The 270,113-nt window shown below is 46.9% G+C and overlaps 1 protein-coding gene across 2 annotated transcripts; it reads right to left on the bottom strand.

Moving 5' to 3' along the window:
* Nucleotides 1-27,518: 27,518 nt before the first annotated feature.
* ARHGAP32 (Rho GTPase activating protein 32) lies at nt 27,519-266,963 on the bottom strand. Of its 2 annotated transcripts, XM_066564578.1 has the most exons (25): nt 266,858-266,963; nt 177,102-177,210; nt 161,228-161,319; nt 160,126-160,167; nt 159,569-159,653; nt 124,081-124,167; nt 106,718-106,855; nt 103,644-103,736; nt 102,063-102,185; nt 99,918-99,995; nt 92,785-92,866; nt 87,385-87,435; nt 84,677-84,751; nt 64,045-64,194; nt 49,170-49,272; nt 46,372-46,516; nt 45,661-45,743; nt 43,371-43,478; nt 41,982-42,127; nt 39,846-40,047; nt 38,938-39,083; nt 37,950-38,024; nt 36,517-37,368; nt 35,008-35,876; nt 27,519-33,922 (listed from the first exon to the last, which is right to left on the bottom strand). In XM_066564578.1, the coding sequence occupies exons 2-25, from the start codon at nt 177,207-177,209 to the stop codon at nt 31,682-31,684; spliced, it is 6,174 nt and encodes a 2,057-aa protein (XP_066420675.1). In that variant the 5' UTR covers nt 177,210; nt 266,858-266,963; the 3' UTR covers nt 27,519-31,681. The 2 variants fall into 2 exon arrangements, with proteins under 2 accessions (XP_066420675.1, XP_066420674.1); XM_066564577.1 differs by lacking the exons at nt 84,677-84,751; nt 87,385-87,435; nt 92,785-92,866; ... (8 more) ...; nt 177,102-177,210; nt 266,858-266,963 and adding an exon at nt 76,543-76,648.
* Between the last annotated feature and the right edge of the window lie 3,150 nt (nt 266,964-270,113).

The raw sequence follows: 270,113 nt of genomic DNA, 5'->3' as shown, positions 1-270,113 counted from the left end.
GTCACCTCCCCTCTCGCTGGAACGGGGAGCACAGGGCAGATTAACACCTGGCAATGATCCCCTGGAAGGGCTGAGCTGCACTCCCGTTGGTTTTAATGGCCTTTACTGTGGAGGAGCTGCAGCTCTGGAGTCCCCCTGGAGCCCCAGCATCCAGCCGCTGCTCTTTGATCATCCCTGGGCACTGGGAAGCTTGTTTGTGTGCTTGGAATTGGTGTGGATGTTCTTCTCAGGTGAAATATTTATAAATCAAGGGGAAGTTTTCTGACTAAACAATAAATCGCAGCGTGGGTTTGCTATGAACATCCCTCTTGTATAGCTGTCATAGCACAGCACTGCCTCCAAGCCAGGGATCTCATCCATCCCCATCCCACAGAGATCAGCATATCACCAGCAGAAAGTGATTTACCAGACAAGTCCCAGTTCCTGCTTGTATTGTTCAATGATTTATGGCCCATCTGATGTGGCTGTAGCTGGAGTGCAAGACAGAACCTCTTCTGCAACACAAACAAAGGGTATTAGACTAACAGATCTGATATTGAGAGATGGGTATCTCTTTGCACGGCAGCTCTCTGGCCTGCTGTTTATTTGCTGTCTCACTCAACTGCAGCTCTGGCCTTGCTGCTCTGCTGCCAGAAAGGCTAAAGCATAAAATGGAATTACAAGTATTAACAGCTGTAGGTTGTGTCTTAGGAACACTCAGCAACCGCTGGAAGTGCCACCAAGGATGGGCAGGGACAGCAAAAGGGAGCTCAGCACTCAAACCCGTGAGGTTTCCCCCACTGGCTCCAGGATTTCAGTTTTGGCCTGATGGAAGCAACAACTCTGAGTGAGATTTCAGCCACTCTGTGGCTTTTAAAAACATTAGTAGAGCATCTAAATTTAGAGCACTGCACTTTTCTTTCATTAAGAATTCCACTTTAGACAGACTCCATGGAATGTCCCCTGGAGCAGCCCCATTGCTGCTGCACGGACTAACAGGAGCTCCCACTCCTCACCCTCAGCTGCTCAGAGCTCGGGGCCTTCCTCACATCCCTCCTCACATCCCTCCTCACATCCCTCCTCATTCCTGCACCTTGAACCTCAGCTGACCCCCGTTCTTTAGATGTCACCGGGCAAATGCTGCCCAGCTGAAAACAAAGCTGGTTTTGCCTCCAGCTAAGTGAGAAGGTGTGGTGTGAGTGCCTGCAGAGGAAAGGAGCTCATGCGGGCTTGCAAACATCACTGGGGTTTGAATTGCCCTTCTGTGCCATCTTGGGGTGAGCAGATAGATGAATCCAGGGGTTCTTACACATCTCATGGAAGCTGAGACTCAAAGGTGCTGAAATCTGGCTTCAAGCAGCACTGCAAAGAGCTGAAATCAGGTACTCCTCTTCTGGACACCTCAGCCCAGCTTTGGGCACTGAGCCTCTCACTTGAAGGGCTTTGGATGCTGCCAGGTGTCCTGCTGGTGGATCATGTTATCCAGGAGCCAGCAGAAACCCTGGGGCAATGAGCTGAAACTTGAGGAAAGACAAGCACTGGAGTAACAGATGGGACCTTGGCCCAAAGCTTAGAAATAATGAGAATTAGAAGTGTGCCACCAGGGAAAAGCAAGATCAAATGCTTTAAATCACAATATATTACACTTCCCCCCAGCACTTTACCAATATACAGGCTTAATGCCTCTTTTTTGCCCTTTTTAGGAGAAAGAATGCCTCAGTGTGGACTTACCTAAACAGCTTGGGAATTTTTAAGCACTTGATTATTCTAAAATATTGAGGGTTTGTGGCACTTGAGCGGATGGACTTGAAATCCCTGGTTTGCGTCTTCATGGTTTTTCTCTTTGGCCTCATTCCTTAAAGGCAGAGGGATTGTTAGGCCAGAGGCATTTCTGCCATCTCTTGGGAGATGGTGCATGTGACTTTCTGTTTTCCATGGAAACCAGAGCAGGAAATAGTTAACAAAAGGCTCCCAGCTCTGCAGTGTGAGAGAGCAGGTTAAGAGGTTTGGGAAAAAAAAAAACAAACCAGAAAACAAAAGTATCACTCTCAGCCAAGGGCATAGCTCTCCATATCTCCTGTCAGAGCCTGTTCCTGGGGCAGTCAGGCTCTCTCTGCTCTCCAGAGCCTCGTGAGGTTTGAGGGCACCACAGACCTTCCTCACCCTCCCCTTCAGCCTGAAAATCCTCACCGAGGAGCTCTGGCAAACTTGGGCAGATAATTTGGTCTAAAGCTTAGACCAAAAGCACCTGTCTGGCCTCCTCAGAGCAGGAAGCCTCCCTGGTTTAGAAGTGATGATTGCAGGGCTGTTTGGAGCCCTGGCCATCATTTGATTGGAGGTTTCCTTGCCCTGGCCATCACCTTTGGAGCCTGACCCACCAGGAGCTGGGGCGTGGGGCTGGAGAGCAGCAGAGGAGCCCCAGGAAGGTGCCACCCATGGACTAGCACAGCTTGTCTTCCTGGCAGGAAAGTGTCCACCAGGGACTTCCCCCTCTGGTGCCTCAGTTTCTCCTTTGTTGTGCAATGGAAATCTCCCTCTCAGCTCTTCTGTGATTTCACTGATGCTGATGAAATGTTAGTCCTCACAGGGGTCATGCTGGGGGTCTGTTCTTGGTTAATTTTCTCCTCGTGCCTATGGGCTGTGGAGAATTTCCCTGCTCTCTCTTGGGGTATTTTGTCACAGCTTGTCACCTGCCCTCTGCCAGGCAGCTGTTCCCTGGGGAACTCCCAGCCTCTGCTCTTCCCTGGCAGGCCATGCAGGAAAGGAGAGCTGTGATTTAAGAGCAGAGCAAACCACTCAGAGCCACAAAAGCACCCAGAGATTCAAAGCCTCCCCCACCTGTGTTCCCAGGGAACTTGCTGAGTCTCAGCAGTCTTTTCCTGAACACAATTGTGCCTGCAAAGAACCTTTCTGAGCATTGTACAGCACAGGACAGACTTTTAAGTCATTTTTTCTTCCTTTTGTTCCTGTATCCAAGGCCTTTCTCTCTTTGATTTATGGATTTGGAGCCCATCTTTAATTATTTGCCCTGCCAAGCTGCCTGAAGCAGGGCTCAGCAGGAGTCAGACACAGGAGCTCAGCCCTGGCTTGGCACAGCAGTGTTCCATGGGAATGACCATTCCCAGGTGTGTGTGAGGGGCACAGCTCCCTGCTTCCTGCTCTTTGGGGTGGGCATGGACTTGACTGTGCTGGGCAAACTCAGGCTCCAGCACTTCACATCCACCCCATCCCCCTGCCCCAGGGCATACAGGGACTGTCACAAGGCCCTCTATAGAGACAGAACATTCCAGCAAGGCAAATCACCCTGGATGTGATGCCCAAAGGCATTTTCAGTGCTGGGAAATAAGGGCTCATTTATTCTCTTGAAGATTTCTGCTCCAGGATGAATAGCAGTGATGGAACTCTGCCACAGAGCAGGCAGGTCTGCACAGCCACACTTGTACTGCCCAGCAAGACCTGTTTGGGTCTGGGAGCTCTGATTTCCCTGTCTCAAGATGCTTTGAAAGGCTCTGCCTTGATTGCACTTCCATCCACTCGAGATAAATAATTGTGTTATCATTGCACAGCAAAGCCTGAGCCTCTAGGGCTTCGCAGCAGCAGCACTTCCAGCCTTGCAGCAGCCCTGCAGCTCCCAGTGCTGACACAGCATGGGGACCCAGAGCAGCTGGGGCTGCCCCTCATCCCTGGCAGTGCCCAGGGCCAGGCTGGACACTGGGGCTTGGGGCAGCCTGGGACACTGGGAGGTGTTCCTGCCATGGCAGGGCTGGCACTGGGTGGGCTTTAGGGGCCTTGCCAACCCAACCAGCTCTGGGATTCTGTGATTCTCTTCCCCACTGGCTCTAGGGATCATCCTCCACTGTGCATGGTGGGATGCAAACCTGGAGCTTCTTCCTCTATGGGCAAATCCTATTTCAACTGCCTTAAATAATTTCTTCCCCAAAAAAGCTTACAACAGCTTTCTGATGGAAGTAGGGGGATGGTTGTCAAAGCCTCAGGAAACCCCTTTGATGTGGGGCAGGCAGCTGGGAGAAGTGGTAATGAGGTGCTGGGAGAACTTCAGTCACCAGGGAGGGAGAGCAGCAGTTCTGAAGCTGCCCAGCAGCAGGGCCCCTGTGCTGACACACCACAGTGTGAGGGGATGGCTGATTGAGGCTTACAGGCCTCCAGTGCTTTAGTGACAGACTCATTCTGTGGCTCTGAACAGAATTTCTGGACTTGCAAATTTATGGAAATACTTTTTTGGTCAGCGACAGAGGGAGCAAACAGGGATTCAGTTATCAGGTCATATTTGTGTGTCCACCACATTCCAAAGTGAGGTCCCTGCAAGCTGCTTAAATTGAGAATTCTCTGGGGCAGGACCTCTGCCCTTCTCCTCTTGCAGGGCTCAGAATAGAAAGGGATTGGAGCCCCGGGAGGAGTGCACTGATAACGTGGCCATAAATACACTGCTGGTGGCAGGACTGCTCCTCTCTGCTGGGGCTTGTGCCAGCCAGGGCGAGTGAGGGCCTGATGGAGGCTGCACAGCCAAGAACAGCCCTGTGCACTGCAGATAGTCCTGCCCTTGGCACAGGGGCACCTCCCTCGTGCTGCCACCCCAGGCACCTCTGAGGCCACTGCTGCAGGGCCACACGTGGCTGGGCTGGCTCAGGGACCTGCTCCCAGCTGCTTCCCAGCTGGAGACCTGTCATTGCTGAGTAACAAACACACAGACTCCAGAAGGCTGCTTTGCATAGAGCACCCGTCTTTACTTCTGATCCTCTTTCTATACACTGTTCAATACAGATAGACCTGGTTGGTCAATTAACCAATACATTTCACCTGATTGGCTAATTAACAAGACACCTTTCTTAAAAAGAATCTTTGAGAAAAACAAGAAAACAGAGAGTAGGAAAACACCTTGCAGGTTGTTTATATTAATAATCTATCATTGTTTATCTTCAACTCCCTAAAGTCTCTCAGGCTGATTCTGGGAAAACTTACCTAGTTTTCTCACACTCTGAGCAGCCTGTCACATCCACAGAGACATGCAGGGACAGCCAGCACTGTCCCCAGGCTGTGTCACCCAGGGCAGCTCCACAGTGGGGCAGCAGCCAGCTCCTGACATTTCCCCTGAGCCTTCCCACCTTTGCTTTCCCCAGAAATGCTCCTGCTGCTCTTTGTTCTGTGGGGTTGGGTTGTGTGTCCTGCTGCTGCCAGCCCCGTTCTCCAGGGACACTGAGATCTGGCTGGGACAGCTGAGCCTTCCTGGGAATGCTGTGAGTTCTGGGATGCTGAGTGCTGTACCCACAGCATCCATCTGGACCAAACCTCTGCCTCCTGAGAGCTGCTGTGAGACAAACTCTGCGTGCATTCCCCATCCAGGACCCTCCCTCACAGCCCTGCTGCCATCTCAAAGGCAGGACCACAGCTCACGTCCTTTGCTGAATAAGGCAGAGCTGAGCTTTGGCCTGGGCTAAGCCTCCAAGGCCTGACTGCAAATCACAAATACAGATTGTGTGCCAGACAGGTTTTTATCTTTTCCTTACTAAAGTACTGCTGGCAACTCCAAAGTACTGGCAGGAATTTTCTCTGCTGTGAGTGTGGACGCTGGGGAGGATAACAAAGTGTGTTTGTGTGGCTTGGGCTGCCATTTAACTCAAGGAGGGACTCCAGCTTCTCATTAGAAAGTACCATTTTACCTTTTTATTGTTTTTTAATGAAACCATTTCTTCCCAAAAGAGAAGAGAATTGCCTTTTTCCTAAGTGGACATTTTCATGAAAAAATAATCCCTGAGTTTTCATTACAGTCTTGAACAAGAACTTGAAAATAAAATCTGCTTGTTTCTTCCCCTGGCACTCTGCAAAAAGAAAAATAGAAGAAAAAGAGAGCAAATGTGAATTCTCAACACACATTTTTGTGGACAGAGAGGAAACATGTAAAAGCTTTTACAAAAGGTTTTGAAATGCTATGAATTGAGTTGACATTTTCCAAAGACCTCATAAACCCCACTGGATTATTTTGGGTGTATTTCAGCTCTAAGCCCCAAAAACCAGAGTTACCAAGTGGAGCAATGTGGTTTTGCTCCCAGGTGTCACTGTCAGACTTTCTGGAAAAATCCTTTTGCCCAGGATTCTTCTCCTAGGAAGTGGAGAAGCCTCAGAGAAGAATGAAAATAATAATTATCTGATTGCTTCTCCTCTGTTTTGCTGCTTTGGAATGTGGTTGGAGAGTGTTTATCCAACAGGTGATTGTTTGATTGGATGTGAATTGTTTTTACTTAATGATCAATCACTGTCTGGCTGTGTCGGGACTGAGGAGTCAGTCACAAGTTTTAATTAGTATCTTGTTAAGCCTTCTGTCTGTATCCTTTCTCTATTCTTTAGTATAGTTTTAGTGTAGCATTCTTTAATATAAGTACATAATAAATTAACCTTCTAAGAACATGCAGTCAGATTCTCAATTCCTCCTTTGTCCTGGGAACCCCCAAAAAAGCACACCCAGGTACCTCCCCAGGCCCTCAGGACTCCCTCCAGCTGCTGAGAGAGCAGAGCTTGCTGGGCTCCCTCTTTTGTGCTCTCTTGGGATGAAAAGTGTGGTTTTGCTCTGGGAGGAAAACAGCTTTGGTCTGGCTGGAGGGGCTGAACTCTCCTGGTGGACATGGGGGCTTCTCCTTGACTTTTCTGCTCCTTTGGTGTGTGAGGGACAGGCTCAGGTCCCCTGTGCCTCCTGCCCTGCTCCCCTGAGCACAAGGAGCAGCCTCAGAGGAGGGGAGGAGACTGGAAGGAGCTTTCCTGCTGCCCTCCTGGTGTGTGTAGCCAAACCAAGCTGGCTGCTCTCTGAGGGGCTCACACACACTCACCCTGTGTGCAGGTCCTGCCCTGGGGTGCCCAGGGCTGGTGCCTTTCTCCAGGGGGGATTTCTGCAGTGGCTGTTGGGGTGCTCTGGCTGTGCTGCCAGTGCTGGTGTGAAGGACCAGGGCACTGGCAGTGACCAAGCCGTGTCTTTGCTTTGCTGAGCACTGAATTCAGGACAGTCTCACTCAGTTCCACCCTGCTCTGGCCCTGGGGTTCTTGCCAAAGCACCCTTTGCCCCTGCCCCCCTAAGGGCTGCATTCCTTGCTCCCAGCAGTAGCACAACCTGTAGCTGCTGTTCAGGGGTTTGTGTTCCAAAGTTCCCCTGGGGGGCTGCTGCCACTTCCACTTGTACAGAGGGAGAAGCTGAAGCACAGAGCGGGCAGATTATGGGATAAATGTTAAAAACAGGTTTGTATGGAAACTTGCTGGGTCTGAGAACTTTTTATGAGCCCTCTGTTGAGCTCTTTGACCTCCTCCTCAGCTGCTGACAGGGCTGTGATAGCAAAAAAGGCAGGAATTCCTCATTGGAATTCCTGTCCTGGTCCATGGGCAGAGCCTTCCCTGCATCTCAGCAGGGCTCTGAGAGCACCAGCTCAGGCCAGCATGGAAATCACACCAATGGAAGCCCCTCACAGGGCACCATTTGGGTTTGGGGGTTTTGTTTTCACCAACAGGACAGGAGTGCTGGGGTACACCCCTTGAGCTTTATTGCAGCATCAGCCTCATGACATGGCTGAGACAACAGAGGGATGGCAGAGCTCATGTACAGCAGCAGCAGCCAAGGGTTGCTTTGGTACAGAACATTTTAAAAACTTCCTAGCCAGTAGCACATTGCTAAAGCTTACAGACAGTTGTTTTAACCAATTACTACAGGCACACATACACCTGCTTCACACAATGCTGGCCTGTCTGCTTTCTATTAACAACACACAGTACACCGTTAGTAAGCTTAAAACCTTCTACTATCTTACTAAACATATTGTTCTGCAGTCTTGAGATCTATCTTAACCAAGCCTAAAACTCAAGCTATTGTTCCATGTCCTTACTTGCTGTACCATTGTAACTTCTTCTACTTTCGGACTTTGCAGCTACAGCTAGCTCTGAGTTCTCTGTTCTTTCTGTTTCTGCTTTAGCCTGCTTTCCCAGCTTTCTAAAAATCTTCTTACCTTTACTATTTTCCTACAAGTGCTCCTCATTAGGACCTTGCAGCTGTTAAACCTCACCTGTCCCCAGTTTGGGCAAGGAGCAGAGAGATTTCCTACAGCATCATGTACAGGAAAGGGGCTCAGGGCTGGCACAACACAACAGAACACAGCACAACACAGCTTCTCCTGCCCAGGAACAGGGAGCTCTGGGGCTTGGGATTGACTTGTGGAGTCCCACAGTGATCCCTCAGTAGGTCAAGCCCAGGTGCCCTGGAAGTGCCAGGAACTCACCTGTGGAAGGCAAAGGAGGAGCTGCTGTGCTGGGCTGAGCAGGTGCCCCCTGCCCACCACTCAGCAGGGCTGGGGGCCTCTGAGGGCCTTTTCTCCAGCCCCAAATGAGGTCATTCATGTGTTCAGGAGGCACCATGCATCAGGAACACTCAGAGCCACCAGGATCAGGCAATGCAGCCTGCCCTGGACCTTGGGCAGAGTTAGCAGCAGGGTTGCTGTGCCACGAGGTTGTGCTGTGGGAAATCCCCGGGGTTGCTCCCAGTGCAGTAGGGAGGGTTTCATGAAGGGGAACTGAATTCCTGCTCTCTGGAGATTCATTTGCTGCCTCAGCCACCAACTGGCTGAAAAAGCAGCTGAGGATGCAGCAGTCCAGCTGTTAATGTGTTTATTGGGTTGAATATTACATATATTTCTGGGAGCAGTTCTGTTTCTTTGCAGAAGCACAAACCACAGCAGCAGGATTTAGGAGTATGGACAAGCCTGTGCTCCATAAAGCCATGTTTGATGGCAGGACATGATGGAGGTGTCTGTCTCATGAACACCCACTGTTAAAGGCTTGGTTAAACCTGCCCCACGATCCTGTGGAGCTCCTCATGTTCCTCCAGGCTCAGCCTTCCATTTCCTTATCCATTCCCAGTCTGCAGCCTTCTCATTGCTGGCCAGGTTTGTCCTTACAGATTTATTATCTGCATTTCTTCTTCTGTAGAATTGGACCACTCTGTGCCCCCGCTCCCCTTACCTGCATTCCCCAGTCCCCTCTCTGACCTTGCTGTGGTTGTGTTCTGTGCCCCATTTCCTTCTCCTGGACTCTCTGCTCAGGTGTTTCCAGTTCCCTCCCTTTCTTCCTGATGTTCTGCAGCTTCTGCAGCTTCTGACCCAATCCTGTGTTGTCCCACCCCCAGAGGCTTCTCCTGCTCTCCCTTTGGGGTGTCCCTTTTCCCTCCTGCTCCCATCAGCTGAGGGGGCCCAGAGGGGCCATTGCAGGAGTGGGGGATGCTCCCTGTTACCTCTCCAAGGATTTTGCTCCCTAGGGAAGGGGGGGTGTTGGCACTGCTGTTTGAAAGGGAGGAATTTGGTGCTATTTTAGAACCTCCAAGGCAAATCCTGCTTCAGGTGCATTGTTTGGATGACAAGGCAGACAAGGACGTGCCTGGATACAAACTGGATTCCAGAGGATGTTTTTCCATATCCCAAGAGATGTGATGGATTTTCAGTGAGGCTTTGCTGGAGAACCCTGTTGCACTGGCTGGATATGCTGGGCAATATTTCTGTGGCTCCACAGTTAAGTTTTTATGGAAGCCTCATTCTGTTTAATGTAGCTGTAGTTGGGTTATAAATTAATAATCCCTGCTGCTGGGACTGCTGTGGAGCAAGATGGCTGGTGTGTAAATAATTCATGCCATTAAATTCCTTGTGTTCCCTGTCTACAGCTCATTTACCTGGTGTGACTACAAATATTCCTCTGCCCGTTGAGAAGGTGTTGGGAGATGCCAGGTGTGAGAGGTCTGTCAGGAAGAGGCTCCTGCCCTGCTTAAATGGATCAGAAACTCCTGGGACAGGGAGTGCCAGGACAGCACTCCTGGTTTGTGAACAGGACAGGGTGAGGATTGCACCTTGGGTTTGGAGCTGGGGAGGTCCAGGCAGTGGGAGATGGGCTGCCCTGGCACATCCATCCTGGGCAGCAGGAGGAATTTCTTCATGGAAGCTGCTGCCCAGGGAGGTGGGGAGCCCCCATCCCTGGACGTGGCACTCAGAGCTCTGGGGACAAGGCGGGGATGGGGCACAGCTGGGACTCAGTGATCCAGGAGGGCTTTCCCAGCCTCAGTGATCCACTGATCACAGCTCTGCCTCCTTTCCAAGCTCTCCCTCTTTGTAGCTCTTCTAGAATTATTTCAGTGCTTGTCCCCACCAGTAAACCAGGAACTTTTTGTTTTCCAACAAAAAATTGGAATTTTTCCCTGCTTCACATGCAAATTCCATGGGGTTTCCAATGTATTTTTTAAATTTAAATTCCCCCATGTTTCCTTGAAAAGCAGCTTCCCAGAAGCAGTAAAGAATCCTTTCCAGCCTCAGGCACCACCACTCTGTGCTGCAGTGAGCAGAGTAAGGTAATGACATAAGTCCTGCACAGATGAAGGTAAAAGGAGTACAAAATAAAATTTAAAAAAACATTATTGTGTCCAGAAGATGTTTTCCAGAGTTCTAATGCACAGTCTCTAAAATGTTTGCATATTTGTAGAAATTAGTGGAAAACTGATGTTTCCAAGAGTTTTGATGCTGCTTTATTACTCCTCTATTAGGAGATTATTTCAGACCACACTGGTAATACTTTTCTGTTGTGATATTGTCAGTTCTGGTTTGTTTTCCCTCAGCCTTGCTGCTGCTCTCATCTGCATGTGATGATCCAGGGCAAGACTTGAGGGAATTGGGGGAAGACTGTGCTGGAATAACTTCCATCTTCTCCTCACACACCAGAAACCTGATTCTCTGACAGTAAGTAATATTTATGTGCTTTTATGCATCATACATAACCTGTAAACTTGTGTTATTGTCAAGTTACCATCATATATTATCTAGAAGCAACTTTAAAAGGTTGGTTTAGCTTTATGTATAAATATTGATGAGAAATCTGAAGCATGCTTTTCTGCAGAAAATACTTATATCAGACTCAAATTTATCTGGAAAAGATGTTATCCCTTATGTTCCTCCTGAAGTCTACTTAGAAGACAGCCTGAGCAAGGCTGTGTCTGTATAAATAACAAGGACTATTAGTTTGGGACCAATTTATTCACTGAAGAGGCTTCTGAAGAAATACATCAGCATATTGGAAATCACTACAAAGGGTTTGGGTGATGTTTATTGAGGCTGAAGACAAATGTTTGGGATGGAAGGAAACAAGAAAGAAGTCCTGTAGTGGCAGGAGCTGAACAAAATGAGGCAGGGGCTTGTTAACCTCGAAACAACTGCGAGTTCTTGAAGCTTTTTATGAGGGAAGTTCCACTGCTCTTTGTTTTGGTTAAAAACCAGGTTTCTGTTTATGTGGGGAAAAGATTTTTAAATAGTGAAGGAAGGAGTGACATTGGGATTCAAAGTTTGGCACTTAGCAATTGATCTGTGTGTTGTGGTTAAGCTTTATGCTGGCATTGACAGTGATGGCCAGCAAGTGTCCCTCACACCTGGCCACTGCTCCAGACAAACTGGAAAAGTGGCCCCTGCAGGTGACACCTCTGCTGGGGGCTGAGCTGGGAGGAGGCAAAGGAGCTACTCCTAAACAGGAAAATGGGCTTTATGTCCTTTTAAAGCCACTGCAAACAGGCTGGAGTGTTTTATGGTAAGGCTGCAGGAGTGACCTCTCAGCCTGCCCTGCTCTGAGGGGCTTTGCTGCCCTGCCTGGGTTTGGTGTGGGGGTTTGGAGGCTCCCCCAGCCCAGCCCAGCACTCTGTGTGAGGCTGTGTGCACAGAACATGGGGCGTAATGGAACATGAAGTATTGTGCTCTTCCCTAACCTATTTACATGACTTCATTACCATTGAATTTTACTGAGCATGTCAGGAGTGGAGAGGGAAATATAATCTAATAGGAAGGAATGTACCTCTCTGGAGCAGGGAAGCTGTGAGATAAAAAATGGGGTTTAGACAGGCAAATGAACTGATGCACTGGGGAGGGAAGGGATCACACTCCCATTCTTCCCCCAAAAACAAGTTAAAATTCTTCCCACAACTTAATGTTGTAGCAATATTCAAGTGTTCCAGCCAGTATATTTTGTAAGGATTGAAAGGAATAACAAAGCCAAAGGTGATGGAAATAACTGGATGATGCAGTGGACAGCAGTCAGTTGAGACTGGGATGTCCATAACCCTGAAATGCATTGATCAAATGCACGATTGTATCTCACTATCCCAGATTGTTTGCCTTGAAATGGAAGCAATTTAATCTTTAAAAAAAATAATGAAAGAGCAAACTGTAAATGAGACCTTCTGGCAGCAGGACAGGCTGTGGTCCCAGAGGCAGCAGCACAGGCCAGGATGACAAATGAGGTCATTAAAGTAAATAGTGTAAATTGAGTTTTGGCAGTGGGAAGGAATCCTTATTATGATGAAGGGCATTAATATGGGAAGAAGAAAAGGGGGAGGAGGAATTCACTGGTGACAGGCTTATCTGGGGCAGGGAGCAGTGTAATGCTGTGGCTGCTCCTGCTGCCTCCCTCATTGCAAGGCAAGGAGTCCATTTAATTTCACAGGGTTTTCAGCAGGGCATGGTTTGGAAGTGCATTAATGATTATGAAGTGTCACCCCTCCAAACAGCATCCAGGAGGCTGCTGAACCCAAACTTGGGATCCTTTACTCACTGGGTCTCATCTTTGACATCACATTTGCAGCACACTTATGCTTTGTCTGCTGATTTTTCACTTTTAAAGAGTTTCTCAATATGAGTGTTTAAAACCTGAGCACTTGGTTTCCTCTGGATAGGCTTGGATTGTGGGAAGGGTAAAACTTGGTGTTAAAGGGCTGTGGCAGCCAGTTCCCAATGCCTGACCAGCCAGGGAATTCTGGCCTCTAAATCTGGCCTGCCTTAGGTGCTGGTGACAGCCAAGTTCATTATCCTGCTCAGATTAACAGGGAGTTGTGACAGTCCTTGAGGTCACAGGGACTTCTTAAAGTTGTTGGGCTTTTGGAAATCAATGCGAATCAGTGGTAACTGAGAATCCTCTGAGCAAAGTCTTGGGGTTGTTTTTGTCTGCACTGATACAGAAATAAATCCTTGCTCCTGTAAGAGCACATGGAACTGCCAATTTTGGGCATTGCCTTGGGAATCCTGAGCCCTGAGTGTCACTGTCCTCTGGCCTTTTTGTGGTCACTCTAATGGCACTAATGACACTTACACTGTATAAAGGCACCTTACAGGATGTTACTAATTAGGTAAAAGTTCATATGGTCCCATTAGTACACTACAGTTCTGTGGTTTTCTTCTCTGAGGTTCAGTTCCTGTGCTCATCCTATTGTGAGGATGAATCACTTGTGAAAAGCAGTTTGAATTAATGGAAAACAGATCTTGGCTTCGGCAGGATTGTCTTTGAGGTGCCTTCCAACCCAAAGTCTGTGCCTAGGGCCAGGTTTTCCTACACCCTCCTGAGCTCTCAAAGAGGGCTCTGAGGCATTCAAAGGCATGGAAATGCACTTTTCCTGTTTAGCTTGCAAAGGCAGATTTATCTCTAAGAGTAGCTCCTATTCTTTCGCAACATGCCTTGAAAAAAATGAAAGCTCAACCAAAACCAAACAAAAATTTCCTCCCTTTGCCTTGGAAATGCTGTTTTTTGTTGAGCCCATCATGGTGTGGTAATATAGATTTGCACGGGCTGTTGAAAGGAATGAGCTCCAGAGCTGCTGGGGATGGCTCTGAGCTGTGGGAGGAGGAAGGAGCAGCTTAGGGACAGTTCAGGGTATTTGCATTAACAAACACTGCTGGGGCTGCAGCTGAGGAGCTGAAAAAGTGCATTTCACAGCAGCATCTCTGTGAGTGCAGCATGATGAAGGAATACTTCCACAGAGGTTTGTGGCACACAATTGGAAGAATTGCTGCAGAATGGATGGGGATGAGCAGGGAAATGAGAGGTGAGGGAGCTCAAGCAGCGTGTGAATTCATGACAGTCCAGCCAGAGAGGAAAGGCTGCTCAGGGAGTTTTGCACCTCTAAAATCAGTGTGCACATAAAGGCATGGAAGGGTTGTTGTGTCAGGCTGAGATCAGGGCAAGGTTCTGCCCCCAGACGGTGCTGGCACTGCCCAGGCTGCCCAGGAATGGGCACAGCCCCGAGGCTGCCAGAGCTGCAGGAGGGGTTGGGCAGCGCTGCCAGGGATGGACAGGGTGGGGTTGCTGGGGTCTGGGCAGGGACAGGAGCTGGGCCAGATGATCCTGTGGGTCCAGCTCAGGATATTCCATGGTGATGTGATGGGATCTTTGCAGACCCCTCTGGCATTGGGGATTGTGTCAGTCCCAGCTGCTTTCTTTGGCCTCTGCCTCACAGGCACAGCCGGGGTGGGCCCGGTCTGGGGCACTCCCAGGTGCCCCCAGCTCTGGGGAACCCTCACCAAGTGTGTGGGGAGCCCTCACCAAGTGTGTGGGGAACCCTCACCAAGTGTGTGGGGAACCCTCACCAAGTGTGTGGGGAACCCTCACCAAGTGTGTGGGGTGCCCTCACCAAGTGTGTGGGGAACCCTCACCAAGTGTGTGGGGTGCCCTCACCAAGTGTGTGGGGTGCCCTCACCAAGTGTGTGGGGTGCCCTCACCAAGTGTGTGGGGAACCCTCACCAAGCTGCTTCACCCCCTGCACTTGGGATTTCCACTGATATCAGGCACGGGCAGCCCGCTCTGTCAGAGCCCAGGGAAGCAGGAACCAGGGGAGTTGAAGGCTGAGGGTTAATTTGCTCAGATTTTGCCTCTAATTGCTGCAGAGTGAGAGTCTGCTCTGCTTTTCTGGGGGTGGTGGAATCCAAGCAGAACTCAAATCAGAGGGCAATAAATGCTTCTTGAAAATGGGAGTAGGAGAAAAGTGCTGATTCCTCCAGCTCTGGGAAAAGGGACCAAAGGAAAGTTTATGGTGGGGACTCAGCAGTTGCTGAGGGAAAGCCCTGTCCTTGAGAAGATGAGATGGGCTTTTTGTTACACTGGGTTGAGGAGTCCCAGCCACATGCCAGGTCCTGACACTGGGAAAAGATTGTGTGGCATGTTTTGTGTGAAATCTGTGTGGCTTTGTAACAAAAAGTGTTTGGTGATGATCAGAGCTTTCCAGTCATGAGAAGAAGCAGGAAGCTGAGCAGAAATGAAAACTCTGTCCTCAGTTGTGTGCCCTGGGTCAGGAGAAATTCAAGGATTCACTTAATGCTCTTGTTATTAGTTAGAACATCTATATGCTGGGAAAACACTCCTAGAGTATTAATAAAATGACCATAATTTTTTTGCCAAGAAATATTCAAAACCTTTTAAGTAAATACTGGAGAAAAGCATTTATTGGAAGAAGGGGAAAAAAGGATTGATTCTGAAAAATGGGATTTCAAACACCTCCCTCACTTATGGAGAAACCTGGAGTTGTGCTTCATCAGTAGGAAACCAAAAATGTGGCTCCAGTGCCACAAATCCCTAAACAAATGTGGCTTGAATAATAGATTGACTTGCTTAGGAGAGCTTTTCCCTAAGCAAACTTAGGGATCAATAACTAATTATTTGCAGGAATAGCCTTGTGAATTTCCCATCATAAATAGATCCAGGAAAACTCTCAGTTGCTCCAATCCATTTGTGACCAAAAGAGGTAAAAGTAATTATTCTCTTAGCTCACATTCTGATTTATCCTTGGTTTTTTCTCTGCTTGTTGTTGATGGAACAGCTGCACTTAAGCCATGGCCTTGTTTATGCTGGGAAAAACAGATCCTTTAACTGCAAACACATCACTTGAACAGCTGAGCCAGTTCCTGAGCTGCAGGTTCCCAGTGGAGGTTCCATTGCTCTTGAGAACCTGAGTGCCCTGGGAGGGTTTGGATGAATGAACTCCCATCAGGCTGGGGTCAGGGTCTCTGCTCTGAGCAGGGCTCTGCAGCTGCCTGACCTTTGCCTGCTGTGGGAGCCTTTCCTGCCACAGGGCTGCTGCTGTGGGTTCTTTCCCTCTGCCTGGCTGCTGTTTCCATAGAACTTGTCAGATCTTCCTTATCCCTGGGGCTCCTCTCTTCCAAAGTGATGCCCTCCCCTGAGCTCCTGGCTCTGCTCAAGGTGTGGCCTTGGTACAGGGGAGTGCACTGAAGCTTCAAACTTGTGACCACCAGTGTTGTGGGTGTGTTTTTCCTTGCAGAGGACAGAATCTGTCTCAGATATTTTTATATGTTTGTATTTGTTCTTTCCCCAGATATAAATCTGCTCACAGGGGCCAAGCAGATCATGTGTCCTGATGGGTCTCTGTCTCTGCACTGAGCTGCTGCTTATCTTATCTTGATAAAACCCCTCCAGAACGTCTCTTTCCAGCTCAATGAGTTGCTGTGTAATATCCTCAGTATTTGCTGTTGCTGCTGTACTGGAAGCAGGCTGTGGAAATTCCTGTCTGTGGAAAATGGGGATGTAGGAGCATGAGAGGGATGAACCATCACCTTCCTCCCCTGGAGCTGCTCTGATCAGCCTGAGGCTGGCAAGGAGCTGCTGCTCCTGCCTTGTGTACAGAGCCTGTCCTGAGCATCTCTGCTCTTCCTTCACTGCTTTGCAGTGCCTGCTCAGCCTTTCATTTCTCCAGTGTCAGCCTCTGGCTCCATCCCGATAACAATTCCTGGGGCTCAGTCTCTTGTCAGGCACTTTCTCTCCACAGTATTTTATTTTGCTCATTGACAGCAGCAGCTTTCTCTGGAGAAGCAAAATCCGTCCTTCCCTCCCCCTTCTCCCCTGGGCTCCTGTTAAATAACCTTGTGCACAGCCAAGCCAGAAATGGCTCTGGGAGAAGATCAGGCTGAAAGCCCCAGTGCTGCCTGGGCCCTAACCCAGGAGCAAACCCAGCAGGAATCCAGAGTCTGGGGACAATGAGGGACTGGACCATGAGGACAGACTTGGAGGGTGGCAGAGCCCCAGAGCAGCTGCCCAGGATGCTGTGGGGTCTCCTCCTCTGGAGATGTCCAAACTCCACCTGGGCTCCTTCCTGAGCCATGGTGACCCTGCTGCAGCTCCGGTTCCCTCCCTCCCACCCTGAGTTTTGGGTTCTCCATGGTGACAGAACCTTTGCACTCCTGTGCCAGACTGGAGCAGAGTCCTGGCCTGTGGTGCCAAAGGGGAATTTAAGCTCTGACTATGGAGCCATCCTCAGTGGGTGAGTTTAGGAACCCCCTCTGTTGTTTCTGTGCAAATGGACAAAGGAGGGGATGAGGCAGATGCTCTGTGGGATGCAGGGCCCTGCAGAGGGGCCAGGGCTGGCCCCCACCCCATTCCCTCAGCTCTGAGCTGCAGCAGCCCCTGGTGCTCTCCAGAGGCTCCAGTCTGTGATCCTGGCATTGTTTTGCCAGCTGGGCTCTGCTGTGGCCTCTGTTCAGCCCCAAGGATTGAGGCAGCTCAATGTCATTGCAGAAGGAGCTGAAATTGTTCCCAACTTGCCTGATCCTGTTGCTGGTTGGTGTTGGATCTGTTTGGCTGCCTCCAAAGCACTGGCTGCAGTCAGCTCAGGGAGACTCTCTGTCTTGCTTCAGCTTTGTTTGATCAGGGATACTTGGGTGAAAATTAGTCCAGATTAACTAATGGCAAGGATTGAAGGGTGAAAATTAGTCCAAATTAATTAATGGCAAGGATTAAAGGTGGATCACTTCACCTACACTGGCATGGTTGCTCTTGGTCAGAGCAAAAGTGGTCTTTAATTATTTACTTCAGAGCTAAAATAAATTAAAAACTTGCTTCTAGCTGTGTCCACACAGGGGTTTAATCCAGTTTATCTATGCTAATCTTACCCAGATGAGCTGCCTTGGTCATCTACCTGTCAGCAAGTTTTCTGAAAGCAGGGATATTCCAGAGAAGGGGAGAACTTGGTCCATGGATCCTCAGTGTGTGTGTGTGTCACACACGTCTCCCTGGGGGAGCCTATGGGGTGTGACAGCTTTTGCCATCCATGGCAGGAGTCAAATTGGTCCTTTTTAGACATCCCTTTAGCCCCTTAAGTCCTGGAGTCCCCCATCCCTGTCCCCTGTCTTGGTTTCTTTATCCAAGACCTCTGAGTGGTGGAAAAGCACCAATTTCCTTGTCTAGAAGAGCTGGAGAAGGGAAAAAACCAACCCCAATTTGTATAAGTACAGGGAAAAGCAAGCACTGCTAATATTAGTGTTGCTTTTGTATTAATAATTCTCTGATAAATGCCTGGGTTTTTTTCTTTGCCAGTCTAAAAATACTCCCCCCAGCTTGGCAGCGTGTTGTGACTGTGATAATGAAAGTGCAGCAGCATGTGCCTGCCACAGCTCCTGCCCTTTCCTCCTGGGCTGGCAGAGCTCTGGGGTTGTCTGAGGGAAGAGAGGGCACACACACTGAGATGAAGGAAAGCTGGTCCTGACTCCTGCCTTCCAAAAGGCCACAGCCTGGGAATTATCTCAATTTCAGTGGAACCCAGTGTGTTGTGGAAATGTCACGTCCCTGAGCCAGGGAGAGAGGTGGAGTACAGATCCAAAACAAGAATGACACCAGATTTAAACAGAAGCATCTCATTTTGAACTGAAGTTAAATCTACATTTTTAAAAATATTTTTGTTTAATCTCCAAGACTGTGGAACTCCCTGCTAGAAGAACTTGTGGAGCCAAAAGGGACTCTGCTTGTGTTTAGGTGATGAATGTGTGGTTTGGCAGTGCCTTGGCTGGGAGAGGACCCTGTTATTGTCACAGTTTAATTGTTGTTATTGGTGCTGTACTGTACCTGTACCACAACATTCAAAGCAGAAGCTGCAGCACGAGGTTGACTGAGTGCCTGCCCAGATGCTGGGGCTCATCCCTCTGCTGGCTTATGGCTCGTGCCTTGTGGCATTCACATTCTCTGGAAAAATCCCTTCACCCAGGATTTTTCTCCCGGGAAGCTGAGAAGCCTCAGAGAAAAGGAAAACAATTTTTATCTCATTTATTTCTCCTGTGTTTTGCTCATCTGGAATGTGTTTGGAGATTGTTTACCCACAGGTGATTGTTCCATTGGATTCTGCTGGGAGTTGTTTTCACTCTTTGGCCAATCAGGGCCAAGCTGTGTCGGGACTCTTGAGAGAGTCAGGAGTTTTCATTATTATCTTTTTAGCATTCAGTAAGGATCCTTTCTGTATTCTTTAGTATAGTGTAACATAATACAGTATTATAAAGTAATAAATTTGCCTTCTGAGAACATGGAGTCAGATGCATCATTCCTGCTTTTGGTGGGACATTTCCCAGCAAAACAATAGTGCCTAATAAGATTTTCAGGGTGTAGCTCTGCCAGCTGTGCCTGGGGTGCCTGGGGTGGGTTTGGGGTGAGCTCCTGGTGGGAGGTGTGGGAAACGGATTTGTAGAGAATTTTTAAAGCTTGACAGAAGGTTCCTATAGTATGCAACTGTATTGGGTATTGTATTGTCTCACCCTTCACATAAGACTGAAAATAGAAGAAAAGTTTTTTAAATGCCTCTCAGTTCCCCTATCTAGGTCAGAAAAGAGCATAATCCAACAGGAGGCAGCTCCAGCTGCTGGGGAGAGGACTCTGCTCTGCACTTGGTGTCATTCCCTCCCTCCCACCCTGAGTTTTGGGTTCTCCATGGTGACAGAACCTTTGCACTCCTGTGCCAGACTGGAGCAGAGTCCTGGCCTGTGGTGCCAAAGGGGAATTTAAGCTCTGACTATGGAGCCATCCTCAGTGGGTGAGTTTAGGAACCCCCTCTGTTGTTTCTGTGCAAATGGACAAAGGAGGGGATGAGGCAGATGCTCTGTGGGATGCAGGGCCCTGCAGAGGGGCCAGGGCTGGCCCCCACCCCATTCCCTCAGCTCTGAGCTGCAGCAGCCCCTGTTTGCACCCTGCAGAAGGTGCATCCTGCACCCTGCATCTGCTGCATCCCCAGCCCAGGCTGGAGCCAGCACTGGTTCCTGAGGCAGCCCCTGGCACTGGGAAGGAGCCAGGGAAGGGGAAAGATTGATCCCCAGAGGTGCCAGGCCCTGCAGAGATGGCTCTGAGGAGCTGTGTCCTGTCCCTGGGGCTGCCTGAGCTCTGTTCCCTTAGCTGGGGCTGTTGTGGTGCTGGACTGGGCTGGGCTGGGTGGTGTGGATTGGGGTGCACTGGGGGGCATTGGGGCAGCTCCCTTCCTCCCTTCCCTGTTTCAAGAAATGAGGCAGTTCTGGTTTATGAAGCTGCTGTCTCAGGGCAGCCAGGGAGCTGATGGTCCTGTTGGCACCACAAGTCCAGCCTGGGGTATTTGAGCCCCCAGCAGCCTCCTGGTGGGAAATGGGAGTGGAAATGCAAACCTAGAAATGAGCCACAGCTCTTGAACCCACTCTGTGGCCTCAGAGGCTGTGCAGAATCACTTTGGGAGGCAGCTGAAGGATTTATTGCTGCTTGCAGAGGCCTTGGGAGAAATGTCCTTATCTTGCATGCTTTCCTTGAGGTTTCAGTCTTGGATTGATGACTGAAAGGAAGGATTGCATTTATCTCCCCAGGACTCAGGCTCAGGAGGCTGCTCAGGACAAGAGGAGCCCAGAGAGGGTTGGCTGAGGGACTGGGGGATTTGGTGTGGCCACAGCAGCCAGGCCAAAGGAAGCTTGGAAGGCCACAGGAGGAGGAGGTCAGCTGTTCCCTGTCTGCCTCCTTCCACAAGGACATGGAGCTGCCTTCCAGGGTTTGGGAAGGGTCCCCAATAGATTTCCCTCTGCAGGAAACATCCACCACTGACCTTGTCCTCGACAGAGCAGGGCAGGAGTGGGACCAGCAGGACAGTGACAGCTTTTTCTCTCAGGTGGAGCAGAAACACTCAGGAATTGACTCTGGGGGTGGTCCCAGCACAGTCAGAGCTGGTTGTTGGCCTTGGGCCCCATGACTCCTGTTCAGAGCTTTGGGGCTCAGTAATTTGGCTTTTCCCCACTGGTTGAGGGGTGTCCAGTGGCACATGGGTGGTTTCCAGGCACATCCCAGGAGTTCCTCTGCAGAAAGGGGATTGTTGCCTCATCCCCTGGCTATGGCACAGGGAAAACACTTGGATGAGGGTTAAAGTGGGAGATGTTTTGTACACACTGGAGGGAATTCACAGAATTTGAATGGATAGAAAAAGAACCTCTTCAGACTTAATTGCTTTGACATTTCTATTCCTCAAGTGCAGAGTGCCCTCCTGAGCTCAGGATGCTTCAGTGGGAATCCTGTGAGTGTCCAAAAGCAAACCTGCAGGATGGGGAAGGCTGAGCAGAGGTCTGCCTCAGCTCCTGGCAGTGCTCCACCCTACTCTGCTGCCTGCTGAAATGAAGGGGATAAATCAGATTTGTATGTTCAGTTAGTGAGTAGAGGCCCAAAACTGATTGGGTGCTTAATTACCTCTGAAGGTACAGACTTGGTTGCTGGTGTCACCTGAACCTGGGAGTTGAGCTTTGAGGGCTGAGGAGCCTGGGGGGACCTGTTCCCCACCACTGTGCAAGGATAACCAGGAGAGAATAAACCTGGAGTCTCCAGCCAGGAAAATGGGCTCAGTCCCTTGTGGCAGGGTCCCCTGGGGACACTGATGTCTGTGGGGTCCCACTGTCACATCCCAGGTACTGTTTGCCTCCCCAAACTCCCTGAGCTCAGCCTCTGGTTTTCCTTCAGTAAAATGGGGGTGAAACCTGCTTCCCAGGGCCTGGGAATTGGAAACTGGAGTGGTTTGAAACCCATCTTCATGGAGTCCCAGAATGGGTTGGGTTGGAAAGGGTTATCAAAGCTCATCCAGTTCCACCCCCTGACATGGGCAGGGACATCTTCCACTATCTCACCTTGCTCCAAGCCCTGTCCAATCTGCAATCATCCATTCCCCAATCCTTTAGGGAATGGTGTTTCACAGACAAATTTGTGTCCTTGTCATGAGCTGGGAATTTCTATGAAGGTGCTGCTGGCCCAGGTTCACACTGCAGGATCCCTTCTCCTCATGAATGAAGGATTCTGTGAGCAGGGTTTTACTGTTAATGAGTAATTAGCCTGTGGTAATGAGGTCCTGGTGGGGAAAAGCCTCCCAGAGGTGAGGATGGATCATCTCTAAGGCACTGCCCAGCTCAGGGGTGCTCCAGCCCATGGCACCTGGCAGGACATGGATGATCTGGATCTGAGCTCGTCTGTTAGACCCAGAAAGCCCCAATATCTGTAGGGGGAAAAGGAATGTAAATCGAATTCCTTGTTCTCTTTCTTTCCTTTTATGATGAGGGGCCTTGGCAGAGCCTCCTTCCCACTGGTGCTGTTGTGGTGAGACACAAACCTTCAGGGCTTCCTGCTAAGTCAGGGGCTGAGCTCCTCTGTGCCTGGTCTGACTCCACAGGGGCGTTTCTGCTCCCTCCTGGTGCAGGATGTGACGGTGGCGTGCAGGGGCATCTACAACACAATCCCAAAAAGAACTCCTGAGGTGCAAAGTGAGGGACCCAAAAGCCAGGAATTGCCAGCAGAGGCATGGCTGGGGAGTCCCAGTCTGCACCTTTGTGTCTCAGCATTGGGATGGTTTCTATCTGTGCAGCTCTACTGTCCCTTCCCAAGGCTCCCAACCCACCTCTCGTGGGGTGCAGGATGGATCATGTTCACCTGCTCAGCCCCCATTAAATATTCTTTTTTTTTCCCCATGGTCTCATGTCTGTCCCTTTATTATTCCAATCCTGCTCTGGAAAAGAGAGTGATTAACTTAGAGCCCTGTGGGCTTTTATGCTATCAATTGCTGTTCCACCAACAGCAAATAACCCCTCTGGCTCTTGGGAAGGAGCCTTTCCTTATTTTCCTGATGGTCCACCTGTCCCTCAAAACCTGATGTGAAAATCACTCCGTTCAGTTGGACAAGATGAGCTTGAGGGGATCCTTCCCACCCAAACCTTTCCGTGGTTGCCCTTGCCTGCAGATTCCAGACTCAGAGCCCTGACAGAAACCTCCACTCCCTTCCATAGGAGTTCCCTGTGGGTGGGACACTGAGCCTGCCCTCATCCTTCACCTTAAAATCATCCCTGAGGTGCAAGGGACAAGGCTGTGGGTTGGGGGTGTTGTTACAGTGGGTTTGTTTTGCTTTTGAACTTATTTTGTTGATTGAGGAAAGTATTTTATAAAGCAGAGGCACTTTAACATCGGCTCCTTTTCCAAGAGCCTTTCACACAAGGAAAAAGTGAGGACATTTGAGGCAGCCTCTCTGCTCTCCTGCAGCAGCTGGCGGCTGCTCTGTAGTGTTTGAATGTGCCTTTTGTATGGGAGATTAGTTGGGAAGTGTCTGCATTACCAGTGAAATTCCACTTTCTCCATCAGTGGGGTTTCTGGCCAGCACAGTGTGGGTTTGTGGTGGGATCCACCCCCTGCTTTTGCTGGGCAGCCATCCCTCCCCAGCCATCCCTCCCCAGCTGTCTTTGGCCACAGAAGATGAGGCAGATCCTGCTCCAGTTCCCACCCTTGTAGGGCTGGATCAAGGGAGAAAGGCTGGCAAAGCTTGAGCTGGATTCAGAGAAAAGAAACTAAAGGCTTGAAACAAAAACCCCATGGGCGAGGTGATGCAGGTCCCCCTCAGAAAGCAACCGGGGGAATGTGAAGAAAAGAAAAAAGAAAAGATGGGAATAAATAAAAAGCAGGGATGGGGAAGAGGAGGGGGCAAGGCAGATGTCTGCCCGTGCTCAGTGTGTTTGTGCTGCTGGCTGCCTGCCTGCTTGTCTGAAAACCTGGCCCCGTCTGGCACCTCTTTTTTTATTCTGATGTTTGAATTTATAGCTTGAAGTGCAGCAGAATGAGGTTCTCTGGAATATTGCTGTGGATGGGATTGGCTGTCTGGGAGGGTGAAGGTGGATTTGGAGGAAGGGGTGACTTGGTTTTCCCTTGCAAGTTTCATGTGGGCTGCTGTGTTCTCCTTCATCCCTCTGCCTTCCTGCTGCATTTCCATGTGTTTGCACCACTTCACTTCTGTGTGCCCCGGTGGCTCAGGAGCAGCTTCTCCCTGGGGTATCCTGAGTGCATCCCACTGGGGTTTGGTGTAGTCTGGGGGTGCAGGGGAAGCAGAGCTGCTGTGAAGTGGAAACCATGGAAATCATTGATTCTGCCAGGAGGACACGGATCAGCCACACTTCCTCCCTGGGAACGTGCCAGGAGACTTGTTCTCACTGAAGGTTTCCAGGTCTCCAGGCTTCAAACATTCACACAGTTTGAATAATGCATAAAGTTCCAGCACTTGCTGGAGTCAAATACTCTTCTCCAGCATCTTTAAAAAATGGATGAATGCATTTTTACTTGAACACCTCCCCCTTTGTGTAACCTGTTTTTCTTTTCTCACCTGTCACACCTACAATCTTTGTGTCCTTCTAAATGCACAACCCCCATCAGGATCAGATCTGTATGAGGATCTCATTCTTCCATGCTGCCTTTGGTGTTTAGAAGGGCATCTTTCATTGTTCAGAAAGGTGGGAGCTTCCTGACTGCATCTGCCTGTAATTAATGAATTCAGACACTCTGTAGAGGACATTTCTGGGGGGATCCATCTCCCTCTTCCCCTTGTGAGGCAATCAGAGCAGTGAGGCTCCCCCTCTGATGCTGGGCAGGGCCTGGGGGAGGCTCTGTGGGGCAGGGAGACCTTTCCAGGCAGATCCTGGAGGAGCCTGTCCTGCAGTTTGACCATAAAACAGACACAGTCTGGACTCAAGGTGTCTGTCTGAGGCTGGTGACTTTCCTTGGCCCATTGGGAAGGATCTGGAGCTGGAAGGATTAAGAAGCACGGGATGGAGTTGAGGCAGCTTTAATTTCCCTGTAAAATGCACCAAGCCCTCCTTTTTCCAGGACAGCCCATTCCCTATTCCAGGGATGCTTTCTGCAGGTCACACCTTTGGTTTGGGCTCTGCTGCCTCTGGAATTAATGACTTTAGGGGTGGGGTGCAGTTTGGTCACCCCACAGGACTGCAGTGACTCTGGGTGTGCTGAGCAGCCCCCAGGTTTTATCAGGCAGTGGGTGATCCCTTCACTGGGACACCCCAGCCCTTCCCAACACCCCTGGCTTCTCCCACTGCCTCTGAGCATCCAAATGGCACAGGATTAACAAAAACCCTTCAGGAAAGGTTGATGAAGTGACAGCAGAGGGGCAGGGAGCGCAGTTGTGACAGTTCCTGATGCAGAGCTGCCTCAAAGCATTTGCAGAGGCAAAGCAAAGGGCAAGACCCTGCCCTCTCAGCTCTTCCCAAGGGAGGAGTGGGAGGAGGCTCCTGCTGTCCCCGAGAAGGATGAGAGGAGCACAAAGAATTGCTTTTCCCACCCATTTTGGTTGCTGCTGTTGGCCCCACGTCACGAATTCCCCCTTAGGAGTGGCCAGTCTGTGCCTGGGCAGGATCCTTGCCCTCCGTGCCAGCTCTCTGGAGGGGCTGGCAGGGAGTTCCTGCACCAGGAATGCCAGTCCAGGGCATTTGGGTGACCTCTCCACCCCTCCTCCGCTCCTGTGACACTGCCAAACTCCTGTCAAGTCCTGCTAGAGAGGCACCAGCAGCTCCAGTTTGGAGCGATCTGGGGCAGAGTCACCTCTGTCTCCTGCCCTGCCCGGGCCCCAGGCAGGTGATGGGAAGGTGAGAATACGAATGCAGCCTGGGCTGTGGGAAAGGAGGAAGGGAAGGGAGGGGAGGCTCAGCCCTGGCACGGCTGGGGATGTATTTGCCCAAGCCCTGCTCTGGCAGGTGTTGGGCTCGGAGCCTGTGCTGGGGGCTCTTCTGGCTCTGTGAGCTCATAATGAATCTTAGCAGGGCATCCGTGCACCAGCTGGAGGGAGGAAGGAAGGACTGAGCATCTTCCTGGCTTTTCCAGAATCAGTTTCTGGTTTTGGATGACTTTTAGCGTAGAAGTGAACATATTGTTGTGTTCTTTAGGGATGGGGCCCTGGAGCTTAGTGGAACTTCGTGGATCCCTGCCGAGGAGTGCAGGTCACCTCCCGGTGGGGGGAGTGGGGCTGCTTCTCAGGATTGCCTTAGGATGCTGCCGACATTGACCACTCTGCAAATCCCTTCTAATGTGAAAAAACTAAAAGGAAACCCATCCTTAGACGCAAGGAGTTGGAAAGCCGAGCAGAAACTGCTGGAAAGGAACATTATCATCTTTTTCAGTGGCAGGTCGGGTTTGAGAGCAAAGGCGGTCAAACAGCGCTGCCTGCTGGAAACTGCTCGGGAGGAGAAGTGATTCTGCGCCCCGGCTTCTGCCGCTCCTTTGGTACAATTCAAACCCATCCTTCTCCCTTTTCCTCAACCTGCTCTGCCCACAAACCTCAGCTGCTCAGGACAGGCGGAGGAGATGGAGTTTCCATCCTGTTTATCCCTACAGCAGTGGAGAACTGGGGCCATCTGAGCTGCTCCCGGTGCTGCAGGGGCACCCCGAGCCCTCTCCTGGTGTGTGGAACCCCCAGCCCGCAGATCTTGGCTCACTGATCTCGGTGGCACTGAAGGAAATGCCCGTGGTGCTGCTTTTGGAGCACTTCAGGCTAAGCCAAGCTGGGGGGGTGGGCTGCCACTTCTGGGGCTGCTCCCTGAGGAAACATCCCTGGGCTTCATCCTCCTCTGTTCCCTTTCCCACCCAGCCCCAGTGTCCTGCCATAGATTTACCCACCCTTGGCAGGGTGCTGTGCAGAAAACGGGCTGGCCAGCCACCAACACTTCAGTTAAGACAGGAATTTGTCTACTGAACTTGAAAATCAAGATTTTTCTTTGCCAAATCAGCTTGGTCATGTCCTGCCCTGTCAGGGCAGCTCTGGTGTCCTCCCATGAGGAGGGTCCCTGTGGCACAGCCTCTGCTCCTGGCTCTGGAAGAGCAGGAATTCCTGGCTCAGGCAGGAGGGGTGGGCTGCTGGATTTGCTGGTGGGACCTTACAAGGACAGCAGCACCAAGTTTGGATGTGCATTAATGCATTAATAAGCAGATCTGGACTGAAGTGAGGATTTGAGAGCAGATGAGGCAAAGATTTCCAAAGGCCCTGATGCAGCCCCTCTGCAGTCACACAAAGCCTCTGGGCAGAGCTGGACTGCACAGCAGGAGCCACCCCACAGGTCCATGAGCAGTGGGGTCACCTGTTCTCCATTCAGACAAGGATCAGGCTGCTCTTATTTCTGGCAGCAGGTCTAAACTCAGTATTATTTACTGGATGAAAAAACTGTGAGAGATCTTCTTAGAGTGTTAAAAATGTTTGAAATTCGCTTCCTTTAATCATCTTTTTGCTATTAATTAACTATGAGTAGTATTACTGTGGTGCCCAGAATCCCTCCCAGCCAATTCGGAGGTGGCCTGTGCCATCTGTTTGTCCTGACTTCATCTGCCCTGTGCCTTCACTGCCAGGGCCAGGCTGTTTCTGCTTGTGCTGTCGTGCTGGGTGAGAGGAAGGGGACACTCGAACAGCCCAGGCAGGTTTATTTATTGTTAGGAAGCAGCAATGGGCACAGGTGGAATGGCACAGATAAGCCCGAGCCTTGGCATGGGAATTCAAAGTCACCTCCTTCATCCTTAGCTGCCTGCCAGCATCCCTCCCTCCAAGGCACGGCCCCAAGCTGGCTCTTCCTGTTTTGTTTTTTAAGTACGCTGTTAATTAACGAGGCAGAGAGGAAAAAATACACACAGGCACACCTGAGTAGTTTTTAACCTGGCTTGATTAATGCTGTCAAGTTGCACATCTGAGTGTGAGCTCAGTGGGACTGTTGCTTTTGTTTAATACCACAAGACACCTCAGTCTGGATTGTTGCATTACAGTACAAATAAAAAACAGAAACAAAACCACATCTGCATCATACAAGGTGAGAAGAATATGAGAATTCTAAATATTTACAGAGAAGGGCAAGTGGGGAACCACAAAAAATATTTACATAAAAATACATGAGCTTGTCAGCATATACATTTTACACCAGTTCACAAAAAAAGACACTCTATAAATTAAAGTGAAGGGAACTCCAAAGGTAACCCAAGACTTTCTGGGATGTTTCTCTCATGCGGCTCAGGGAAAGAAAAATCAAGTCTTCTACAGCAGGAAAATGAACGGCAAAACAACCCTTTTGTCCCCCTCCCTCCCCCCAGCTGGACAAGGCAGGGCTGTGCACACAGGAGGAATGTGGTGCTTGCTCACACCACACCATGCCTTTCACAGGGATCGGGGCTCGGGGAACAGGAACGTGCCTAAGCCGCCACAACGAAAGGAGGGAAAACAACTTCTCACCCGGATTTCCTGACATTTAACACACCACTTGAGTCAATGCCCTGTCACCAGCACGGGGGATGGCAGAGCACACTTGAGGTTCTATCCCTTCTGGGGTCAAAGAGGACCAGAACGTTTTCAAGTCGGTTTTGGTTTTGTGTAGCAACTTACTACCACTGTGCAATGCTCACTGATCCCCCAGCGGGGAGCAGGGGCGGGGGATCACTGCAAAGACATAGGCACAAAGTTGTGGGGGTGTTCTCAGAGATGCATATAGATATCACCTGATAAGACTCTGCAAAAATCAGAAATTAATGCTTTACTTAAGACTTCATAGGGGCCAAGTCCTCATTACTCACCTATGACTGCACTCCCCTTCCCAAGGAAGGGCTCCTGCGGGTCACGTCCTGCTCCAAAGCAGAGGTGAAAATCCAGAGCTGGAGCACACTCCTGGAGCCTCATTCCTGCATGCACTGGGAGACCCTCTTCTGGAAACAGAGGGAGTGGCAGCTCTAGATGCAATAGAGTCCATGTGAGGGAACTCCTGAGGAACAGAGCTGCTGTCACCTCGTGGGGATGTGGTCAAGCAAGAATTACTGAGCCCAAGCACAACTGCACTTGGATTAGAGGATTATTAGCGTTGCTGTCCCCCTGCTCTCTCCACTCTGGGACACAGGACTGGGCTGTCACCGTCCTCCAGCTCACCCACCTAAGACTCCTGGTGTCACCTGCCTGCCTTGTTCTGATGCATGACACCCTTTCCAACCTCACATATGAATTTTGGGGTTAATGAGGATGTAAAACTCTCTGTAGGACCAGCAGACTGAGCCCAGAGCAGGAGCAGGACTGCATAGTTCACTGTATGGCTTGGCAGGGCAGGGTCATGCAGGATGCTGCTGAAGCTGTGGGCAGGCGAAACAATAACGGAAAGGTTTTGGTCTGTGTTACCTGGGAAAAGCTGGTGCCTTCACCTTTTTAAATTCTGTACTGTGGCTCAGCAGTGCTGGACATGAGTTTGGGTTCTTGGAGAGCTTCCACCCTCGGAGCACACCTGGCTGTGGCTGCGCACCAAGGGGGAGGTGGCTGAGAGTTTCTGCTCTCTCTGCTGGCTCTGCTGTCTTCTTCCTCTCATTCCCAAAAGGCTGTTTGCAGCGGCCCTCTGGGCTAGGGTACAGGTATGCACTTCCAGAAGCCCTTCGGGAAAGGTGCTGAAGGGTTTGTTTCCAATGGGATGAGCTTTGCACCTGGCACTTCACACAATGCAGGGAGAGCAGCACAGCACTGAGGAGCAGAGGCTGTCAGGGATGGCACTTGGGCTCTACAGGGAGACAGTGGCTTCAAGCAGGAAAATCCAGAGGCGTTTACAATGAACAGGAGCTGGGAGCAGCCCCTCGCAGTGGCAGGATAGTCCTGGCTGACGTAAGGCCCAGGCAGAGGGAGGCGGAGGCTGCGGGGCAGGGGGGAGTTAAGGCTTTCACGGAGAGAGAGGTTGGACCTGCAGCTCTCTTTACCTGAATCCCAAATAGCCTGAACCAAACACTTATCCCTGCTTCAACTGGAGACCTGGCAGGTAGCCAGGGGCTGAGGCTGGTCCTGGCACAACACAGCTCTGCTGGGGAGCACAGATAATCCAGCCTGGCTCCCGAGGAACCAGGGCAGCTCAGCCTTGCCTGGGAGTTACTGCCAGTGGAGACAGGGTGGCTCACCCAGTGGTCCCTTTCTGTGCAGTTCTGTCAGTTTTCCTTAAAAGAAAACACTACAAAAAGCATTCCCTCACCAAAAACCCCAACCCCTCTACCTGGGAATTCTTCATGAGGAGATTGTGGTAACCTGGATCACAGTGCTGCTTTTTTCTCTTTTTCTTTCTTCTTTTTTTCTTACTGTCAGATTTCGTTCCGTAACATGTGAGAACTCTTCTAAACAAAATGCTTAAAACACCAGCATTGCACAATAAAATATAACCAGAAGGTAGTTACTGAAACAGCCCCAGACAAGGCTCCAAGGTTAAAGGAAGCAAAAAGCTACAGAGTAGTCAGCAACTAGAAGCAGGCTTTCCTTAGGATTTAAAAGTCCCAAAATAGCCATGAAAATTTTTGTTCAAAAAGCCCCACCTAAGCATCTGTGTGCTAACTGCAGGACTTCCAGGTTTTTCATAAAAGATTAGAGATTTGAAACAGGTAGAGAAGTTCTTCAACCACACGGAACAGGAATGGCCTTGGAATTTATCAGTGAACATTTAAAAACTGCTAAATCTCAAGTATTGCTTGCAAGCCCTACCTAATGGAATGGATGTGCTTTATTTGTACAGGGGGTGTGAGTCCTGGGGAGTCTGAGAGGCAGCATGAGGGGCTGCCAGGCTGTTTTTACAATATCAAAGCTTTTCAACAGCTTGAACACCGTTTTTGGTGTATTTTAGAGTGCACTGGCCTTCTGTTCCTACTCACTGAGTCCTGGAGGAACGGCACCTGGGCACATCACTGCTCCCTGTGTGCCACAACTCCACAGGGATCTCTGCCTAGCAAGGAACTCTGAGGCTGCAGAGAGTCTGGAGACCTCCAGCTTAAGCTCAGCAGGAGCATTCCCTGATGGAATTGCTGCAGGACCTGGCCCAGGGCAGCTGCTCACGCAGACATCTTGCCACACACAAGGAGGGCTCCGATTTACATAATCCTATAGACTTTTTTTTAAATCTATTTTTTTAGTATTTTTTGCAGTGAGATGACAAGAGTCTTGCCAGCCACAGGATGGAATGAGCTTATCTGGGCCACAGATAACCTTGCAGCAAAGAGGAAGGACTGGCATGAAATGGGTGTGCTGTTGCCAGCTCTGGGGGTCGGGTTTGGTGTAGTTTAGTGGTTTATTTCTTTTGGTGTGAGAAATGCAAACCTGTCCTACATGGCTCCTGCAGCTGGCCTCTGCTTACAACAGAGAAATGTGAAGGAAATGGACTTCTTGTAGGCAGAAGCAGCTTGTTAATAAGGAAGAAATGTAACGAGTGTGTTGTGTTCTGAGCTGGCTTCAGAGCCTATTCCTTGGGCTTGAAATCAAAACAGGTCCCCACCCAGCTCAGAGCAGCTGCAGTGGGTGCAGCCACAGGAGAGGCAGGGCCTCAGCAAGGAGAGGATCCCTGGGGAGCCCTGCCCAGCCCCACTCTCTCTGTGTAACTCCGAGGATCCTCCACGGCCCTTTCCTGGGAGCCAGCCTGGGATGGGCAGTTTGCAGCAGAATGGAGCTGCAGGCACGGTCCATTGTGCACAGCCCATCATACATGGGACCCTGGGCGTGGGGAGGAGCAGCCAGTGTCACTTCTGGGAAGGGAAAACTCCTTCCCTCCCTGTCCCAACAGCATCTGTGTCAGCCCTGCTTGGCCTCTGGCAACACCTGTGTGCCAACAGCCTGCCCTGTCCTCCCAGGTGACTCAAAACTACATGAAAATCTATAGCTCTACTACATAAAAACAGTGAGTGGGGGCCAGGGGAGGGCTGAGGGGGCTTTGCTTTGCTCACTTGGGCAGGGTCAGGGAGTTTTTTACTGTCACTGAAAAAATAAAACAGTCCACTGTCCAGCAGAGGCTGCTTAGACTCTATCCCTCGTCCCCCCCAGAGCTCACTCAACGTGCACCTCTGTCTCGGGCCTCTGCAGACACAGCTCTGTGGGGAGGAAGGCTCCCTGCCCCAGCGCCGTGGCGTAAGTTCTGCTGTGCACGTGGGGGAAGCCAGGGGGCACAAAGCCCCCCGCTCCAGCATAGCCCCCTCTTTGGTGCTGAGGCAGGGTATGGTAATCCTCCAGGTTATCGTACTGGGACACCACAGTCATCGTGCTTTGGCGCTTGCCCAGGGTTTGGTAGGGGTACAGCAGGGCAGAGTCCCTCTCCATGGGCTCGGGGTGCTCCCGCATCCGGAGGCTGTGGCTCCGCTCGGGCTTGGGTGGCGGTGCCACGGGAGGGGCGGCGTGTTCCTCCTCCTTGTAGCAGTCTCTGGAGTGCTTCTCCATGGACGCTCTGCCTCGGGGCCTCTCCAGGTCTGGCCTGTCCTCTGCCAGCCTCCCCTCCTTGTGGTTCAGCCTCAGGGTCTCCTGGCTGGCTGGGATGTACTTGCTGCCCGAGTGCTGGTAGCCCATGGGCTCAGAGGGCTCCGGGCCACCCTTGGGCCTGTACTCAGGGTAAGGGGGCCCATTTTTGGGTTCGGAAGGCTGCCTATGGTTGGCTTCCTGCTGCAAATACGTCCTGTGCTCGCCGCTGCTGCTGCCTGGTTCGTGCATCTTCCTGTTCCGGATGCTGCTCTGCTTCTGGGGCAAGGACGGCTTCTCGGGCTGCCCGTTCCCGTAGCCCCCGCCGTGATAGAGGGCTCGGTCCAGCTCAGGCTCCGCGTGCTGCCCGTAGTAACGCTCGTCCCCTTCGGGCGTGGCCGCCTTGGCTGGGTACCTGCCCTCCTTCCCTTCTGCCACCGTCAGCAGGCCGCTCTTGCCAGGATCCGATTTGCTGCGCAGGTGGACGGCATCCAAGCCCCCCAGCTCGTCCTGCAGCAGCGGGGCCACGTTGTCGTACTGGGACATGAGGGGCCCTTTGACCTTCTGGCGCGTGCGGCTCTCGCGGCGGATGGACTGCATGCGGTACTTCTCCATGTCCTCCAGGTCCCAGGACATGTACATGTGCTTGATGTCCGGGGCGGGGGGCACGTCCCTGCTCACGAAGCTGTGCTCTTTGCCCAGGTGGTTGATGAGCCCTGCCCGGGGGTAGGCGGCCAGGCTGGGGTAGCGGTACAGCCCCTTGCCCTGCAGCCGGGACACGTAGGGGCCGAACTCACGGCTGGGCAGGCCGTGGAAGGGCCGGACCCGCACGGTGCTGTAGGGATCCAGGTCATAGAAACTCGCGTCGGCTGCGGTGTAGAAAGGGGAGCTGGAGGAGCTGGAGTAGGGACTGTAGCGATAATGGACCCGCCCGTTCTCAAAGTAAGGCTGGAGCTGCGTGACGTGGTAGTCGGAGTGGGGCTGATACGGCTTGTACTGGTACAGGGGCCGCGGGCAGTACACGGGCTCGTCGTCCGGGGGCACCTCCGTGCGGGAGATGGGCACGGAGCGGATGGCGGCGGCGGCGGCCGGGCCGGGCACGTGCAGCGACTGCACCCTGCGGATGGTGGGGTACGGGGGCGCCTCCTCGGCATAGCCGGTGCCCCGCAGCCCCGTGGAGCTCACGGAGGACACGAAGTCGGTGCGGCTGCGGGGCTTGGGGTGCAGGCCCGTGGCAGAGCCCTTGCCCTGCGTGCCGTAGGAGCCGTAGCGCGCGCCTGCGGTGACGGGCGGCTCCGGGCGGGGCGGGTAGGGCTGGTGCTGCTCGGCCTTGCCGTGGTAGCCGTGGGCAGGGACGCTCTCGGGCCGGTACTGGTGCTTGGTGTGCAGGTAGCTGTCAGGCCCCACGGGCTCGGGGAGGCTCTCCGCCTTGGGGTGCGGCACGTACACCGGCGGCAGGGACGAGTGCTTGGGAGGAGGCGGCGGTGGCGGCGGCAGCAGCGCCTCCTCCACGGAGGATGCCAGCATGGAGGAGGCCAGGAAGGAGTGGTAGTTGGAGTTGTTGATGGTGTCCGTGTTGTTGGAGTGCATGGCCGCGGCGATCTTGCTCTCCAGTGTCCTCACAGGTGGCACAGGCGGGGTGAAGCTGTAGGAGGAGGGGGCAGGGACTGACTCGGAGCACAGGTGGAGAGGGGGAGCCCTCGTGCTCTCCCGAGGCTTTTCCAAGTGGCTCTGGTGGCCTGCAGGCATGGAAGAGGAGCCACGGGCACTGGAACTGTTCTCGTAGACAAAGCCTGGCGTGGGCTCCAGAGGCTTTTCAGGTGTAGCTGTGCTCCACATCTGCAGGGAAGAAAGCAGACAAAGTTAGGGACAAGCAGCTTTTTCTCTGCTGTTCTGTAGTTAGAACATCCCAGACACTTGTACAGATCAGCTCCATTCCAGCGTATCTGTGCCTGGTTTCTGTTTGCTGGGGACTGACAGACATGTAGGTTCCCTCTCTCAGCATGATGCCACTGGCAGTTTTTAGGGACCCATCACAACTGGTGTGTTCTGCAAATGCCAAACCAGAGGAAGGGAGGAGGTGACTCACGCATTACCCTCAGTGTTTCCTTAGGTGGTCTGCTTTTAAAAGTCTGATGTTAATGAAAATGTTCCTGGATTCAACCTCTTTAGGCCCTGGTGAGCAGATCAAGAACTGCAGTAAAGTAGAAATTCCTGACTTAATGTGGCTGCACGGCTTAGGATGGGCTGCAGCCAGGCGTGTTTCATGGGCTGCGGGCTTTAGATTTCTGATGGAAATTTTTCAATCCTGCACAAGCAATCTGACCTGCTTTGTTTAACAGAATCACAGAATCACGGAGTTTGGAAAAGACCTCTGAGACCATGGAGTCCTACCTGAGATCAATCTCCCCCTTGTCACCAGCCCAGAGCACTAAGTGCCATGTCCAGTTGCTCCTTGGACACCTCCAGTGATGGGGACTCCACTAGCTCCCTGGGCAGCCCCTTCCAGCACCTACTCACCCTTTTGTGAAGAAATTCTTCCTGTGGCCCAACCTAAACCTCTCCTGGTGCAGTTTAAAACTGTGTCCTCTCATCCTTTCGCTGACTGGACAAGAACCTAACCAGGATGCTGGAAGAGGACCCTTTCAGAGGATGCAAAAATTCTTCTTTCTGAGCATTCTGAACTATCAATCCCTCTGTCACCTGCCCCTGCAAATACTTCTTCCTTAAAACCAAGGAGAGTGGGCATTCTCCTACGGGATGCTCCCTTAGGAAAGCAGCACAGGATGTCCTGCAAGGCTGTGTCTGTGTCATACCCACATCACCCCCAGTTTCCTGCAATTCCCCCCCCTTGCCATTTGGATTTGGACCAACATTCCCAGTGCTCAGCATTTCAGAGGAGCTGTGCAGGGAGCAGCACGTACCTGCCCAGAGCCGCTGGGTGCTTTGGCCGCTGGCACCTGTCCCACGGCTGCCTGGTGCTCCTGTCTCTGTGCCGGGGCCGCGGCCGCGCGCGGCGCGGGCGGGACGGTGACATCTGCCTGGGGGGCGGCCCCGGGCGGGGCGCGGGGCTCTGTGCCCGGGAGGGTGCTCAGGTACGGCACCGCGGCCGGGGCGCCCTTGTCCCCAGCAGGACCCACGGAGGGAGACTGCAGCTTGTCCTCGGCCGTGCAGGGAGCATGCAGCTTGTCCCCAGCCAGGCCCGCGCGCAGGTGGGGCTGTTCCACAGCCAGCTCCGTGCCGGGCAGCTCCCGCTCCGGCAGTGTCCCTGGGCCGTGCAGGGCCGCATGCTCCCAGTCCCCCACGTGGGCCGGGAAGGCCTCCTTGTCCCCCGCTCTGCTGAGGTGGAAGCTGGACTGCTCCTGCTCCGCATCCCTGCTGCCAGGCGTGTCCCCAGGCATGCCCGTGTGGAGAGGCGGGGGCTCTTGGCCTCCAGGTGCGCCGGGCGGGTGGTTCTGCTCCCCGGCCGTGCCTTGGCAGTCCTGCTCTAAAGGTGCCCCGGGCTGGAAGTGCAGGCGGTTCTCGGGCAGAGCAGTGAACAGGTGGAGCTTGTCGGGAGCGCCCGCAGAGAGATGGAGCTTTTCTAGAGCTGTGCCAGCTTCAGCCTCTCCATAATTTGTGCTTTCAGCATGAGCATCTCCTGGCCTTTTGTGGGACTGGGCGGATGCTTGCTGCGCGGACTCGGCTAACGCTAGGGCCAGCATGCGCGCTGCGTTTTTCGGAGGAGGAGGAGGGATAAGAGACACAGAACTGACGGGAACAGGATCCTGGGGGGAGTCGAGGGCAACTGCTCCTAATGGGGGGAAAATTGAGAGAGAGAGTGATTTTATGTTACCCAATAAGGAGAGTGACCTTAACGACTATTATAAAAAAATAGATGCTCTCCACACTTTCACAGTGGCAGCTCCTTCTGATGTGAAACACTTGTGTCTCACAGGCAAACGCTGCTCGACAGCACAGCAGTTCATCACAAAGAGGAAAAAACCCAAGAGATTGTCTAAAGGCTCCTCTTGCATTTCTAGAGGTAGGAAGGAGGTAGCAGAGAATGAGATACCCTTACACAATTTTGATCATAAGGTTTTAGGCGGAAAGGTCCCTTCTTCGAGTGTTGGCAGATTTTTAATTTAAAAAAAGGAAAAGTCTTAGATGGTCTATTGGCTGAAATGATTGAGAAGGACATGCTAGAGATTTTCACGTATGAGAGGATGGGGAAAAAAAAAGCGGAATATAAAGCATTATGGAAATTATCCGAGATTTGTGTGATGTAGGGAGAAGGCAGAGGTTAAAACTTTACTGATCTGCACAGCCCTGCAAGACACTCGTGACCAGAACTGACGGGCAATCCCCTCTCCTAAAGGCACGCAGAGGAGGACGGTTCTGAGAGCAGCTCCCCTTTGGAACTTAAAGAAAGAATGGAGGAAAATGCACTGTACCTGGCTGGGTGTGTCCACTGGGTACAGTCTTATTCTGACTGCTTGGCATGGCTCTCTCCCCTTCTTCTGGCAACTCTGCTTTGCAAGCAGTCACTAGCTGGGGATGCTGCAGCTCTTGGTGGGCTCCTTCCCCTGTTCCTGTTTCACTGTTTTTCAGGGGCAAGGACATCTGGGTTGGGGACCTGTTTGTGATCTCAGTGATGCCAATCTCTTTGCTCCAGCTGGAAGCAGAGGAGTTCCTGGATGTGCTGGGCACTCCTCCCATGGCCTCTGGCACACGGCTGGGTAGCACAAAGGACATTGGTTCTGTGCTCAGTGGTGGAGATTTGATGGGCTTTCGGGCTGTCTTGGGTGAGAAGCTGAGGGGTTTGCAGGCCTGCTCTTCCGTGGGGCTCAGGTCCAGCGTAAAGAAGGGACTCATCTTCTCCTGGAAAGGGGACACTGGCTCAGAGCTTGTGGCACTGCCTGGGGTCTGGGACTGGCTGCCTGATTCTAAATCCTTCTTGAGCAGGCTTGGCTTCTCCTTATTGGTATCCACGGACTCCAGCAGGGAGGTGCTGCTGTCCAGGCACTCGGACTCTGCCTGGGGGGGGCTGCACTGGAAGGACATGGGGTCGAAGTCCAGGCTGGCGACGCCGATGTCCGGCGGGCTGAGGTCCACGTCCTCCGAGGAGCGGGGAGAGATGAGGGCAGGGACGTGGATGAGCCCCTCGTCCCCGTCGCTGTCATCATGGGGGAGGTTGTCATAGGAGTTGCAGCGGTTCATGCTCCCCAGGAGCTCCCCGTTGAAGGAGGCAGACAGGGCATCGCTGCTGGATCTGGGCCTTCTGGGCCGGAACAGTTTGGATTCACCTGGAAGTGAGGAGACACCATGGGTCAGTGACAAGACCTCCTGCCCAGGAGGCCAGGCCCAGTCGGGGGTGGGGGTGGTCAGAGCAGTCCTAAGGCAGCGAGAGGCTCCCCTGGTAATCTCTGCACACAAAGTAACATCGTTGGCAGTGACTGCTTATTCCATTTGCTTAAACTCTGTTACAGCACTTGCCAGGCATGATTTAGTGTGAAACTAAGCTGTGAGCACAAGTAAAGACACTTTGAATGTGCTGAAGGCCTTTCTCAGAGAGCACTTTCCTCCACAATGCTGTTATGTCAACCTTGAAATAGCAAGGGGAGGAGCCAAGGAATGAACATAAGCAGCGTCAACTACATCAGAGCAAGAGGTTTGCTTTTTTAAACCTTAAAAGCAGGAAAAGCCATGAAGAGCATTTCTGTAAGACTCATCTGTGCTGGGAGCAGAAAGCTGCTTCATTACTTAGCAAGTTCAGCTTCCCCTGGAGCAGTGGAAAACCTGCCCTGTTAAATATCTACAGCCAGAGATGTCAAAGTGCCTCCCTTAATGCCCATTTCTTGGAAGTGCAGGTAGGATTTTGCCTTACCATCCACAGCATGCAGGGAGGTGAGGGACTCCTCGCTCTTGGCCGAGCGGAGCGTCCCGCTGTCTCCTCGTCCTCCTGAAGGAAGGAACCACACAGGGATCAGTTAGGAAAGGGGTTTCCATTTAGCTGGGTAACGGTGGCAGGAAAAACACAAATGCATTTCTAGCACCAACATCACTGTCCGGAGAGTAATCTTGTTTTGAAGGTGGGTTTCTGATTCTCATCTTACCGGGAAACAGTGACCAACCCAAGCGATGACTGCTGCAGGTGACAGGATGGGAAACAATTTCCCACAAGTAAAACCCCTCAAAAAGGGGGAAGGAAGGAACATTTACAGACCCTGTTTTATGGGCACCAAACAAGTATAATTTCAGTCTCTGAGGAGACAGTCCTGAAGGGCATCATAAGCAAGTGTGAAGGCTGTGAGGGTAAGAATTTAAAGATCGACCTTCGGAGATGAGGGGATAGAAGTTCTCCCAGGCCCATATTTTGGGATTTGTGATGTGTTTTACTGCAAAAACATGTTGTTTCTATTTTTAAGTTTGGAAAGAAACAGAAAATTATATATGGAAAAGGTTGAGAATTCCACCTACATATGCTGGCTGTGACTACAAACGGTTGTTGGCTGCCTTCTCTGGGTACTCTGGTACAGCTTTTGGAGGGAATGTGTTTGTGGGAAGGTGCTTTTCCCTCTTCTTCTGAGAGCAGCAACGGGAATGAGAACTGTATTCTCATTTCATAATGAAAGTGCCAGAAGGAATTATCCTGTGACTTGTGATAGCAGCAGCCACATCTTATCTTTCCAAAGCTGTTCCAAGCAAAGCACAGAGCTATGAGCCCTGGCAGGCTCCAGAGCTGCCCGAGATCCATTGGAAAGAAGAGCTACTGGAGGTGTCATGCACGGCTTGGACGCTAGAAGGAGATAAAAGCCCACTGGAAACATCACTCTGCACTGCTGACAACCCCGGGTTTTGGAAGGGGGCCTCACCTGCCAGGGCTATGGCTTTCATTTCCGAGGGCTCGCTGGGGTTGCGCTGCAGTTTGCGCTTGGACACGGAGGAGGATTTTCCCAGGTTGAAGAAGGAACGCCAGCTCCCCACTGGAGACTTCTTCATCTTGCTGGGAGGCCTTTTCCTGGGGAGAGAAAATGGAACACATGGATGGAGGGTGGGCTGCAGCTCAATCCTGGCTGCTTGTTATCAGCACTCTGCTTTCTGCTCAGTAACTCCAGGTTTCTGCTTGGAACCTCCCTCTTTTCCCAGCTGAGGATGTTTTCTTTCTTCCAGCTCAGCCCTAAAGTCTTGCTGTGTAAATTCCCTCAAACTCCACAAAGCAGCTGCAGTGCAGGTGAGGAAAGGCTCTTCCTTGTCCAGTCCAGCAGCCAAGGGATGAATTTTCTGGAAGAAGCCCCAGTTCTCTGGGAAGCTGGGCAGCCATAAAGGTGTTCAAAAGCATCTCTCACTCCTGCTTTAAAACCACCTTAGTCTCCTCCACTACCATATTAAATTTCCAGTGTCCTTGAGCCTGTCCAACTGCTCCATTTCAAGGGAACCTGGATTTGTGAAGAGCACTTAGTCCTGGAAAACCCCAACATCTGCAGGTGTTCACCCTGTTTACATTTCTGTGTGTGACTGGTCCAGGCATCTCTGCATCACAGACAACATGGATTTATACATTAAATGATATCCCTGGTGAAAACAAGAGGGAGTGGAGCACAAATTATTTGGCTAAACCAACACCACTGATACGAGCTGAATCCTCCCAGAGTCAAAAGCAGGTGGAAAACTGGCCGCAATATTTACATATATAACAAGTCTCAAGTCAGTATAAGCAAATTCCTGCTGTATTCAAAATAACACCGTTATGACACACGCTGGAGAGGAAACCTGTCTCTACCTTTCAGATGGGAAGTCAATGACTGTGTGGAATTTCCCCTGCAAAGCTGCTGGGCCTTCTCCCACTTCGATGTACTTGCTGTCTGCCACGATGGGAGAGTTGATCTGGGCCTGTGTCCGTGCCTGAGCCTCCTCCAGCGTGAGCAGCTTCGTGGAGGGGGAGGACACCAGCAGAGACTTGGGCCGGGATAAAGAGCTGTGCCCTGCAAGGGAAAACCACAGGCAACAGGGAGAGTCAGCAAAGGCAGTGCAGAGATCAAAGCTCAGCTCTGTGTGTCTAGGGAGGTGCTGTGTTTTTCTGAACCTTTGTTATCCCAGCCATTGAAAGATGTGGACAAAATGTGATCACAATGTCACAGATATGTTGATGACTAAAAGAATGATGGCTTAGTGTATTAAAAAAAAAAGCAGAGGCAAGCAGGTAGGATGGAAACCTTTGTGACACACTTTCCTTCATCTGTATGCAAGAGCCTGTAAAGAAAATTATGTTTTTCCTTTGTATAAAGCCTGTCTGGGTCATTCCCAGATTTCACCTCGGTGTAGCAGGAAATGCCACGTGTGACTGAAGTTGCTACGAGCCAAAGTAAACCTGGACACAGCAAACAGAATCTGCTGTGTGGCCTGCCTGTGGCCTTTAGAGCTTGTGCCTGGTTTTGGTGATGAATGTGCAAAATCTGAAAGCAGCTGCTGCTGCCTCCTGCTGCTGACAGCTTCAGTGCAGAGATTACGGGGAGTCTGTTGTAGGAGCAGCTCTCCTGTGTCTGCCATTGCCTCCTGTACAGGTGTTTCTAGGGTGATTCCCAGGTGAGTTCAGGCTTTGGGGGAGTTGTATCAGTGCAGAATATCCTGCTTGGTCCAGTTGAATGGCTGTCCCTGGGGCAGCACAGCTCTGTGTGAAGGATGCAGAGTCTGTGGGGGGGTGTAGGAGCTGTAAACATCACTCAGCTCTCCTGGGTCAAGTTTGGGTTAAAACAGGTTTGGCAGCACCATTTCCCCCTCTCACCAGTGGGTGCAGGAGCTGTGCTGACACCCAGAGGCTCCCAGGAAGCTGTTCTGGAATGCAGAACTCCTGCACTTAGCCAACCCAACAGCCTGACCCTGCTCCCTGCCAGGTCTGTGTCAAAGCCACTGAATGCAAATGACCAAGTCATTAAACAATTAGCTGAATTTACATGGGCCATTCTAAGCCTGGATAATCATCTGGCTGGGATTCTGAGCATGCTTATCTTCCTTCCCCTGGCAAAGTCAGCCTGCTGGGGCTGGCACTGCTCAGCCAAGCTAACCTCTGGCTTCCATGGCCTTAGAACTGCACTACAGTAGGAGAAAAAGCTGGACTTGGATCAACTCTGCCAGCCTAAGCAGATGTAGGGTTTGTTTAAAAGAAGGGAGCAGCAAATACAGTGGAAACACAGCTCTCTGCAGTCCCAGGTGGTGCTAACTGCAGCAGCTGTGCATGTTTCAGGCACAGGCAGGTTATCAAGGCAGATGGTGCAGCCTTAATGCTGCTTAGGAGCAGGAAGAGCTTGTGGCAGCCATACTAACAGAGAGAGTAAACTTTCCTCCTGGTGCAGCTCTGCTCCTTCTCAATGGAAAAGATAACATGGTCTCAGCTACTCAAGGGAATTTGTAGGCTCCAAGGCTGGATGACATATCAGGTGCTTCAGCTTCATTCCTCATCCTAAAGCAACATCAGCCTGAGCAAGTGCAAGATTTGAGTTTCTTAGCCTCAACATGACTGAATGCAGAGAGACTGCTTTACACCAGCTTGTTCTATTTGTGTTCTAAGGTAGGGATGAGGGCAGACAGACTTAGCTCCAATGGGTAAGTATGCAGGAGCAGCAGAAAAGATGGTTTTAAAAAGGAGAGGGAGCAGGAGAGACAAAGATTTAAATGATTCCTTGCAATTTCTCAGTGGCAGAACATAGAAAACATTCATGTCTGCATTCCTGTGGGGCATGTGGCTTTTAAGAAAGGTACTGACAGCAATTTCTAAAAGCAGGCCATCTCTGTCTGGGTTCTGGCATCCCAACCCAGAAATGTGTCCTCTAGGTTAAACTAAAAGCCATGTCCATGTCCCAGAGGAGCTCAGCCGTGCAGTGCTGCTGCTCCTGCCCGAGGGAAGCAGCCCGAGACACACCTGCCCCATCGCGGATGACGGAGCTGAGCTTGGAGCTGAAGAGCACATCCACGTGGTTCAGGATGAACTCCACCACCACCGACTGGATCCGCACCTCCATGAAGGCGGCCGTGCCGCTGAAGCAGGCGGACTCGATCTGCTTGGACCTGCAGAGGGACACAGCACAGGGAAGAGGCTCCTGCTGGGCGAGGCCTGGGCACCTGTGGGGCTGCAGGGCCTGGGGCTCAGCCACAAAGGCCTTCAGGGCACTTGTGGGGTTAAATCTCAGCAACGCTCACAAATGATCACTGACTGTGGGGATTTATGGCCAAACTTCAGATCCAGGTTCAAGCCTTATTGATGGGGCAAGAGGAACACTGGGCTGGGAGGAAAAGGGAGTGTGGGAGAGGTCTGAATTGAGGTTAATACGCTGAACAGCCAAAATCAAGAGCTTTTTGTTAACTCATTTCCATGACTGGCACAGTTTAAGGCAGTGCTGTTGTATAAACCTGCTGTGGCCTCTAAGAGGATTTTCCCCCAAGCAGGGAGTGTCTCCACCTGATCCTACTGAGTGAATGCTCCAGGACTCACCAAGGCAAACTCAAACATGAGGTCACTCCACTGCTTGTGGGAGAATTGCCAGAAAGAGGAGCCCACCTGCATGAACTGGGAGTGTCCAAGGGCAGATCAGATAGGGCTTGGAGCAACCTGGGGAAGGTGTCCCTGCCCATGGCAGGGGGTGGCACTAGATGAGCTTTAATATCCCTCCCAACCCAAACCCTTCTGGGATTCCATGATGAACTGCACACTCAGATTTCTCACGTTGGTAACAACAGCAGGTGAGAAATCAGTACAATAAAGGGCAGGAGGATAATATTTTTTTCTTTCAAAGCAAAAATTTTTAGTTACACCATTAAAGTGCCCTATCATCCAGATTCAAAACAGATTTATCCAAGTCAATTTCTGTAAGTTTGAATTCTTGCAGCCAAAAGCTGTCAAATTAGACTCTAGAGACTTATGCAGTGGGAAATCAGTGATGCCACTGTAGAAATTCTCCTGGATGATCAAGGACACATCAGTCTCATCTAACCAAGAGAAGAGAAATTATCCTCTAAAAGAGGGTTCAGGGAATTCTTCCTTGTTACTACTGACAAGACTGCAGCCAGTGGAACTGTGTTGTGTGTGACAGGATAACACAGGGGCTGTTTTACATCACGAGGTCAGGAACTTGCCAGCCAATCTTAAATCCTGCTTAGAATAATTTCCCATATTTTACAGGAGGTGAAGAGTGCACTGGGTGAAGAGAGGAAGAGCTCTTTCCAGCTGCTGAAAGCTGGGATTTTCTGTAGTATCTGTTGCTTATAAATGTAAACATTTATATTCTATTGAAATGGGAAAATCCCAAAGTACCTGAGGAGGTTTGGAGCCCACACAATGGCCAAGTTCTTTGTGTGCATATTTGTGATGGAGCAATAATCAGCCAGACGAGCCAAGTGTCTCATTAGGAACTCCAGTGTCCTGGAAAACAGGAGAGAGGCAAATGTTCAGCACCACTGAGCAAAGCCAGGCCGTGATCCACAGCACAAACCCAGCTCATTATTTCCTTGTGATTTGACAGCCCCCAGAAAGGAATGCTGAACTCATTCCCCTCAGCCCCACCGTGGAGCTGGCTTTGGCAATACTGACACAGCCTGGGCTGAGGGAAGTCTCTCCTGACTGGTCCAGGCTCAAGGAAAGGACAGTTCCAGGAAAAACCCTTTGCAGGTGTGTGACAGCTGTGAGGGGCTGCTCAGGGATGTGTGGGGAAGGATGTGGAATGCTAATCCTGGGATGGGGGAGTATTGATTTAGACACCCCAGAACAATGAAAATACTGGCTGTAGGTTTCTCAGGGGTTGGTAAGGCAGATAGAAGGTTAAACTTCAGAGGCTTCTGTTCATACTAAAAAATGGTGGGATTTGTATATTAAGTTTGATATATACTAGGGAGGAGGGAGCAGGAGGTGGCAGTGAAAATGCTGCTGAACCCTCCTGGTGCCCCTGGCTTGTGTCTGTCTCACAGCCTATTCTTTTTTTGAGGGAAGGGAGATGGAACAGAGAGGGTGTTTTGGGGCTCAAAATTCCACAAATAGACAAGATTGGAAGTAAAGAAAATGGCTCTGTCTGGAAACCAAACAGACACCTCCTGCCTGCAACTTCTCATCACTGAGCAGCAGAAAAATGAAGTGTTTTTGCCTTTTTCCAAGCAAACCCCAGGAAAGGAGAGCAGCACCCTGTGACCTACAGCATTCCACATCCTGCTGTTGGCTGTGCCCCCTCTCTGAGACTCACATGCTGCTGGTACCAGAACCCAGTTTAACCAGCCCCATAAACTAAAAATCATTTCAGGGGAAAAGGTGAATGAAAAGGAAAAGAAAGAGATCAGTTTGTTTTTTAAAGGGCCACACCCCCTCAATTAACATCAATATTGAAATTAGTTACTAGAAGCAGCAGCTGTTGCACCAACTAGCCAACCTTATTTGAAGAGCAAGTAACACAGTTGTAGTTTATAACACATCAGTTAAATCCCAGTTAACTTTTATAATTAGTTATTTATACCACTCATTGCAGTATTGCAATTGTCCAGCTAATCACCACACATCACAGTAACTGAAACTTAAAACATTTATTGGCAGAAATGACTAGAAATAGTTATCAGTAGCCGTCCTCATGTGTTACACCTGACCCTTCAGACCAGAATTCTGACTTCACCTGTAGATTAACATACATTAACATACGATACAAAAATCAATTGATGATGTAATGAAATATTCTAATTAGGCATCAATAGCCAAATACTGCCTGCATTCACCCCAAATGGTCACTTACCTAAACCACTGGGACACATCAGGGGAGCTGGCCCAGCCAATTAAAATAGTTGCCTATCTGTAAATAACTTCCACCATATGTTGTCATTAGCTATTTCTACCAATTACAATTCACAATTAGTGAATGCTGCAAACCATGCATCACTAGTTATTACTATTAAAGTCTCATTAACATACAGTATTCTATATAGCTGTTAAAGCCAATCATCAATACCAATTTGTCTGACACCTTTTCACCATACCCTGCCATAATTTTTAATACTAAAGACTGTTAAAATGTTGTTCTAAGTCAAGACTCATTACCATATAGCACAATTTCTTATTACTACTAATTAGCTTGAATATAGTATTTTAATTGGTGATTTTTAAACACCATATTATGCTACTCTAATACATTACACTAATATAATTAATTACATCAGTTATTCTGAGAGCATTGTTGTTATTTGCTAATTACTATTAATGCAGGGAGGGGCAAACTGGAGACAAAATACAGTTGACCAAGTTTGGCTGAAGGCCTGAGCAATTTTTTGGCTATATTTCACTTTTTTTTAAAGTGCTCTTAGCACTGGTATTGTACCCCCCTACAACAAAACTGTTTCCTTACTTGACATAACAAGCTCCTATTTCCCTCCTAAGATGGACTTTCTAAGGACCTGAAGTAAGACCATGTTTAGTGGACAGTGTTTAGTAAGGAGCTAATTAAAATATAAACCAACTTTTGACAGCCATAACCATTTCAATATGCAGAGGCACAGTGTGGCTGTCTTGAGAGGGAAACTGGAATTACAGAATTCCTCTCACAAAATGCCCACGCCCCAAAGGCTGCACTCACCTGTAGTGGGGAGGAGGGAGCTGCTGGATCACATCGTGGATCTTAACCAGCCTTTCCTCATCTGTAGCAGCAGAAACAGCATCCTGGAATGAGGCAGGAAAGGATTTAGCTGCAAATAAATCCCCAGCCTTGGCAGCCAGGTGGGTTTTGTTGCTCTTCTCCCCCTTAGGTAGGGGGATTCTGTCTTGGGGACAGAGCAGCATATGGATCATGTAAGGAAGGGCAAGTAAGTCATGACCTGGAGCATGTTAATGGCACAGAGAATTTCTGCAGAAGACATTCAGCTCAGAGCAGCATTTGCTTCCAATCCCATTCCTGGGAAATGGCAAACGAGAGGGGAATTCCTGCAAAGCATGGGAGTTGTGCCAGGGACCATCTGCTGTGGCCCCTCAAGTGGAACCAACACAGTGTGGCAGAGGGGACAAAGGCACCTCTGAGTGACTTAAAGCGGACACAGAAAAGGTCCCTCAGACCCCAGGGCACTGCCAGCCCCTCCTGGAATGGCAGGGTGGAATCAGGAGTGTGGGCAGCACAGTGTCAGGCTGGCAATTCTGGTGACACACCCTTCTGATGGCTCTAAAAACCCCAACTGAGGCAGAGCAGACAGAGAGGGAAGTGTGTGGAAGGCAGGTCCAGCTTCCAGGATTTCTCTGCTCTACCAGCTGAAGGCCCACTGAAGGGGGAAGTGCCCCACATTTGCCTGACACTCACAGAGAACTTCTCGTAGAGCTGGTAGGTGAGCAGGGGGTTGGGGAGCTCTCGGAAGTACAGCTTGCACAGGGAGCCCACACAGTGGATGTCCTGGATGTAAACGTCCTTGGTCAGGTCAGGAATCTGCTCAGAGTCAAACTCGTGGCTGGCAAATGAGAACGGAGAAATGGGTAAAGGGTTCTGAGGAGGAGGAATGAAATCAAACCCAGCACAAATTACAGCAAGGCTTTCCTGATTTACAGGAAAAAATAAACACTTAGTCACCAAAACCACATGACCCACGACTGTGGGGCAGCCAGCAGGGATATTTTTCAAAAAAGAGACTTTTCCTTTTTCTAATAAAGCATTTTCAGTTAATTTTACAACCAACTGGCTGCAATCCCTTTTGCTGCATCAGGGCTTTTCGCAAAGTCTCCAGAGAACATCTTCCAAGACCACAAGTTTAACTCCCAAGGGCTGTGACTGGGATTGCCCATAGGAACGATGAGAGCTGCTGTCCCTCTGCATTTCAAAGGCCTGGAAATGGCAGTGATAAAGGCCTGCCAGCAGCACTTCCATCAGCAGCACATGGAAACCAGTGAGTGCAGGAATTCCTGGGGGATGAGCTGGTGAGCTGAGCCTGCCTCTGCTACAGGGAGAAGACAGCCAGGAACCACATGAAGAAAACCCCAGAGCACTCCCTTGGTTTTCAGAGAGAGAAAAAAAACCCAATCACCAATGTTTATGAAATAAAAGCTGAGCTCAGAAGGCTGAGGGCTGGCTTGCTGCTGGCATATATGCTGGGAAGTGCTGTTTCCAATTAGCAGGACACTCCAGGGCGATGAGAGCTGTGAGCCAGGCTCTGGGAGCTGGAGAACCTTGGGGTCCCTGCCAGAGTCTTTAGGCTGCTCACAGCCATGGGGACTCATCCTGCCAGCACTGCAACCACAGTGAGTGGGCTGGGTGAAGTGGCCCATCCCTGTCCCTGTCCTGTCCCCTACCCAAAGCTGGCAGGTTGTGCCCAGAGGGTCACACAACCCCTGAGCTCACCCTGCCTGAAGAGCAGAACATGCCCAGGGCTCCAGGTGTGTTTGTAGCTGAGCCCTCCTGGAATCAGGATGGACTCCTTCCATCCCTGGACACGGACACTGCTCATGGGAAGCCTTTCACTCCCACCAGAAAAGGGGCAGGAGTGGTCCCCACCTTCTGAGGGTGAACAGCCTCCCTTCCTCACCCTGAAGACAGCAGAGGAGGAAAGGAAGAATTCAATTTTCCACATGCCCAGTGTCCAGCACACACCATTTCCACAGGCACCTTCTGACTCATCCCTTGCTCACATCTAGGACAGAAACTCAGCTCCTGCGTTTGGCTCTACAGAAAGCCCAGGAAGGCACCAGCCCATCCCACACAGACACACTCAGCCCTGGCTCAAACTCCCTGCCCTACTCCAGTGGTTTTTCCTAGGAGTAAAGCTCACACTCTGTCAAATGTTCCCTTGCAGAAGTGAATATGGAGGGAAGAGAGGAATGCCCCACCACATTCAATCCTCCTCCTGCCTGCACTGGCTGGTTCCAGAGCTACAAGTTATTCCTTCTGACCCAAAGGAAGATTTTGTTAGGTGAAGAACAACTCCACAGCTTCGCAAAAGAGCCAGGATACCAGGATACAGGGATCAACACCCCAAATCAACGGTGGCTGTTTGCCCACCTGCCAAATAAAGGCAGCTACTGCCCTACTGAAGAGCCAACATCTGTCCCATGGGGAATAAATTCTCTAACCTTCTCTCCAACCAAAAAGCCTTTTAAATCCAGGAGATCCAGATCTTCTATGGGAAATCTAAGCACAGTGATTCATTTATAAGGATACTGCAGCCCCAGCTTTGGAATGAGCCTAATGCCCTGTTTATACAGCTGGGAACTGCAGCAAGATGTGTCTTATGTTCATCAAACACTCAAAATCTGTAGGGATTTACATGAACAGGACAGTGTCAATAAGTTATGCCATGTACTCCCTTCCTTTTGTTTTTGGAACATCTCAGAAACCTGGAAAACAGGCTGTCACTTCATTCTCTGCACTACAACAGGGAACGATGCCATTACAATTTTAGAAAACCATTTTTAAAGCACCTTGATACACAATGAAGGAGAAAGTGGTCTTGGTAACACAAAAGGAAAAAAATGGACTAGGGCAGAGATTATATGGATGGTCCAGCACAAGGCAAAATAGGGAATAAAGGAACAGGATTAATCTGAACCAGAACAAACCCATCCATCCAAGGGTTTGAACAGTCACTGTACCAGCTCAAAACCTGCCCACTGAACTGGGGGATAGCTGGTACAAAAAAGATACTCTGCCCATGGCAAATAGCCCTGTGCTGCCTTGGCCAGGCCGTGGGCCCAGGAGCAGTGCTGCTGAGTCCCATCCGCTCAGCACATCAATGCTCCACAGCACAACATTCTACACCAAACGACAGGAGGACAACAGGCTCATGAAAGAAGAAAGGAAGTTTGCTGTGGTGGGAACAGCTCCTAACCAGAACACTCCTGGCCCTTCCCTGTGCAGCACAGCAATGCCCCCCACCAGACTCAGGCACGCAACCTTTGCACATTCCCAATTAACTGCTGGTAAGCCAGGAGCCCAAGGCAGCAGGGAGAAACACTGGCTGCTCCAAAGGGCTCCTGGAGAGAGAAAGAACAGAAATGGAAGATGGCAGCACAGTGACACCAGGATCCTGATACTTTATCCTGAAGGGAAGCTTCCTGCAGGATGAATCTGCAGAGGAAGCCAGGCTGTGCCCTGCCCCCCAGGCAGGCCCTTACCGGAGTTTCTGGATGTTGGAGGCGATCCCGGAGAGCCGGTAGATCCCATCCACGATGCCGTGCTTCTCGATGAACTCCGTGCAGCTCTTGAGGACCTGGGGCACTGAACAGCAACAGCCACGGTTAGTACAGACCTGTGCTCTTCGCAGCTGCCATTAACTGCTCCCACCCGGGCCCTGGCTTCAGCTCCTCCTTAGGGAAGAAAGCCTGTAGGAAATTTAACTTCAGGAGTCGATGTGGAAACTGGTCAGAGGTGTTCCTGCTTCAACAAGGGAATGCCAGAATATCAATCAGGTCATAAAAAGCCAGTTCTGGTCAGAGACAGTGAAGGTTCCATGGCAACTCCCATGGGAACTGTGGTGTGAAATCCCATTCCAGAAGAGTTGGAATAAATACTATCTTTCAAATCTATACAGAATTAACCTATCCTGCTTGGTTTAAGGAAATATATACATCAGGGAGATGCTACTTTTGGTGGCACAGAGAGGAGAGCTTTTACAACTGATAATTTCATCTTAAATGTCTGCCAGAGCGTGGCTGGATATGGAGAGCTTCACAGCAGCCCACACTCACAGAAAGTGCAGACAGAGCAGGGCATGACAGAATGGAAAAATCAGCCCAGGGGACATAATTAGGTGTCAAGTTAATACTGCAGCCGCTTCACCACCCCATTCCTTCCAGCTGGCTTCCCAGGCTCATGCACATCCAGTGCTGGAGCTGTGTGTCCATCCATGAGGAGCAGCAAATCACTGGATTTACAAAAGACACTAAAACTGCCCTGAACACAGAGAGAAAACCAGAATCGAGCTCCTGTGAGCATCAGCAAACCTTCATGGAAAGAGCTGGGATCCCCCTGCCAGCCAGCTTTTTGCAGCAGCTCCTCTGCTGATCTCAGTGTGTTCTTTAGATGCCAGGTCTGATCAGTGTGCCACGTGACACCGATGCTGAGCAGGTCATGTGGCAAATCCCCTTACACCACAGCAAATGCCATCTGCCAGGCAGTGTGCTCCCAAGTGCTGCTGCACTTGGATGCTCCCCCCAGCCTCCACAAGGCTGCTTCCCCAGCCTGCAGTAATCCCTCACAGCTGGAGGAAAGGCTCATTTCAGATGGCTCCCTGGAAATCAGCAGAGATATCCAGGATAAGGGCATGTCTGCTGCACACTGGAGCACAGGACACAGTGAAAGCTGTAAATCCTGCAGCACATCAGCCACAGGCTCAGCAGGAGCAGATTAGACCCTGCACCTGGGATGCTCCAAGGCACCTAGAGACAGAACTGAGCCAGCCAGGCTCCAGTGTTACATTACCAGGGATGAGCAGGGCAGACTTTGAGGGAAGCAGAGCCCTTGTAAATTAAGCCAAGAGCCCTGGGAATCAAGTGCTGCTTTTTGGGGAACAAAAACCAGTGGAAGTGAAGCCTTGGGCTACCTCAGCATCAGGGAGCTCCAAAGAAGACCACAGCTGATGGAACCAACAGACACACCCTGAACCTGGGAAAGCTGGGAAAGGCAAGAGGTTCCCAGTGAACACACACCCAGAGCATGCTGGGGACATGTCCATCAATCACCCACAAGGACAGATCCGAGCAGAGCAGGTGGAACACGAGGCCTGAAATTCTCATAGTGTCTCAAAACACTTCTGGAGGACAACACTTCAGCCTTTATTCAAAAAGATTCAACACCTCTTGAAGGAGGAAGTTTTTAAGGCTGGAAAGGGACAGGGAAGGAGTCCTATCCTACTCAAGCAGTGGCCAGAAAGGGCTGAAGTGTGCATTGTAAGGCACAGGGAGATGAGTGGGGCCCAGGTGTGACCTGTGCAGGGCAGCAGAGGTGGCACAGCTCCATCCTGTGCAGCAAAGGACAAGGACCCCAGACTGCCAGACAGACCTGAAGCAAGACCCCGTGGGATGTCCCTGCATGTCTATCCCCTTACAATGGGCCAGAGGTCACAGATCTCACCAGTGACCTGCACAGGGCTCAGCCCCCATCAGTAGCATTTCCTGCATGCAAGAGTCCCAGAGGATTGGGCAAAGGAGTTTTCCCAAGCTTGGAAGTGCTGTGACAAGATCTGCTAAAGCTGCAAATCCCAAAGACATTAATGATCCATACTGCAACCACAGGAGGGGTTCCCTGGAATGACAGAGCCTGCTAAATAAGTAAATCAAGATGCAAATAAATAAACAGGCAAATAAATCAAGAAGCAAACACACCAAGAGGCAGAGAAATAAACAGCACTTGCCTGCCTGCCCCATTCCCAGCAGGAAACCTGGAGTGACAGTGGAGCAGGGCAGGGGAGCCCAAGGGAAGGCAGGGCTGCAGCACCAATGCTCTGCCTCGAGGTCTCTTTTGCCATGGAAGAGCCTGGGCACAGTGGAGAGTAATTAACATAGCCTGAAAAGATCCCAGCGGGCTTGTTCCAAGCATCTCCTCAGCTGGTTACCAGGACGATCTGTTCTTGAAGCTAAATATACCATACCAGCACCACGGATATTTTGGGGGAATTCTGCAGGGTTGGAGAAGGGACTGAAATTCAAGTAGGGCTAAAATTGTACCTGAGGGGCCTTTGCTGGAATGGTGACTTCATTTTTCAGATTTCTGAACAAAGATGACACCTGGCCACTGGGTGTGTGTTTAACCTCCCTCTGCCCTTTGAAGCCCCAGCCCTTTAATACCCATTTTAGAGATGTACAGCCACACATGGAGGGAACAGTGACTGTTCCCTCAGAAGGAGAAGCCAGGATGACAGCACAAGCCAAGACTTAATTTTGCAAATGTCAAGTGTGCCCAGACCAACACCTACAGCAGCTTCTGACACCACACTGTGACTTTTTCAGGGACCATGTCCATCTGCTGCAGAAATCCCTCCTCTGCAGGTGGACTTCTCAGTTCAGGAACTGATTTTGGCTTTTAGATCCCAAACCACAACCCAGATTTGAACCAGACAGGTACCTCAGCCTCATCTCAGCAGGGAACCAAAGGAGATTTCCTCTCACAGGATGCACCAGCAGCAACACTAAAGTTCTATTATTGGCAGTTAATTACTGTGGTTTCCTGCAATTACAACAGCCAGACTCCATAGCACTCCTGGTTTGCTTTAAGAGCCATAAAGGCCCACCTGGGTCAGCACCTGGCTCCCAGCAATGCCCAGGAGCTTTGGGAAAGGCAGGAGGAGGGAGCAAGTGACACTCAGTGCATTCCTGCAGCCCCATCCAGGGAACTGGCTCAGGGAACCTCTGAGCCCAGCACTGGTGCCTGGCTTATCTAGCCAAGCACACAGCCCTTCCCAGTGCCACATTGCCAGGCAAGTAACAAAAATCACTGATCCTCAGTGGGATTTTAGTCCTTTTCTGAGCCGTGGGGACTTCAGCCAGCAGCTCCAGAAAACCTCCCAGCAGTGCAGTCACTGCCTCAGCTGCAGGCAGCTAAAATGCAGGGCCAGCTGCTGCCTGGGAACACCCAGCTCTGTGTGGACACTGCACACGCCTCCCTCTGAAACAATCACCCCTCCCTCCTTCCCCCCAACATCTCCAACATCAGGTGCTCCCAGGAGACAAAATGCAAAGGGCTGGAAATGTGGATGCCTCACCAAAGGGGACCCCAGCACATTTCATCACCACAGCAGCCAAAGGAATTAATTCAAGTCCTTCCAGAGCATCTCTCAGCTGGTTTGAAAGGTTTATTGCATCTCTGAGGGCTTGTTAACTGCTTAATTCTCTGCTATTAAGAGGAAGCAGAAGTTCTATGGTTTTAATTCTGAAAAACATTTTGATTCATCCTCACATGAGGCATATTTCCTTTCCTATCATCTTGATGGGTGGGGTTTTCTTTTTCAATATTTTGTAATGTTCCCTCCCTGGGCTTTGAGAGCTTGTTTGTGTTGTGTTTTATTTAATTTTATTTTCTTAGCACGTTACTGGAACCAGAAGTGTTTGTTCAGCCCAGGGCATGAGGCCTCCCACCAAGCCCCCCTCTGGCACTGGCATTTTCCCAAAATACAGCAGTGGGGTGCAGGTCCCACAGGCCAGGCCTTGGGGCTGGACAGTGGCCCAGAGCACCTGGGCTGCTGCTCCTCACTGAATTCCACACATAGCAAACCCACAAGGGAGCTCAGCCTCCAGGAGCATGGAAAACAGACTGCCCCCAGCTCTGCCTCAGCAAAGGTGGCAACCAGCATGCAGTGCCAGCAGACTGGGGACACACGCTGAAAATCCAGACCTGAGTAACAGAAGGTTAAAGGCTGTTTTGAGCCACCAGCATAGAAAGTGGAACAATCAGCATGCAGATAAAATGCAGGTGGAGAAGCTCAGCCCTGGCTGTCCAGGCTGCCTTTGGGAACATCTGGGAAGGACAGGCAGGGGAAAAGCCAGCAGAGGACACACACCCAGCACAGCACAAATGGTGCCACTGCAGCAGGATGAGCCCCTACTTGGAATTCTGTGCCTGGCCAACACTGACAACTTCCAAATATCTGGAATTAGCCACAGAAATCCCAACTCCCTTGACATTAATGAGGGATTATGTAAAAACCGAACAGGGAATATCCCCTCTTCAAGAAATACAGTTGCTTTTACTCCAATAGTTTCCTATTTTAACTCAATTTTAGAACCATTAAGGTTGGAAAAGACCTCTACGATCATCAAGGCCATTTTCCAAAAAACTGTCCAAATATTTCCTTTAAAAAAAAAGTAAAAACTCTGTAATATTTCAGCCTTGTGACTTTTAAACTTCTCATTTCTGAAGCTCTGCCCTCCGCCTTAGTTACACAAAGGTGTGAAGCAGCAGAGGAGAGAGATTAAGGACTTTTCTCTTTATTGTTGCACAAGGAGCTGTGTGTCATACAACACTGTACCTGCACATGCCATTCCACAGGCACAGCGACCCCACCAGCCCCTGCACATTCAGAAAAACATCCAACTTTAAAAGACTCTCTTCTCAGGACTCTTGTCTCACTTTTGTCTCATTCCTAAGTCTCTGTCCTCATGTTTGAACCACAAAGAGAAATACAAGACCAACCAAACAGACACTTTCCTTTCTTTCCAAGATGTTCAAGGCCATGTTGGATGGGGCTTGGAGCAACCTGGTCTAGTGGAAGGAGTCCTTGCCTGTGGCAGCAGGTGTGACTGGGTGGGATTTGAGGTCCCTTCCAACCCAAACCAGTCTGGGATTCCATGATTCTTCAACTCCCTGCCCCTCATTTCCAGGCTGTGAGCCACACTGACGTTATCCACACTGGTGATGAGTCGTGTAAAGTCCAAGCTGCCCCAGTGCCAGGCACACAGTTCTGAGCTGGAGTGGGACTTTTGCACTTGGCAGAGTGCAGCAACAGCAGAGCACAACCCCTGAGCTGGATCCCTGACCCAGGCAGGGCTCACAGAGGGAGCAGCATGGACTCTGCTTCCTCAGCTGGATTTCTTTTATGGCAGCTCAGCCAGGACTGTGGAAAGCAAAGTGCAAAGTTCAGGCCTGGGGAACAGAAATCCCCCTGGGCTGCAGCAGGCAGGGCAGGTCACTAGCCACGTCTGTCAGGTCCTGGCAGATGAGCAACATTCCCCTGGCTGTGCCAGGACAGCCTGGAATCTGAGGGCTGCAGGGGATCCTGCCTGCCCACCATCCATGATGGAGATGTTGTACAGCCAACCCCTATTGCAGGCTGCACCCACCCACTTCCCAGGGCTCGGGTTTAATTTGTTTTAATACAAAATATCACAGAATCATTAAGGCTGGAAAAGCCTCTAAGATCGAGTCCAACTGCTCTCCCAGCACTGCCATGGCTGAACCATGTCCCCAAGTGCCACAACCCCACAGCTTTTAAATCCCTGGGCAGCCGAAGCAGTTCCAATGCTTGACAGCTCCTTCAGTGAAGGAATTTTTCCTAATACCCAACAAGACACTACTAATACTCAGATTTGGCCAGTGTGCTGGAGCTCTTTTGTTTAGACCAACTACACTCCCTCCAATAAATTGAGAGGGAGGGAAAGTTCTCCCCATGCTCAGAGCAGCAGGATAAGAGCACAAGCAATTCCTGTACTGACTGTGACATTTTTCCTCATGTTTGTTCTCCCCACAGCTGTAGTGTTTCGAAATGCAAATTAATTTTCAACTCTCAGCTGTCCTCAGGGTCACTCAAGCACAAAGAATCCTCTCCTCGCAGCTGCAGGCAGGGCAAGGGAGAAGGGGAGAGACAAACTGGGTCTTTTTTAGCAGCAAAGGCTTGTATTCCCTGCCCAGCAACTCCAAGGATGTCCCCTCAAACTAGGGATCCTCCACAGGGATCCCATGTACCCCTTTGTAATGATGACCCCATACGCAATAATCTCAAGTTCCAGCAACTCGGAGGGCAGATGGCGAAGCAACAACAATGCCTGTTGTGGTTGGAAATTTGCCCAGAATAACTCAAAACTATTGGCCTTGAAAGTATCAACTTGTGTCCAGTTCGTTTGTGCAGCAGAGACACATCTGCAGCAAGGGGAGTTCTCTACTCATCTCCAATTTGGGTCAACCGTTCCCTTTTTTCCCCAGGCTGCTGGATCTGCCTTTGATGTCACACAGACACACTCACTGCCACATCCAGGGGGACTTCAGGCACCTGAAACACTCTTCACAAAACAGTTCCACATCAGAAATGTTCGCATTTGGGATGCAAACCCAACCCCAAGAACACAGTAAATACAGGGGGAACACACAGGTGAATTTTCTTAATTTCTACAGACATTCACAACAGGATGTCACGTGCCAAGCTGTGCTGGCACTTGGATAAATACTACTTGATATTTATATCCCACTCCTAATCTCCCAAGTACCTCCTGGGTATTAGGAATTTACCTTGTGGCACCTTGGGGGCAGACACAGGTTATTAGTTTGATTGTACAAGCCTGGAGATGGAATGGGAGATAACCAACGAGTTCCCCAAGGCCAAAAACTTGTGGCAGGGACAGGTCTGAGATCCCAGCTCAGGGCCAGAACTCGGAGTGCAGCTGTGACCATTGACTGCCCAAGTCCTTTGGAGATTGATTTTGAATTTAAAAAAATTACTCTAAATTAGGAAATACCAAAAGGAAACTGGTTTTGGCATGTTTGAGGCTGCCTGGTTTCAATATACTGCCAATTCAATTAAAAAAGGGACAGTCAGGACAGCAGGATGGAGGGAAAGGGATGGCTAAGATTACCTGGGATCCCAGAGGTTGTATAGCCACAGATGTCCCACACAATTCCTGCCCCAGAATGCAACTTTAAAACATTCTCCCCCTCATTTACACCGTGTGTGCACAGGACTGTGCACAACAGGGACTCAGGTGCAAGTGAAAATGCTGAGACAGGCCAGTGTTTCTCAGTGTGTGACAGAAACCTGTTTATAGATACACAAATACTACTGAGGGAGGCACAGCAGGAGGATTTCCAGTGTCCCCAGTTAGGTGGCCTTGTCAGGAAACAAGATCCACCCCTGACTTGTGAACTGCAGCTCTCTATATAAACAACCAAGCGCAGGTATCCAGGAGAGCATTACAGAAATTACTGGATGAGTAAGGATGCATTGTTTTTCCTGCTCACTTGAGAAGTTACGATCCCTTTTTTAAAAAACACCTGGAATAGGGTAGGCAAGGTGAATCACCTTCAGATATCCCCACCTGCAAGCATAACTAACATAAAGGAGGCAGGGACTTGAAGGGATTTGCCAAAGTCACACAAGAAATGTCTCAGCAGAAAAGAGAATTGCAAACAAAAACTTCAGAACTCTGGCTTGTGTCCTAATCACAAACTGCTTAGGCATATAAATACTTAAAAATAGAGACAGAAGGAAAACTGGGATAGCAGGATGCCAGAGCTGAACCTACTTGGAGGTTTGAAACTTTTCAGTTCACATCTGAACTTGTCAGCTTGGATACTCTGAAAATACCTACTGAAAGCACAAAAATGCCCCAGGGGTTCATTCCCAGAGTGAGCACATCTAACACCCCCCCCAGCCTCATGCAGAGCCAACATTCCCTCCCGTGCTGGAATGGCTGTGGCCCATGTCACCGTTCTGAGGGAAATGTCACATGCACGTCACACAACACCAGCACTTCAATAAACCTTTGTACAGGAACAAGTTGTTACTGCCTGAACAAACCCATTGATGTGGCTGCAAGCATTCAAGGCATAACAATTCCAAACATACCTGGGAATCACAGACCAGGCTGCTGGGCTGTCACAGAACTCCAGGGAGCTGCAGGTAAAAACTGAGGGGCTATTTCACATGGAAGCTCTGCAAATATCCCAAAGCCTTTCTGAAAAGAAAACCTTGGAGCAAAGCCATCACGAGCAGGGATTGCACCTGGGGCATCAGAACACTGAATCCCAGACAGGTTTGGGTTGGAAGGGACCTTAAAGCTCCCTCAGTCCTATTCCTGCCATGGACAGGGACAGGGCAGTAACAGGGAATGGGAACTGGTTACATTCACTCTCCTGGAGTTAAAACAGCAAGAAAAACTGAAATTATTTAATCTGTCCTGAATTCCCAATCAAGGCTACCTTCAGGATGGCAAAGATTCCAAGCCAGCCTTTTATTGTAATCACAATTCTGAGCTGGTAAAAGGGGCTCCTCACATCAATACCAAGAGCCAAAGGGGTGACAGATTGCCAAACCTGTGCTTGAGCTAAGGGGAACCAGGCTTCCAGAGATCCCAGCCAAGAGGCTGCCAAGATCTCATTCCTTGTGTTTCTCTGTTCTGGTAACAGTTCCCTCTATACCCAACTTTGCCATAAATTATTGTCAGAGGCAAATACATTACCCAGCAGCAGGGCAGGGATGGCTCTAAGGGATGGATAGCTCCAGAGGACCCCAAACAAGCCATGATGTCAGCAGGAACCCCAAGGTGCTGCTATGGACCTTTCTGAAAAGCACCTGAACCAGCACAGGAGAATGAAACGATCCCTGGCAAACCCTTGCTGCCCCTGTGCAGTACATAAAGGGATGCAGATCCCCTATCTGCTATTTCCTGTTATTCTCTTCCATTTCATTTTTTATTTAATTCTACCCACCTGTCCAAATTAGTTCTGAATAAATGTGAAGGGCTGGAAGAACAGGAAGGACACAGAGCAAGATCAGGTGAGTTAGTGAACTTTGCCTCTGGTAGTCATTTACATCTTCAGCAGAAGTCAATGCCTCTTGCTGACCACACAGCACGGGCATTTTATAACAATTAAAAAATCATGCATAGATCCTTCATGGTAGGAAACTTTTGAACTAAAAATTCCATTTGTGAGTGCATCTTTTCCAGTGATGGAAGCTGATGATGTATAAATGTCAAATGCATAAAGAGGTGCAAAAAAAGCCTTGTGGCATTAGCCTACAAAATCATGTGTGGATACAGCTGGTTGCATGATGGATTATCTCTGGAGTTGGATCTGTGACACCACCTCACTGGGGGACCCCAGGGCTGGCTTGTGCTTCAGTCCAATTGCTAAGGGAGAAAGGATCATTTCCAACAAGTGACAGGAACACTTCAGGCTTGGAAGAAGAAATGGTGTCCCCATGCTCTTCAGTACAAGCAACCCCACCAAACGAGCCCAGCAGTATCTGAATAAAAAGTACATTGTAAAGTAACTCCTCATGTGCAGCAGCTCAGGAGTCCCTCACCCACAGAACGGCAAAGTGGCTTTTCCCTGGTGGGTGCTGACCCCTCCTGCTGGGTGCTGAGCCCGCCTGGCTGTGCTGACCCCTCCTGCTGGGTGCTGAGCCCCCCTGGCTGTGCTGACCCCTCCTGCTGGGTGCTGAGCCCCCCTGGCTGTGCTGACCCTTCCTGCTGGGTGCTGAGCCCCCCTGGCTGTGCTGACCCTTCCTGCTGGGTGCTGAGCCCCCCTGGCTGTGCTGACCCTTCCTGCTGGGTGCTGAGCCCCCCTGGCTGTGCTGACCCTTCCTGCTGGGTGCTGAGCCATCCCACCCCCCAGAGCAGCCCCAGCCCTGCCTGGGCTCCCCGAGGGCACTGTGGTTCCATCTGACCCCTTCAAGAACATGCTCAGCTCCCCGAGCCCTGCATTTCCTGCAGCCCAGCTCCACATTCCCCCCTCACTCCCGTGTCACACCCCCAGGAGCTGTGGGGAGCTCCCTGGCCAAACATTCCAAGGCAGGAACCAGGGCACGGTGCAGCTGCTGCAATGCAGCACTCCAGCAGCTCCCACACTCCACAAACATCCTCTGCCAGCACAATCCTGCTAATTGGGGTCGGGCTAAATTTAAGTTCTATTTAGTTTCCTTAAAGAGAGAAAAACTTGAGGGAAAAAAAAAGAATCTCTGCCTACAAAGGGAATAAGAACAAGGTCTCTTCAGGAGTCAGGAATTGGGGTGGATTTGCTGTATCTCACAGCTCCATAAAATTGTGACAGGACACAGAGAACGGCTTGAGCTGTGTCAGGGGAGGTTTGGGTCAGATCCTAGGAAAAGTTTTTCCCCCAGAGGGTGCTGGCACTGCCCAGGCTCCCCAGGGAATGGGCACAGCCCCAAGGCTGCCAGAGCTCCAGGAGCCTTTGGAAGCGCTGCCAGGGATGCCCAGGGTGGGATTGTTGGGGGGTCTGGGCAGGGGCTGGACCAGATGATCCTGTGGCTCCCTCCCAACTGGGAATGCCCCCTGAATTTGTAAAACAAACCAGCAAGGCAGGTGGCAACTGCACCAACTCAACTGGGAGCATTTCTGAGGGCAGTGGAGAAACAGCAACTCCCTGCTGAGCCTGGTCTGCTGCCAAGTGACACTTCCCAAGCCCAGCAGGAGCCAAGAGATGAGTAAGGCACTGGATGGGATGCAGACAGGACCCTTCAGGCAGGCTCCACAGGGTGTATGGAGCTGACTGGAGAAATATTGTGCAAACCAACATACTTGAAGGGAGCATTACTACAGGCTCTGCCAACAGAGAAGTCCAAAATCCCTCATATCAAAACTGGTTTTACTCCTGCAGGTCCCAGCCCATCATTCAGCGCTGATATGTGACAAGAGAGAAGAAAAGGACACCCTGCTGAGACTTTCACTGGAAGCAACTCACCTATGCATACCCAGCCCCATGCCCAGGAGCCTTGTGACTCCCAAATCCCTCTTCCCCAAGCAGCTTGGAGCACGGATAATTTTGAAAAATCATCCTGTGATCTGCCCATGACTCAGAACCTCACCAAAGAGACTGGACAGCAATGCTTCCTTCCCTCCTTTCCCTTCCCTCCAAAGGCCTTTGGGGAAGGACTGCTTGCACCCCATGGAGGTGGAACTCCTACCCTGGAAGGGCTCCAGCACTGTTTGGACAGCTCAGAGTGTCAGCACAAACCAAACTGGAACTGAAAAGCAAACACACCAAATCCAACCCCCAGGACACTGCCCAGCACTCAGCATAGTCCCCACCATGAATCACCAGAAACACAGCGGGGTTCAGGGTGCACTGCTCATCCCTCACACTTGTTAAATCCTCACCTCCCTCCTTGTAGCTGCTCAGTGTTCCTGCTCAGACCCACACAGGACACTCTGGGAAATGACCTGCTACACCCTCCCCAGGGCAGCAGCACCACCAGCCTGCTGCTGCACTCCTGCCCTGCCCAGACACCCTTCCCTGGGGAGAAACCTGGGCACAGACAGATCATATCCTGATCTTCAGAGCTGCAGGTTCTGTCCTGCAGCCTGGGAGGCACCTCCCAGCACAGAGTGCATGGCTTCACCTTGGCATAGGCCCATCCCAAAAACTCCATGCCACGATGGCACTCCTGGTTTGCTTTAAGAGCCATAAAGGCCCACCTGGGTCAGCACCTGGCTCCCAGCAATGCCCAGGAGCTTTGGGAAAGGCAGGAGGAGGGAGCAAGTGACACTCAGTGCATTCCTGCAGCCCCATCCAGGGAACTGGCTCAGGGAACCTCTGAGCCCAGCACTGGTGCCTGGCTTATCTAGCCAAGCACACAGCCCTTCCCAGTGCCACATTGCCAGGCAAGTAACAAAAATCACTGATCCTCAGTGGGATTTTAGTCCTTTTCTGAGCTGTGGGGTCTTCAGCCAGCAGCTCCAGAAAACCTCCCAGCAGTGCAGCCACTGCCTCAGCTGCAGGCAGCTAAAATGCAGGGCCAGCTGCTGCCTGGAACACCCAGCTCAGATAACCACAAAATGCTCTGCTAGGTCAGGACTTGGCGAGTGCAGCACGTGGAGCTTTGCAGGATGGCATCCCAGGGCTCCTGCTCCCTAACAGCAAACCAGGGCACATCCCTGCATCACTTTCCTCCTGTGCATCCCATGTCAAATTTATCCTCCTCCTGAGAGTGGCTCAGAGGATGCAGAATGAGGGATTACTTGCTGAGCCCACAGAAAGACAAGGTACTGCAGTGAGTGAAACATCTCCACTGTGCTTGTAAATCCCCTCTGGGTACACAGCAAACATGTTCTTCTCCTCACTAAGCAACCTGAGCCAGCTGCCTCGGTGCAGGTTTATTAAAAAAATGTTACACTTATTGCAGTTTTTGTCCTTATCCCTTTTATTCTCTCATTCCGCTTCCCACTCATTAAAATTGAGCACAGTTGCAGAGATTCATGACTACAGAATTTAGGTTGCTCATGTTGTTTCTTAGCAATTTCTTGAAAATTTGTCATCTTCACAAAGCTGGTAACTAAGAAAATTCTTAGCATAACTCCAGTTTGTTTCAATATTGCATTTTTGAGGTGGACATGATGCCTTGTCACTCACTGCAATCACCAGGGACAGTGGCATTTGCTCCTTCAGCCTTGATAAATATTTTTGGGGACGGGACATTGACCCAACCAAACCATCACGAGCTTAAACAAACCAATTAATGTATTGGGTTCCTTTTGTTCTTCTGAACTCTCGTGTTCTAGGTTGTGATTCCAAATAACACCAGCAGGTACCACGCTCAGCCAGAGCATGCTCTGAGCTCCTGGAAAAAGCACTTGATGTTCTGATTATGAGAAGCAGCTTTTTAAATTCACCTCAGGCCCCTTTCAGCAGGTCAGCACTGCAAGAGGCTCCACGACTGAGCTACAGTAATGCTACAGGAGGAGGGAATCTTAAAATGCTGTGCATGCACAGACCCAGAAATGTCTCCACCAGCCCCATCCCAGGGATTACATCACTTGGAATACAGGTCAGGGAGCTGAATCACATGGAAAACAACAATCCTGCTGTGGGAAATGGAGTCATACCCTGCTGGCAACAATCAAATTGGATCTGCTTCACTCCAGGGAGTTAGGAAAGGGTTATTAAAATGAGGGTGAAAGCAGCTGGTGACTCCTGAGCTGAGGGACCTCATTAGCATAGCCCAGTCAGTGTCAGCCCAATGTGTGGGATGGTGGGGAGAGACCAGGACAAGGACTCCCAACAGAGTTCCCAGAGACTGTCAAACAAGAACCTCCAGTGCAGTTCAAGCAGTTTAGTTCAGCTCAGGATGTGTCTTTGAATGCTAAATAAACCACCCCTTGAGGCCAAGGGAAGCAGTCGGCACAGAGGGCAGGGAAAAGCTTTGGCCATCACTGCCTTGTGCCTAAGGCAGACAGGAGGAGGGCTGGGGTGAGAGGGAATTCCCTGCTGCCCATCAATGAGCTCACTCTGCTTGCATGGCGCCTGCCCTCCAGGAGTGCTCCACAGCACACACACAAAACCAGCTCCAGAGCCATCTGGTGCTGTGAATTACCTACTCCTGATGCAGCTCCACATGGGTCAGTGTCTGCTCCTGACTCCAAACCATCTCTGGTGCTTCGCAAGCCCCAGTAAGGATCTCTGCTGGCTCCAATTGAGCCAATGAGCCTTGCCATAGTTCTGACTCCATAAGGACAAGCACATGCTCTGCACCAGCTGGTAGTGAAACACTTTTATGTGATGTGAGGGAGTGCACATCTCTGTTACCAACCAAATCAGCTGGAAAAACAGCAAGAAATTACTCCCTGCCCTTTGCCAGCCCTTTTCCAAAAAGCATTTGGACAAACAAGAAGTCTGAAGACTCACTGAAAACAACTTTAACAGAGAAACTCCTTTCCTGCCCCACACATCCTGTCACTTCTCCCTCTGCCTGCACACAAAAGCTGGGAGACACCAGATGGACAACTCTGGCACAAGAGATCTGCTGCAAAGCCAACAGATCCCATCACTCCTTTCCTGATGGCCTTTACTCCTGGGCAAACCTAGAGCCCACAGCTGCTCCAGGCTGCGTTCCCAAACATCCCTGGGTGTGGGCTCCTGATGGGAACAGCTGAGCCTGGGGCCCTGGGACAGCATCCCAGGGCCCTGGCTGTTCCTCAGCACTGCAGGAACCTGGGCTGGAGGTGGCACAGGGAAAGGGCAGGAAAGAGCCCGTGAAATCTAAGTTCATCCCAGGAAGAGTGGTAACAATTGTGTAATTTTTTTCTTGGAATGGAGAGGTTTGCTCCTCTGCCTCCCTGAACTGCTAATGGGGAGGGAAAAGGGACCCTGAACGGAGAGGAAAAGTCAGCTGTGAGGAAACACAATATCCAGTTAATTCCTGTAAATCCTGTGAAATCCAAAGAAAAGGCAGATGAAGGATTTACACTGCAAATTGTGCTAGAATCATACAAAGGTATTGAGTTAAGAGAAATGTAGGGGTTAAACATGCCTGTTAATCACTGACACTGACATACAAATAACGCTTATATTCCTGGAAAAAAAAAAAGAATTGAAGACTGAAAGAGGTTGAAAACCTATCTGCAGGAGCTGCAGCCACCTTCAGTGCTTCCAAACTGAACCACGGTGCTTCCCACGTCAAAGCACAATGTTTGCTTCTCATTAGCCTCAGTTTCCCATTCAGCCACAGATTTGTGTTACACATTTGTCCCCCAGCATGACCCTGAACAGCCACGGTCACTCTGACAAATTCCCAACAGAGGAAGAGCTCAGGAGCAGGTTGTTTCTTACCATCATGGCCAGAGTTGAGCAGGTGCTCCCCCAGGTCACAGCCAAACACCCTTTCCTTGAGGATCCCCCGCTGTTTCAGTTTCTGTTTCGTTGGGCGCGACTTCATGAATGTCCGCAGGAAGGTGATGAGCTTCCCGTGCTTCTTCGACACTGCACAAGAAAGGGACAACCAGCTCATTCCACGCCTGGCAACCACTGAGCACGACCCTTCTACAGAGCATGTAAGAACTGGAGTAGCATTAATATCAATTATTTACAGAAACACATTTCCCAAGGTTTGACACTAAACACAGACTTGGTTTTTGTCCCAGGCCCTGGCTAGTGCGGAGTTACCAGGAGCGAGCTGCAGTGGAAGGACTCACACAGAGACACATTTCCTGCAGAGTAGCTTCAGGCAGGAGCCACCTGAAGGGCTGATGGTGGGCAGCACCTGGGAGGGGCAATTTCATATCTGGGAAAGGGAATGAGGCTCAACTGAGAAATCTGGTAATCTGCTGTGCAAACCAGTGTGTAATCTACACACAGAAATAAAGCTTTGTGACTGGCCCTTGCTCTGGTCTGAGGCCCCTGCAGAACAAAGGGCTGGCTATAACCTCTGAGGCTGAGCAGGCAGAACTCCCTGAGAGCCCAACCTGCCTTCCCAGCACACCAGGGCCTCACTGCCCCTCACTGCCCCTGCACAGGCACCACCCCAGAGCTTCAGCAGCTCCCTTCTCAAGCCATCACAAAATAAGAACAGACTCACAGTCACTGAGGTTGGAAAAACCCTCCAAGGCTATCAAATCCAACCTGTGCCAAATCCCCACCCTGTCACCCTGCCCAGAGCACTGAGCACCACATCCAGGTGTCCCTTGGACACCTCCAGGGATGGGGACTCCACCACCCAGCCCACTGAACAGGTCAGAAAGGCAGCTGATTGAAGAGATGCAGTTTATCCTCTCCAGAATGAACACAAGCAGCATCCACAGAGAGGAGGATCTGGCTCAGGCAGGAGATGCCTTCCAACCTCCTGCTGTGTCTCTCTGGGCTGTGCTGGGGAAACTCTGGTCCCTCTGCTAAAACCACCTGCTCAGGAGCTGAACCCCAGTGCAAGGCAAAGGAGAGCAGTGGGTGACACAACGACCTGGCCTGGCAGGAGAGGCCAGCCTCAGGTTGAATGGAAGCAGAACAATGCCCTGGAATGTCAATGTTCCTCCAGAGGCCCTCAGAGCCTCCCCAACAAAGGTGCCATTGTGTACACGATTTAAAAGCAGTTTAATTCAACAGAAGAGCTCTACTGAAGTGAACAAACTGCTGGGTACAAAGGGCCGTGCATTGTGGAAGCCTCTGCAGCTCGGGCAGTTGTAAAGGCTCCTGCAGCAGCAGCTATCACCCTCCCCTGCTCCTCCCTCTCATCCCAGGCAGGAAAGACAAGAACCCTGTATTCCACCTGCATGAATACTGCACAAATACTGCAATCAAGTATCATCAGAGTAACACCTTCCAGAGCAGCAAAGATACCTAGGGACAAAGGTTCATCCCTTCAGTGTCACCTCTGCTGCCTAATGAAATGTAAACTACAGAGAGCAGCTCTGAAACTGGGACTCAGCAAAGAGCAAAGATGGATGGGCGCTGCTTCCCTCAGGTGGTTCTTCAAGCAGGGAACACAAAAACTTTATCCCAAGATCCTGGTTATACCACACAATGCTTCAGGATGCTTTAATCCCTTGACACAGAGGAATATTTCTCCTTCCATTTTACCAGACAGTGACACGGTCCCTCTACTGAGATATGTAATAAACCTGATGTATGTATATTTATATAATAAACCTGGTTCCACTGACCTTAACAAATTTGCACTGATGTGAAGAAAGCAAACATCTCCTTCTGCACAAAGTCCCCTGTAGCAGTGTAACACTAAATTGATCCTCAGCACCACCTGAACACACCTGAACACCTGAAATCCCAAAATCCCCACCAAACCCCAGATCTGCATGCTCAGCAATCAAACCAAGTTTATTTAACAACCACGGGAGCCTTGAGCATGACAAACTGTGGCTGTGGGGGCTTTAATTAAAGGAGTGCTCGCAGTTTGATGGGGCTTTTTAATTGCACACAATAAAGGAACAGATTGTGCTGACATGCCGAACAAAGTTAGGATGGGGTTTGGTTGTATCCATCATCACAGGAAAATAAGGGCTCATTTATCACCTCCTATCGGCCCAGCTCAAGGATAAATGGAGACAGTCTCATCCTGATTAGTGAGGAATTTCCAAGGTTAGCACCCTCGGGCTGCTGTGGTAACACCACTGGAGGTGAGAGACCTGAGACAGATGCTTTTACAGCAGGCAAACAGAGCACCTACTAATCCAAATAAAGCAATCATTTATATGTGTTTATTCACTTGAATCATTTCACACTGAATACTATGTACCTTGCTTGACTTAATGAAAAACGAGCCCATCAGAGAATGGACTTTAAGTGGAGAAAAACGCATCCAATTCTAGTCCTGAAGAATTTCTACTACTAATGCAGATCAACAAGCAACTTTTGGGTGTAACCTCAGCACTAAAACCAGGAAAAAAACTGCAATGGGTGCACTTCCATGGTCCAGAGATGTACTTGGCTTGGTACTGGCATCATTGACCAGAAAAGTGAGCCGAGTTTTTAAAACATAGTAAATCTGTTCTGCCTTTAAGCCACTCAGTGCAGGTTAAAATAATTGTCCTGCTTTCTGCACCATTAAGCAGACTCCCACAAACTCCCTGCCACAGAGAAGTGCTGCAGCAGCCAAGGACTCTGCGAGGGCAGGTTCAGCCAGCAGAAATTCCCTTGTCCCCAGCCTGTGGAAGTGTTAGCACAGCTCCTTGGTTTGTAACAAGGCTGCTCTGGATCACTGCCTGCTCTGCAAGCCTCTCTGAGGCTGAGCCCAGCTCCGAGGGCTGTACCCACGCAGGAATGATTCACTCAGGCTTCTGCTGGGTGGGGGAGAACAAGAGAATGGCAAGAAAATCCAAGCAGTCATCTCCCTGCTGACAGGTTATTAGGGAGAAGGAAAGCAGGTAGGTGTCTGAGAGGGATGAGCTCTGCTCCTCCTGCAGCAGCAGCAAAGGTGGGATCCCCCCACCCTCGGGCATTGCCGACCCTCGAAGCACCAGTGCATCCCGAGGGATGAACTCCTGCTGCATCCTGCTTTGGGTGAACCCAGCACACACAGCCAGCCTCTGGACAAGCACCAGTGCATCCTGAGGGATGAACTCCTGCTGCATCCTGCTTTGGGTGAACCCAGCACACACAGCCAGGCTCTGGACAAGCACCAGTGCATCCCGAGGGATGAACTCCTGCTGCATCCTGCTTTGGGTGAACCCAGCACACACAGCCAGGCTCTGGACAAGCACCAGTGCATCCCGAGGGATGAACTCCTGCTGCATCCTGCTTTGGGTGAACACAGCACACACAGCCAGGCTCTGGACAAGCACCAGTGCATCCCGAGGGATGAACTCCTGCTGCATCCTGCTTTGGGTGAACACAGCACACACAGCCAGGCTCTGGACAAGCACCAACGCCAAAAGCTGCCAGGAATGTTGCAGAATCCGTGTTTTCTGCTCCAAAACACCCATCCAGGGCTTCACTGCCCCACAGGTGACAGTGACAGCAGCAGCCAGCAGTGCTGTCCTGCTGCAGCACCAATAACTGCTCTGCACCCAGAACTGGTGACTGCAGGAAAACCAGGGAATCAAGGCACAGGGTTTAGACCTGAAATAAATCTTCAAGTGTTACAAACCAAGCCGATGTGGATAAAACAATTAACCCTTTCCTACCATTACTGTCCCTCCAATAAAGCAGGGACATGATAGAGCTGATCCACCCACAGCTTGAGTCTCCACACAAGGTGTTCATAGAAATAATTTGGTAACCAGCATTAGCAATAGAAAATTTCAAATGGTTGCTGTGCTTTAAGTTACCAACTGAAAGCCAAACCAAACTAAACAAAAATTCCAACATTTATCCATATTACTTTCCACCTCAGACTTAACCACTACAAAACACAATGTTTACCAAGAAATGGAGACTTTCCTAGAAGGAGCAAGGGCTGCTTTCCTCAGAAAGGCAGATTTAGCTTAATATCCTGGCCTGAAGAAGCAAAGATAAATTCTCCATCCAGTGGAGAGTGCCTGGCTGCAAAAAACTCTCAAATGAAACCCAAGTGAAAAACCCCACCTGAGTCTGGACCACTTCTGAAGTTTTGCTGGCACAAATATATCAATTAGGAGCATACAAAAATCTCCCTTCCCTTTGCTGTCATAACTGTGCTGGCCAAAGCCTTTACATGGTGGGGAGGAGGGGAAGGAAAAGGATTCCTTGTGCCAGGTAGTTCATTGTGGCTTTGGGAATCTGCCCAGTACCTCCCCCAGGAACATTTATTAGGCAGTGCTGTTGTTTCACCACCAGCATTTGTGGTGCAAGTGAGGCCCCAAATCCCCCTGACACTGGTAAAAGCTATTAAATAACAACCTCTTCATTAAAAACAGGGCTCCTTCACCCTCAGGACATGCTTTCTGCAGCTTTACTGAAGAGCTGTGCCAGCCACCAGCTCCTCGTCAGCTTCACGCTCTTGGTCAGGACAACTCACCCCCCTGGAAGCCCACAGAGATCCATCCCTGGGGATTTGCTGAGGACTCCTGAGCCTTCCTCTGAGCTCAGCCCCTGGTGGCACTGCTGGGTGTCCCCACACCAGGAGCTCAGCCCACGGTGGCACTGCTGGGTGTCCCCACACCACAGGCTCAGCCCACGGTGGCACTGCTGGGTGTCCCCACACCACGAGCTCAGCCCACAGTGGCACTGCTGGGTGTCCCCACACCACAGGCTCAGCCCACAGTGGCACTGCTGGGTGTCCCCACACCACAGGCTCAGCCCCTGGTGGCACTGCTGGGTGTCCCCACACCAGGAGCTCAGCCCACGGTGGCACTGCTGGGTGTCCCACACCACAGGCTCAGCCCATAGTGGCACTGCTGGGTGTCCCCACACCACAGGCTCAGCCGCTGGTGGCACTGCTGGGTGTCCCACACCACAGGCTCAGCCCCTGGTGGCACTGCTGGGTGTCCCACACCACAGGCTCAGCCCACGGTGGCACTGCTGGGTGTCCCACACCACAGGCTCAGCCCACGGTGGCACTGCTGGGTGTCCCCACACCACAGGTTCAGCCCCTGGTGGCACTGCTGGGTGTCCCCACACCACAGGCTCAGCCCCTGGTGGCACTGCTGGGTGTCCCTGCACCACAGGCTCAGCCCATGGTGGCACTGCTGGGTGTCCCTGCACCACAGGCTCAGCCCATAGTGGCACTGCTGGGTGTCCCCACACCACAGGCTCAGCCCCTGGTGGCACTGCTGGGTGTCCCCACACCACAGGCTCAGCCCCTGGTGGCACTGCTGGGTGTCCCCACACCACAGGCTCAGCCCCTGGTGGCACTGCTGGGTGTCCCCACACCACAGGCTCAGCCCATGGTGGCACTGCTGGGTGTCCCCACACCACAGGCTCAGCCCATAGTGGCACTGCTGGGTGTCCCACACCACAGGCTCAGCCCACGGTGGCACTGCTGGGTGTCCCACACCACGAGCTCAGCCCACGGTGGCACTGCTGGGTGTCCCCGCACCCTTCCCTGAGGCTGAGCTGAGGCACTGCCGTGATCTGGATTAAGAATAATCTGCTGCCCCTGATGCTCTTAGGGGCAGAGCTGGGCCAGCCCAGGTGAGACAGCCCAGAACCAACCTGCTCTCCCTGGTCCTGATCCCTCCTTGTGCCCCATGGATTCATTAGGGATGCCGTTATTTGGGATTCACAGCACAGTCCAACAACACCACGTGGCTCAGCCCAAACTCCACAAGTGATGTCTGGCCACAAAATCCTTCCCAAGACCACTGCAATATTTAATTCGAATTGCCCAAAGTGCTGCCAACAGAAGGAAAGATAAGATGGCAAAGAGCACTGTCTCCTTCCGATTCCTTGGCTTTGGATCATAGAGATCAAACAGGAAAAACCCCTTTAACAAACAAATAAATGCAGCCTTACTGTGTCCCCAGATTTGTTCTGCTCAGCAAGAAAAGCCCCGTGAGACAAAGGCTTGAGAACAAAACACAACCCAGCCAACCCTACAGCAGGACAGCATCTCTCAGCTGACTCATCCTGCCTCTTCCCAAAGGCCAGGGGACATCCAGGCAAAGGTTACCTGGCAACAGATTCTAAACACAGAATCTCAGAGTGCTTTGGGGTGGAAGTGACCTTAAAGCTCATCTTGTCCCAAACTCCTGCCATGGGCAGGGACACCTCCCACTAGACCAGGTGGCTCCAAGCCCCATCCAGGGTAATGGCAACTTCCTCCAGGACACCCTCCCAAAATCCCTGCCTGTTCCCCAAGCCCTCTGCTTGTTCCCTGCAGCCTCATTAGCCTCTGCCAAGACAAAACAAGCTCCTGTTTCACAAAGAGCACCTGTCCCATTCCCTGTTGGTAGCACTAATATTTGGGGTTTGACAAAACCCCCTTCCCAGGGTAATAGCACCACGTTTTCTGATGCAGGGTTAGCAAACTTGGACTCCAACAGAATAATCTTGGAGGGTTTTTGCTGACCCACATTCCCAGCACATGGGCAGCCTGTTTGTTTCTGTTATTCCCAGTGATTTTACAGGTCACAGCACCCAGCTGGCCCCCGCTGCGAGGGGAGCCTGGTGCTCAGACCAAAGCAACAACAACACGTGGCAGCAGAGCTCCACAGCAATCCACAAACTGCACTGGCAGGCACAAAATCAAAGATGGACAAAGGTGTGGGAATGTCATAAAGAAAAGCATTACAAAACAAAAGTGAAATCCATCCCCTCTTAAAGGAGATTTACAGCAAACCAGGCAAAAATTTTTCTAGGCTATTAGTCCCTCCAGAGCCATTCTATTCTAAAATTAAACTGCTGCAGAGAGAGAAGGAGAAGCAACAGACTCTTCTGAAAAAAGAGCAGCACCAGGAATCAGGAGATGAGAAGCTGGGGTTGTTTTTGCCACACATTTCCTGTGCTCCTGATTCTGCACACTTGGGATCACGCTGAAGGGTGGGAGCAGAGCGAGGCCAGCTGGGTCCCCACACAGCAGCAGTTACCCTGACCCCTCCTGAAACCATCAGCCAATATACTCAATATCCATCCCCTTGCACTCAGAAAAACCCACTCTGCAGACCCACATCTCACTGAGAAGTGATGCCAAGCCAAGAATTGAGTCACATCTCCCAGTTCTCTGTCATGTTCCTTAGCAACAAGACATTTTCCTCCTTCCCTCCTGCCACAGCACATTCTATTTTGGAAGCTCATTTACACAGCCCTAAAACCCCCAAGCAGAATGTGGAACCACGCACCACCAAGCACCATCCCTAAGTCCTTGAACAGGATGCTGGCTTTGAAGAAGGACCAACCAACACAGCAATAACCTCACTAATCTCTATACTGGGCTCCCTCAGCAGGCATAAAGATTTTCAAGAGATAATTTAAAATTCCATAGATATGAGAGTCTAAAAATATCTTTCTATCTCAAATAACTTTCATAAATATGTACTGACTGGTTTGCCATAAACAAGAGCAAAATAAATTGTGTTTTCTGATGCTGCAGCATTTCTCTTGTGCTAGGCTGCCATCAGTTAAGGCTGGGCTCTGAAGTGAAGCAATATGTTAAAGGTGATTAATTTCAGTGTAATTTGATAAGAACCATTCAAATTAGCTAAGACAAGAACCAGCCAAGGATAAGGACAAATTTCCAACTACCACGAGAGCCCCACACATATGGAGAGTAAAATAGGTCATTGATAAGAGCTGGTGCTGTTTATTTATAAAGCCTGGTAATAAGGAAGCTGCATCTCTTGCATGTGCCCAGGCTCCTGCAGCCATCCTTTGGGCAGTGTCTGTGCAATGACCTCAGCTCAACTCCAGCTATTCCCCATTCGTGCCCACAGCAGCCCTCAGCTCAGGTTGGCTCCTCCTGAGCACAGGAACATCTGGCAGCAGATATCCACCAGCCTGGCAACTCACAATTACACAATTCCTTCAGCTTCTGCTGCATCTGGCTCTGGTCACTCCTCTGCCAGAGACAGCACACTGCAAAGCCAGAAGCTACCAGCATGGTGGCTGCTTTCATTTAACTGAAATCACATGTCTGTGGTGACATGCACGAGGATCATCTACAGCGTGAACTGCCTGGAGAAGTTTCTTTATGGCCATGAGAAAACACAGATGTGAACTAGGAGAACAGCAAAACCTCCTTCCCTGCTCTTCTGCCAAATTTTTTGAGTGTTTGTAATGGCTTAGGAATGATAACCACGAGGTTAGTCTGATGCAAAAGTCTATCACATATGTCTGATACCAAGAAATCTGTGCTGTTTTCCGGCCTTAAGACGTGACTGAGCTTTGCACAGAATCTAAGACCAAAAGGGAGCACTAAGATGATACCTGACCTCCTGAACAAAGAGACCCAGGACATCTTCAAATTAATCCCTGAAGGACAGCACACCTGCCCCAGGGCAGTGGTACATGGCCAGGAGATATAAATCAGTTATTTATGCAGCTGAAGGCTAATGGAGACATGGGAGAGGTTTCAAAGGTTCAAGGGCTGGAAAGGTCAATCTATTAATTCTATCAACAAGTTAAATGGTATTTTGGAAAAAACCAACAGTGCTGACTAACAGAGTCCCAGTGATGATGCAGCAGGGACAGGCTAGGACAGGTGACTGGGGGAGGAAATAATGATGGATGGGGCTGTAGTGCAAAGGAAACCAGTTATTAGAGGCTCAATCTGGAAAAGGAGTGGGAGCTGAAAACAGACTGATAGAGATTTAGCACACGTGGCAGTGGGGTCAGCAGCTCAGGTGACACTAAGAGGTCACAGGGCCAGCAGCAAAACTGGGAGACAAGGGAGCAAATTGGGAAACATGGAGGTAGGAAAAAGATATCCAGAGAGACACTTGAAATACCTTTTTTCTCTTTCATTCTAGCTAAATCTCTGTTCTAGCAGAGCTTAATGCAGTCCTTTTGCTTATCTTGCCTACTCTGGAGACTGAGGATCCTTTAGAAAGGCTGCTCTGACTCAGGTAACCATCACAGGCAGAACTGAATACCAGATAGATCTGCCCATCAGGGAGATGGTGTCAGCCTCCTACCCACATCCACTTTGGCATGTCAGGATTGTTTGACTTCACATGCCCAAACTCACACCACACCCAAAGATTTGAGATCTGACACCAAAATGTGCAACCCTATATTCCCACTGAAGAGGATGTGACACTGTTACCTGAGGGTATCTCTGATATACAATTTGCATGGTTTGAAAAGAAACCCAATTTCAGAATGACCCCAAAGGTTGTGATGTGTGGCCCATGAAAGGTGGTTTTAGTTAAAGGAATTTCTGGAACCTCAGCTGGGGCAGCAGCATTAAGGGTGAGGTCATGAACACCAACAACCAGCAACTTGTGCTGGGTAACTCTGCAGACACTTGCAGCTCAGGGAGAAATGGAAAAACATTGAAGAGGCAAGATGTCACTTTGGCATTAGGTGACACCAGAACAGGGCCACCTCTGCCAGAAGCTTCTCCAACTCACCAGTCATCACCAACAGGAACGTGATCCACAGAGAGACAGTGATGGCAATGCCACACACTTCCTGCTGGAGCTGACTGGAGCTGCTAGCTATCCATACAGGTGGAACTGCCCAATGGACAAGCTCAACCTCCCTTTGGGACAATCTAAACCAAACATTTTTCTCCTGGCTTCAGCAGCCACGGCCTCAGAGAAGACAAGAGCTGACTGTTCCAAACTCGCACTCGCTTGAAGGCAAAGTGCCTTTGCTCTGCCTAGTTCAGAGCTCAGCTGTGCTCCATGCAGCTCCTTCCCTGATTAAAAAGCTTCCCAACAGCCCCGTGGAACTGCAGCTCGGCTGAGCCTCGCCCACGCAATTCCTGCAACTGGCAGCAGCACTGCAGGAGATCTTCCAAAAACCTGACAATAACCCAGGCTGACCCTGCATCACACCAAGCACTCTGGACACAGGCAGGCAGCCTGGAGCCTTCCCAGGCCATCCCAGCACGAGTGTGGCATCAGCCGGGCCGGGATCACTGCAGTGACGGTGGCACCGCGCTCCCCCAGCCCACTCTGGTGGGAGGGGGCGAGCCATGGAAAAGGATCTGACAGGAATCAACAAACAACACAAGTGCAATAACGAGGAGCTTGGCAGATGGAGCCCAATCCCACAGCGAGAGGGTGTTTGCTCTTATGCAAGGCCTTGGGAAGGCATGGGGAAGGAACAAACCCTTTGGATTCCATGGGGAAGGGGCACGAGCGATCCCTCTGGGAACAGGAGGAGGCCCGGGTCAGGGCACACTGCCTGTGGCTCCTGATGCCATGGCACAGCCTTTGCCTTGGGTACAGACTGTCCTGAGGTCCGTGCTACTCCCAGTGTGACAGGCAACATTCCTGCTGCTCTCCCAGCCCCTTCCCGAAGGCGGCCTCTCTCATTCTCACTGGCCTGAGGGCAAGTGTTTGCAGCCCAGACCAGTTCCAAACTGCAGTGACCTACCCTCCCCAGATCCATACTGCTCTGGTTCTTCTCCTGTTTACAGCCCTGACTTCCTAAACTGTTCATTCTTTCACTATTAACCCCTGAGATGATTCTGCCTTTGGAAGTTAAGTTTCCACTCACCTGGAGTAGAAACAAAAAGAATCCTGAAGACCATGACCACAATTTTCATTCACATTACAGTCACCTTATACAGCACAAGAAGGATACAATAGCTAAAAGAGGATAAAAATTACATTTTCACATACATTCTCCTTACACAGCTAAAGAAATGTAAAAAACTTCACTGAAAGTGAAAACTGGACCTAAAAGTTTGGGGATTTGAGGTGAATTAAATCTGCTTTTCAAGACTTAGGAATGCAGACAATGTATTGTTTTGCCTGCTTTATATTCTTTTCCTTTCACTTCCCAGTGCAGGGCTTTGATTTCAAATGAGCCTCTTTTATCATGCCTGTGTGGTACCCAGAACAAAGGAGGCCGGGGAAGAGTGGAAAGGGAAGGCCTCCTGTCTTCTCTGTCACAAATAATCAGATCCTGCAGGGCATTTAGTCCTTAAAATGGGCTCTGGCTTTTAGGAGGTTTTCTGAACAAATATGAACAGACGAGCCATGGCTACTTGCAAAGTCTCTACTGTGATCACAGTAACGTCTCTCCCTGGGAATTTTATTTTCCAGAGTGTGCATTCCCTGCCGCAGGGCTCCAGCAAACAATGGGCTGGCAGTTTTAATAGGAAGCCCCTTTCTCCTGACCAACAGCATCAATAATATTAATGCTCAGGGATGTGCCAGTCTGGGAAGGGAGGGAAGACAAAAGGATAAAGTGATATGCAAAAATCTATTGAAATTTAAATTGTAGACATTCCCCTCTGTCAGCTGCCTCTTTGGGAGGGAGGTATAAATCTGAGAGGGAGGCACTGAACTCCAGCCCTGCAGCCCCAGGATCATGGCTGGGGTGGAGGGGGTTTGCACGCCGGAATTCCTTCTCTGCTGGGATCTGGGTGGGAATCCTCACACAAATCATCCCAGACATGAAAGAGGCTCCCTTTAACAGCTCCGGTTTGCTACACACCCATGACCCGAGAACAAATCCAATAAAACAATTTACAACTACGGACCCAGTGTGGAGCAAAGTGGAACAGAAACGCAAGGCAGAGATTAGTAAGAGGGAAACAAAAATAAAACAATTAACAAGGAGGGGGAGAGGGGTAAGTATGTAAATGTAATCGGTATTTGGTCACCAAGCCAGGGAAGCTGCCCAAGGGCATGGATCCCCAGGATCCTTTCCCACTGCAGAAGCACAGGTCTGTAACCAGCAGCCGGGGATGAGAGAGAAATTACTGACACCAGGTATATTTTCACCTGGCTGAAAACATGATCCCAGGCAGGGAGGCATCTGAGCACCCCAACGGCATCACACCCCTGCAGGACCAGCTCTGCTCCAGGCAGTGTCCTGGGCAGGACACCCCAGCACAGCCCAGCACCCCTGGGCCCAACCAGGGGGTGTTCAGTACCATCAAATCATGGAATGGTTTGGCTTTGAAGGGACTCTAAAGCCCATCCAGTGCCACCCCTGCCATGGGCAGGGACATCTTCCACTGTCCCAGGCTGCTCCAAGCCCCGTCCAACCCCTGGCCTTGGACACTGCCAGGGATCCAGGGGCAGCCACGGCTTCCCTGGGCACCCTGTGCCAAGGCTGCCCACCCTCACAGGGAGGAATTTCTTCCCAATATCCAATGAAAAGTATGTACCAAGAGCCTCTTTCCCGAGGCACCATGACCACCGAGAAAGAAGAATCCTCATCCAAAGCCACTCATTCCCCACACAAACATTAAGTATCTGGCAAGTTACTAAGCAACAAGTGGCGCAGACACCTCGGCCCCCTCTCCGAGCCCCGGCCGGGTGACCCGGGGTATCGCTGCCTCACCTGGCCCTGCTCCCGGCCGGGTCCCCGCGCCCGCTCCGCGCCGGGCTGGCTCGGCTCCGCCGGGATCCGCGGGATGCGCCGGGCGCTCGCAGCCTCTGCAGCTCGGCCAAGCCCCTCCCCGGCTCCTCCTCCGCAGGTGCCTCCTTCCTTCCTTCCTTCCCTCCTCCCTCCCTCCCTCCCCGGCTCTCGCAGCCGCCCCGGCGCTGCCCCCGGGCCGGCACCGCCGCGGGATCCTCGTGTCCCTCCTGCTGCCCCTCCCGGGGCCGGGCAAAGGGTGCTGGGTGGGCAAGGAGGGATGGGGAGCAGCACAGAACTGCTCGTCTGTGGAAGGTCTAAAATAGAAATGTAAAACAACACCAGGTATAAAAATCTAGAAGGGGGGTGCTGAGAAGATGAATCAGGCTGTGCTCGTTAGTGCCCAGCAACAGGACAAGAGGAACGGGCAGTTCCAGCTGAACGTGAGGGGAAATTTCCCTGTGCAGTCATCAAGCACAGAACAGATTGTCCAGAGAGGGTGTGGAGTGTCCCTCACTGGAGTTAATCCAGAACCATGGACACAATCCTGTGCTCCGGGATGGCCCTGCTGAGGGCCCTTCCAGCGCGACCCATCCTGGGATTCTGCGAAGGTCTGACCTCTGCCTTTGCCCCACGTAACCAACGGCTGCTCCAGAACCTCCACCATGGGGACGGGCCCGGTGCCATCCCCTCAGCCTGTGAGCACCTCCAGGAAAACAGGCCAGGAAAGCTGCACTCACCTTTATCCACTTTCTCCTTCCTTGCTCCTCCATGCCACAAAAACTACAGAGGACACTGTGGTGAGGGCCACAGCCCAGTCCCACCAGGACTGCGGGGCTCAGGGGCACATCGGTGCCACCATCCCTGTCCCTCAGTCACTGCTCCCGCTGCAAATCCCTGAGGCCACACTGAAGATCTGTCTCAGCATGTGCAGAAGGAAGGAAGGGAGACACACCGGGCAGGCCTGAGTGCTCTGGGGGAAGCACGTCCCAGCTTGCAGATGTGACACAGGCTGGGCCCCACAGCCCAGGGACCTCACCTCACACCAGTGTCCCTGATAATGTAATCACAGGAGCAGTGTCCCCTCCCAGTCCTAAGGGCTAGTTGGCATTGAGCTGAATCAGTGATCAGATCACTGAAAACAAACCCAATTAAAAACTCTCCGGGAGTTCTGCTGTTTGAAAGCAAAGCCAAATGATGGGATCATTTCCCAGTGACCCAGTTGCAGCCGGGCTCCAGCCCAGGGCAGAGCACAGAGACCCTGGGACTTGACCTGACTCCAGCACTGCCTTCCCTGCCCAGCTTCAGCCAGCACTTGGAGCCAGGAGGGCAGGAAGCCTCAGCCAAGCTTTCTCCTAGTGCCAGTGTGGTTTGTGGGATTAGTTCTGCCATTGTGCTGTTTGACCTTGAGCTCCCCCGTGAACACCAGTTCATCAATCCCAGTAATTGCTGTCACCCACTTTAAAATGTGGGCTTGCCAGCTAAAGGTGAGCAACCTCAGGGTCAGAAGGATTAGGGAGGAATTTGCCTCTCTATCTGGAGATATCTTGATGAGCAGGAGGGGAAAATTCATTTCTTTGGGTGCTCATGCTTTCTCCTCTGTGCTATTTTCAAAATCGTTTGCTGACTCACATCTCCCAGTGATCCTGTTCTCCAGCTTCTCTGTACACTTGGTATTCACTGCTGGACTTGTTTGGCCTGGACAATGAGCACACTATCACACCAGGTTTACCTCAGCAGCCAAGCACGACTCCTAAATCCACTTCTCTCTGAATAATTCCAAGTGCAAACCCTTTTCCCTGGTACCAACTCACCATTTTGAGAACATTCTTCCTACCAAATCCATTGATTAAAGCTGGGAAAATCCCAACACAGATAAATACAGCAGAAGCAATGCTATTCCAAATTAACATGCAAAATGGACATACAATTCCAACAGCATCTAGGACTTCAGAGCAGTAATGCTGAGCTGCCCAAAGCTGCCAGGATGTATTGTATGCTCCCCATGTAATTTTTTTTCTTTTTACTGTAGGCCAGGCTTGGCTAGGAAGACTCCTTCAAGGCTGGTGACCCCCCCATTCACACACTTTGCTGGTGCCCAGTTTCAAACTATGTCCAGGAGTTGCCCAATCCTGTTTTTGCTAATCAGAGCAGGAATGTAACAGCTGCATCCTCAATAACACCGAGCTGCCTCAGCTTCAGGCTTGGGTTTTATCTTTCAAATTACTGCTCTGAGGAGGTATTTTACTACCTGGTGTACAATGACACACCTTTTCCCCATCTGCACTTTGTTTCCTGTAAAGGAAAATCTTTAATCCTTCTTAGAAACTGCCTTTCTTTTAGGAATGAAACCTGAGTGACCAAGATGTGACTCCTCTGCACCTGGGACCTTCTGCACCTGCACAGGGGTCTCTGCTCTCCACTGCACTGAACAGCACTGCAATGTCTTTTGCTGTTTCTGAATGTTTGATTGAAAATAATAATCACATGAGTCTCATTTTCTGTTCTAATTTTTTTTGCCAGACAGTTTTAAGCATTTTTTTTAAATGAAGCAAGTGAAAGAGATGCATTCTCCACTCCTGAGGAGTTTGTCTGCTTGCCATGGAGCAGAGGAAGCAGATAATGAGTATCTTTTAAACCCAGCTAAGAAGCCCAAGCACTTGAAACCACAGAAGAAAGGGTCTATCCGTGTGCCTGTCACAAATTGAATCCTGAAATTCACCCTATGCTCCAAAAGTTATTTCAGACAGAAGAACTGGGAAGGCAAAGCAACCCAGAGAATGTTATTAGTGCAGCTTGTAGCTTCTTCTGCTTTCTGGTTTTGCAAATGTAACTACTGAAGGAGGTTCAAGCCATCATTAGGAGTTAGACAGTCAGGACTTTCCAATGCTGCTTCATCCTCAGCGGATTTGTCCTGCAGTCAGCTGCTCCCAACACACACACACACACACACACCCCACAAATAAACAAAAGCCCCTTTAAAAATAAGGGGTGTTGCTGAGAAATTATAGATGAAAGCACTGTGGGGAGTTAAAAAAAAAACAAACAATAGAACAGCACATCATGACATGGAATGCCTTAAAATTATTAGATTTGATTCAGAGCTGTCAGCAACCAGGTTTGACATGCAGGTATCTCATGTCACAGAGTATGGAATCATCAAATCCCAGAATGGGTTGGAAGGGACCCTAAAGCTCATTCAGTCCCACCCACCCCTGCCATGGGCAGGGACACCTTCCACTATCCCAGGGTGCTCCAAGCCCTGTCCAACCTGGCCTTGGACACTTCCAGAGAGCCACAGCTTCTCTGGGCACAGTGGTACCATGTGGTGACCGAGGCTTTGGTGGATGGAGCCATGGTCTGCCATGCCTTGCAACAAAAATATTCCAACTACTCCATTTACGAAGTCTCTGTGCACAGAGGGGTGGTGGTGCAGCTGCTCAGCCTTTGTGAGCTTCCCAGGACCAGTTTTAATGGGAGAGTTGAGCTATGCACTGGCACAACCCTTGATAAATCCACAGGCCAGGAAGAGATCAGAGCTTTGTGCCATCGTTTATGGTTAAAACTGCCTGAAGTATTTTCAAGCCACAGTCTGGCTCCCACACTAATTTACAGAATTATTCAGGAGAAAAGCAGAGGAAAAGCAGAGCAGAAAAAACTGCCTCTTGACATTATTTCAGAGCTTTTAGCATAACTGCAGAGTTTTGCTAAGCCAACTATGACTACAGTTAAGTCCCATTTTGACAGAGCTTGTGAGAAAGGAAAAAACCAACTTGTTTAAAAATAACAGCCCCCCCCAACCTGAGTAAGTGGAGAGCAGGCAGAGTGAGAAAGCAGCACAGAACAAGTGAAAAGGGAAGTGGCCTTATTAAAGCACATTGGTGCCTCCAACACCCTGCACTCGGCCAAGCTTCACTGCTCTGCTTCACAGTACTCAGCCTATTCTGGGGGCTCCAGCCTCTCAAACACCAGGAATATTTTCATAACAAACATCAGCACAGATCTTTCTTACCTGCACAGAACACAGATGAATGTCATTATCCATGAACTGATGTGCATGGACTGTGCACAGATTCACACACCATGCTTGTTCCTTTCCTTTTCCAATTAAAATTCCCCAGGAAACATGGTCAAGGCTCACCACAAAATTATCTGTCAAAGTGTGAGATGCCTGAAGCTGCTGTTTATGGGCTCAGCTTCTTTCCAAAGCCTCAGTGACCACACTCAAGGACAAACTGCCTGATAGGGAACACAGGAATGAATCTGGCTCTTCCCTCTACCTTCGTTCCAGGCATTTCCCTGTGCTGGGAGGCTGATTTCCAGCATTGTAATTACACCAGTAGTGCCTCCCAGTGGGGATGTAGGATATGCTGGCATGAGCAGAGGATGCTCCTCAATTGGCAGAGCTCTGCTGCTCCCCTTGCTCCTCTCCAAGCTGCTAAAGGGCTCCTAAGCCAGGAGCCTGGACCCTGGCAGGGGGTTGGGGTGGGCAGGGATGGGTTTTTTTGTGCCAGCTTTGTGTGAGATCTTTTCCATACTTCCAGGAGACTCAGCTATGCCAGGGAAAAACCTGAATGCAAATTTGGGGGCTGGACACAGAGGCTCATTCACTGACACCTCCACCTTTGCCTCACTGGGATTGTTCAGAGAAGGCAGAAAGTCCCTGGAGCATGCCCAGGCTCAGCCTGCACCTAGTGGTCCCACAGGACAACACTGGTGTCCACCAACTGTCCTGGGACCACTGGCTTTGCACTCATGGCACTTTCTGAGGGGACACAGGATCCACTCCCTTGGGGCTGGGAGGGCTCCAGAAAGGCTTTCATAGAATAGAAAACTCTCTCTGAGTTCAGCTAAAAAAGGAAAGAAGATATGAGTGAAGCAGCAGGACCAAAGGGTACCTTCCTCCTGCTCCTGGGTCCCTGAGCCTGAGGGTCCCTTTTGTTTCAGTCCAGCTTGTCTCCAAAGGATGGATCTCCTGCCCTGCCCCAGCTTCCCCTGTGCCCTCCAGACATAACACTCATCCCCAAATCCTGCTCTTCTACTCCAGGCTTTGAAATCCAAGCCTCTTGAAGAAAATGTCCACCAACTCACTCAGAATTTGCTGAGAACCACCCAGACAGTTTCCATAGCACCCAGGAAATGTCACAGAAACATGGATTTGTTCTCACTGCAAATACTGCATAAACATCATCTAAAACTCCTCAATGTGGGGGCACGGAACAGCCAGGGGTGCTCCTGAAGCACTGCCAGAGTGCACTCTTGGCTCTCACTGCCATTGTCAGAAACATCTGCACTGTTAAAGGATTAAAGGATTATGGAGAAAGGAGAAATACATTCACTCCCTAATGCTCTGCATCCTTAGGAACTTTGTGAAATACAATTCCTGCTCATCTCTCACTTAGGAGTTAGCCAAGGTTTAGAGATTTTGTTTAGGAAAAGTGTTTCAGATTTGCCACTGAAGGCAAAAGGCAAAAGCAAGTTACAAATAAAAACATGTCCCCATAGGCAGAGGGCGTAGAAAGAATATTTGACACTTTTTAACTCTAAAACCTGCTCCTTGTAAATCCACCAGCTGTCCCAGTTTGGTGAAGTACTCCCCAAACTGCAATCCCCTGCCATCCTGTGTGCCTGCAAGTCTTACCATGGTACACTGTGGAGAACCCTCAGGTGGATTTCCATGCAGGTCTAGAGGAACATCCAAGCCCTGGCCCCTTGCAAAAGGGAAATGGGACAGTTAGAAGATCATTCACAGCTTCAGCCCACAACTGGGAATGCCAAGAGCATCCTGGGCCCTGTGGGGAAAGGGAGTGCAGCAGCAGCCCCAGATCCAGAGCCCTGCTGGTGGCTTCTCCCAAACTACGGCTGGAGCAGCAGAACAACACAGGGGTGCTGCCTGGCTGGCTGAAGCACAGCAGGACTTTCTCCAAATCCAGTCCCCCAGAGAGGGCTGTGAGCAACTCCTCATGCCAGGCAGGACTGAGCTGCTGCTGCTGCTTTTGGGATACTCCTCCATCCAACTCCTGCCTGCCCAGGGAACACTGAATTTTTGCCATGTCTGTTCCCAGCACACAGGCTCAGGAAGCTGTTCTCTCCAACTCCTACTTTTCCAGCAGGATCTCAGATTTTATGGTGCAAATTTCATAGAGGACCAGATGAATCCTGTATTTAGCAGCACTTCCACAGATCAGCCCACAGCTCTCATCCCTTTCTGCCAAAAAATGGGAAGGAACAAAAGACGAATGACTTAAAACAAGGGAAGGATGGCAAAGAGAAAGAGAAATTAAATTAAAAACTCAGAAAAATGCTGCTGCAGTTCTGATCTGCAGTACAGACCTAAAAGTTAAAGACCTAAAAGGACTAAACAGTCTTATAGTCCAGAGCAGAGCCTGCTATAAATCCCCTTCTCCTGAAACCAGGTAATTACTGGAGCAATTCAGGGTAAATAAGCACCTTCCAGAGCTCACTGCACTGAAATCCAGCAAAACAACACAATTATTGAAGGTGAAGGTGGACATTCCTAATGTATCCAAGATCCACACTACCAGCAAAATAATGTTTTTTAAAGCAAGCTTTCAGCACTTCTGATGGGAGTGAAATAAAGCCCTAAATCCTAGTTTAAAAATAAATCCTCCTCTGATGACTGGAGAAGGAACAATGGGCATCCAGACAAGGACTGCAGCAGAAGCAGAGCTTTACACCTAAACCACAAGAAGAATTGAAGTCAGTTCAAATACAATTAGAAGAGAGGCCTGGCACTTACACCAAGCACTTCAGTCACCGAATTGCACCAACACTGGCTCCTTCATAAACTGAAAGGTTCTATCAGTGCTGTTGGGTGTCAGGAAAGGTTCCTCCTCTGCCCAGAATGGTCACAGCCCCGAGGCTGCCAGAGCTCCAGGAGTGTTTGGAGAACACTCTCAGGCACAAGGTGGGATTGCTGGGGTGTCTGTGCAGGGCCAGGAGTGGAACTGGATGATCCTTGTGAGTCCAGCTCAGGGGATTCCATGATTCCATGGTTTTGTGGAGAGCAGGACTGAAATGAGCTTTGACTGGCTGTATTTATCAGCATTGCTTTGATATCAAATAACCAATAATAACCTGTTCACCCTGGGATGACCTCTAGGAAGGTACAGTTCAACCCCAATCCCAAGGGACTGGGTGAAACAGAGGGACACGGGACAACGTTGTCTGAAGCCTGGGCAAGAACTCTGCCATTGGCCTTGGTGCCAAGCCCTGCCTAGAAATGAAGCTCCCACACATTGCTGCTCTGCTCTCCCAAAATCCCACCTACAGTCTATTTCCAAGCACTTATGAGATCCAGGGAAACAGAAGTCCAGGTATGACTTAACACAACAAGCAAATAAATGGGAATGTCTGTTGTCAAATACCTTTCAATAACTGAGGATCAAATGTTTAATTACATAAAATGTACCAGGGACACATCTCAGCTCCTCAGTTCCACTGGAACACTTTAATTTCACCTAGTGCCAGTTCTGCCAAGAGACAGCCATGTTGTCATGGCAATGACAACACAACACAGTTGTTTTCTGCTCTCACAGTGCACTGGGCACACAGGAGGGTTGTTTCCATTGCCATAAAACTATATATTTAACCACATTTCTTCCCTCTCTTATTTAAGCAAGGTCTTCCCTCCAGACCATGGTCACAGAGGGTTTGGCAAACTCTTTGGATAGTGAGGCACAATTGAAAGCCTGGGAAAAGAAGAACACTTTATATTTAGAAATGCAGCAGTTGGGGGAGAAAAGAAGCTGATTTCTGATACACAGATTAACACCCACATGGCAGCTGATACTGCAGAGTGTGCACAAGGCAAGGCCCAGGTGTGCTGAGCAGCACCTTAAGATCTGGATTCACTCACTGAGTCTGGAGAGCACATGCAAAAATCTGCCCCTCAGAAGGTGGTTCTCAGAACCAGGCACTGGCTCTTCTACCCAATAGTTTTTAATATAAAAAGAAATTAATAAATCTCTATTTCACTACTTATTACACTACAGCTAGGTTCTGCCAGCAAGCCTAGGGGTTAGTGAGTGGTTATTGCTACCACATACAGGGTTAGAGGTGGTTAGGACAGAGAGTGATGGCACAGAACAGGCTCTACCTGAGCTCAGGTGGGACTGGTTCAGAGCCTCGGTAACAAATGCAGAGCCTGGCTTTACACTATCCATCTCCAAATCTGATAATCAGGGGAGGGGGCACAGGGACAGACAGAAGGCAAGAGAGAGGACAAGGTTAAAAATCTCCTAGAGGGGACTGCAGGAGACCAACAATTCAGCGTGGAGAGACAGCAGTTAGAGAGACAGAGCTGGAGAAATCCAGAGTTCAGTGCTGGGCATGCAGAGCTGAGCTTCTCTGGGCTGTTCTAGGCCTGAACTGTTCCTGCCCATCAATGTCTGTGTGCAAGCAGGAGCAGACATTGTGAGGGAGCTGATCCACTGAACTCACAGAGTGAACAGCAAAAACCATGGGCAGAGCTGAACTAAGCTGAGTGAACACCCAAATCCCTGGAAAACTGAGCTGGGGATGAAGTGGGTGGTGCTGGGGCCTGAACAACTGGGCTTGGAGCTGGCTCAGCAGTGAGCACAGTGTGTGCAGGCCAATTGCAATTCCAGTCCCTGCCCAAGGCAGCAGGTGGAACCAGATGATCTTTAGGCTCCCTTCCAACCCATACCAGTCTGGGATTCTGAGATGCTGTGCACAGACCACCCTAAGCAGAGTTTTCACTGTTAAAAGAGTTCTAAAAATTATATAAAATATATGTCAGTTTATGTTGGCAAAAGCTGGAGGAGAAATCAGTGATTTTTAACACAGCACAGCTTGCAGAGGAACAGCCTTTGCTGTGGCTGGGAGACCAAAGATTTTGGGCTTGTGGAGAGGGGCACTTTGTCCCAGTTACAAAACCCTCTCCAGCCCCTGCCTCCCTGTCCAGAGCTCAGCTCGTTTATATGAGCCCAAAAAAGAACTTCAGTGCCTAAATGAGCCCAGAAAGGAACTTCCCCCTTGCCCCAGCAAAACCTGAACAGGACCTCAAATCCCCCATACCTAAAAACCACAAATATTTCTAAATTCCTGGTAGTGGAAGCCATGATCTGTGGCACACAGAAATAATATAAAACAGCCCCAGAGCCCAGGAGTGCTCATCCAGGGGAGGATGTGGTTCCCCAGCTCTCCAGTGGTGCTCGCAGAGCAGCCACAGCCAAGTTTGTCATCTCTGTGGCAATTCTGTGACTCACAGAGGGACAGGGCTGTCACAAGGAATTAATTTCACAGGAAAAACAAGCAGAACCACTAATGAGCCTCATAGCTTTGAGCAGAAATATTAGAGCTGCTCTGTTATCAGAAGCTTCCTTCTCACAGCTGAGAGAGGAGGGGGACACAACACTGACCACTGGCATTAAATAACCAGAAATGTGGCCATTCCTTTTTTTGTGTTAAAAACCTAATAAAAAAGTCTGCCTGAAAAAATAGACAGGCTAAAGCCTCCCTGTGTTATCTGAATTTAACTGCTGCTGATCCTTGGCAGGAATTGCATCTCTGAAGGGCTTGGAGGTCCAAGGAACTTGACTGTACAAATGGAAAAACATGAAGAAAAATCTTTTCTCCATATTTGTGTGCCCAAAGGGAACTCCCTGGATCATACAAGATTCACTATTCTGATTCCTCCCAAATTTTCTGTCAGATTATTTATCAGTGGATGTGGCCAGTCTCAGCAATAAATTCTGCCCTCATTCTTAAAACCTCCACCCCAGTTTCAGTATTCCCTGGCTCCTGTGGGTTTGCACATGGGCAGTGGAAGAAGCCTCACCTCACTCTCAATGGCATATCCCAAATATGGCAGTATTTGTCAATATAGAGCCCCTGCTCTCCCCCTCTGGACATTCCTTCTGCCTGCAGGGTCTGGAGGTGTTGGCATTGCTCAGGAAGCTGCTCAGAAACCAACTCTTCCCAGCAGGACCAGCTTTTCCTGTGCTGGAGGGAGCCCTGGGAATGGGAGCACTGCCTGTTCCCCCTCTCCAGGCTGTGCCAGCAGGCTGGCAGTGGGTGGGTGGGCAAAGGATGTATCTGTGTACATTTCCATGAATATTATATATTTTATAATTGTCTCTTTACAGTATTTGCATATCAAGCTTTCAGACTGACTTAGGGAATCCAAACAACATCCCAGGGGGAGGTGATTTGTGCAAGTGAGGCATTTGCTGTAAAAATGACAAATCCACATGACCAAGCCCAGGTTTTACTGACACCAGGTTATTGCTGTGACGTTCAGACCAGCACTAGCAGGATCTAAAAAAGACCACAGCAACGTGAAGCAGGACTATGAATAAACAAGCCACATATTAGTTCACTTTGGGCATTGTCAGATGTTAGCACAAACACCATTCCCTCATTAAAAAAAAATAAATTGGCTTCTGAAGGTTGCCATGTTCTAACAAACTTCACTAACTATGTTTAATTCCTCCCCATCATCCATTTTTATCTTCTGTTTCTTTCACACTGACATTCATGCTTGGTTGTCTGACACTTAATTTCTTTCCTTTTAATATTTTCAATCTTTTTTGGATTCAAGATGATTCTATCACCCCCAGAAAAGAGCTATAACCAGCTTTGTTCTTTCCCTGTTGTATTATTTTATGCCCAAATATCTTTTTTAAAAGCACCTTAGAACAAAGATTTGTTTTGGTTTCCCCTAAATATCCTTCAGGGCATCAGTGCTACTGACCTGCATGTACAGAAGAAGAAGGAAAGAAAAAGGAGACAGAGAAACAAGGCAAGAATGAAAGAAAGACAAAGGAATAAATGAAGACATACAAGGGGGGAAGTAGCTCCAGGACGCTGGACGGGCTCCATGGGCAGGGGAGACTGGGAAGGGAGAAATAAAAAAAAGGAAAAAAGCAAAACAAAAACAAAAAGCAGCTGGTTAAAATATGTTTGCACTGAAAATGGGCTCATTTCACACAAAGCTCAGCTGGGCTTTCAATAGCACAATACAACACACCCAATCCTTCAAGTTGTCTGGTGCTAAACACCTGGGAAATTCAGAGGATCCAGGAATTCCCCCCCTGTGTCCCAGCTCAAAAAACACCCCAACATTTTGCATGCTTGACCTTTCAGCACAAGGCCCATCCCAGTCCTGCCAAACAGCACATGGTTTGTTATATACTGAATTTTGTTATATACTGAATTTTCCTTCTTCTCTCCTGGTACTAAAGCAGAAGCTGTTCTTACTCTTAATCCTGTGCAAAAAGCAGAATAATTGTCTCAGAGCTGTGTTTTGCTGCTGTGCTCCTCCTGAAAATCCTGCACTGCAGAGGAGGCAGGCCCAGCTCTGCCCCAGCCCCACACTTGTGTTCTGGAGGGAAGGAGAAGTGTGGGATGTGGCCCTTGGGGACAGGGAGGTGAACATGGCAGTGCTGGGCCTCCTCCAGCCCAAGGACCCCAGAGGCAGGCACAGACCTGCTGGAGCTGCTGGAGCTGCTGGCTGGGTCCTGGTGGCTCTCAGAGCTGGGGAGATCCTGCAGCAGCTCCCAGACATGGACAGGGACTCTCCTGGAGGGAGTTTGCACTCTCCCCCTGCTGCCCTTTGCTCCTGCATCCCCGTGCCCAAGGGATCAGGATTCCCTGCAGGATTTTGGTCCTGAGGCCCGGCAGGGCTGGAAGCAGCTCCTGTCTCATCAGCAGCTCCAGCTGTGCAGCTCTGGGTGCTCATCCCCTCTCTGCCTCCCCCTGCAAAAGGAGACCTGCCTTGGCTCAGCACTTTTCCATTTAATTCAGCTTTAACGAGACAGTGGCATGAACACCAAACTACTCCTTTGTTTACTTCAGATTAACAAGACTGGTACTAATTATGTACACTTCCCCTGATTTCTTTATAAAAGCACTAATTAAGACATGATGCTCTTATCAGTGTCAAATGGCTGCTCAGCCTGGGCATCTGCAGAATTTAAGCTCTATTTGCACCTTCTCCTTTCTGATTTCTATTAAAATAAATATTGACCACAATCTCTTTTACCCAGGGATTAGAAATGAGCCTGTTTCAAACCAGGCATGGCCTTGTTGTGATTACAACAGCTCAGTGAATGTGTCTCAATTTCCATTTTTGCAGTTAAAATTAATTTCTCCAGCATTGACCAGAGCCTGTTGCCTGATCCAGAGCTAAATTTCAATCCTTCTAAAATTCAGTGGATTATTTGTATTGGGTGTGCGGATCAATCTGTTACTGATGTTTTAAAAAGAAAATTAATCATTCACAACACCCTGCAATACTGACAGGGGACGTTTTAATGTGTGTCCCATAAGAACACCTTCAACTCTCAAACATAAATTAAATGGATGAGACAGGAAGTTGAAAATTCCTCCATAAAGTTGGGCAGAGCTGCTGGGTTTTACATTATTTGTGAGAATGATCCCTGAGGCTTTAAAAATGCTTATTTTGGGGGGAGGAAAAAAAAGTGAAATATTACCTTCTTACCCCCATTTGTTCTCTTCAGCTCTAACTGTCTCTCTTTTCTTAATTCTGTGTTTCCCCACTGAATGCAGCTGCTCCCCAGCAAAGACCAAGTCTAAAACCTTCCCCAGAATGACCCTGCCAAGGCCACTGCAGTGAAGTTGGGTCACAGGAAGATGCTGCTTGTTAGGAAAAGACAAAACAAACTGCAGGAATGAGGTAAGGTGTGAGCTACAGGTTAAAATACTGCTAAACTACGAATATCCAGAATTCTGAGGAAGAAAGGGACTGAAAGAGAGACTGAGACACTGACTGTGACTGAGGAGTGGGGACAGCACGGGCACACATGGACATAAAGACACTGTTCCCAAAAAAAGGGATGGACAGAGGGGGACGAGAAGAGTCAACACAGCACAAAGTTCAGGCACTTCACAAATGTTCACTTAGAAGGAAAATCCAGAGCAGCTATTCACACTTTTCCTTCTGAGCAGCACTGAATATTTAAAAGATTCACTTCTCCCTGAAGATCTGAAATTCAAATGCAGCCTTTATCCTGGATCTCTAAAAATGCTCATGAATATAAGCTGATTCAATTTATTGTGGCACTGAAATTCAGCTAAATTGATAATATTAACTATGAAATAGTAGATATCAAACCAATAGAATATTTTAGGCTAAAAAATTATCATTAGTGTATTGTATCCCACTAAGAATACTGGGAGAATTTAGAGAAAAGGAAAGTGCTCAAGAAATGTGGGATTTTATGAGCTCACAGAACCTTCCTAGATCTTCACAGGTTTTTTTACATAAATAGAAACAGTCAGGAAAGCATTTGCATCCCAGCTGGGGAAAAAAACCCATTTTCCTACAGGACTGAAGATGAAAAAAAGAGGGCACAGGCTTAGTCCAAAACTGGAGGGAAAATACCTCTCAACAGGTACCTTTCCTCTCCTGACTCCAAACTTCATTGTCAAATATATTTGAGAGGTGACTTGGGGCAAAACTGGTATTCTTTTACATGACTCTGACTGTTCAGAACAGAGTAAAAAGCCAGTTCTCTGTATGGTTTTTCTGTTTTTCTGTTTTTCCTATATTTTCCCATTTTCCATCACTCATCCCAGGCCCTGGCTCCATCACTGCTGGTACAAAGCACATCCTGCCACAGTCCATGAAAATGTTGTTTCCAAAAGCAGAGTTTGCCCTCAAACCCAACCCTCCTCTGCCCTTCCCTGTGTTTCATCTCCATGGAACTGCAGTCACTGCCCTGCATTAAAGACCACTGCAATATTTTATGGCTCCATTAAAATGCTGTCCCCATCCCTTGTGCACATTAAACCCTCTAATTACAAATAATAATAGAAACCCAGGGCAGGAAGTTCCATCTGCTTTTCATTAGGTTCCTCAGCCCAGCCAGACCCAGGGACAATTAAGCAGCACGAGGAGTTCTGTGTTTGGAAATTCCTTCGTGGCAAAGAGCTTTACTCTGCACATACACAATGTCCTGGATGCTCCACACATCATATTTTGATTAAAGAAATCAAAGTTGGCCTGTTGATAAGTGCAGCTCGTCAAGGCCAAATCTAAAACTTCACATTAATTCAAGATGAAATACCCTGCTAATGTCAAGTGAGGACAACAGCTCCATGTGAGACTTTTAGGAAAGTCTCTGGTCCTTGGGGACACAGGTACAGGGAGAAAAGTAATTAATGTGGGTATCTAAGTGCATGAGAAATACCCTGTGTGCATAATGTGTGGACTGGAAAACCCAAAATGCAGGAATAGGGCGAGCAAAGTGCATTATCCCAGCAAAAAATGCCATTCCCATCCCTGCAGGGTGCCCTTGGGAAGAGCCAGCTTCCCCTCTGGCAGCACCTCAGTCCTGCCCCTGCCAGCTCCTGGGGCTGTGCTGGCACACCTGGGCCTGGAACTCCTTCCTGCCTTCCTCCTCTCACCCATCTCACACAGCACTTTTCATCCAGCCAAGGAGTTCCTGGAGTCCTCCAGCACCACATCCACCATTCCCTAACTACAGGAACCTCCTCCCTGCTCCTCTCCCAGCAGCTTTTGCAGCATCCAAGAAGGAATTCCAGACTCCTGCCAACCTCAGTCAAGTGCTGTCACTTCCCAAGGTGCACAGAGAATGCACCCAAGGAGTGGCACCAGGAACTGTGTGTGCAAAGGAGGGGCAGGATGACAGAATCAGCTTCAGCATTCCTTACATCTCAAAGCTCCTTAGAGCTCTCCTAGAGGAGCCTTTGATGTACCCATGGAACAACCATCAGGGAACGTCAGGGGACACCTCTGGGACTTGGCAATATCTTCCAACTTATTGCTTTTCATGATACATGGACTTGTGGTGCCAGCTTTGTACCAAACATTTCCCAGGGCTGAAGGGGGAAATCCACCCCCCATGGTGTTGCTGAAGCCAACCAGAATCCCCTCATCCATTCTGCTCCATTATCTCCCACCAAAGCAGACCCTGCTCCCCAGCAGCTCAGCACACTGAATGGCCTGAGTCACGTTTAACAATAAATATTTGCTTGTGTTTAGGCTGAAAGTTGCCTTTCCTGTTTTAGCTGACGGAGCACAGGCAGGCCCTGGATCCAGGGAATGCTCATCTCTGTGCCTCTGATTCCAAATCATATTCCCAGCAGTGTCAGAGGCTGGCAGTGCCAATGGCTGAGGACAGCCCTGCCCCGACCTGCCAGCTCTCCAAAGCACACAGATCACTGCAGAGCACTCACAGCTTGGGTATCCACGGCTTTCCACCAAACCCCAGAGCTCTGAGCTGATAAAATGCTGATATTTCCCTTGGCAAATGTCAAGCTTTTGAATTGAATCTATTTGTTTAAAAGTATCAAGTCAGCAATCTGCCAAGATAAGGCACATCATTAAAATAGAGAAGAGGAATGAGAAGAACACCAGTTCAACACCAACTTCCCTTCCCAGCTGCTTAACATTCTAAGAAAGAACAGCACGTTGAAACTCCTCAACGCGAAAGATATATAGAAATATCTTTACCTATATGAATATGGAGATATTTTCTTTAAAATTTCATCTTCCCCACCAGTAAATTTTACAGAGATCTCAGTTATGCCAGCACACCTAATGCCAATCACTTCCAGACACACTGAAAGGATGGGAAGGTTGACAGTAGAGTCAGATCCAAAATCCCATTCTCTATTTATTATTCCTTCCTTCAGCAGAACTTTGGATTAATTTGCCTGTTTTTCCTACAACACAGAACTGTCCAGAAGGCAGGAGGAAGCAGATGGAGCCATGCACCCAGAGCACAAGCAACCAGAATTCCAATTCTGTAATATCCAACTTCCTCCATTTATCCTCAAGCAGAAAGAACCTTCCAGTACCAAGGTGATCTATTCTATCTGATCAGCACAAACACTCCTGCTCATCTATGTTCTGTATAAAACATCCTGACACTCCCTTGATCACCCAGAACTGGGATGCTTCATGGAATCTCTCTTTACAGACTGCTCAAAGTATCTTGAAATTCTGACAGGCTTAAATCCTTCAAGTCAGGCAGGAGGAGGACACTGATCCAAGTCTGTGCAGCAGGTGAAGGACATTCAACAGTGGGAGCTCCCCAGAGAGGGGCAACGTGTGGGTGATCAACACACAGAGGGGCAGGAGGATGTGCAGGGGATGATCAACACTCATGACACGTGTGAAGGAGGTAGTAAACACAAAACACACAAAGAGAACTCCAGTCCAGTTCACTGCATCAAGAAAAGCTGATTACACACCTGGTTTTGGCACTGAATTGGTCACGGACTGAGGGACTTTGTCGTTGATGAGTTCTACACATTCACTGGGAAAGAATCCAACCTGGAGTAAAACAGAAGGAGGAAATGGAGTGTTATGATCTGAAGTGTTCAACCAACATCTCCCCTCCATTCCCCCTGGGTGATGCTCCCTGAAATTATCCAGCATCAAATGACCAGCAGGCATTGACAACTGCAGGTTCTGCTCTGCTGCCAGCACCTGAGAGAGAACAATCTGAGAGCCCCAGGCACTGCAGGGTCCTGGAGGGATTAACTTTGAATGTTAATTTGCACTGTCCCTGCACTGCCTTTTAACTCAGCATTTCTCCCTGCAACCCTTCAAAGGCAGAAAGGCTGCAAAGCCCCTCTAAACCAGCCTAAGGGTTAAAGGCTGTGGGAAGGATCCTAATGTGTTCTTGGAATAGGATGTGCCTGCAGAATTCCCATACCACTCAAGAGAGGCTGCTGTATCTGGGGAGAAGTGAAATTATTTCCCTTTCCCTGTTTGAAGATTCAGGTTAAGCTGTGACCAGAGAGAAATTCAGCACTCCCCTGCATCCCCACCTTCTCTCTTATTTCCCAGCAACTTTCTTCTTACTCTCATCCCAGGTGAAAGTCAGACCAGAGCAGACCTTTGGTAACTTTAATCCATGGTACATCTTTTCCCACCTTTTCTCTGTGTTGCTCACCCAGCACAGCTCCTGTATTGTGAGATGGAGCTCAGGCACCAGCACCTCCCCAGACTCTCACCTGAGGCAGGGCAGATTCCCTGTCCCACTGTCAGGCCTGTGACTGGGACAGCTGGAAGCACCAAGTCTGCTCAAACACCACAGGAACATGAGGGAAAGAGCCAGAGGATGGCCCCAAGCTCATCTGAGCAGAACTGAGGCAGGACTGTGCCAGTCATGTTGGCACATCCATGAAATCCTCTGGAGGCACGGGGGCAGCCAGCACCAAGCCTGGCAGACACTCCCTCCTCTATTCATTCATCTTACACAATTCCCTTTTTGTCTCCATGGAGAAAGATTGATCTCCTTCCTACTCCAAGTTGATTTTCACCCATCAACCTCCCACCAGTTTGGTGGCAGTGTCATGTGTGGGGTGTCCAGACTGAAGTTATTCCAAATTCCCCAAAGGAAGCAAGAGTTACCAGAGCCCACAGCTTCCCCTTCCCACATGCCAACATCCAGCAGGGCAATGCCCTGCCCAAGCACAAGAACAAGCTGTTACCCAGCACACAATGTGAAATTTTGGAAATTATTTTTAAAATAAATTGTTGTCAGGACTCTGAGCTTAGGGCAGAGCCTGCAGAAGCAGCCCTCGGGCTCTGAGCTGGGGTTCCTGTAACTGGGACTGGCCTGGGCATCACAGGAGACTCACAGAACCCACCCAAAATCCAGCACCAGGCATGGCTGCAGCAGCCACTGCCTCAGCTGGATCTGCCAGGTCTGCAAGGACATGGTATCCTGGAGTTATGGAACACAGTGGGGATTTTTGTGCAGTTTATAGACAGCAATGTGCCAATTAACACAAGAAAAGGATCATGAACAGCAGCATCACAGAGAGGCCCCTCCTCTGGCAGCTCATGGCTCAGGGACCTGCTCTGCTGGGAGATGCCAACAGGCAGAGTAGCATGGACATTGAAGTGCTGGTGTTTAAACAAAATACATTTCATGGTTTTCTATCATGGAATCCCAGGATGGGTTGGGTTGGAAGGGACCTTAGGGATCATCCCTAAAGTTCCTTGCCAAGGGCAGGGACACCTTCCACTGTCCCAGGTTACTCCAAGCCCCCATGTCCAACCTGGCCAACACTGTCAGGGATCCAGGGGCAGCCACAGCTGCTCTGGGCACCCTGTGCCAGGGCCTTGCCATTCTCACAGGGAGGAATTTCCTCCTTATATCCAACCTAAATTTCCCTTTTTACATTTTGAACCATTCTCCCATGTCCAGTCACATCAGTTCCTGATGCAAAGTCCCTCCCTACCTTCCTTGTAGCCCACCCAGACACTGGAAGGTGCCCTGAGGTCTCCACACAACCTTCTCTTCTCTTCCCCAGACTGAACTTTAACACTTCACTGTGGCTGAGAGTCTCTGCTGGACATTGCCCATGTGAGAGATACATGAGGCAATTTTTAAATTAGGAAAAATACACAAATCCAGGGAAAGTTTCAGCCCACCACCCAGACATCATCTGGGAAACTCCACAGCTGGAGTGATGAAGTTTCTTCCATTTTTGGAAACTGCCCACATTGTCTGTGCAAAGAAACCTGAAGTCCTGGGACCCCAGCCTTCTATTATTCTGGATCTAAAACCAACCCAAATCTGGATCTAAACCCAACCCAGATCCCCACACTGTTGAACATTTAAACAAATGCTGGACATTAAATCAAAACTCATTTGCCTTTGACTGTTAACACAGTATTTCTCCTGTTTCTGGATGCACTGTACAACACACTAACCAGGAATTCAGAAATGAAAGGATGGTGATGTCATCGCTTCCAGATATCCCAGAACCTTCCCAAATCAAACATTCCACCTGCTCTCCATGTATCACTTTTGTCATGTTCACACCAATAATTACAATGGATTTTTAGGGGCAAAGAATTGTGCTGGCTCCCTCATGTTAACTCACTGCTAGAAATTATTCACATTTTCACACTGACTTATTCTAACTTCTTGCAAGATCCCCAGGAGATCTTTTTTGGGGTTATAATCCTCAACTTGTGCCTCATTCCCACCCACTTAAAAGATGATACTTCTCCTCCTATGGGAAGTTTTCCATGATTTTATATAAATAAATGAGTTTAGTCCAAGAGTTAATCTCAACAGATGTAGCAAGGCACTACCAGAGCTTGAGCCAGGATTAAAGGATTTGGGAACGCAGGAAAATTAATAGCCAGGGTAGTATATATTTAGATAAATGCAAGGTCATCTAAAGGTTAAATATATCACCACAGACCTTCAGCAGAGGAGGAAGGTAAAGGCTGCTAGTGCATGAGAACTGTTCTGCACCACCTACTACAGCTTTATCTTTTCACTTCTGTGACAGGGGCTGCTAAAACTGGGGGACACAGAGGCTTTAAGGGGAAAAGTCAGAGTAAAATGGTAATTTTCAGTATGGGGAGGGAATTCAAACAAATGAGGAAGTACCTGCAACTTAAATGGCAAATGAAACATTGAGACATTTAGATTGCTTTTTTGGGTCTGACATAATCTACAGTGTGGGTTCAATTTTAGTCAAAAAGTTTTCTCTTTTCCTTTTAAATCTGATGACAGTCTAGCAAAACCTGACAGGGAAACCGCAACTTTTTATGGCCTATTTGGCCTTCCTGAGGAGAGTTTTCACTGAGTCTTTGCCAAGTGACTGCACAGAGAGCAGGACAGCCTCACCTCATTCCCAAAGGAGCCCCTGCTGAGATGCTCTTGCACTTTAGGGCACTACTAACAGGAAGAACAGCATTATTACTCCTCTTATCCTGAGCTCCTGTTACAGACAGTTGAACACCTGGGCCATAAAATTATTTTGATTTCTTTTATTCACAAAAAGAAATGTCTGTTTGGGATGGTACGTGTTGATTATCCATTCCTGACTGGTGTGCCAGCAGGAAACCAGAGCTGGAGAGGGACTTTGGACAAGGACAGGACACAGGGAATGGCTTCCCACTGCCAGAGGGTAGGGATGGATGGGATTTACATTGGATATTGGGAATAACTTCTTCCCTGAGAGGGTGGGAGGCCTTGGCACAGAGCAGCTGTGGCTGCCCCGGACCCCCGGCAGTGTCCAAGGCCAGGCTGGATGGGACTTGGACAGTGGAAGGTGTCCCTGCCCATGGGAGGGGTGGGACTGGATGATCCCCAAGGTTCCCTCCCAACCCAAACCACCCTGGACTTCTGTGGAACTGGGACCTGCAGTCTCACAACCAGCTGAAGCTGCTGCAATCACAGTGTGATTAGAATCAGCCCAGTCCCCCCTGGCTGCACACCCTGGTTTTGTCACCTCTCCAGCAGTGCAGGCTGTGGGGCAGCTCTCCACCTCAGCAAACTATTCCCAAAAACCAGAATAATTCAGGAAACCAAGGGCAGTTATGCATCAAAGAAGGGCCTGTCCCCAGTGACTCAGCTCCCTGACACAGAGCTGATTGAAAAGACAAAGCATGAAGGAAAAGCAGAGCAGAACAAAGAGGGCTGAAGGCTGTTAATGTGGAGGTGGCTGTAATTTAGGTAACAATCTTACAGAGAAAGCACTGACTCACACTGAGGGCATTGGAAGAGAAAAAAGCTTGAAGAAAAATGTCTTAAAAATCATTTTACTTCAAGCAGAGCAAATGCTAAGAAGCCTCGTGGGTTGTTTTGTTCACACAGGATTAGGTGTGTTGCAATGCAGTCGTGAGCTCAGGTATGCAGAGAGCACAGGCACTGTGCCAGGGAAGTGTGATGGATACAAACCCAGTGAGTCATCCCTGAAGGACAGCTCTGGCTGGCAGGAACACTCTGACTTCCATGCTGAATTCAAGCTGCAGGTGCTCGCAGCCTGTCAGAGACAGTTTTTGCTTCACATCTGCAGAGCTGCCTCCAGTTCCTCACCACAGCCCTCCCATTATCCCAAGGGATGCAGGACAGGCAGGAGTGAAGGCACTTCACTCCCAACTGCTTCAAATGCACAAAACCAGGGGAGTTCCTTTAAGTCAAGAAGTATTTTTTTCCCCCTTTCAGCAAAACGAGAAATTTTTTCCCCTGTTCTTGCTTTCCTCCTATCAAGACATGATTTCTAATGGAAGCTGTGGTGGTTGATAAAACCCCGCTCCTCCCTAACATAAAGCAAAAACCCAAGAAATAACAGGACAAGCTGTCCAAACATTTGGTGGCAGGACCTCCTCCTTTAATCTGCTCTCAGAATCACAACTATCTGGCAAGAGGGGCTCTGTTGATTTATTAATTCAAATGACTGGATCAACAGATTGCTATCACTGCAATGTTCCTAAACAGCAACAGAACTATTTGCCTCTAACAAATGCTTTAGAGGCTGCACAGCTTCATCTGTGCCTACACCTCTTGCTGTAACAACATTCTTCACCTACACACTCTTTTTGAGCATCCATCAAGGACACTTCTGCCTGTAACTCATCTCTAGGTCTGGTGTAGCAACACCAGAGATAAATTCCCTCTCTCTGAATTCTTACTGCTTGTATCATCCAAAGACTTCATTCCATCAGCAAATGTACATTTTCAGTACATTTAGAGCTCATGAGCCTTAAAACTCGACACACAGGTTAAGACTTTGAGCAAACCCAGCTCCTGGAGCTGTAGGAACACAGAGCTGCATCTCCATGGTGTGTTTGGCTGTCACCTGCTCACACTGTGACCACTCCTGCCTGTCATAAAGGACACAAGATTATTCCACCCCTAATTTTCTGTTAAGCCAGAATACAGTACTGAATTTCTGCAGCTGCTCATATGTGTTGTGTCAGGAGCCTGACTGTGCAGGGACACAGAAAACCCCCTTTTCTGGCAGTTTGCTCATCACCATGTTTTTATGCTGGGAAAACACAACGGGATCGCTGTGATCAGAGAGGCACAAAGCTGTGACAAACTGCACAAGGGCTGCCTTCCTTCTGTGCCTTCCATCAGCAGTGCTGTTCTCCAGACTTGGCCCCAGTGTCAGCCAGCCTCAATAATGGATGGGATCTACATCCCACACAGGGCTTCCAAGCCCTGTGCAAAGTGCCCACACTCAGGCACAGACCACAGAGTAGATTTGTTCTGCTTCATTGATTCACTTGGAAGTTAATCGTGGCATAGGCTGATCATTCCAAGCAGTATTACAGCATTTAATTGATTGGGGGTTGGAACTGTTTGAGGTCCCTTCCACCCCAAGCCATTCTCTGATTCTGTGACAGCACAGCATATTCAGCTTTGAGGCTTCTAAGATTAGAACACAAGTCCAGCAAAGGCACAGCACATTTCAGAAGCAGCAGTTTGTTCAAGTAGTACCAGTGTGTTGACTCTAGAAACAAATGAAACTTCAGAGCAGGTACTCTGTCCATGCTGCTCTGACTTTACAAAGGAGATGTCACCTGAACTCCCACACCTGACACAAAACCAACACAAGCTGTGTCTCAATGCCCTGGCTGAGCAGACAGCACTAGGATGGTGTAAGCACACCATCCACATCCAGTGGTGTACTACACTGCATCCAGCTGGGACTGGGAGATCCAACTGCTGGGCATTGACAACAGCAGGGCCACAGCCTGGCCTGGCACAGAAAGGGCTGTCAGGGAAACCTGAGGAGCCTTGAGAAGACTTTCCATGCTAAATTACAGAAGTGTCTGGCCAATCCTGAGCCTCTGCAGAGCAAACTCCTCATTCCACCCACTCACAGACAGCAGCTGCAGATGGAAATCCCTGTGGCTGGAAGCAGCTGAAATGTGAGACAGCACAAGTCAGCCCCCATCCCCAATGGCTCTGGGGTTTGCTTGGTTAAAAGAGACTTTTAAAGCTTTTACATTTCCTAGCGGCAAAATCCAAAGGATTAAAAGCTCCTTGGAAGGACAGTGCCATTTCAACACATAAGGTTTGGTACCTAATCCCCAAGCATGCTTAGGACCTTTTGAAAATTCAGTCTCCATCTCTGTGCTGTGATGTTTACAGGGACCAGCACCACTGACAGCACACAGTGAACACAGGCATGGATGGGTGGCTTGTCTAAGTCAGCAGCACTGTTTCCTCAGCTGGAATTCTCCAAATCCTCTCTGTTCTGCCTGAGCTGGTTTCAGCTACTGGAAGGAAGGGGATGATGTGAGTAACAGTGTCAGCTGCCTTGGAGGGGGTGCAGCACAAGCTTCCACTGCCATCAGCCCAGCTGTCCATCACAGGCCATGGCCAGCCCTCCTTCCTGTGGTGAGGGAGGAAGGAAACTTCCAGTGGACACCCTGTGTGTGCTCCAGCCCCAGCCCAGAGAGAAGGGGAGCCCCCTGACACCAAGGCAGGGACACCCTGCTTGTCCCCTGAGCCACCCTGACCAGGCACAGCAGCTCCAGGAACACAGCTCTGAGGTTCCTGCTGAGGTTCCTGCTTTTGTTCCAGCCCCACTGCCATGGCTGGGCTGGTGCCTACCTGGAACCCATGTTTTCCTCTCCACCACGAGGTCAGCTCCTTTGGTGGCATGTCGATGACAGACACGATGTCCCCCACCTGCAAAAGGTTGACAGCATCAGTCACAGCCAGAAGGAGAGCACAGCTCCAATAACCACAGTCTCAGCACTGCAAAAACCTGCACAGCTCTGGAGCAGCTGCACATCTGCCTTTGCAGAGCAGAGCTGTGGGGTGAAGAGTTCCTGCACTGCCCAGCACACAGGATACAGCTGCTCCTGAGGAAAGGGCCTGAAGAGCAGCTGTCTCCTGGGAAGGGCTACAGAGGGCTCTGGTTAAACTGCAGTGATGGTGTCGAGCACTTGGGAAAATCTGCTCCAGTAGCTGAGCTGATTTTTACTGCCCTAGCCTCGAGTCTGTAGGCACTGGCACGTGTCTCCTGGCTCCCTCTCACAGCAGAGTGAAGAGCTGCCTTTGCAGCTCCCAAACTGCCCCAGGTGAGCTGCCCAGGGTTAGGAAGTGAACACAGGAGAAGTGGTGCTACAGCGACAGGATGGAAAATGGCCAAGGACACCAGACAGGCTTTCTGAGGCTTTGCTCATTCCCATAAAAATGTAGTACTGCAGTAGTTCAAAAGGAAATCAGTATCATCAATACTAAATCTGGCTTGGTTTGAATCAAGCTCTGTGTGGCCTCTATTACAGAAAATGAGAAAGGGAAGAAACTAAATAAATACTGCAGGTACTCCAGGTAGGTGGGCAAAAATTCATGCCAGTAATGCCCAGCTTTCATCAGATATTTTACACTGATGGATCTCAAAGTGATTTACAGAAAAGGCAACACATCCCCAGTTTGCAGACAGGGATGACTGAGATGTGGGGAAATTAGTTCCTCCAGGGAATAGTGAATCAAGAGCAAAGCAAATGTCCATGAAGGAAACTGCTGCCACCACAGGAGCAGAGACACTGAGGATGCTTCTCAGAACTGGGGAGCAAACCCCAGACAGCTGCTTGTGCAACTGCCTACTAGAAATTTAGAATAAACACAGAGATAATTTGGGTTAGGGAACAGGACTCAGGATCATAAACCCCAACTCCTGACCCTGTTCTGTGCCAGTCCTGCTGTGGTGTCTCACTGCACACCCTTGGAAACTACATGTGCCTCAGTTTCCCTTCTGCACAGAGCAAGATTTACAAGCAGGGAGTGTAATTTCAGTGCTCTCATAAGCTGACAAGCAGACTGAATCCTGTGCTGCTCGGAGTCCAGCTCAGAGCTGCCATGCCCACACATCCCTCTGACCACACAGTTCTGTGGGGTATACCAATCCTTGCCTTGATTTGAACAAGAACAAAGCCCTGGCAGCACCAGACTATCACTGTTATTTTTCCTTCCTGTGCTGCACACCAAGGATGTGATCACAAAGCTCCTCAGGGCACTGTTTTCCTTCGCACATTTTGTAGAAACAGCAGCGTTGCACAGGGCAACCAGAGCACAGACCATTGCTTTTTGGGTAAAACAAACCAACCAAAAGCTTCCAGGGTCTGATCTGGAGATCTTGGATGGGATGTGGAGCAACCTAGGCTAGTGGAAGGTGTCCCTGCCCATGGCAAGGGGTGGAATGGGACAGGTTTTAGGGTTCCTCTCAAGTCAAACCATCCTGAGATTCAGGGATTTACTCCACAGCAGCTCCTGTGCTGGATTTTCAGGCCAGTTTTAGCTCATCACCTGCCCTTCAAGCAGCAATCCTTTGCCAGTCTGGTTCTTTACTTCTCAAGGGAGCAGAAGCTCTTAAAAATGGTTATGGACAGGGACTTGCTCAGAGGGTGTGTGCAACCTGGGCAAGGAGAAATGAAACTTGAGTCCACACACACAGGGACAATCCTGAACAGAAAACATGTGGGCTCTACTCAGGGACAGCCCAGAGGAGCTGGCAGGAGCTGGTTAATCAGAAGATACTAATGCCACGTAAAGCTGTATTTTAAAGATGACTGAATCTTTAAAATATCTGCCCATATCCAACTCGTTGCAGATCGATTATTTAACTCAATCTTCCAAGCTTCCCCTCACAAAACATTGTGGAAGTGTCTGGACATATTCCTGATGGGCACACAGACAAACAGATTACACTGATTTGGAGCTGACAACAAGGAAAGCAAGTGCTTTATTTACCTCAAAGGACAGTTCATCTGCTGCTTGAGCAATGTATCTCTTAATGACATGGGCAGCAGCAATAGCAGGGACATTAATGGATGATTCCTCATGGACCAGCAGGTGATTCCCCTTGTTATCAATCTGAAACAAAGAGCACAGGGGACTGTGAGGCAGCTGAGGACAAGTGAGGAAGCATTTTAGTGGTGCAAAGGCTTCAAGCTGATTGAGAGAGACAGCCCAGCCCTGGGCCCCAGGAGAGAGGGCACAGCACAGCCAGAACAGCTCACTGGGGGCCCCAGAAGGTCGGGTGTGCCTATCCAGAGGAGAGAAACACTGGCTTGGTGCAGCTTGGTGTACAAACAGTAACACACAGTGAGGGTCTGCAGCTCCCTTTAACACCAAAGCATGGTGGTTTTCCATGGCAATACAGACCTGCTACAAAAATCCTCTACAAGGTGGAATTAATGCTCAAGGTACTGAGGCAAGGAGAAAATGCTGTCAATCCAAAAACTAGTGTTGCTTTCCATTTTCTCCTACCCTTTTGTTTATTTTTTTAAAGAAAACATGCACCCTCCCTTGCAATCATCAGCATACTTCCAAAACTCCAGATTTCTGTGTAAAATTGTGTAGGATTCTTAGTGAGTCACAAAGGTTACTCTGCACTGGGTTTGCTGTGATCTCCAGGCCTACTGTGTTGCTCTGAATGCTACATCTTATTTCTCCCTACAGATTCCTCCCTCCCTTTGCTGCTTTCCAAGATTTTTCTCATCCTAAAGGATTTCAGGGTGAGAAGGATATCAGTGGGGAAAATTGCAGGAAAACACACTCAATCCTTATCAGATCCATTTAAAAAGGAGCTGCAAGTCTATTAATAGCTGTTTCTATTCCTGGTGTGCAGCGATGGAAAGCCACACGTCTGCAGGCAGTCTGAACAGGGACAGCTGGACACTCCTGCAGCCTCCCCTGCCCTCATCCCCACTAAGGGCTATTGTTTAAAGACTACAAGACCATGAAACCTGAAAGCAGAGCTGCAGCTGCAGTTCACAACACACAAACTGTGCCACTGCAGGCACAAGGCTGCCTCTGTCTGCAGGGGCCAACAGGAGCACGGAGTATTTACTGGCTTTGGAGCTGCCACAGGGAAAAACTGTTTAGAAAACCAAGAGAGCAGGGAAACACCAGAACAGAGACAGCTGAGTTTTAGAAATGTGCCACAGTTGCAGCATTGCCTCAGTAAAAAGGAGAGCAGGAATAAGTGAGCTTTGAAACAAGTGAGCCTTCTGCAACCCATCATGGGAGATCCAGCCCTGAAGCCAGCATTCCCAGGCAGCCCTGGGACTGCCACCTCCTCTGTTTGTGAATATCAGCAGGACAATCCATTTCTGAGAGAACAAACCCAGGTTACAAGGGAAAAAACTCTATACTCTTAATAGTGGTTCTGATTCTGTGTGTCCTACACCTTCTACGTGCTGGTAATAGGGGAATAAAAAACTTTCAGGATAGAATTTCAGTGACACCAGCAGGTCTGGAAAGAGCAGATATGTGCCTGCTGTGTTTCCAAGGTCAGGAAACAAGGAATACCCCGGGTTTGTGGTGTACCTCCATCCATGTGAGGGCAGGGCCACAGTTGATCTTGTTGCCTGCGATGTTGGAGAGCCGAGCCAGGTAAGCCATCAGCATCTGGGTGACCAGCTGGGACACAAACACACACACAGTGGTTCTGTTAGTGCACCTGCCTTTGGAGAGCCTTCTGCAAGCTTAGGCAGGACCAGAAATCACCCACTGCCACAGGCAAGAGTTACAGAGATACGTTCCCTTCTGCAAATAAATGCATTTCTGTCATTCGAAGGACAGCAAGCTACACGCAGGGTTATAATTGTTACACCAAAAGATAGGATAAAGAAGCAGCTCTCTGAGAAAGTAATAACATTATTATTATCATTTTGTAACATTCACGCAGATTTTCATAACTTCCCTTGTCAAGATACCTGAAATTTAAAGCTTTGCCCTCATCGTGGGCACACACACAAATAACTCATGTCTTAGGGCCACGAAACACACCTGAGAACCACCCAGGGAACAACCCCTGAGTGCCACCAGTGAACAACCCCTGAGTGCCACCAGTGAACAACCCCTGAGTGTCCCCCAGTGAACAACCCCTGAGTGTCCCCCAGTGAAGAGCTCCTGAGTGTCCCCCAGTGAAGAGCTCCTGAGTGTCCCCCAGTGAACAACCCCTGAGTGTCCCCCAGTGAACAACCCCTGAGTGTCCCCCAGTGAACAACCCGAGTGTCCCCCAGTGAAGAGCTCCTGAGTGTCCCCCAGTGAAGAGCTCCTGAGTGTCCCCCAGTGAAGAGCTCCTGAGTGTCCCCAGTGAACAGGCCCTGAGTGTCCCCCAGTGAACAGGCCCTGAGTGTCCCCCAGTGAACAACCCCTGAGTGTCCCCAGTGAACAACCCCTGAGTGTCCCCCAGTGAACAACCCCTGAGTGCCACCAGTGAACAACCCCTGAGTGTCCCCAGTGAACAGGCCCTGAGTGTCCCCCAGTGAACAATCCCTGAGTGCCACCAGTGAAGAGCCCCTGAGTGTCCCCCAGTGAACAACCCCTGAGTGTCCCCCAGTGAAGAGCCCCTGAGTGTCCCCCAGTGAACAATCCCTGAGTGTCCCCCAGTGAAGAGCCCCTGAGTGTCCCCCAGTGAACAACCCCTGAGTGCCACCAGTGAACAACCCCTGAGTGTCCCCCAGTGAACAACCCCTGAGTGTCCCCCAGTGAAGAGCCCCTGAGTGTCCCCCAGTGAACAATCCCTGAGTGTCCCCAGTGAACAATCCCTGAGTGCCACCAGTGAACAACCCCGAGTGTCCCCAGTGAACAACCCCTGAGTGCCACCAGTGAACAACCCAGTGAACACCCCTGAATGTCACCCAGTGAAGAACCCCTGAGTGCCACTTCCACACGCCTGCAGAGCCTAAAGAATGCAGTACCTCAGAGTGACCCCCTGGCCAAAGAGTAACATTTCAAGCAGTAGAAGAGGGGTTTAAAAATACACTTTGCCATGTCCCTTCTGTAACAGTAAACTGGTTTTTATTACAGAGAAGTCACTGAGGTCTTTCCAGAGTCTCCTAGCGACAGTGGTATAAAGCAGCATTGTAGCCCAGAATCTGTAGGACTGTTTAAAACATTGTTCTCCTCAAACATCTGTTCCAACGTGGCCAATTAAAAATAAAAAATATATGATGAGACACCCCACAGCTGCAGAGCAGCAGAGTTGTTCAGCATCTTCACATCCTCTGTGTTTGCAGACAGAATGCAGATTTTCAGGCTCTTGCTCTAAAGTCCAGTTAAATTGGTACAAGTAAGGATGCAAGAGATAGGAATGCCTAAAATATAGTTAAAAGTAAACCAGGAATTCATTGTCCTGAATATTGCTGCTTCTGCTGAATTTAAACTTTAAATCCTCCTCAGAAATACCCTGTGTGAAACCAAAGCAAGTGTTAAATCAGTCTCTCTGCTGAGTGATGGGGCTGCATGATCAGTTCCTTAAATTCCATGGCAAACACCCTATAAAATTCCAGGAGATACTAATTTCAGTGTCCACATCCTCCAAAACGATGCAGCCATGATTCACCTGCTGCTTTCCAAGAGATTTTTCTGGACATGAATAAATCTTTCAATTATCAGCAGTGAGAAGCTGAGGTAATTTCATCTCATCATACTCTGGGTGAAGACAGCAAGCCAAGAAATGAGAAGTATCCCTTTGAGGGAAAAAAAAAACTCATTGAGGAAAAAGAGCTTTTTAAAGACCATTTAAATAACACACTAATGCAACTGCTCTTAAAAAAAACTTCAGGAATACTCAGTTTAAAATGGAAGCCTAGCACTCCAAATGGGATTCTTCTTGCAGTGCAGCAGCCTCAGACAGCATGACTCCCTGGGAGTGCTGAGTTGTTAACGCTGAGCCAGAAAATACCCACATCACTGACGAAGTCTCCAAAGACAAAACCAAATTCACATCTAAGGGAACACAGGACAGTAGCTTTCTTGACACTCAATTACCATTCCAGATTCAGGAGCTTAATTAATTTGTCTGAACTTGCAGGACATTTCCCTTTAGATCACTGAAATTAGGGGTGGAAACCATTGACTTTATTCATGGTAGCCAATTTTCAAATGTAGCCCAGGCTGCACTAAAACTACTCTCTACTAGAAATAAGTATACTGATTACTAGTATATTACTAGTATTACTAGTATTATATATTACTAGTAATTATAGTAATATAGTAATAGCATTATAGTAATCTAGCAATAGTAATATAGTAATTATATATTCTAGTATTATAATATAGTACTAGAATATAATACTAGTATATAATACTAGAATATGCACACAATACTCTGTGAGAATACTCTGTGTACCAGAAATACATGGAATTGCTGAGGCTGGAAAAGACCTCTAAGTCCACCAACTAAACCATGTCCCCACGTGCCACATCCAGACACTTCTGAACACTTCAAGGGACATTGACTCCACCACTGCCCTGGGCAGCCCCCTCCAATGCTTGACAGCCCCTTCCACGATGGAATTGTCCCTGATATCGAACAAACCTCCCCCAGAGGTCACTCCTTGCAGAAATCCCACGGCTGGGTGGTGCCCTGGGTGCCCAGAGGGGCCTCTTACCTCGGGGCTGTCCTTCAGGGCATCGGAGCGGGGCAGCTCTGCCAGCTGCGAGAAGCGGCGGTCGTAGATGCACAGGTGGAGGTGTTTGTCCAGCACCCGGAAATCCTCATAGCTCCTCTTCACAATCCAGCTCCTGCCCTGCACACACAAACACAGCCACACTGTCAGCAGCTCCTCAGCACAGAGGGGCAGGAGAGGCAAATCTGAGCACAAACAGCACTTTCTCCTTGAAACATCTGAAAGCAATCAAAGTGCCCTAGCAATATTTTCATGGTTTAATTTGCAGGTAACATTTTCATGTTTTAATTTGCAGGTAAAATTTTCAATGTTTTAATTTGCAGGTAACATTTTCATGCTTTAATTTGCAGGTAACATTTTCATGCTTTAATTTGCAGCAGCCATTCATGCTCAAACCAGCCGTTAGTGGTCCTGTTTTAATTATTTAACCATGGGTTTGGATCTGGCCCAGCAGCATGAGACACATCCTGTGCTTTAACTTCCACCTGTCTTACAAGGATTTTGTAGCATCTTCCTACACAAGGTGTCCTTGCACAAATGTAAATCACCAAGTGATTGTATAAACAGCATGAGATTAGATTCCAAGCAGATAGAATCATATAAACCCAGAGATCTGAAGGCAGGATTGAAGCTTGCAAAATTTCTGCCAGGTGCCCCAGGCAAACTTTCAGCTGAATTAAGAAAACAATCCATGATGAACAATTCTAGCTGCAGATTTATTCCTGAGTGCATATCATTTCCCCAATTAAAATATAGACAAGATACAGACTGCTCCAGGGGACAAGGAAGGGACTGTGGCAGCACAGAACAGTTTGCTTTGTGAAGCTTTTAATATCTAATGATGACTTTTAAATGCTCCACGGCCTATTATGGTCAATAAAAAATGTTGTAATAATGCAGCAGTTTACAGGTCAAAGCACTTTATGAAGAGTCATTAATCACAGAATCCCAGAGTGGTTTGGGATAGAAGGGAACTTAAAGCCCATCCAGTCCCACCCCTGCCATGGGCACAGACACCTTCCCCTGTCCCAGTTTGCTCCAAGCCCTGTCCAGGCTGGCCTTGGACACTGCCAGGGATGTGGAAGGAATCAAGGGATGGGATTGCTCTGGGTTACACGGGCACACAGAGGCAGTGCCAGGGACTGGAAGTGACACAGGGATGCCTGAAAGTGGAGCAGAAAACAGGGGATGCGTGGGGTAAGGGGGACACAACAGGGGACAGAGCTGTAAATGCTGACCTGCTGTGGCTGGCTGGCAGGGCTCTGCCAGGTGCCCTCTCCCCGGGATACAAAAGGCATGGCCGACTCTGAATTCCCAGTCATAATTCCTCTACGCTGATTTCTTTATCAGCAAAGTTCTAGGCATCAGTTTTACATTAATATCCAAAGCCTGCGAGACAATTGCAGATATAAACCCTCCAATCCAGCTACATTCTGTCCCAATGATTTAAGACAACTCCACACTGTGACTGTGTCCATAGACTCTGCTTTCAGTTCATGAGAAATCACCGTATTTCACAATCCTACAAAGAGGCACCTACACAGGATAAATTATTTGGGATTTCCACATTATGTCATTTCACTTCTGTCTACAGGAGAAAAATAAAACCAGGAGTGCAAGGCTAATTCTGTTCAGGGAGCTGTCAGCATTCCCCATTTCTCCATCTTTTGCAATTAAGGGATTCTTGCTCTCTCACTGAGCTGCCAGTGTGACCTTCAAGGTTCAGTCACCAACGTAGGGAACAGCAGCCTGAGAAATCCCTGTGATCCTGGATCTGCCTCTGCCACCAAAGCGGGCATTTCATTCCTCCGTGACCACCCAAACAACAGAATGATCTGTCAAACGTTCCTGAACCTGTCACTAATTCCATTCTATTTCATTTTAAAGGCTGGCCTGGAGCTTTGCAGCCTGGTTGCCATGAATGAGGACAGTAAGAGTTAAAAGCAGCCAGGAGGCAGAGCTGGGTCAGCCCCTGCTGTGCCAGGGTGTGCTGGATCCCACACCATCCCGGTCACAGGGCTGACAGCAGCAGGAAAAGGTGATGGATGAGCAGGGACAGCTTACCCCACACCAGCAGCAGTGTCTCTGGCTCCACGGGAAGCTCCTGGAGCAAGGGCAGGCAGCAGAGCCGGAGCGCGGGCAGGGAACCGGGATCCTCAGCTCCTGCACCTCCAAACTGCAGCTCGCAGCTGCTAAGCAACCAGCAGAGCTCTCCCTGAGCTCTCCCATACCTGAGCCATCCCTGAGCTCTCCCTGAGCTCTCCCATACCTGAGCCATCCCTGAGCTCTCCCTGAGCTCTCCCATCCCTGAGCCATCCCTGAGCCATCCCTGAGCTGTCCCTGAGCTCTCCCTGAGCCATCCCTGAGCCATCCCTGAGCTCTCCCATACCTGAGCCATCCCTGAGCCATCCCTGAGCTCTCCCTGAGCCATCCCTGAGCTCTCCCATCCCTGAGCCATCCCTGAGCCATCCCTGAGCTCTCCCTGAGCTCTCCCATACCTGAGCCATCCCTGAGCTCTCCCTGAGCTGTCCCATCCCTGAGCCATCCCTGAGCTGTCCCTGAGCCATCCCTGAGCTCTCCCTGAGCACTCTCATCCCTGAGCCATCCCTGAGCTCTCCCTGAGCTGTCCCATCCCTGAGCCATCCCTGAGCTGTCCCTGAGCTCTCCCTGAGCACTCTCATCCCTGAGCCATCCCTGAGCTGTCCCTGCCAGCAGCCCAGGCTCCAGGAGAGGGATGCTGTAGGTGCCTGGAGGCCAGAACCTCATCACCATTCCCAGGTCACTCAGCCTAGGATTGTGGAGATCAGGCTCTTGTGCAAAAGGATCATAGTTTACTTCATGGAATCATAGAATATCCTGAGCTGCACCCCCCAGGATCATCATTCCACTCCTGTCCCTGCCCAGACCCCCAACAATCCCACCCTGTCCATCCCTGGCAGTGCTGTCCAAAGGCTCCTGGAGCTCTGGCAGCCTTGGGGCCGTGCCCATTCCCTGGGGAGCCTGGGCAGTGCCAGCACCCTCTGGGGGAAAAATCTTTCTCTAAATCCAACTTAAACCTCCCCTGGCACAGCTCCAGCTGTTCCTCAGGTCCTGTCAGTTCTCTCAGAAGAGCTCAGCAGCTGCCCCTCCACCTTCTGGGAACAGGGCTGCCCATTCCTGTCTCACTCAGAGCGGCCGTGCACAGGCTGTGCTGGCACAGAGCAGCACCTCAGGAGCAGTAACACACATTTCCACCCAGCAGAATGTTATTCCAACACCCTAAAGGGGAGAATTTACCAATATTCTACAACTTGAAGCCTGGCATAACTTATTTCAAAAAGCTCCCATGCTTTAGGCTGCACTTCAAATTGTATTAAGCCAAGGTTTTTGCAGATTTGGAGCCTGAGTGATGAATTTTTAAGCCACATTTACATGGGATGCAATTAACTTTACAGGAAGGAATCACTGCAGCAATCGAGGAAGGAACTGGACAGTATTTAATGCTTCCCCTTAGATCTCCAGCACAGGAAAGCACAGTCTGGATTCTCCCAGCCAGACTCCCAGAGAGCCACAGCCAAAGCAGCAGCAACAGCAGCAGCCTCATCCCAGATCCAAAGTACCACAAAGGTCTCCAATATAATTGGAAACCATATAATATAACTTACCAATATAAAAACTGTACACCTTGCTCCCCTTTCCTGCAAATTCTCAAGCACCAGAAAGGTTTGGCAAAAGGATTCTTTTTAAATTTAGAGCTAATAAAATATTAGACACACAAGTAAGTGCCTGTCAAGTTGGTCTTGTGTTGTTAACTGTATTTTATATCAAAGCTCATCATTTCTGGGGTTTCAGGCACTCAACATCCATATGGCAAAAATGTCTTCTTCATGTTTTTAATGATTTCCATAAACTGTTGCTCAAATAAATTTTTGATCAGCCTCTCATTTTCTAATTCAATACTTTTCATTTCCATAATTATTAATTGTCCTGATTTACAGAAGCACAGGCTTAAATCCCATTCACTTCAGTGGGACATGAGAGGTGAAGTTAAGCACAAAGTGATTTCCCAGATTCAGACCTTCAACTACAAACCTGGCTGTGACAAAATTCTTTAAAATAAAAAAATCAAATATCAAGTGAAGATTTCAATAATGCCATTAAATAGTTTCAGGATCTTTAAAAGGAAAAATTGACCAGCGACTTAAAAACAAAGTTCCTCTTGAAAAAAAAATCAAAGTATTTTTTGATATTGCTTTTTACAGAAACATTCCCAATGAAAAACATCATGAAGAATCTGGAATTTCTCTCAGAATGGAAAATCTGGTCTCATCCCTACTCTTTTCCCATCCTGATCTGTTCTCCCTCGCTCTGCTGGGTAGGATGAGATGCCTTGTGAGATTTCAGCCTCTGCACAAAGCTGCTGATCTTTTTCTGATTATCAAAGCAAGGAGAAATGTCATGCTAAAGAAATGATTGGAGACTACTGAACTGATTTAATTTCCAGTGAGCCAGAGATCTGAACCCTCCGTCAGTGGCACCAGCACTGCAAGATCACAGATCAGAGACACTCCCGGGCTTCACTTGGCACAGGAGGAGATGGGGAGGGACAGGGACCCAGAGCCCAGCTCCACAAGGAATATTTTTAGCTCTGCTGAACAAATGGCCTGCGGAGGACAATAAGCAGCCACAGCCTGGAGTGGTTTCCTGCTCCCTAAAGCTCAGCTCAATCCTGTGGCACTTGAGCAGCAGTGTCACTCCCACTGCCATTCTTCCCATCCTGATTCCTGCAGCTCAGTGATGGCTTCATTACCAGCAGACAGACATTATCCACTGCAAATCTGAGAGGAAGCAATTTTAAACCATTCCCTACAGTTTCATTCCCCCAGTCAAAGCCCACTTTGCTCCATCATCCCTTAAACTCTTCAATTATCAGGACAAGAATCATGCTCTTTTCTAACTGGGGCTCCCCTAAGTCTGGGTCAGTTCCATAGTGGAATATTTGTATGTGGATTTAACTATTTCCACTCAGCATCTGGCAGAAAACTCTTCCTGCTGTGCCCTGCTCTGCCCTGAGCAACACCCAGAGGCACCCAGCCTGCAAGTGAGGTCCAGCTGCTGCCAGGATTTGTGGTACCATCCATTCACAAAACTTACACACTAGAATCTTGTATTAAAGATTTATAGATCTTCTTGCTATGTAAGAAAAACTCCTGTTTCCAGCTGGATCTGTCTCCATGTCAGCAGGCAGGATGCCATCCTGTCCATCAATCCCTCTCCAAGCCGGCCTGGCTGCCACTGAGCTCCAGCACACACAACCTTCCTGTCCCTCAGTCTGACTGCGTTTGCTCTACAGCACTTAGGATTTATTTATTTTAAGACAGGGATAGACCTTTCTCTTCTGGTTCAAATGCTTATTTCCTCAGAGAGAACACATGGATGCTCTCCTGAACCTTGCAGCCCACATGGAGAGCAAGAACAGAAAATGAGATGAAAGTATAAGGCAAAAGTCACTTCAGTTTGACCCCTCAGTAAGAAAACACCACAGATTAAATGGCTGGAAAAGCAGCAGCATCCAGCAGGGCAGGTTAACTCTGCCATGGGTGACTCTTACAGCTGTCTGGGGCTCGGGCTCTGTATGTTATTCCAGCCTGACCCTTCAGCCCTTTCCTGTTTCAAGTCACAGCAGAAAATGGTTTAGAGATTTAGTCAAAAGAGAAAGCAAGATGGATAAAATCCATCCCAGGGAGTTCACCCAGGAAGTGTTTTTAGCTGGTGCCTTAGGTCGCTTTATCTACACTTACATTTGTTTACCAAAGTGATTCCATGACTTCTGGTGTGTTATTCTAACTTGAAGGAAATTATAAATCTTTAAAACTTAAAGGGAGTTTGCACTAAGGAAACATAAAAGCACTTTATTTCTGAATGAAACACTAAAACTTCAGCACTCCACCTGGAATTACAGTTCATGGACACGAGGGAGGAACAAGCACAAGATAGAGGGAAAATACAAATGGACAGAGCACAAGGCAGAGGAGAAAATTTGGTATATTTATGTGGTGAACCCTTATTAGTCTTATTCCACAGCATAAATTAATCTCTCAGCATTAATTATCAGTTTATTATCAATTAATTACAGTCACTAGGAAAAAAAAATATTTTAATGGAAACCACTGCAGCTTTTCTCCCCTGAAAGTTACATTTCCTGGTGCTGCTGGATTCCAGTTACAGATAGGAGCCCCCAGAGCACACGTGGGCACACAGGGCTGGGTCTGAGGGACAGCAGTGTCACCCTGTCTGTCCTCACTGCTTGGGAAATCACTCCTCAGGTGTGTGTGGTTCTCTGGGGGAGAAGGTGACACCAGCCATGAGCCCCAGTGGTTCCTGTGTCCCTCAGAGGAACAACTTTGCCAGAGTAGATAAACGCTAGGCTCAGGCTTTGGGGATGAGTGGTTTTGTACAGGTACAGAGGAGTAAGAGCCCAGCAAGACAACCCAACACAAACAGAGTGCCTGAAACCCTAAGAGCCATTTTCCTCCCAGAACCAGCCCATTTCTGAATGGCAGCCTGACAGACCTTGAACTCAACCCAGGATTTACAGCCCTCGACATGTGAGTGACATTCCTGCTCTCCTGCCATGCTGTAATTTAAACACTTCCATATCCATCATCTCTTCAGCAAAATTCCACCATGGAGCAGTGGGTCAGGGGTGAGAGGAGGGTGGGCACAGCATGGGGGGCTGCTTTTCTGCACTTCAGAAAATTACAGTTGTGACATGAGAGCTTGGAGCCACAAACAAAACCCTTCAGAGCCAGAGCAGAGCTCAGGGAGCTGAAATTCCACCATCCTGCATGTAGCAGAGCAGTGAGGGGGTGTATGTACAGCTACAAATGACTGTATGGACCTTGCAGGCATTAAACACAACTCCCTCCTCACCCCATAGCCCAAATGTGCCACGAACTGCTCTGCACTCAACCACAGGGGAAGGTTCCATCAAAGCCAGCAGCCACCACTGGCCTTTGGAGCAAAACAAACAAAAAACCTTTAAAATTACTTGCCTGAGGTTGTTAAAACAAAAGAAAATTGCAGAATCCCAGGATGGCTTGGGTTGGGAGGGACCTTAAACCCCATCCAGTGCCACCCCTGCCATGGGCAGGGACACCTTCCCCTGTCCCAGAGTGCTCCAAGCCCCAGTGTCCAGCCTGGCCTTGGATCCAGGGGCAGCCACAGCTGCTCTGGGCACCCTGTGCCAGGGCTTGCCCACCTTAACAGGGAGGAATTCCTTCCCAATATCCCATCTCTCCCTGCCCTCCAGCAGTGGGAAGCCATTCCCCTGCTTTCCTATTTCCAAAACTTCCTGAATTCCTTGCTTGAGGTCACCTACAGCATCAGCAGCTTTGGCAGACAGAGATCTCAATTTCCTTAAATCTCATTTCTCAGGCAGGCCATGGCAGCAAACAGCTGGCTTGTATATATGTTTGTATGTATGTATGTATATATATATATATATATGAGATCAGAGAACAGAACCATGTTCTTGTAAACACAAACTGCCAGTGAGAAAAGAGATTTTTTATAGGTCCAAACCCAAAGAACTATTTGAACACCCCCCATGACCCCGTTAGGCCTGCTATGCCACAGGTCAGACATCCATGATATCATTTACAAACAGCAGGCACTCAGGAGCACAGAAATAACAAAACCCTGCTGTATCTGCCACTGCTCCCTTCCAGCCCCTTCACCCTGACACTCCAGAACGAAGCAACACTACCAGTGCTTGGAAAATATCACTAACAGGGTAAGAAATGCCTCTGGGCAAGGTTAGAGATAAAAACCATGAGTATTCCCAGGGGAAAAAAAATCTGTGTTAGAGATGCAGCTGATCAAGCCTCAAGGAAGGGTGAAACATTATTTTGAAAGCACAAGAAACAGAAGCAGTTATGGGGAGGTTTTGTGAACAAAGCTGGAGTCAAAATGGAAAATCATCTGCTTTTCTGGCAGCTGCAGCCATCAGTTTTATGAAGAAAGAGTGAAAAGTGGTGCCAAGGCCCAGGAGATGAAATATTTAAGACAGACCATCTTCAATATCTAATATCCCTGATGGTGGCTTTTCAAAACCTAAACCACAACGTTTGAAATAAAGGCACAGTTTTTAACCCACAGATGACTTTAAGATGCACCATTTAGAAAACAGAAAATCCTGATCTGTCAAAACCTGAGCCCTTGGTGTCAAACCTGCTCTAAGGTCTTGGAAAATACAGTCTGTGTTTATTTCTGATGCCTCCATCCCCCAGCCTGTGGCACATCCTCAGAGTGACACAATTCAGAGTGACAACGAACACCTGCTCCGTGCATTTTACAAACTTGGGGCCCAAACCTGCTCTGTAACTCTGGGAAAGCCCCCACAATTTAGGGAACAAGCTCAAATCAGGTTTCCCCTGAGAATTCTGTGATTAACTCCTCTAAACAAAACTTATTTGTAATGTGACACAGGGTCAGGCAAAGCACCTCTATTTACTGAGTGCAACAGCAGCACTCTCAGCCTCTTATTACCCAGACAGCTCAATTACAAATTATCTTCAGAGTATCAGTTTAATAACCCATGTGCACTCAGTGTAACTGGTAGGAGAGAACTTCAGAAAATGTGATTGTGTATTTTGCCACCTGGCTCTGTGCCAGTAAATATTTGCTACAAATAGCGAAAATGATGCATCTCTGATTTACTGCTGAAGTATCTTTAGGACAAGATGCCTTAAGGAGGGTTAGGTTGGACATTAAGTTGTATTTTTTTTAATGGAAAAGGTTGTCAAGACCTGGCAGAGGTTGCCCAGAGCAGTGGTGGGTGGAGTCACAGTCCCTGGAAGAGCTAAAAAAGCTGTGTTGATGTGGCACTTGGGGACAGAGATTGGTGGTGGCTTGGCAGTGCTGTGGTAAAGGTTAAACTCCATGATTTTGGAGGTTTTTCCCATCCTAAATGACTCCATAAGTCAATGATTCTGCCTTTACACACACACTGTTTATTATGATGTGGTTTCTGTGCCTTGAGAGAGCCTTTTTGAAACCATCCCTTCCTGCCCTGCCTGCTCTCCATTTTATGTGCAGTGAATCTGTTACTTGGAAGTGCAGATGTTGTTCCAAGGTCTGTGAACTTCACCTACCCTGAGGCTGAGCGTCCCAGCTGCTCACCTGGGCTGTCTGCTGCTGCTCCCTCAGCCTCCTACACCAGCATCACCTGGTGACCAGAGCAGCTTTGCAGCCTTGCAGAGGATGGGAGTGGATGAAGCAGTTTTAGATGATTTGTCCCAAAAGCCCTGTCACCTTCCCCAGGTAAACAGGTATTGAAAATGACAAACCTCCCCATAAGGAACAAACATCAAGGCAGGAAGGAGTATCCCCACAATCCTCCTCCCATTCTGGACTTGAACCAAGCCTTGCTCTTGGAAAAGTTGTAGAACAAGTGAATTGTAGGCAAAGGGCTCCTCTGCAAAGCATCTGCACTGCTCAGTTGTGGGGATGACTTGGTGTCTCATCAGAACAGCCCCAGTGTCCCCTTCAATTTGTGGCCAGGCCCAGCCTTGTCTCCAAAGCACCACATGAGGGTCAGGAGCCCTGCCAAGATCCATCCCAGTCCCCATGGCTTTCTGCAGTGGCCCTCAGTGCCAGAGCATAGAGCACAGTCTGGTCTCTAATTCTGGGCTGGTTTTCTGTCTGAAGGCAAAGGACACGACTTTAACAAACGACCATGGAATTGTGAGAGCTTCTGCTGCTCACAAAACCCCTTCCAGAACAGCACTTCCACTGACACTGCACTTTATCCTGACAAAGGATCTCCCCTCTCTCTCATCATCCCTCCCTAGAGCAGGGCCTGGCCCTCCCCTTCAGCTGGGGGGTTTCCACCTGAGCTTGTTCGGTATCACTCGCATCCCCTTTGACAAGAACTGCCCAGCAGCTCAGCCTCATGCAGCTCTGACGAACTGGGAGCCTCTTGTCTGGAGGAGGTTATTTCCAGATACCCTCTTTCCCCAGCAACACCTTCCCTCAAATAAATTCCTGAGCATTTCTCCACTGGAATTTGAGCACAAAAGCCTCTGTCCCTGGCATGCTGAGGGGACAGCTTGAAGTACACCTACATTTGCACCTGCTGAAAAAATGTGCTTTAGCACCAACAGCTCCACAACAGTTTTTATTTTTGCAATGTCAGAAATTTATTATAAATGAATTACTCCATTCAAAATCCACACGAAGCTACAACCCTGGTTTTGCATCTCATGCATCCAGAGTTAAGAAAACAAAGAGCTGACCTCATTTCTGTCACAATACACGTTTAAATAATTAAATAGAGCAAAAAAAAAAATCTGAAGAGAGCCATGAATGAAGCAATTAAAGACCAAAGCTGAAGGGTGGCAGTAATTTTTCATGTCTTGTGAGCAGTGGATGGATCTGAGCAGTGAATCTGCCCTGTCCTTCAGCCCCAGCAGCAGGGAAGGGAACCCCAGAGCCCCAGGGTCCAGCTGGGACAGTGCAGTCTGCTCCTGGAGGGACAAAAATCCCTTTTACCTATACTGGCATAGCCATGGTGACATGTCCAAACAGGACAAGGGGAAACAGCCCCAAGCTGTGCCAGGGGAGGTTCAGCTTGAACACCAGGAGGAATTTCTTCCTGGAAAAGCTGGAAGGGGCTGCCCAGGGAGGTTCCTGGAGTGTCTAAGGAAGGCCTGGATGTGGCACTCAGTGTTCTGGGCTGGTGACAAGGTGGGGATCAGTCACAGGGTGGGCTTGATGGTCTGGGAGGGCTTTTCCAGCCTCAAGGACTCCATGACTCTGTGTGAGAATTAAGGATCACAGGCCAAAACTCCAGGCTGAGCAAAGGGTATGGTGAATCTGCTTTCAGAGCAGGACACAGCAGACCCCAGTGTTAATCCTGCTGGATGGAAGTGCTGCCCTACCCAGTCCTGCAGGAGATCTCTGAGCACCAGCCAGTCAAACCCTGGTCCTTAACAGCTACTCTCCCAATTAGTAAATGAATTTATCCTTTATGTTACCATGCCAGCTACAGAGTAATGATGTTAATTAAGCAGTTCAGATGTAATTCAACCCCTAGAGCTGGCAGTTTACTTCCCCAAAGCCTGGAACAGAGCCAGGGGTTTCAAAGCCCCTCTACCTTGGCTTTGGGATCTCCTGAGGTCTGAGCACAGCCCAGAGCACCCTGCAGGCTGCCTGCCAGCTTCAGGCATTCTTGATTAATTCTCATTCCCACTGTCACTTTGCTTTTATTTACTGCTGCTGGGAGCAGGAGGCACACAGTGTGTGACCTCAGATCCACCGGAGCACAGCACTGGAGTGATGGATTAGCAGGGTGCAAACCAGGAATTCTGCTGCTTTCTTTTCTGATGTGAAACAGCCCTCAACACCCGAGAAAAGCTTAGGACAGAGGTTTCAACATGTGGGAACATCTGGAAGGATGGGGTAGAAATACACAAGCCAGAAAGGCCTGTGGGCAGATTTTAAAAAGGTTTTGTGGATTTACAAAATACCCAGGACTTGTTACCCAGAGAAGCTGTGGCTGCCCCATCCCAGGATGGGGCTTGGAACAACCTGGTCTAGTGGAAGGTGTCCCTGCCCATGGCAGGGGCTGGAACTGGATGGGCTTGAAGCTCTTTTCCAACTCAAACATTCCATGATTCCACCTCCAGACACCTGTACACATGAGGCACCAAACTCGTGCACAACCTGTCAGTGGAAGTCTCATTTCCCTGGTCATCTTCAGGCAAGTGGTGCCAAGAGGCAGAAAAGAAGAACAAAAAACAAGGCAGGGGAAAGGTCATGATGGTGACCAGAATTTTAATGCATCTGAAAGCAGAGGAGCTTTTCTGAGCCCTGAGCACACACAGCCTGGCCCTGACCAAGGGGTGAGGACACACAGATAGGGACAGGAGGCTGCATCATGGGAAAATTTGCTGTTTATTAAAAGCATCCATTAACTGCTTCTGGTTTGTTCAGTAAAATCCTAAATCAAGGCAGAAAATCCTATATAAACATGGAGAAGGAGGCTAACACACATTCTGAAAACAGATTTTGCACTGGGTAGGATCTACCTGGATGCTCCACATAGATATATCTCTTTAATAAATACATGAAAGCTTTCCCCTCTCTGTATTTCTATATGTATATAAAGCACACAGAAGAATTAATACCTGTAAGTTAGAATCTGTCCTTCAGTCATCAGCTTAAAGAGCTTTTCACAGGAGCAAAGTAGGACTTACTCAGTTCCTGTTCTCCAGGTGTTTGAGTTTCAATCAGAAACTATTAATAAAGAAGACAAAGAACCCAACCATATTTTGAATGTTTGACTCAAAAATCTCCTGCAAGCAATTTGTGGTTCCAGCCTGGACTATCCCAGGCAGCCAGAAGCAGCAAACCACATTTGAGATGTTGCTCCTCTGACTCAGACATTGCCCTTGTGGGAAGATCTTGCACTCTCTCCTCCCCAGAAACCACCCAGGAGGGGAGTCCTGCCTGCTCTTCCTCCTTGGAGCCTGCCTTTCCTGGCCTCCCCCTGTGCCCCTGCACACTCCTTACTGCTCAGGGAATGTGGGGTGGGGATGCCTTCAGAGCTTGGCAAATCCTGCTCTCCAAGCAGAAGGTGCCCAGCTCAAACCTCCTGCAGGGCAGAGCTGGGACAAGTGGCTGAGGTTTGGGGCAATGTCCTCCTCTGGGGCACCAGGGACCTGCTTCCATCCACCAGAGCAAACACAGCCCCTGCTGGAAGGAAGAACAGGAACAGGGCACAGCACCGGGCATCCCGTGCCACAGGAACGGCTCAGCTCCTGCCAGCCTGAAAACGGCAGCAGGAAAATGGAGAAAACCCTACCTAGACCACGAGAATTCCTGCTCTGGGAACAGCCTTAGGAAAAAGGCTTCCTTTGCTGGCATTATCCCTGGAAAGGAGGAGCAGGAAAGGTGCTGTGGCTGGGCTGCCATGACAGCAGTCAGCCTTGTTTAATCCCTGAGATTGTGTCAGCCCTGGCTCGTGCTTGTGCAGTCTGACATCCCTGCTGAGCAGTGCCTGTCACTCCTGTCCCCACAATACACCTGTGAGCATGGACATGAGCAGCCAAAGCCTCGGGAAAGGCTGGAAGTTCCAGCCCCCCCCCGAATGTGAACATCTCCACAGACAGTCCTTGTTCTCTCCCTGCCACTCCAAATGTCACCAAAAATGATGCTTGAGGTGTTCCAACACCACAAATTTCACATAGTAAACAGCATTTACAAGTTTCATTTTTCAGAACAAAAGCTGAGACTGGGCATTCTTCTGTTGTAATATTTAAGTAAGTACACAGGGAGTAGCTGTAATGTCACACAAACAAACCCCAAAACATCCAAAAGGTCATTTCCAGCCTTCCTTACAAGTTGACTGGATTAGCCCATTCCAGCCCTTTTGCAGGCTCTGAGTTGTGCTGATTTATTCTCCAGAGACAAAGTAACTCCTTTTAAATGTGGTTCAGGCCGTGTAAATTCTTTGTTTATCCCTGTGGAAACTCCCAAGGATTGCAAACACTGTCCAAGGACTTTCACTGCAGCAGGTACAGCACAAATTCCTCAGGGGTCTCAGCCATCCCCTGTGCTCCTCCAGGAACCACAGGGATTCCCAATTCCTGTCTCCAGGTTCAGAGGGTCCACAGGTACAGTCCTCACACCACCCTTTCTGGACTTCACCCTTTTATTTTAATAATATCACTCTTTTCACAGAACTCCTGAAATCTATCTTCTAGAAATGCGAGTTCAGTGCAATCTTACTTGGAAAAAAAAAGGAAAATCAACCTGAATTGCTGAAAAAAACCTCAAACCAAACCCTCCCATCATTGTCTCTTCCCAATAGGATTTAATTCCCTCCCTTTGTCACTTCCTAGTTTTCATGTTTAAATTTGTTAAAAAGAATCAAAAGAAGAATCCTATCTCTCCTCTTTTCTGAAACAGCTCTCTATATATTCCCACTTCTTCTTAAGAGCTAATAAACTGGATTAATTTTTTTAGGTTTTTAAGTAGAAGAAAAGCTGAGCAGAGACGTAACCCCTCCTCTGAACCTTGCACAAAGCCTGGATTTCACAAGCTGACTTGCAGCACAAATACACCTCCCAAAGAATGCTTTTTCAAACCTTAGCTGGGAAGGTTTTGCAAAATAGGTATCAAGCACTAATTCTCTTTACAGCACTAAAATGATACTTACAGCTGGGAAGGAGTGCGATAGAATTCCCTCAGTGTAAGTAGCTGTGTCCTGCCAAACCCAGCTAAGGCTGAGCTGGATGTTTGAAATATCTGCTGCTCCAAGGCTTTGCTTTGCTGCCTGCTCCAGAGGGAATGGCACAGAAAATGCCACCTGATGGGCACAGCACAGGGGGGTCTGCCCAGCCCAGACTGGCCAAGGCCAGCACTGGCCCTCAAACCCAGGGGTTTGACTGATTTCTCCAAGTCTGGAATCAAAAGTTGCCAGGATGGCAACACCCTCACTCTTTGCTATCTGCTTCTGCAACAAATCACAGCAATTTCAAGCTTTTACACTCATGGGATCCAGCCTCCCTAGCAGAAGGGGCCTGTGTCCATCTGACAATCCAGGACACAGCTCAGGCTGCTGCAGTGCCCAAACACCAGTGCTGGAAGCACATCCAAAGGGTGAGGAAAGCCAAATTTGGTTTTCAGGCTTTTTTCCTCCCCCCTTCAATATTTTTGGCCTGATCAAGATGTACCCTGCCCAAATGTGTCCCCACTGCACCAACACTCCATGAGCTATTTCACACCTCCCATGCCATTCTCCTGTGGAGCCAGCTCCACACAGACACTGCTGGTGTCCAAGGGGTGATGGAATGGAATCTTCCCCTGCACAGGGAGAGGCCAGGGGGGCCAGGGCTGGAGGATCTCCATGGCAGAAATGATGCTCAGCTGTGCAGTTCCTCCCATGCCTTCCTGGTCATTGGATCCAAATGTCACAAATGTCTCAGCTTCCTCTGGATCTGAGAGACAGGGACATGCAGTAATGTGGGACAGGGTGGTCACAGGCCTGGGGAAGGGAGAAGCTCCAGCTAGCTAGGGGCAGTACTTTATAACAGAAGAATAGAAAAATATAAGAGAAAAAAGAAGGAAAAAATACAGGAAATGTAAGGGAAAAAAAGAGAAAAGGGAAAGAGGGCGAAAGGGTAAAAAAGAAGAGGGGAAGAGGAAAAGGGGGAAAAGAAGAAAGAGAAAAAGGAGAAAGAAAAAAGGGAAAGAGGAAAAAGGAGAAAGAAAAAAGGGAAAGAGGAAAAAGGGAAAGGGGGAAGAAGAAAAGGGGAAAGAGGAAAAGAGAGAAAAGGGGAAGAGAAAAAGGAGAGAGAAAAGGAAAGGGGGAAAGGGAAAGAAAAGAAAGTAAAAATAAAATGAAAACATGAAAAAAAGGAAGAAAGGGAGACAAAGGATGGTTCTACAACCATTCTTTAATGTATGAGGCCAAATCCCAGGGTTTGAATTTGAGTCCAGTTATGGAGGGAAGGGAAGGGAAGGGAAGGGAAGGGAAGGGAAGGGAAGGGAAGGGAAGGGAAGGGAAGGGAAGGGAAGGGAAGGGAAGGGAAGGGAAGGGAAGGGAAGGGAAGGGAAGGGAAGGGAAGGGAAGGGAAGGGAAGGGAAGGGAAGGGAAGGGAAGGGAAGGGAAGGGAAGGGAAGGGAAGGGAAGGGAAGGGAAGGGAAGGGAAGGGAAGGGAAGGGAAGGGAAGGGAATTTCTCAGGAGCTGGGCCTGGTGCACAGTGGCTACAATTCCCTTGTCCAAGGTTAACAGAATTCCCCCCATTGTCCCCACCCAGATGAAATCCATGCCTGTACCCTCAGACACATCCCAGCAAAGCTCTGGAGAGTGGGAGCAAGGCACCAGAGGAGCAGGGTCAGGCCTCACCTCCATTGTTCCCCATCCCAGCTCTCTGCTGCTCCTGGGCCTCCCTCCTGCACAGGGGTACTCTGCAGGGTCTGATACACAATTACACCTGAGGCCACCCTGTGAATCTCTGGAGGTGTCAGTCAGGTGGGGGAAGGATCAGAAGTGATGTGCTCTGGAGCTAGTGAAAAACTGCCATGTTCGCCAGGCTCACCAGCAACAGCCAGGGAATAATCCAGGGCTCATCCCTCCACTGAGCACTGCAAATGTACCCCAAATGTGAGGGCTCCAAACACACTGGAACTCCAATTTCCAAGAGTCCCCTGCAAGTCCCTTTGCCAGGCACTGCCCTGCTGTGGCTGGGACAGACGTGTGCCCATGCCCAGGGTCTGCTGTGCTGCCTGTCAGCCTGGGCTGCTGGGCTGGGCAGTGCTGCTTTTGGGCCAGACTGGCTCCAGGGGGTTACAACAGTCCCAAAAAATGCCAAAACACTGGCAAATCTGAGAGATGTCCACCTCGAGCCTCTCTTTCCTCTCCCAAGAGCACGTTCATAAACATGCACAGGAACATGTGAAAGCTGCCCACAGAGAGGAATTATTATATTAATATACTATTATTATAATTCCTGCTGGAATTAACGCTGCTGGAGCTCAGCCTGGCCAAGCTCCACCTCCAGAACAGGGCAAGAGGCTCTGCTCCTTGAGATGTGGGATGCAGGATGCTGTGTTCCTCAGCTCTCACAACACCCCACTCTGAGCACAGAGCTGAGGCAGCAGAGCAGGGACCCTGCTCACCACCTGTCAGTGTGTACTCACTGCTAAGATGGATGCTCAGGGGGTGCTGAGGTGAATCATGGAAAGAGCTGCTGTCCTGAACCCAGGAAAACAACCCAACACAGGCAGTAACTCCCACTGAACCTGCCAGCACCCTGCATCTCCCACAAAGGGTGACTCACTGAGCATACTAAAACACACCCATTAGGCAGCATTTTACAAAGGCACACAGATCAGCAGATGAAGAATTCGTGGGACAGAGCAGCAGATTCCTCTGCCCAAAGCATCCCGAGATGAGAGTTCCACGCCAGGTGTCTGGGAGGAGATCAACACTCCTGGCAGCACACTGAGGGAACAAACCTCCGGCTGGGATTCTCCCTGGTGGGGTCACTGGTGTGTCCAGGTGTCCATGCTGCCCCCAGAGTGAGCTCAGCCTGGGCACACCCACTCCTGTCTCTGGGCTCATCCCTGGCCATCAGTGAAGATTATTTCCTTCACACTCTCATTCTTCTCCCCTCAATCCTTCTCTCCTAAAACGTGCTGGTGGCAGCACCACAGGCAGCACTCCTGGGGGACCCAGCCAGGGAAGAGTGGAAAACCCCAGACACACCACAGGGAAGCATCACATCCCAACATTCTGGGGCTGTGTGGGAAAGAGAATGAAAGCCAGGCTGGGGAGAGAAAACAGGGCATTTACCTGACAGGAGATCTGCACCAGGTACACCAGCTCCTTGGACTCACAGCCATTCCTCGTCACTTCGTTCTGTTCCTCTGGGAGCGAGAGCTGCAGGGCAGGGAGGAGAGGAGAGAGGAGCAGTCAGTGAGGGCACAAACCAGCCCAGAGCAGCACATGGAGCTCAGCACCCACAGCAGCTCCCAGACATGCTGAGTCCCAGGGAACCAGGCAATCAGGGAATCAGGGAATCAGGGAAGGGCTTGTCTGGCTGGAGCTGCCCCAGGGGAGGCACTCAGCACACACAGACCCTGCAATGCCACCGGATTCTGGAACCTCACCTGACACGTTAAAAATAAAAATACAGTTCAAAAATAAAACAGTTACGGGGAGGCAAACAGTTCGAGGCAGGAATTAAACCCTCCAGCTTAGAAGTCTGCAAAATTAATTGTTTACTGAAAATATCTCTATAAATATTCATGGATAGTGAATATAGAACAGACCTTCTCCATACTCCCTCCCCACATGTTTTTAGTTTTTTATTTTATACATTCAGGAAGACATTAAATAATAAAACATATCTCCCAATTTCAGTGCTGTCAAGCAATTCACCCCAGCAGAGTTTTATGGCACCATTCATCACACCCAGAGTCATTAAGAGCATCATCAGGATGTGTTTGTGTGAGCAGTGAGGAGACATTCCTGCATATAGACCGAGCCTGGAGCATCCCACTCCTGGCCCTGTTAACCCACTAAAATGGCTAATGTTTAATGATCTTCTCTGAGAGCAGAAATTACAAATAATCCTAAGTAAGTTAAGACTGTTTGTAAAGCAAATAAATAAAGGAAATGTGTACATAAAATTTAAAAGGCTGTAAAAAAATCCTAATTAGTCAAGAGCAATAAAAAAATCCTGAAACAAATGAAAGCAGAAATGAAAAAAGGGTGAGGAGAAGAATCCCAAGTTGTTGTATTTAATGGATGTAAGCAAGTGAAAATCAGAAGTGGGTAGTGAGAGACATCTCATGAAAAAGGGACAAAGAAGGCAAAGTTCTCTCCATACAAATGAACATGACACCTGGAATTTATTTAACTTTGCTCTGCCAGAATCTCCCTTCTCTCTGTAGGGAAGTCCCACTGCACAGATTCAGCCCTCTCCCTCCACCAACCCAGCTCCTGGAACACTGACTTCTTTCCTGATGGCTGTACACAGGTAAGTAACAACATTCCTGGTCCAGAGAAGGTCTTTAGATTTGTACAATTTGTTACCAGCATAGGCTGCTGCCATTAATGTGATTAAACACAACCATTGCTTCTGTATTGCACCTTCCCCCCCACCTTCATCATCATTCTTTGCTATCAAATGTCACATCTGAAGTGCTGCTGAGTTTTGAAACAGCCAAAGGAAAGCCAAAGCATGCAGTAAGGGAAAGCTCACACACACTGTAGATATTTGCCATGTTTGCCAGGTATGAGGAGCCCTGGGCCCTGTTAACCTTGGACAAGGGAATTGAGGCCACAAAGATGATCCAAAGGCTGGAGCAGCTCTTCTGTAAGGAAAGGCTGAGAGAACTGAAAGTGTTCACTTGGAGAGGAGGAGGCTCCAGGGAGAGCTCAGAGCCCCTGCCAGGGCCTGAAGGGGCTCCAGGAGAGCTGGAGAGGGACTGGGGACAAGGCCTGGAGGGACAGGACACAGGGAATGGCTCCCAGTGCCAGAGGGCAGGGATGGATGGGATATTGGGAATTGGGAATTGTTCCCTGGCAGGGTGGGCAGGCCCTGGCACAGGGTGCCCAGAGCAGCTGGGGCTGCCCCTGGATCCCTGGCAGTGCCCAAGGCCAGGCTGGATGAGGCTGGGAAGGTGTCCCTGCCATGGCAGGGGTGGAATGGGATGAGCTTTAAGGGCTCTTCTAACCCAACCCAATTCTGAGATTCTATGACTCAAATGTGGGTTTCCCACTCCTGGAGAAAGGTTTCCATCCTCTAATCTCCCCTGTGCTCCCTGAGGGCACATGGACCCCCCTCCCTGGCCCCAAGGGAATTTCAGATGTCCCTTCACTGAGTGTATCAGTGGCAAAGCTCATCACCACAGGCCCCAAAAAAACAACAGCCAGGTAACAAAACCACCAAGAGGCAACTACAGAGCTCCCTGAGAGGAACTCAAGGCCTGACTGTGCAGCAGAACGTGGGGAAGAGAAAGGCAGGGGGTGAATTCATCACCCTCCCCCTCACACACCGACACCAGGCCGGGCTCTGCACAGACCCCAGGAGGAGCAGAGATCAGCTGGAGCTGTGAGCAGGGCACTGGGGCACAGCAATCTTCCTTCCCGAGGCACTCCTGCCTGGGGGCCATCCTCAGGATCCCATTCAGGGGGTTCACACCTCCCAGCCAGCCCCTCCTCAGTCCCTGCTCACACAATCTTACTGTGGGGAGAAGGGACATTCCAGCCCACTGCTGGCCATGGGCCATGCACCTGTCCCTGATTTCAGAGGGGAACTCTAAAAACCAGCTGAACACTGCTCCTCTCCCACGGCAGCCTCGTGCTGACTGAGACGGAGACAGAAACTGTTTCCACAGGAAAATCTCTGGGGTTTATCCTGCAGTCCAGCCGTCCTCACCGCAAAATGCCCCCAAAGATGAATATTCGCTCATGTTCCCTGCCCCACGTGGTTCAGTTTGTATTTTGCTTTGTTAATAGACATGCACCAAAGCTCTCCCAAAAATCATGGATGTCCTGATGTTTAAAAGCCTTTCCTGCAGCTGCATTCCTTGTAAACAGAACATCCTGGAAAGCACAGTTGCCCCCAGGCTTGATTTGAAATCCAAGCACAAAGCAGAGGCCTCTCCTGACCTTACTGGACTCTGAACATGACTCACAGGCAGAATCTGGTTGGCTCCGAAGTGGGACATTGATTTTTGTGTTCTTAAATAACAGAGCAGCCAGCAGGCCCTGGTGGATATCCCTGTAACTGTGCCAATGTGTTTTCCTGAGGTAAATAATCTGTAAATAGCATTTATTGCAAGTGATCAGAGTTAAACAGCATATACTTTATAATGTATAATCTGCAATGTTCCTTCTTCACATTGAAATTGGCTGTCAAACCTCCTGAGCCTGATGAACAATTATGAGGCATTAGATCCCATTAGGTTCATTTATTGTTGGAATATATATGCTTAGGATGAGTGGATATGACAAATTTTATAAATTGGCTTTAGAGTATCCTAAACTTTTCATTGGTAGTATTTCATGATACACAAAGAAAGCCTTAAAACCAGTCACACCACACTTTGTGTGTATGGATAATGCAGAGTCTTGAAAACATTACAGAATCAGGGAATCCCAGAATGGTTTGGGTTGGAAGGGACCTTAAAGCTCATCTGGTTTCTTGGGCAGGGACTCCTTCCACAGTCCCAGGCTGCTCCAACCTGGCCTTGGACATTTCCAGGGACAGGGCAGCCACAGCTCCTCTGGGCAGCAAGGCCAAGGCATGGCTCAAATTTGTCTTTACATGGCTGGGGACAAGTCTGGGAGCCTTCAACCTGCACACACTCACTGAGAACTGATGATGAATTCAACACAGGTAATTTTTCCTCTACCAGCAAACTTGTACCACAAGTTTTGGGCTCTTTTTGCCCAAAAGAGCAGTGCTTGCAGGACAAGACTTTGCTGATCACATCTACAAGGAGCTTTAACATAAAAATGCTTCTAGTTCATGTCTGAGGCTCATCTCTGGCAAGCTGCGTGATAAGGGACTAATTACAGGGGTCTCCTGCAGAACAAAATTTATCGGTCATTCCTCTTGTAGGGAAGAACAACGGCAAAGCAGGAGGCTGAGTTATGATACAGCACATTCAGAATTAAAAATAATTAAAAGATAACTCTTGAGATGTGTGCAATAATTTTTTTACTTCCAACCACTGCAGTTTTGTGTGCTCCTCTTACAAATAGCAAAAGCTGTGAAAAATCACCTCAAGAAAAGCACTACATAAATCTGTTGAGAAGACAGGGATTGTTGGCTACTAACAATGAGCCAATCCTGACCAGGTAAGACCTGGTGCCCCAGATGTCAAAGGAAGCTCATTCAGCAGCTTTAACTTTCATCTCCTTGTTTCCTGAGTGATGTCAACCCCATCATCCAGCTCTCCTGGTCAAAGAGTGATTTGTGAGAAGCCTGGGAAGCGTGGATTTGATTTGTCTGTGGAATTTACTTCAACTTCTGCTTCATAAAGCCATGAATGCACTGATCGCACTCATGCACATCACAGCAAGTGAGTAACACAGGGCTGTGGCAGAGAGCTCACAATAAAATAAAAATATGTAAAAAAGAGAAAACAAAACATAAAAGAAAATAAAAAAGCTCAAATAAATCCCCCTCCCCAACAGAATCAGCATTAAGGTTATAATTTAATGGGGGAGGCATTTAGTAATTAGATGACAATTAATTAATGAGAACTGTAAGCTGGAAAAATAATCTTGTTTCCAAATAGGAGGAGCAGATCATCCTTCCCAAACTCCAAACCTGTCTGTGCAGGTAATGGTGTAAACTTTTATACTTTAATTAAACTAATCCAACTGAGACCCCCCCTCTTGCATCAGAGGAGTGGAGTCAGTGTGGAGCTACACTGACCTGGGACACAGCCAGGGAATAACACTCCAGAGAGCAGCAAAACCCTGTAAAATAACTCCTACAATTTCTGGAGCCGATTTCAGTCCCCTACACAGCACCTCCCAGGTTTCATCTAAATTCCTTGGATAATGATGTCCTGGTTGGGAGCCAGCAGAAAGCCAAGACCTCAAAGGTGATGCTGTGTGAGCACCAGGGCCTGGCTCCTGCAAGAGGCTTTAGGGACACTGTTGGTGCAGAGCTGAGACAGGATCAAGCCACAGGGAGCAAACAGGAGCTTCTTCAGGAAAATATTGGGACAATCACAAATATCCAAATGTCACCACTCTGAGCTGACAGAGGAGTTTCTGGCATCTCTCACAGAGGGTGACAGAAACTTGCCTGTCCTTGGCCCTGCCCTGAGGGTTTCTCATACATTTCACGGCCAGTCAAAGGAATTATGGAGAATCACAGAATTGTTGAGGTTGAAAAAGCCTATGAGATCATGGAGTCCAACCATTCCTCCAGCACTGCCATGACCCATGTCCACAAGCGTCACATCCATATGGATTTGAAATCCCCCTGGGGAGGTGGACTCCACCACTGGCCCTGGGCAGCTGTCTCAGGGCTGGACAGCCCTTTCCAGAAAGAAATTCTCCCTGATATCCAATCTAAACCTCCCCTAGAGCAACTTGAGGCCGTTCCCTCTGCTCCTGTCCCTGTTCCCTGGAGCACAGCCCAACCCCTCTGGCTGTCCCCTCCTGGCAGGAGTTCTGCAGAGCCACAAGGGCCCCCCTGAGCCTCCTTTGCTCCAGGCTGAGCCCCTGCCCAGCTCCCTGGACAACAAAACACAGCTGCTCCCTACAGCTCCTTCTCTATGCTTCAAAATATTAACAGTATTATTCACCTAATAGATAAAATTATATTGTGGTATGTATCTAAATATATGCATATAAATATGAGTGCTTTACTTGTATAATAAATATTGTGATATTCATATAATAAACTACACCCATAATAAAAATACAATAAATGTATAACTGTATTTATATATTGAATATAACTTAGTTATTATAAGATAAAGTACAAGCAAGTTGAGCATCATTAGCAGACCCTCTCCCCTGTGATCCAAGACAACCAAGTGGCCCAGTGATCCAGGTGGGATGAGGAGCTCACATCTGCAGGAGTCTCCAGGAGACAAGGGATGGCAGGAACACTGACCAAGGCTTTAGCCAGGAGTTGTAAGGCAGGGGGAAGGCTGCTGCTTTTCCTGCCAGAGGTTGTGTCATTGTTCCAAGGACAGCTGGTGATCCTGTCACGTTTTCCCAAGACAGAATTTCAGGTTAAATCCCTGGGGAAGGCAGCCAGACACAGGCAATGGGAATTGCTGCTGCTCACACTCGGCCATGGCAAAAGCCCATTAATCCTCCAAAGCACTGTTACATCTGACAACTTTTTCCTGACAGTATTAGGAATTACTTTTTTTTCCCCTTCCTAAACCACCTCACTTTCATGTCTGTTAATTTCTGATGTTGGTGCAATTTAGCAAATCAAACGAGGGCAAAGCCCCAGGACCAGCAGCACCTTCATGGAATGTGTGCAGTGGGTGCAAGTCTGTCTAGTAGCCAAGGGCAAGGAGCAGGAGGCTCATTTCCCTGTGAAACATGGCCATGTTTGATTAAAAAACAATAATTCTAAGACTCAAATATCCTTGGGACAAATCCTGAAGAAATTAAAAGCTGATTAAACTCCGAGATACTGCCTCACTATAAGGAAAAGCTTTGACCACATCTCTCAGCTCCAGTCACCAACAGCCAGTCCCTGCACCAGTTCCTAAATTATCCTGCTGGTCCAAGCCCCACTTCACTCTCATTACCCAGACCATTACTCACAGCAGTTTGTCTGGTAATGGGACATCTTCCAGACCTGCCTTGCCTTTTGATACATGTGAAGATTTGATTTTATTCTATCTGAAATTTTAGGTTGGCAAATCTTCTTAAACAGGGAAACGTTTTCTACCTAATTACTCTGACAGCATAAATGTATTTATATGGCCTATTTTGCCTCATTCCAGCTTTATCTTGCTAAATGTACTAATTATCCTCCCACACACTTCCCATCTTCTCCTGCTTTCCTGTCTCATCCTCAACTGTGGCTTCAGAGCAAAAAAAGAACATTCTTCACAGAGTGGTTTCTTTACCCAAGCATAAATATCCTAAAGTAATGATCAAAGTAAAGACAGGAAAGCCCTGTTTAAAGAGTATTTTTCTATCTGACTCTCTTTTTTTCCTCTGCTATTCTAAATCACCCCTTTGACAACTCCAACACAGTGCTCAAAAAGCAGCAGAAAAATACATAGAAAATCAAATAGGGCTTGATAAGAGAAAAAAGGAAAATGCACCTCCTGTAATGCCATGCAGTCACTACTCCAGGCTCCCCAGGGTGTGAGTAAATCCCTCACACCTCATCTGAACCATGTGGAGTGTTGGACATTATCCCTGGACAGTCCCATAGAGCACCAGGGGCCAGCCTGGCCACACTCAGCCACCATCAGCACCAGGATGAGCAGAAATCCAAGCACAGCTCTCCCAGGACAGGTGGGTTTTGATCTTTAAGGACCCTTTCAACCCAAGCATTCTGTCTTTCTCTGGTTCCCCTGCCTGTTTTGTACAGAGTGTGAGATACCATTGTGTGGAAGGGTTTGGATGCTGGAATTAAACTCCAAGGCACCTCTGGAGTAAAGCGGAAAAAAACATCTCCATGAAGAGATCTCTGTGGTGCCCAGTGACACATGGGGGAATGGCTGGAGCTGTGCCAGGGGAGGTTCAAGCTGGACTTAGAGAAAGGTTCTGCCCCCAGAGGGTGCTGGCACTGCCCAGGCTGCCCAGGGAATGGGCACAGCCCCGAGGCTGCCAGAGCTCCAGGAGGGGTTGGGCAGCGCTGCCAGGGATGCCCAGGGTGGGGTTGTTGGGGTCTGGGCAGGGACAGGGGTGGGACTGGATGGTCCTGGAGGGTCCCTCCAGCTCAGGAGATTCTGTCATACCCTGTTTTCTCCCCATGGACTGAGCACAATACAACAGAAAACATCCCTGCAATGTGTGAGGATAGGAGGGATAGATGTAAAATTGACTGGTGGAATCCCAGGGAATGGTTTGGCTTGGAAGAGATCTTAAAGCCCATCCCATTCCACTCCCTTCCACTGCCCCAGGCTGCTCCAAACCCCAATGTCCAACCTGGCCTTGGGCACTGCCAGGGATGCAGGGGCAGCCCCAGCTGCTCTGGGCACCCTGTGCCAGGGCCTGCCCACCCTGCCAGGGAACAATTCCCAATTCCCAATATCCCATCCATCCCTGCCCTCTGGCACTGGGAGCCATTCCCTGGCTCCTGTCCCTCCATCCCTTGTCCCCAGTCCCTCTCCAGCTCTCCTGGAGCCCCTTCAGGCCCTGGCAGGGGCTCTGAGCTCTCCCTGGAGCCTTCTCCTGTCCAGGTGAGCACCCCCAGCTCTCCCAGCCTGGCTCCAGAGGGGCTCCAGCCCTGGAGCAGCTCCGTGGCCTCCTCTGGACTGGCTCCTGCAGCTCCAGGTCCTTCTTTCATGGGAAACCCCAGAGCTGGACACAGTAAATCCCTTTCCCAGCACACACAATTCCCATCCAATCAAAGGTGTACTCAGAGGTTGGGTTTTATGCAAGAACTCACACTGAGTCAATTTAAAAGCTTGTGGGATGTATGTTTTGCCTGTAGTTACTTCCAGAACTATTTTAAGCTTGCAAATCACACAAGACAATTTCTTCCTATGGCAGGATGATTATTCAGCAGTCAGCATCCCTTCATCTGAGCTTCACCTTCAAGACTAATAAATCCTAGCATGGTTTATAAGTACGAACAGCTAGAGAAAAGGGCAGGTCCCAGCCCCAGCAGGACCCTCAGGGTGCTTTACAAGTACTGAAAGCAGCAATGGCTCCATTTGTGCCTTACAAGCACAAGAACACATCTCCTTTGGGGTATTTGGTTATTGTGGTTTTAATATAAGCATCCAGTGAGGTCATGCACAAGTGCTACACATCTTGGTGCTTCTGAGAGAGCTGAGAACAGCTGGGACACTCCTTGGAGTCCTTCAAAATCAAAACTCCTGCAGAGAATAACTTTAAAATCATAGAACCCCAGAATGCTGTGGATTGGAAGGGACTGTAAAGCCCATCTCATTCCACCCCTGCCATGGGCAGGGACACCTTCCACTGTCCCAGCTTGCTCAGAGCTCTACCCAGCCTGGCCTTGGACACTTCCAGGGATGTGGCACCCACAGATGGAATGTATGGACACTGAGAAGAGCATGCTGGGCTCCCATGGAAAAATAGAGCTCCTGGTGTGGGACATACTGCTGCAACTTTTTAAATACACGTCCCCTGAGCTCTTCCCAGAGGTATGGGAAATGGCATCACTTTGAGATGGCAGCAAAAACTCCACTGCAACCACAGCATCTGAGATCTGATCTGCTGGGTTTTCAGATTTCCAGGGACTGGGGCAGGACAGGTCCACTCTGGTCCATCAGCCACAGGGTAAAAGACAAGGCACGTTAAGGGATATTAATCAGCTAAGAGAGAAATCTAGAATAAATATGAAACCAGGCAAAACACTTGCCCAGTGCCACACTTCTCTTGCACATAGCAAGAGGGAAGGAAAGGCAATTCCTTGCGAATTCTACCCTTTCCAATCTCACCTGCTGTTCTGGACAGGAGGGTCCTCCCCTCCCCATGCTGCTGCTGGAGAGCTGCTCTGAGACACAACTCACAGGGGATCCAGCTGGTGCCTCTCTGGAGATGAAATCAGGAGTAACCTTGACCTAGGTGCAGTCAGAAATGCACAAACTGGAAAGATCCCCCTTTCAATCCCCGATGCCAGGTGGAGCTGCCAACACAGGCCACTGTTGTATAACTGCTGGAGTCTGTTTAACTCCTAAGCCAAGTCTATTTGATGCCTAAGCTTGTTGAGACACAAAATCTCAGAGTTCTATCAGAGACACTTCCCTCAGATTTTCCCGTATTAAGATGCAAATGTTTTCTCAAGTGGTCTCACCCTTTTATCTCCTCTAAATGTGTAAGAAGGTCAATCTTCATAAGCGATAAAATATTTATAAAAACTTCTTAGATGCAGCCACTGGAGACCCCATTAGGCAAAAACAACTTCTGAGTGTCTGCAAACAGAATGTTTTCATGGAATTAAAATATCTGAGGTTATTAAAAACAAAGCAGGAACACCCCTGCGTGCGGCTGCAGGCAGAGCAGGGCCTCGGGCACCGGGGATTGGCACAGAGCACAGAACATCCTGGATTGCTCCATGGGCTCCACTGCCACCTGTGGGGTTTCTGGTTGGAATTTCCTGGGTTTGTCTTTTGTCTCTAAAGCTCTCAGTGTTGAGAAACTTCCACACTCCTTGCATTCCAGGCTATGGAAATCTGGTTTTCAGATAAATAGTGCTGAATTTTACAGACTGAAGCCACTGGGCTCAGAACTGCTTCTCACCCTAGCTGGGTGAAGCCTGGATTTTATTTTTTTTTTATGACACAGAATCTATGTCACTTGGAATGACATTTGAGAAGACATGGGAGAAACACAGTGGTACTGCCAGATTTGCTTCATGGATTTCTTTCCTGCAGGTTTTTTTGCTTCCATGATAACCTCACATCCTTCTCCCTTGGGGGCACACAACTTCCAAAAACTTCCTCTGGGGTTTCAGGAGACAACATGAAACACAGCACTAAGCAGAGGCTCTCAAACCAGCAGCCACAGGCACAGGAAGCTGTTCTCCCACCAGACTTACAAGGGGTAGGAAGTTACAAACAGGAGGAGCTTGGAAAGTCCCTGTGCTCAGTAACTGTGCCACAGCTGGGGAGTCAGAGCCCCAGCCTGGCTGGGAGCGTGGGCTGGTTCAGGCAATCCCATCTCTCCTGCAAGCTTGCCCCAAGGGGGTGATCAGGCCATTCCCAACACCACGGGGCACAGGAGTGACCTCCCTGTGCTCCCCTGCGTGGACACGTGCTCCAGGGACAGAGAACTAGAAAATAAATGAGCAGAATCTGTTACTGACTCCCATCTATGACTTCTGACCTCTAAGAGACATCCACGGGATCAAACACAAAGCACAGAGCTCTGCCAGCACACCTCTGGTGGGAATCCAAAACACAGCTCCTCCAAGGAGAGCTGGCAGGGTCAGCCCAGCCCAGATGCATCTGGCTCAGCACACACAGAGCCTCCATTATGGCAAGCTCTTGATGGAATTGTTATGTTGTTGTTTTGGGAAAACAGCCCACGCCAGGAGCATGTGTGATGTCCTGCTCTGTCCCAGAGCTCCATCCCTGGCCAACCTCACCTCAAGCTCTGCATCCCCTGGAGCTTTGTTTTTCCCAAGGAAAGGAAATAACTGTGGTACAGCCACAAGGAAATGAAAACAATCTTGGGGTGCACAACTTATCCCTTCTAAATTCAATTTCCATAAGAAAATACAGCATAAATGAAACATTTCCTCAATAAAAGCAATTGCAAGGCTGGATTAAATGGCTGTGGGCACAGGCTCCTGTTAACACTGCACTGCTGGCAAAACCTAATGACAAACAACAGCAATTCCTGGCACTGACACCTCCAGGTACCATAAACCAGACCCCAAGCAGAGAAGTCTGATGTAAAAAGAGTTTGAAGATATATTTGAGTGACTTTACAAAAAGCAACTTTTGGAGCATTTCAGGACCAGGCAGAGGACTTTGAACTTCTTGTTTTGTTTCAAACTTCTGAGACTTGGCCCTCATTGAGCTGCACAGTACCTGGAAGGAAGTACCTGGAGGTACCTGCAGAGCACACCCAGCTGTTCCCCATGAAATCCTAACAGGGAAGGGAAGGGAAGGGAAGGGAAGGGAAGGGAAGGGAAGGGAAGGGAAGGGAAGGGAAGGGAAGGGAAGGGAAGGGAAGGGAAGGGAAGGGAAGGGAAGGGAAGGGAAGGGAAGGGAAGGGAAGGGAAGGGAAGGGAAGGGAAGGGAAGGGAAGCCTGGTTATTCACAGATGTGTGCTGTAAGGAAAAAGCCACAAGCCAACAGATCCCAAATAATTAATTTAAATCTCGGAGTGGCCGAATGTTGTGTGTGAAAAGCAGTGCCATGCACACTGTGCAGGAATTTGAAAGCTTCCAGTCCAAATAATCCTGGTTACTCTGCTCAGTCTGCTCAGTCTGCTCAGCCAAACACACACAGAGAAATAAAACACAAAACCCCCTCAGTTTCTTTAACTCATGGCAAACATTAAGCTCAGAGCTCTGAGTGACACGGGTGCTCTATCAGTAGCACCACCAACCGATTAAAAGGTGTCAGCCTGACCAATTTATGGAGGGGTTAAAGTCTGAGAAGATTCCCTCTCTTCACATATGGAAATCTGGGTGCTAGGCATGAAAGGCTCAGGGCCGTTAGGAAAAGCAAGGAGCAAAGATAGGCAGGAAATAGGAAGTGGTTTAAGTCCAACTCTCCTAAAAAAGAAGCCAAGGAGCTGAGCCAGCAAAAAGGGAGCTTTGGGACGCATCCTGACAGCTACAGAGCCCTACCCTGGCAGGGCAGGGAGCAGGGCAATTCTCACAAGGGTTTAGCAGAGCGCTGAAGATGCTGAGCACCCCCTTGTGCTCTGACAGAGCCTGGAGTTGCACCGAGCTCCCAGGGCACAGACTCGAGAGGTGGCAAATGGAAAGAGTCATTCCTAGAAAGTCCAGATGCTGCTTTTGTCTGGTTAATAATTTACTGGCTATGGCTGAAGAAATACATGTAACCTCCTAAAACTTCTCTGTCAACGGCAGATTGCTCTGTGGCTCCTGTCAGCTCAACATCCAAGTGAGCATTACCTGTCCCTGCACCTGATGAAAGATTTATCCAAGTCTGCTTCACATACCCACAGATCTGCCTCAGAAACTCGGAATAATGATCTACAAGATTATCCAGGTAAAAGTTCAGAGTCAATATACACTCACTTTGACAACAGATACTCCCTTATATTCAAAAGATTCTTTTTAGAGGTGCATGAAAGAACAAATAAGAGGAAACAAATGCTAAAATCTCCTTTGCTACCCCTACCCTCATAATAAAGGGTATGTCCTAGGAATTATTAGCACTAGTTTGGAACACATTTAGCACCAGAAAATGTGCTGGCCTCTCATTTCTCTGCTTAGTAGGAGATGCACTAGAGGTTTAAAAACATTTCTCTCAAAAGCCATTCCCTTCTCCTGAGGCAGGAAAGCTCTGCTGGGATGTTCCCCACCCCACTAGCAGCTAATTCCCTCTACCTCATTAATATGGCTTTCAGACTGACTTCCTCACTGCAAAAAGATCTTCCCAAAGGCCACAGGTTAATCTCTGGGAGGAGAACCGCAGTTTGTATTATCCCGAGCTTTAAAATCTGTCATGGAAGAGAGTCTGCACAAAAATACAACCACCTCCCCCCCTTCTGAACTACCTCTGAAGATTCTGCAAAGAACCCTTGTTAAACTGGAAGCTGAATCGCTCTTTATTGCCACAGCAGCACTTGGTGCCATGCTGCAGGCGCCCTTCCAGCCGCTTTTATTTTATCCCGATGACTGTAGCAAACAAAAAGGATCTCAGAGCAAGCCCAGAGGTTCTCTGAGCCTGTGCACTACTTACCCCTGCTACAACGCCCCGTTCTTCCCATGGATGGGCTCCCTAGCCAAGGTCTAACAGCTCCAGGTCTCTCGGTAGCCTCCCAGCAGCCGATTGAGAAATGCTCGCCAGGATCCAGCGCAGCAGCTCCGGCGTGCGGCGCCGCGGGCCGGGGGATGGCGGGCCGTGCCCGCGGGGCCTCTGCCGGCCGAGCGCTCCTAGGGCCGGCCCCGGGGCTCTGCCCCCGCCACGCTGCCCATCTCATGCTCGGCTGGCACCGCAGAGAAACCCGGGCTGCTCCAGCCGCTGCCGCTCGCTCTCACACTGGGAAGGTCCCGCGGGACGAGCCGTGCAGTTCAGCGGGAGCCAAGAGAAACAGGGAGGCAGGGAATGCGTGCGGGGATCGGGCTCACAGCGGCACACGAGCGGCTGCACGGCCGAGAGAGAGCAGTGACAGCAGCGACAGCACATGTCCGGGAGCCAGCACAGCCCGGGCCGAGCCTAACCGAGCCGAGCCGAGCCGAGCCGAGCCGAGCCGAGCCGAGCCGAGCCGGGCCGGGCCAAGCCGGGCAGACCCGAGCAGAGCCGAGCAGAGCCGAGCCGGGCCAAGCCGGGCCGAGCCGGGCAGAGCCGAGCAGAGCCGAGCCGAGCCGAGCCGAGCCGAGCCGAGCAGGGCCGAGCCGAGCCGAGCCGGGCAGAGCCGAGCCGAGCCGGGCAGAGCCGAGCAGAGCCGAGCAGAGCCCGGCAGAGCCGAGCCGAGCCGGGCAGAGCCGAGCCGAACAGAGCCGGGCAGAGCCGAGTCGAGCCGAGCAGAGCCGGGCAGAGCCGGGCAGAGCCGAGCCGAGCAGAGCTGGGCAGAGCCGAGCCGGGCAGAGCCGAGCAGAGCCGGGCAGAGCCAGGCAGAGCCGAGCAGAGCCGAGCCGGGCAGAGCCGGGCAGAGCCGAGCCGAGCAGAGCCGAGCCGAGCAGAGCCGGGCAGAGCTGAGCCGAGCCGGGCAGAGCCGAGCCGAGCAGAGCCGAGCCGAGCCGAGCCGGGCAGAGCCGAGCCGAGCCGAGCAGAGCCGGGCAGAGCCGAGCCGAGCCGAGCCGAGCCGGGCAGAGCCGGGCAGAGCCGAGCCGGGCAGAGCCGAGCCGGGCAGAGCCGGGCAGAGCCGAGCCGAGCCGAGCCGAGCCGGGCAGAGCCGAGCCGGGCAGAGCCGAGCCGAGCCGAGCCGAGCCGGGCAGAGCCGAGCAGAGCCGAGCCGGGCAGAGCCGAGCCGAGCAGAGCCGGGCAGAGCTGAGCCGGGCAGAGCCGAGCCGAGCAGAGCCGGGCAGAGCTGAGCCGAGCCGGGCTGAGCCGGGCAGAGCCGAGCCGAGCCGAGCCGAGCCGAGCAGAGCCGGGCAGAGCCGATGCCTCCCTGCGCCGCTTTCCCGGTGCCGGCAGCCGGCTCTGGGCTGGGCTGGAGCCCGCGGAGCTCCCCGCAGGCCGGGGCTGCCGGCCGGGACCGTGCGGGATGTGCGCCCGGAGCCGGGCACGGCGGGGCTCCGCTCGCTGCACAGGCCCCACACAACACAAGCATTTGGTGAGGAAAAGTTTGCTGTCAGAGCCTTCCCTGGCCAGTGAACAGCCTGAACACGTCTGCGTGTCCGAGAGGTCCGGTGTGGGAGTAAATGAGACTCATCTGCAACATCCAATACTGCAGGTCATTATTCACTGGCTGGATTTTAGCCTTCAGCACCTGAGACCCGATCAACACTGACAGGGACATCATCCTCTTCCCCACAGACCCAAAAACTTGGGTTCAGTGAGGGTTTCAATTTTTAAATTTGAGTGGTAATTTAACAGAGTGATTATTCTCATGAACACCACACCACTACTACAAGTCCACACCACTTCTTCCAGTCCAGAATATCCAAGTTTAGTCCCTTCTCTGTAGAAAGGCATTTTGGGAATCACTAGCCATGGAAGTGCTTCCATCCTGGCCAGCCCACCCCTGCCTGGTGATGATTTCACCACCAAAGGGAGAGAATGCCATTAGCTCCCTTTTCTCTATGGTAATATGGTAATATTTATGGTAATAAATATTACCATAATTATGGTAATATAGAAATATTAAGATCCAACACTTTTCCAGCACAACCTCATGCTTTTATTACTTTTGGTCACAGAGGTCTCTTGTCAAATTCACGTGCAATTTTTGCAGTCCAAGTCAGTTCTCAGAAACTGCAGGTCCCTGTCAGAGCCTTCATCTTCCTCAAGCCACAATGAGCTTTTACTCTGAATATGCCAGAAGTCAGTCCTGTGTTTCAGTTATTATTTTACTGCAAATGATGCTCTGTTTGAAGGCCACTGTGCTTCAGACTGCCAGTGTCAGAGATGGGCTGGGCAGCCCAAAAATGGCAGGGAATGATCACCTCAGCACCCAGCAGGGTCAGCAGAGCGCTGTGGGTCAGTAACATCACACAGCAGGAACTCCCCATAAGTTCACATTTTTAATCTGCTGAGAACAGATTTGCCAAGACTTTTCCCCACTTTTCAGATTTATTTCTCTAATAACACAGGGAAGAGACAGAGAGTTCTGCCCATTCCAGCCCTGATACCTCTCTCCTGTCCATGGGCAATTCTCCCAATTTTCCCCATTTGTTGCCTACACTGACAACAAATTTCAGTCTATTTTACGTGTCCCTTATCCATACCCTACATGACAGTATAACACAAATACCTTTGAGGCCTAAAAAGCATCTTCATGTGGCTGTGAAGACAATCAGCTTTTCCTCCTCACAAATGACAAGTGTAGCACAGCATGTACAGGAACATACACTTTTAGTGCAGGAACATAGATGTTTAGGGTAGTAAAATGGATTTTTACGATAGGAACATAAACTTTTCAAGCCTTTTTCATCAGCTGATAGCGATTTCCCCCTCTTCAAAGTTTCTCTTTGTTCTTTCAGCTCTGAAAATACCCTTGAGAATTTTTAATGCTCAATGCAAGCTGTTTAAAGAACTGAAAATTACCATTGTTAGAAAGAAACTCTATTTCTTTCCTACCCAATGTCCTATTTCTCCCATACATTGGAAATTTCCTGTGCAATAAACTGTCAAAAAGGCCTTTAATTGTTACACTGGAAAACTTATCAAAAGGTGTCATGGGTTGCAGTATTTTCAGGTATGACAAGCTGGGAAAATTTATGAGATGTCTTCTCATATCCCCAAATAAATGAGACTATGGGGTGCTGCAGCACGAAGAAATAAACATTTAGGGAATGTTTATGAAGGAAATCAGTGCCTATAAATTATACAGCCTGGGCCACCCCTGGAGCAGCCTTATTTAGTGCAAACAGGGTATAATCAGCAAGAATGAGCCTTCCATGTGCTGCTCTCCCCTCAGGGTCCCTCAGCCCATCTGATTCCCAATCCCCTCCTGCACCTGGTTGTTTCTGATACAACTAGAAAGCAAGTCCTGACACAGAGTTGGTGCCACTACACATCACTATGTGCAGCCTGGCCTGTCATGGACAAAGGGATTACAGAAAGTGACAATGAAGAAAATCTGTTCTGAGGATGGAAACATATTTGCTGAGGTCAAAAGCATCCTTAAATGACCTGTAAGAGGCAAGAAAGATGTCTGAATGTGGTCCCTAACACACATTCATTATTATTAATTAATAATAATTATCATAGAATTATTAAGGTTAGAAAAGACCTCTAGGACATCAAGTCCAACCTTTGAGTGAAGAATCAGAATTTACGGCTCATAAATACATGGAGCAGAAAAGGATTTTATCAGTGTAAGACCAGCCTCATCATAAATTTTGCTCCTTCTGATAAACAAGTTCTGGTACTTGATCACATAATTCCTACTTGAGAGCTGATTTCCTTCTAAGTAGGAAAAAAACACACCAGAAAAAAAGCAAAATATTCTCATTCCCTCTGCTGACAAATCACATTTTGACCAGCCATGATATGGACCATTCTCTAAATTGAATTCATTAAATGAAATCATCACTCTCATCCTCACAAACAACAACATCCAGCTCTCGCTGGCACAGGCAGATCAGAAGCCTGGTTTAATTCCCAACTCTGAAATATTTCTCTTTGATCTCCTTGGTACTGTGGGTGTCTATGGACTTGGGGATGAGCTGGGGCAGTCTGGGAGTGCACACAATGTGCTGTACACCCCAGCAGGTTCATGTCTCCATTGTGAAGTTCTCTAGAGGAACAAAGCAAAATTTTCCTTGAATTTGCCTTGACTCTTTCCCAGAGAAATCAAATCCACAAGTTTCCCAGAAGCCAAGCCCAGTGGCTCTGCTGGAGCAGGGGGTATCCTCCAGGAGTACCTCTGAGCATCCTGCCAGAGCCAAAGCCCTACAGCACCTTCAGCACACCAGCACCAGGCACTCGCTGGCCCCTCAGAGCTGAACACAGGTAACCAAAATTCCTTCTGGCTGCAAACCAAGCTCTGCTTCCCACAGACATTCCCATCAAACTGCAGATGCACCCCTGCAGCACCAGCACAGCCACGTGTCCAACAGGAAACCACCTTCAGTCACTGGCTGCTGGAGCCTGTGCTGCAATGCCAGAGTTGGAGAAGGGCCCTTGGATACTCCTGGCACAGGGGGCCACCCTCCTGTGCCAGCCCTGCCACCACAGCCAAGTCCCCAAAGGCACAGCAAAGACCCTCCAGGGCTGTCACTGCTCAGAGCAAAGCCAGCTCAGCTGACCATGGGCCACAGCCACAGCAACTGCAGGGCTCTGCCTCGGGTCTCCCATGGCTGCTAATTTTAAAAAGAACAAAAGTGCCCATGATCTTCCAGCTCTCCACAAAGTACACGTTTTTCAAAGTCCTCAGCCAAATGTGGAGTGTTTCAAACCCTCTGAATGGCTCGAGTTTAATTTGTTGTTGTTTGGGTCTGTGTTGATTAACACATGTAAATAAAGGCAGCTGGTGTAACCTCTCTCTATTTCCATTTCACACCCTATTAAAGCCTGGTTTCACAATTAATTGAAAGCAAAAGGAGATTATTCAGAAATGATTCCTCTCTGGCAGGCCTAGTAAAAACCTGGGGAGACCCAGCCCCTCTCCTGGCAGCATCCAGAATCCAACATCTTGGGTACCACACAAGGACACCAAAACAGTGCTGGAAAAGGAAATCAAACCCCTCACACTGCACATTCCTCAGCACAGGAGAGGGGGGGGGAATCTTCTGTCCTCCTGGCAAGAAAACTGTCTTCTTTCATGTGCAGAATTTAAGAGATCAAAGTACCAATGAAGACAGACAATGAAGAAATGCTTCTCCTGCACCCAAACTATCAAAAAACAGGCCCCAAGGAACAGCCCAGCCATGTTCAAACGCCTCCAGTCTGGTGCAGGAGGGGTTTGTCTCAGTGTGGAGGCAGGACTGTATCTCACAAGCCATGAAAGCACAGCAGTAACAACTGGATAGAAACACCTGACAACCTCTGGACGTGCTCTGCACCCCAGAAACTCACTTATGACACATACAGAAACTGTACAAAGTCAGCCCATGACCCCAGAAATCTCCTCCTTGCACTGTGTCACTGTTTCTCCTGCCCTCTTCTACTCCCAGCCCATCCCCACTCCCAAGAAACTCCAAGCAAGCATCAAGATGACAATTTTGAAAACTGGAAGTTCACAATGCTAAAATTTTATCACAACCATCTCCACCATATCATAAAATCATCAAATTCCAGAATAGTTTAGGCTAAAAAGGACATGAAATCCCATCTCATTCCATGGGCCGGGACTGCCCATGCCACTACCCCAGGTTGCTCCAAGCATTGTCCAACCACTTGAACACCTCCAGGGATGGGGCAGCCACAGCTTCTCCGGGCAGAAATGAATCTGTCTGGAGCTGCCTGGAATTAGGTGCAGGTAGGAGAGCGCTGCTGTGCTGAATTTCCAGAGCAGGGCAATCCTGAGAGCCCTCTGCACACTAGATGGCATTGCACTACAAACGATGGCAGGGATCAGCAGCACAATCATCCTCCTGCTCCTGCAGCCCCAGGTTTCCATGAGAGTAAAGCCCAGCCCAAGTGAGTGAATATTTACAGGACCAAGACAATGGAGATGGCTCTGGAAGAGGAACCAACACCTAGTGACTTTGGGCTAAAACAAAGAGGCAATTAAATTAAAGGACCAGCCTGATTTATTAATTTATTTAAAAGAGAAGTGGCCTTGCCACAAAACAAAGCATCCTTTCTTTCACTGTCTCTCCCTGGACCAAGCAGGATTCCTCCCTTGGCTGTTGCCAATCAATGAGCACAGACACACAGCGTTCCCTGTCAGCCTACCAGGGGACCATAATTTATATTTATTTGGCTCATTCAAGAACCACTTCCACAGAAAAGCCACGTGAATGCGCCAGGAATTAGGTTTTCTACAGTGCTTGTCCATCATTTTTTCACAGGTTCAGTTTATGTGCTGGTCACATAGGTAAGGATATAAACCACTCAAACCCAAAACACATTTAGGCTTATTGAGAAGTGCATTCATCCACAGTCAAATGCATAAGATTAAAGCAGTGAATATCATTTTTTATACAGCTCTATAAGATGTATACAGTTTTTATCTTCCTGCATATGGCATTTCATAAAACTGCTGACTTTCAAGGAAAGTGCATTAAAATCACAGAGTTAGTTATGACTGTCTTTTTTTCTCTGAGCTCCAAAATCCATTATATTCTGTGGGAGGCCAGTGACAGTTTTACTCCTAGTCTACTTTTCCATTTGCTGGGAACAAGCACATTATTCCTCTGAGGGAGTGAAAATTGATACAGCCCTGTCATTCCAAGCTGTTAGTCTCTTACTCACTTCTTCTGTTTTCTCCCCAACTAAGTCAGTATTAACTTTTTTTCCATGCTGACAAGAATCAAAGCCACTGGAAAAAATGCCTTTTATACCTGAGATACCAGCAGGAATGCCAAAGGAGGAGAAAAAACAACACAGAACCCCCAGCAACAGTAATTCTGATGGAGGGAAGAGTGCTGTGGCAATGAGCAGCTTAATTGGCTTAAGGGAGTCATTGATCCTATCTCACTGTCACATTTTCTAAGCACCTTTTCTACCCAGAGTGCAGATACATTTATGCTGGGATTTCTCAGCCTCCTGTCATCCAAGGAGAGGAGAGGTGTTGGTGTGAGCTGTGCTGTGCTGAGTAAGATTTGGGATTTTTCACATACAGAGAAGCAGGACCAAGACCTGAACTCCTGGAGCAAAGGCAGGAAACACAACCTAGCAAAGCCATAAGGGAAAACCAAACAGGGATGGACAGCCTTGGAGCAGGAGCCTGGCTGTACCACGTGTGGAGGTGCAGGATGTGAATAAAGCTGAATTCCCATCAGAGGTGCACTCCTGGCTCTCCTGGGAGCAGTTCTGCTGGAGCACAGCTCCACCAGACCCCTTCCACAAGCAGGACTCGGTGCTGGGCGAGGAAGGAAGGCTGGAGGAAGCAACACCAACATTCCTGACACTCCAAAAGGAGGACACTCTCCCCTCCCAGCACCAAACACCTCCAGTCTGGTGCAGGAGGGGTTTGTCTCAGTGTGGAGGCAGGACTGTATCTCACGAGCCATAAAAGCACAGCAGTAACAACTGGATAGAAACACCTGACAACCTCTGGACGTGCTCTGAACCCCAGAAACTCACTTATGACACATACAGAAACTGTACAAAGCCAGCCCATGATCACAGAAATCTCCTCCTTGGACTGTGTCACTGTTTCTCCTGCCCTTTTCTACACCCCAGCCCATCCTCACTCCCAAGAAACTCCCAAGTAAGCATCAAGATGACAATTTTGCAAATTGGAAGTTCACAATGCTAAAATTTTATCACAACCATCTCCACCAAATCATAAAATCATCCAACCCCAGAGTGGTTTGGACTGGAAGGGAACTTAAATCCCATCTCATTCCACATCTTCCACTACCCCAGGTTGCTCTGAGCCCCATCCAACCATTTGAACACTTCCAGGGATGTGCAGTCCAGAACCTCTCTGGGAAATTACAGCAAATGTATTTTTTCAAATGATGAAGTAAGGTCTGTAAGAACAAATAATGCTGGCTCAACTTGCACAGCTTTATCTTGGCAGGGTGTGCAGGGTCTCCAAAAGCCTTGTCCATCAAAAATTAATATCCCTGCCAGCCTGCAGGGACTGACACCAAGAGCTGGCACATTCCAGCCACAGCTGTCTGAGCAGGACCTGGCAGCACCAGGCCAGGGCAAAAGGCAGGGAGGGGGATATCAGTGCTACCACAGCCACATCTGGGAATTCCTTCCCCACAACAAACATTATCTATCATCTGGTTCAACACCAACTTCTCTTGCTGACAAGAGATGCAGCAAGTGAAGGACAATAATCTCCCCTTACCTATCAGCAGGAAGTGATAAAAGCTGAGGGGAAACTTATTCCATTTCCTCCCATGACCCTACAAGTGGGAAAGATCAACAACCACTCATGTGGACAAACCAGGCTGTGTGAAACCCAGCACTGCTGGCACTGAGGCTGTGCCCACATCCCCTGACATGAAGTAGAGGTCAGGCTGTGACCAAACTGGATGCACTTTGAGAGAACACAGCCACAGCAAGAGCACTTCCCAATAAAGTCCTTTAGCTTCTCACTCTGCCAGACCTGAGCTGGGGGAAGGTGCAAGCAGGATTTTGTGTGCCCATGCATGAGAAATACCTCAAATCCTCACATCTCCAATCTGCCCCCACCCTGCTTTTTTAAGCAAAGAAACAGAAAGCCCTTGTCCCACAGCTGGGACAAATCTGACCCATGTTTTCTAACCCACTTCCATTTCTCTACAACTTGAGCAAGTGTTAAACATGGAACAGACTCCATGGAAACACCTCCTTCAGCAAAAAGGGGGAAAGAGGGGCTGGAAAATGAGCAGCAGAGGTATATGGTCAAACTGATTTTCTAAAACAAAAGCTTTTCTAGGAGTAGAAGCCAAAACTTCCCCCCTTAGCTGAATGTTGCATAAAAACTTCAGCCAGACTAAAAGAATCTGGCATTAATAGGAAACTCACAGCTCTGGGCTTTTCTGCACCTCCCCATCTCTTCAGGTGCACAAACACATCCTCCACAACATGGTCCTGTCTCCTGCTGCTCACAAATCACATCCTCACAGCTCCAGCACATCTGCCATGTCACACCTCACCAGCAACAAGGACAAGCTGTGCCCTGCACAACTTCTCCAACTGCTCTTCCTTGGAAGAAAGGGGTGTCCCAGGGAACCTGCAGGCTTTGGGCAATATTCAACTCACACAAGCATACAGAATTCAAAACGTAGCTGACAAGTAATGCAGGTGTAGTGGGTTTAAGAACTAAGTATTTTCTACATATTGAATAAAAAAAAGACCACACACTGCAGGAGTTTACCTGCTCTGCACAGTAAATTGAAGAGAAACATTTATACAAAGTGCAGAAAAGGTATAAGTCAGTTAAAACAAGGAACCATAGCCACCCTCACACACACACACACATGGTGTTTTAATATAAGATTTTACATTGATCAGTAAATCCCAGAGTTGTTTGGGTTGGAAGGACCTTAAAGCCCACCTCATTCCACCTTTCACTAGCCTAGGATGCCCACCTAACCTGTAATCAATCCTAAAGCTACAGACACAGGCAAATGAGGGTGGGAAGGAACTGAGTGTGTTTGTGATGAAAGCATGCAGTGACATTTACAGGAGTGAACTGATTTAAAGAAACTGCCCTGGAGCCATGAGGGAAGTTCTGCAGAGTCCAACGAGGTGACCCTTCACACCCACAGCCACTGCTGTGTGCCCAGCAGTGATGGGGTGAGGGAGAAGAGGGTGAAGAGGAAGGACAGAGAAAAGACCTGTTTCTGCCACATCCTGGCAAACTCCCAGGATTCTGACGGAGGAAATGGGATTAATGTCTTTATCATCAGTATCAACAGTCTTCCTACCAAACAGAGATGCCCAAACCTTGCTAGAGGTCTAAGCAGGCACCAATACAAGCCCTAAAATGAGTGCTTGGGTTTAGTTTCATCTCAACCCAATTAAGGAGGAAAATCTCTAAGAAGATACTGAAACTTAGATGTTTCATCTGAGGCTCCATGAGACTCAGGATTCCATAATGGTTTATATGTAAGGCTCCAGCCTCCCTAATTCTGGCAAAAGGCACTTCCCAGCAAACACAAAGCTGCTCTAACTCAGGCATTAGGAATAAAACCTATTATGAATGGTTACTGATTTTTGGTTCTGAAAAGAAATGAGTTTGGGAAAGAGACTGAAATGATCATATTGAAATCTTAGGTCTCAAGCAATTATGGGAGAAACTCAAGCTTAAAACAAACAAGTTTCTTCACTCTGCTTGAGAAAGCCTTGAAGATCCTTGTACACTGAAGGGATTGCACAGAAAAATCCCTAGGGAAAAGTGAGCCTTATTTTGAAATTTTCAATTCCCACAATTTTTTATCTCATTCTATAACTTGGTGATATTATTTCTTAGAGACAATATGGTGGAAAACCAGGATTCTATTGTCTGTGGTTGGTCATGATGATCTGGGAGGTTTTTCCAACCTCAGTGACTCTGTGTCCAGGGACATCAAACTCATGACACTGCACTGAAAAGCAACTATGCTCTGAAATATTAATTGTAACCTTCTTACTACCAAAAAGTGAAGGCAGTGGGGATTTTAGAGCTCTTCTGGTCAGTCACAAGATGCCAAAGTTGGATTCCTGCTAAATTCTGCCAAGAAGTGAAGCTCTTAGTTCACTAAATAAGCCCTAATAAGGACTCACAGCCAGTCAGGGGGGCACAACTCACAATCCCCTGGAGTAAGGAGAGAAAGGCCAGGAAAATCAGACTCTCCTGAAGCCTGGAGCACTGTGCCATCCAACCCCCCACGCTCCCTGCCACCCCACACCGTGAGCACTTCAGCAGCACTGGGTGTTTTCAAGGGGTTACATGTAAATGCTCACAGGCAGCCCAGCTGGACAATTTGAAGCTGTATTTTCCAGAGCACAAGCACACACAGGAATTACCCTGTTACTTGCCTCTCACAGGTGATTTATGTGCTGTGCAAGAGCACTGTATCCAGTATGGATCCAAAACCCCAGGGAAGGAAGAAAAATGCTTTCACAGATAAAAAATGCAGCTTCTGTATGTATTGACTCAGTGAAGGGCAGTGAGAACAGCACAACAAAATGCCTGAAATTCAGGGTACTAAAGAAATTATCTTGGAACCTTTAATGAATAGGATGAGCTTTAATTTTGTGAAGTAGTTCATAAACACTGTCTTGGTTTTTTGATCCATCTATCAAAATTGGTTGTGCCCAGAGGATGGACTTGAAGAGTTACAAGGTTAACTGCATAAAGGGTCTGTAACAGACAGATCTGTAACTCTGTTTTCATTTTTAATTTAAAAAATTCTGCCAAAATGCCAGAGGCAGGAGTTACAATAGTAGAGATATGAAAAGAATATTTTAACCTTTACATTTCCCAGATGACAATTAGGGAAGGTGGGTTGTGAATAACTCAGGTTACACCGGAAATGCTTCATGTCCTGGGAACTACCCAAAAGCTTCTCAGTGGAATTGGAACTGGGCTTCTGGTATTTAACCATTTCATTCACTCTCCAAAGGGGTTAGTGTAAGCCTCCCCTGTGCAATGCACTGCTTGGAAGCTCCTGTTCTCCACAGAGAGGCCTCACCCTGCAGCCCTGCCCTCCTCCCAGTTTCTGCACATTTCAAGGGAAAGGGGTCTGTGGGATTCAATTTTTGCAGTATTTAAACACACAAGCATGAGGACAAAAGTAATGGCACAACCCAAGCTGGGACAGCCCCCTGAAGTCACCTGGGCTGGCCCTGCTGTCACACTGAGTGTGACTCATTAACCCAACCATGCTCATTAACCCAAGTTAAATGGCTAAGCCCTTAAATCACCAGGCAAGGAAATTAGTGGTTACAACAAATCTGGACCTGACAGAGGACAGCTCTGCTTCACACACCAGGACAGACACAGAAGTTGGACCTGATGAACCCTGGGGGTCCTTTTCAACTCAGATTTTCTGGGGTTCTATGGAAAAACAACCTTTCCAGAACAAGTTCCCAAGGTGCTCCATACTGTGGACACATGACACATTTAAACCTTTATTTTGCTTTCTAATATTGGTATTTCAGTTAAGATTTGTACTAATAGCATAGTAGTTTTGAAGAGAAAATAATGAAATAATGACTCAGCAACAGTTCTTTGCAAAATAAGAATTCCTCTATAGCAAACACTGATACAATAACTTGTCTAATGGGCACATGAAGGATGTAAAATGCTCCAGCCCTTCTTACACCTCAAACCACTTTCAGCCATGGGGCCAAGCACATTTAAATGTGAACAAACTGCTGTGGAACACTGGAGCACACACACAGAGCCTGCAAACCCCACAGCACAGGGCCTGTGTGGAAGGTGCTGCCATCCAGATCATTATTAATTCTGCAGGCAATTCAACTCAGGGTTACTGCTGCAGACACAGTTTGCTTTACAGGGGCTGTTTCATCCTTACTCTGATCATCACAACTTACAAGACACAGACACTCATAATCCTAACAGAAAACACATCATCCACACCTTAATTGCTTTTCTAACAGGAAAATAAACCATTCCTCCATATGGTGCACCACAAAGAATTCTAAGAGCTCATGGGTATTTTGTTGTTTAAAAATCCAAGTCTTCCCTCTCCCCTGGGTTATCTGAAAATCATAAATGATAAATTTGGAACATTATTTTCCAGACTCTCTGAGTGAATTGATTAATGGCCAAAGTTCTGCATCTTTGTGACATTGGATAGGCCTGAGCAGCTCAAGTCAGCTGGGAGAGGAAAGCAGGGCTCCAGACCAAACCCTCCCTGTGCCTTGGTCAGCATCGACCTGCAGCTCTGCAGAACCCTCTGCTGTCTTTGAACTGCGCTTAGAGGAACAGAGCTGGAAATTGAGGGATACAGGGAGGCTTAAAAGAGTTCAAAGGGATGAGGAACCAGGGGAAATAAAGCCCAGAACAGCTGTCCAGGGTGTATTGAAAGTGCCCATCAGAGCTCAGTGTTCCTGCTAAAACCCATCAATAATTCAAAGTGCACCAGCCTAAGAACTCACTCCTCCACAAAGAGCTTCCAAACCTAACCCAGCTTTTATTTAATCTGAAAGCAAATGGCAAAGCACAACACTAAATCAAACCTTGAGCCAGGGGACTCTGAACCACTCTGATGCTTCTCAAGTCTCACACCTTTTATTTAGTCTCAAAAACCCTGAGCTCCCCTCACCTCAGCAAGGCAGCAGCCCTGTCCTGATATGACATTCCCCCTCCTTTCATGCAAATCCTTTCTGCCCCAAGGCTCCAGCTCCCAGTAGGTTCCCTGCCCATTCCAGCACTGCTATACCTACAATTATTGCAGGACTTAGCAGATAAAGAATTATTCAATAATTTAGCAACACTGCAGTTGGTTGCTAAATTCAGAAGTGGTTGGTTGGAATTCAGAAGTGAATTCCTGGGCTCAAGCTGTAAAAATAACAGAAGATGTTTTGATTTTTGAACTACTTCAAGCTGGTAAATGGGAACCTGGTAAAAAATCAGTTCGTTTAAAGACTGAATGTTTTGACATGTTGTATTTGCAATAAATAAGATTCACACTTAAACACCACACAGAGGAATTACATCTCCACTGCAAGGTAAATCAGAAAAGTTTTGGTTGGGATCTAAACATAAACTGTCAGGACCAGGCAATGCCACTTCCCCAAGAAGTGCATTTTTCTAGTCAGTTTGTTTTATAACCACATTTATAAGTTTCATCATTTTCCAATAGAACAGAATGGATTTTAAGGCCTGTTCAAGGATTCTGAACATCTATAACGTGTATGGCACTATGTATTTTTATTTCCAACTCATATAATACCAGATCTGTGGAACCATCTTCCCCTTAAATTATTATCTACATAATTCTGAGTGTGATGTTGCCAAAAGCTCTCTCTGCAGTCAGAGTTGTCAATTCTGACTGCAATTCCCAAACCATGCCCTGGGACTCCAAAAAACATCTGATGGAGCTTGGAAGCATCTCTGTGCAGCCTAAACAAGCTTTTGATAAAAGCTCCTTCTGGGAAATGAACTATTTGAAAGGAAGAAATTCAGGATGGTGGTAGGGAATGTCTTGCACTTTAAAAATATGTCCCAGAGTAAGTTTTTATTAATATTTCTTTTACTCATCTGCTCGGGTGGAAGTAAGAATTAGTGAGTAGAATCAAAGTTTGTTCACTTAGTTTTAAGAGATAAAAGAAGTTAAACTTCAGGGGAGGGGGTCTGGAAGAGGCAGTGAGATAATCTCATGCTTCTCCACGTAAGTATTTGCTTTTCAAAGCCCACAGCCACACATCCACGTGTAATGGGAGCATTCCCTTTCCCTTTGATGCTTCTTTGCCAGCAGCCTGAGTTCGCAGGTTCTGCTGAGAAAATGGCCAGAAATGACAAGCCAGTAATTGATACCTTTGGAATTGTGAGTCAAGACCAAAGAGCTCTCTGCTCTGGAAGCTCAGGAGAGCTGATGGTCAGTGCCTTGCCTGCAGGACAGGGAAGCAGGAGCCTCCACCTTCTGCTCACACCCCACAGCAAGGGATAAAATCACGAACCCATCAAAGCCCACAGACTTCTCCAAATGCCTTCCAGACATCCAACAGTCTGGGTAGGGGAAGTATGTGCCTGCTCCTCCTCTGAAAAAGAGAAATCTGCCTGAATCCAGCTCCTTGGGAATGTTTATGTTCACAGGAAATCTTCTGCCCAAATCTCTCTTTTGCAGATAAAACGAACAAAAGTGTGGCCTCAGCTCAGCAGATCTAGAAACACCCTCTGTGAGCCCTGTGCAGCTGCACATCCAGCGCTCTGGCACAGGACAGCAAACACTTCCACATGGAGCATCCAAACACCAGGAGCCCAAATTCTTCCCCCTCCCCACAGGACAGCTGGGGACAGACCAGGCCAGTGACAGGACAGTCCTGAGCACTCCAACAGCTCCTCCCTGATTTCACCCTGAGAGAACAACCCTGAGCTCATCACAACATAGTGCAACACTGTAGTCCTGAGTGAAGCAGTGCTGATGTTCCAAGACTGGAAATTACCTGGAAACCAGATTGTGGAAGCACCATGAGGAAATGGCCACAAGGTTCAGGACACAGAGCACACCTGGAGACAGAGGTGGAACGTGTGTGGTGTGCTCAAATCTTACACAGAAAGATGTCAAAGCCAAGAGAGCCAACAAATGTTGCAGGATCAGGTTATATTCTAGACCCAGAATTACAGAATCCTAGAATAGTCTGGCTTGAGAGGGACATCCAACCCAAAAACTCATCCAGTCCCACACCTGCCCTGGCAGGGACACCTTCCCCTGTCCCAGGCTGCTCCAAGCCCCAGTGTCCAGCCTGGCCTTGGGCACTGCCAGGGATGCAGGGGCAGCCCCAGCTGCTCTGGGCACCCTGTGCCAGGGCCTGCCCACCCTCACAGGGAGAAATTTCTCCCCACATCCCATCTACCCCTCCCTGTGTCAGGTATCAGCCGTGCTCCTGCAGCAGGGAATGAATGAACACGTTCCCAGGGCAGGGCAGGGCAGGGCACCCACCCCAGGGAGGGCTGAGCTAATGAATGAACATTTAACACCCCCAGTCTGACTTGCTGCCCCTAAGCTGCCAATTCTGTCATCAGCCCTCCAAACTCTGGCCCCTGAGCAGGGTCTGAACAAGCTGCCCTTTCTGCAGGCAGCTCCAGGTTAAACACAGCACAGGAATGTTCCCACAGAAGTTTGGTTTCACAGCTCATACATCCTCTGACCTGACAAAGCTCCACGAGAGGGGAAACACAGAGCCCTGCTCCTGCAAATCTCGGGGATCATATCTACAAGGCAGTTATTAAATCACTCCAGCCTGGCATGCTGGCAGATCCCTGAGCCCAGCATTACTCTGCATTTTAACACCATTCCTGGTGGAGGATGGCTGGCTGCAGACAGAAACATACAGGATTTCATCTCCCTTCAAGCACTACCAAAACAGGCATTATTTTTCTGGAGCCCACAGAATCTTTTCAAGTTTATAACATATTTTAATAATGCATATAATACAGCTTTCTGGTTTTTCCAGGTCGTTAAACTGCAGGAAAGAAAAATTTTCCAACACAACTGTGTTCCAGTTACTAATTAAACCAATTTTAACACCTTTCTGCAACATGTTGGTAAAGATGATTTATGGGGCTGGCAAACAGCAGGAGGTCAATGTCAAAATAACAGCTGGGCTTATTACAGCCACTTGAAGATTTACTCATGCCATCAAATAGCCACAATGAACAAAAAACCCTACAATTCCACAGACAAGCTTGCTGTATTTCCAGTGGTAAATGTTGGAGAAGGGAAAATAAGCTGGATTTCTGCAGGAGGTCTCTGTTTTCTGTCCCAAATGGGTCTGTTCTCCTGTGGAGATATGGATCATTCCCTAAAAACTCATAAAAACATCCAAAAGAAGAAAGAGATGGTAAAAAAGCTCCAAAAATACCTGTTGCACTGAACCACGAGGTAAAAATCTCATTTGCTTGTAATACTTCTTTGTGGGTTCTAGCTCATCCTTCCATGGGTACAGCTTCATGAGCATCTTTTTAAAATCAAGTACATAGATGGAATCAGACACAGCTGATCAAGATAAATAAATCCAGGGAAATAGAGAGTCCCTGTCAGAGGCCATTCCATGAGCTGAGCAATGCCATCCCAAAAGATGAAGTACTGATTCAGAACAGTCAGTCAAAGGGAGCAAAGGGTGTAAAACACTTTCAGAAAGAATTAGCAGTAAATCCACACGGGAACACCAGCCTCGATCTCCTTCCTGCCCTGTGACAGCTGAGGTGATCCTTCCATGACAGAACCCACACTGGATTTCACCAGGGGAAGAAAACCAGGGAACCTGGAATTTCACAGGTGTGATCTTGTTCCAGGGAGGATTTTTTCTGAGGAGCCTGTGGCAAGCTGGAAGCAAGACCAGGAAACAGCAGAATCCAAAAACTGAGGTGAACTTACTCGAATATTTTCATAACTCCTTTGGCAGCAGAAACCTTGGCCCAGAGACTCCAAATTTTTGAAATTCGCTGATCTTGGCAGGAGGCTGTGCCAATTTTCAGGGAGTTGTGGCTGGAATTATTAAGTTAATAGAGGCATTTTCCACCTACACTCTGAACAGTTGTTTTTATATACCCACGTCCTTAAAACAGCCCTTGCAACATCCCCAGCACCACTTTGGGAGGCAATAGGAACAAAATCACGTGGAGAAGACAGGGAATGGGAGGGGAAGTCCTCAGTTTAAAGAAGGGGAACATACCAGAATCTAGCCAGGTAATTCTGGGAAGAGATTAACAGCATCCAAAGATGAAGGACTGAAAAGGGGCCTCTCTTCACACACAATCTGGGTCTACATCTCACTCAAATATTCATAAAGACAAAGCAGAATAGAGCAAAATTGTGTTTCAAAGCCCCAACACACACCAAAATTCAGGCCAATTTTTATGCTTCTTACTGAGAACTTGCATCTTTTAGAGGGACTGGGATGGGGAACTGCTGTTTTATGTTTTGCCTTTAAAAATCAATTCTTTTTCCTTTTTAAACACTTCACAAAATGAGCGGGATAAATGATTTTGCAGCCTGGAGCTACTCATGCTGCTCCTGACTGCCACACACCGACAGCATGGTATCCACAGAAGAACTGGGGACAAACAAACCCTCCTGCCCTGCAGGCACTGAGCAGGCTTGGGGTCAAATCCCTGATGGAGAGATCCAAGCTAGGCTGTCCCACCTCTGGCAGACAGAGCAGGGAGCATCCCCATCCCTGCTGCTCCCAGCTCATCCACAAGGCTCCTTTTAGCTGTGGCACTTGAAACTATCCCAGTTAACCCCAGCCAAGGCATCTGGCCAGGCTTTACCAGTTTTGCTTCCTCTGCAATCCAGCCTAGGAAAAAACTTACAGTGACTCCTTCACAAGCACATTCCCCCCATGTTCCCCCTTCCCTGGAATATCATTATATAAAAGAAAAAAAGGCAAACCAAGAGCAGATGACCCCAAAAAGGATCTTCTCAGCAGGCTTTGTGACAACAGGCACAGAAGGACTGAGCTGCTCTTTGCACTGTTTCTTACCCCTGAGGCACAGCAGGAACATCCATTTCCAGGGGCAAAGCCCAGCTGCTGCTGGAGGCAGCCCATCAGCTGGGCAGAGGCATTCCCACAGGACACAGCTCCTGACAGGAACTCCTGGCAGCTGAAGCTGCGCAGGCGGAAGTGATTGTGCCTCAAATACTTCCTTTACCACGGATAACACAATTCCTCACATGGCCCTGCCAAGGCTGCACTGATAAGGAGAGGATCTGCAACCCAGTCCTGCTCCCACAGGGATTTATTTTTAGACATCAGATGCAGCAAAGCAAACAGAGACTGTGCTGTTGGAAGGGATAATTCTGTGTCAAATGCAAGATGCTGAAGTGATACGAATGTGCATTACAGCACTTGCCTTGAGCAAATGGCTTTTGAGGCAGCAAAGAATATTATCAGGGAAGCGTGGAGCTGATCAGCTCTCCATATTCCATTACCAAAACCTTCTCAGCTGAAGATAATGTCTTAATTCTTTCAAGTGAAGAACAGAGTATTAATTCCTGGTAGGAAGTAGATATTTAAGGAATTCCTAATCTTTCTCCTGTTTGTATTAATGGCATTTAGCACTAAGTAAAGTAACGCCATATTTGATAGAATCACAGAATATCCTGGGTTGGGAGAGACCACAGGGACCATCCAGTCCAACCCCTGGCCCTGCTCAGACACCCCAACAATCCCACACTGTGCATCCCTGGGAGCATTGTCCAAATGCTCCTGGAGACTTGGCAGACTTTCTTTAGAATATATTTATTGAATTACATTAATGTCTTCTTAAATTATAAAAGAAATTTAACTCTGTCTCAGTCTAGAGCCAGTTCTTAATGCAAGCAGAATGATATGGGACTCCATATCAATTTTTCTATCTCACATTTTTAAACTTGGGGAATTTGAAGTTGCCTCAATAGGTCCCACAGAGTTTTGATGAGTTCTTTTCAGTTATTTATACATAAATCTGCTGGAAACCAAACAGATATAATACAAAGCTTGTTTGTTTTTCTAGATGCAAAGTGCTGATGTTGAACAGCGGGCATTTTCATCATTTCACAGGTGTAATTACAGACTCTTCTGCACAATGCAGTTTAACCACTTGGAAATGACCTTTTATTTGTACAAAGATTTTTATGTAGACTTACCATCAATGTGTCCAATGAGTGAGAATCAGGTTCAAAAAGTTAAAGGGGAGATACCTTGTATAATATGTAAATTGAGAAGGAGCTAAATTAGGCAAAAGGTAAATTGAGAAGAAACATTGTATCTCCCTGGGAGACGGACCATAAAAAAGCTGAACCACAGTTCTGAATATTTATCCCATGTCAGACTAAAACACATCTATGAGGCAGAACCTGGCTTTTCATTAGAAATTAAACATTAATGATGCAGCCCTTAAAATAAATACAGTAATGAACATAAGGTATTTCAGCAAAATGCCAGTGAATTTTGGGCACTGATGCAATCTGTGAGGCTTAACCTGTTGGTACAGCTTTGACATCACTGCCTTTGCCTGGCAACCAGCAATTTCCTGGGATGCCACACGTGCCTGGCTGGCTAGCCACAGGTATGGGGAAGATATTGCTGTTGGAAGCAGTGTGGAAGGACATTTCTGAAGAGAAAAAGCCCTCCAAAATGCATCCAGCCTCACTAGCACGGTGCAAGGATTAGAAGAGAACAAATCCTTTTTCATACCTCTCAGCAATTTAATTTAAAACTATCTCATCAGGTGAAATGTCAGGCTATTAATACCTCCTGCACCATGAGACCATATTATAAGTGACATAAACGTTACAAAACAACCTGAAATTTGGCCAGGCTGTTAATAGACAGCATTACACAATTCCTGACACGGACAGATAATGCTGTATTTTCTACTATGTAAATTTCTAACAGTGAATAGATTTTGAAAGCAGTTTACACCCACCAGCCCTCAGATGCAACTCAGTAATTCTCTATTAGGTGCCAAGCTGTCACTTCCCATCACTCCAGCCCACTGCTATTCTCTGCCCTACCTTGGGAGCACAAAGGAGCCTCCAACTTGATTAAAATGCATGAGCCCCGTGTGAACCTATTTTTAAATCTCCCAACTAATACTGCTGTTGTATTAACAGCTTTCATTTATTTTACCATTAATACTGGTATTCTAAGGAAGTGCTGCAATGCTTTATCTTTTCGCATTTCAGCAGCAAAGCTCTTGTTCTCAAAGAGATTTTTCACCATATAAAAAAGTCCTGACACTGTGGGGATTTATCAGAAACCTTGCTTAGGCAAAGGAAGCAATTACAGGCACAGAGGGCCTGAGTCACCTTATTTAGACACAAATTTTGCTTTAGGTACACAAATAGCTAAACAGGTAGGGTTTTTCAGAGGCAGATGTGGTGGAAACAGAGAACTGAGCCCTCAACACACACAGAGTCTCAATTTCATGACAGTTCTTCTCATGCTGTCACCAGCCCCTGTTTTCTTCCTGGTTTCACAGCACAGATACAGAAAACAGCTCAGGGCTGAGATAACCAATAACAGCTCAATAACCAATACCATTTTTATTTCCTGCACTACATCCTTCCACAATCTCTGTTTTTCAGGCCAAGATTACAGCCTCTGGTCTGGTTGTGCCAGGAAACCACTGAGCAAGAGCAGGGGAAGCTGCAGGTGTAGCAGTGACATCACAAAAAGCAGTGCTAAACCACTCCTGCTTGTGGGAGCTCCCCAGCAGAATGAGCTTCAGGGAAACCTGGAAAGGATGTATCACCTGGTCTTACTTCTGCCTCTCACAAATATAAAGATGAGCCCCACAGGTCTGACCAGCCAACCTGAAAACATCCCAGGAAATGCTTCAACCCACAAAAGAATTAATTATTGGTCATCAAAACAATGTGCCATGCACAGCTCGTGCTCCCTCCTCAGTTGCATATTGTACTGAACAGCCCTGGATGATGGGAGGGAGAACTCAGAGGACCACAGGATGCAAAAACCACACCTGTGCAGACACAGACCTGCTCCAACATAAAACTTCTCTCCACAATTACTGAAAAATTAGCAAATTACCAGAAGACAGAAAGCAGGGACACAGATAAGCCATGGTGTTCCTATACACAGAAAATGAAAATAAACAGTTTTCAGCAGAGTGAGTTCTGCTCCTGCTCGCCTGTTTCCTGGGGCCCCCATGGGAACTGAGCTCTTTGCCCTCTATTTTGTGCCCAGTACTTTGTGTGCCTGGGTCTGCAGAGCCCACGCCCCAGAACCAACCCTCCCAGAGACACCAAGTGTGAGCAACAGCAGATCCCAGCCCTGAACAGGACCCAACCTCATTCCCAGCCAGAATTTTACTGAGACAGAGGAAAAAAACCCAGCTGCATAATTCTGCTTGCAAAAGTGTCAAGTACAGCAGCATGGAAGGCTGTAAATAATTCACTCAGTATTACAGGAAATGTTTCACAAATGAAAAGGTTGTAACCTCCTTTTGGCTACAAGGCTGGCAGATGCTGGAGGCATTCCTGCTCCTCTAAGTGCAGAACAAAATGTGTCCTGTTTGTGAGAAACTCCTGGGTCTCAGCCCTGCCTGGAAAATGCTTCTGCCTGTATTCCTGAGGGAGGGATCACAGAGGAGCAAAGTCTGCACACTTCCAGAAATGCAGCTCAGGCTGACGAGCACTTTCTGGTATTTTGATGACACAGCTGCTGCAATGCACAATGCAGAGCTAAGGGAAGGAGTAAATTTGATTTATTTATATTTACATAAATACATTCACACAATTTTTTAATCACACACACACTCAAACCAAAAATAAACATGCAGTGATTACAGATGACTCAAGACTGAATGTTTGATACAGTTTTAAAACAGTGACATCAGCCAAATCCAGTGGAAATATAAAACCATCTCCAAGCTCAAAGGAGAACTCCACATGACTGAGTGCAGATTCTGCCCCAGCACATAGAAGCAATTCCAAATAGCCTCTACAGCTTTAAATTCTTACCACTAAACATTTAGCAACAAACTAAATGAGCCTCAATGGGAGCTCCCTCTATGCCTCCCCGCCGGGTCAGCTAGCAGGAAGCACAAGGTGTTTTATGTGTAAGAGAAATCCAAGACTCACCTGTATGTTGCCAAAGTCCACGTTTTCATAGTGGAAATGTGCACACTCAGCCATCTTCGGGAAGTGCCCCTTTGTAAAGGATAACCTGGAGCACACCAAGAGCACACCATGAGATGGATGCAGACCACTCAACACAGATAAACAACAGCTACCGATAAAAAACAACAACTTTCTCATCCTAAAGCCAAGGGAACACAGGGATTTGTTGATATGATGCACCAAAACAGTGGGGAAGGGAACCAAGTGAGAAAGGAATGCTGAAATGCCAAGTGGCTTTTCCACTGCATCCCTACAGAGCTGTGTGACATTCCAGCAGCACCACATCCCAGTGCATCCCTACAGAGCTCTGTGACATTCCAGCAGCACCACATCCCAGTGCATCCCTAGAGAACTGTGTGACATTCCAGCACCACATCCCAGTGCAGCCCTACAGAGCTGGGTGTGACATTCCAGCAGCACCACACCCCTCAGGATGGACAGGAGCAGGGACAAGCAGCTGCACCTCACAAATGCACATCCACAGCCTTACACGAGACACAAGGAAAGCAGAACTTTACCTGTGAAAGGCATCACAGCCCATCAGTCCCGGGGGGATGTATCTGAGGGTGCAGAACAAACTCTATTTATCCTTTGCCTTTTGCAAAATTCAAAAATCAGGCATAATTATTCCCAAGTGTTTCCAGCAACACTGGTGGCTGCCGGGGAGCTCCTCTGGCTCTGCAACATGCTTCTGCTTCTGCTGAAGCTATTATAGACTCCTATAGATATTCCTGGTGGTGAGCCAATGAGATTGTCATTATCTAGCTCCCTCTTCCCACGGGAATACAAGTGGGAAGTGAGATGCAGCATCTGGCTGCTCAGCACTGGAACAAAGAACCATTTCCCTCTCAGCAGAGCACTAGAGGGGTAAGCTGAAGGCTCAGATGCATCAGTCTCGGGGAGTTCTGCTCCTCAAGTCAGCAATTTTAGCAAAAGTAATATTGATTATTTCTGATCCCTGTTGCTGCACACATAATGACTCAGTTTACAGTCTCTGGGAGAGAGGCAGAGACAGAAATACAGCATGAGCTGTAAAAAAAAACCAAACTGGGAGATCAGGGAAGAAAAAATATCCCTTAGAAGGGAAAACTGTGTAAAATCCATTCAAATGAAGTTACAGAGGGCAGAATGCAAAAAGAAAAGAGAAAAAAATATCAGATAAAAAATACATATAGGCCACCCACTTGTCCTGGTTTAGCTTTCCAGAGCATAAGGAGACAGGGAAAATTATCTCACTTACACATTGCCTGGGCTTCTTTTGAGATTTTAAAATAATTGTTCTATTATAATATGTTCTATTGTGGGGTTTTTTTAATTAATCACTTTCAGGAAGAATTGGTAAAGAAAATTAAAAACACTGCAGCAGTGAAGTTCAAACCCTACCTATCTTTGTTTCTATAGCCAGAAAGAGGAGAGTGAGCCAGCAAAACCTCTTATTCCCAGTTTTAGGCTCCATTAGCTCACATTGCCTTAGCTCCACATGGATTTCAGTTGCTCTGCTGAAGATACACCATCAGAAATGTTGCTGAATGTCCTGCACTGCAGCCCAGCAGCCAGAACTCAGCACAGCAAAACTGGAAGCCCAGGAAAGACGAGAAAATCATAGAAGTCTGCTCTTACTTTTTCACATTCTTCACCTTCATGCTGGCTGTGCTGCCGCAGGAGCGGAGCGGCAGCTCCCCCGGGATGTCCGGAATGTCAGCACCTCGCGCCTGCAGGGAAGAGACAGGACAAAGAGGGAGTTAAACTTGGCTGCAGGCTCTGGGCTCTGCCTGCTGACAGCAGCCCCTCTGTTCTGCACGGGGCCACAAACCTCACCCGTGCTTAAGCTGAATTCTGCCTTTTGACCAGGGAAAACTGACCCTTGGGATGGGGACCAGGGAGGTGACAATCTCTTCCTGCCCCAAGCCTTGCTAACTCTTGGGTAACTGTGAAATCCAGTACTTAATTCGTTGCTACTTCTGCTTTCTAAAGCAGAGATTTTCAGAGGTGGGAGTGAAATAGAAATTCCCAAACTCCGTACTTGGACTCCTCAGTGAGTACCTGATTTTCCAGACATCTGTGTGTTTAAACTCAGGCAGAGGCACTGCAGAAAGCTGGATTGCTCACACAGTGGAAAACAAGTTCATGACAGAGCTGCTTATATGTGGGATGTGATCTTCTAAAATAGATGTTTGAAGCTATTGGTTTAAGTGCTTGAGGATATTAAAATTCCTTAATTACTAAAATTCATTTACTTCAGTAAGGCCAGAACTCCAAACTCCCTCCTTTCTGTTCTGTCATATTTTCCCATCCCCTCCTTCCTCCAGCTGCCTTTGCCTAAGCCATGAGCTCTGCTGGGGTTGAATTCTCCATCATAAGAGACACAGACACTCCACTCCATGAATTTCTCCCACTGTGATCCAGAGGAATGACAGGTTCAGTGAGGCTGTTATGGAGAGAGCAGTGATCAAACAGCAAGACCAGCACAACTTCACAGAGAAGGAGGAGAAACAACTGATGCTGGCCAGAGATTGCCCATCAGTGATGTGGGTGACGCCAGCTGAGTGAGCTTTTTCTGCTTTATACAATGCACTAAAAACATGAATAATGTCCCAAAGAGGGAATGCTGAACCAAGAGGAAGAAAGGCACCTCAGTGTTATTTGTTTTATAGGCCTGGAACCAAAAAGTATTCCATCAAATCCTTTTTCTAATGACAGGAGCAAAGATGATTGCCCTGATGTTACATCAGCCCCAATGGTTCCAAGTTGGTCCAGCAGAAGATCTCTGAACAGAGTTGGATCTGTCCCAAAGCTGTGACTGATAACAGAACACAGTTGCATTCTGCAGTGTGAAATATGGAGAAATATGGGAATATGGTCTCCACCCCCAAAACTTAATAGTTGGACCAGCACAACCCAAGCTAGCAGCCCATGTGTGGGACGAACTACAGGACAATTTTGTCACCCTTCCCTGAAGCTCCCATTTGACCCTGGCACAGGTTACCTGTACCTGAGCTCCACCACATCACTGAGAGCTGTGGTGAGTCAGTCAGTGCCATTCTCCTGCTTGTTTTCACCAACCAGACCAGTGCCAGAGAGAGAGAGAGAGAGAGAGAGAGAGATTCATCCCACTGAAGACCAGACAGGCATAAGGGCGAGGCTACAACCACATTATCCATGTGAGGCTCCTGCTACAGTCACCAGGGACACTCCGGTACTTGAGGTTCATTCCCCTGCTTTAGACAACAGGAGAAGAGTCCTGGAATGGTTCAGGGTGGAAGGAACCTTACAGATCATCCAGTCCCACCCCTCCCCTGGGCAGGGACACTTTCCACTATCCCAGCCTGCTCCAAGCCCCATCCAACCTGGCCTTGGACACTTCCAGGGATCCAAGGAGAAGCACAGATTCTATGGGCACCCTGTACCAGGGCCTCACCACCCTCACAGGGAAGAATTTCTTCCTAACAGCCCATCTAACTACTCTCTGTCAGTGTGAATCCATTCCCCCTGTCCTGTCACTCCAGGTCCTCGCCCACAGTCTCTCTCCATCTTCCTTCTCAGCCTCTTCAGGCTCTGCAAGGCCACAATGAGGTCACCCTGAAGTTTCTCTTCTCCAGGCTGAACAATCCCAATTCTCTCAGTCTCTCCTCACTGCAGAGCTGCTCCATCCCTCTGATCATCCTGGTGCCTCCTTTGGACAAAGCCAAACACGCTGCAGGAACACCCACTCCCCTGGACACAGGGCTCCAGGCTGAGCCTGGCTCTGAGGAGATGAACCCCAAGAGCTGCAGTAACCTACCTGCAGCTGCACCCATCCGGCTCCTGGTGCTTCCAGCACTGCCCTTTGAAGATCCACTCTGACTGAGCTCCACCCTTTGAGCACCACTGAATAAGTCTGAACCCAGGTCTCTCTCCCCCAGCTGCACTGTCCACAGCCCTGACCACAGCCAGTGCTCTGGCCCCAGTGTCCCACAGCTCTGTTCCTTAGGAAATGCACAACAGGCACAGCCACTCACCAGAGGAAAACAGGAACAATAATTATACACTCAAATAAACCTACCCTGGGCTGACTGACTTACTGAGCACACAATCACTTCAGGATGTAAGAGGACACTTGAGAGTCTCGTTGTCGATTTTAGCATTAAGAGGATCACCAATTTAATAAACCTTACAGGTCCTTTACATAAGAAAATAACTAATTACAAGAATAAATGTGCCATTCCAATAAGCTGCTTTTAGGCCAAGCTGGATGCGCTTGCTTAATTTCCTAAGGAACAGAATTTCTGTAGGAAGAGAAGTAATTTTTCTTCTCCATCACCAGTAGGAGCTGGTGGGATATAAAAATGGATAAACAATCTGACAGAAAATGTGGGCTTCAAGCCAGTTTTCAGCAGTGGGCAGAGACCTCCCTGGATCTGACTCAAAGCAGCGTAGGCAAAACTCACACCTCCAGGAGCCCAAAATGCCAGCACCTCTCTTGGAAAAGTTGCATTATCCTCTCCTTCCCAGTGGAGTTAAGTCCAAATTGAGCTGGATTTCTGCATCTCCCATTTTCTGCATCCAGTTAACTGGACCACAATGAGATGCAAGGCAGTAATTAACTCCAGGGGCTTTTCCAATTAGAGCTGAGCTCCATGGACTGCTGCAGAACAACGATCTCTCCAAGGCTCACAGTTGAGGCAAAAGCACAGAAAGGTAAGGGCATAGAACTTTTGCAAGCTCAGATCTTTATTAAGAGGTACCAATATGAGAAAAAACCTTGGTGAAGAGACAGATACCAAAAAAGAAACTTATTGTAATTTTAGAAACTGCATTACTCCTAAATAACCACAACTCCTTTCCATTCAAACCAAAGATACACAGCTACATAAAATGGATTTTATACACTGTTTTGCACCTGTTTGGATGAAAAACTTGGCATGTAGCATGCAGGTCACTCTCCCCTCAAAACACATGCAAAACCCTCCAAATGAAATTTGTCATCTTTTGTGCTTTGTGTCACAGTAATTTAATTTTAAAAATAATTTTGAAACAGTTGGATTATTTACATCTGAAAATTAGCTACCTGGCATCATCAGTGGCTTCTCACTTCCCTATTTTCTATGTGTCGCTGTGCTGTGGAAACCTGGTAATTGCAGAGCAAATCTGTTTATGCAAATTGTTTAGTCCTATTTTCACAGCTGAATGTCACTGCTGCATCAATCTGCTCTGGTCCAAAACTTGGTAAACAAATTAGAGCTCAAGGCAGAACTCAAAGAATTGATTTATCAGGAATCTCAGTCGCTTACCTTTGCAGGGAAGGCTTAGGAGCGACACCACTTCACCGGCTTGCCCTAAACCAAGAAATTCTCCTTCCAAAAGCTTGACTTGTATCAGTAGTAGTTGAGACAATATTGCAGTAAGTCAGTATTTTGTCACAGATACCTGCAGGGATTGCCAGGCAGGGAGATCTCACTAAACCCTTCCTCTAGGGAGGAGGAAGAACGCCTGTCTGCCTGTCCAACCCTCCTGTGGATCACAGCATCACAGGATTGGTAAGGGTGGGAAAGGCCTTCAAGATCAAGAGCATCCCTCACTGCTACCCCTGTGCTCAGCACCAAACCGTGTCCTAAGGCTCCACACCCACACATTTTCTGAACACCTCCAGGGACAGTGACCCAGCCCAGCCCTGGGCAGCTGTCTCAGGGCTGGACAGCCCTTTCCAGAAAGAAATTTTCCCTGATATCCAATCTAAACCTCCCCTAGAGCAACTTGAGGCCGTTCCCTCTTCTCCTGTCCCTGTTCCCTGGAGCACAGCCCAACCCCTCTGGCTGTCCCCTCCTGGCAGGAGTTCTGCAGAGCCACAAGGGCCCCTGAGCCTCCTTTGCTCCAGGCTGAGCCCCTGCCCAGCTCCCTCAGCTGCTCCTGGGGTCCAGCCCCTTCCCCAGGTCTGCTCCCTTCCCTGGACATGTTCAAGCGTTGCTCCTAATCTCCCTGGGAATCCGAGAGAGGAATCCGAGAGCTCTCGCAAATCAGGCTGTTTAGCTTTAAGCATTTGAGATTTCTAGTCTTTTTATTTATAGACATGATTTAGAAAACTTCAGCTTTGTGCTCTCTAGCACACAAAACCTTAGTCATAAATAATTTATATCTAACGATTCCACAGCATAATATGAAAGGATTTTCTCCTAAAGAATCTCCTTGCATTTATCAGAAAACATGTCAACCTGTTTCCCTCACGTGCAGAGACGTAACACAATCTGAAATATGTGTAAAACTCAATGCAACAGCCCAGTGAACACAATGTGATGAAGTTTCCACCTTGGTATCCTCAACAGGGGAGAATATTGAACCAGTGCAGATCCCACAACCCTCCTCCTGCTGCTTCTGACTTACTCTGGGATGCACAAGAAACCCTGGAATCCCACAAGTAATCCCATAGTTGGTTTTCCACAGGACTACAGAAAGACCTCTGAGGAGGGACCACAGATACACCTTGGCAGGTGACTGAATCCAGGTGAGATTTCTGAAGGCAGGAATTTAATCCAAGGTTATCACAAAGCAAGATTAACTATTAGACAGGCACTAACGTATTCCACTGTCAGTCTCTCAACAAAACCAGTTTGGAGGGACCAGATTGCTCTGGATTCTGTCAGCACATGGCCTTGTTTCTAAAAGCAGCAGAGCTGATTCTAAATGCTGTTTGGTTTCCATGACAGTCTTTCCTTTACATCATCTTCATATTTCCCCTCAATCTTCTTGGAAGGAAAAATTACAAAGAGAGGAAAAAAACCTAAACCGCCTCTAGAGCTCTCAAAAACCCTAAAGCTTTGCTTCAGTTTTACTTCTTTGCTGGAGAACAGCGGGGAACAGAAATATTGCTTCAGGAGAAGTCATTACTCTGTAGAGAGCAGTAATTTCTTCACTTGGCATGAGGAGGAATGAAGAGGGCTGAAGTGGGTGCTCGTGTACAAGGACATCAATAGCTACCCCAAATTTTGGATACCAGCTCACTACACAGAGCTGGCTCAGCATCTACTCCATCAGGGAGTTTGCTCTGCAGCACTAAAAAGAAAGTGTCCCACAAAATTCCTTGCTCCCTGTGAGGTGGAAGGTGATGGCTCCCTCAACACCTGCTCCCAGGAATTACTGCCCAGGAACTCACTTGGAGCACAATGAAGGAAGAATTTTGGTCATCTCAGCTTTGACCGTGCCGCCTTTAACACACTCCAGGGAGACAAAGTTCTCTCTGCTCCTCCTTCAGATGTTGTGACAACTACCCTGGCTCTCCACAATAAATAAGTCAAAGAAGGAAAGAGAAAATGCTCCACTAAACTGAGAGTCGCCATGTTTGAGCTCCAAATAATTCCGAAGGAAAGGTCCCAATTCCACAGCATTTATCCCTAAAAGGATTAAGATATACTGAGCACAGCAAGGCTATAACTGGGTCACTGTTTTGAATGGCAGAAATATATGGGAATGGATGAGGAGACAACATTCACCCCAAAACGTCAGAGGTACAGGGGCAATATGATGGAAATGCAAATATTTGCTAAGTTCTTCATGTTACCACTTTCCATGGATTCATTCAGTGAAACAAAATTAATTTCTTAAGCATTTTCATACAGCATGGCTCTGTCACGTTAGCACATTGCAGCTACATTTTTCAGAGCTGCTCAAGATATTTGTACACATTTAAAATAAAGAAGCAACACCCAGTTTAGGTACCCAGGTCTGACAATGCCATCTTAAAAGAAAAATATGTGTTTGTCATACTACAGCAGTTTTACCAAAGAAGTTAAAAATAACATTAAATATCCCCCTCCAATTCTGCATTTCTTAATTGACATGGGAGGTTGTGGTCTCCCTGTCCCTGGAAGTGCTCCAGGCCAGGCTGGACAGGGCTTGGAGCAACCTGGAATAGTGGAACGTGTCCCTATCCATGGCAAGGGACGGAACTTGATGGGCTTTAAGATCTCTTCCAACACAAACCATCCTGTGATTCTGTGATTTTAAGGATTAATCCTGTGCTGTTCATGTTCTCATCAGCAGAGTGCAGCACAGGCACATTCAATAACACCCAGCACAAGGATATTTTCCAGAGTAAGAAACACTGGAACCTTTTAAATTTATTTTTTTTTAATTGAAGTCATCACTTAGCTCCTTCCTTAGTGTAAATATCCTTTCTGGCTGAAGGGGGGCTTTAGGTGCAGAGCTCAAGGCCAGGATGGCCTAAGTAATTAGAGGTAGAACTGACCTTTTAATCTAGCTCTCAGTTTGTGGATTGTGGAAAGTGCAGAAACACTCACCCAGCCAGACATGCCTTTAAAATCTCATGGCAACTGAGATAATGGAATAGAGAAAAGGAATGAAAAAATGACAAGTGCTTACAGTAAGGAAACTTTGAACACTGGCAATGCATATTCTTAATCCCATGACTAAGAAATCTGCATTGAATAAAGACATGTGAATGTGCATCATTTTGTGAGTTTAGAACTTTTAATTCCATTTTTCAGGTTGTCAATTCCAAACTGCTCCAACCAGTACACTTAGTTCATTCCATGTATAAAAGAGAATTCTTCTCTTTTTTTCAAAGGACCACACAGAACGTGTTTTTTCTACTCCCAGAATCTCCATGAAAAAAGGGGGGGGGAGGGGGGGGAGTAAAAAAAGCAAAACAAAAAAAACACTTTAAAGCATTGCCATGAGCTGGCAAATTCAGAGAAACCTCCCATTCCAGAGACTTAGCATCACAGAGGAGTTAGTCCAGGGCATCCATTTACCATAGTTTAAAGGATCAGCCTGGAATGAGCAAAGAACAAATTCTTAACTATTTGTCTACTGTGTTTTCAAATGAAGATCTGCAGATCACTGATATGTAGGTCAAACCTTCTCCAGCTCCCGTGTAAAACCACTGAAGTGGAATCCAAGACATGGAACAAGCAGCTTGGCAGCTCTGAGCACCTCCTTTGGCACTGCCACTGTCACTGTGACCAAAATTCACCTCTGCATAGCAGCGTGAGTTTGTGCCATGGCAACATTTCCCAAGTGAGCCTGAAAGAGACACACAGATTCTCACTGATTCTCCGCACATGAACCCAGTGCACCCAAGGGGTGCTGGGGATTTTCAGCAGAACAGTCTCACACTTGTGTTTTCCTTCACAGAATCCCCAGTTTTAGGGCTAAAAGGGATGCAACCAAGCTCAAGTGAATAGTCAGCTACTGAGGGCAGCATTAGCATGATAACTCCCTGACAGCCCTAAGTTTGGATCTGACAATCCCATAGTGAAGCCTGATTACCATTCCCAAAGCCCTGGGCCCAGGAGCTGCAGGGTACAGTACACAGCCTCACACAATGGCAGAGTGGCTCAGGAATGTACTTTCTTTAAGAACAAAAATCCCACATACAATATGCGTGGGAAAGGCAGACAGGGTTAGAGTCCTGCTTCTGTACAGCCTACAAAATAAATTACAGAGAAAAGCCACAGAAAATAGAACATCCAACAAGAACAATACTTCTGATTCCAGTTTCTTGTTGGTAAAAAAAAAGGCCCCAAAGATCCCAGCTACTGTTTGATGCACAGAGGGAGGAGGGGATCCTAATTATGGCTTGGATATAAAAGGACAATTGGAGCTTTGGGTTGTTATTGTAGAAAGCAATTTCTCATCACATAAAACACAACAGAGATAGATTCAGGCTCAAACAAGCAAATCCCACTCTGGTAAGTCCCCTGGCCACAGCCAGTGATTATGCAAATAACAATGTGATGTTATGTTATAGGTATAAATCGGATTAGCAACTCAGGAGTTGTCCCAGTGCAGCAGCAGCAAGATGGGGAAGGTGGAAAAAACAGCAGCCTGACATTCAACCCCAGCATCTGAGTCAGGACAATTAACAGGAATTTATATTTCTGTGTGTTAAGCCAACCTGGGCTCAGCTTTTGTTTGTAGAGAAGAGCTGTGTCCAATGGCATGAGCACAAAACTGGGATCCACTGCACTCCCTGCCCAAAGCCCTGTGACAACACAGCAATGTGAGGAATGTGGCTGCCTCCAGCATGCACTTTATACCACAGTGTCCATAAACTTCTGACCAATACAACAGAAGAGTAACTAACTCTGCCCAAGGGAGGGGAAAGCCCGGCCTGGGATCACACACCAGGCTCCACAAACGGGGCAGGACTCCTCACCCTGCTGCCCTCCAGAAAAGGTGACACAAGTTGGAAGTGGGAGGTGACACTGCTCTCCAGAAATGACCTGGAGGTCAGAACAGGACACTTGATGCTGCAAGAGCTGGGAAGGTGAATAATGACCACAGAGCTGCTCCAGGGCTGGAGCCCCTCTGCTCTGGAGCCAGGCTGGGAGAGCTGGGGGTGCTCACCTGGACAGGAGAAGGCTCCAGGGAGAGCTCAGAGCCCCTGCCAGGGCCTGAAGGGGCTCCAGGAGAGCTGGAGAGGGACTGGGGACAAGGCATGGAGGGACAGGACACAGGGAATGGCTCCCAGTGCCAGAGGGCAGGGCTGGATGGGATATTGGGAATTGGGAATTGTTCCCTGGCAGGGTGGGCAGGCCCTGGCACAGGGTGCCCAGAGCAGCTGGGGCTGCCCCTGCATCCCTGGCAGTGCCCAAGGCCAGGCTGGACAGGGCTGGGAGCAGCCTGGGACAGGGGAAGGTGTCCCTGCCATGGCAGGGGTGGGACTGGATGGGCTTTAAGGTTCCTTTCAACCCAAACCATTCCATGACTCCATGAATAATCTGTGCCCTGGCACAGATTAAAAAAACACGGTATTTGATCAAATCCCAAGATGTGCAGCCTTACACCAACACAGCAGTGACCCATAATATGCAGCAAGGCAGAAATGTAGGGAATGACATATAAAAAAGTCAGGCTAATGATTACCAACATCTTCAGGGAATAATTCATCATTTTATAATTAAGAAGGCTGAATTGTGGCAAAAAAACCCAAACATTAATGCCTACAATCTTCAGAAAGACAAACTCTGACACGATTTGTTTGTCTCTTGGGCTTAAATTAGGGTGGGGAATGGAAGGAGATGGATGAGCAGACTGTTGATACCCTTTAAAAACTGTTCCATCTTTTCCTACATTATGGTAACTAAGAAGACATGGACAGTAATTAAAAAAAAAAAAGGCCAGTTAAAATGGACCACTTATAAATTAGAGACTTCTTTCCCTTCCTTAATGTTCCACCTTATTTTTAAGCAGCTGGGACTAGGGAAAAGTGATTGACAGTAAATAAATTATAAGTTTTATCTCCCAAATAAGTACATTTTGAACAACTGTGGCATTTCCTGTAATCTGACAACAAAACAGGCATAGAAAGAGATCAGCTTCAGAACAGGGTGGGAGGGAAAGAGGTGGAGGGTCATGACAGTGTAATCCTAACTTCAAAGCTCGGGGTAAGGAAGAACCTGGAGCAGGAACAGCAGCATCCCCAGCACCACGGGAACAGCACCACCAGCAACAGCAGCCTGGCTGAGCCAGAATTAGGAAAGAAATTACAAACAAGGTGCATTTAAATTGGTGATGATGGTGCACAGCAAGCTGCTGATCCAGCCATAGCAAATTCTTCTTAATAGTCTTCATAATAATTCCTTCATTTTTTTGTATAGAAAGGGACTTTCAAACAGATATTTACAAAATATAATTTGGATCTCCTGGCTCATCACTGTAGTACCAGAGTGCACACACTGGCAAGGCTTTAAATGTAACCAGAAACTATTGCTGCTCTTGCCTATGAAAATTAAATTATTACTATGAATTAATACTTCCTGCCAAAAATACAGTTTCCATTCTGGATTAATTGAACTTATTTAATTGGCAAAGCCAAATGGAAGCCGATGTGCCAATTAAGTGATCGCCCCAATTTCCAAAGATTCTCGGGGACAAGTTTCATGCTGGGAGCCAGCCTGTGAAATGAAAAGGCCCCTCTAACCAAGAGGCACAGAAAGAACCTCACACAGCAACACAAACCCTTGCCAAAAGCTTAACAAGGGAAAATAATGCTAGACCCATGCAGCAATAACAAGGAAAAGCAACTTATGTGAATTGAATAGGAAATACAGGTTACTGATGCAATGCCAGAGCAGAACTGCTTTGACCAAAATATTATTGCACCTGATGGATGCCTGGTGTGCTGGCCTGTCCCAAAACATTTGTGTCAGATCAGTGCCTGTGCTGTCCACACTTCCTGGACTCCCACTCCCATTCCACCCTCCCCTCTGTTATCCCTATTCCCCAGCCTGAGCTGCAGCAACTCCATGAAAATGCTGCCCAAGACAGACACACTGCAGCTCCTGTAGGATTAACACAGTTCTGACTCACTAATCCAGGCAAGACTCCTGAGGACCTTCAGCAGCACAAAACCAACCTCCAAACCTACAGGTAACATTTTCTATAGCATTAAGGCAGTGATCCCTCAGACTCAGAGCCAGAAGCCAAATGCTGGAGCACTTAGGTGGAGAACCATTGAAATCGGGCTCTGATGCTGTCAGAGCTCAGGGAGAATTTGGACAATGCCCTCAGCACAGGGTGGGATGGCTGGGATCCTTGGTCCTCCTGTTCAGGGCCAGGAGTTGGACTCAATGACTTGTGGGTCCCTTCCAGCTCAGGAGATTCCATGATTCTAAAGTTCATTTCTACTGACTTGTTCAAGCCCTTTAAAAGATAGCAGAAAAGCCCCACAATTTCAGCTTCATATCTCCTAAAACTTCCCCTTGCACTCAGGAGCTTAAAAACTTGGACTTTTAAAAAGAACCTGCAGCTGGGCAGTCAGAGTTCAAAAGCACATTTTTCCCCAAGAAATTTTTTTCCATGATGTGGAACCCATCTGAGAACAGGATCAGCCTGACAAAACTCTGTCAGTGACTTCGGAACTCCCAGCCGTATCCTCAGCTGTAAAATTCTGGTCTGGGTTCACACACATACAAAACGTTAAGAGATACAGGGAAAAGAAATTCCAAAATATCAATTTTAACATGTTTAAAGGTACTATATCTACATATCTGAGAAACTAAAATTAGATCATTTCAGTAAACCACTACTGGGAAATCACTACAGCTTACAGGGCCAAGCAAATGGATTTCCCACATTCCCTTTTTATGCAGATTTTTCCACAATTCCTGGAGGTTAGTCTACATCAGAAACAGGCCTGATTTCTGTGAATTAAAAACCAACCAATGAACCAACACTAATTAAAAAAGAAGATCCTATTCTATTTTTGGCATCTATTCTTGCAGAAGCCCCACTCAAGACCTGGGGCAGCACTGGCCAAGTGATGTACAAAAAATGAGAAACAAACACTAAGGACATAAAAATCTTTCTTTAAACCCTCATAATGCACTAATCTCTGCACACATTCATAATTGCATTTAAAAATAGTTTTCTCCTCACTCATGTCCCAGATTTAACAGTGATATATTGAGGTCTCATTAAAAAGCCTTTATTACCTTCATAGGCCACGGAACCTTCCCTATCTGGCATCAAATGCTGAAAATACTACAGATCTCAGAACCCCTCTGACCTAAGAACTAAGATTATTCCAGGGACTTCATAGGACAGGTTCTGTGCCATTCTAAAGCATTTATAACCTTGCATTTCTCCCAAGGAAATTCCAACAGCAAAAGCCTAAAATGATGGGTACCAACTGCAGCTGCTGCCTTCTTGTGCACTTGTCAAATTCACAGTCTTCTACATTAATTTAGAGATTCCCCTTTTCTCAGCATCCTGATTCCACACTTGACCCCAGATGTCACCTCTTGGCCCTTTTATGGACAGCAAAACTCCCAGATCCCGTGATGTCCCAGCCAGAGGGGCACCAGGGGGACAAAAACCCTTCCATGGGCTTAGAGAATCACATTCTTATATGCTGAAGGTTTCCAAAGCTCAAGGAATTGAAAAAGTGCAGGAAAAGTGACTTTTTCAGAAGTACACAGAGAATTGCAGAAAGGCTTGAGTTGGAAGGGATCTTAAAGCCCATCCAGTGCCACCCCTGCCATGGCAGGGACACCTTCCCCTGTCCCAGGCTGCTCCCAGCCCTGTCCAGCCTGGCCTTGGGCACTGATCTCCAGTGTCAGGTGAATGCAGCTCACGTGGCACCTCGCTGTGTCAGCACATTTGCAATGGGTGCATAAATGAAGATTTCTGTGTCTATCTCAGCATTTTAATCCTGCTTCACAACAAAATTCAGACAAGGCAGGACCAGAGGGTCTGTAAGTACAGCAGCCTGATGAGGGGAGAGCCATGGGCTCAGTGCTTCCAAACAGTGCAACTCCCTGAACTCATGAAGAGGAGAAGAGAGGAACTCAGGAGGTCAGCAACATGTGGTAAATGTAATATTAAGCATAAGCATCAATTTATGCTAAGTTAATGCAGGCTGAGGACAGCTGTTTTGTAGGCTCGTGTGAGATATATTATATAAAGGCTCTTTCACAACTTCATTTCTTGCAACTCAGAAACAGAGCACTCAGCAGGGCCTGACAAGGAAAAGATACTCCTTTCCCCTTTCCAAAATAACATTACTGTCTTGAAGAAATGCTAGAAAATCCATAAACTGCAATTTTCCTTGGCTCACACGGGGCTTTGCAGCTCCAGAACTCAGAAGTGTTCTATGAAGAAAGTCAGTATCATCAACTGCACTTTCTGAAGTGGAGCAGAGGCAGAAATCCCAGGATGTGTGAAGGTTACTCAGCAGGTGCAGCACAGTGGGAATTGGGGGCTGAGACAGAAAAAATGTGTCTAATACACCTAAAGTCTAAAAATACAGAGCATGAGTCGGGGGGGAATACAAAATATAGCAGTGCTTGAGGAGCTACAGGCAGCTGCCTCATTACTCAGCTCCTGGGAACTCTGTCCAGCCAGGGCTGCCTCTCCTTCAGCCTGGACCTCACCTACAACACAGAATTGCACCAGAAATACTGAGGAAGAGATGTCTCTGGATCCCTGAAGTGCCCAAGGCCCGGCTGGGAGGGACTTGGAGCAGCCTGGGGTAGTGGAAGATGTCCCTGCCCCTGGCAGGAGGTGGAACTGGATGAGCTTTAAAGTCTCTTCCAACCCAAACCATTTCACAATTCTAGGATTCCCCCCAAACAAACCAGGTCTCCAACACAGAATCACTTGCCCTTCTGCTGAACCACAAACACAAAACGAGCAGTGTTAAGAAGCAGATGAAAGTATAAATAATAAACTAAAGAAGACAAAAGAAGTTGCATCAAACAAAGGACTGAAGCTACTCAGGTGCCGAAAATGAACTGGCAATGACAGAAACATTAAAAATAAAGAGGTTCTGTCACCTTATATTTAGAGTATAGGAGGACATCAACCTCCACACATTTAGAAAGACCTTCAGTTTATTTCTTATTAAGAAAAAGCTCTGGAAACAAAGCACTTCTATAAATTAATAATAAGCCCTTTGAAAAGTATTATGGATAAAACTGGGAAGGAAGAGTAGGGACGACTTGTTCATGTAGCTGTGAATGCATAAATTGACTTTTCTTAATAAAAGCATGTACCAAGGCAAAGCTCAGGAGACAAGTGCCAGGACTCCCCCAGCTCTCCAGTGTCCCTTGTCTCAGCCTTTGCTCACCTGGGAGAAGGAGAAATTCATGTGAGGTGACAAAGTCTGGCGCCTGTCAGGGCTCCAGCAGCAGCCAGGGGAACCAATGGAGGGAACAACTTTTCCAACCCTGCATCCTCCATTCCCTGGGGGCTGGGGCTTCAAGCAGCAACAAAACCTAAAATCTGTATCTTCAACAGCCAGTAACCAAAAATGAGATGTACCGTGGCACTGTGAGACAGCCACATAGCATGGAAAGAGCAGTCTCTGGGACAGGGCTGAAGCAGAGGCTGCTAAAAACGCAAAGCGAAGGAACAGAGTGAGGGAAGAAACCTCAGGCTTCAAATGATCAGGGAAAAGGCACAATATTGAAGATATGCTGGTTAAACAGAGAACACTGTCAGTGCTGAACAAGGTCCTGCAAATATTTACATCTGAATATTGCCCCTGACTGCAGGTAAGGAAAGTGGAAACTTGATTCACTCAACACAGTAAACACAAACAAGATAGATTTTTCTCCCCCCTCTTTACACTGTATTCAGAGGACCCTGAGGTCAAACCAACACTGTGAGCACAAATCCAGCCACTCTAAATTCAGGTTCAGCAGCTTTACTGTCCTTCATCACATCAAGTCACTGTGCAGCAATCCCAGCTGGAATTTCCCTGTTTATCATCCTCTAAATCTCTTCTCCACTGGACCAGTCAGTTTTGGCATTGCTGGCACAGAGCTGTGCAAGAGGGCACGTTCCAAAATGTGATTTAATTGGGCAGAGGAGCATGCAGGGTAAAATAAACACTGAACAATGTCCACGAGCACAACAGGCTCAAGCAGGTGAACATTCCCTTCACTGCAAATCAACCAGGAGAAAAAAAACAACACTAATGAGATATGCCAGGAAACCTGTGTCACAGGTGAGGACACTGAATTACAGCCTGACAGCTCTGAGACACACCTGGAGGTCACAGACAGCAGTGAGGTGTCACACAGTGACTTCCACCAGACTCCAGAGTGTGGAAAGCTCTGAGCTGGGAGCAGGTGCTGCTGCCTGAGCAACACTGATGGGAACAGACAGTGCTCCCAACTGTGGCCAAGGTGGAGAGAAGGCAAAAACAGCCACACACGAGGAAGGAAAAAAATTACAAGGTGAAAAGTGCAAAAAATGACAGGCTGGGAGAGCTGGGGCTGTTCATCTGGAGAAGAGAAGGCTCCAGGGAGAGCTCAGAGCCCCTTGCAGGGCTTGAAGGGGCTCATAAATAGGTGTATGAGAGACTTTACACAGGCAGAGGGTGACAGGACAAGGGGGAACGGCTTCCCACTGCTGAGGGAAGGGTTAGATGAGATATTGGGAAGGAATTCTTCCCTGTGAGGGTGGTGAGGCCCTGGCACAGGGTGCCCAGAGAAACTGTGGCTTCAAAAACCCCCATGTATATTAAGGTAATCCAGTTGTCTGTGGCCCACTGCCCACCTGAGTGCCTTCTCTGAGATTAAAAGAGCACCTTTGTGTGTGCTTTTCTGCAGCTCTGGTCCCCCTGATGGCACGTTTGCTCTCAGGCTGAGGTTTTATTTATGTAGACTTAGCCAGCATTTTGCTAAAATCTCATTCCTTCACAATGCTGCATGCTTCAAAGAGCACGTTTGTACAAGAAGTTCCCTTCATGCTCAGAAGTCTTGCTGAAAAAGAGGTTAATGCAGACTGAAAATCGTTGTGACATTATGGACCTTTTAATTGGTTACAAGACCTGCTTTGGGGCACGTATTAATAGGGCAGAAGCATTGTGAAAGCTCCTTCCCTCCCCTTGACAAACTGCCAGAGGACGGGAAGCATTTTGGCCTTGTTCAAAGTACTGTCCAATCCATTCAAAAAGCTGAAACTTAGGGAGTATAAATGGACTAGAGGAGCAGAGTGCTCAGAATGGGAAATTATGGGAACAGAAGGTGTAGCCCAGGTGTTTCTTTACCATGGCGCTGAGCGTCTCCTCCCAGTCCGGCCTCTCCCTGGGGTGGATGCTCCTCTGCAGCTCTGGGACAAAGTCATCTTCTTCTGCGTGGACAGAGGACTTCATCATTCTGCAAAGGACAGAAGTTGGATATTCACTGACAATTCCAAGGTAATCTCACACCCAGTCTGCTACAGTGCTCAGGTATATGACAACATAAAATGATTTTACACGTCCAGAAATCCCACAGACTCCTGAGTTTCTCCCACTTCCTCATTATACAAGCAGGACAAGAGTGTAAATTTGGTGGAGATAAATCTGCACTTCCTAACCAATCAGTAGATAATTTTGTTTAATCACTGCACAATTTGCAAGTCTCACAACACAGAAAAACGCAGAGGAGTGATTTTCAGTCCACTTCAGAAAAATGGCTCCTATTGCCCAGGCAAACAGCAAGAGAAACACCATTTGTAAGGAAAAATACACACTTTTGATTCCTCCTCCTTTCAGGAGGTTTTGCCTGAAATGGGAGTAACACCTTCCAAATCTTAGTCTGACTCCACATCCCAAGGCCTGATCCATCAGCTCTCATCCCTTCCTGATTCTACCTGAAGAGAAATCAGCCTGATGTGACCAGGCCTAACTTTTCTTCATAAAAGGAGCCATCTTCCAAATACCCTGTGAAGGTTACTCCAAGCCTGCACAGAGATCAGAGGCTCAAAATGAAAACTGAGAAAGAATTCATAAAAGCTCCTCAGCCCCTCCACATGACAGCACTCTGTAGATAGGTATTTTTTTTCACTTTCTGTTTGGGTAAATGTGCCTTTGCAGAGATTATGGCACAGACTTGAAGTACCAAAGGCCTGTTCAAAGTCTGGTATCACCCATTCTAGTTTCATTAAACATGATATTCAGGCAGGCTTTTATTCCCTTAATAGATCACCACTTATGCATTTAGGATAAGCATTTTGATAATCAGCAGTGCAAAGATATGGGCAAGAAGGGCTGGTTTCTAACCCTGCTGATTTATGCACCACTTGACTGAAACACGCCTGGTGAAAGCCAGTTAATAAAACTTCTTTGCTTCAGATCCAAGATGTGAAGTTCTGAAACCCCAACATGCTGCTTGACACTGGGCCACATAATTTAACTCTGCTTTGTTCTCTCCAAGAGGGTTATGGATGAAGTAATTAACACTGCAGTTAATGGCACGGTCGGGTTAGGAATTACAACCCATATAATTTCATCCCCACCTTTGTGATCATATTTCTGCTCCAATAAAAAAAAAACCATCCCAGAGAAAATGAGCCTCAAAACCAAAAGTCACAATGCCCCAGGGAAATGCTGTTCACTGTGGGGTCTCTGTCATTCCCACCCCCAATATCACCTACTGTCCTCAGGAGGGAAGAAATGCATCTGCCTGGGGAAAGCTGCAGAGAGCTGAAATAATCCACAGGAAAAAGCCATGATTTAGAATACAGAGGTGCAATGTCAGCTCAGAAAGGAGACCCTCACCTTTGCAATACATGTTTAAAGGAATTTGGGGTTGAAAGACTAAAAATGTGCTGCTTCAATTTTCCTTTGCATATCAAAAGGAAGAGACCTGGCCTCACAGCCCCAGCTCCACCACAGGAGAGGCTTCCTACTTAACTTGAAGCAGAGGAAACCAAGTTGTGCAACTCAGAAACAAGACATAAAAAACGCCCAAAACAAAACAAAACAAACAGACAAACAAAAAAAAAAAAAAAAAAAAAAAAAAAAACCCACAAAACCTCAACTTTTTAAATCAATGTCATGATTTTGAAAAAGGCTCAATACAGTTTTCCTGAAGATTTCTACATGTTGGGGTTTAACCACATTGCACCTGAATAAAAAGATTCTAAACAAATTATCCCACAGCAAGGTCAGCCTAATTCCCTGAGGTGATGGAATGGAAGGATGGCTGATGAGATCAAGACCCACCTTCTCCAGCAGTTAAAGCAATCAAAGTGCTTCCTCATTTAAAGACTTGAAAATAATGGGACTGCATTTACATCTTTATCAGCACTTGGAAGTACAAATGGATTCACTACCCAGCTTCTCAGGGGTAGAGAGGATCTTCTGGCAGATCCTGACAGATTTCTCCTCTGAAATTGGTGGCTGCAGTGGTGAGACTGAGTGCAGAGGATGGTATATCCCATTTTAAATAATCCTGGGAATCAGACTCATGTTCAGGGCCTGTACCCTCACACTGGATCAACATGGACATCACAGCACCCAGCTCTTTTTACCACACTCCCATCTATCTACTCACATCATTTCTTTAATCACTGTCTATAAAACTTCCATGACAAACTCTCCACAAACCCTTCCCACTGAGATCCCAAAATGCAATCCCATTATTCATCCTGTGAAGGTGTTCTGGACCTTTACGGCAAATTGGAAAAGCTCCACATACAAAATTGAGCCTTTAAAACAGTCAATTCTTTGAGCTTTTGCCAGACTTCTACTGCTGAGGGAAATTCAAACTTGGTCACAACATCACAGAAATACTGGAAATTATACTGAAGATTTTCTCTCTGACACAATTATCAGCACTTGATAACCATCTGTGCACCCTTATTAATTTTTAATAGCCACTATTTAATTCCATGCCACCTGAGACAGAGAGCAAGGAAGGCTGAAGATGCTGTAGGTATTATTAGCCCTTTATGGGTTAAGTTTGGTGGCTTTTTTCTGCCCATCAGTGGCCTGGATGAAGGAAAATAACTTTGTGAACTTGCAGCAATGAAACAGAGAGAGGAGTAGGGACAGAAAGGGAGGAGAGTAGGAAGAAGAGCAGCTTCTGAACACACTCTCCTTTTTACAATGTTTCCTCTGGGCATGTAAAACCTCAGAGCAACAGCTGGGGAAGAAGCCTTCCTAGCAGCTGGCCTAGGGAAAACTCTGGCCTCACCCCAAGACAAGCCTGGAATATTATCTCTAGGTATAATCACATTCAAACATTTTTATATGCATGTGCATTATGTATATTTGACATTATTTTAATTTATATAATAAATAAATAGCACAACATACATATACTGATTCACCACACATGTCAAGCTGTAACAAGAGAAATTATCTTTTTTTTGCCATGAAATCTTTTCCACGGAAGAGGAAAATACCTCAAATCCCAGGAGCACTTACACAAAACACTGACACATGGATCTTGTAAACATTAAAGGCCAAACCAACTAAAGAGCTGCCCTATAACAGCTCCATTTGGGTATATATATTTGGGGCAGATGTAAATAAGTGAGAAGTCACTACAAAATTTAATCCTGGCCATTAGAATAGAAATAGAATTTTATTTAAAATGCCACTTCCTCAACTTCTCAGCAGCTCTGCCCTTGCAATGAAACGTGACACTGTTATATTAATAAAAGTTCTGGTGTACAGAGGCCATTAAGCAATTCCCTGCAGATGAATGAACCCTTCTTCATCAAACTGAGGATCAAATGTACTGGAATAAATGTTTACAGGACATTTCACAAAAGGCCCTGCCCACTTTCACACTCACCCTTTGAAGTTCTCTGGTAGGTCAAGTTGATTAATTTAGTTAGAACTTATATATTTGTACATGACACAACTGTATCAAGAAAACACCTCATGTCCTTTTCCTCCTCAAATCCAGTTAGCTGCTCCCCTCATTTATGGTATTTCTGTGCCACATCAGGAATTAAAACCCTTGGTGCCTTATCCAAGCATCAAGTTCTGCCTGCTGACACTGAGTTGTGTCACAGACCAGGAAACACCTACAGGAGATCTGTAGGGTGATTTGTAGTAAGTGAACTTTATCTCAAGTAAATGTAAACTTCGTATTAAATAGATGAATATTCAGCTTAACATCCCTAAACTCTACAGTTACTGCTTGTTTATAATACTGTAAATTTTAAATACACCTTTCACTAGATGAGAACCTCCCCTTTGAGGGAGTCCCACATCCACAAATCCAACATATTTTCACATTTCTGTTTGCATAAGAGAGGAAGAATCACAAAAAGAATGTTTGTGGAAACAGCTCCTCAAGTTAAACAAAACCAGAACTTTTAAAACATTGTGGGACCCCTATCAGAGTGTCTGTTCCCATTACTCAGGTTCTTTGGCACACCCCCAGGGCCACAGCAGAGGAGAAACACAATTGTCATGGCCTTGGTGCCATGTGCCACCCCAGTTCATGGCAGGACACAGGATGGAGACAAATTCCTTCCCCAGGTGCTGATGGTGGGAGAGCCCTGCCAGAGCCAATTCTCTGCCTGCCCCACCCCAGCTGGACAGGCAATGGGTTCCTTAGATTAATGCCAAATATGACTTGGAGTTGTTCTCCTCCTTGGGGACATCAGGCACTGCAACTTCTCCTGGCTGCTCCCCCCACCAGTGCCTTTTCTTCCTGACCTCCAGCTGAGAGGTGAGAGCCATTGAGAACTGATTTATTACTTTATTTATTACTTCTATCACACTGTTGTTGTGCCAGGAGATTGCTCCCCCAATGGAAAAGCATAGCTCTGCCCTACCCAACCAAGAATTCAAGAGGATTTAGAGCTCTACAGAAAGTGATGCTTCCCAAGATACAAATTTTACCTCAAAGGCTACAATTTAATTAAGGCCTGTGCTGACACTAACCAAGACTGGAAACCAACAAGCTTCAAACACTATTTGATAAAATCTCACATTTGTTTTGTTCAAATAATTTGCACAAAAGGCAAAAATAACCCATCCTAGCCTGGGTGGAGCATCCCTGTCCTTCGAATGTAAGAAAGTAGAGTTTTAATCCCATTACTCTCAGTAACAGTTTGGAAACATAATCCAGCAGTGAATCAACACAGAAATACCTTGAAAACTCTGCTTCAGAAGGTTTAAAATAAGTCAAGCAAGATGTCAAGTGCTGTGGGGGCCACCCTACAATATATGACAGCAGAATTAAATCAACTTTTCACATCTCATGAGCTGCCCATTGCCACCAGAAAAGGAAAAAAAAATTATTAAACAAGAACTGAGATTTGACCCAAAGTTTACAAACACTTGGGCAAGATGGTGGAATCGTGTGACAAACCCTGATATATCTTCACTTCTGACCTCAGACTTCTACCACAAACACACACAAAAATTAGGAAATTACATTAGGAAGACAGGGAAAACACCAAAATGCACATAGCCCTCTCAACCCAATTTTCCAAGTAAACTCTTTGTCTGTGAAATTAAAACTAATACAGTGGAAAGGAAGAAAATAATCACACAACATGGAAAGCAGAGATAGCTCTGCTCTCAGATGAGCCCCAGGGAAAATGAAAGAAGAGATGGGAACTGCAGGCTGACAGTGCTGACCTGATGAGGATTTAATTTCACATGTTTCAAATCAGCTTTGTCAACACCTCCCTGATTACATTATGTCCATCTGTATTATATAAAACAAGATTTCTGAAGTCTGACTCCAAGATCACACGACAGGAAGCTGGAAAAGCCTGGCAAGGGCAGCTCCAAGCCCACCTGATAAATAATGCTAAATGGATTGTGTTCAATCCTTGGCCACAGAGTGAGAACCTGGCACAACTAAAGGGTTGCTGTGATTGATTGGACAATGTTGAAAGCTGTAATTGCTACTTTTGATGGAAGTTCATCATAGGAGAGCCAAAATCCAATTAGTTGGGAAGGCACTGCAGAAGGAAAATCAGGAGTGTAACAGTATATTACAATAAAAGGATATCTAAAAATCACTGGAATGAAATGTCATTCAATTATCAGCACAGAGCAAACTGGATTTCTCTGCACTCTGGGTGCTCCAGGGCTACTCATGATGCATTTATTTATGGCCTGGTTCTGAGTTGAGCTCAGTGGGTTTCAGCCTGGGGGATGTGGATATGTGAGGGTCTCAGAACTGCAACTGTGGGTGGCGGGAGTCAAAAAATTAAATCAAGCTCACTGTGCTGTGCAGCTCTTTAGTTCATGTGCCCTTCTCATGGAATGTAGGCTTCCCTGGCAGATCTATCCATGTGCCCAAATAAAGGAGGCTGGGAAACTCTAAACCATGGGAATAGGAGTCTGGGCAGGATCAGCACTGTTGCAATGAAATCCCATCTTACTGGTTGTGACGGCTTTCAAAAATTAACCATGTTAGTTACGGCCACAAAGGTAGTTTTAAAATACTTTAAATACCAAATGTTCTGTTTTTCCCAATGTTCAAATTCCGAATTCATGGCATACCTATTCCCAGGGAGCACGAGATCACCAGTGCAATAGGGTGGTGTGGAAGGGCTCATGGGTTCCCCAATACCAATTACTGTTGGTCACCACAAACCACCTCACACAAACTTGTAGTTCTGGGGTTTCTATTCCTACAAAGATTTTTTTTTTAAAGAAAAGAATCACTTCCTATTTGATGTGCATCTCTACTTGTTAAATGAGATTCTCAGCTGCCTGAAATCTTTTTCTCTAAGGAAGGAAAAGAATGTGGGGGGTTTGGGGTTTTTTTTCATTAATTTCTCTTCTTAGATGAAGAATATATGAAGTTAGATAAACTTTTCAAAAATTAAATATAGAAAGTTTTAAATAAAGATTTTTTTTGCAATCAGCACTATCACTTGATTAATTTTTAAAACTCCAGAGTGGACATGACAACCCTTCCACTGTGTATGTTCCTCTGCACAGGGAGGCAGACAGGGCCAGTGGCACTGCAGAGATTAATTAACATATTGGTTTCCTGCCCTGCTCCAGCTCTCTGGACATGCTTAAATATAAGCTCCAATACAGTCAGACAATTATCTTTGCTCAAGGGCTTTAATGTGGTTTCAGACTTCCAAATAGACATCGTATTTATTCATTTGCAAGAGCATTTAAACCACATTTTCAGAGCCCGCAAAGAAAAGTTGCACAAACGAGACCAGATTACCTGGAATTTAAAACCTGTGGGCAAAAGTGCAAGTCTGGGCACGGCAGTTCCCCTTTTAGCAAAAAAAGGCATCTCCAGGTACCACAGGGAGCCTCTCTCACCTTGGGATCAACTTTTTATTCCCAATAGACTTCTTGGTGAAGTCTACAACACTGAGCATCTCCCAACCCCTCCTAACCCTCACTGCATAAGCAAAGCCCTCAAGCCCAGGGGGGAATGTGGCTTTAAACTGAAAAAGGATAAATTTAGAAAAAAGATAAATTTAGATATTTGGAAGTAGTTCTTTTCTTTGAGGTTTACACTGGCCCAGGGTGCCCAGAGCAGCCGTGGCTGCCCCTGGAACCCTGGCAGTGCCCAAGGCCAGGTCGGACAGGGCTTGGAGCAATCTGGGACAGTGGAAGGTGTCCCTGCCCATGGCAGGGGTGGGATGAGATGGGCTTTGAGCCCCCTTCCCACCCAAATCAGCCCAGGATTTTGTGATTCCAGAGCTCGAGGGCACTGCCTATGCTCTCACACAGCCACAGGATTGTCCCAGCAGGACCATGGCACCACTGGGTGAGTTCCAAAGTACCAAACAACTGAACATTTCTCCCATCCATCAAGGACAGGAAGGAGGATGGAAGAGGAGAAGTCAACACTGTACTATAAACAAACCTTCTGACTGTTTCCTTTCCTCCAAGCACAGTTCTGTAGGTACACAGTAAAATCAACCCCAAACCACCTTCAGTAAATCTCTAAATCTGAAAGCAGCAAAAATCAATAGACTCATCTTCGTTTGGCCTACCCTTCCACCATGGTTTTGGCATCCTCTTGTCTCACCTGGTTGTGTTTTATGTCTCAGCTCAGTACCATCCATCTCCAAGTACATAAGTGAGTACAGAGAGATGCACTCCATGTTCTGGAAGGGACTGGAACATGGAACTAAGAGCTTTGTGCAACTGGGCTGTAAGAATCTGCATTCAGGTTTTGCATAACTGGCATTTCTTTAAGCACTTCATGAAAAGAATAAGTTATTGGAATATTTGGCTTTTGCAAGCTCAGAGACGTGTTAAAAAAAAAAGCTTTATAAAAGCTTTATATTAAAAAGCTTTATAAAAATAATCACAGAATCCTCATGCTTTTGCATAGGTATTACTGAACAAACCTGCTCTTTTATTTGGCAACACATAAAAGATGTTATTTTAGTAGGTGCTCAGCATTTTCTTTCAGAAGAACACAGTGACAGTCAATAAAAAAATTCCTCTGGAATAGGTTTCTCCCATCACTTTGCCCAGGATGAGAAAAATAATTAGGAAATCACTGAACAATCAGAATCTCTGAGCCCTGGCTTGGATTTCTTTTGTTTGACTCAGGAACAGATATAAAAGTAATAAAAAAAATACCTCTAGGGAAAAGGGCATGAACCTCTTATTTACCATTAATAAACTGCTACAAGCAGCTCTGAAGTTGGAACACAGAAGGCAGATGGGAAAAGATGCTGCTCCTGCCCTCCTGCTCTGCCAAGGAGTCTGAACTTGGGCATGTCAGCAAAGATTCCTCGTGGGGCAGTGGGATGTCCAGCCCTGGGGCCTTTCCAACTCCCACTGGTGTGGTGGGAATGATCTAAACCCCAGAGCAGGGCTCAGCCTCGCTGCCGGTCCTCCCCGAAGTGACACCAACAGGGACCTCTCACCAAGCGCTCAGTCAGAAGCTGTTCCCTGCACTTCCTCTGCAATCTCCTCTTTTTGTTTGTCTGGGTAAGAGCAAGCTCTCTCCCAGCCAGCCCTTCTCAATGGCCAGCACGTGCTGCTCTGCCCCTGGCTGGACCCTTCAGACCTCACCATCACACAAAGCAGGAACAACCCCCGCCTGCTCCCAGCTGATCCAAATGCTGCACACATCAAAGGAGACCCCAAATTGTACAGAGTGACCTAAACCTAATCCAGGACATGCATCTGGGCTCATCTGGGGTTTGTTTGTAGTTCAGTTCGAATGCAAAGTCATAGCAAATTTACTCTTCCCTCACAGAAGCACATCCTGGAAAACAATGCTTTCAGCACATGGAATGATCAAGAGCAATCACCTCATCAGTTACAATCAGCCCCGTGTGCTGCTGAATGACAACTGTTCATAACATGAAACAATGTTCAGACCTTGCCCAGTCAGGCAGCTGCGGAGTGGGGAAACCTTTCTCCAACTAAAACATTTATAGGGAGCCTGACACCCACCCAGAGCTGTATTTTCTATCCATCCCACACCTTCTATCCATCCAATACATCCAAACTGCCTGTGTACATGGTTTTGGGGCACTCTGTGGTTAAAACCAGGGGAGAAAACCCACCCCAAGCACACTCGCTAGTGAATTCTTACAAGGAAATGAATGGAAATGAACTCTGGGGCACCAGACCCTGAATAGCTGAACAAATAATAAAAGATAAGCATAAGCAAATAAATATAGAGTAGCTCAGTTACTCTGACTTAAATAAATAGTCTTAAATGATGGGTGATCCTTGCATCATATTTACAACAGCCCTCCTCCTACCCTCCTATTATCACTGCACTTCAGTGGTATCAAAAGCAAACAGGAGGCTGCTCAGTCCTTTCTCCATCTAGAAATCACTACTTATATATTTCATTATTACTGTTACTATTGGATAGCTCCTGACCAGCTAAATGGAATTAAATGGAGGCCTCCAACTGCAGCAAGTCATCATCAGGGACAGATTTAAGCAGGTGGGGGTCACACAGGCAGGGAATGTGCAAAGCCACACTGTAATTAATTCTCGACAGCACAGCCGTGAATGATTCCCTGGGCTCCCAGAGCACTGGGACAGACCTGCCCTGCCACCCCCCTGCACAGCATTTCTGATGCAGGGAATGGGAAGATGGAAGTGGGAGGGCTGCAGAAGACACAGGGGGGACAAGGAGAAGCAGGGCCTGAGGACTGCAGACCTTCAGGGCACAGTGGACAAACCCTCTTGCAGTGTCTCAGAGCACATTTCCCTTCAGTGACAACACACCCAGCATTGATGAAGTCTTTTAACAACCTGGAACACATTTACTTTGGCTTTTAGAATAATTTACAATTGTTAATTAGCACTTTCAGTGAATAATAAAACCCCCAATAACCAGGAAAGAGCTCCTCACTCTCTCTTGCCTGGCTCTCAAGGGTCCAGCTGCAGCCACTACTGTCCCTTTTCCCCTCAACACCCGCAGGCAGTGTGGGACAAAGGCAGCCAAGCTGGCACACACGGCTGCTCTCAATGGAAACCCTGCTGCTTGGTTTCCTGCTGCCTCACAGATGAATACAGAAAGAACAATTAGCCAAGCCTTCAGTCTAATTTAGATGTATTTTTCTTTTTGGAGGGGAGACTGAGAGATGGTACATCATAAACCTAAACCTTAACTCTAAAGCTGCTCAGAGGAGCACAAGACTGAAACACCATGTGTAACCTGTATTATATGGACTTCTGATTATAAACAGTGACACCAGTTATGCTAAAAGCTGTACTTGGATATGCCAGGAGATCATAAAACATCAATGCAAGGACTGCTTACATCAAAGCAGGCAAGAGGTGTGCAAAGAGAGTACCTCTTTATGCTTTATGTCATCCATTTTCCAAAAACCAAAGTAACTGACAGCTCACATAAGTTGTCCAGTGTTTCAGAGGAAGAGTGGCCCTAAAGCAAGAAATAACTTCCGTTTCCCAGTCCATCACATAAGGAATTATCAAATACCTTATCAGGGACTGGAGGAAGAAGAATCCAGGTTCAGGGAGAACAATACCCTCCTGTGCAGGGGATCACACCCTGCTCTCACTCACTCCTTGCCATGAAATATTGTATCCTGATGGAGCAGAGGCATGAGCCAGCCCAGCTCCCAGCAGGCAACCAGGGCACTCTCCCGAGGAATACCAGAAGGCTCTGTCAGAGAAGGCTCAGGAGTGGAGCTCTGCCCTTCCCCATTCCTCAGCCTGTGCCTCTGAGCATGGAGAGTTTATGCAACACCTCCTCCTCACTCATTACTTTATGAACTCCTTCCAAATAGGAGAAAATGAGAAGAGAAAGCAACACGCTACACACAGAAAGACTGAGCAGGATCACTGAGCAGGGAAGCTCTGGCCTGAGAGAGCAGTGTCCCCAAAGAGCTCAGAGCCAGCCCCTCCAGCAGGCTCCAGGGACAGCCCTGACGGGGCAGCTCCCATCTCTGCTGGTACCTGGTACCCAGCAAAGGGACTTGCCCACCTCTACAGACACTGCCCTGGAGGAAAAGTGAACCCATTCCACACGGGGCTGGCATTGTGCAGGGCCAGGAGAGCTGCCAGGCCCCCGGGAGCTGCTGAGGGCAGATCAGAGCTCCAGGGTGGGGACATCTGGTGCAACCACAGCAGCACTTTGGGTCACCTGCACGGCTGTGGCTGCACAGAGGTCATGAGGGACATCATCACCTCAGAGACCTCCTTCTGACCTGGGCCACCTCCTGCCCGTGAGCCCCAGGGGGGCTTCTGCACATCAAAGAATCCCAGAAGGTCTGGGCTGGGGGGAGCCCTCAGGATCATTAATTCCAGCCCCCTGGCACAGGCAGGATGCCACTCACTAGATCTGGCTGCTAAACCAGATTCAGGGTCTTGCCCTGCTCTCAGCCTGTGTCTTCCCCGACTAACTGAGAATCTGGACATTTATCTTTGCTTTGCCAATGCTGGAGCTGATTCCCTGGGCATGGAGGGGCGTTCAGTGCCTCATCATGAAACACCACCCTAGTCCCCTGGAAATGGCAGAGATCACGAAATAGGAATAGTTTGGTTGGTTTTCGTTATTTCTAATTAACTGGGGGGGAAGCAACTGAAACACAAACACTTCCGGGAAAAAATTAGAGGTCATATTTTAATTTTAATTTTAAAAGCAAACTATGAACAACAAAATAAAGGAATTACAGAAACAACCTGTGACTGAGAACAAGGAGATTTTAAAACTGGGGGAAAAATGCAACCTTTTAAAACAAAACATTTTAATTGCACTGCTTCAAAATTTTGTGGGTTTATGAAACCTCTTTAATTTTATATCAGGGCAGACAAGAAAGTCTCTGAAATACCAACCCAATTTTAAAGGCAGTAGGAAGGAGGGATAAAGAAAGAGGAAAACAGTGAACTATATATTCATAGTCAAGACTGAAAAGATACTCAAAGAACAGAGGCCTTCTCTAATATATTCTAGGGGATGAAAACGATGAAAGATTTGAATTGCCTAGCAGATGCCAGCAGTGCAATGCATGGAAAATCAAAAGCAAGCAAGGTTTCCTGTTCCCTCAACTCCAGGAGAACATGTCTGCATCCACCAGCTGCCTCTGTGCAAGGAAAATGAACAATTTCAAAATGTGAACATCACAGAAATAACAGGTCCCTGAGCACAGGACAAATCCTGCCACTAGAACATGCCTCACTCACCCTGGTCACAGAGGGTACCATGGGAGCAGCACTGCAGGAGTGCTTGGATGGAGTGCTGGTACATTGGATGCAGGAAGAGAGCAGAAAGGGACATGACAACCGAGTCAGGATTCCAGAAAGCAAAGCTCACAAAGGACTGGTGAGCTGTGCAATGACTCAGCAGGAAGAAGAAAAAAAAAAATACAGCAGCTGATAGGCAAGTCTTTTCAATAAGGACAGGTACCAAAAAAGAGTAAGTAAAGTAATAAAGGGACAGAAGCTGAGCTCCCAGGCTGGAATTCTGCCTGTGTGCACAGAGCTGTCTCTGCTGCTCGTCCATTCTGATCCCCTCCCAGCACCCCTGAGCAGGCAAGCCTGGCTTAAACCCCTGCTGCCTCCCAGCACCTGCCAGGCTCACTGCAAAGGTGATTTTCTTGGTGAGCCACGTGAGAGGAAGCTACAGCCCGGCCAGGAGTCAGGAGAGCACAGAGCAGACAGAATGCCAGCCTGGGGAAGCCAGGGCAAGGGGCAGGAGTGTGGTAAAGCAGGAGTCAGCCTGCTGCCCTCCCAGGCCCAGGAAGGTAACAGAGCATCCCTGCACCTCCTCAGTTGTCCTCCTGAGCATGAAATCCCACCTCCTACTTCTCCAGTGTAACTTTCCAGGAGGGCTCCGCCATGACTGTTGAGGCTCAACAGATCCTCCTGGAATGGGAAGATTAAATGTAATCTGTAAAACAGAGATAACGTGCTCCAACCAGATGGATGAGAAAGACAAGCTGTGCAGATTTCACTGCTCAGTTTGAACATATTCTCACTCACACTCTCCTTTGCAAACCTTCATGCAAATAGCTTTTCAAGAACATTTAATCCTCCACGCTCCCAAATTACCACAGCAGCATCGCTGTCCCCTCAGTCTGGAGCCCAGAGAGACCCCAAGGCACTGGGCATCTGCCTGGCCTGAGCCAGGTGACATTCAGTGACATTTAAGCAGATGCTCATGTGCTCTGCAAGGCAGGAGGAGAAAGGAGATGGATCAGGTAACTGCAATTCCTTTCCATCATTCCTCCCTGGCAAACCCAATCCCTTGAAAAGCACTGTGTCTTATCTCTGCCTTTTGAATCTCACCTGGCCTGGTTCCACTGGTGTCAATTCTGCATCTCTGCCACCACTCTGCTTCTGCACCAAGGTAATAAAAGAGGAGAGGATGCCAACAGCTCCTCTGTGCAGCAGAATAACTGTATAATTGTGTTGGCTGGAGCAGGGAACTATAAAATCAGAGGGGAGGGAAGAAAAGGGCAGCTGAAAGGTAACAGCACTAGGAATGACACTCAAAACGTTCTCCTTTGCCACCACATCCCTGATAGCCAACACAAGCTCTGAAAACTACTGAGAAAAGTAACCCCTTCAAAGCAAGGGAAGCTGGGGCTTCATGACTGGCGCACAGAATTATGTGTGTTAGAGGAGCTGGCAGTGAGAGATCAAGGGGGACCCTGGCCTGGTGTACCACAACCAGTTACAGTTAAAAACAGGAAGCCAGGGTGAGGACAATCACATCTGCAATATCCTCCTGACACCTGTGTCAACATCCAGCCCCCCAGGCCCTCAGGCACAGCTCAGGGGACTTGAGGGGTTGGGATGAACAAGGACAATCCTGCTGAAAATACAATCCACTTTTCAACTCTCTTTCAAAAGACAAACAGGAATAAAATAAAAATTTTCCCTGAAGTAATTTTTCTACTTGACCCATGCAGCTCTTCACAATTAAGTCAAAATGTTCCTGTAAAACAGCCATTTTTGTAACTCCTTCTTTAAAAATGGCGTAAATAATGCACAAGAAGACTCAGCATTGCCTTAGTCAGTGAAGTCTGGAATAAAACCCAAGAGTGCCAGCTCCTGTCTGTCCTCCATAAAAACCTTCTCTCCATAAAACGACCATGGACACTTTTCTAACCCATGCTGACAACCTGTTTGCACACAAATGCTGAGGAACAAAATTCCCCCTCCCAGGAGCTCCTAAAACACTGTGCTTTGGGGGAAGGAGTAGCTGGAAAGGGCTAAGGAACCATAAGGTACATGAATTGTTTATTTTCAGTATGACTAAGGTAACACTTCATTCCAGTTGCATCACAGTAGAGGCTGCAATATTTCACTGCAATCTTCAATTGTCCTGACTCATGCTGTCAGTAATAAAATACCCTCTTGGGAAAACAAATAAATAGACAAATGATTTGGTTAAGTACCTACCAGCGAAAGCACACTGTCCATTATTTTGAAGGCATTCAAAAAGGTTGCAGGTGTGATGTACTAGAGCAAGCAATGAAGGGATTTACAGTTTTGTCACTTTGACAAGGAAAAAAAACAACAAAAAAGAAAGTATGGAGCAGCTTTTGAAAGCATTTGTCTCAAGCACCCAAGGGGTCGTCTGGAAAGTGAAAGCATTTCTATTCCACTGGCACTTGTGCAGAGCAGCAGGATAATGAAGTGACTGGGCTATAGCCCTTCCCAAAGCAATGAGACCTTGCTGAAAGCAGCACACATTAATCTCAGTGCCCAGGGAAAGGGCACTAAACAGTACTCTGCCAGCCTCTTACCCCCTCTCTCAGTAACCAGGATCATTTTAGAACTGACACCTGCAACAGAGACTTTCTAGTGCATAATGAGTAACTCAGCAAAAAGAGAAGGCTGTGAGAGAATGGGTAAAAATATAGTGAACAAAGGAGTAAAATTACAAGATATAATGCAGCCTCAGTGAATAGGGCAGCCTGACAGCAGAACTTCCAAAGACTCCTTGTGAGGATGTGGCTTCCAGAGCCATGGAACAGGCAAGGAACCATCCTGGAAAAGCACCTACTCCTTGCTCCCACATTACCCCCACGCTGTCAGAATGCTCAGAAAAGACAGTTCCTCTTATCATCAGGGCAGGAAAAAGTCCAGTGCAACAAAAATGAGCCTGATCCCTAAATGTCCTTGCCAAAGAGGACTGGGATTTCCCCGGCCATGATGCGGGCGTTAGAAACCTGAGTGAGCCGGGAGCCGAGTCGCTCTCGGGTCATGGCAGGGTTCATTCCCTGCCAGGCTCCTCACCCTGCTCTCCCCAGAACGGGCTGGTGGCTTCCCACAGGGATGTGACTCGGTGATCAGGGTCTCCCTCTCTGCTCCCAGGCAGCTCACAGAGTGAGACTCTATTCCATGTGACAGCCCAAGCCACAGCTCCTTCTCTCCTCTGCGGTTTTTCATTCCCAGAGACAAACGAGCTCACTTGAAACTGCAAACTTTGTGCAGAAATAGGGGCTGGGTTTTTTAAAATACTTTTTCCTTATTTGGACAAACATTTCATAAACCACGGAGACACAAAACAGGTTGGGTTGGGAGGGAGCTTAAAGACCACCCAGTGCCAACCCCTGCCACAGACAGGGACACCTTCCACTATTCCAGGCTGCTCCAACCTCTGGCCTTGGGCACTCCCAGGGATCCAGGGGCAGCCACAGCTTCCCTGGGCACCCTGTGTCAGGGCCTGCCCACCCTCACAGGGAAGCATTTCCCCCCAATATCCCGTTCAACCCTGCCCTCTGGCCGTGGGAAGCCATTCCCCTTTCTCCTGGCATTCCAGGATCTTCAATTTTAGTATCTCTAAGCTATCTAAGCAACCTCTTCAAGCTTGCTCTGCTTTATTTTTCAAGCAGTATCTGAACAGGCAACACAACCCAGACCCAATGCCTCCCATTATGTCATGGAAAACCCACAGGAGAGAGCATAGTTAGTTGAAAAGACAAACCTTTCTGTTCCTGAATGGAGACTGATATCTTTTTGTATTCCCATTATATAATTAAAGCTTTCAACACACTTGTTTTATTGTAAATGCAGCAGTAATTAAATATGTTCTCTAAAATAACATGATTTTATTTTCCCTTGCAAGCAGATCCAGTGCACAGCTAGAACAGAAGATTTGCTGCCACACAAAATGTGTCTGCACGTGAACCTTCCTGTTAGACCACACTCACACCATGCCAACACTTCCCACTTTCTCAGCTCCCACAGACAGCCAGCACCAACCCTTTGCTCACAAAGCAACAGCAGGAATGGTGACAAAAAGCAGGGAACCAGCCCCTTTCTCAGGTCTGATGGCTGTTTTCCCCTGATATGGTGCCGCACACTCATTACAGCACAGAGAGCCAGTCACGGTCAATTCACTTCTGTAAGCACACTCAAGTAGCAAAAATAATTATTTTTATGAAGTTCTGAGGCTCGTGACAGTGGCAAAAGGCATCCCTTGGTGTCTTTGTTTTTCCTTCCTGTTCTGTTGGCACAGAAAGTGTCAAACATCAGTGGGTGCTGTTTCTCTGATCTACTGACTATGGGGAGTGTTTTAGGATAGCTGGGAAAGGGGGAATATTTGGGAAAAGATATTTGAGAGACAAGGCATCAGTAGCCTTATAAAGACTTTATTTATGGCATCAGCAAAAGCAAGAATATTTCATCCCATGAGAATACACACCTGGATATATTCTAATGTACTCATTGGCTGTTGGCTTCCTTTGAATTCCTTATTTCTCCAAAGAGAGCTGTATCCCAATTTTTAAGAAATGCACATGCAAAGGTAAAATCGAGAGTGGGCAAACAACAGTATCCAGAAGGATCTGCAGCTTCTGTTTCAATATTCCCTCTCTCTAACAGTGCTGAACACAGAAAACTTCTTCCCAAACCAGTATTTCCTGTTTGTTCCCTGTGCTGCACAGGTGACTGCTGATCAGCACTTTCAGAACCTGATGGACAATGATAAAACACCTTTAAAGCCCCAGCTACTGCAGGAATCTCAGCACTCTGGCCAGAGCTTCCCACACATGACTTGGCAGCCAAAGGGGCTGGAGCACAGAGAGCTCAGCAGGTGACACCTCCAAAGCCCATCCAACACCACAGCACATCCACAATTCATCCACAATTTCATCCACAATTGCACAACTCCTTTCTACCAGGAAGCAGCACTCTGAGGTTATTTCCCATGAGCCCTCCTGTTCTTCCTGTGCACCCAGACTTTGCTTTGTCCTTAGCAGGCACCAAGGAAACTTCTGTCTGCACAAGAGAAAATGGGCCAAAACCCTTACCTTCTGTTCTTTTATGAGCCACTGGGGATTTGTCAAAAATGTTCCCTAAGCAGAGGTACATCCTGATTCAGAAAGGGGCCAGGTACTAATTAAACATCCTGTGTGTGCAGCAGCAAGGGTTTTACATCTCAGTGGTGTCTGTTTCCAATGCCATATCCAATGTCTGTTCCTTGTTAGCTGTAATCAGATCCAAAATCTCATTTACAAAGTCTGCATCAGGCAGAGCAGCACCTTTTCTCCCAGTATCACTGGAGTTTGTGAAACATGTTACACACTCCAAAGTCAAGGTGGTATTTCAGTTATTTCAACAGGATACACAAAAATAATAAAAAAGTACAGATCCAAGTTGCTGTCATTTCCATATGGGAGGCACAGAATAACTCCACAAGGCAGGGAACGTTATCCCAGTGCCTCTTCCAGTACCTGAACCTCGCCCTTGACCCAGGCAGAAGGGAAGATGAGGTTACCTGCTGGTCCTCTGCAAATACTTATAAAGCCCTACACAGAGCAGGGGATGCTGCCACAGAACCTCACAAATCTGTGTGAAGCTGTACTTGAAATCCCCTCCAAAGAAAACAAGAACTGTGTGCACATTTAACAATATGCATGCAGAAAAAATGTCCTGCTGCTGGTTTTCAAGGAGCTGAGGAGAAATGGGGAAATATTTTTACTGCCAGACCAACCCCCAGGACTTACAAGACCTCTACAGATGTCCTTGGGACTGGTCATGACCTTGAATTATAAGCATATTAAAGCAATGTTTTAATTTCCCACCATTTCACTGCAAGTCTCTCAGCATTTCATATTTTCAAAGCTCCAGTTGTGGAGTCAAATGGTGATTAAATATTCTCAGTTTTCAGTATCACTATTAAATCATCTTGTGGAGGAAATGTGAACAACATGACCCATCTTGCACATAAAAACTCAAACTGGAGAGCAAGTAAAATTATAACCAAAGCACACCTTGAAAGGCATCATTTTTAAAGTCAGACTTGTGATTTTCAGAAACTTGATTGCTGTTTTTTAAATGCTGGAGGGGCCAGTCCTACCACAGATTAAAAGTTACTGCAAAAGATGAGCATTTCTTTAAAATGAATCCTTGGGTGCAGAAAAGAAGTGCTCAGGCTCAGGGAGTCAGTGCTGGACCAGAGGGACCCCTGAGGTGGCCACGGGCCCTGGGCAGAGGAAATTCAACAGCAATGGACAGAGGAAAAGCCAAACCCCTCCCTGGGAGATGACAGGAACAAGTTTTAATCAAATAAATTTCATGGAACAGGTGCAAACTTATAAAAGGTCAGTTCACTGCACTAGAAAAATCAAACAAGTACATGAAGGAGAAGTCCATACTGCTTCCACTCATGGACTTGTTTTCCATTTTGAAAGGGAAGGGGGAAGGGGGAAGGAAGGGGAGGAGGTGCAATATATGCAACTGCATTTTAGCTTTTTCACTCTACTCTTGTGTATACATGTAATTTTAGTAATTTTTAGTCCATCCCAAAGGTACTGCATTCTCCTAACAGCACTGCATGGCAGCTCTGAGACAGGCCCTCTCTTTCACCCAGCTTTATCTCATCCCTTGATCTAACAGCTGCTCCAAAAGCCAGTCAGATCTGCCAATGCAGCACTTGTGAAGGAAGAATAGAAAATGCACGATTACCTCATATCACTCCAGATACTTTTTCTCTTCTGATGCTTGGTTGTGCCATTTGCTAGGAGAATTAACCCCACTGTGCACAGATATGAGGACTGAACACAAAGAAAACACGTAACTGGAATTTTCTGTTAATTTCTGCCATGATGGTTTTATAAAGTGTGAAGAGCAGAGTTCACAGGGTGTGAGGAGGTAAGTTTATAGGGCATGAAGAGAGTAAAATAAAAACCTGAGAAATAGTTTACCAAGTCAGCTTGAACTTTTCCCCTTTCAGTAATATTTTCCAGCAATTTGCCATCACAGCTAGGTGGTGTTAGCACCCAAGTACATTATTTTTAACACCCTTCCTACTGCTCAAAGGAGCAGAAAGTACTGCAGAGGCCCAGGAGGAGGTTCCCACTCCATGAACCAGCAGGGTGTACTTTCACCATTGTTCTAAAGCCACTGAAATCTGCAATTATAGAGCATTCCTCATGTGTCATTAAACCTGTCTCCACAGAATCCAGAGGAAAAGTGCGTGGTAAAATCCCTAAGTGGTACCACACTCTCTCAAAGGGTTGTGCTCCAGGAGCTAGGAGTTATTCTGAAGCACATTGGTGCTAGAGAGCACAGGGAGCAGAGCCATTGATAACCCATGGAACAGTTCATTTTGCACTAATACACTCCTTTTGGGTCCTCTTGCTGCAAATTAACCCATCCTGGCTTTCTGAACCCACACAAAACTCATCTTGACAGCAGCAGGTTTAAAGCCCTTCCCTCCTGCCCTGCCAGCCAAACCCCCAGTGAGCCTCGGTGCCCACAGCCGATGGAGCTTGGGGCTCTGTGCTGGCAGGGCTGTGCTGGCAGGGCTCAGCAGCAGAGGCAGCCCCAGCAGCAGCTGCATTCCAGCTGGCAGCCCTGCTCCTGCTGCTCCTCAGCCAGCCCCAGCAGGGCCCAGAGCTCCCAGCCCTGCCTTTGCTCTTGGGGCGCCCCCGGCCGCTCCTGCGGCAGCCCAGCCAAGCACAAATCCCACTGCTCACCGCCTGCACCACGGCTCGTCTGCAACTGACTCACAGCCTCTGTAACCACCCTTGCTCTGCCATTCCCCTGCCAAACAAGACACGAGAAATAAGGAAAATCAGAATCAAGGAGCTGAATTCAATAGTCCTGGAAGGGAAATCTTTATCTTCACAGAGTCCTGTGGCCAAGTGGCTCAGATTTTCCATTGCCAATGGTTCCAACCTGAGCGCTGAACTAAGTAACAAATTCTCAGGGAAATAAAGCTCACTCCTGAAATTCATAAGCAGCAAAGCCAAGACCAGGATTGATGTTGTCTGCACACCCAACAGCTGTGCAGACCCTGCAAATCCCACCATTCTTTCTAAAGGGACAGTGACAGCAGCAGCCAAGCACCCTCTGTCTACCAGCCCCAAATGAAGAGAAGAACAGAACAACAAATACAAAGGAGTTTTGCCTTTTGTCTGTGAATTTTGGGATTTAAAAGTGCCTTGAATACATATTTTAAATGAGCTAAGAGGCGATCCTGAGTCTAAAAAGCAAGAAAAGGGAGTGGGAAAGGTCAACACAAGCAGGCGCCATACAAAACACAACACTGTATTCAGGGTCTTTCGGCATCTGGAATTATTTGTGAGCAGCTGCTCCTGAGAAGTTCCATGTGTGGTCAAGCACTGAAAAGGGAGAATGTGCTCAAACCCAGGAACATTTGCTGGAGAAAGCTTTTTGTGTGAATCATGTGTCTCCAATGTTTGTTAATACTGAAGAGTGCAGAAAAGCTGTATTATTTCTGCAAATCATCAGTCCTGCACACAAGGGAAGAAGCAACATCTCTGCCAAGGTTCAACCACTCCAGAACTGAGGAAAAGCCTTTTTTGTCAACTGCAGAGACACCACGAGGAAATTGGGGGAAATTAATTAAAAATGAGGCATGGACTTTGCACAGAAAGGGCTGTAAGCTGGGCAGATATCCAGCGAGATCTAATAAACAGATTCAGGCAGGTTTCCATGAAATATGTGACAAAACTGTTATCACCTCAACAAGGCTAAAAACACAGCATAAACAAAGCCCAGGAGCACAACATAGCTTCTGAATCAATACTTAGTTGGAGTTTTGGTTCATTCTGTGCTGCTTATATATATACATAAATATATATACACACATATATATAAACACACACAGGAACTGTGAGAGTTCTTCTTCATTTTGGTTCTGTTTTAAAGAAAAAGCTTCCCATTTTGCACTCAGAGGCAATCAATCATGGATGCTTTTATAAGCAGGGTAAAATATAATTCAGGTGTCCATTTGCATTCCTAAACCAGACCACGAAGTGTGTCATTTTAAAACAACAAACTTCGTTAGAAACAGCAAGCTTTTTTAGGGTGAAGCTGGTAAGGAAAGCCAAGGCAAGGAGCTAAGGAAGTTTCAAGTGCCCCAGGACAACACTGTGCCTGCATACCACATGAACTGTGAGAGAAAAAGGAAGAATTGGTATGTCTAACATGGCTTTTTCCCCACAAGAACTTCACTTGTGGTGCTGGGAGCTGTCACAGCAGTTTTTCCAGTAGCGTAATTATCTCCCCATGAAACTTGCTTCCCTCTCCAGAGTCCAGCGGGAAAAAGGAGGGGGTGTTTGTCTTTTCTTTCCAATGGTGAACCCCTGGCTGGCAGCCTCAGCAGCTCTGCTGTTTCCCAAACTCATGCTGGCTCCAAGGCTGCAGATGGAAGCTCAGCTCCTCCATCATCCCAGCAACCACATCCCAACATGTCCCATAAAGAACAACTCTGGGCTTTGCCAGATCAGACCCCACACATGAGCAGCAGAGCTCTGACACTTTCACAGCTTCCCAGGGGGATTTGAGGATCAGATATGGATGGAAGAGGTTTGTTAATCTCATCATATTGCTCCTGCAGAAAGTGATGAGCAACTGTGGCAATATTAAACAAATTTGTTTGTACACAAAAAAACTCAACACAGCTTTGGTTAACCTTCAGGGCACAAATTTAACGGCTCTCTGCAACCACAAATACCAGGATTAAAGAACGACCATCCTCTGAAATTGATAGCTGGTGTGTGTTGGCCTTGTTCCCCCACCATTAATAGTGAACGGAGATTCCCAGCCCATGAAAATCTAAGTGCTTTCATGTGTGCCCAGAAGCAGCTCCCCTGGTACCACACAGAGCTGCAAAAGTCCCTTTAAATGAAGCTGTCAACACTGAGCACTAGATGAGACCCTGCAAGATGAAGACATCAGCATAGTTTCCTCTTCTTGCTCTATTTTTCATAAACCATAACCTTGTTTCTGGCTAGCCAAGTCCTCCAGCGCGCCTGCTCCCCTCTCAGTGTTCCAAATGAGACCAATTTAACTGCAGAAAAGGCTCAGATCTGCTCCTACACTCTGGCTGCTCCCTGGGCTGACACCACCAAGAGCTGGTTTTGCAGTAGATTTTGCTTATGCAAAAGGACGTCAAGAGGAGTCACTGCCTTTATCCTCACAGGAGAGTGCCCAAGTATCCAACACCTGGTATCGCATTTGTTACAATACACGCCCAAGGTCAAAACCCACTCTTGTTTCACCTGTAGCAAGGGGTTTGCTGGGTGCCTGATGCCATTCAAAGCTCTACTAAAGGAAAACATGAAAATCTGGTCCTGGTCCCTCTTCCCATCACTCCAAATTATGAGATTTGCTCAGAAACCATGAAAAAAAATGTACCAAGTAGTTAAGTGCTCTTTTTATCTATTTTTGGCTCTCAATTGCATGGACTTTGGGTTGTCAAAAGCTTTCTTGTAGCACATCTTTATTAGAACACAAACAGATTTTCACAGAGCCACTGTAGGCATATACACTTAAAATAGTTGGATATTTTATGTCAATAGTTTTTTAAAAAGCGTGGCATGCACTAGCACAGCACATTTCCACTCCCAAAACAGAAGCCAGCACAGTAACACTACAAAGAGATACAATGCTCATTTACAAATGACATTTATCTCATACAGCAAGCAAAGCTATTCCACTAAAGTATCAGTAAGAGCAAATGCACAGAGAACAGCAGACTGAAAAGGCTTGGAAATACTGTGTTTATTATTTCTGAAAAAAGTTTGTGTGGTATCTTGTTATGTTTCACTTCTAAAAGGACAATGCCTTCTGAAATACACAAATGAAAACAAGTGGCCAGAGAATCAAGCCAGTTTGCACAATTAAAATACTCCTTAAGGGCTGAAATCTCATCTGCCACATTCCAGGCCTGAACAAGGTTTGGAACACTAATTTATAAACATTTTGAGAAATCTTTGACTATTCAATAGCCCTGTGAGTAGGAAAGTCTATGTATAATGCACAATGAAAGGGAGAAACCCCAGCCTGCGGGTGTTCATCAGTGTCACACTCGGAACGGGGACACACACTCGGTGATCCGGTGGAGAGTCACAGCCACAAAACTGCCCCTTCTAAGGGTGGTTAAATCCCACCAGGGCTGCACACTGCACTAAATCCATCTGCCAGGAGAAAGCAACCACCACCACTGGTCGTGTATCAGCTCTGTGTCCAGCTCTGTTCTTATTCCAGAAAAGCCAGAGGATGCCCCAGCTAAAACTGCCCCCAGCTTGAACTGTCTGAAGCAAGAAACAAAGAGCTGAGTTAAACTCTTGTCAATGCCAATGAACAAGGGCTTTCTGGTCTTTAACATTATGGGAAGTATCAGGTTTGAAGTCCTTCCCCAAGCTGGATTAACTGGAGAATTTAGACCTTTGAGGAGGCTCGGAGTGAACCTGGAGTAAGTCAGTAACCCAAGGAGCAGCAATGCTGTGTCACCTCTGGATGCTTCAGGAGTTTAGTCAGGCGTGGGACCTGCTGACGGGAGGGGCAAGGCCCAACCCTTTATAAATGCAGTAAAATCTGACACAGATGATCCAACACATCCAGCCTGCTCCTGGGCATGCCTTGCTCTGCCAGTACAGCCACTGCAACCAAGGGTGGCTTCTGCCACCACAAAGCTCCTCGGACCAGACTGAAGGAAAACTAGAACAGACCTTTTAGCAAATACTGCACTTTTACTGCTGCTTTTCCCAGGGGAAGAAGCAAACTAGATTAGATGTGGATTGCGTAAGGAGAGGCAACTGATGGAAGAGCAGGTGTTACATCACCTCCAAGGTGTCTCCAGAGGTGCTGGGAAAACTAATTCCACAGTCACACTTTCAGAAGGAGTGAACATGGATGTAAGAGATGCTGGAATACAAACAGCGCCTTAAAGCAAGGTACCAAGTTCAAATTCCTCCTTCTTCTGTCATCCCCACTCTAAATCACACTGGATCTTCTCATCAGCCAAAGGAACAGCTGGCAGTGTGAAATGCACCCAGGTGCTGAGGGTTACCCTTCAGCTTCTTTCTGGATCCCCAATTCAGGCATGTTTGCATGCTCCAGAAACAGCACACACAACCTCCTCCAACAAATACACAACAGCGAGCAGCTGAGTAGCTGCACCACTCCATCCTAAGGAGCTGGATGGAATTCTAGAAATGCCCACTCCTTCTCAGCCCCTGCCACTGCATCCTGTCACTATTCCCAATATTCAAAAAAAAACACACAAAAGGTGTACATGTGCCCGTTTTTTCTCTTTACATGAAAAGACACTGGAGTCTACCCTGCTCTGACTCAACAGCTAAAGAGCTGCCTGCTTTGGTCTTTATCCTCAGGACTGGGAAACTCAGATCCCATCCCAGCTCTCCTGTTTTCTGTCCATCACATCCACTGTTTCAAACTCACCTTATTTCTTCTTTTCACCAGGGATTCTGTGGGGTTTTTTTCCTCTTTTCTTCAGGCTGATAACTGAATAGTAGCTGCGAATAACATTCCTTTTTTTCAACATAGGTGAAAACTAAGGATTTAATTCCCTTTAATGACAACTATCAGAAGCAGAATATCAAAAGATTACACTGCGGTCTCTGACACCAGAGCATGAAGTTTTCATTAAGTATCAAATAATAAGGAGAAACACAGTTCAACACAAAGGAAGATTAAACCAAAATGCTTGACAAAGCAGGATTAAATGATTATTTTTGTATTTTTGATATAAATACTGAGGATATGTCACACAGGACATTGTTACACTGGTTGTTGCAAAAAGACCTGGGGGAGCCAAGGACATGCTCACTAAGGGACTGATAAAGCTGTCCCCTCCTTGCATAAGAAAAAATGTGGGTTTTTTTCCATGGAAAGCATCCCAGGGGGCCGGAGCCTGGGAAAGCTGTGTGCCGGAGCTGGAGGGCACGCAGAGGTCAGGAGGACAGGCAGCTCAGCCGTGAGCAGGGGACACGCTGTGACACCCAAGTCACCCCGGGCTGCCCGTGCCGAGCGCCAGTTCCGAACATCAATCCCCCAGCCTGGCTCCAAAGATATTCCCCATCCCTGGAACACACAGGGCTCTGCCCCTGCCCTCCCAATCACTGCCCTGGCACCAGCTCAGCACTGCTGCTTTCTGCCCCTCTTCCCTCCAGCCCCAAAGCCACTGTTATGGGCAGGACAAGGACTCTGCAGGCCTCCCACGTGCCACTCAGAAAAGGACGTTTTTCCTCAAGAAAATCTGCATCAGCACAGCACATTCACTTTGACATCAATAACCAGCAAACTCCCCGCACTCCAAGCATCCATCAGGAGCACTGGAGTGAGAGCAGGAAGTTAAAAATACTCCTATAATCCTGTTAAATGCAAGCTTTGCTTCCAAAAAACAATACCAATTTTATCTCTGTGCTGAAAGGCAGGACATGAGCAAGAGATCTGCATTCAGAAAGCCAATCAAAATAAGCTCATCCTTAGTTCTGTCATACTCTGGACTCTCTGCACAAGTGACAAAAAAAGGGCATGTCACTGCCAGAACTAAAACCTATTTAATCTGCAGACTGCTTGGATGACAAGATTCATTTGGAGGAAAACTGCATAGATTTTATCAAACCACTGCTAAACTGTCTTCAGCCAGAAACCTCATATTGTACATACTGACATTGCCAGCTTCTCACAAATATCAAAGGTCTCATTCCCAAGGGAATGCACACCAAACACAAATCCTGTAGTTCCTATTTACAAAATTCCCTCTGTTAAGCCTGTGGTTCTATCCTTGGGTAACAACATGTTGCCAATATATTGCATTTTGTGCTTTTTCCATGACAAAGGAAGCCAGGGAGTGTAAAGCCTTCAGTATTAGCACACTAGACACAGTTAATTTTTAAATACAGTTTTGTTTCCAAGTAAGTGGAACCAAAATTTTCCAACTACTTTTTTCACAGTGCCCAAGTCAAACAATGAGCAGATATCCAGCAGCAGCTTTCCTAAGGATAAATATTTCAAGGAAGAAAGAAAACACCGACAAATTCAAAGAAATTTTGCAGTACTGATGTGAGCTACTCTCCTTCAGTTTCTGGCAGTGTAAGTAAAGTAGGAGGAGTCAGCACAAATTACCAAGACTTTGTTGATAATGTGTTAAACGGTGAAATAAGAATCTGCATCTCCAGCTTCTGGCACCTTGGTTCATAAATAACTTCTGGTGTGGTAAAACTGCCTTGATCAGTAATCCAGGTAGGTGGTAACAGCAAATTTTAACTGATACTGGGTCCACAGCTCCCTCCTTTTTACCTCAGCAGTAAATATTCACTTTCAGCCCTGAAGTAGAAAATCCCAATGGAACTGCAGCAGCACCAGGCATACTTCCTATCAGACACAGCAAAAACCCGAGCCCAGGGTGAAGGAGATGATTTGCCCTGAAGATAATCAGCACTGCCTCATTCCACAAGAATTTTAACAACACACATAAGATAACCTGGCCTTTCAGAACTACTGCTCCTAAACCATATCCCACCAACAGTTCTTAGTTATCCATTAGAAAGGGAAAAAAATACACTCAGCAAAGAGCCCTTGTGACTATTGCTGCTTTCACACAAAGTACACACTGTGTGCTCCTCTCTGCTATGCACAGGATATAGTACATTTTTAGTAGAAAAAATGCATTTTCTGTCATGCTGATAACCGCATTCTACACACTTTACCGGAAAATGCCTCAAGGACTGCTGTCACAAAAAGGATGGGATGCAAAATTAGACTTTGTCTGCTTTCTGCATGCTGGTGAGAGCTACACAGTGTAATGTGGCTGAAGCAGGCAATTAACCTTTCTCCATTCAAACGCTCAACCACTTAAGACACACAGTCATCTGCATGGGTTAAAAAATACAGCAAATATTAAAATGAACTTGCATTTGCTAGGTGGGAACGCCACGCTTGCCTTCCTTAATCCCGCTCTACATTTTTATTAGGCATCGCCGGCTCTGACCAAGTGTGAAACAATTACATCCCTCGGAGATACGGTCTCAGCACGCCATTGATGAGGGTTAAAATAAAGGAGGGGAAGGGAGGCTCGTCCCGGAGGAGCGTCCTGAGGGTATGGCTGGCACTGACCTGTGCGATCCATCGAGGCCGCTCCCGGCTCCGGCTCCAGCGGTGCCCGCGGCGAGCGCGGCCGAGCGGCTGCCGGGGAAGGCGGCGGCGGCGCCGGTCCCTCCCTCCATGTTGCGTGTACGGCACACAGCGAGCACGGAGCAGGCGGCACAGAGCGCACAGAGCACACAGAGCGCACAGAGCACACAGAGCACACAGCACAGCACGCACGGAGCCGTGGCAGCAGCGGGACGGAGCTGCCGGGGGAAGGAAGGGGCAGCGGCTGGGGCAGGGGCTGCTCCCGCGCCACCCCCGCCGCGATGCTCCGGAGCCCCGGGTTTAACCCCCCCAAAAGGGGTGTTTATAATGGAAAAGCACAAGGCAGCTCGCGGATCTGGGCTCCCATCCTGCCCTCCCTCAGCAGCACCGATTCATGTTTTCCTGAGGCTGCTACAGGCATTTCAGCTGTAACCCTTTCCCGGCTGCAGGAGGAAAAGGCATCTCTTGTCCTGATCACCTCCATCCCCGTCCCTCGGATACACGCAGGGATGTTTTCACCTGCTCTGCATGTCCAATCCCTAAACAACACTTAAACAAGTGACCAGTAAGGACCTTACAAGCAGGAGTTATTCCCAGTTCTGCCAACTGGTTAACCTTGGATATATCACATTAATGTGTTTGCTGTTCTGCTTCCTCCTTTTGGAAAACAGGGTAATATTTACTGCATTCCCAGAGGAGACTTGTAAGCCTTAATTTATTTTTCTGTTTATGCAGCCAGTTTGAAAAGAAGCTGTGTAAAAACTGCTATTACAATTTCTGGTTCATACACCAAACCAAAAATGAGGAATAATTATTACAACCCAACTTTCAGATCCCATTAAAAGACTGAAATTCTTCACCAGACCACCAATGCAGCAGTGAGGATGATGAGCTCTCCATCTAAAGCACTGAGGTCTATCAAATAAGAGGAAAGCCTGGATGATGTATGACCCTCAGTCCGGGCTTGGCCATCAGCTTGTTGTGTGACCTTCATCAAGTCATTTTAATCTTTCTGTATCACTATAGAATGCAGAGCTCTTCTCACTTCTATGAAACAGCCCAAGAATTTCTGTATTGTTACCACTGCTACTCCTGCCTGAAGCTCAAAGGTACAAGCTAGAATTTGTAGCAATGCTGGCTATTGTCCAGCTGCAGCCCATGGAAACTCCATGTGGAATCTAAAGGTTTTGCACAAAGCTCCTTTTAACTCGGTAGGATGCTGAGGTTTATCAGTGTACATGAAGATTTGGAGGGGGTGAAATTCTGTATGCTGTTTGGACTCAGCAAAACACCAAGTTCAGAAAGACAAAAAGACTTCCAAAACAACATCTTTTTGTTAAAAATTCAACAGAAGAGGCTGCACAACCCCAAATTATACAGTCTGTATAACTGTTATTTTTTAGTCTGTAATGGTTGGATCAGCGCTGCTTCCTAAATGCTGTATAACTGAGTGACAATAACCCCGTTCATCAGCCCTGATGCCTAAGGACACAGCCAGGCCAAGCATGAGCTCAGCACTTACAGGAGACAGGGAAGATTCAAGCTTGGCAAAGCTGAGCAAAGTCAAACAGGTTATACCCGTTCTGTGCCTAGAAAGCTTAATGATCCTTTCCAAATCCCTCTTTCCCAACGCTAATTTTTCTTTGTTTCACTAAAACAGACATGCAGGAATGGGACAACCTAAAGACAGAAGAACTTAATAGGAAACAACTTGTCCATTGAGGAGAAAAAAGCTGTTCTCATTTTGCATTAGTGGCTGCTGGGCTGCAGAAGCTGTTTAAACACCCTTCCTGCCCATGGACCCCTCACCTGCAGCTCCCAGTGACAGAGACCAAGGGATACTGGGTGGATTCATCCCAGGGATTTTATACCTCAACTGGTGGACTTGACCTCTCTGACTTGAGTGGGGAAGTTAATTCCAATTCCAAGACAGGAGAAAATAGAAGCACACTGAGAAGTGAAGGATTTGCATGAAGTGATGGGGACAGAGACAGGGCAGAGGCCCCCAGTGGTCCAAGACCCCAAAGCACCAACAGAATGAGAACACAAGGTAGGAAACTCTGTGGAAATTCTCCACCCAGGTGTGCTACAATAAAATACTGCACCCTAAGGTGAGCACAGACAGAAGATAAACCTCTGCTTAAGGGGGTGAGACTAAAACCCAGTTCCACAGTTCCTGGTGAACAGTGTTCAATCTAAGCTGAATGAAACAGAACCAAAGTAAAACCAAAGCTGTCACTTCAGAAAGTGATAAAGCATAAAAGCACAACAGACACTGTCCACACAGCATCTGCTACAGCTTAAGGTCTACTACCCTGCTCAGAGGAGTAGAAATAGCTGTGGGGAAAAATTAGGGAAATGTATTCACTACAGCCCCAGGAGACTCTTCCAACTACCTGGAACTTATGACAAGCAGAGAGAAGGTGCATTTCAGTGCAGAGAGACTGAGCACATGCACTCCCTACACAGCCAGGTGTTGGGGGCACGGCAGAGGATTGTGCCCTGCTGCTGCTTTGTGTTTCCATGCTGAGATCCCACCTCCAGCTCCTCCTGCCATCTCCTCTCTCCTCATCCAGGGTTACCTGTTCTCCTGCACTTCAGCTACAAACCCACCAAGGCAGAGCCTCTCCTGCTCTTTATCTGTACATTTTTCAGTGCAGCACAGCCTTTTTCCAAGGCCAGGGCTTGGGACTGTACAGCTAAACAGTAATAAGGATTTTGTTTCACAGCTAACTAGAATTCACCAGTTATTAGGAACACTACTGTGCATGTCCAAGTGTCACATTTAAAAAGGTCTTTTAGATGTCTCAGACAACCAGGCTCAAAACCGCAATGGTTTGATGTAACCTCACAAGTTTCCTGCACATGGGCTGGGTTCTTTCTGCTGGAGGTAAATTTTGACAGTAATGGATCATTTTTCCAATGCAGACAAGATCTCTCTCCAGTCAGCTTTGCTTTCCCTCTAGCTAGGGCTTGAGTTATCACAATAACAAGTGACTCAAATGGGGGTTTGGTGCTGCTTTTTCAATTAAGAGAGCAGAGCAGAGAGGTATCACTAACTGCAAGCTCTAATTTGCTGTTAAAATAGGAATTAGCTTGGAAACATTTTATCTCTTAATCCTTGGAGTAACAGGGGGTGACTCCGAGTCAAATTCAAAACAAATCTCCAACCTGGAAAGCTGTTCTATGACACGGCTGAACCCATGACCAATTTGTTTAACTTCAGGTTGATAGAACTAACACGGATAATTTGATTACATAATGATTCAGCTTTCTACCACGTAAATAAATTTTGGGAAGCTGCAACAGCAACACCTATTTCAGACAATTCTCTAACAGAAATTTCTGTCAACCACTTAAGGAACAGGATTAGACAATTCTTTACCACTTCTCACCTCTGCCAGTACTTTCTTTCCACCTTTGATAGTTTCTCTGAGTTTAAACACTATTCCATTTAAGAAGATAAGAGTGCCAACCAAGAGAGGATTTTAAATATAACCTCTTCGATTGCTTGAGGTTATCTAGGCAGAAAAAGGCCAAGGATGCTGCAAGCCTTCCTCCCTTGCTCTTTGCATAATTTCTCATTAAATTAAAAATGGATTGCCATTAATAATGTATGCAGAAGAAGACACTGTAGGATCTCTTTTGTTTCCAAAAGTAAATTAATTTAATGTGAAAATAGTTCAATGTTAAGATATACAAATTTTTGAGTAAATTATATGAAGCACCACCATTCTTGTAGGGTATTTTACAACCACAGTTTTAGCTGAGGTGCTGCTCAATACACACTGAAGCAAGTTCATGAAACAAAGACCAACTGGACAGCTGGAACCAAGAAACTAAAATATTTAAAAGAAAATCTTGCTGGTAGCCCAAGCTGAGAACTATTTCACTGCTAATTAATGATATAGGTCACAAACTGCTCTCTCCCGAGGATTATGACAGGACATTTGCCTCCCCCAGGCACAGAGTGCAGTTGTTCATTACTGTTTAATGTAATTTTATATGAAAAATGGTGGTTTTATACCGGAAGGACTTGGTGAATCACAGCACAAGAAAGAGAAAACTAGGCTGCGCTTTGTGACTGACAAAACATATGTAAAAGCCTTTCAAGCTGTGCCCATATCAGAGGCTCCTCAGGCACAGCTAGGGCTGGATGAGCCTCTGAAAGGCTGTTTGCAGCCCTGCTCCCACATGAAGGCAGAAGGGCTGAGCAGGCACCTCCAGCCCCTGCCCAGAAGGACATTCCTGCACACTCTCCCAGGCAAGAGCTACGCCCAAGGCTTCACTTTAAACACAAGTGTGCTGCCACTGCTGCACACCTCCCAGTTAATCATCTCAAGGGCCATTTACCCAGCTCTGCGTTATTGCACCTCCAGGACAGTTCTTGCACCTCCAGACCACTGTCCTGCTGAATTCCTTGGTATAGACCTTGGGTTTGTGATGCCCAATCAATCTGCTGCAGGTGTGTTATTGATTTCATAAACTGCAGAGTGTATGTGTTTATCAAGGGAAGAAAAGAAGAAACAATTCAGGATCTCAGTGAAAATCTAGCCCTGCAAACCTCATAGCAAAAGGGTGATTGGGATGTGGAGACCAAGCTCTACTCACAATGGGTACATAACGTGGGACATCTTCAGCTCCCAACCAAGCCTTCTGTTTAAAGGTGCCAAATGCAGTTTTTGCTACAACACAATCTGTGAAAGGATCACTCAGTAGCACAGCCATTGCTAGAGATGCCGAGCAAACACATGAACCTGAGTGTCTCACCTCCCCCTCCTAAACCTGAGCCAAGCTGAGCCATCAGGTGCTGTACCTGTGCAATGACACTGGCACAGTCTGTGGCACTCCTGCACGACCCTAATGCTGCAAAGTCTGACACTCCACAGTCAAGCCCACACTGAAAACTCAGATCCTTTCTAAGGAGTTTGCATTATAAAATGCACAAGTGTCAAGCTCCAATAGGATACTCAGACTTCAGACCAGCCACAGCACACAAAGAGGAAGCTAAGGAGTCCCTACCTGGCTCCAAGTCCTTTATGGCATACACAGCATGTGTTTTTAAGTCATGAACCACAATCTTCACTGGTGGAATCTCTGCCAGAAGAAGAAACAGATACTCCCTGCAACTTACTGTTTGCAAAACCTTATTCCAGGGTAAAGGGAAACCAGCCTTGTGGAGCAGACATCTAACTGGATGAGTAATTGCAGCATTCCCATACTGCCTTTCTTCCTCCCCCAAACAGTCTGAGCAAGCTGCTGATCAGGATAAGTTTGTGCTTGTCCTGTGGTGCTGTGCCCAAGGTGTGTCTGTGTGATCCACCTGCTCTGTTCAGCACTGTCCATAATCCCTCAGCACCTGCCCTCAGGGAATGAGCAGGCACTCAGAAGTATTCCCCTCAAAAGTATCTTAGACATGGCAAAAGAGAACTCTGTAGTGTAAAGTAAACAGCAACCTTTGTTAAAAATTTACATTTTCACAAGTTCACTAGGGAGAAACAGATCATCAGTGTCACAGCTGCTCAGGAGCAGCTCATTCCTTGGACTTGTTTCCCCCTGGCTTAAGACTTGAAAACCTGTCTCACTGAACCTTGAGAAAGTGCATGACAAGCTACAAGGACAAGAAAAACTCCCGAGGGACGGAGAGCAGAGATGTGAGAGAGGGAAGCACGTACAGTAATTATCACACACAAGGTCTGAGTTTCTCCAGCCTTGGAGACAACAAGAGCAGGTTCAGCATCAGGGAGGAGCAGAGGCAGCTCAGGGGAAAGAGGTGTTTGAGTCCTGACACGGCTGTGAAGAGCTCTGCCACCCTTAAAATTCATGGCCAAGAGAGAAACTCTGTTCATTAAAGCTGGATGACAGAAGGGGCCCACAAGAGAGAGCCACAGTTTGAGACTGAATGTGGTGGAAAGCAACCAAGTCTGAGCAGTGGAGGAACAGATCAAATGCCATCAGCACAGACACATTTCAGGGCCCCTAGGTCACAGCTCCCCCAGGTAACAGCATCTGGCACCCAAAAGAAGCAACTCACAGAGCAGCCCCTTCTCCAGAGCAAGAGCTCTGCACTAGCAAGGACACAGAAAGAACTTCCTGCAAGTGATTTGAGCATCCATGTATCTATAACCAGAGGAGACTGCACAGGAGTTGAAAAATTTCAAATGCTTCCCCCATCTGTCCATCCCTCTCCTTTCTGAGCATCATTCCACATTTCCCCAAGACCCTTTTCAGCCCAGCTGCTCTTTAAGTACAAGATGATCCTCTCTTTTGTCATATGAACTGAAAAATGTGTGTCAGTTGTGAGCGCTGTGGACAGTCCAGACCACCACAGCAGTGCACCTTTAGCTGCAGGAAGGTGTCCCATGGGATTGCAGTCTCTCCTCTTCAACAGGAGTGATCTGACTCCACACCTGCACAGCAGGGAGCTTCCCACGTGGAAGAGCTGGGAATTGCATTAAGCATCTCTGGTGTAGCTGTCAGGCACTAAATACACTGTGTCTAAATACGCAGTCCTACAAAGAACTCCAGTTTGCTTTTTCCCCAGGTGTAAAGCTGGCAATGAGCTGATCTGGTTTTATATTAGGCAATCATGATTTGACTCACAGGAATATACTGTAATAGCTCTAGTAATAATTCTGCATCTATCTCACCTCAGTTTCCTCCTGGATGAAAGCTTTTATTTAAAATATCCCCAAGACAGCTGCAAGGAGAGAAAGAGTGGAGAATTTCTGTCTTCTGTGTCACTGCCTGCTCTTATCACAGCTGTCATGCTCCTTTCACTCTGACTGACCCTCTCTGAAATAGGGCTACAGTTTTGCCTGTTCAGACATTAAAGTTTGTAGATACTGTGGTTTAAGTACCTCCATCTGTACAATCTCTCAGTTCTATTCTTTCTAATCATGTTAGATTAGAAGGCAGTTAAACCTTCCTTCTCCACACTCAGTATCCAAGCACCTCATCTAGTAAAGGATATTGCTGATGTTCTCCCTGTGAAAAGCAGGGAGTTGAAAGTCAGAAGAGCAGTGATTACTCAAACATTCCCAAAGCTGCCTGTGGAACCTCTCAGAGCTTGCACTCAGTGTCATCCCAAGCTCTTCACATTAACCCATAAAACAATGTGCACTATTTCTGCAGAGATCAGATTTGGGACTGATGAGGAAGTCAGGGCACACATCCCAGAAGGTGAGCCTGTGAATCCTGCAGGAAGCTTCATTTGACTGAAGCTGGATTCTGCACAAACACTACTGCACAAGAAGGTGTCTTTAAATGACCCCTCATGACCTCTGCCTTGCTCTCATATTATTAGAAGACATTTTCAGAATCGTTCCTCCTCTACTTAAGTGTGTTTTAAGCCATATCAAATGCCCCAAAACCTCACATCCAACTTTCACTTTGCCCTACTCTTCACATCTCTCTCCATTGCTTTACTTCATCAGGTTCCTACTCAGCTGCTTTGTCTTTTTCAAGTTCTCATCCTTTGTTTCCTGCTCTCCACCTTATCACCCCACTTTCCCACTCACATCCTTCATTGTTACTGCTGCTGTTACTTCAACCCTTCCACTTACCAATATTCTTCTTTCCATTCTTTCACTCCTTCATTATCACAAAATGCCCTGTATCTCCTTTCCCAAGTGCTGCTTTCTAAGAAACTACTTTACCCTGCTACAATTAAAAAAACAAGTCTTTTCAAGCAAGTCTTGCAATTTTTAAACCTATGGAGAGAGGTTGGAAAAAGCTGAGGAACACCACTTGGTTTTAAACACTGTCCTTCTACTGCCCCTAAATCAACATTTTATGCCCACAGCTCTGATGGGCAAATGAAATGCTAACAAAATCCACCAAAGTTAAATCAATTATCCAGAGGTCTTCACACAAGCATTGACACCTTGACACCAAGACCACTTGACAAAGTACAGGATTTGCTCTTCCAGGTCATTTATCCAGACACGGGACACACTGTTATGCTAATAGAGAACTATTTTCCTGGTTCTGGAAATACAGCTAGGAAAAGCATTCCTTCTCCAAGCACAACACTGCTGACAGTCTCTCCTTTGCTCTGCAGCAAGTTTGAAAGCTGAAGAAGGGAAAGAAATCCAGTTAAATCAGCTGGGACTGCTGAAGGAGACAATACACAGTTCTGTTAAAACGGGAGACACAGGAGAAGCAGCAGAAGGATCAGCTCAGTCTCACAAAATCCAGACAGTTCTGCACTGCAGGGCAGACTGGGAGAGGAAATTAGGAAATTCTTGGTATAACCCTGGATAAAGCTTGTGTGTCAAGCAGCATCACACAGGTAACCTCAAATTGGGAACTCACCTTTACACAAGGCTTTTTCCAGCTATGTAAAGGTATCGGGGCTTTTGGGAGATAAATAAATGAAAGCCATGAGGGAGCTACACTGGAAATTCAGAAATTACTTGGAACACTCTGCTGATACGTGCATGTGACTCTCATAGCCTTGGGAAGCCTGGAGCTACACAGAAAAGGAGCTCAGAAAAGCCCAAGGAAAACTCAGCAGCATGGATAGGAGTGTTCAGAACCCTCTGGAAGAGCCTGTGATCTGTGCCCAGCACTGAGCACCAATTCCTTCTAAATACAAATAGCCACAACACCCCAAATAAATGAGGTGTGGAGTTTGTCCTTCACAGAAGGTGCTGCCTCAACACAGAGAAACAGCCAACAGGACAGAAACGCAACATGCAGGAAGTTCCAAAACACAGGTGAAATTTCTCATTGTTCAGGAATAGTCTTATCTTGGCCTGCAGGGCATTTATTTGGTCAGTCACAGCTCTGTATCTGCAAACTCTCCTCTATTCCAGTGCTATAAACACATGAATATTCTGTTTTATGAGGCCTGAGTAATATTCATGGTTACTGTCACTCAGCATCTCTCTCTCATGCTGACATTCACTCTGCATCGAGAAGGACAAGATCACTGAGATCCTCAGGAAAGGATAGTTCTCCTGTTACTGGGGGTTTATTTTTGTGTTTAAACATTGGAGAAGGGGATAATGCATGGAAATGTAGATCTTATGTTACATAACACAAATGTTGCAAAGCAAGAAATGCTGCTCCTGCTCCTAACCCCCAAGGAAAACCAATGCACCTCCAAGCTTTAGCTCATCCTCTGATGTTCCAAGGCAAGGATCAAGTCTGGCTATCACTCAGAAAAAGAGACAAAGGACAGAATGCATTTTTTTCCTAATCTTTCCATGAAAAATCACTGATTTTGTTAAAAACTGGACATAGACATTCTGGTAAAAACTGGAAATGCTTTCTGTTAAAAGGTAAGTTCTGTATTTTCTCCAAGTACAGCTTCTGTGATTTTTTTTCAACACCACTGAAAGCTTTTTAACACAGCACACAGTTATAAGACAATAAAATGGCTGTTTTGAACATGAAGGAGATTTCACTTTTTCTGAAACAGAAAAAAAAAGAACATGAAAGACAAATCTAATTTTCTTTCATTATAATCCATTGATGCACAGATTTTTGTTAATTTCTTTCCTTATGGGTATAATCTAAACATTTTAAGATATAATAAACCTACAAAGCACCACAGGAAAATAGTAGAGAAAAAGCCTGGGGAATCTTCTAGCAAATTTTTCATTAGTTTTGTATAGAGAACATCATGTGAGAAGCCTGGGTGTGTGTTATAGCGAGAAAACATCAAAGGTCAGGGGAAAAGGACACACAGAAAAGGATATTCCAGCCCTGGTCCCCAGGCCCAACATCCAGAATTCCTAACACTGCCATCCCTGGAAGTCTCCAACGCCAGGCTGGATGGGACTTGGAGCAACCTGGTCTAGTGGAAGGTGTCCCTGCCCATGGCAGGAGGTGGGACAGGATGGGGTTTAAGACCCCTCCCAACCCAAACCATTCTGGAATTTCATTATTGGTTTGGTGGGAAAGGGAATACAGAAGCTGTTGAACACATGTACTAGAAAAGTGAGCAATAAGGTGTTCCAAAAATATGTCTGGGAAATAAAAACCAAGGTTTATTTATTGCCAGTGTAATTTACCCCAGAGTCAGGAGAGCTCAGCCAGGCTGGTCCACACTGCAAGGCTGGGGCAGCCCTGGCCACTCGGCCCCCAAACCAGCCCTGCTGAACACACAGCAGGAAAGCTGGGAATTGTCCACACCAGGCTAAGAAGTTGGGAATTATCCCCACCAGGTTAAAAAGCTGGTTCCACATTAAGTTTCCAGAACGTAATGAGCACACAAGGTGCAAAACCAGCAGTTTAAAATCCCGTCTTTCCCGTCTCCACGATGTAACACTTCTATACATGCCCACATCCCCAGGTAACTAAAATTAAACACAAACTGGAAAATAGATTTAAGGCATTTTCTCAGTAACTGGAATGAACTGAGGATTTCATGTGCTATTTGTCTTCATGCCCACAGCTCTGCAGCAAGGCTGGGTTTTGCTTTAAGCATGGCCCTTTACACTCCACATTCACACAATGTAGTAGTTGATCATTTAGTTCTGGATGAAACCCAGTATTTTACAAACATGCAATACTCTTTTTAACAAAGATTGGACATATTTCACTCAGCAAAAAGGTGGTATGTTTACAATTATTACCATTCCTTTCCCCCATCATGGTTTGACATTGGTCAAATGCCAAGGACCCATGAAAGTTGGTTGCCTACTTTCTTCTGCTACAGCTAAGCAGAGAAGGGGAAAAAATGAATGAAGGGCTCAGAAGTTGAAATAAGGACTAGGAGAAAACATTCTAAAGGCAAAACAGGTTCAAATTTAAAGGTATAAAGTAAATTTATTATTAACAGAGTCAGAGGAGGAAAATGAGAAGTAAAATAAGCCTTTAAAACATCATTTTTCCCCCCAGCTCCACCCTCTTTCCCACCAACAGCACAGGGAGAAAAGGCATGGGGATTTTGGTCAGTTAATCACTCGAGATCTTCTGTTCACTCGAGGCAGGGAGTCTTTGCTATGCCATGGGGTCCCTCCCACGGGCAAAGAATCTTCCCAAAAGTGTTGTGGTGTGGGTCACTTGTCCATGGGGTGCAGCCTTTCATGGCTAGGCTGCTCTACTTTGGATGTAAGGGCCTTCTCTATTTCTGGAAGCAGGAGCCTTCTCTCTTTATTTGGGTCTCCCACTGGATCACAGCTTTCTCCAGCTTCCACCCGCTCCGCTGCGAGCACTTTTCCCACGGGCTGCAAGTGGATTTCTGCATTCCCCATGGACTTCATGCATTACAAGGGGACAGTTTGTTTTACCATAGTCCTCACTATGGCCTGCAGAGGAATCTCATCTCTGGCACTTGGAGCACTTCCTCCCGTTCCACTGACCTTGGTGCCACCATGCTGTTTTCCCTCACATGTCCTCACTTCCTCCTCTTCTCTGACTAGAAGAAAAACTGCTGCCCGTAGGTACCATTGCCAACAAGTTCCACTAATTTAAAGATTCTTGCAGATCCCACAGCACCAAGAGGATGATTTCATCCAGGTTCTGCACAAGGGAGTCATCTGCCACGTTTTCGCCGTTGGCCACGTGGCCCCATCACCATGGCACGGGCAGTGCCCAATGCCTCTCCTCACACTGGGAAGGAGCAGCCCCTGGCAGGCAGTGCCCAACACCTCTCCTCACACAGGGCACTGGGAAGAAGCAGCCCCTGGCACCGTCCCTGCCCGTGTGCCCGCAGCACGGCTGGCTGGGGCGGCCAGGCAGGCACAGCTCACTGCAGGCCGTGCTGGCAGCCACGGCACCTCCCCACCCCTCAGGAAAAAACAGCAAACATGCCATTTTGATCTTCTTCTGAAGTATGCCATCCCAGAGGCATTACCAACCTCTCTAATTGGGCCAGCAGCATGTCCATCCTCAGAGCCATCAGGGGCTGGCTCTGTCAGACATGGTGGGAGCTTCTAGCAGCTTCTCACAGAAGCTACCCCTTTTCCCCCCCTATGGTTTCCTTCCCCGCCATTACCAAAAAACCAGGCCATGCCAAATCAACACAGCCCTCAAGGGGTTATCTCAGATTTAATGGTAACAGATCAATTCACCAGATCACAGGTCAACAACCCAAATCTCCCAAGTCATGATTCAAGACCCTCCTACAGGTACAAGATAACGGATCCATAAGGATGCTCCACTGTTGCCTGCCTTGCTGCAGTTGGTCATGCATAGACTTTTAAACACACATCTCAGTGAGTGTGCTTGGAGTTACAGGCTTGTGAACAGTGCTTGAGAGGATGCTGCTCTTGAGGGAAAAAAGAGACTGAAGACAAACCCAGCCCAAGGAGCTAAAGAGAACGCTTGTTTGTATCCTTTGTAACTTCCTAAATATGGGAAAGTAACGTTCCCCTAAAGCCACCTCCCTGGTCAGGCCACCCTCTCTTCTGGTTCACAAATTCACTTTACTTATTTCATAAAGAACTGCTGCTGGAATAAATCAAATTCTTCATAGATTAAAGAGAAGGAATCCAATATAAGCTGCTAAATACAAGCTTTTCCTGAAAAGGACTACCTGAACCCTGGCTCAAGGCTTACCCCCCAGTCTTTCAGGGAGACAGGGACAGGATTTTTAAGACATCCATTGCCAGTTATTTTAAATGGATCTCCAGCATCTATTCTGCATGGGCATGAAGGCTCAATAGCATTAAAACTTCAGGACAAATGATGTCAGTAAATCAGAAGAGAATACAGGATAAGATACCAGGACCTGAGTGATTACTATTATTAAAGAAAGCAAATAAACCCACTTTTCGATTCAATCAGTTAGTTCCAGTTGTGTCTGGGAGTCCCAGCATGGACTGAACTCCACAGTTCCAGCAGAAACATTCACCCGACAGAGGAGTCTGCACAGAAAAGCCACAGAAGAAACGAAGGAATGGGGCATTAAATGACCAGTCTGAGCACACAGTTAATTACTGTGGGACATCAGTCAGGTCTCCAAAATCCCAGCCCTGCCTCCCCATCCCTCACAGGCCATGCTGGCTCACTGACACAGACTCCTCTTCCTCAATAAAGCAAGAGGAAGAAAAATCATCACGTGGGGCCAGCAAGGAAGGCAGACAATCTCCTGCACATTTTGTTGAGCCAAAATAAGCCCTTTGAGCTCACCCCTGAGCATTCACAGAAACCAAACAAGTAACAAATTTTTTCACAGACTGTGAAAGGAAATGAGTGTTTCATTTGACCCAATATAAGATAATTGTAAATAGTGTAGCAGAGCAGCACATTATGCATCAGCAGAGAAGCTTTCAATAAATCATGGGCAGCTGAAGATCAGACCTGCACCACGGCAGAGCTCCTACACCAGCCACCAGCTCTTACTACTGTGAGCAAGACACAACTCCCCACAGTACCTGCATATGGTGACATGGCAAGGTAGGGCCATTGTTCCCAGGGAAACACATGTGGATTATGTGGAATCACTTGTGCCTATTTTTCCAGTCCCACCGAAAACCCCTCAAACTCAACACCTCTGATTTCTGTCCAGGCTGTCCCTTTTTAGCATCTCAACAATCCACACATGGCTTTTAAGATGTCTTGAAACTCAATTTCTGTAGAGGAATGGAGGGAAATGAGTAAGTCACTATGTTTAAGTCAAACCTATAAAAAGAAACACAAGTGTCAGACTCCTGGGTGACAACTGTGGGGTGGCAGGTGACTCATGCCCTGTCACAGGCACACTGTAATTTGGTGCAAAGAAGTCATCGTAATCAATATTTACAGGTGAGTATTTTTATAAAAAAGTGCACATTTGCCACAACAGATTTAGAGACTGCTCTTTGAATGCAAAGAAAAGCATCAGATGAAAAATTCTGCACCTCCTCTAAAATAGATATGTATTCAAACATAAATACATCTTCAAACCTGACCATGGAGATGGACATTTACCCTGGGTCAAAAGCACCACTAGAACAACCCCACTGGCAACAGCACCCAAAAGCATGGGGTGAGAGAATTTCTTCACAGAAAGGGTTGTTAAACACTGGAAGGGGCTGCCCAGGGAGGGGGTGCAGTCCCCATCCCTGGAGGTGTCCAAGGAAGGCCTGGACGTGGCACCGTCAAACAGGGACAGGCACTCAGTGCTCTGGGCTGGTGACAAGGTGGGGATCGGGCACAGGCTGGACTCGACAGCCTGGGAGAGCTTTTCCAGCCTAAATCCAACCTGATCCTGTGATTCTGTGACCACTCCATGGGGGATTCTGAAACTTGTTTAAAAGGATCAGTGCTATTATGCAACTGTTAAATATGTTCATATTTCCAGCGTGAAAACAAACACTGCCAACAACTCCTCAAGGATGAATCTTGGGAAGCACCAGATAGATTTCAAGCACATGAGGTGATTACTTGGATGTTTCTGACAACTTCATGCCTAAGGGCTGCAATTGTGAACCAGAACTGGTGGCAGAGCTGGTGCCTCTGCTAAAGGCCTCTAATCTGCAGTGGTAGTAATAGTCTTTTTTCTCTGTCCTACTATCTGGGAAACAAAGAATAATTTTACAAATGAAATTAGAAAAAAATCCTCAACATTTGCAATAAGTTTAAGAAAATCAAGATCTTATAAAAGAAATAAAATTTAAACTCTACTCATTGCACCACATATAGAACACACTTATTTCTCAGGCTTCTAATGCTCACTGCAGGCTCTCCAAATTAACAGCTTTTGCTTATGAATTTGCTTTCAATATATAACCTTATACATAGGTTATATATAGGGCTTACCTGCAAGAAGGCCCAATATTTGCAAATTAAAAACAAGACCATTGCTGTCACTTTAAATCACTACAGAAAAGCTCAGACACATCTTTCCCAGATCAAATAGGAGGACTCAGCTGATTTCATTCCAATTCTGTTAGTGCCAAACAGCCAGCATTCCAGAACTAGTAAATTGTGTGTCCAATTATCACTCTTGGAGTTTAAGGGGCTGCATTTAAATGAAGATTATGAAAATGAAAGGAACTCAAAATGTCTTTCTGACTAGAGAAGTGAGCACTGAAAGTGATAGTTGCTCAGAAAAGCATTTCTAAAAACGTTAAGTCTTACCAAGTGTGGTTTTAATAAAAATCTAAAGACTGCCATGTTTTTTTCTTGCTGTCCCTTACTCCCACCCCATAACAAAGTAACCTACAAGAGGCAAAAAAAGGCAGAGAAACAAAGACTTTCAGTAAGAGAGGCTTTGAGTGTGAATGAGAAGGGGGGAAGATTTACTGAGGGGGAGAAAAGAAAAAAGGAGAAAACATTTTAAAAGAAGAAAGAGATTAAAAGAAACAAGTAACCCAAACAATAGTAGGAAAAAAGCATTAGAAAAACTTTGCCTCTAAATGGAGAGCAGACACTGCAGAAAGAAAAGTTTGGGCATGCTGAAGCACCGTAATTTATGGAAAAATGCAACTAGGCAGGTTCCCTGAGTGCAACCCCACACCCTTGTGAACCAGCACATCCAGATGCCTTTTCCCTCCTTGACACTTCTGGGGCAAGTCCCCTCTCCCAGAGTACACAGTGACCAACACATCAACCTTGGGTTACAGCTACAGAACTGCTGCCTTTTATGTGTCTATTCCACCCACAGCAGCTGTGGTTATGCTATCCCTGCAAGTGTCCAAGGCCAGGCTGGACAGGGGTTGGAGCAGCCTGGGCTAGTGGAAGGTGTCCCTGCCCACAGCAGGGGTGCAATGAGATGGGCTTGAAGGGCCCTCTCAACCCAAACCATTCCTGATCAGTTCTCAGGATGGAAATCCACAGCTCTCTGTTACAAAGTTAATTCTAAACAAACCATGTGCCACAATCTGAAGTTCTACACAGGAGCATAACTTATATTTCATGCCTAGAATAGGAAGGTTCACCACTAGCTAAAATAATGCTTTCAAGTACATCTTTAGGCAGAAGTTTGAAACCAGTTATGTTCCTCAGCAATCTCAATCCCAGTGCCTGATGCCCAAATGATTTCCCAACATTGCTTCCAAAGCAGAAAAAGCACAGAAACATTTATTACAAACAAAATAAAATAAAAATCACTTGGCATAATTTTACTATCACAAGCAGGAGAAAGACAGGTGAAAAAGGAAAGTGGCTATAAATATTCCTGATTTAAGTTCCTACACAGCAGATGAACTGATGGATTTGATGCATTCAGCAATATAACATCTCTTAACAAAATTTACTCCAAGAACATTTGTGGGGCAGCAAAAGCTATGTTTGAGCCCCTCTGGAGATTGAAAAGAGGTTTTCTCAGTTCAAAGTCAATAGCAGAGCTCAGCTCTGGTGCAGCTGAGGACTCTCTGCCTGCCAGGACAAAGCACAAGAGCCCAGCCCAGCTCTAGGGAAGGAGCTGCAGTCTCAGGGCCGGCACAGAATCCTGGATCACCCTGGAGTTGTGCCAGGCAGTGTTTTGGGATGATGCACAAAATGCACAAAGGGCTGTGTACATGAGCCAGTGTGGTGCATCAGCCTTGTCTGCCTTCAGTCCTGACACACAGCACTTCTACTGGAACAGGATTTCCCTCTTATCTAAAGGAAAGCTTTTAAAGCAGACTAATGCAAATGTTATCCTTGCTGTGACTAGATTCCAGGACATGGGACACAATAAGGACTGATTTAGCCACAGACCTCAAATTAAAACCTTTACGGATTTCCTGTCAAGTGATGCAGTATTTAATTTAGCCCTTTTAGGAGAGCTATATAGGAGAGAACTACAAGTAATCACATTCTGGAGAATTACTTTGAATCACATTCCTGATCACGATCAAATTGATGGAATTCCTTCTCTGCTCCTCCAGAATTATTGCTATCATATAAATTCAGCCTCTCTGTTTTCATGCCAAACTTACTGTTGTCAACAATGAAAGGAAAACCCACATTTAGTGCTGGAGGTTCTGCTCTTTCTTGTGACTTGATCTAGATGCAAGGGGTTTAGAAATAATACTTACAATAAAAAGAATAATAATTATTAATAATCATGAAATAAATAAGCCTATTGAATATTTAAGCCAGTAACCATCTCCATAAAAAGTTCTCCTGGGTGTCTCACAGTGCATGTAAATAAGAATCCTTAAAAAAAATGATCCAAATTACATTTCTGTAAGTTTCAATATGTTTTCATTATTGTTGAATATCATGACACTCCTACAGGAAAAAGAAAACAGAGGAACAAGGTAGAGGGAGAAGGGAAAAAATAAACTAGAGCTTGCAAAAACGAAGAAACATTGTTCTTCTCCCAGTGCTTCTTTACAAAAAGGCTGATGAAATTAAGCAATATATACAGTCTGTGTATTCCAACAGAGGCTTGAAATGACACTTCAACATAAGCCAAAACAAAAAGAAAAATCCAATAAAGTAATAAAAAAAGCCCACATTACTGAGAGACTAATTTTGTTCTCATATTTGGAGCCACAAGCTCCTGCTTTATGTGGCATCTGAGGACCCAAATGGATTATTTCAGTGTTTTCCAGCATCTTCCGTAGCCTGTGCTCCTCCACCTTCTCCCTTGTATGTCGTTCTTCAAACTTACTGCTAATCAAAAGAAATTTCTGGGATCTTCACTTCCATTTTTAGTGCTGGCCTAGTTAAAAAAACAAAGGGAGCCCAGCAATAAATAGTAAGACAGGCTCCTCTTTTTTTTGTTGAAAGAGTAAAGGGAAAGAATCTCTCTGCTCCTCCTTGATCAGATTATTGAAGCAAACAGGCTCTTCAACAGCTGTTAGCAAAGCACTCAGCATGGTGTGAAGTCTGGAGGGAAAGGAGATGGAGAAGAAAGCCATCCTGGAGCCGAAATGCATTCAATGCAGCACCAAAGCAGACACCCGGCCATGGCACTCCTGGGAAGTGCTGGTGGGACACCTTGGCTGTGAATGAATTTCTGGACTCCTGCCCAATTCACTTCGGGTGGATTCAGTTAAATTCTCTCTGCGTGACTTCTTGAACAAGCAGGTACCTGCCAGACTGTCCCAGCTTATTTTTAAAATCCATTAACTGCAGTTCTGTGCAGGAGGGAGATTTTCAGAACCCTCAGTTATTCACAACACCCTGATCAATTTTCCCAGTGTTTAAGGATGACTGGCTGATAACAAACCTTGACAGGTCACATGGGGGCAGCTGGCCTGGAGCAAGTGAAGCTTTGGAGAAAAGGAACTGCACAGGCATCACCAGGTCCTCCCCATGGAAATAAGTGAAGACTCAACTCTGCCTGGATTTGTACTATCCTGAATCTTCCTTTTCCTTAAGGACCAGCTTACCTTACACTTGCTTTATGCCAGTGTACTTCCAAGATGACTGAAATAAAGACTGAGTGACAAACTAAATGAGAACATAAAAACTTTGGAATTACATCACAAATAGATTCCATCACCACAGGATTTCACCTGCTCAACAGCACAGTGGGATCAGGTACAGAGATCAGACACTCTGCATGTAAAACAGTCTGCATCTGATTTCTTGGGCAAAGGCAGTTTCACAATGACAATATGAGGCTTTCAGACCAAAGGGAAAGAGACCAAACAGGCTTCTGAAGATGGATTTTCTGAGCTGTTCCCAGCACCCTGAACTGCAGAGGAGAGGAGAAGCTGTGTGTGCTCAAACAACCCCGAGTGAAGGGGCCTAAACACTGCCAGGTGTTTCTTCTGCAGACAGCACTGCCAAGGAAGTCAAGGACTCTCCTACTTTACTCTGTAAATCATTGGAAACTGGAGAAATAACACCGTGGACTTCCAGACCCATCCTGAGTAAAGGCACAGGTAGAAATGAGGTGACAATCCCTGCATCAGCTCCAAGAGGCCAGGACAGCCTTTCCCTCCCAGCACAGCCCCTGTGCAGCACCCTCAGCTCTGCTGCAGCCATCCCCACCCCTTGTGCTCTCTGCTTAAACTTCAGGGGTCTAAAATGCATTAATTCCAATGTTAAATGAATCCGCACTTGAAGGGGAATTGGGGGGAGGAAAAACTGATGTGCGGGTCCCCATGGAAGCAGCCAGAAAGGACAGGCTTCACAATTCTGTGATCATTTCACCAAGGCAGCTCTCCTGCCTCTGAAGCATTTCTGCTGCAGCTTATCCACCTCAGCACTTCTGTTTACACAGACATAGCTCACCTTACAACTGCCTCACACAAGGTTCCTCTTCCATCTCCCCTTCAAAAAACAATAGGAAAACACTGTGAAAATAAGAACTCTTCCTAGAGTTCATCCCCAGCTGGTGACAGGGCTGTAAAGACAAGGTGATACACGAGGTTTAGAATGCTCAGAACTGCCATGGGGATCTGGGGTGAGCACAAAGGGGAACTGCTGGACCAGAAACAGTCACCCTGATCCCACCTGACACTGCCATATGCCCAGCCCTGCAAAAGCAGCAGGAAAGGGAAGATCCAAATCTCATCTGCATTCAGGACATCATTTCAAAGGTGTCTTCAATGGGCAGACATGTCACACAGTCATTTTTTTACTGCAGTCCCTAAGTGAATTGTTATGTTGCTTTTATTACGATATTGAGGACATTCATTTAAAATAAGAAAAATAAGGAAGAAAGCAGTGAAGCTTGGCTGGAAAGTTGGGTAGACATGTCCCTGGAGATCTCCCATCTAAAGTCTGGGAAAAAACCAGCTCTAATCTCCTCTGGTACTCCTTAGACTGGAAAAGAGAAACACTTGCAGATGGTGTTCCTGAGGGGGTGTGGGAGGCAGGGAAAAATAATTTCTCCAGACTCAGCCTTTCTATAATGTGTCAAAGTAAATGGATTTCTCTCACTTCTTGAAATTCTGCATTTTGGGGCGCTTTTTTTCAGCCCTGGTTGCTTCCTTCTCCCAGTTCCTTGGAGTCCCATCTACATGCTCCCTCTCCACTACACCTCATCCCCCTCATCAAGGCAACACCATCCCAGGGCTGCAGCACCTCATCGCCAAAGTCTCACAGTTCCCACTTCCCAACAGCTCTTTCCTCCCAAGAGCTTCTTAGCAGCTGTACCAGAAGGGAATTCTGCCACTTTTCTCCTCTGTGTAGCATGGTCAGAAGAGCCAGACTGACTCACAGGCACCAAAATGGACATTCCAGTGAACTGAGGAGGCTTGGATATACATCCTTCCTCCACACAGGACTAGGAGCTGAGCTTGTGGGTTCAGCTTAACTGAAACTGGGAGTCACAAAAAGTCCCAATAGAACAATTTATAGGTTCATTATCAATATCAACTATCAGCAATAAGGCTGATTTGATCAACAACATCACACCAAAAAAGCAGTTTGGACAGAAATAAGCAGAACACTTTCCCATGCTGTCCTCTCTCATGTCTCAGCTCTGTCAATTAACTGCAGATGATCTTCATCTACAGCAATTTCTTCTGCTAAAAACTATTTAGTGTCAACTGCATTGCTGGTAAAACTCCCATGTTCTAATAAGAAAAATGTTTTGCTTGTTTGTTTTAAAAGCCCAGTACAAAAAAGATCAGTTTCTTCCTTTATGCTCATCTAATGCTCCAGTGGGCAAAGCCTAATAGTAATACCCTGCACTGGGAAGAGGCTGACTTGCTCTTCCCCAATTCCCCAGCCTTAAGTAATCCTATGTCAACCACCGAGAAAGAAGTGAAATCCAGCTTGTGCTCCAAGTGTGCTGAAGTGTCAGCATCCCTCAGTGAGGGCCAGGGTCACTGGGAGCCCTTCAGGGCAGCTAACCATGTGCTGAAGTGCTGCTGTCAAGTGAAAGGCCAAGAGAACCCTCTCTCAACAAACCATTTTTCCTGCTCCCTGTCTGTTGTAGTGTAAAACACAATTTTCTTGGATGCTGAGACTCCACCATCCCACCCTGGAAGAATTCAAGGTGAGCTCTCCCATTTCAGCCCTGCCAGGTACTGTTGCTAAGCACATTTTAAAGGAATTCAGCCACAGATACACCACGAGACAATCCAATATGGACACCAAAGCAGCACAGACCTATAGGAATAGGAAGGAAATGCTATCCAGCAACTCTCGCTCCATTCTTTTCCAGCAGGATGGAGCAGAATTAAAGCTCTGACATCACCAGAGCTATTAAGGAACCAGGAGGTGCTGCAGTTACCTGCAGACTCACTCAGACCACAGGATGACTGTTCTGGTATAGAAACTGCAGAGGATGACCTTGGATTTCCTCCTGAGGTGAAATCCTATTTGAGCATGCCTCACCTCACAGCTGCTCCAACATTTCCAGTGCCATCACTCAGATGTCCTTGGCTTCCATGGGCAAGTCCTATGAATGGAAACAGAACCAGGGCAGAGGCTGTTGAACACCATTTTTGCTTTGCCGCTGCCTAATTAGATGATGCTGACTAATCCTCTGCATTACTTCACAGTGAAAGGAACCCAGCAGGAGTGTTAGGATGGGTTTGAAAGAGCTAAAAGCCATGAATTATTTCCTTTTACAGAGAGCATTTCATTTGTAGAAGTTGCTTCCATCAAGTGTTTCTTTCTGAGATTATATTCCCCACAAAATGCCTCTGTAGCCTCCAGTGTTGCAAGTTCAAAGAACAGCAGACAGAAACAGAAAAATGAAGAGAAAAAAGCTGGATGCATTCCCCTGAAATATTTTCCATATTGAAGCAACTACAATGAGAAGTGATTTGCAGAACTGGTCTCTTGACCTACCATTAAGTAAACAGGGGCTATAAATTTTTGTTCTCCTCTTGCAAAACTGTAGATCTGTGGCTAATATACCCATAATGCAGCCCCTGAGCAAATTCACAGAGTTGCTCATGGGTTTAGAGTGGGATATGCACAAGCACCCCTTGCAAAGCTCAACCCCACACTTGAGAGTCCTGTTGAGCTGAGAGAACCTCAACAGACTAATCTAAACCTAAAATGTTCTGATTGCCTTTGTTTCCTCAGAGATCCTGCTAAACCACAACTGCAAAAGTCACAAGATGAAAAGAAAGGCCACAGACTGAAATATTCAAGGATAGGAAATCTTTTATAATCAATATTTTTGAAGCTTTAACAGGATGACATCATCAGCATTACCTGAGCTGGTTCCTATGGCAAGTCCTCTTTTTTTTTTTCTCCAGGCTTAGCCTGGTAAGTGATGATTCATAGGAAGCACAGCAATGCTACTGGAAAGACAGGGGAAACAATGGCAGCTCAGTCAGCTGGGGCATAGGGCAGCTCTGGTTGGGAACTACTAGGGCTCTACAGCCCTGGTGAATATGGAAAGCATTCCCCATTTTCACAGAATCACACAAGTTGGAAGGGACCCACAAGGACCACTGAGTTCAACTCCTGGCCCTGCCCAGACATCCCACCAATCCCACCCTGTCCCTGAGAGCATTGTCCAACCACTCCTGGAGCTCTGGCAGTTCCAAGAAGAACATGGTATCAGCAAAAGAAAACAAATGCACTTTGTTGGTGAGTTTTCAACAAAACTTAAAGTATAATGAATGACTTCAATGCTCCAACGTTTTACTTTTTGTGATGCAGAGCTCCCCAAATCATTCAGGGGTAGACAAAATGTTAACTCAAAGCCCAACTTCCTCTGTGACTTGAGATACATCAAAACCAGCCCCCACTGCCCTGGATGGACAAGTCTGAAGAACATTCACAATGCACTTCTGGTGCTGGTGACTGGGAGAAATTTTACCCCCTCCAGTCAGGAGCTCAAGGCCTCGCACACAGTATCAGCCTCCTGTCAGCTGCAAGTGAAAGGCTGGGGTGTGGGGTGTGTTGCTCAGGTTCCTCCATGTGCATCTCAACCTCTATTAGAAAGTACCTCTTAGGAAAGAGCACAGTTTGAACCAGTTTTATCCTTCAAAATAACTCCACACAAACAGCGTCTTGCCCAACAACACAGCTCCTGAAAGCTGCCCAAGGTCAAATGTGCTCCCTCCTTTAGTCACAAAACCAAGTCAGCACAACTGCAACTTCACCTCCTCACCCACAGCAGATCCCCCAGGATGTGCCAGGGCTGCACCACTCATCATTGAGGGCAGGTTTTTAGTCTCAGCCTTACGTGAGCACAGAAGTCGGCTGAATATTCTGTTACCAATTATACAGAAATTTGGGTGAGTGATGGAGGAGAGAACAGAAGGAAAAAAACAGCTGGGTTTACAGAGCACCCAGGTTTGTGCAAGGTAAAGAATAAATCCTCTTCTAGTTACACTGCAGCCATACTTGATCAGGAAGCAGAATGACTAAGCTCAGGTCCAGTTATTTTCAAAGTAATTTGCTTTCCAAAAAGCTTCCCAGGTGTACCTGCAGGTCAGCCCCACTGTATGTGCCCATTTAGATCTCATGCTTTCATCGGCAGATGATTTTACAAGTACCTAGTGCAATAATGCTCAAAAAAATGTAATGCATAAATATTTCTGCATACAATTAAACTAATAATTAGTTCCCATCAAGGACATGCATGCAGGAATGTGGAACAATAGCTGAGCAGTGGAAGTGTGCAGGCATTCATTAAGTCACTACATAAATGCAGGAAGATGCGCTGCTGGAAATAACTTTTGCTCAAGGTCACTAGTGAAGTTGTTTTAATGTAATTAATTCAGCAGCATTCAGAATAATAAAAACTGGCATAAAGCACTAATTCAGCTGAAGGACAACAAGCAGCCACAGTTTGTGAATCACCCATAAACAAAACCATGACAGAGCTGGCAGTGCTGCACTGGGCCAGGGTTAAGCAGCCCCTGCTGACTCACCAGGCAGCTCTACCACCATCCCTTCCAAACAGGGGGGACAGCAAATGTCCCCTCAAAGTCAGGACCCAAAATGCAATTCCAAGGGGGAAAAAGACAGGAATTCAGTAAGTTTAGTGCTAGCTCCTTTTTTATTTTAGTAAATAGCAAGTCTTTCCCCATGGTATTTGTATAATGTGACAGTACTGAGGAAGAACTTTGGTTGGTCTGAAATGAATAGGAGTGAGAAACCATTTCAGCCTCTCTTGTTAAAGACAGAAGGCTCAACAGTCTCACACCCTCCTTTCCTTCCAAGGAATCTTGTCATTTTATTGCCCAGCCAGCAGACCTGCCATAGCAGACAGGAGGAAGATGGGAGAGCAGCAGCCAGGGGAGGATCAAACACCTCAGAATGGACTTCAGGCCCAACCAAACAGGTTTAGTCATTTTCAGCACATTTTATTCCAAACAGCATGTAGCCTATTTTAGGCCTCACTCTGAGCTGACTATAATTAACTGTAATTTGTACAGATTTCAATTTAATACATGAACCGGCTTGCTGAAGAAAAAAAAAAAAAAAAAAGCAGGGCAATTACCAAAGTTAAAGAAAGTCAGAAACCCATTTTTAAGTTCAAACATCAGACAAAATCCAATTGTATATTGGCTCTACATAATAATCTTTCCAACACAATTCCAAGATAAATATTTTAGATAAGTATTTTAGAGGCTTTTATGGTATCTCAAACTTAGCACAAAGACAGACTTTGATTTTATACACTAAAAAACTCAACTTCCCTTTAATAAAAATGCAGTTAATATTTGCTTTCTTAGCAGCAGGAGAGGCTTATATTTCAAAATTTGGCTGGGTTTGGGTTTTTTTGCTGTGACATAAAGCACAATTGTGTTTAGGTTCAAATGAGAATCTCCAAATCTGGTGAGACCTGGCCTTATTTCCCATCTCCAATTCTGTTCTCTCCTATTTTATTACTCAAGAAAAGACCATCATTTCCAGCCTCTCCTTCCACTGCCACCCCCAGTGTCACACAAAATCCCAGCAGTGAAAATAAAGAGAAGAAAGCTCTGTTTCAGAACCCCATGTGGACATTCCCCGAGGGAAAAACCCACAAGAATAAACTTACTCATTTACATCCAGACCTCTCTTTTTTTCCTCCCTCCCAAGCACTCTTATCTATGCTACAGAATTTTCTCTGCTGTAGGTGAGTTATCACAAAATCCCTTTTACAAACAACATGGCAAAGAAAATCAGAAGAACCCCAGAAGGTTTTGAATCAGACCTTGACATACTGTACAGTTCCAAATGAGTAAATCTGCCTGCCCTGCACCTCCTTTTTGCTACTTTAATTGCATTTCTGTGCTTTGCATCCTTCCTTTGTTGGAAACTTTTATTTCTCTGGTAACTCCTGAGACAAGACAGCAGTTTGTGGAGCAAAGAAGAATAAACCTGTGAAATTTTTCGTAAGGAGGGAAAACAAGAAAAACTCCCAGTGCCCTTATCTGCACAAAAACACCCTTGGATTCCTCTCCAGCACATCCCTCCAACGCAGGCAGCCACATCTGCCTTGGAATTCAGCGTCAGGCTATTGCCAAAGTTTTCCTGACTAATGCTGCAAAGCCTGGCTGTGAGCTAAGCTGCAGTGACTTCAATTGGAAAGCAAGTCTGATAATTTTGCAGTGCTGTCTGGCAAGCCAGGAAAGAGATGAGAGATGGAAAGAGTGACGGAAATGGAATTAAGAAGTAGTAGATGAGGTGACATTCAAGAAGAGAGAGGCTGTAAAAGCAATGACACCACTCTGACTTGACACACTTCAGATGATGTAACTTCAAGCTGACAGAGCATAAATAGTCTCTGATGATGTAAAAACAGAGTTAGGAGTACTTGGAAGTATTAACTTTTCCTGGGCAATTGTCATTCCTACAGCCCAGACAAAACTATTTTGCCTCTCTGCAAGTTAAATGGCACCATTTTGCTTTTGGCTTCCAAGAAAACTTTGCTCTAATTAGAACAGTTCCTTGCAGAGCAGACTGAGTTCCCAGCACCACTGTAAATGAATAAATGCAGCAAAGGCAGATGCAACTTCCACCTTGCAAGGCTGTTTACAAAGTTTTGAATTCATTCAATCAAGAGTAGGGAATGTCCAGCCAAAATCATCACAAAGCCAAGGAGGAATAAGCACAGCCTAAACTCACCAGTGGAATATAAAGTATGAGCAGAAGAACATTGCAGAAGTGTAAGAGGGTTGAGCTCCAAAGCATCCACACCTCTGTGTCTCTGAGCTGAGCTCCCTACCAGCAACACAGAAACATTTAGGTGGGAAAACACCACTGGGATGTGCCTGAAAGTGCCAGAGGATGTGAACAAAAAGACAGCAAGCTCTGCTACTCCACAGAGTAAGTGAATTTCCAGCACACTGCAAGTGAAGAGAAACTGAAAGGAATGACTCAAGGGCAGGAACAGCTGCACGACCCCAGCCAGATGTGCCCTAATTCCCAGTTCCTTCCTTGTCCCTTGCAGCAACTTCAAACCATGAGAGAGAATCCTCCCCAAAGCTCCAGAGCTGTCCCAGCAGTTCACCTGCTGCTTCCACATCAGCCCTCTTAGACAGGGAGTAACCATGGGCTGACTGAAATGTTTCCCAAACACCCACTCACAGCAAAAGTATCACCCCAAACAAATCAGAGGGAGCAGAGAGCAGTAACACAAAAACATCAGGAAAGAAATACAGCACTGGAATAAGATAAGAAACCCCAAAGAAAACAAAAAAGAATCCAGAGATAGGAATGAAGGACTGTGCATAACAACATGCTTGGTGTGGTTGCTTGTAGAGGGGCAGAAGGTGGGGCAGAATCATCATTTTCTTGGAAATGCTGTGATTGGGCTTTATCCAAAATGAATAGCATTAATTGTTTACACCAGCAGCACTTGCTGTCATCACCATTTTCTATTACTCCTCTTTGGTTTCCATTTTTTCCTGCTGTCGGGGCAGCTATTTCTTACCCTAAACAATAAAGAATACTCCTATTTCTGACTGTTTCTAATTTGTGCACTCAACTCACCACTCTCAAACACCAGGCTTGTCATAGGACAGGACCCCCATTGAGGACAGTATGGGGATTTTGGCCTTCTAGGAGCAGTCACCAAGGAAAAAAGCTTCTTTCAAAGATAGCAGCTATTTAAAAAGCATCATTGGCCTTCAGAGCTTGAATCAGAGTTTTGCCTTTTTGACAGTTGACCAAACTAGTGCTGCCTGTTCTGAATTCCAGCTACCCCTTTATCTCAACCAAGGTAAGATTTTTATCTTGCCAGCCTTTAGACTGATACCCACATAAATGCCTCTTCATCCAAGTCAAATGAGTTTTCAGCTGCTTTTCTGGGCTGTAGAGATTTGCATACCATGTAACAGTGATGGCATTGCAGAACTGGAACAACAGACAGGCAGAAGAGCAGTGCCATTAATTCCTTAACATACTAAAGGTGTACTTAAGGAAGGCAGAGGGACTTCCTTTTTGAACATCCCAGAAAAACAGCATGCTTTTCCAAGCTGATCATGTGGCTCTCAACAAGCTTCGTATTTTGCCCAACCAAAACACAAGCCATGCTGACCACATCACTGAAATGTGGCTGGAAAATGGAAAACATTCCCCTTTCACAAATGTACTCCCAGGAAATAAATAATCACTCATTAAACACAGAAACACAAACAATAGCATTGCCTGTTCAGAGCTGGTTTGACCTGTCCCAATTTACAGTTTCTTTCGAAGTCTATCAGCTGAATCCTATGAAACAACACGTGGCTCCCTGCCCATTTTTAGTACCTGAAGCTGCCTGGTAACTCGTGTGCCTGAAGCTCTGTGGTGTACTTACTCCTTTGAAGAAAAGAAGCTGTTTAGAGGGAAGGGCAAAGGAAAATGTGCAGCTTCCCAATCCTAGAATAGACATTGTAAAATCAATGGAGTCAACCACAACAGCAGTAAAGAATCACTTCAGTTCTCCTGGAAAATTCTGCTATTTCAATTTAAAATGCTAACAAGATCTGCCCTTTTCTCCCAAAAGTCCAACTTAATCTTGAGTTTTGAAGGGGGAAAACCCTAAACAACCAAACACTGACACTACAAACACATCCCAGCCCAGCATGGGAAATAAATACAAAGTAAAGTTCAACCCTGTGATTAATCTTTGTTTCACTTGTCCAGTACAGGCAAGGGAGTTATAAAGCCATCTTTGACTGAACTTTGGCCCCTCAGATACAGCAATACACATTAGAAATGACTGAACACTCATCATTCACCCGCTGCCTTTCATCTTCAGCCCTGCCTAAGCTTCACATTAAGTTTCAAGGCAAAACAAGTTCTTGCCCCAACAGGCCCGGCTCATCCAGAGACTCCTCCTCTGTATTTCCCTGTGTGCGCAATTCAGAGAAGCAAAAAGCACCCAGCACGGTCCCTTCCAAAGCATTTCATGGTTTCAAGGAGCGAGGTGGCCCCAGCAGGGAACAGCCTTCCTGCCAGGCTGCCTGGGCAAAGCACCCGAACAGCTCCTGCTCTGTGCTGGGACACGCGGGCAGAGGATGCTCAGGAACAAGGACCAGAGGATTTCGGGGTGGAAAGGGAGGAAAAAGAGCGGGGAAGGGGAAAGAGAAGGGGAAGAAGGGGGAGAATAAGAAGGGAAAAGGAAGAAAAGAGGGAGGAAATGGGGAAAAAAGGGAGGAAAATGGCGGGGGGAAGGAGAGGAAAAGGGGGGAGAAGAGGGGGGAACGAAAGGAGGGGAAAGGAGAAAAAAGGGGAGGAAAAGAGGAGAAATAGAAGGAAAAGGGGGAAGAGGGTCTGTTTGCTAATTTGTAGTTTATTGTCATGCTTCACCTGTTGCAAAGCTGGATAATATGCACAATCTCAGTGCACAGGAGAACAATTCCACCACCTATTTAAATCACATCCTGGTCTCTGCAGCCCCCCCAGTTCTTCTCAAGAGGAGAAAAAGGGACTTTCAGAGCTCAAAATGAGGTAAAATCTCTTCTCACATATGAGAAAATTAAGGATTGATTAGCACTGAAATCCTGTAGCCTTTCCAAAACTCTTTTTTTTGTGCATAGTGTTTAAAAAGTTATATTTTACCTGCAAACCTTGTTCAGAGATGCAGCGATGCTAAACGCCTATTACCATTTGTGTAAGAAATCCAGGTGCAAACTATTCAATTCTAGATTACGCTTAAGAGTCAGTGCAAAAACCCTGACACGCTGCTCAGAGGGAATTAATCTTATCCTCAGGCAAAAATTAAAGACAGGCCAGCTTCATCCCCCTGGGGAGGTGCTTGTTTGTCAGCATCAGCTACTGAGGAAACCCAGAGATGACAGCCATCCAATATTTAAACTGGATGTTAGGGCAGATGTATCCTACCAGAGGAGGTGGTTTTCTAACCCCATTAATCTGGTCCAGCAACTGGAACATTTTGGGGAAAAATTTCAGGACTCCCTACAATATAAAAGATTTAGACTTGGCTGAAACAATAAAAAACCCCACACAAAACCAACTGAACAGTCCTAATTTTAAATCTTCCATTAGGTCACATCCATTCCTAGCCTACATTTCAGGAGCTTTTTGTTGTTGATTTGGTTTTATAAAAGTTAAGTATAAAAAGCTTCACACGTAGGGGATGAACAGCTGAATTAGGTGGATTCAGTGGCCTTAGCACAAAGAAAAACAAAGCTCTGCAGAAGAACTTGTCCACATGGAGTTTCTTGCAGCACAGCTGCAATGCTGTCGAATGTTACCAAGGGACACACAACTCCTTCTTTACCTCCAAATCCTGCCCTTTGTCCTAACTGTGAAAGCTAAGTGCTCTCTTCTCCAAAAGAATTATGTGGTCTGTTGTCTGCCTGCTTTTAACAAGACATGTTAATTAAATATCACCAAAGTTTTCTACAAAGAACCAAAAATTGCCATAATTTGTGTGCCTTTTTACTTTGTATCCCAAATTTACTTTCATACTAAAAATACTGATTAGTTTTGCTCCCATCTGACTACAGCAATAGGAATGTAAGTGCTGCTTGTGCTGCTATTCTGTTTTTTCAGCAATCAGAATAAAACACTGCTGTCCTCCAGACACATCTCCTTCAGCTGCTGTCAGATATTCTATGGAACCTATTTCTACACGGGCTTCTTTGGGCATCCTGGTGAGTCTGAGTAAAACAATAAAGGCATAGAATATGCAGACTCTAAAATATCTAAAATTAAACCCCTCCCAGGGGTGCCAGGTGACATTCACCCTGGCAGGTATGAGACAGCAGTTTCACCAGGTGAGGCAGAAGCACAGCACTGACTAATTCAGCAGCAAGAGATGCCTTTGAGGAAGGATTACTTCATTCCCCTCCTCCACCCTGGTTCCCAATTAGAATGATGTAAAAGCCACACTATTCATAAAAGACAACAGCCAAATGAAGTGCCAATACACACTGCAGGAAAACACACACAGTACAGGAAAAACAAGGAGGCAGAGAGACATCCCCCTTTTTTCCCCACAGCTCTGCCTCCTGATGAAGAACATCTACAGTAGAGCAAAGTATGGAAAAAAAAAACCCCAATCAAAATAAGCCAAACAAAAATAGCCCCACTAATTTAATAGAAGATTAAGAAAACCCCCACAGAGCAGCTCATATTAGAGAAGAGGCATTTTAGGCACCTCAGAAACACAGAGAGATGGTTCTCAAAGCCCACAAGGGCCCCGGAGGTTTCTTTTCCCCTCTCCCCCACACCTAATCTCTCTCAGTTGCACATGATGTAAACAGATGAGGCTCAGAATACAACAAAGCAATTGTGTGAAAGAACAACTTTTTTCTTTTGCTTTATGAAAACTAAAAGGCAGTGGGGGAGGGTTGGAAGCAGATTCCAAGATGGGAAAGCTAAGAGAATTTGGTCCCAGCAAACCCTCCTGGATCGCATTTTTGCTGCAATGCAAACCTGCTCCTTGTTCCTCCACAGCAGAGACACCCAGGCTGGACCTTCTGCCCCTGGGATGGCAACAGGAATATTTCCATTTATGCACAGCTGGAGAAGGCAATTAAAACCTCAAAAGCAGTGATATACCACGGGTGTGGAACTCACAGCAGCACCCACAAACCTGCTAAACCTCCCCAGGATAAATGATCTCAGCAGCAGCTAACCCAAAACACCAGACATCAAAGCCTGTGCACTGACAAATAGCTGGTGAAAGAACTACTCCAAGAACTACTCTAAGAGCTCAGAGATGTGGATTTGTATCAGTCCTGACAGAAGGTAAAACCACAGCTCCAGCAACAAAATGAACTCTTTGATCGTAGGAAAAAGATATCCAGGGAACAGCACAGCCCACTGCAACAAAAATGATTAAAAGAAAAACTGATCACCTAAACCACAGAGTTGATAGCAAAAGCATAAGTAGGAAGAAATGGAGGAAAAGGTCACCCTGTCTGTGACTTGAAGATTTAAACAGAAAAGCAATCAGTAACAATATATGGCACTCAAATTCATAAAACCTATTAAATCACCTCTCTGCAGTCTTAATTACTGACAGGAGTGACTCCTTATTTATTGATAGGGCATCCTCAACTCAAAGACAGCGGTGAAAAATTTTGATACACAAGGTTTTTCCCAAAGCTTAAGTAAATTTATATTGTACTCATCCACTCCCACAAATCCACAAAGGTCAAAAAACAGAGCAACACAGTTCTTTGGACACCGTGGCAGCAACTTAAAAACAAACCAATAAAAGCAGATAAGCAAGAGATTCTCTTCCTCATGAACACAATATGAAGTATCTTCATTCATAAATTTCTTTCATTTTAAATAGAACCCTGAAGATGCATCTTGGGTATGCAATGTGAGGCTAAAATTCCACTCCATTTCTGTGCTATTAAACACAACTGAGGCATTTGATGAGGCTCTGGAAATATATCATATAGAGCACTGAAGGGATCCTGCAGTTAAAGAGGAGGATTCAACCTGCTGGCACTTCTCAGAGATGAGCCACTCAATCACTTTCAGCACCAGCAGTGCCCCAAACTACGTGTGCCCAAAGCAGAATCCTGCTGTTCACATCTACACTTGTGTATGTGCCCTACAATTACTTACTTTGTATTTATATGAATATAAACAAAACGTGGGATTCGGTGTGGGCACAGACACCATTTATAGAAATTGAGGTTATGCTTAGAAACCCTGATCTGCAATTACCTCATTCTCATGTTCTACACTGAGACCACATTCACATGTACAGTGCACAAACCTGTTCCCAAACTCATCCAGAATTAAATCAAATTGCATTACCAAATTCCAGCTTACAGGTTTCGTATTTTTTGAATTTAAGGCTAAGCTAAAATGAAAACAAGAGGCAGGTGAGTATTCCCCACATAGAGCTGTGTTTACTGCTCAGGTGCTGAGTATATACTTAGGGAACACCCTTCCTACCTTTTAAAATGGTAGAAATAAAACAGGATATGTGGGGAAGATGTTCAGAACACCTCCTAGGGGAAAATAAAAACACAAACACAAATACTCTTTCATTGATTCACCTGAGAATTGGAACTTATTTCATTTCCAGACACCCACATAGAAGCCATGAATCACCACACCTCCCGGCTGGAAGCCCGTGCTGCAGCTCCTGTTTCCATGACAATCCTGATGCCTCCCTGCTCAGAGTCTTCCTATCAAGGTATTCATTCAAAACCAAACAAGGGGGGACTGTGAGCCAAGTGGTGACTCAAGAAAATGTTTTAAAATGCTCATACAAGATTCCAGATTTGCTGAAAATAGTTAGGAACAGCCAATCCATCACAAGAGCTAGTTCTGCAACAGGACACAGCTGAACTTTCTGAATACCTCTCTCTGGATCAAAACTTTCCCTGTGTAGGCTTCCCCTCTTCTCAAGGCAGCTAATGCAGAAGAAAGGTCATTTTTAATCTTTTTTATTATTACTTTTGCTTGGACATCTGTTTGCTTCTCTCTGAAAGGATACATTGTTATTCACATGCATCCTGACCCAGCTACTAATCTTCAATTCAGCTTAAATTGTTCCCAGTTTGAAATCCTTGACATTACAGGAAGAAATGGGACCAACTCCTACCCACTCATATGAAAGATTTAATAAAACAAGCCTATTCTGGTCTTCTGACTGTTTTTTCCTGGATTTTACAAGAACAAAACAAGATTAACGCACAGCTGAAATATATAGTTATGGTATGGCCTTCTGAAGAAAAATCAGGGTGATGTTTCAAGCCTCAGGCATGATATATGAAACCATTCATGAGGAAACACAAAATTTTGTCTTTTCAGAGAGAATATCACCTGTTGTCAAAGAGCTCATCAGTTGAATGAGAGGTTTCTGCAAAGTGCAGCAATTTAAATCAAACACAGGGTTACTACAGATGAATCTCCTTCAAAATACAACTTTCACTTCTTCCAAGTGGTGAGGACATGAGGAAGTCAGCAGCACTCTCAAAAGGAGATACATTTTGAAGGTTTACTTTCTGTGTTAAAGTTATGCTGATCAGGCACTAATGCAGATATGCTCCCTTTGATCATAAGTCTTCAGTCTCATCCAAGCAACCTGGGCAAGTTTTCCAGAACAGTGGCAGAAACAGCATCTCAAAAACACAGCAGCAGTAAGAAAACCATATCTGCTGGGAGTAGAGTGTGGTGACAGGCACAGAGCCCACGTACAAGCCTGTGGAAACAGTTAATGGGAACAATAAAAATAAAGCTGACAATTCCTGTTATAGTTCCTAGCTCCACACTACATTGGAGCACCACAGCCTTTTAAATGCACTTATCCCAGCCAGGAAACTCTACTATCATTCCTGCTGAACAGAAACAGTCAAACAAGTGCAGTTTGTCTGGGTAACAGAGAGAACTTAGGTAAGTGAATAAAGCAGGCTCAAAATTAAGGTCTTTTAATTGGAGTGTAGGGGCCACTCTCCCAGCCCAAGTCTCTCTATGCCAGCACAGACCATGGTAATTAAAAACATTTGAGTGTCCTCCAGCGTGTCTTTAACACACCACTGAGCCAATGGATCCAAATGACCTGGCAGATGTCACCTGACAGGCAAGCACTGCACTGCCTGCACTCCATGGGAACTCGGGAGCCTGGCAATGGCAGGACAGAAACAGCTCGCTGTGGAGCGCCCCACTCGGCTGGGCTACCTTCACTTTGCCTCAAGCCCTTGAAATTAATTTCCATTATGGCAATAAACACCACTTAGCTGACATAAGTTGTTTATTTGCCATGTAATTGTCTTCAGAGAGTTGCAGTGTCATTCCTCCTCATTATAAAGAGCCCTGCAGTTGTCTCTGTACAAATCAGTGCTGCCCATGGTTTCACAATAATCCCCATGGATTCCCTCCCTCTAATTATTAATAGAAGTTAATATCTTCACCTCAAACGATCTGCTCTTCTCCCTTGGAAAGGTACTTCTGTTGCAAGTCCCTTTTTGCATGGTTTTGCAGCAGAAACACATCTGGCCCTCATCAGAAGCATAATAAGGTACTGCTGAACATGTTCTCACTAAAAAATGCATAAAATTCACACTAAATAGTGAAACTGCCCTTTCAAAAGGAGGCTGGGTCATTCAGACACTCCAAAAACTTGCCCAAAACCATAAAAAAAGCTTCCTGTAGCATTCTGGAGCGCAGAATTTCACCTGAATATCCCCAGGAAAGGTGTGCTTGTAAGAAACCAACAATTAGCACTGGTCTCATTCTTTTCTTCTTTTAAGCTTTTTTGTTTGTTTGTTTTAAAGCTTCAGAGCCTGAAAACTACTTTGGCTAGAAACTCTCTCCTATCAAAAATAAGGAGTTGACAACATCAGAGACATCCCTTAAGGCCTGGTAACTGAGAGCACCAGATCCACATGAGTACATGTGCTACCAGAAAAGCCTAATAATCCAAACAATTTCAGTAGATCTGCTAGATTTAAAGATTAATGCTTTATATAATTCAATATATGCTCTTTTAGAATTTCAGCAATGGCTTCTCACAGCTTAAATTACACGGGGGGAAAGGGAAAAGTAGTTATCATCTTAAATCTTACAACGTCTTATGACTAGCAAGAACTAAGAACACATTAGTTGGCTGGTCAAACCTTCTGGGATTTGAAGGGCTGGGGTGGAATTTTGCATATTTGTTCTTTTTTTTTTTATTTTAATGATATGCTCTAAGCATTCAGGAAGTAAGAGAAATTTTGTCTCCTGTATCTTCATATTTGATAGCACTTGGAGATATTTAATAACCGTAGAATCCTCTATCCAATTGCCAAAATGGATGTCTAACCTTGAGGGCATCCAACCTCTAAGCCCACTTTAACCATACAAATATGTTTGATTAGTGAACACAAGGTTTAAGAAACATACAGAAACCACATCCACTTGAGTGTCACAACCTGTAGACACTGAAAAACATATGGAATAAAGATAAAAAAGCATTCTGATTGGTAGCAAAATATTCCTGAGAGTTTACAAAGCCCAATGGAGCACTGGAAAGAGCAGGGAGAATAAGTGTTTCTGGAGAGCAACATACAAACACTTTCTCTTTAGTAGGGAATTTGAAACATGTTCAGACAAATGGGTTTTGCCGTGTCTCATCCTGCCCAGCTTTTTAAGGCCTTCCAGGTGTGCTGCTATACCTGCATATTAAGGAATTGCCAGGTAAGAAGGAATGTTTCGTGCATTTGTGAGCAATGCTGACAGTACACTGCTCAAAAAGGGGTCTCTGGAGTTTGCCCCTCATAGTATTAAAGGTCAAGGATGGCAAGGAGCCAAAAATAGCTGTTTCCTTTCCACAGAAAACAAATGTACTGAGCTGTCCACCCACATTCCAAGCAGCTGGGGAAGATTTAGAGTAGGGAAACACAGGCTAAAGAGGGTAATCCTGCAACAGGCAAACACGAGTACTACAGCACATCCAGGCACAAGAGCTAAGGCTGAAGGTTTCTCTCAGTCAGAAGAGTTCTTAGTTGGCTATGAAAATGAACAAAATTCAGAACAACTTCTTCAGTGCAACCCCTTCACTCCAATCAGGAAAAAATACAACCTCCAATCAGGAAAACACTCAGGCAAACACGCAAATCCTGAAGTGTTGTATGAAAGGTCAGAATGAGAACTTCCAAATAGCCAGATTAAAAAGAATAAAACTAAACCCACATTAAAAACAAACAAACAAACAAACAAACAAAAAAACTCACCACAACAACAACAACAAAAAAAAAAACCAGCCTTTTTTTAGCCTTCTCAGAAATTAGAAAATTCTGTGCAAATGGCTGTAAAGGAGGAAATGACCATTTTCTGGTTTATTACCAACACTATAATGACACCAGCAGAAATTTTACTAGAAAATGACAGAAACATTACAGAGAGCATTCTGCAAGTAAGGCATGCCTGCTCAGTATTTCAAGCTCTAGACTCATGTTTGGTTTGACACAGGAAAGGCTTCCCTGAGCAGCTTTATTTCCCAGTGACTTCAAATGATCACAGTTTCTCTGCCCTATGCTTTTGCTTTTCCATGTCCAGACTGGAGACAGCTCCCTTATTATCTCACAGCACTGTTAGCAGATCAATAATTACAAAATCCTGACTTCATCAAATCAAACATGCTGTAAGTAACTGTGTGAACTCCCTGTATCACTTGAACTCTCTCAATACATGGCTTTACCCCTCTTCTGGCAGTCAACACTGTCCTCCACCAAGAGAGCACCACAAATTCAGCTCATGCCACATCCACACACACAGGGGCTGAGAAGTAACAGGTTGTAACAGAAGTGGGTGCTGCAAAAATATTTCATTTTTAAATCCCTCTCTGCAATTTGGTTTGGTTTAAATTATTTCCAAAGCCATAATCCCAACTCTTCAGAAATAATTTTGCCTTTCAGTTATCTGGGAAGAAAGCCAGCCTTAGCAGGAATGGTATAATGATGTCAAGAGAAGGGACAACTTTGTCAGAGGCAAGAAAATTTACCTTCAGTTTACCATCACCTCTAACAAGGTGCTGCTTGCTCAAATCAGAGATTCAGCACTGTGCTGGTTTATGGAGCAGAAAATAATTTTTAAAAAGTGTCTAGGGATGAAATACACTTCTTACAAGTGGAGTTGAGAAAGGAAATGGTGAGCCCGGAATAATCTGAGGTGTTACTATTAATCATTTGCAGAGCAGCACAGTTTGAAATACATTATTTAATGGGACTTTCTTTCAAACAATGGCAAAAAATTATTTCCAAGACTAACAAAGTTGATGCAGGCAAGATGATGGGTCTCCTTCCTCAGCTGAGGCAGGACTTACACTGAAGCCTTTCAGCCTTATCCTTCAGGGCACATCTCAAAACACAGAATCTCACTAAATAAGGTTATTCCACGAGCAGAATTAGGCTGCAAAGGACCCAGGAGTATTCCCCTCCCACATCCTACTGCAAGGCCTGTCCTGAAATGGAAATCAATAGTCCTGGATAGACTCGCTCCATCTCTCCCCAGAGGGACTGACAATCAAGCAGGGCAGGTAAGGCCCCACAAAGCCTCTCACTTTGCCAAAGCAAACTTCTTTCCCAAAGGATGGCAAGGACACATTCCCTGCCCAGGAGGGACAGAGGACTCATTTTAACAAACTCACAGCACATAGTAGAGGAACAAATTTCATTTCCCAGTATTTACAACTCTACTCAGTTTTGGAGAATACATAAAAATTGGTTTTTCACGGCATTTAATTCTTCTCCCACCTGTTCCAATCACCATCTATTTCAACTCTCACAAAGTAATAACCTCAGGTATTTTTCTGCCTGCATTTGGGATCATCAGAAATACCAAAACACAAAGCAACCCAGAAAAGCCCTTAGCCAGCTCTGACAGGAGTCAAACCACATTGTTCAACCCCCTTAAATAATGAAGTCAAAATCTGAAAAGAGACAACACAGATTGAAGCTTTTAAAGTGCAAACAGCTTCTCCAACAGGACCATTTAGGGTACACAAAGATACTTTATTCCCTACAATCTGTGTCTGCAGTGAAGAAGGCGTTTTTGTGCTTCCTGTAGCTTTTTACCTTCTCCCCCAACACTTCAGTTTGCAAGAGGGAAGCATCACCTATAGCATCAGTGATTTCCCCCACAGTATTTTTTTTGTTTATCCTTTAGTTTGGCTAAAACACTCTTCATGTAAGATCCTTCATCCATCTCTAACTTTTCTTGCTAAAACTCTTTCAAAAGTGTTCTTGTCTCTCCACTAAAATAAAAAATAAGCATCTTGTCACTACTGTACCCCTTTCTGACAGCCTTCTAAACATCCTTCACTGATTTTCCCTGCAAGCTTTCCCTTGCTCTGGGCTAAGCCCATCCTCTACTTCTCCTCTCCTGCCCAATATTCCTTCCCTCCAGGCTTCTGAAAACTCTACATTGCTAAAAACTTCACAGCTGTGCAATTTGCACTGTCTGGCACTATTTACTAACAGTAAATAATTCCATTACTAACTTCTGGACATTTCCATTACATACCATCCACACTGCTAAAGCTCTGGGTGAAGTTTCTGCAGAGAAGATTCCATGCTCTGGAACTTTCTCCTTAGCACAAACACTCCCACTGGAGCAGCAATTAGAATGCCCACTTGACATTTCACCAGGAACTTGAGATGACAAGTACTCTCCCCAAGAGCTCAGTGTAATCCCTGTCTCAGGAAAATAGAAGTCATGCCAGAACAGATGTGGGGGGAAATATCCCACCACCCAACCAAAGTTTGTGATTTTAAAAAACAGGGGTCATGAACCAGCCAGAAGCAGAACTAGCCTCATCACATTTATCAAGTTCAAAGTATCACCTAAAGCCAGGCATGGCACAAGATGACATTTTGCAGTCATTCCAATAAAACCTTCTCTTCCCAACGAAATCCTGATTTATGACCGAGACTGCTACTCCAGCCAAGCTTTGAAGTGTGTGAGAGGTGCTTTCTACTATTGAAGATTAAAAGAAAAAAGCAGAATTAAAACTATTTATCCTCTAAAGGAGGGCTAACCCCCTTTATTTTCAGCCTAGCAGGAGAAAACTGGAAAGGGCACCTCTTCTAGCCCAAAATCTTAGAAGGGCAGGGGACAGAAGTCGTTCACTGCCTTTTCTTGGCAATGTCCAGAGGCAGGAATGTGTGGTGGTCCAGTCATTGAGGACTCCACTGAAGAAACACCAGGACAGCAAATTCCACCTTTATGAGCTACACAAAGGACCTAAGGGGGGAGGAAGCCCGAATCATCTGCAAACGACACAGTCTAATTTACTGCTCCCCAGAGTTCCAGTCTGTCACTCTTCCTGCTCCAAATATAATCGCCAAAATCTGATTTCAATAATTTGTAAATACACGCGGAAGCCCTTCCCCATCTGCAGGTTAATTGGTGACTCATTTCACAGCATTGCCGAAGGATTTGTGCTCTTCCCTTCTTACTCCTGCTAAATTCATCACTCCATTCTGCTGTGCCAGTAAGCTTTTCCATCCAGCACTGGCTCATCTGTTGCCATAGCAGCCACGAGAAACAGAATGCAACGTTAACAAAAGATTATTCGCCCCCTCCCCCCCGTAATTTATTTATATGCAAGTAACCCACTGAGAGCTGACAATAGCAATGACTTGTCATTCACTCTACAGCAAAAGGGGTTTTTTTACTTTTTTTTTTTCCACACATGTGCTACCAAAAATAATTAAAATTCCTCTAAAGGGGGGAAAAATCCTGAACTGTTTAGGATTAAGGAAATGCAGTAGCAGATCTGTATAGGATGCTGATTTGGAATTAGAGCTTGGAAGAAAGAGGCTTAACACATACACTGCTTGAATATCCCTCTCCAGAAAGCTTTTCACTATTTTCAACAGCACCATTAGAACCATTGAGAGGCTAAACCATGGAAAAAACCTAATTCCAAGTATTTATATCTAACTAAAAAACCTAAGGGAAAAGGCTAGCTAACTAGAGAAGACATAAAGCCTTTTGAAAGGTACCTGTTCCTGATGTGCTTGTTACCTGCACAAGTTGAATTCAGCTGTTCAGTTCCCTAAGAAATGCTTGGGTAAAATGAGCTGTTTACAGATCGTGAGAGACAAACAGTTGAAGTGAACTATATCCTGGTTCAGGTGTCTCTGGTGTCTCAGAAAACAGACTGGATGGCAGGATCCACCATTCCAGAGCAAAACTCTCTGCCTGGCCAAATCCATAGCAAAATCCTGAGCTATATACAGAATCTGGAACAGAGTTCTGGTCAAACATTCCAGGTAACCTCCAATTCGTTGCCTCTCAAGTCTAGAAGATCCAGTATCTCACACACATCTCTAAAACATCTGCAGCCTATGCCAAAGCTTGGAATTTAATGCCAAAATGAGAAATCCCAGTATTTTCAAGGGCATAATGGCCACCTCAGCTGAAAGACCTTATGGCTGCCTTTAAGTGGGTTTAGAACTTGATCTATTAAACAAATTGTAAATTAACCAACACTATAAAAGTAAGAGTGGAACATTAAGAGAAATCAGAGCAGAACACTAAACAATGCTTTAGGTAAATGTATTCACAGCGTGTGGTTTGTGGTTCTTAATGGATTACTGTAAACATATACACACAGTCCTACGCTGTTGTGATGCAGTTTTTCCAAAGACAACACGGACTAGAGGCACACCTGGTTTTCAGCTCCACTAAAAATCCATAAAGATGCATCAATTTAAGCCAACTGGCCCGTGAAACTCACGACTTTGGTCTTCTTTTTAGGATGGGAGCAGGAACGGCCCTTCAGACAGTTTGCATTAAATAACAACAATAATAACACCAGATGTGCCTGGTGCCGCCTCAGGAGGACACGGTGCCTCCAGGGCAGTGTTGGGAGGCACCAATCCACAACGGCATCACTGCAAAGCATCCTCAGGCTCCTGTTCTGCAGATATCCAATGCAAATCAAGGAAAATGAGACAGCACCATGCTCAGCTAAATTCCATCTCATCCCCCATCCCTACTCTCTGTCAAAGACTTTACAATTTAAATCTAAGAGGCAAGTCAGCAATATTGGCTACCAAACTCTGTACCCCAATCTCCACCCCAAATTTCTCATTATCCTATTTATTCTATTTATTTTTCCAGCCATCACATACAAGGTGGTCACTTATAGAAATCTGATTCCAGAGAGGGCAATGGATTGAAACCTCATTACAGAGAACCTCTGCAAGAAAGATGGGAACACTCCACTTCCTGCTCTACACTACAGCCATAACTGAAACGTTTTATGTATTTTGTGTACATACTCTGCAAAAGAACAAAATAATATCTAGCTGAACAGTCAGAAGTTAAAATACTAGGAAATAAACAATTTAAAAATAATTATGACCAAAAGACTTAGGACAAAAGATTAGTTATATGCGACCCCTGCATCTTAACCATCACAGATTGCTGTTGTTGTTTTTAAATCATCTTAAAACTGGAAGCTGCAGCAGCCTATTAAGCAGCATTCAAATAATTTAAAGCAGTTTTATAACTAAGTAGTTCTTCCTTGAGCTTCTTTATACCTTTTATATATATATATATATATGAAAGAGTAGTACTTAAACTAAAGAACAAAGAGCTAAGAACTAGAACATCAACTGTCTTATGCTGGGGAGCAATTCTCTTGGAACCTTTCTTTGGCAAAATCTCACTGAGCCAGGTGTAGGCAACTGAGTGCTTGACTTCAGTTAAATACCTGTGTTTTAGATAAAAAATAATCCCAAAATGAAATAACACCTGGATGGCCCTTGGCAGACAATGCCTCAAAACAAGGATGATGCTGCAAAGTTGAATACATTTTAAATATCAGTCTGGAAATTACGAGAACACTCATTTGCCAGCCCAAAAATTCAATTTTTAGGCAGGAAAATTCCTATACTTTGCTTATAGCTCCTTTGGAACATTCTGCAGTTAATAGTCTCCCCATTATTTGATTCTAAGTATCAAATATATAACATATGAATTAAAAATATTCCCCAAAGAAAATGGGTGTTATCATTGCATATCTTCTGACTAACCAATTTCCTAAACAGCTCAATTAGAGAAAGCCTTTGAAACCCCAGATGAATTTGGGATGATTAGTTTGCCAATAATCAATGCTGTCATATCTGCTGGAGCTTTTAAAACCCAAAGTGTGCTGTGCAAAATCATAACGGATGAGCTGCTGGAGGTTTATGTTTGAAGTAATGCAGAGAAACATTTGATTCCGAGGCCTCCAGGCCCCATTTTCCAAGACTCACTTGGTTTTATGAGCAGCTTGGAGCCTGTGCTGAGCATTTCTGACTCCAGCGATCGCAGGGACAGATTCCACACACACAGAGGGAGGAAAAGCACATGTGGGAACCCTCATTTGTAGCTGCAGATCAGGGAGGAGGAACTTCATGCAATAAACAAAAATGACTGCAAGCCCCAGAATAAACAAGTATTCACAGCGGGAATAAGCATCTGATCCAACCCACAATCCCACCTTTGCCCAAAAGTCAGAGTTTATTTTGATGTCACCAACAGCAGCTGGAAGAAAGCCGGGAAAGAAAGGAAATGTACAATTTTTTTTCCAAGTAATAATTCAAAATTCTTTTCTATGAGTTCTGTGTGCCCGGTGCTTCTCTGTGGTCTTTGAACATAAGTTCTCCTAAAACTTTCAGTGGAAGCAGAAAGCAATGCTAAATTTCACGACAATAATGAGAATTCTCCCCTCAATATATATCCTTGTTCTATTTTTTTCTGTAATTGAGGACATCCCTTTGCATGATAAACTGCCACCACTGTTTTGCTCTAACATCCATGGAAAACAAATCATAACTACAACATGCTAAACAGAGACAGGTCTCCAAAGTTATTAACTTAAAAAGTTCATCTTGCTGAAGTATTTGCTGCAAGGCATAAATTATTCTATTTCAAAAGAAGACTTTTAATGCCATGATTTATTCAATGTGATTATAGGGTGAAAAATTCTGAGTCTCCAAAAACACTGCAACAAAGTGGACTACTAAAAGCTCCTTCCAATACACACAAACACACATTTCACTAATTTAATAATCTAATAACCTCAGTAAAATCTAAAGACACTCTAGGATGCAGCACTAAAGAAGAGTGAGTACAATATTCTGGCTCTATTACCCATTTCCATTTGTGCTTGCCAAATGCACAGGGCCAATTCCAAAGAGCAATACACATAAAGTAGGCTGTTCTCAAAGGAATTCAAAGAGACAAGTATGCTCTTTTGCAATTCAATAACCCACTTTTTCTCACGCTCAAGTGGTGACCTCCTCTTAAATACACAAGTCACTGAAGAGAAGGTGCAGCCAAAATCCAGCATTTGTCAGATAAAATAATCTATATTTAAAGAGGCAAGGCCAGACAATATAAGCTTCAAAATTTTATTCTAATAAAAGGAGAAAGAAGGTGGAAAAATGGAACTAGCGTTGTGGCCTCAACTCAAACAGATGTTCAACATCTCTTGATGAGTAGAGGGAAAGTCAGCACAGTGGAGTCACTCAAACCTGGTGGGTTTCTGACTGAAACTCTCCCTTATCACTTGAGCTATGAATGTTCTGAGATGTCTTCCTGCTCAGACTGAATCCAAGCCACTTTTTTTCCCATATGTTATCGTGGTGAAATCTTTTCTATATAGCTCAACTACAAAAGTGGGGAAGAACTCTGAAGTTTCCTATTCAGAAAAAAAAAAGGAAATCTATAAATCTTAAAATGTGACAAAGAAGAATAACATTTTCCCCCAAGCATGGGGAAAATGCCCTTTTACTCCTAGAAGTACAGAGCAATGGTATAATTGACAAAATGCAATAATATCCTGGTTTACATCCCATTTCAGCGCAGCATATGCTTCAAGTTAAATCTATGCCCTCCCTTGAACCCATGGGGCTGTGCTGATGGTTCAGCAGTGTTGGAGCACCCTCGTAAATCAAGTGCATCTGCAACTTCAATGAGTAGTGGGAACGAAGCAAATTGTTGCTGAAATGTGTTTGGCTTTCTGCACCTCCAGAAGTGTGAAGGCTTGTAAAGGGTGCTGAGCAAAACCCACTCACTTGAAAGCTTTCCCTTTCCCATGAAGTCAGCATAGCTCATCCCCAGAGCTGGAAAGGGCTGAGCCTGGAGTACAGCCTGGGCTGGCCAGATTCTCTTCTACTGCAGATAAACCAGGCAAAGGAGTTTTAAAAATGCACTTTTTAAAACTAGATGGTCAAATTATTTAACTTGGACACAAACTGGTTTATTAGCAAAGAAAAGAAACTATAAAAAGTCTTTAAATAAAACCATGTGAGGGAGATACAGCCCTAAAGTCCTGTTGGTCTTGAATGCAAAATTTCAATGACGGTGATTTTATTTTTTCTGAAATGCTGTCAAAAACATTCTTCCCTATCCCCTCCATGCATTTTAAAAGTTTCTGAATGTATGAATTATGAGAAAGAGCTCAATTAAATGATTCAAAACACTCATTAATGAAGGCTGCAACTAACCTGTCCTAAAATGTGAGTGAATCACCAACAGCTCAACAATAGAAAAACAAGTTGGTTTCAGGTGTGGTTCGTGTTGGCTGAAACATCCTGACAGCCACGAAATTACTCCTTCAGACAGTGAATTAAAAATATCCTTCTTTGACTGGGGTTCATCATCCTAAATAATATTCTACAACACATCCTCCTGGTACTTACATAGAAGCCATGAAAACAATGACTGAAACTGTCACTACTGACACATACCTGATCCTCCTCTCTGTTTAAAGCTGACAAGATCTTAACTTAGGAAATTTCAGTTATACCTGATGGCACTGTGCTTTTCTAAGGCCACAAGTTATCTGGCAGCTCCTTGAAGCTTTTAAGGGAGCAACAAGAAGGGGAAAAACCACCAAAGCACCACAATAAAATCAGTCAGAGGCACAGAAAATTAATTTGCTTTTAAAGCTACCTTGAGCGAGGGATTTTTTTCCACTGTATTATTTCAAGCTGTGTCATGTTCATTCCACTAAGTTCTGTAAACCTCACATCACAAGGCATATAATGAATGCTTTCTTCTCAAAGGAGAAAAAGACATTTAAAAGCAGTGTGCAGAATTAGTAATGCCAAGGTTGTGGTTTCTGTCCCTGTATGGACCATTCCCTTAGAGCTACACTTCATAATTCCGGTGGGTGCCTTCCAATTCAGAATATTCTGTGATTCTTTGAAAAGTGGTGCTTTAACAATTCTAAAAAGAAACAACAGTGATCATCAACAGCCATGAAAAGTGAAAAAATCCTTTTAAAAATGATCTCCAAAAGGCAGATAACTATGAAATCCCCTGGGGGGAGATTAAATAGATAAATAAACTGATAAACAACACTATTTGCAGCATCTTGCTTGCCATGCCAAAGATTTTCCGGTCCTAACACATCTCCATTTACACTTGGGAGTGTTTTTTTCCAAGACTTCAGTGACTGGAATTCCCTCGAAAAGTTTTCCCATGCTGACCTCTATTCCAGTACTTGGGAGACCTTGGAAGCACTACACTGTTGAGTGTTGGTTTTACCAGATGCTGCTGTTTCTTCCTAAATGCTGAACAATTTCAAACCCATTTGAAGTCAGCAGGAGCATGACTGCAGGAAAGACACAAAGAAATTGAAATTAATACTGAACTCAATGCTGCTGCTGCTGGCCCAACATGACAGAAGTAGCTGGAACTTATTTCCTGGACTTCTCACGATGGTCTGGGGTATTGCTAACCCAGAGAGGTCTGGCAGAATTGGGTTAAGAAGTGCCAGCATGGGGGAACAGCAAGATCACTCACTGAAGCTGAAATAACTTAACATGGCTTAATACCATAACCAAACAGTGGGGGAGTATCAAACCACTGGGGGAAAGAGTTAAAAATTATATTAAGTAATAAATTTAAGTTTTCTTTTCTTTGTTAAAAGAAAAATACCTGCAACAAACCACAACTTCTAATCACCTAATATAAACTCTAAAAATAAGTCTACCCAGAGTTAAAGAAAAAACAAAAACCACCACAGATGCAGAAGAAATGAGACAGATGGTGACTCTTACAGAGGAGAACATTCGTGCTGAACAAACATAAATATGTTTTTGGTCAATAATATTTAAACTGTCAAAAACAGCACAGTTAAAGATTACTTATTCAAAGATTCAACCCCTTCCACTGTCCCTACAATTCTGTAATTCAGAAATATTGTTGATAACATTCAGAAGACAGATACACTCAACAGGTAAATCATATTTAAAGGCCACTCACCTTGATAGGTGTCTGCTCAGCAACAGCAATTCTTAAACATATTTTTCATTTTAAATAGTGATTGTACACCACAGGGGTGTCATGGTACAGACCAGGCTTGAACCGTGCAGGGCATGTGCAGGATTGCTGCACCCAAAATATGCACTCTCCCATTTCATCACCTATGAAAACACACTGCTCAGTTCTTCAAAGGACAGCAGCACAAATCCACTCAAAGTTAACCAGAAGAGATTCAGAGATTTGCACAAGAAATTTTTAAAAAAGCAAAACCCAAACAGTTGCCTCAATTCTATGCTGCACACCTGCCCCTCTAAAGCTGGCAATATAAAGTAGCAGCCCTACATTTTTAATTATCATAAAATAAAATTGCTTCAATAAAAGCACTTCAGGAATCTCTATTTGAACTTGATTAAAAAACAAGCCAGCCACAGGCAAGTGATTTATTTGTTCAGAAGCTGATTTTGGAGCATGTTGTAGAAACACTTTACATGGGTCTCAATTGGTCAGTCTTGCTATAAATTAAGAATATCAGATGAAAACCAGTTTATCTTTTGGCTAAATAGGAAGTTATTAAGGAAATTTGTCTCGTCAGTCATTCGCTTTTCCTGCTCCTCTTGCTTCAAAGTAATATTCAGGGCTATTTAAGGCAACAGTGAGTTTGAGGAGATGTCAAACCCCCACACATCAAAGGACACACAAACATTACCGCTCTGCCAACATTTCCTCCAAAGGATGGACATCAAGGCTGAGGAAAGGTTTATTATTGCCACTTCAGAAAGATTCATCCCCATTTCCAAAATATGGTCATTTAATCTTCCCTTTCTACACTAGGAAGAGAAAAAAAAGCAACCTAAAAATATTCTAATAACATGGCTAAATAAATAAATAATTTGAAATTAAAAATAACATTAAGTTCATTTGACAATCCTTTTTTTTAACCTTCAGAAAGGTTTCTTTTCAGAACCTTAGGAAAATGTTCAAATTCAGCCTTCAGGTTCTGCTGAAGCAAAGCAGCACATGCTGCAGTTTTACAAAAAAATATCTCGAGGGAAGTGAATGAGACACCTCCACCACACTTTAGTAAAACACACAGAATCTGATACATCCTGAAAAATGTTACAGCAATGAAGGAAAGGCAGGGACAGAGGTCCAGGGCTGCACCATCCAGCTGGGTCACAGCTGTGCCCCTGGCCAGCAGTTGGTGCCTCATGGTTGATGAACACTATGGAGTCAGAACTGAAACTCAAGGAAACTGGCTTTGCAAGCAGGTACCAACTGGAACTGGGTCTGGTGAACCTCAAACACATTTCTTTCCTGCTGACACCTTAAATTGGCTTGTCCATTGGCTTGGAGGCAGCTGGAGCCTTGATGAAATCCCCCCCTCATGGACAGAAAGCCCGGGGGTTTAGGCACTGGCACACCTGGATGTTTTAATGATCTCCGTGCTGTGGGGCCAGCAGGGTCCCCGTGACATTTACATCACAAAGAGATCCCCTCAACACCAGTAGCACTGAGACAGTGGCCCTTATGGCCACTGGCAGGCGGATTTTCCCTCTTTTTGGAATGGCTGAGCTGTGAGCTCAGGATCTCTTCCATTTGGTGTGTGATTTTCCACCTCCACTGAATCCCAAGATCCTGTAGAGAACATCTACAGACAGGACAAGGAGTAGACTACCAGACTGATGACACTACAATATTCATGCAGGCAGGGAACTCTTTGATACCACAATCAGCTGATTTTACTATAGCACCAGGTTTTTAAGCACATAACTTTCAGTATGCAGGGTAACACAGTCAAACTTACCTCAAAACACTGACAATCTTCCTGATTACCAACAAAAAGGTGTCATTTGGCGAACTTAGGCTAGCACAAAGTGCCACTGGGAGAGAAGGGGAACATGTAAGGCATGCTGGTTTATGTCTCCATGAAGGCATGCAGTTGTGTTTACATTTTAAGCTTATTTAAATGTATGGCCTCTGTAAGCAAAACCAGCTCTCCTTTAAATGCTTTCACAAGGATGTTTTATCTACTTAAGAAAGCCTCCAAAAGTTGTCTTCTGTATTTTAAGCATCAGACTAGATACATATGTTGCCTCCTCCTTACTGTACAGTTCTGACATCCTTAATCTCTTCTGCATCTTATAAACACTGGTTTGAAGAAACAAACTTCTAAATGACAAATCCAGACAGATTTTTCTGTTTAGAATCTCTTAATCTTTGCAAAGCTTCCAATAAGTAGAGAATACTTTTTTCTGTTGTGTGAAAGAGCCTCACATCACAAAGAACTTAATAATCTAAGTAAAAACCCTTTTCCTTTACATGCTGCTTACCATTTACATTGAAAATATTACAAATACCATCATTTTGCATCCTGGAATGAGATTCTCTATCTGTATAGCTGGGATAGAGTGGAAACACAGAAAGCTGATGGAGGCTGGACCTTCACTTCAAAATTTTCTACCACCTTAATATTTAAGCAGCATCTGTAGTAGTCTATACAGGTTTATTGCTTAGAGCTTTGACCACCATTTCCTTATGACTCAGGGAAAAAAAGGAAAAGAAACAGGCAGAATTGTATAGGTGAGGAATGGGGGAGGAGAAACATTTATTGCTTTCTCTCTGCAGGAATGTTCACAAGGTGACTGTGCAGAGGGAAGTGGCACAGATGCTGACACTGTTTTAGGAGGATGTAGACCCACACTTCAATCAGAATGTTCACAGTGAGACTGGAGGAGGTGAAAGTAGAGCTGGAGCAGAGGAAACATTCTCAAAGTGTTTGTATACATTCCTAATTTCTCTTTCTGTAAAATTGCAGCCTCTGCTAGAGAAATGACACTAATATAAGCCAGAAAGATGGAAACAAGCTCAGAAAAACACAAACCATTCTACATCTCCCTGTATATTTCAGGTCCTCTTTTCATCTCTCTTTTCTGTAAATCTGCACTTGAGCATTTGTTTCACTTCTGTTCATGTTCTTAAGATATGCAGTTCTGCATATAAAAAAAACTTTCAGTATTTGTCGAAAAAGCAATAATATAAAAGCAAATAAACATCTTTAGTATCTTCACTCAATACCTACACAGGCCCAGCTGAAAGAAAGCAAACCCACCAGCAACTTCCATGGTATCAAAAGTTATCTCGGCCCTGAAAAGCCGAGAGCATTTTTCTCCCTTTGAAGCCTTTTTATTTCAACATCTCCCACCAGGGCAAAAAGGACTGATGTACTCTTCCAGAAACTCCATCATCTCAAAGCTCCATTTGCCCAAGTTTTAAGATAATAATTTTGTCCCCTATTACTTTTTTCTTCTTCCTCTACAAACCAGATTTTTAACAAAAAAATGGAACCTCTTGATATCATTTCTTCATCTTCACTAACACCGTTTCAAAAGTTTGCTACTCCGGGGGAGAAGCAGGATGACTTGGAAAGAAGATGTTACACCAGGCTGTATAAGCATTTTTTTCAGTCCAGTAGTTGGCCTGGCTTCCATTTCCACATCATAGCAAGGTCTGAGACCTTGGAGGCTACAGGTAAAAAGCTACAAGATTTACAAGTGCTTGATGCTACTGAGACCCTCAGCCCTTGAAACTCTAAAATCTATTTATAGAATAAAAACAAGGAAGAAAACAGTCACAAACAGATGGGACAAGCTGAATAAAAGGAAGGTGTAAATTAACTTGGCCAGGGCAACATTGGAAGATGTCTACAAGTAGTTAATAGAGTTAAACGTTTAAAAAAGAAAATCATTTCCCTCTAAGTTCAGACTCTGAGGTGGTAAATAGCACCGTATGCCACACCATATGTCAGTCAGCAAACAACCTTCACAAATCATCTCTCAAAAACCATTCTCCCAATCGTCTGGATTTCCCCACAAGCAGGAACAAGCAGTGACACAAGAAAATCCACGCACTGTCCGTGCATTAATCCTTTCAAAGATCAGGCAAATACAGGGCAGGATTTCAGGGCTGAGAAAGTGTCAATTTACTCCACAAAGAACCAGTGCCACTGATCGAGCAGAGTTAAGACCACACTCACTGAACCCTCACAATACTCCCATTGGAAACAAAGACTATTTCTTCACCCCTGTCCTAAGTGACAAGAACAACCCAAGTTCTTTGGAGTTTCTGGTCTGTTGGACTTGCTGAGCTCAAGAGCTGCTGAGCCAACTCGAGAAAATCCACACAGCGCTTCCCTGAGTTTTACAAGGCCTGCTGTATGGATTTGAATGCCACACAGATTAGTCTGATTTGGAAGATGCAGCATTTGGGGAAAGAACAAGTTGCCGATGAATTTATTTAGAAAAATTAAATATAACAGTGAAAACTTTCAAATCTACATACACTTTCTAGCCCTTTATATACAGCACTTTGTCTAGCAATGTGCTAATAAAATTTCAGGCAAGAATTAAAAGGCTTAGAAGTGAATACTTTAACTCATCTATCCATGCCTATGAAGTAACACGTCAAATACCTCCATCTTCATTTCTAAAAGTCCTTATTGGGTAGGTAAACTATCAGCAACGCTAATGGGGAATGAGATTTTTCTTCATTTTAAAAAGGTATGAGTGTCACCAGTCCCAGAAGCTGGCTCTGGTGTGCAGCATGAGGAATGCCTAGCTGGGAGGGAAGAAAAGACCTTTCCCAGGAGACACACACGAGAGTGCAGGAGCACTACATGTGTATGCACACAATTAGGGCCAGAAATTAGTTCAAGGAGGCATGAAAACCGTACAGCAAACAACTCCTGGGTCTTACTGTCATCTCACTGAAACTGCTATTTGCATAAATAGCTTTAAAAACTTGTGAAAGGTAGGCAAGTTAAATAATTGCGGTCATTTTTAACCAGAAGCATTTCAGCAGTGTGTGCTTCAGAAAGGCAGATCTCTGCCTGTCCCAAAGCATATGCCATGGGATTTCACTTATCCATTATCAGACACAGCTGGTCCAGCACCATGTGTTGTTCAGCAATCAAAACCCTCCTTATTGTCACAGTACCTGGGAAACTAAAATACACAAATTCTTTTCCAACTTGTTTGTTGATGTTTAATTTATCCCTCTTAGCACCTCTAAGGAGCCTCCAGAAATGAGGTTACAAAGTCAGAGAAGGAAGACCTAGAGAAGATTTTACCTCTCATGCATTGTATGGGTTATGAGGTTGCAGTTCTGTAACGAGGATATATTCTGCCCTCTGTTAAATCACAATTTGATGCTCTGATGTATCAAAAATGTGGAAGAAAAGCACGCATAAACCCAACAGAGTTAAACACATTATTTGCAGAATTTTGTTAATAAAAATTTCAACAGCATTTAGAACAGAAATTAGACTTGATAGTTCAGAACTCTTGAAACTTCTCACAGCTTTTCCATTTGGACATTTTATTTGCACCTTGTATTCAAAACAAAGTGCAGTATCAATATGGACCCTTGAGTCAGCCTAAGTCACTGCATTTCTAATGAATTTTAAAAAGACATTTAAACACTTCACAGATTTCTCCTGGGAACCCATGGGCCAAACAATTGGCTCAGCAGGGGATGCTGAAAAGACCTTCACCCCAGGAGTGCTGGGAGCATCATCCTGCCAGGTTTCTCCAGGATGACAAGGTCACCAGGTGAAGCGCACCAGGCTTTTCTGGTGTTTGGCTCCAGGATTCTGCTGACTTTACTCTTCATGCTGAGGAATCCTTCAGACCTGTTTAATGGGTTGTCAGCTTTCTGCTTCACTAGCCAGTCCCATGTTCATTCCTCATGCAAATTGGTGCAACCTCCAGCAGAAATTACAACGTCAAAGCATTCACAGAGCTCAGTACAAAAACATCAGTTAGGGGCTACTCGTGATTTTGAAGCATCCCAGTTTCTGAAAAGGTAGTTTGAGTTTACACAGTACTGAACAAAACATTAAACATTCTGCCCTTGGGTCTGTTATGTCAGAAGCAAACACAGATGTGAACACTTTGATACACCTCTGCCTTTCTCCTGACAGTCCATGTTTTGGGTTCCTTATCTGCAGCAGTAACCAGTTCTCAATGAACTCCCTCCTGCTGTTGGTGAGAAAAATGCATATGTGGTCTGGATCCCACTGGTCACACATTTCAAGAGTTTACATTATAATTCCTTCTGAACTGTTTCTTCAGGTGAGTTGAACAGTCTCAGTTCATTCTGCCATTCCTATTTTATTCCCCAAATGTAGGGCAATGTACTGTCTAAATCTGTCCTGAAACACCAATCAGCAATTACCTTGGGAAAGCCTTGAAAATCAACATCTACATTAATTCCTCTTCTTCTCCTTTTTTAAATACAAATAATTAGGACAATTAGGGAAGGTAAACTGAGAGACACTTTCTATGTATTTATGATAGACGCTTTCAAAGACTTACATACTTTTATTTTCTACCTTGTCACACCAAAGTTGCGACCCAGCCTTTCTGAAGTGCAGTTTTCCATACCTGCTCCCACACAACAGCACTAACACAAACCTTCTGCACTTTCCTGCCTACAGGAATATTCAACAGGGAAATTCCAACATGCATATGCATAAGTTAACACTCAGTTGGAAATCCAAAATAATTTAAAGAACTGCAGTTTTTTGTGTATTCAAATTTTTCTGAAATTTTAACACATAAATGAGAAAAGCAACACAGCCTCCAGAAGCAGCCAAAGCTCCCAGTGCCAAGAATCTCTGAGCAATTGTCCCAGCTGACCCTGACAATGTGGCCCAGAGCAAACCCTCCAACATCTCCATGCTAAGGAGCTCCTTGTCCTAAAGGGTAGGGAGTATTTTGAAGTCTCTCACAGGAGTATTATGAAGATTAATTAAGGTCTGAGCAGTGCTTTGAAGATCAAAACTGCTATGCTGTTATTTATTATTAAAGAACAACAAAGTGCATTCTTGTTGTCTGTAATTCAACTTCAGAGAAAACAGTGGACGAGCCCATGTTCAAGTGCATAAATTAATTCTCCCTGCCCCAACAAGCTGTGATTTGTATAACTGCATTTTTAGCCACCAAAACCCCATCAGAAAGTCTATACTCATCCTTTGAAATATTTTAAAGGCCTGAAGGAATATAACCAATACAGTTTCTCTTCTGATTCTTTTCAAGGATAAGCTTTTCCTATCAGATATTTCTGCCTCAGTTCAGCAATGCCTTTTACCCTATCAGGAGCCCTTGGATTAACATTAGACATATACTAAAGTGCTTTGCTAAATCAGTTCAACACCTATTTTGGATGTTTGCATTCAAAAAGAGGAATGAGAACAACTGTATGACAGGCTGGGTAATTTTTTTTTGTTGTTTTTTGGGGAGGTGGAGGAAATCACAAGTATTCAAGTATTTTGGAGCTCTACTTTTTTCACAGGTTTTCCCATCAGAAAATGATTAATCTCCTTTATAGATTAGTATTTCACAATCAAAGTATTTCACAAAAATACTGAATGCTGAAAAATACACAGAAATAATCCATTGCACAGTGTATGACTAACTTATACTTCCTTCTAATGCATGCACAGATACAATTTGAAAATACTTACTAGAAATGTTCCTTATTTCAACTATAATTGTAACCTTAAAACATGGGATCACGTGTATTTTGGCAGCATGTCCACACAAAAAACCACAAATTTTAGTATTAAGAATTTTAAAAACAGAATTAAAAGTTGTGAATAACTACTCTCAAGCCTTGCCACCACAGCCCTGTATTCCTGATTTTACTCACTCAGCTCTCCACCATCCCAGCACTGGGCTGTAGCAGTGTAAATATTTAAAGCAAACAAGGATTAGGAGCTGTTGGACCGCAAGGGTGGTGAGCAGAAAATTGGTGTAACTGGGCAGCTCCTGCCACCCTTCCACTGCAGACACTGCTGAGAAAGGGCCCAGTGTCTGCAGGATGCTGAGCACCTCCCCAGTGTGTCAGCCCCCATCACCCATCACAGGAAATACTTACATTTCATTGGATTACTTTTGGCTCTCTTCCCATTACCTTAGTCTGCACTACAATTCTGCAGCACATTCTTATTAACAACACGGATACCAGATTGTGAACTTCTGTACTTTTTCAACTGCTTTCAGGAGCAAGTTGAGTTATATTTAGCAGCCATATGGCATCCCTCCTCCACACGTTTGCTAGAGATAAGAACTGACAAATGAAGTTTTCTAAGACACCAATCTATATGTTTTAATTTCCAGTTTTAATCATAGATGTTAACTGTGGTTTAATTGTTAACCCTGGCAGTTGCCAAACAGGAAATGCAAAGAGTACCTCTAGCAAGGGATGCAATCACAGAACTAAGTTTTCTTGCAATCTACATGAAACTGTTAAGAATGGTCCTAAGCTGTATTCCAGACAGTTACATTCTTCTAAAATTAATACAATATGGCTACATAACTGAATAGCCACGGGTGTATTGGCTTCCTTATGCAATTGGCAATTGTTCTGTGTATGGGTGACTGAACAGAGGTTACTGGAGCAGCTCAAGCTGCTGCATATCTTAACAGGGGAGAAAGTCAAGAGCACAGTGACAACCAATTCATATCCCATAAAGAACTTCAAAGACAAGGGCAACCACCACAAAGTTTTCCCATGCTCCTGGGAACCAGGTTTACAAAGCCGAATCTCCCCACAGCCCAGCCTAATTTCACAGAAACTGCAGCCAGAGGTTAGAAAGAGATCAACAGTTTTAAGAACAAAGACAAGACGTTTGAGAGCTGCTGTCATTCAGGACAGCTGAAATGGCAGGCTGAACATATGACAAGGATCTACAACAGCCTCACCCTGAGTGCCACCCCATGTGTACATCCCTCAGGGAAAAGGAAAAAGGGGTGAAGAACTGGAGGCCCCTGATAATTTGAAAGAAATTGATTTGTTTTTCCTCTCTAGCAGCAAGAGGAATCACTGCTTAAAATACTTATCTGTATGGCTATGATCAGCCAGATCATACCCAATGGCTAACTCTTCTTTCTGGTAACTGGAGTTTTCCCAATTCCTTCTGTGTCTTTCTGGGAACCAGGTAGCAGGGAACACCCGGAGAAAAGCTCTCACTCAGGTGGCTGCAGCCACAAACATCACCTGGCTGCAAACTGGTCTGAAGCATCCTGTCCAAGGGTGACTGCACAAAGACAACCAGATTCCAGATCTTATTCCATGCCTCCACTTGTTTTGCACCTAATTCAATTCTTAAGGGGCAAACCCAGCTTCTCCCTTCTGTCCAAAGAACTGCAGAGCAGCACAGAGTGTTTCTCCAGCAGGGGAAAGAGGGACAGACACACACATTACATGCATGCCTGAGCACACTTATGAGCTGCGTGTTTAGGATGAGAAATACAAATGAACAACTCTGTTTCTTCCAGCTGGTGTGTTATGTTCACTACTCAAGGAAAAATAATAAACCCTCAATACTGGGTTTCTCTCCCTCTGCATGAAGCAATTTGGAGAATCTGTTCATCCAGTGTAGCCCATCCTCTGCTTAAGCCTTGTAAAATTCATGAAGGTGAACGATAAGGCACAAATCGCTGCCTGCAGCAGAACCTTCACGCTGGACAATCCACTGGAGACCCAATGTGCCAGTCAACACATTTTGCAAAGAAGTAACAATTTCTTCAGAACACTGATAATTCCCTACCCTCTTCCTTGAGGAGACAGCCACCAGGGAATGAAAAATAATTGTGAAGTCAGAACAACACCAGGAAGCAGGGGAAACAAATTGCTTCACACGCCAGAATCTCTAGCACAGAACATTTGGGAGAGAACATAGTGTTTAAGGTTGCAATCAATCATTCAATTTCTCCCAAAAAAGAGAGCACACACACTCATTTGTTCAAAGCTTGCCTTGGTGAAAAAAAAGGTAAGAATAACCATCCCAGCATGCTTGATTGCTTGATTATCAAATCAGAGTTCAGTGGGAAGAATAAGTAAGGGAGTCTTCCAATTAACCAACTTTAACCAACTTTTTCTTTTTTTTTTTTTTTTTTGCTTTAAATGCAGTCATTGAACACTGCTGGAGAAAGTTGTCGGGAAAAGCAAATCCCTGGTCTTCTGGCAGTTTTTCCCGTTCCTGAACAATTCCTCCTTCAGATGCACAGCCACAAGGGTTCAAAGGTCCCCGCAGCCTTTGTTCTCAGTTCCAGAGTGGTTACAAACAAACTTTTGTTCCTGTTTCTTCAATGAAATAAGCTGCAGCAGTTACCAATGACTGAACTTTACGTCTGAAGCTTGCCTTGTGCATCATGCAACAGGACGACTATGGAATCTCATTTACACTTAAAAAATAAGTTACCAGAACTTTTGCTGAAATAAAAATCAAGTACTCCTTTGTGATTCAACCTCCAGTGAACATATTACACCTCTGCAGATTCCTAGAAGCGAGGAAGGAGGAACGCACTCTGGTTTACAGATTGTGCCAAAGAATTTTTTTTTGTTTATCAGAATATTCATAGCTATTGCTCATTCATTTGCGAGTTTTACAAAAAAACTACATTTTATATTTTAGTACAAAAGTAGTACCATCATCCATACATTATAAATACACATATAAGCATTAACAACAAATCATGATACCCAAACAGCAATTTTCATTTCTATCCCAGAAGAGTGTAAGGGATAAGATGATAATCATAAGGGCATGTTATGGAAAGCAGCTACTGAAATGTATTCATAGTCCGTGAAAAGTTGATTTGCAAATTGTTGATGAAATTTGTAAAGATTCCACCACAATGTATCTGGTGCTATGTAAATTTGGGGGAAAGAACCAGCAAGGTGCCTTATGAAGCAAGATAATAGCCTTTTTGAAGTCAAAATAAATTTTAAAAACTACTGAAATCACCCTGTTAAAAGACTGATTGTTCCCAGAAGGCAGGAGCTAATTCTCTAGAGATGCTTCTTGTAAAACACAAACACAAAAGGCCTGGCACAAGGTTGCTATTATGAAATCTAATGAAGACATTCATGAATCATAACAAGGAGGAAAAGGGTAAATATCAGCAAACACTCATAGACTCTTGCAGCAATTAATATTGTGCACAAACAGGGTTGTCCAACTACTTTCTTCATAATAACCACTCTTATGCCTAAGTAAGTCTGTAAGAATATGGCAAAATTATAACATTTAGATCTGGAAAATGTCTTCGTTTTAGGTTGGCACCAAAAAACCAAACTGTTTTCAAAACACCAAGCACTGCATCTTCTCTTTTTCCCTAGAGAACTCACAGACACCTTGAACATCCTGAGTATCAAGGCCAGAAAGTTCATTGCCCAAATGCCAGGAAACATTGTTACTGAAATTAAAGGAAGGAAAAAAAGCACAGCAACTTAACTTTAATATTTTAATAGAAATTTTTTTAGTCAGTAATAAGTATGTCTCAGATAACAAAATACACAGAGAATTAAATATGTCTTTCTGTAAGAAGCAAGAATTTTCAAACCACACATAACCTAACACCTTGCCATCAAAGGTATTTTTGAGAAAACTGATTTTCCTAATCTCCCAATAAGGGGTGACAAAGCTTTTAGCAAACCACCTTTCATCCATGTATCTTAAAAGCAATTCACCCATTGGAAGAGCTGCCACCAGAAGACCTAAGCCCACAACTGTGGCTCACCAAGTGTCTCTCCATCCAACAGAAAACCTCAAGGATATTTAAGCATTTAATTTTACCCTGAAATCTACAGGAAGCCAGGCTCCAAAGTGCTTGCAGTCCTGGTTCAATGAATTAATGGTGGAAATTGGAGAAACTCCAGTCCCTCTCTGATTCTTAATGAGTTATAATGGATACACCAAAAATCAATGTATTCTACCTACAAACATCAGTGCTGAGATGAGGGCAGGCAAAAACCCCAGGCACATTAGGGACGGGATGGAGGAGCAGCAATTGCAGCTTCTTCATCAGCAAAACTGAGATGACCAAGAGGGTGAATGATTCCTTGATCGGTAACAGATGCACAGCTATTGTTGCTTCAACCACTGACCTCATACCACCATGTCAGGACACAATCAAAATGTTGCAACATAGCTACTGAAATAAGACTGAAAGACTATCAAGTTGCCTACAACAACTATTTTAAGAAGTGGAGATACATTTTATTTTCTAAACCATGGGTTAAAAGCTGCTAAGCCATATTCTCTTAGATTATTAAGAGATGACACTATGAACTGCAGAAGTACATATGCGTAACTTAAGCACAGAGCAAGAACATCCCCTGAATGGTAACTTCAGTGTCAATCATCACCTGACAATACTAAATACATGGAAATCGTGAGCATGATGAGAGTTAACACTGGGTTTAATCATAAAGCAAGACAATAGCATGAGGAAGCGCATCCGTGGCACATTTACCAACCTGATTACAGTAAACCTGGTAGCATTGGTTTATCAGCTTAACCAATCAGCAGGTAATTAACTGTGCATTTAACAACTAGGTAGTAAAGTTTCTTTCCAGGGAAAATCAGATTGGAAAAGTCAACAGCAGCTTAAACACGATTAAGTTCCTGTTCCACTGCTGGCAAAGCAAATCCAATTTACTAAATAGTTTAAAGGGCGGTTTTTAATTATTTTGCACACTTCCAAAGAATCGAACATTACACACAAATATGGATAAGCGGATCTACTGCAGTGAGCACAGACCTCAGAACCACAAAACACCACTGAAATAAACACCCAGAGACTTCTTAACGTGCTTAAGAGCCCCAGCACTTTGCACTGCAGAAACCCCATATATTATTAGGGATATTATACAAGACAGAGGCCACAAAGAGCTGCAGTTTCCTGTTCTGTGCAACAAAATCCTAACTTGGAGCATCTCCTTCAGACTTCTCCAGTAGCTCATATTTCTAAAGCAATCTTGGAAAGCCAATATACAACAAGGAATTCTTGTGAGTGAGATTTACATCTTTTACCTGGTTTCTAGTGACACACACACCTCCCTAGGAACATGCACAAACTACTCAACAATCTATACATAACTTAAATCTTTTTCACTGCAGGAATTGAGGGCTCGCAGACTGTGTGGGAGAAACACAGCAAGGCACACAGAAAAACAGAACAAGAATTCAAATGAGCAACTCAGTTTTGCTACCTTCCTACACTTCTTACCCATCACAATAATTAAAAATTGAAAACTGATGTTTTCCAACTTTAATTCAGCAGCAAAGATAACAACTTTTCAGCTACAACATGGATTTACAAAAATAAAACCTAAGCAAAGCCAACAATCCCCCTCAAAATTAATATTGAAGAGAAACAGTTTCAGCCAAACCGGGTTAGAATTGCTAAATTACTCCTGACCTGCAGCATCACATCCTCGAGTTATGCGATTCTCCAAATTCTCGTTGGCTGGAAAGCCTTATCTGCATAACAATAAGTACCAAAAATGGCTTCTCTTTAGTGTTCTCGATGTGCTCTCCCCTCCTCTCCAACAGAGCTCAGCCAGCCTGCTGAGAAGATTAGCATAAGAATAGAAATCACTGGGAAAATCCACATGCTCCGACTGCCCAGACTTGTTGACCTGCCTCACCCCAAATATCAAAATGGCTGGTTTTTCCAAGGAAAGCTGTTATGGACTTTAAAAGTTGATAAACACTGCAATCTGTTTCTCTTTTATTGCAATATCAGACATCCCAAGAGCAGCTACCAGAGCCGAACAGTAACACAGAACCACCTCCACTCCTGGAAACACAGATTCACAACCTGCTCAAGTTCAAATTCCTGCACGAGTCTGATGGGGAAGAACGGCTCTGTCAGGATCCTTCTCAGCTTGGACCTACCTGGCCCATCATCAAACCCATACAAGCAGCAAGCTCATCAGCCTTGCTGGTACACAATGCTGCTGCTGCACAGCAAAGGCTGAAACCAGATCCAGGAGCTGCAGGTGAGGAGCATACCTGGGAGAGGACCAGGCCCATGGACACCACACCTGGCAGAGGCCATCCGTGTTCACAGTCCCATGGGACCGATTTGGTTCTGCAGCCAAAATTTACAAATTTACCTACATCTTCTTCCCTTTCTGTCCTTACCCTGAGAGACAATAGCTCTTGCCTTGGCCACAGCCACTGGAATCAGAACTACTGCAAAGATAAGAATACTTTGAGGAAATGCAAATGAAAATAATCCCCTAGCTCATGAAAAAGCCAACAAGTTCCTCTTATTGGCGGAGTGCAGTTCACAAAGGCCAAGGGAACCCTCAATTCTTCTCTCCTACAAAAACTATTCTAGCCATAATAAAGTATTAAAAACATAATTTATTTTTGGAAATATGGACATTGGGATCCTGCAAAACACACTGAGCTTTTGTACAAACATATTACTGTATTTGATGTGTTTGTTTTGAAATGGGGGAAGTTGACTAGAATCATCCCCATAATGCGGTCTGACACTTCATGCAAAACAATGCATTCAGACAGCAAAATGACATTTCCTTTTCAGAAGTTCACAAAAGAACCAGAAGCCCGGGGGAAAACGGCCAAAGTAGCACTATTCCCCTTTTTTGTTGGATTTCCTCCACTCCCTCTGGGATCTTCTCTCCAGGCAGTAAGTCACCACTGGAGTCATCCCCCTTAAACTGAACATGATGATCATCATTCCCCTCGCTTTGCATTACAGAAAACAGATTGTTAAGGGCTGTGATCCTGATATTTCACAACCCAGCAGCAGCAATTGATACAAAACCACTGCAACATCCAGCTACAGACTGAATACAAAACCCAAAAACTAAAGCAGTTCCCGGATGATATTTCTGCTGACTTGCCTCAGATGTATTTGTCGAGTTTCTGAAGAAACAAAGACCACTTCAAAAAAACAAACTCCAGATTAAGACCACACGCTGAAAGACTGGCCAATAATTTGCTTCTGGCAATAGACTAATATTTCTTCTGTGCATTATACATGCCATTTATACCACAGTAACACTTTCAGTTCTGTTTCCCTAAGTAACAGGTTTTGCATTTTGCCAGACTGACCCCATTTCCCCCCACTTTATTATCTCTACCACCATATGCTCTCAAATGACTAGAATTTTGATTCTTGCAGCTGGCTCCAGTGTATTCAAACACTACACACCCATCAGCTCCACATGCACGCACCCGAGTACGGCTCTGAGCAGTTTCATGAAAACAAACCAGTCCAAGCACAAGAACTATTTACTGCTCTTTTATCATAAAGATTATCTAATATTTTACTTACCAGTCAAAATAAATTGTGCACTCAAGGCTAACCTGATTTTAGGAGAGAAGACATCTGTGCAGTGGGAAAAAAACCGCATGTTCTCAATAAGCACATGCAGGATATTTGTCCCTATGCTGCAGAAGCTCCAACCTCAAACACTTGAAATAGATTTTAAGAGTCCTGGAAATTAACTCATTCAGTTAATTTCAAAGAAGAGTGTCTGCTCACCTTTGGATTACACACTTACAGCTGTTCCTTGAAATTAAATGGCATATTTTAAGCTTCTACCTTGTTGCCTTTCCACCTATTCCTCTCAATTACATTCTTCCCAGTGCCAGGACCAACAAACACAACAAACTGGGCACCCACGGAGCCTGTCCAAGCCTCTGTCCAAAGTGCTGTTTTCTGCACAATCTCACGTGGAAAGGACAGAGAAGGAACAAAAACTGACTCGTTCCCTTCACCTCCAAACAACCCAGCAGCCCTCGGTCAGGTCTGGAACAGCCGTTTGCCACAGTAGACAGATTCCCAAGGGAGAACAAGATGGGACACACGGTTTGCAGAAAAAACAGCACCACAGGTGAGTACACACGTACGAATTTCAAAGGTTCATTTACCTTTTTCCCAAGCTGCCATTGCTCACTCAGAGCCCAGAAGTGTTATGGATCCGTCCCTATAGACCTCACTCCGGCATCCACCGCTCACCTCCTTCTGCAACGAGGAGGTTGCGGGAAGCTCCCCGAGCTCATTTGGATAAACCACCTCCGCGAGCACACGTAGCACCTGTTGGGCGCTGCTCACACCGTCCCTGGCCAGGACACGAGCCCTGCGTGCCCGCAGCAGCCGCACAAAGGGCAGCAGGACAATGGAGCCGGCACAAAGCCGCGTCCCCGCGCCGAGCCCCACGCGGGGATGGCACGCATGGGCTGAAATGCCCATTATCCCTCCTTGACAGTGATTGTTCCCCGGCCACAGGAGAATTCGCCCACCTGGGGACCCCCGGCGACACGGGCGGAGCTCCAGGAGCGGGAAAGGGGAGCCCCGGGACGAACAAAACCCCGCCACGACAAACCCACGAATGCTTTTATTCGGGATTTTGTCCTTTTTCTCTCCCGCCCATGGCGACAGAGGCCGCGGCGCGCGCCCCATCACCCACCCCAGCGCCGCCCTCACGACCTGCAGGGCGCTATCGCGACACTATCGCGACCGCCGGTGCTATGCCGACCTGTCCCCTCAGCCCTCCCCTCTGCTGGCCGCGCTCACCTCGCTCCGCCGCCGCGGGGCCGCGCCCCGACCGCCGCTCAGCAGCCCCGTCCCGCCGCCCGCAGCGCCATGGCCGCGGCCGCCGCAGGTAAGGAGGAGCCGCCGGGAAGGGGCGGCAAGGGCCCGGCAAGGGGGATCCGCGTCCGGCACACGCCCCCTGCTCGGGGCTCAGGGACGGGCGGCGGGGCCCATGCGCGCTGCTGCTGCCGCCGGCTCCGCCCCGACGCCGGGAAGGGCGGGCGTGAGGCGGCGGCCGAGGGAGGGAGGGAGAGAGGGACGGAGGGAGAGAAAAGGAGATGGAGGGGGTGATAAGTGGATGAAGGGAGGGATGATGGGGCCGGAGGATGGCGCGGTGTTGGGGTGGCCGTGAGGGGGACGCGGAGGAAGGAGCTCAGGATGCCGGCTCGGGCTGGCAGGGCAGCGTGTCCCTTTCTACCACCCCCTGGCAGGAGGCTGTAGCCTGCTGAGGGTCGGGCTCTGCCCCCAGGGAACAACGACGGGATGAGAGCACATAGGCTTAACCTGCCCCATTGGAGGTTTAGGTCCGGCATCAGAAGGAATTCCTTCACCGAATGGGTGATTAGATGTTGGAAGGGGCTGGCTGCCCAGGGAGGTGGTGGAGTCCCTGTTTCTGGTGCTGTCCAAGGAGTGACTGGAAGTGGCACTCAGCTGGGCTGGGTAACAAGGTGGGGATCGGTCACAGGGTGGACTCGATGGTCTCAGAGGTGTTTTCCAACCGAAATGACTCTGGGATTCCAGGACCAAAGCCACCAGAGCTGGGCTGCTGGTGATGGGGAAGGTGTGGGTCTGGGCACAGGGAAATGTTTTTTCCTCAGTGTGGGAAAGCACTGTCAGGTGTGCCTGGTTTAGGGCCAGGAGAAGAGGGGGAGGGTGTGAGAAGCTGAGCAGGACTGTGAAGGTTCTGGGGTTATTTCACAGAATCCCACGATGGCTGAGGCTGGAGGGGACCACAGAGGATCGTCAGATTCTAGGTCTCCTCTCCAGCAGGGCCATCCCAGAGTACAGAGCACAGGATTGTGTCCAGTGGGTTCTGGAATATCTCCAGTGAGGGACACTCCGTACCCTCTCTGGACAATCTGTTCAGTGTTTGATGACTGCACAGGGCAGAAGTTCTTCCTCGTGGTCAGCTGGAACTTCCCATGCATGAGTTCCTGCCTGTTCCTCTTGTCCGGTTGCTGGGTACCATGGAGCAGAGCCTGGTCCATCTTCTTAGCACCCCTTCTTTCTATATTTATACACATTGATGAGGTACATTTGGGGTTCAGGGATGCGGAAAGTGCTGGGGCTAATCCAGAGGCAGGAGAAGGGATGGAGCTGGCAGGGCCTGCAGTGGCTCTGTGTGTGCTGTAGTGAGGCCAGAGCTGCTCCTGTCACAGGATGGTGGGGTTGGAAGGGACCTCTGGAGATCATCTGGACCAACCCCCCCACCAAGACAGGATCACCTGGAGCAAGTGACACAGGAACATGTCCAGGATGGGTTTTGAATGTCTTGAGTATGCAGAAACTCACCAAAGATGTCCTGAAGTTTGTGTGTTTTTTACTGTGTCTAAGGCACACACCCTTTCTAAGGGGAGGGGTCCCAGCCAGAAGAGATGTACCAGGTAGTTGCCTCCACCACGACCCTCCCACCTCACTGTGCTAGTGCAAGACCAAGAAAGGTGTTTTACTGCAGTCACATGCAGACATGTTTATCTGTGGACAGGCCACTTGCACACCCTGTTCACAATGCAAAACTTTCCCCTCTAGTTGAGCTGATTTTATTAAACCTGTATGGGACAGTGTTGCTTTATCAGTAAAAGTTAATTCACACTTTAAAGTGAGGTTTAAGTACTAACCCCAAACTCCTTCCTCCAGGTAAGTGCCTCTGTGAATGCAAGGACCTGCTGTGCTGTAGTAGAGGATCTTTTGGATAGAGCCATTACCTGCGTGTTGTGTTTCGATGGCTGACCCTAAACCACTTCATAATGTGCTTTACTGTTTCATTAGCATGGCCAGGAACACACGACTCGATCTTGCTGTCAGTAGGAGATGTGGAAACCCCTCCCTGATAATTATAGCATTTGGTGACCGCAGAGCTTACAAGTCTGATTGCTGGTGTTGTTTACTCCTCCAGCAGTAGCACTGCAAGGCAGTTAACCTGGGAGCACTCCTGGCCTTTGGCCAGGGCCCAGGGCCATGGGGTGCAGAACATGGAGAGGGGGTGTGGATCATGCACCTGGCATTCACAGAGAGCTGGGGGAAGGCTGTGCCTGGGCTTAGCCACATTTGCATTGCAAAAGCAAATATGAAATGGCCCGGTTGATACATTTTCAGAAATGTTCTAAATGAAAGGCATAATTGAAACTGTTCTGCAAGCTGGATTTGATGCATTCTGGTTTTCATTCTACCTGTGAAACACTGTAAAGGAAGTATATAATCTACATTAGGCCTGTGGTGATCCTAGCTACCCGGAGTGTTTGGATAAATGATACCACTGCTTGCGAATGTATTGGGTGACCAAGGAAGGCAAGCCTAGGCATGCAGAAATTCCAAATTGTGAGTTTTAATTTAAAGGATTTGAAGAATTTCTAGTTGTTGTGATGAAACTTTTCAGAGCCTATTGTGAATAACTGATGGTAACTGTAAATGTGCAGAGTCTGGAACAATAGCTGTGAGACGTCAGCATATGCTGTGCCAGATGCCAACAAACAAAACTGGAGTTAAGAACATTGGTGGGGCTCGGACTCCGCAGGTAAGGAGACAGCAAATCATGAAGATGTTGCACAGTAGTCCCTAAAATGGAAAAGAGCATAATTATGTGACCTAATAAACAAAAAAGGTGGCAGAAAATATACAAATTACAGTGATGACAAGGCAAAATGATGTGATGTATTGTGCTGTCTACAACTCTGGTCCTGTCAAACCTGACAAGTGAATTAGGATGAGGCAGGATAGTACCTGCATGGCTCACTGCTGATAAACCCCAGGGTGCCAGAAGCGATTTGTTGGCTCCGTATTTAGGAGAGAGAAGATTCAGTAATGTGCAAGGACGTGATCCCTATCTATCCATCCCTGATCTGGGTGACTTTGAAATTCCTGGAGGAAAGATACCAGGAGTATCCCCAAGCAGCTGTGCCTTTCTGGCTGTAATAGCTGCCATCATCTCACTTTTGTGGTTTTGCCTCTTCCTGATTTTGACTGGCTGTTGCTGCATGATGTTTGCAAGGCCTGTTTGTTGCTCTTCCCTAGCAGAGCA

The sequence above is a fragment of the Molothrus aeneus genome, chromosome 22, assembly GCF_037042795.1.
Source record: "Molothrus aeneus isolate 106 chromosome 22, BPBGC_Maene_1.0, whole genome shotgun sequence".
Lineage (NCBI taxonomy): Eukaryota > Metazoa > Chordata > Aves > Passeriformes > Icteridae > Molothrus > Molothrus aeneus.
This window is presented reverse-complemented; position numbering and strand designations above follow the sequence as displayed.

Coding starts and splice junctions, on each gene's coding strand:
- ARHGAP32 (XM_066564578.1), bottom strand. CDS start 177,209: ATGATGAAGTCCTCTGTCCACGCAGAAGAAGATGACTTTGTCCCAGAG. Junction 159,654..160,125: donor GGCTGTGATGCCTTTCACAG/GTAAAGTTCTGC, acceptor GGTGTGCTCCAG/GTTATCCTTTACAAAGGGGC. Junction 40,048..41,981: donor CGTCATCCGCGATGGGGCAG/GTGTGTCTCGGG, acceptor TTTCCCTTGCAG/GGCACAGCTCTTTATCCCGG.